This window comes from Somniosus microcephalus, chromosome 8, assembly GCF_052327205.1.
Source record: "Somniosus microcephalus isolate GS21.2 chromosome 8, FLI_Smic_1.0, whole genome shotgun sequence".
In the NCBI taxonomy this organism is placed as follows: Eukaryota; Metazoa; Chordata; class Chondrichthyes; order Squaliformes; family Somniosidae; genus Somniosus; species Somniosus microcephalus.
In genome coordinates this window covers 199,080,447-199,368,804 of record NC_140994.1, presented here as the reverse complement: position 1 = coordinate 199,368,804, position 288,358 = coordinate 199,080,447, and the positions used below count along the sequence as shown (strand labels likewise).

Below are 288,358 nucleotides of genomic sequence, written 5' to 3'. Positions count from 1 at the left end.
GTAACTGGTTAAAACAAAAGATGTGTGTGTATAGGTAATACACATAAAATTAAGCAGATTTTAACTGTAATTGTGAAGGGTGGATTTACAATTTTATGTAAGTTCAGCGGAAGAGCTGTGGAATCCCTGACAAACAGTGTAAATGGTGCTTACAGTGTGTTTCTGGCTTTCTGCAGCTCTTCCGTTGAAGTTAACAATGGACAAGTGAGAAAACCTCTGGAGAAATTTAACCTAAAGTCTCGGACTGAAAAATTAAATTAGTCATATTCAGGGACTGAAAGCAAATTGAACCAGTGGAATGAGCGATGAGAATGAAATTGTTATGGTTGATGACTTGATTTAATGTGTAACTGGACAATCACAGAGAAAAATCTGACCAGAAACAACACAAAAATGTATTTAAATGGTATGTGTCATTTTTTATAGTGCAGATCAATTCACTGTATTTACTGTTCAGTTGGAAGGCAACAACTGAGAATGGCCAGTGAAAAATGTATTTCCCTCACCATCCAGGGTAGCACTTACATCCCTTCAGGAATTTCTGAATTAACATTTACCAGTAGCTTTTCAGGTAGAACAGAATCTCCATCAAGCTGTTAGCTGATGTAATCAACATGTTTTTATTTTGGTTTGTTTTCCATACTATCAAGTCATTGGCTGGAGCAATGGCCACGGAACTCACGCCTCAGTTGACAGATGTGGTTCCCGAGCTCCGTGAATCCCGTGGTCATGCAGGGAAATTTAAAAAGTAGGGGGAAAAAGGCTGCTAAGTGCCTGTAAAGTAACTCAATGATTTCAATTGGGTCCCTTGCCGCTGCAGGTCGGGTCGGGTCCACGATGACAGACACACCTGTGGGAAAGGCGCATGGGAGCGAGATGACAGAGGGTTCCCGACCCGCTGTCAAAAAAAACAACTTTCCCAACCGACCTGCCCCAATTGCACTTGCTACCACTACGGAAAATTCAGCCCATAATTTTCAATGTAACCTATCAGTCCACAGTCATCCTGGACTACTGGCTTTATTTTCTCTCCTCAAATAACCTACTTCAGTGTGGGATGACTAGATACACAGAATACTCTTAAATTATGAGGACAGGTTGCATAAACATGGCTTGTACTCAAGGTTAAGGGGAATGTTCCCCATATTTTATTTGGGTGCGTGGCCCCTTTAAGTTTCGCGCAACTTTAACATTGCAAAAGCTGGTCCCGGGCCACACAGCTTATAGGGAACGTTGATTAAGGGGTGATCTAATTGAGGTGGTTAAAATGATAAAAGGAATCAACAGAGTAGATAGCGAAGGTATTTCCTCTGGAGGGGGAATCCAGAACAAGGGGGCACAATCTTAACATTAGAGCTAGGTCATTCAGGAGTGAAATTAGGAAGCACTTTTTCACACTAAGGGTCGTAGAAATCTGGAATTCACTCTGTGGCTGCTGGGACAATTGAAAATTTAAAGACCGAGATCAACAGGTTTTTAGTAGATAAGGGCATCAAAGAATATGGATCAAAGGTTGGTAAATGGGTTGAGGTGTATATCAACCATGATCTAATTGAATGGTGCAACAGGCTTGAGGGGCTGAATGGCCTACTTCTGATCCTATGATATTGTTGGTCTTTTTTTAATCTAGCAATTCCTATAATCCCTGCAAGCTGACCACTGCCGTGTCATTTTTCTTCTCACTATTCATGCGTCTTTCCACTGTTGTACTAGTTCTAGCAACTGCTACCCATGTACTAACATTTTAAAACAGTCTCATTTTGTCAGGCTATACTCTTGCACTCTGCTTCAGAGTGTGAATTATATCTCAGTGCTGTATAGGTCTAATGGCCCAGAAATTCGGCTCTCCCCGGGTGAGTACACACGGGGTACTCACCCGTAGGCCTAATGGAATTGCCGGTTTCCTGCATGCACTACGCATGCGCGGGAAACTGGCACTTCTGATCCTCTGAACGAAGAGGTTCAGAGGTCGAACGCGCGCGCAGGGGAGGCTGCGCGTGCGCTTTGAACTTAGTTTTTTTTTTACAGGTTTTCACGCGAGGTTAAGCCTGCAGGATTTACACATTTAAAAAGCAGGCGTAAGGCCTACTTTTTGCAAGGTAAGTGGTCAATTAATTAAAATTAGAACATTTTTTCCACAGGTTTATTATTTTAAAATACTTTAAAGCAAGGTAAGTTTATTTTTAGCCCCGTTATAATATAAAATTATTTTTTTCAAAAATTTAAATTATTGTTTAAAATAGTTATTTAATGTAATTTATAGTTTATTTAAAAAGTGTGATTTTTTAAAAATTTATTTGAAGGTTTACTGCTATTTTGGGCCCGTAGTATTTATAAGTTTTGACAGGTCTACCTGTCAATCTTATGAATGGGCTTTTCCCTCCTCCAATTGGCTGCCCATGGCTCACGTGATCCCAGGGGATGCATCGCACTAACTACGCCCCTGGGACACGCAAGCACAGCGGGCCGGCAGCTGGACCAGGCCCCGGAGCGGAATTCCACGGGGCCCTACAGCTCAACTGCCGGCGCGCAAGGTAAGTGCAGGTCGGGGGCTTGCACCCGCGGGAAGCCCCCGGCCCGAATTTCTGGGCCATTGTGTCCTTTAGCGTGTTCTGCTGCTCTGCGTATTTGCAGACATTTTGCCAAATCTTGCTTTGTTTTTCTAAAGTGACTGTCTCTCAGGTGGGAGTCTCTAATCCATATATGATTGATTTAGATTCATACAATTGCAGGTGGCTGTTCAAATTTTCAGTTATCCAGTTGCTCTCCTCCCTATTTGTTACAGGTAAAACATTTCTTGCGCTCAACTGTGTTATTTTTCTTAGGATTTGTCAAAAGTTTGAATGACCTTTGTGAGTAGGTGTTCATCCAGAATTATACCAAACTGAGTAGAACTGTATAACAATGGCAACAGCAAAATAAACTTGTTGACTTCAGTAGGTGGCTAGTAAGACCTGTTTTTATTAGGCCTTCTCAGCTGCAGCCTGTCAGTCTGGCAAGTTTACTTGGAAGTTGCTGCTGACTGCATGAAACCCATGCAGGGAATGGTGGCACCACTGTAGGACTAACTCAATGTAAAAGCTGTCTGCCCAATAGGTACAACAGCATTTTAACTAGCATTTTCTCATTTCGATCAGTCATTGCAAGTTCTATACTTAACTGTAGTTCTTTCCAGTGCTTCCAAACCTGTAGTAAATCCTTTGCCTTGACATCTAATTATTCTGGGGGTCTTAACTGCTCAATAGCTTCTGGTACTTTCACTCTTTGTAACAAAAGACCATGGCCTAGAAATTGAGTTTGCGCTGCGCCGGGTCTTAACGCCGGAAATTTAGCGCCGGTGCTAAGTCGCGCTGTGCGCGCCAAAAATTCAGTAGCGCCGCGCCCAAACGGCTGCCGGCGCTACTGAAGGCTGTTTGCGCCTGAAAACTGGCGCTACGCGCCGCATTGCGGCGCTATTCCGGCGCTGCGGCGCCCGATGCGGTGCGGCAGGCTCGGGAAGTGCAGGCCTCCTCCTTCAGTTAAGGAGGAGCTGCCTGCACCCGCCCGCTGGCCGGTTAAATCGCCACAAAAATGAGCCCAGCACCTCGGGGAAGTGCCGGGCTCGCAGCCGAGAAGCATCTGTTCCGCGGGGGGGGGGGGGGGGGGAGTCCGGGGAGGGAGGTGCGGGCAGGCGGCCGGCGGGAAAGCGGCCGGCCGCCGCTCCACCTTTATGCGCCGGCGCAAAGTCGTGTAAGACTCTGTTGCCAGAGTCTTAGTTGCGGCTGCCACGGGCGAGGCGGCCGCAACTGAATTTCGGCGCTGAGGCCCGTCACCACGGCAACCGGGACGCTGCGCACACCGATGACGTCATCGGTGCCGGCGCAGCGCTACCGGTGTAACGCCGATGTTGGGCCCTAGTCAATTTCAAAACCGGCTGTAAGTCCAGCGCAATGCCCTCTAGCGCCGCAAAATGGGCGCTAAGCCCACTCAATTTCTAGGCCCATGTTTTAACCGTATCCAACTTCTATAGCATTGGTGTTTAAGAGAAGGGATCTAAGTAATTTTTCAGTATTTTATGGAGCTGAGGGGCAACTGGGATCATAGGGGTTTAAATTACACTTTGTAGCACCTGTTTCTCAGGTGTGAAATGGGCGCAACGATGACTAATTTAGCAAGGTGATGGCCCACGCCCAAATTTCGCCTGCACCTGGGCCACTGCAAAATTCGTCCTGAGAATTTTTTAAACAGCCCTAGTGACCTCTTGTAAGGAGCGCAGCTTTGATTTATGTCCCTCTAGTGGACATAAATCTGATTACAACTGGGACACAGGTTTTTAAGGCAATATTACAATCAAAACAACCTAAATAATCTGTATTAACATTTATTTCAACTTACAGTAGTACTTCTGAGTTTTTGTAAGAAACGTCTCCCTGAAATTGTAATGGTGTTGCCCCTTTAAGGTAGTGCGGTATCCAGGAGGGTTAGGTTTAGCCAAATCCTTGCACTGGTCTACATTGAATTAGGACCTATTTGTTGTGTAAGCATTTCATGTTTTCTGTGCCAATTGTATCATTTTAAATTTATCAACTTTTGTATTGGGTTGAACATTAAAAACTCTAGAAATTGGAGTGCATCAAAAAACGGGTGACCAGGGATCAATCACTGCGCCTAAATGGTTAGGCCTGAGGCACATCTAATATTGGGCCTTGGGCCTCATTATCATTGAGCCACAAACAGCTCAATCCAGTGTTCAGAGCCGGCGCTCCAGTCTCTGCTTGCCGGGGCTGTCAGGAGTGGGGCCCGAACCCAACCTTCTGACTCAGAGGTGGGAACATGACCACTGAGCCATTCCAAGATGGCTGGAATCTTCCTGGGTCTGCCAGCAATCCAAGCATTAAATAAAATAAACAAAAAGACACAAATAAAATGTATAGTGATACAGATGCTAACTCAAAAGAGAACTCTGGCTGGGTACTCCGGTGAGGTAGGTGCACCTGCAGTTTGACCCCATTCGCAGGATGTGGGCGCCGCTGGCAAGGCCAGCATTTATTGGCCATCCCTAATTGCCCTTGAGAAGGTGGTGGTGAGCCACCTTCTTGAACCGCTGCGCTCCTTGTGGTGAAGGTACTCCCACAGTGACTTTGTCATAGCAGTTTGGTACAACTGAGTGGTTTGCTAGGCTATTTCAGAGGGCAGTTAAGAGTCAACCACACTGCTGTGGGTCTGGAGTCACATATAGGCCAGACCGGGTAAGGATGGCAGATTTCCTTCCCTAAAGGACATTAGTGAACCAGATGGGCTTTTATGACAATCCAGTAGCTCATCGTTGTGTACGTTAATCACCTAACTCACAGTTAAGTTATAGAGAGGCAGCAGTGTGTGGTGTCTGAAAAAAGTGTATTTTAATTCATTAAAAATAAATTAAAGACATTTAATATAAAAAATGTGATTCAAGAGCAGTACATTTAAGGGGGTGAAGATGCAATAAAGTATTTCAATTCTATTCAAAAAAATTAATGAAGTTCCTTTATTTATGTTGGGTAATGTAATTAATTTGGAAATATTAAAGCAAAGGAAATTGAACTTGCCCCATACAAAAGATGTTGGGAGTGATTTTCACCTGTCACCCGCCTGAATAATGAGTGGCCAGCAGGGGAGCAAGGGGCAGGGGGGGGCAGGACGTTCAAGGTGCAAATGATGCAATTTTCAGGCAGACAGGGTGTATAGCACACCCGCCCAAAACAAACGGGAGGCTATTTACATATTAAAATCAGGGCTCCGCACTGATTGCAGGACCCCGTTTGCAATTTTCAGGTACAAATGAGTGGAATGTGCGCTGCGCAAGCTCCGCCTATTTGTACCGGGTGGTCAGTGGCCTAACCAGTGGTCCTTTATGGGACTGCTTGAGGCTGATCCAAAAATGGGCCAGACATTCCTTAAATCATTAGTTAAAATGTTGGGGAAAAATACAGAATATGGATATCCCTGGAATGTTATAAGAAGGTGGGAATACCAGATCTTAACAAAATCCCTGTTACAATACAGATTTTTTTCCAACACTCTCAATTCATGCTCACAGCAAACAGACGGTTTCCATAAATAGACTCACATGTCACCTATGAATTGAAACTTGCAACCTTATGCACAATGTAGCATGTCACAGGACTAACAATGATGATTTTACCATGGCATTTTGCACCAGAGCTGCTTACCCCAGTCTCTAGTCCGCCTCTATAGGCAGTAGACATCACACCATATCTATCAGGTTAAACATGTAATCAAAGTTACTTACAAATGTGATAGTTATACAGTAGCAAAAAACACACTGCAAGTAACTGGTAGTAGAATACTTAACTTACACAATACATACACTATATCAAAAATAATAGTGTCCAAAATCTTTGCATTTCCTTCTACAATGTTTTAAATGAGTTTCTGAAAAACTGTTAAATAGCAAAGACCCCCGATGGAGCCCCTATATCCCACCTCCAGTAGAAACAGGCAGTCAAAGCAGGGAACTGAAGTACCCAATGAAAACCTTCCACTCATACAATTTCTCACTGTTGCCACTATTCTAGCTATTCTACAGTCATATTAAAACCGGAGAGTGCAGAAATATTTCTGGTTGAGGTATTAGGGAGTCCTGCTTGCGTAACAATTGCTGTCCTTTTCAAAAAGAATGGTCATTCTGTGAAGCACCACGAGATCTATCTGGTCTTGCCACCACCTGTTCACACATTTACCTACCTTATTTACAGTTCTGTAATAACAGACTTTGAGCTAATAGTACATCAGGCTAGTAAAGTACTTTAAATATCATATGGCTTAAGCTGGAGACAGATCTCTGAGGCTGTGGGAGGGGGACTCTGGGAGAAAAATCACCATTACAAATTAAGATGATCTGTTTGGTAACCTCAGCCCAAAAGTACAAGACATTATAGATAAATATTGAAATCAGGTTCTTTCCTATTATCACCTACATACAGAATGCGATTACAAAAGTAAAATACTGCAGATGCTGGAAATCTGAAATAAAAACAGAAAATGCTGGAAATACTCAGCAGGTCAGGGAGCATCTGTGGAGAGAGAAACAGAGTTAACGTTTCAGGTCGATGACCCTTCGTCAGAACTGGAAAAAGTTTGAGATGGAACTGGTTTTTAAGCAAGTGCAGGGGCAGGGAAAGGGGGAGGGGAGGAAAGAACAAAAGGGAAGGTCTGTGATAGGATGGAACGAAGCTCAGCGTAAGCTTGAGGAACAGCACCTCATCTTTCGATTAGGCACTTTACAGCCTTCTGGACTCAACATCGAGTTCAACAATTTCAGATCCTAACCTCTGGTTCCTATGTCTTTTTTTTCATTGTTTTTCCCTCTCTCACATGGCAGCTGTCGATCATTCTGCCAGTGCCATTTACACTTCATCTAGAGTCATCTTTTGTTTCTTATCTTGCCCCATTACCATCTCCTTTTGCCTTGCACCAGCATCCCTTTTGTCTCTTAATCTCTCCTGCCTTCCATCCTATCACAGACAAGTCAATAACCAGGGGGCATAGATTTAAAGTAATTGGTAGAAAGATTAGAGGGGAGTTGAGGAGAAATTATTTCACGGGTGAAACCCCGACCACATTTAAAAAGTACTTGGATATGCACTTGAAGTTTCATAACCTACAAGGCTATGCACCAAGAGCTGGAAAGTGGGATTAGACTGGATAGTTCTTTTTCGGCTAGCACAGACATGATAGACTGAATGGCCTCCTTCTGTGCATACATTTTTATGATTTCTATGATTCGATAAATACAAGATCGTCACTAATAAATCCAATAAGCAATTCAGGATAAATTTCTTTACTCAGAAAGTGGTTAGAATGTGGAACTTGCCAGCATATGGAACAGTTGAGGTGACTAGCATGGATGCATTTAAAGGGAAGCTAGATAAGTATGTGAGGAAGAATAGAAGGATATGTTGATAGGGTGAGATAAATTAAGGTAGGAAGAGGCTCGTGTGGCACTGGCACAGACCTGTTGGGTTGAATGGCCTGTTTCTGTGTTGTAAATTCTATGTAATTCTAGATTTTCATATAATTACAGTGGCACAGGATAAATGAAACAAAGTCTGTGTGTGGAGGGGGATAAAAAGGTGTTGGGGTGTTCCTCATCCCAGGTCAGCGAGGAGGCAATGCAGTTGAAGGTATTTAAACAGCTGCATTTTACTTAAAAACAAATCTTGATTTAATACAATTGCTCATTTAAAATGTAAATAAACACAAACCATTTATAACTAAAGGTTGTTAATCTACTTCATTATCAATCTGATTATAACACAACTTTCTTTCAATTGAGTTTCACAGTGTGGATTAAGTAATACTATTTTAGTTTAGCCTTACATCACTAAATTGAAATCTATCAATAGGTAGTGTACTGTTCATATTAAAGGTCAGTAAATGACATGGGCTATCCAGTCAGTCCAGAGGCTGATCTGCTGAAATCCTCATTATTTTTTTTAAACGTGCATAGAAAAGGCTGGAGATGTGGTTGAAGTATTTCTTTGGAACAGTAAAGATCCAGTGGGAACTTTCCGAGAATAAACAGCAACATAACAATGATTGAAGCAATTGAAGTGAGAAAAAGTGGGAGGTGCTGACACAAAGGAGCTGGTGAATAGATTGATTGGGTCACATTTGCTGTAAGAATTCAGTGGGCAGCCTAAAAAAAGGAAACTGGTTTCTCATTTCAAAATAAGAGTCTTTCTCATCACTGTACTATAGGGACTAGGTGTCATTACAAAATGTCAAACCTGCACATATTTTCTTTCCTATAATAGCTGCAGACATTTCCTAAATATTATGAAATAAAATCCAAGCAATGTGCAGTAACATAACATTACTGAATTTATAATACTCTGATAATAAAACTAAAATTGTAAATCTGTTAATTCTAAGTGTGGTTTGGAAATTCTAGCCTGTGTTTACACTGCAACATCGATTCACAGTTATACTGTGGACTGCTGGGATTGCAAGCCTGCATTTCCACTCCCACGAGATCTCTGCACACGGTTACATGTATGTACTGAGCTCCACTCCTGGACAGTAAATTTTAAATATTTTGAGATTGCAGGTGAGTGTCCACACTCTCAAAACAAAACCTTTTTTAAAAAACACTGCCCAGGACCACCAAGAACTTTGTAAACCTATTTTAACTCTATATTCCAGGTAGTGCCAAGCTCAAGCAAGACAAGATTAGATTGTGAATTGCTGCAAAAAAGAAACCAGTTTGCAATGATGTACAAGTGACAGTACAACTACATGCCTAGGGAAAATGGGATTATAACTGCATGCACAGTAAAATTCTTAAAGGTAAAACAATGGAATGTGTGCATTCAAGAAACGGTATCATACACTGTTCATGTAAGATTTGTAAATAGCTTTCAGTCAGATCAGAATGCTATAAACATCAATTTCTTTAGAGGAGGGTATCAGTGCCAATGGCTACCAGTTACGCAAATCATAAATCACGAACACTGGATGGATGAAATGTAACAGGACACAAGTGTACACCCTTGACCCGGTCACCTTAAAACAGAGCTAAGACAAGATTGTCACTGACACCACAACTAAATTGCACTGGTGCCATAATGTCAACATCGCTATTTAGCTTTACACAAATTGCCATATTTTAAACCTATGCCACCACGGCGCATGTGGTGATGGGAAAATTAATGGACCATGGCAAGCGTGGTCAACAAAGATGTATTTTTTTTAGGAATGTATGCACAAATATATATATTATATCCAGTCGCACATTGCACTGAGATACCAGGAGAAAACTACAACCTAGATTTCCACCAGCAGGTCATCACCATGTAGAGAGTTGCTAATCTCAGCTGGGTTGTCTGGAGCTGATGTGCTTTCCAACAAAGAGAGGAAAAGTCAGAAAGACAGTCCAACTAGGACATTCTTCAACACCTCCACACCAGCCAGTGACAAAGGGATATTGGCAGAAACCCGGCAATACAACAGACAAAGGGGAACCAGTAGAGCAGGATAAAATAAAGTACAAAATCAACATTATTATAATGGAGATGGCAGCATACTGAAAACCTATAGTGAGGAGATCCTGTATTCGTACAGTTAAAGAAAACAAATTGAGCACTTCACTGTACCACATAATGCTACAGGGGGTCATACAGTATATGCCCCAGTATATAGACTGATGAGAAGAGGGACTCTTACTTTGGTGAGGGAGTAAGTGATATAGTGCTGTAGTGACAGATCAGTCATTCACCAAACGTCACCCCCTCACTGCCTATACTATATACAAGCACTAACTTCTAAAGTTTAACTTCTCAGTTAATAGCAGTACTAAAAGGGCTCTCATAGTGCACGTACCACATAACTTAAATCCTACAGGAATCTTTGATTAAGGTAAGCTTAACCAACTGATTTTTATTTGGTGAGAGAATGAGTACAAAATAAAATGTTTATAAGGTGAAACTGGGTTTATATTTTAAAATACTTTATTTTTATCTTAAGGTATCTAAATATTAGTGCTTGACATAATGATTTAAAAACAAAATTCTTAGAAATGTCACCATTGTTGATCTCTGTGTTTAGATATATATACAGTAGTATAAAAGCTTCCTATTTGATGGCTTTCCAGTTGCATTTTTAAAATTATATCATTATTGAGTTCAAGAGAATTAAGTTATATAGCTGTTCATCTTAAAGCGTATTTTTATTTTCCATATGTAAAAGTTTTTAGTGTTTGGTTTGTGACAGGCTGCTAGTTAATCTTTTCTACTAAACCTTTAACATTCACATTGGAACTAAAAACATCAAAAATAATAAAGGCTTAAGTAAAAAGTTGGTGATTTTTTTTGAACAGACTTAGCAAGAAGCCTGTTTGTAGGTTGCTGTCTCAGTAAAAATACACTTGAATAAATTGTGGCAGCGTACTGAGTTGAGAAAACCAATTCAGATATTATTACTGACTTGCGTTGGATTGACCTATGTAGCTGACATCTGGGAGCAAGACCCAAAATGTTTTAATTAATTGAAAATACAGAATATATTTTAATAATTAATAACATACCAAACATATTCAATATTACCAGAAATAATGTACTCATTCACTGCTGTGCCTTTGTCCTGAAAGCTTCCTGGCCTCCTGCAGGTTTGGTATTGCTGACTGAATGATGGTAAAATACTTGTCACTCATCATTGGATCTTACAGAGAATACTTACACTAGTAATAGTACTAATAAAAACTACAGTTTCCTGTCCCAGGTGTTCAGAAATACAAAAGAATGGAAATGTCTTGTTCTGGAGATTTTTGGAACTAATAAGCGATGAGATCATTAGTCCTGTTCTGGCATGCTTCCAGTAAATTGTGGTACTTTGGAACAGATGATGCAATGGAAATGACAGGAACTTCCATTAAAATTCTTCCAAACTTCTTTTCCCAGAAAAGAATAGGTTCCGTCAGAACATGACCTCACGTGCTTCACTAATCCCAGATCAGAAAGTTTACATCATAAAACAAGTAAGAGCAGAAACAGAAGCCCCGATTTTAACCCCGCTCGCCCGGAGGAAATGGCGCAGGTGGGGGGTCAAAATGGCTGCCGGACAAAAACTGTTGTGTTCCCGCCCCCACCATATTAATACCCAAGGGGCCTCATAAATATTGAAACGTTTGGGTCCGACGAAGTCATTCGATCTCCGACATAATTTTATTTGGAGATGTGTGAATCGCGCACTGTGTCCAATCCATCAGCAAAAGCTATTACATTTAAACATTTTTTGAAATGTACCATGTGGCCAGGAGGAGCAGGAGTGCTCCTGCTGGCACAACAAGTAAACCTTGGCCCACTTCTACCCCAGGCTTCCCAGTCCTCTCCTCCGACCACAATCAGCCCAGATGCCCCCATCCCCTCCTGCGTGACTTATCTCGCCGGGACCACTTCCTTTGGTGCCCGGCCATGGCCTGCAGCCGTGCAATTTCCTACTCCTGCCCGCCAACCTTTGTGTCAATCCTGCCGGCTTCGTGCAGGAGTCAGCACGGGAAATATAAATGAGGCCCTGGAGTTAAAATCCCCTAGGCCTCACGGGGGCTGAATGGATCATCATCCGCTTCGATTTAACATCAGGATTAGAAAGTAGCCAACGAGAAATTATTTTTCATTGTTTCTTCAGACAAACAATTTAGTGGCTTAATTTTCCTCTGCGCTATTTTCAAATTCTGGTCTACACTATTTTAATGCAGTTGTTAACCTATTAAAATAGCACAGGCAAGAATTCATATTTGAACATATTAGGCAAACCCCTAAATATAACATACAGAGGAAATTAAATCCCTTAGTTTTTATTTTAATATAAATGCTGCCACCATCTTTCTGGCCATGATGGGCTGAGTGTACAGCATACCTGTACAGACCTGCGATGTCTTGCTCGCTGATTCACACAGACGTTACCCAGCCATCGAGAAACATCCAACAAACAGAAAGTAAAGTTCCGAATCGTGACATTCAAAGTTTGCTCGTTTGTCTGTTGCTCCAGTGCTGTGGAATCTGCCCCGCAATGTAAATTAGTCTCATTGTGGGCAAAACTCCTTTATGATACCTTACAATCAAGAAATGGCAAATCACTGCAACTTCTCCAGCCAAAGACAGTATATATTGTCAATGTGTTTGGTCAGAACACATTCAGTTACTTTAGGGTAAAAGTAGCTCTGAGCACCACTGTATACTAGGCACTACTTTCAAAGGCGAAAGTGAGGCCTGCTAATAACAGTAAATACATGTCTGAACTGTGTTACCATAACCCTTTAGTCTGTTGAAACAGGACAGACACGGTTCTGTGACGCCACTGCTAATCCCCAATAATCAGAAGAGACCCCATTAGCTCAGATTAAATGCTGGAAAAATGTGAGTTTTTCTTCTTGTACTGATTTCCCATATTCCAGTAGCTCTGATCTATTAGCATTGTACAGCAGGACCTCCCTTCCTAGTCTATAGGGGCCACACCAAATCACATTATAAAAAACAATATGATCTAGAAATTTCTCTCGGACGGTGGTGCAAAGCAGGCAGTATCGGATTGGCCGCCCGTTATACAAAGCGCCTGATAGTCAGTTCCACCGCAGTCAATAGAGCTGAACATCAGGCACTGTGTATAACGGGCGGCCAATCTGATGCACCACCACCCGAGACGAATTTCTAGGCCTATATCATTTCGTACAAGTTCTCTATTACTGAAGGGGCCCTGAAAGTATTTTTTACATCAAAGATCTGGTCATATCAAAATGCAGAATAACTGGAGTCTGTGGTAATATGAAAGTGTATTCTTCAAAGAAAAAAAGATTAGCCCACCTCCTCCGTACATATATTAAGCATAATTTGCAGCCATTAACATTCCACAAATTTTTGTGAATGGGGGTGGGTGGTGTAAAATTTTGGATCACAGGTCACACACAGATTATCCAGAGGGTCTTAGGAGTTGTAAGGCGTTTTATTAAGGAGTGGCAGTTTAAGTTAAGTACAACATGCAATCGAGATAGACATAGTCGACATACGACCGTGACAAGCAGCTGGTGCTGGTACCGGTCCCGATCAGACAGACGGCTGGCGTGCGCGAACCGTTCTTCCCTCCCCTTCACCGTCTGTGCTAAAAGCTCTTGATATCTCTTTTACTCTCTTTTTAGGGCTGGGCCTAGGGTAGATTATCAAAGATACAGTCAACAACCTTTCTAGCACACAAACAGCAGACAGCTAGTCTGGAAACAAGGTCACCGCCACGGTGCAGGATGTTATAACATCCGCAGGGAACCAAGAACATAAGCAAATTCTAAGCGTCCATCCAGTTATTCTAACACCAGTCTGAAGAGACTTTTTTGTCTCAAGTTATTTCTTCCAATTCACAATTTCTTACAGTGGTCTGAGGGTGTGATGCTGCTAAATTTGAGAGGATGCACCTTTTTTATATTACACTGACATAGGTCATAGTAATGTTGGTCATTGTGTAGGAGTGAGCGAGATTAGTTCACAGTGAAGGGGCTGGAGTAACAATCACAGAATCACAGAAACCCCACAGTGCAGATAGAGGCCATTTTGGCCCATCGAGCCTGCACCGACACATATCCCACCCGATCCCCGTAACCCCTACACCAACACATATCCCACCCTATCCCTGTAACCCCACGTATTTAATCCCCCTAACACTAAGGGTCAATTTATCATAGCCAATCAACCTAACCCGCACATCTTTGGACTGTGGGAGGAAACCGGAGCACCCGGAGAAAACCCACGCAAACACGGGGAGAATGTGCAAACTCCACACAGACAGTCACCCGAGGCCGGATTCGAACCCGGGTCTCTGGCGCTGTGAGGCAACAGTGCTAACCACTATGCCACCGTAATCATTTAAATGTTACTCCTATATGTTAAAACAGAACTATTTAGTCCCCTCTGCTCCCACTCCATAGACCATTGTTTGTGTGTCTTCTTAAATCTCTCATACAAAAGCAAAATACTGCAGATGTTGGAAATCTGAAATAAAAACATTCGCCTGGTTCCATTCTTATCTATCTAATCATAGCCAGAGAATCACCTGCAATGGCTTCTCTTCCTGCTCCCGCACCGTTACCTCTGGTGTCCCCCAAGGATCTTGCCTTGGCTTCCTCCTATTTTCCATCTACATGCTGCCCCTCTGCGACATCATCCGAAAACACAGCACCAGTTTCCACATGTACGCTGACGACACCCAGCTCCCTGCCTCCGATCTATCTTTTCTTTCCAGTTTTGAAGAAGGGTTCGACCCGAAACGTCAACTCAAATTTCTGTCCATGGATGTTGCCTTACCTGCTGAGTTTTTCCAGCATTTTCTGTTGTTATTTCTACCTTACCACCACCTCTCTCGACCCCTCCACTGTCTCTGATTTGTCAGACTGCTTGTCCGACATTCAGTACTTGAGCAGAAATTTCCTCCAACTAAATATTGGGAAGACCGAAGCCATTGTCTTCGGATCCCGCCACAAACTCCGTTCCCTAGCCACTGACTCCATCCCTCTCCCTGTTTGAGGCTGAACCACACTGTTCACAACCTTGGCGTCATATCTGACCACGAAATGAGCTTCTGACCATATATCCACGCCATTAAGACCACCTATTTCCACCTCCGGAACATCAGCTGACTCCACCACTGCCTCAGCTCATCTGTTGCTGAAACCCTTATCCATGCCTTTGTTACCTCTAGACTTGACTATTCCAATGCACTCCTGGCCAGCCTCCCACGTTCTACCCCCGTAAAAATGAGGTCATTCTAAACTCTGCTGTCCATGTCCTAATTCACACCAAATCCCGTTCACCCATCACCCCTGTGCCCACTGGATCCCAGTTAAGCAATGCTTCAATCTTAAAATCCTTATCCTTGTTTTCAAATCCTTCCATGTCCTCGCCCCTCCCTATCTCTGTAATCTCTTCCAGTCCCACAACCCTCCCAGATATCTGCGCTCCTCTAATTCTGGCCTCTTGAGCATCCCCAATTTTAATCGCTCGACCATTGGTGGCTGTACCTTCAGCTGCCCAGGCCGTAAGCTCTGGAATTCCCTCCCTAAACCTCTCCGTCTCCCTACCTCTCTTTCCTCCTTTAAGACGCTCCTTAAAATCTACCTCTTTGACCAAGCTTTTGGTCATCTGCCCTAATATCTCCTTATGTGGTGTGAAATTTTATTTTATCACGCTTCCGTAAAGCGTTTTGGGACATTTTACTACATTAAAGGTGCTATGTAAATACAAGTTGTTGTTGTTAATCAGAAGCAAAGATCTAATTGAAAAAAGACCTATGAAGAAGGTATCTCAGGAGAAAAGAAGTTCAAATCCAATGAGTAAAAAACCAAAATCACAGCAAAACCCCACCGAAATGCAGAAGTATTTCTCCCTAAATGGTATCTTCTACATGAAAGAATACCACTGCATTTAAAATTAGAACCACTTGTCCTTACCATACCAATGAGCATCTGAACTATACTCAAAATAGCAGGACCGCAGCAGCACAATTCTGACTATTGATCTGTCAATAAAAATTCTACGGTCAAAGGTGACGAATGAAGTAATTATTTTATTTTCATAAAAATATTCTATTATTAATTCTTTGTGGCAAATTATTTAAGCTCCAGTAACACATGAATCATGAGGCATCTGGGCAAACACAGTTACCTCTGAAATGAAGAAATATTTGGCAAAAACAGTGAAACCTTCTCTGATACGGTGAATACGTCAGGGGTATCCTGTGAAAAGCTGAGGCAGTTTAATGAACATGGTACAAAGCTCTTCTAAAGCCTTGATTTATGGATACATTCTTTTTGCAAAGGGCACTGGGCTGATGATGTAGTTGTAGTCAGGAAGAATCAGGAGCTGACTAATAATGTCGGCAATCCAACAAGAATTAAGAGTTTTGATTTTAACAGCAGCCTGTTCCACTACTTTTTAAATGCTATAACTCATTAATATCACACAATCAAAAAGGCATTGTGTAATGTTGACAGACACGATGTCTTCCTTCTGTGCTGTAAAGTTATAACATTGTAAGCTCTTAAAATCTAACTTAAAATGTGCTTCAATAGACTATGGTTCACTCATGGGGAGCGACGCAATGGTTTACAAACTGATTAAAAAAATATAGCCATATTTAAGAAATAACTGCGGCCTATTAGAAATAGAATGGCTTCGATAGTAACGGAGGGTTGGGAAAGGTGCAGGGGAGCCCGATAGCGGGCGATGAACGCAGCAAGGTTGGGGATGTGGAGATGCTGTCGATTTTAACGGCAGGGCCACATTTAAATAAAAGTATGCAGACTCCAGCCCGACACCCAGTCAGATTGACTACCTTGGCGGCGGGCGGGATCCCGGCATTTAGTGGGAGGTGAGAAGCCTCTGGCTGTGATCGGGGGGGAGGGGGAAGTAGCGTGTGGGAAAGATCGGCGGGGGTTGTGGGGGGTGAAGGATCGGGCCACGATCGGGAAGGTAGTAGCCTGGTGCAAGGAAGGCCCAAGGTTTCCTTGTGAGGCCTGGAGGAGCACTCCTGCCGTACAAGGAAAGCTGAAATGTAACTTTAAAAATTATCCCTGGGCCTCTTCTGGCCCAGGATCCAGCTCCTGGCAGGTTTGCCTGACGGAAGAACCGACACTGCCCCTCGCTCAGGCCTCGGGTTGAAATTGCAGATCGGGTTCTGATGACATCTGATTTAAAGCAGGACTCCGCTTCCTTCCTGCGGGGGTCTTGGTCACCTGCTCAAAAGAGCAGGTTAAAATGAAGGCACGGCGAGAAGGAAGCGGGATCGTTCGGGGTAAGTGACTCCCATTAATTTAACTAGCCCCCCTCCTCCACCCGGAGTCTGCCAGGCGGGGGGCAGTTAAAATCGGGGCCAACATATTTCAGTTATGTAAAAGCAGAATTTTATTTGAACTGAAATTAAAACATTAAATAATGTAGATATTTCTCAGAGGTGTAGTTCAGACATCTTTTGCACACAAGCAACCTCTTGGAGAAGGGTAGGGTGGCTGGACAGCAGAGGTGATTAGTCAGGCCTCCTCCTGCTGTGCCGCTGCCACTGGCACTCCCTCGGCATTTTCAACCATCTACATAGGGGCAGACCGCAGGTCACAGAAGACCTGCATCAAGAAGCTGTCCAGCTGATCACCCAGCATGGAGAATCCCATCAAAATGGACTCACTGAGATTGGAGCTCTAGATCTCCGTTAGTGTGTTCCAGAGAGAGCTGTACTTGGGACCTCTGGTAGGGGTGGAGGTGCCTTGCAGATCCCCCTGGAGATGACACACTCTCTTGGATAGACTGCGGTTCTGTAATGCGGCCAGAAATCATTGCTGATGCGGGCAGTGAACTCCACCTTACTGTGCTGTGTTCTTTACACACTCTCGTAGGACTAAATGAATCAGTGGTGCTCAGAAAGCACCATCATTATGTGCAGGCCTTGGATGGACCAAGTCCTGAAAACCAGTATCTGGCCTCCAGCCTACTTTAGACTGCCTCTTACACTTGTTCCTCCTGACTCGTGCTGTGTGCTTCATCCAGTGCTCCCTGTTGTAACTCTAAAAATATCTTCCTCTGGAGTGGATATTCCTGAGCTGATGCTTGCTGTGGGTGGGAGTGTGAAGTGGATGGTCCCTCTGCCCCTGGCACTGTGAGCTGCTGGTTCTTAAGTGGCCCTATGGAAACACAATGGAGAAACCAAATATTGTAACCTGCAAGCCTTTTCTTGGAACACAGTTTCAGCAACCCCCGATATGACGTAGTGGTGCCGGTAGGTTGTCCATTGAGTCAAGTGAAAAAAACATTCCTTGCAGAAAAAGAAAGAGGGAAGAGTGAGTATTAGTTTGAAGATTCAGATTGGCCACCTGCATGAAACTCTCCAATGGGTCCCAGGGAATGGTGGCCCACGTTTCTGCCTATCCCTTCTATTGTATGTTTCCTTGAACTGCAATCACAAGACACAAAGACAATGCTGACTGTTTCCTGAAGCCTGCCAGAGATAGGCAATCTGACACTGTGTGTGCTTCACTAACCAGCAGTGGAAGAACAGGCAACATGCAAGTGGGTATTCAAGGAGTCCTTAAAGGCCGTACCCACCAACAAGGAAAGGGTTTCTGGAAGGGTGAGGTGTGTCCGGCAGGAATATGGGCTACCTTGTGATAGAGAGAGCAAAAGCGTATGTAAAGATAAGAAAGCATCCCAATAAGTATGCAACTGTTTGAGGGGAGCCTGTGTGTGTGTTGCAGGCATGCAATTGTACTGTAGAGAGATAAGTACAAGATTCACTTACCATGGCAAACTTCTTGAAGGTGTTGAATTTCTTCCTCATCTACTGCAGAAACTTAATTTACTTGCTCAGCCACCTCTTCCTAGGCGCCCTCTGTACAACTTGCTGAGGAATATGCCCCTTAGAATTCTCTACCCCAGAGGGCTGTGGAGGCTCAGTCATTGGGTATATTCAAAACAGAAGTCGATAGATTTCTGACTAGTAAGGGCATCAAGGAATATGGCGGTAAGGCCGGTGAATGGAATTGAGGCAGAAGATCAGCCATGATCTCATTGAATGGCGGAGCAGGCTCGAAGGGCCGAATGGCCTACTCCTGCTTCTATTTCTTATGTTCTTATACCCAAAAATAGCACAGTCCTGGTCCGGACCATCATTAGCATCACCGCCAGGGCTTTCTCACTAAAGGAAGCTGTCCTCTTCCCCCTGGGAATTGTTAGACTTTTGTTTGATTTCGTGAAGACTTTCAGCAATACCACAGCAATGGAAGCTTTCCCCCAGAACTGATCGTGCAGACACAGCTTCACGGTGCTGCATCTGCACTTTTTAAGTTCCACAGGTATTTCTGTCCCCTCCACCACGTTCTCAATGTGGGACGCAAATCATGCTGGGCGTGCACATCATATGTTAATGAGGGGTCCTTGGAAAACCCAGGAGGTTCCCTCTAGGTCCTGACAGCATGGAACATGCTGTACAAAGTGCCCCTGCACTGGCAATGCCCCAGGAGTGGAATTCTGCCCCAAGTTGGCTGCGATACAATTATGAAAATTGGCTTACTTGTTGAAAACCTGATCAAGCATAACATTTCTTTCGCAAAGTAGTTCTGCATTTATCTGTATTAGAATTAATACTTTAAAATCTTTTTCTTTAAAAATTATTTTCCTTCTTCCGCCTAGTCAGCCAGTACAGCGGAATATCAAGCATCGTTCTCCATCCAATCTGCAAGACTTCCGCCCTCACCAAAAAGGCAACAGACAAAAGCAGAATACCCTCCTTTTGGAGGCATACCGACCAGTTTCTATCCAACCAATATCTCCTGATCAAACATCTCAGTCCAAGCGTGAGACAAGCCAACAAATAACTGCTATGAATGTGGCCAACCTTTCTTCACAACCAACGCGTCAATCAAGTTTCAACTATGAGCGGCCAAGCGATTTCATTCAATCACAGACTAAGTGCCAACCAAAGTTCAAGTCTCTGACATCTGGGGTCACTACAGCTCCATTTCCTCAGCATTCCCCTGCATTGCAAACAAAAGGCTTTAGTGTTCAGCAGTTGCCTATCTCCTTCCAGCAATCACAGAGGCAAAACGGCCAGCAAATGCCTGCATTATCATCAACATTAAGCTCTCCAATTTCTACTGCATCTTCATCATTTGGCTCTAATAGAGAGTCAACTCCAGCATCTCCACCACCACCCCTTACTCTTCAATCTTCCTTTTGTCCTCAATCTTCTCGTTACACTTCCTCAAAGCATATGTCCTTCCCTTCTTTTACTGAGTCACCTGCAGCCTTTCTCAGTTCTGTGCTCCCGTCCCAATTTGTTTCAGTTCCAAAGAATGAAACGCAGCTGCCTACCAAAGAAATTAAGTAAGTATGAAATTCCCCAAAAATGATCAGTCTGGTAAGATGTAAATTTTCAGTTCAAAATTTTCACTCTAATCTAATGTTTCACAATTTCAATACATTTTTCCATTGTACAGTCCACTTGAAAGTGTGTGATGATATTCAAATACTCAGTTATTGATAACAGAAATAAGAATTGATTTACCCCTTAGTCATTGCAACTGAAATTTTCATTAGTTATAGATATCCCAACAACTTTGGAAAGAAAATTGTCAAGTCACCAAAGCCAACCAGTGATGAACAGATACAAGGCTCAAAAAATGCTGTCATTCAAGACTTGGAAAGAAAACTGCGCTGTAAAAATGGGCTTCTGCACGAGGGACAGCAGGTACAGGAATATGCTGATAAATATTATTTTAAGATTATTATAGATGAGTGCACTTTTTGCTAATTTGCCACTAGCACTATTTCTAAAACACTTTCACTGGAAGTGTAGGGCACACATATGTATTGCCAACATAACAAGGCCATTCCTCTACTTCTGAGGCATTGAGATTAACATTTTGAGAGCAATTCTATATCATCAGCTTCGAACCTATGATTAACTAGGGCCAGGAATCCACTTCATTGTGCCACCTCCGAATTAGAGACCCATAATAACATCAGCTCTTATAGCTGTTATTTCTATAGCTCAAATTCCAATGAAGAATCAGGGCCACACACATAACTTCCTCATTCGTTACAAGAGACAACATTATTTCACCAGGACACATATATTCAAGATTGTTTATTTTTACTTATTCTGTGAACTGAAAGAAATGTTTCAACCTAATTTGGCAGATTTATTGTTTTAATTATCAAATGTGTTACTTCTCTGCCTTTAACTTTATTGCTTCAGATAATGTAAGGGACAAATCTCAACTTCTGAGTGTTGGAAATTCATCAGTGGCCAGAAAATTAAACGTAAACTTGGAGATTTGCTAATAATCTAAAAGCATATTTAAGTTTACACCAGAATACTGCATGGTGATGTAGATAAACTTAAGAAAGGTTTTCAAACTGAAAATCCAACCTGGAGAATTGGCTGGAAGAACTTACTGTGCCATTTGGTGTGAAAGAGCCACATTAGCATGACAAGTTAATTGAGGTAATCTATAATTACATTAATTCACCTCACTCAGACTGGAGGGCTCAATACCTCTCCCAGACAGTTCCTTTGATTATATTATCAACATTAAACAACAATTTTCCCTGCAAATGAGCCAAAACATGGAAACATAGAAACATAGAAGATAGGAGCAGGAGTAGGCCATTCGGCCCCTCGAGCCTGCTCCGCCATTCAACGAGATCATGGCTGATCATCCAAATTCAGTACCCTGTCCCTGCTTTCTCCACATATCCCTTGATCCCTTTAGCTTTAAGAAATATATCCAACTTCATCTTGAATATATTTAATGAATTGGCCTCTACTGCCTTCTGTGGTAGAGAATTCCACAGGTTCACCACTCTCTGGCTGAAGAAATTCCTCCTCATCTCAGTCCTAAATGGCTTACCCCTTATCCTTAGACTGTGAACCCTGGTTCTGGACTCCCTGACCATCGGGAACATCCTTCCTGCATCCAGTCTGTCTAGTCCTGTTAGAATTTTGTAAGTTTCAACGAGATCCCCTCTCATTCTTCTAAACTCCAGCGAGTATAAGGCCAATCGACCCAATCTCTCCTCATACGTCATTCCTGCCATCCCAGGTATCAGTCTGGTGAATCTTCGCTGCACTCCCTCCATGGCAAGAACATCGTTCCTCAGATAAGGCGACCAAAACTGCACACAATACTCAAGGTGTGGTCTCACCAAGGCCCTATACAACTGCAGCAGGACATCCTTGTTCCTGTACTCGAACCCTCTTGCTACGAAGGCCAACATACCATTTGCCTTCTTAACCGCCTGTTGCACCTGCATGCTTACCTTCAGCGACTGGTGCACAAGGACACCCAGGTCTCATTGCACTTCCCCTTCTCCCAATCTATTGCCATTCAGATAATAATCTGCCTTCCTGTTTTTGCCACCAAAGTGGATAACCTCGCATTTATCCATGTTATATTGCATCTGCCATGCTTCTGCCCAATCACCCAACCTGTCCAAATTGTACTGGAGTTTCTCGGCATCCTCCTCACAGCACACACGCCCACCCAGCTTTGTGTCATCTGCAAACTTGGAGATATTACATCTAGTTCCCTCGTCTAGATCATTAATATATATTGTGAATAGCTGGGGTCCTAGGACTGATCCCTGCAGTACCCCACTAGTCACTGCCTGCCACTCGGAAAAAGACCCGTTTATTCCAACTCTTTGCTTCCTGTCTGCCAACCAGTTCTCTATCCAAGTCAATACCTTGCCCCCAATCCCATGTGCCTTAACTTTACACGCTAATCTCTTATGCGGGACCTTATCAAAAGCCTTCTGAAAGTCCAAATACACCACATCCACTGGTTTTCCCTTACCTATTTTACCAGTTACATCCTCAAAAAATTCCAGTAGATTAGTCAAGCACGATTTACCTTTTGTAAATCCATGTTGACTTTGTCCGATCCTCTCATTATTTTCCAAGTGCTCTGCTATTACATCTTTTATAATTGACTCTAGCATTTTCCCCACTACCGATGTCAAGCTTACCAGTCTATAATTCCCCGTTTTCTCTCTACCACCTTTTTTGAATAGTGGGGTAACATTAGCTACCCTCCAATCCATGGGTACTGTTCCAGAGTCTATCGAATTTTGGAAGATGACCAGCAATGCATCTACTATTTCTAGGGCCACTTCCTTAAGTACCCTAGGATGTAGATTATCAGGCCCTGGGGATTTATCGGCCTTCAATCCCATTAATTTCCCCAACACCATCTCCCTACAAATACCGATTTCATTCAGTTCCTCCCTCTCATTAGACCCTATGTTCCCCGACATCTCTGGGAGGTTATTTGTGTCCTCCTTTGTGAAGACAGAACCAAAGTATGTATTTAGTTGGTCTGCCATTTCTTTGTTCCCCATTATAAATTCCCCTGATTCTGACTGCAAGGGACCTACGCTTGACTTCACCAATCTTTTTCTCTTCACATATCTATAAAAAAATTTACAGTCAGTTTTTATGTTCCCTGAAAGCTTACTCACATAATCTATTTTCCCCTTCTTAATTAATCCCTTTGTCCTCCTTTGTTGAATCCTAAACAGCTCCCAATCCTCAGGTTTACAGCTTTTCCTGGCCAATTTATATGTCCTCTCCTTGGATCTTATGCTATCACTAATTTCCCTTGTTAGCCACGGTTGAGTCACCTTTTTTGTTTTATTTTTATACCAAACTGGGATGAACAAATTCTGTAGTTTATCCATGCGATCTTTGAATGTTTGCCATTGCCTATCCACCGTCAACCCTTTGAGTGACATTCCCCAATCAATCCTACCCAACTCGTGCCTCAGACCATCGTAGTTTCCTTTATTTAAATTGAGGACCCTAGTCTCTGAGTCAACTACTTCACTCTCCATCTTAATGAAGAATTCTATCATATTATGATCGCTCCAACCCAAGGGGCCTCGCACAAGATTGCTAATTAATCCTTTCTCATTAGATAATACCCAGTCTAAGATGGCCTGATCTCTAGTTGGTTCCTCGACATATTGGTCCAGGAAACCATCCCGTATACACTCCAGGAATTCCTCCTCCACAGTATTGTTACTAATTTGGTTAGCCCAATCTATATGTAGATTAAAGTCACCCATGATAACTGCTGTGCCCTTATTGCACGCTTCTCTAATTTCCCTTTTAATGCCATCCCCAACCTCCGCATTACTGTTTGGAGGTCTGTATACAACTCCCACTAACGTTTTCTGCCCCTTAGTATTTCTCAATTCTACCCATACAGATTCCACATCATCAGAGCTAATATCCTTCCTTACAATTGTGTTAATCCCCTCTTTAACCAGCAATGCTACCCCACCTCCTTTTCCTTTTTGCCCATCTTTCCTGAATATTGAATACCCCTGGATGTACAGTGTATCTGTAGCAGCCATACAGAAGATTATGGACTGAGTGTAATGTACATGGAAAATGTCGTTTCCAAAGTCTGTACACCACTGCAGCTCCATGCCTTTCTCATTTGGTAGTTTTTTTGTATTTTTTCATGTCATATTGGCACATGCAGTTTATATGGAACACCAAGTTCAAGACTTCATGGCCTAGAAATTCAGTTGTGTTCGCCAGCCGTTAGCGCCATAAGAGGGGTAGATTTCGAGCGCTAGGCACTTAGCGCCCGGGCGCAGGCCGATCTGCGCCTACGCCCAACTTCAGTTGACATTTAGCGCCGGCGCAAAGTGTTTGCGCCCGCTCAGCTGCGCGCGCAGCTTGTGACGTCATTTCGTCGTGCAACGCTGTTTGTGCGCCCCAAACCGGAAATTCAGTGGCGCCCGCCCAATGTGGGCGTGGCGCTGTTAAGAACTGTGAAGTGGAACGCAGCAGAGGCCCTGCGGGCCTCGGGGAGCGCTAATTAAAGGGCACTTAGACTGAACTATAAAGGCCAGCCATTTTGCTGCAATGACTTTAGTGCTTTGGATTTCTGGACAGAGACCAAGGAACAGACCTTACTGATTTGGGACAACATAGGAGGTATTTTTGGCTTCTGGCCAGAGCTTGGAAATTTGACTCATTGTGATTTCACTGTTTGCAAGTTTATTATGGGGGCTGCATGGGGTTCCAACCCTCAGTTCCAGCATTATGTGCGAAGGGCTCGCAGGTGCCGTGTGAGAGGGCCAGCCATGCCTAGATGCAGAGGGGCCATCAGGCGTCGGCAACGTAGGCCTTACCCACTCAGGGAATACCGGCAGCAGGTGTCCTATCTCACCATGACTGCCGCGCATTGTGTTAAGAGGCTGCGCTTCAGAAGGGAGGTGGTTGCAGAGATCTGCCAGCTGCTTCACAGAGATCTGCGTCCACAGCTGATGTGCAGGACGTCTCTGTCGGTGGAAGTGAAGGTCACGGTGGCTCTGAACTTTTATGCAAGCGGATCCTTCCAAGCCGCTGCTGGGGACATAGCGAACATCTCCCAGTTCGCCGTGCATCGCTACATCCGGCAGGTCACCGATGCCCTTTTCGCAAGGAGACACCAATTCATCTCCTTCCCCATGACCCTAGAGAGGCAGGAGTAGCGTGCAGTCGGATTTGCCAGGATCGCCGACTTCCCCATGGTGCAGGGCGCCATTGACTGCACGCACGTGGCTATGCGGGCACCTATCAACAATGCCGAGGATTACCGCAACCGGAAGGGCTACCATTCCCTCAATGTACAGCTGGTGTGTGACCACAGGCAGCGCATCCTAGCTGTCAATGCCCGCTTTCCAGGAAGCAGCCACGATGCATTTATCCTGCGCCAGACTACTGTGGCTGACATGTTCGAGGCACAGCCTCCACCAAGGGGATGGCTTATTGGGGACAAGGGCTACCCTTTGTGTACATGGCTCATGACCCCGCTCCGCGCGCCCAGGACCCCTGCTGAGGAGGCATACAACGAAAGCCATCAAGCCACAAGGAACATCATAGAGCAAACGATTGGCGTCCTCAAGAAACGGTTCCGCTGCCTGGATCGTTCCGGCGGATCTCTACAGTATTCGCCGGATAGAGTCTCCCAGTTCGTCGTCGTTTGCTGCATGCTGCACAACCTGGCTATCCGCAGGACTCAGGCACTGCCACCTCACGTTGGACCACCACCTCAGGAGGATGAGCAGGAGGACCATGAGGAGGAGGAGGAGGAGTACCAGCCCAGGAGGGAGCCACAAGGTCCAAGGGCCGTCCGCCGGCAGCTTATTGAACGACACTTCTAGGCCCCCTGTCAGGGAATGGCTTGTGGCAATGAACGCACCTGAATGCAGCCGCTCCGCAAGCCCTCAGCCGGTTAACGCAACAACCACTTGAAACATGACACCTGGACAAGCTGAATAAATAAAAAGCTTTATTTAACAAACTCCGGGCCCTTCCCACATGAAACAGAAAAACAGACAAGACCCCCAAAAAACAGTCAAAAACATATCTCACTCCCACAACCTGGGGAGGAATAACAAAACTTGTCCATCCAATTGGCCTTCATCCTCGGCCTAACCAAGACAAACCCCCCCATACAGAACACAAACACCCCCATATAAAAAAACAGTTGGCAACACACTCTACTTGGTGTGCCGAGAGGGCGAGTCCTTGTGCAGGCTTCTCCGGCCTCTGCCCGACCTGTTGCTCCGCCTCAACCTGGGCCCTGTGGGTGTTGCAAGGCTGGGGGAAGGCTCCTGAGGGGCACAATGCGTGATGGCAGATGCCCTTGGGGGTCGGCCTAGACGAGGTCCGGCCCTGGAGGGGCCGGCTGCTGACTGCTGTGGCTGGGCAGCATCAGTCTCACCAGCAGCTCGTCGCAGCTTGGCTGGGGGAGTGGCAGTGGCGGCTGCAGCAATGGGGGCAAGCTGGCTGATGCCAGGCGCTCGCTGGTCGCCAGAGACACTGGCACTCGGCCGGGCTGGCACTGCAGCAAGCGCAGCAATCTGGTGAAGGCCAGACCGCTGTGCTGCAGCAGGGCGGCGGGTGCCCTGGCGATGCGTCTGTGACACAGCAATTCTGGCAGAAGTGAGTGCCCGAACTGCCCTGGTCTGTGCCCGCATCAGACCAGCCAGTGTCTGCACGGCACCACTCAGGAACTCTCGACTCGCGTCCTGTGCTGCCGCGAGTTGGTCGACACCCCTGGCCTGTGAGTCCCCGAAATCGGCCACACTATGAGCCAGGGACTCAATGGCCTGAGGCAACTGTCCCACAACCCCCATGAACTCGGTGTGGCGCCGCTCCGAGTCCGCGGACATTTCATCAAGGAGGCGCACCTCCTGGGCGAGGACTGGAGGCCGGACTCTCCCTCTGGGGAGAAGACCGCCGAGCTGCCCGACCCTTCCCGCGTGCCTGGACGCCACTGGGCCCAGCAACTGCCCTCCCCTGCAACACTTCCCCCCTCTGGGGAGAAGGCAGCCGTGCTGCCCGACCCTTCCCGCGTGCCTGGACGCCACTGGGCCCAGGAGCTACACCCCCCTGCAACACTTCCTCCAGGCAAGACGTGTCCCCTCCATTGCCATCCCCTGGCGCGGATGAGGGTTCCCCCGATGTGCCGCCTTCCTCTTGGTCCTCGTCGTCCTCCTCTTCCGAGGGACTGGCACTCTCAGCTTCAGGGACCTCCTCCTCACCAGCTGAAAGCAGGAAGGCACAAGAGTAGCTTTAGAGTGAGGACAGGGCGTCAGCGAGGGAGGCATGAGTGTTGGCATTATGCGCATTGGTGGGACAGTGGCAAAGGATGTAGATCTGAAGCGCAAGGGGAACGAGAGAGGTCCAAACGGTCATGTCCTTACCATTGGGGCCCAGCACAGGGTCGGCATCTCCAATAGCTACGGGGCCAACCACCCGGGCACGCATGAGTCGAGCCACGCGCTCCTCCAGGTCACTGAGCTCCTGGAACTGGACACGGCCTCCCCCGGTGACAGTCCGGCTCTTTAGATTCTGCGCCAGCTTGGCCTGCAAGAGAAAGGACGGCCTCTAAGTACAGTGTGGTGCCCTGTTGTTGTGTGCACTGCCTCCCATGGTCGAATAGCTTGGCCAGTGTGGTGCCCTGTTGTTGTGTGCACTGCCTCCCATGGTCGAATAGCTTGGCCAGTGTGGTGCCCTGTTGTTGTGTGCACTGCCTCCCATGGTCGAATAGCTTGGCCAGTGTGGTGCCCTGTTGTTGTGTGCACTGCCTCCCATGGTCGAATAGCTTGGCCAGTGTGTAAAGTGCAGAAAGTGCTATTGATGATCATGCCAGTGCCATAGCTGCGGGAGGAGGGCTGGCCATTAGGCCTTTGAGGTCCCTTTGCCCATAATGTGAGGTGCACATGCAAGGATGAGGAGGACACTGGAAAGGGTACTCTCCCTGACCAACCGAGTGAGGTCGTTGTACTTCTTGCGGCATTGGTCACCAGTCCTGGGGACATCGCTGTTGGCTGAGACCCTCTGGGCGATTTCCCTCCAGGCTCTCCTGTACTGCCTCCTGGGAGCCTTCTTGCCACTGTCCGGGCACAAGATCTCTCTTTTCTTTTCCAAACCCCTAAGCAGCACCCTCAAAGCATGCTCTGAGAAGCGCTGCGCTCGTTCACGGGCCTTCTGCATGGCTTCAGGCGCTATTTGGGTCCACCAGCAGTGTTCAGGCCTAGCTGCAGGGCTCCACTATCCAGGGCGTGGCAGCAGACCAAGTCGACCCTTCCCCCTTTAAGAGCTGGCCGGCGTCAGGGTGTCTGCTGTCAATCAAAACATGACCGCACCTGCGCTGCGCCCGGCCTCGGCGTTATCAGTCTGCACCGCCGGCTTAGTGCCTAAAGATAGGAGTGCAACGCCAGTTTCAGCGCTCGCCCAAACTCCTTGGCCAAAGCTACTGAATATCGGCGAAGTGGCCTCCACTTTCCGGCGGGCGCTAACTTTAGCGCCCCAAAAGTGGCTACACTGAATTTCTAGGCCCATATATTTCAAGTGAGCCAGTAGTTTGCCTCTAACCACTGGTTTACTGGTTTTCAGGACTTGGTAAAATGTATTGTGTGTACATTCACAATTAGAATCATTTCAAACAGAGCTGGAAATTCATCTTTCTCCAAGACTGCTGAAAATAGCATGAACGTGGACTGAATGACTAGCACAATTGTTACACATTTTCGTGAATGGCTCCCTTACAATGCTAAATATTTTCCCGTGAGGATAAATTTCCTCGCCATTTTCGGGGGAAAGCACTGGAACAATTTTTAGTGAGGAAACCTAGGTTTCAGCTGTTTGCGTACCTTTAAATTGCTTCCCAAGTTCCTCGATCTTTTCGGCCCTTCCCTCAATCTGCCCGCCGAGTATAATCAGCATCTTGGTAAGACATGCAGTAAAGAAATTTGAGAGAGAAATGAAAGAACAAAGCACTGTTGTTATCTTACCTGCTTGTCCCTCAGAGTGCTGCTGAAGAGTGGTTTTAAAAGGCTGCATAGAAATCTCCTGGTGATTCAGCTGCTTACATCTGTTTTACATGGGTTTTACACCAATTCTTGTACCAATGGATATTGGTTACCCCAGAAACATGCATATACATTCCTCTACTAGCGACCACTGCACACTGCGACTTTGTTAAAGAGGCAACAATGGTGTAAATCACATTGAGGAAATTCCAAGCCCCCATGTTTTACAGGCAAGTTAAAAATGTTTTCAGGAAATAAAACGCTTATTTTTAAAACTGGGCAACTAGATTCTGATGATCCTCAATTTAGGAAGTTAGATTTGATTTTAGAATTTAGGAAAAGCAAGAATTACTCAATGCTGAAATACCACAAAAACTTCTCTTCATTCTAGCGATTAACATACGAGGAAAAGATGGCTCGCAGATTACTGGGAGCAGAGGATGCGGCTTCTGTGCTTGAACTTCAAAGGATGGAAAATGAGCAAATTAATCAGGTAATTTAATTATGCCTTTTCCTTACAAATTGGTTTCGATTTTGGTGAGAATATAGAAAGATTTCTGCTTGATGGGATTATCAGAGGAATCTTTCCCAGCTTGATGACCTAAAAAGGCTGATTTGTAAAATTACTGCATGTAGTTTGTTTGTATTTTGTCAATACATGCATTTGCTTTTAATATTCTTAACATATTTTGGCTAATTTATTGACAGGCGTACAAGAAAATCAATTTTAAATATCCTACAATAAAATATGCTTTAAATTAAAAATATATTTTCGTGTAGGAGAGCGTGTGCATGTGCGTGTGTGTGGTGTGCAAGTGTGTGTGAATGTGTGCGAGTGTCTGTGTGTGATATGCGAGCGTGTGGGTGGTTTGCGGCATTTGGGTGGTATGCAAGTGTGTGTGTGTAGTGTGTGTGTAGTGTGTGCAAGTGTGTGTGTCTGAGTGTGCATGTGCAAGTGTGTTTGTGGGTGGTGTGCGAGCGTATGTGTGGTGTGCGAGCGTGTGTGCGTGGTGTGCGAGCGTGTGCGTGGTGTGCGAGCGTGCGGGTGGTGTGCGAGCGTGCGGGTGGTGTGCGACTGTGCGTCGTGTGCAAGCGTGTGTGCGTGGTGTGCGAGCGTGTGCATGGTGTGCGAGCGTGTGCAGGTGGTGTGCGAGTGTGCGAGCGTGCGGGTGGTGTGCGAGCGGTGTGCGAGCATGTGCGTGCGAGCGGTGAGCGAGCGTGTGCGTGGTGTGTGAGCGTGCGTGAGGTGTGCGAGCGTGCGGGTGGTGTGCAAGCGTGCGGGTGGTGTGGGAGCGTGCGTGAGGTGTGCGAGCGTGCGGGTGGTGTGCGACTGTGCGTCGTGTGCAAGCGTGTGTGCGTGGTGTGCGAGTGTGTGTGCATGGTGTGCGAGCGTGTGCGAGTGTGTGCGAGCGTGCGGGTGGTGTGCGAGCGTGTGCGTGCGAGCGTGCGGGTGGTGAGCGAGCGTGTGCGTGGTGTGTGAGCGTGCGTGAGGTGTGCGAGCGTGCGGGTGGTGTGCAAGCGTGCGGGTGGTGTGGGAGCGTGCGTGAGGTGTGCGAGCGGCGGGTGGTGTGCGAGTGTGCGGGTGGTGTGCGAGCGTGCGGTGTGCGAGCGTGTGTGAGGTGTGCGAGCATGCGGGTGCTGTGCGAGCGTGTGTGCGTGGTGTGCGAGCATGCGAGTAGGTGTGCGAGCATGCGTGCGGGTGCTGTGCGAGCATGTGGGTGGTGTGCGAGCGTGCGGGTGGTGTGCGAGCGTGCAGGTGGTGTGCGAACGTGTGTGCATGGTGTGCGAGCGTATGGGGGGTGCGAATGGGTGTGCGTGCTGTGCGAGCGTGCGGGTGGTGTGCGAGCGTGCAGGTGGTGTGCGAGCATGTGGGTGGTGTGCGAATGTGTGTGAGGTGTGCGAGCGCATGCTAGCATGTGGGTGGTGTATGAGTGTATGCGAGCATGTGGGTGGTGTATGAGCATGTGTGAGGTGTGCGAGTGTGTGCGCGGCGTGCGAGTGGTGTGTGAGCATGCGGGTAGTGTGCGAGCATGCGGGTGTTGTGCGAGCGTGCGGGTGGTGTGCGAGTGTGCGGGTGGTGTGTGAGCGTGCGGGTGGTGTGCGAGCGTGCGGGCGGTGTGCGAGCATGCGGGTGGTGTGCGAACGTGTGCGTGGTGTGCGAGCATGCGGGTGGTGTGCGAGCATGCGGCTGGTGTGCGAACATGCGTGCGGGTGGAGTGCGAGTGTGTGTGCATGGTGTGCGAGCATGCAGGTGGTGTGCGAACGTGCGGGTGGTGTGTGCGAACGTGTGTGCATGGTGTGCGAGCGTGCGGGTGGTGTGCAAACGGGCGGGTGGAGTGCGAGTGTGTGTGCGTGGTGTGCGAACGGGCGGGTGGAGGGCGAGTGTGTGAGCATGGTGTGCGAGCGTGCGGGTGGTGTGCGAGCGTGCGTAAGGTGTGCAAGTGTGTGCGCGTGCTGTGCGAGCGTGTGGGTGGTTTGCGAACGTGTGTGCATCGGGTGTGTGAGCGTGCGGGTGGTGTGCCAGCGTGCGGGTGGTGTGCAAGTGTGTGTGGGTGGTGTGCAAGCCGTGCGGGTGGTGTGCGAGCGTGCGTGTGGTGTGCGAGCATGCGTCAGGTGTGTGAGTGTGCGGGTGGTCTGCAAGCGTGTGTTCAAGGTGTGCGAGCGTGCGGGTGGTGTGCGAGCGTGTGGGTGGTGTGCGAGCGTGTGTGAGGTGCGAGCGTGCGGGTGGTGTGCGAGTGTGTGTGCCTGGTGTGCGAGCGTGGCGTGCGTGCGTGCGTCAAGTGTGCAAGCGTGCGGGTGATGCGAGCATGAGGTGTGCAAGCGTGCGGGTGGTGCGAGCGTGCAGGTGGTGTGCGAGATGTGCGAGCGTGTGTGAGGTGCGAGCATGCGGGTGGTGTGTGAGCGTGCGAGTGTGTGCAAGCGTGGCGTGCGAGGTGTGCGAGCGTGCGGGTGGTGTGCAAACGTGCGGGTGGTGTGCGAACGTGCGTCAGGTGTGCGAGCGTGCGAGTGGTGTGTGAGCGTGTGTGCATGGTGTGCGAGCGTGCGGGTGGTGTGCGAGCGTGCGGGTGGTGTGCGAGCACGTGTGCAAGCGTATGTGTGGTGTGTGAGTGTGGGTCAGGTGTGCGAGCCTGTGGGAGGTGTGCGAGTCGTGTGCGAGCGTGTGGTTTGCGGGTGGCGTGCGAGCGTGCGGGTGGTATGTCAGGTGTGCGAGCGTGCGTGTGGTGTGCGAGCGTGCGTGAGGTGTGTGAGCGTGCGGGTGGTGCGAGCGTGCGGGTGGTGCGAGCGTGCGGGTGGTGTGTGAGCGTGTGAGCTGTGTGAGCATGCGGGTGGTGTGCGATCGGCGGGTGGTGTGTGTGCGTGTGCAGGTGGTGTGCAAGCCGTGGAAGGTGTGCGAGCATGCGGGTGGTGTGTGAGCGTGTGTGAGGTGTGCGAGGTGAGCGTGCGGGTGGTGTGCGAGCGTGTGTGCGTGGTGTGCGAGCGTGCGGGTGGTGTGCAATCGTGCGTGAGGTGTGCGGGTGGTGCGAGCGTGTGAGGTGTGCGAGCGTGCGTCAGGTGTGCGAGCGTGCGTCGGGCGTGCGAGTGGTGTGTGTGCGTGGTGTGCGAGCGTGCGGGTGGTGTGCGAGCTTGCAGGTGGTGTGTGAGCACGTGTGCAAGCTGTGCAAGCGTGTGTGTGGTGTGCGAGTGTGGGTCAGGTGTGCAAGCGTGTGAGGTGTGCGGGTGGGTTGCGGGTGGCGTGCGAGCGTGCGGGTGGTATGTCAGGTGTGTGAGCGTGCGGTTGGTGTGCGAGCGTGTGAGGTGCGTCAGGTGTGCGAGCGTGCGAGTGGTGTGTGAGCGTGTGTGCGTGGTGTGCAAGCGTGCGGGTGGTGTGCGAGCACGTGTGCAAGCGTGTGTGTGGTGTGTGAGCGTGGGTCAGGTGTGCAAGCCTGTGGGAGGTGTGCGAGCGTGTGGTTTGCGGGTGGCGTGCGAGCATGCGGGTGGTATGTCAGGTGTGCGAGCGTGCGTGTGGTGTGCGAGCGTGCAGGTGGTGCGAGCGTGCGGGTGGTGCGAGCGTGTGAGGTGTGCGAGCGTACGTCAGGTGTTCGAACGTGCGTCAGGTGTGCGAGCCTGTGGGTGGTGTGCGAGCGTGCGTCAGGTGTGCGAGCGTGCGAGTGGTGTGTGAGCGTGTGTGCGTGGTGTGCGAGCTTGCGGGTGGTGTGTGAGCACATGTGCAAGGTGTGCGAGCGTGTGTGTGGTGTGCGAGCATGGGTCAGGTGTGCAAGCGCGTGAGGTGTGCGAGCGTGCGAGTAGTGTGCGAGCGTGTGCGGGTGGTTTGCGGGTGGCGTGCGAGCGTGCGGGTGGTATGTCAGGTGTGCGAGTGTGCGGTTGGTGTGCGAGCTTGCGTCAGGTGTGCGAGCGTGCGTGTGGTGTGTGAGCGTGTGTGCGTGGTGTGTGAGCGTGCGGATGGTGTGCGAGCGTGCGGGTGGTGTGCGAGCACGTGTGCAAGCGTGTGTGTGGTGTGTGAGCGTGGGTCAGGTGTGCGAGCCTGTGGGAGGTGTGCGAGCGTGCGAGTAGTGTGCGAGCGTGTGGTTTGCGGGTGGCGTGCGAGCGTGCGGGTGGTATGTCAGGTGTGCGAGCGTGCTGTTGGTGTGTGAGCGTGCGGGTGGTGTGCGAGCGTGTGTGGATGGTGCGAGCATGTGTGAGGTGTGCGAGCGTGCGTCAAGTGTGTGGGTGGTGCGAGCGTGTGTGAGGTGTGCGAGCGTGCGGGTGGTGTGCAAGCGTGCGGGTGCTGTGCGAGGTTTGCGAGCGTTTGTGAGGTGCGAGCATGTGGGTTGTGTGCGAGCGTGTGTGAGGTGTGCGAACATTGGGCATGGAGTGCGAGCGTGCGGGTGGTGTGCGAGCGCGTGCGGGTGGTGTGCGAGCGTGGAGTGCGAGCGTGCGGGTGGTGTGCGAGCATGCGTCAGGTGTGTGAGTGTGCGGGTGGTCTGCAAGCGTGTGTTCAAGGTGTGCGTGTGGCGAGCGTGCAGGTGGTGTGCGAGTGTGTGTGCCTGGTGTGCGAGCGTGGCATGCGTGCGTGCGTCAAGTGTGCGAGCGTGCGGGTGATGCGAGCATGAGGTGTGCAAGCGTGCGGGTGGTGCGAGCGTGTGAGGTGTGCGAGTGGTGTGCGAGCGTGCGGGTGGTGTGCGAGCGTGTGTGAGGTGCGAGCATGCAAGTGGTGTGTGAGCATGCGAGTGTGCGAGCGTGGCGTGCGAGGTGTGCGAGCGTGCGGGTGGTGTGAGCGTGTGAGCTGTGTGAGCATGCGGGTGGTGTGCGATCGGCGGGTGGTGTGTGTGCGTGTGCAGGTGGTGTGCAAGCCGTGGAAGGTGTGCGAGCATGCGGGTGGTGTGTGAGCGTGTGTGAGGTGTGCGAGGTGAGCGTGCGGGTGGTGTGCGAGCGTGTGTGCGAGCGTGCGGGTGGTGTGCAATCGTGCGTGAGGTGTGCGAGCGTGCGGGTGGTGCGAGCGTGTGAGGTGTGCGAGCGTGCGTCAGGTGTTCGAACGTGCGTCAGGTGTGCGAGCGTGCGTCGGGTGTGCGAGCATGCGAGTGGTGTGTGAGCGTGTGTGCGTGGTGTGCGAGCGTGCGGGTGGTGTGCGAGCTTGCAGGTGGTGTGTGAGCACGTGTGCAAGCTGTGCAAGCGTGTGTGTGGTGTGCGAGTGTGGGTCAGGTGTGCAAGCGTGTGAGGTGTGCGAGCGTGCGAGTAGTGTGCGAGCGTGTGCGGGTGGGTTGCGGGTGGCGTGCGGGTGGTATGTCAGGTGTGTGAGCGTGCGGTTGGTGTGCGAGCGTGCGAGTGGTGTGCGAGCGTGCGAGTGGTGTGCAAGCGTGCGGGTGGTGTGCGAGCACGTGTGCAAGCGTGTGTGTGGTGTGTGAGCGTGGGTCAGGTGTGCAAGCCTGTGGGAGGTGTGCGAGCGTGTGGTTTGCGGGTGGCGTGCGAGCATGCGGGTGGTATGTCAGGTGTGCGAGCGTGCGTGTGGTGTGCGAGCGTGCAGGTGGTGCGAGCGTGCGGGTGGTGCGAGCGTACGTCAGGTGTTCGAACGTGCGTCAGGTGTGCGAGCCTGTGGGTGGTGTGCGGGCGTGCGAGTGGTGTGTGAGCGTGTGTGCGTGGTGTGCGAGCGTGCGGGTGGTGTGCGAGCGTGTGTGTGGTGTGCGAGCATGGGTCAGGTGTGCAAGCGCGTGAGGTGTGCGAGTAGTGTGCGAGCGTGTGCGGGTGGTTTGCGGGTGGCGTGCGAGCGTGCGGGTGGTATGTCAGGTGTGCGAGTGCGGTTGGTGTGCGAACGTGCGTCAGGTGTGCGAGCGTGCGTGTGGTGTGTGAGCGTGTGCGTGGTGTGTGAGCGTGCGGATGGTGTGCGAGCGTGCGGGTGATGTGCGAGCACGTGTGCAAGCGTGTGTGTGGTGTGTGAGCGTGGGTCAGGTGTGCGAGCCTGTGGGAGGTGTGCGAGCGTGCGAGTAGTGTGCGAGCGTGTGGTTTGCGGGTGGCGTGCGAGCGTGCGGGTGGTATGTCAGGTGTGCGAGCGTGCTGTTGGTGTGCGAGCGTGAGGTGTGTGAGCGTGCGGGTGGTGTGCGAGCGTGTGTGGATGGTGCGAGCATGTGTGAGGTGTGCGAGCGTGCGTGTGGTGTGCAAGCGTGCGGGTGCTGTGCGAGGTTTGCGAGCGTTTGTGAGGTGCGAGCATGTGGGTTGTGTGCGAGCGTGTGTGAGGTGTGCGAACATTGGGCATGGAGTGCGAGCGTGCGGGTGGTGTGCGAGCGCGTGCGGGTGGTGTGCGAGTGCGTGGTGTGCGAGCGTGGAGTGCGAGCGTGCGGGTGGTGTGCGAGCATGCGTCAGGTGTGTGAGTGTGCGGGTGGTCTGCAAGCGTGTGTTCAAGGTGTGCGAGCGTGCGTGTGGCGAGCGTGCGGGTGGTGTGCGAGTGTGTGTGCCTGGTGTGCGAACGTGGCGTGCGTGCGTCAAGTGTGCGGGTGATGCGAGCATGAGGTTTGCAAGCGTGCGGGTGGTACGAGCGTGTGAGGTGTGCGAGTGGTGTGCGAGCGTGTGTGAGGTGCGAGCATGCAAGTGGTGTGTGAGCATGCGAGCGTGGCGTGCGAGGTGTGCGAGTGTGCGGGTGGTGTGCGAGCCGCGGGTGGTGTGCGAGCCACAGGTGGTGTGAGAGCGTGCCGGGGGGGGGGTGCGAGCGTGCTGGGGTGTGTGAGCGTGCGGGTGGTGTGCGAGCGTGCGGGTGGTGAGAGAGCGTGCGGGTGGTGTGCGAGCGTGCGGGTGGTGAGAGAGCGTGCGGGTGGTGTGCGAGCGTGCGGGTGGTGTGCGAGCCGTGGGTGGTGTGCGAGCGTACGGGTGGTGTGAGAGCGTGCGGGTGGTGTGCGAGCCGCGGGTGGTGTGAGAGCGTGCGGGTGGTGTGCGAGCGTGCAGGTGGTGTGCGAGCCGCGGGTGGTGTGAGAGCGTGCGGGTGGTGTGCGAGCGTGCGGGTGGTGTGCGAGCGTGCGGGTGGTGTGCGAGCGTGCGGGTGGTGTGAGAGCGTGCGGGTGGTGTGCGAGCGTGCGGATGGTGTGCGACCCGCGGGTGGTGTGCGAGCCGCGGGTGGCGTGCGAGCGTGCGGGTGGCGTGCGAGTGGTGTGCGAGCGTGCGGGTGGTGTGCGAGCGTGCCGGGCGGGGTGCGAGCGTGGCGTGGTATGTGAGTGTGCCGGGGGTATGCGAGCGTGCCAGGGTTTGCGAGCATGCCAGGGTTGTGCGAGCGTGTGGGTGGTGTGCGAGCGTGCGGGTGGTGTGCGGGTGGTGTGCGAGCCGCGGGTGGTGTGAGAGCGTGCGGGTGGTGTGCGAGCCACAGGGGGGGGTGCGAGCGTGCCGGGGGGTGTGCGAGCGGCCGGCGGTGTGCGAGTGTGCAGGTGGTGTGCGAGCGGCCGGTGGCGTGCGAGCCTGCGGGTGGTGTGTGAGTGTGGGGGTGGTGTGCGAGCGTGTGTGCGTGGTGTGCTAGCGTGTGGGAGTAGTGCGAGCGTGTGTGTGGTGTGCGAGCGTGTGTGCGTGGTGTGTGAGCGTGAGGTGTGCGAGCATGCAGGTGGTGTGCGATCGGCGGGTGGTGTGAGAGCGTGCGGGTGGTGTGCGAGCCGCGGGTGGTGTGCGAGCGTGCGGGTGGTGTGAGAGCGTGCGGGTGGTGTGAGAGTGTGCGGGTGGTGTGCAACCGTGTGATGTGTGCGAGCATGCAGGTGGTGTGCGATCAGCGGGTGATGTGAGAGCGTGCGGGTGGTGTGAGCGTGCGGGTGGTGTGCGGGTGGTGTGAGAGCGTGCGGGTGGTGTGCGAGCCTGCGGGTGGTGTGCGATCGGCGGGTGGTGTGAGAGCGTGCGGGTGGTGTGCGAGCGTGCGGGTGGTGTGCGAGCGTGCGAGTGGTGTGACAGCGTGCGGGTGGTGTGAGAGCGTGCGGGTGGTGTGAGAGCCGCGGGTGGTGTGCGAGCGTGCGGGCGGTGTGCGGGCGGTGTGCGAGCCGCGGGTGGTGTGCGAGCCACGGGTGGTGTGCGAGCGTGTGGGTGGTGTGCGAGCGTGCGGGTGGTGTGAGCGTGCGGGTGGTGTGCGAGCGTGCGGGTGGTGTGAGAGCGTGCGGGTGGTGTGCGAGCCGCGGGTGGTGTGAGAGCGTGCGGGTGGTGTGCGAGCCACGGGTGGTGTACGAGCGTGCGGGTGGTGTGCGAGCGTGCGGGTGGTGTGCGAGCCGCGGGTGGTGTGCGAGCGTGCGGGTGGTGTGCGAGCGTGCGGGTGGTGTGAGAGCGTGCGGGTGGTGTGAGAGCGTGCGGGTGGTGTGCGAGCCACGGGGTGTGTGCGAGCGTGCCGGGGGGTGTGCGAGCATGCGGGTGGTGTGAGAGCGTGTGGGTGGTGTGCGAGCGTGCCGGGGGGTGTGCGAGCGTGCCGGGGGGTGTGCGAGCGTGCGGGTGGTGTGCGAGCGTGCGGGTGGTGTGCGAGCGTGCGAGTGGTGTGAGAGCGTGCGGGTGGTGTGCGAGCGTGCCGGGGGGGTGCGAACGTGGCGTGGTATGTGAGTGTGCCGGGGGTATGCGAGCGTGCCGGGGGTTGCGAGCATGCCAGGGTTGTGCGAGCGTGCGGGTGGTGTGCGAGCTGCGGGTGGTGTGCGAGCGGCCGGTGGTGTGAGAACGTGTAGGTGGTGTGCGAGCGGCCGGTGGTGTGCGAGCCTGCGGGTGGTGTGTGAGTGTGGGGGTGGTGTGCGAGCGTGTGATGTGTGCGAGCATGCAGGTGGTGTGCGATCGGCGGGTGGTGTGCGAGCGTGCAGGTGATGAGTGTGCAGCTGGTGTGCGAATGTGTGCGGGTGGTGTGCGAGCGTGCGGGTCATGTGCGAGCGTGCGGGAATTGCGCGAATGTGCGGGTGCTGTGCGAGCCTGTGGGTGGTGTGCGAGCGTGTGTGGGTGGTGTGCAAGCGTGGGGGAGGTGTGCTAGTGTGCAGGTGGTGTGCGAGCCGCGTGCGAACGTGCGGGTCATGTGCGAGTGTGTGGGAATTGTGCGAGTGTGCGGGTGCTGTGCGAGCCTGCGGGTGGTGTGAGAGCGTGCCAGGGGGTGTGTGAGCGTGTGCGGGTGGTGTGAGAGCGTGCCAGGGGGTGTGCGAGCGTGCGGGTGGGGTCGGCAGTCCTGTCAATGAAAGTAGGGGATTATGACATGACCCAAAACTCAACTGAGATCCATGTTCACCTCCCTCCAGCTGCTATTACTTGATCTCTTGCTCACACTGTTTGTTGGAGCACAGTGCAGCAGCCCAACAGGACAAGCCCCAGGCCACCAAAGTACATCTCCCATCAGCCAATCACGCAGCAACATTGCCAGAGCAATGCAGAGAGCAGGCCATTCCAGCAGAAGGGGGAAAGCTGCTGTGAGGTTGCAACGGTCGTACGAGAGGAGTAATTGAGGAGAAACTAAAAGTTTCATTTTCTTTTCTTCGTAAACAGTATTTTGTCGCAGCTTTAATAGTTCTCACCTGAGTCAGCAAAAAGAGGTACTTTTCCTTTAGCACAAGTCAATCAAAATGATAAGTTTAGTTATTTTTAATGATCAAAACTAACTCAAGTTGTAGTTCATGAAAGACAGTAATGTGACAAACTTGCAATCTAAAACAGTTCTTCAAGGGTTAGTTGCACCATTTGATGTGCTAAACATATGGCGGCATAACTCTTGGGTTGACAGCAAGCTTCTTCAACTTCTCCAGCACTCTTCCCACCAGCTTTCTCAGCCCCAACCTACACAAACTTCAAATCATTCAGATCTCCACCAATCCACATCCTATCCTGTGCTAAACCCTGCTCACGCTTCTCTCCTATTCTCACCAACATCTGCTGGCTCCCTGTTTCCCACACATTGATTTCAAAATTTTCATCTTCATTTAAAAATCTCTCCTTGGCTTTGCACTACCATAGCTCTGTATCCCGCTGGAGCTCAATGTCTAGCACATCTTCTGCTTTTCTGACTGCACACACCATTAGGAGCAGAGACATCACCCACTATTCCCCTGCACTTATGTGATTCTCTCCTTAAACCCTTCTGCTTTTCTGTATCTTTCCTCACTTTCAAGAGGCTCCTCAAAATGTATCTTTTCAACCACACTTTCAGTCACCTCCTCTGTGATAAATTCATTAAGTGGAACAAGGACTCAAAGAGGCGATATCGTAGAATTAACACGAGTACTTTATTAACAACTGGGAAACATGTTTACAGACAGCCTGCATCAGCATCCTGGCATTCCACCTTGTGCTGACCTATACAGGAAGCAAACCTCTGACCTTAACAGGAAGTAAACCTCTGACCTTAGTAGCAGCATTGGCTACAGCACCACCTGGTGGATAACCTTAATCATAACATCCCAGATTACTATATCCCTCCCCCCTTAAGATGTCAGTATGAATTTCTTAACAAACAACCATTCCTGAGGGTCACATAAGGAGTCTCCATTCATCATGTTCCATACTTGATGAATCTAACAGTTCAGTATCAATCTCTCTGGTGGCTTGCGAGCCCTTTGTGAATGTCTAACAGTAAAGTCCCTGCTAGTTTGTGGTGAAGCCACCAGCTGCTCCTGAGCAGTGCTCAGAGTATCTGACTCTGCAACAATGGTTTCCTCTTGACGGATAGTGTAGTGTATGTGCCTTTAAGTCAGAACTACTTTTACAGCTCCTGTATACTGTAGTACCAGCAGTGACCACACCGGTATATAAGCTTTGCGCATGCCTCTGTACCCCCAGTCTAGAGATTACCCTCCTCCAGTAAAGACCTGTTATTTGTTAATGTATAGCATCCGTTTGATTATTTATCCATTGAACCACGGATCCAACAGTGGCGACGAGTGTCGATTTGAATCTACCTGCAAAAAAAAAAATAGTTGAGGCCAGGAACACGGGCGTCGACCACGAGCAACCACCCAGCAGTTAGGCAGAGATCCAACTTCGCAGGGGAGGCTGTGGAGAGCTGGGCTTGGTTCCCCAGCCACAACGAGTAGTAAGAGACCGACGACAGGTCCAGCGCAGACCCTTCCTGAGCAGCGGCGGCTGGAGCCGACCGACGGCAGAGAGAGAGCCGAGCAGCGTCGACGGGGTAAGACAGAGCGTGAAGAGCGCAGGGCGCAGCCGGGGGTTGAACACCGAGCGGCGCCAAAAAAACAAAAACAAAAACAAACCGGAGAGAGAGAGGGTAAGAAACAGCCGGGTTCTAGACTGAGCGGCGTCGAAAAATATGAAAAGAAGAACGCGCAGAGCACAGCCAGGGATCACGGGCTGAATTGGGTCCGCGGGGCGAAGAAAGGGGAGACGCCATTGAGCCGCGGACAAGAAGGAAGAGCGCGGGAGGCGCCATTGAGCCACGGAGAAGCAGGGAGAGCGTGGGAGACGCCATTTTGAGAAGCCGCAGCGGAGAAGAAGGGCGAGCATGGGAAGGAAGGAAAGCGCGGGAGATGCCATTTTGTGCCAGCGGAGAAGAAGGGGAAGCGCGGGAGGCGCCATTGGTGATAGTTAACGCACAACCAAGGATGCCGAAGAGTGGCAGCATCTCTACGTTCGACAATGAAGTCGAAGATTGGGCGACATATGTGGAACGTATTGAGGTGTACTGCAGGGCGAATGAAGTGCCAGATGCTAATAAAGCACTGGTTCTGTTAAATTCCATGGGTGCAAAAACTTATGGGCTACTGCGAAATCTAATAACCCCAGAGAAGCCGGTAAACAAGAATTTTGAAAGCATAGTAGAAATCCTACAGGACCACTTAAACCCCACACCGCTGCTGATAGCAGAACGATTTAAGTTCCATAAAAGGAACCAACACAAAGACGAAAGCAATGCTGAGTACCTAACGGAACTGCGCAAGCTATCGAAATACTGCCAGTTTGGAGCGGGACTAGCAGACACGTTAAGGGACAAGTTTGTGTGTGGGCTACAAAGTGAAGGAACCCAGAAACGGCTTCTATCAGAAAAGGACCTTACGCTGGACAAAGCTTTCAGTATGGCAGTATCACACGAAGCAGCCGCAAGGGGCGCTGCAGAGATACAACGGAGACCGCAAGAATATGGCACCAATGAAATGACCTATGGAACAGGGAAGTGCTATCGCTGCAGCAGAACAACACATGACCAGAAAGATTGTTGGTTCAAGGACCAAGTGTGCAGACAGTGTGGGAAAGCAGGACACATAGCAAGAGTCTGCAGGTCTGGGAAGAAAACCAACAGTAAAAAATCTCCACAGGAGAAGTACAAAAAGGTACACCAGGTGATGGACAGTGGTTCGGACGAACAGAAAAGTGACACTGACTCCGGAAGCAAGGAGCTGGGTTGTCTGAAACTACATAATGTAACTGAAATGGAGGATCACCAGACTATCTGGGTTACACTCCAGATAGACGGAGTCCAAGTGGAAATGGAATTGGACACAGGGTCAGCTCTAACAGTCATAAATCAAAGAGACTACAAGCGGCTATTTTCACACATACCCTTGAAAGCTACAGAGATTGTCTTGAAGACGTATATGGGGCAAAAAGTCTACCCCAAAGGAAAAATAAGGGTGAAAGTGACATATAAAGGCCAGGAAATTCCTAAAATGGATATATACGTATTGCCAAATAGAGGACCACCACTGCTAGGACGTGAATGGATCCGGAAGATACAATTAGATTGGCATTCCATACAGGCACTGAAGGTTGAGGCCAAAAAGGATGACGACGTCACACCTGGACGACTGTCAAAAATGCTAACTGACGCAAAAGAAGTGTTCCAGGAGGGACTAGGAACACTAAAAGGAATAACAGCAATGATTAAAATAGAGGAAAATGCAAGCCCAAAGTTTCTGAAGGCCAGACCAGTGCCTTATGCGATCAGACCAGCTGTTGAAGCGGAGCTGGAAGGGTTGGAAAGTTCAGGAGTACTGTCCAAAGTGGACTGGAGCGAGTGGGCTATACCCATCGTTCCTGTAATGAAGAGGTCGTTGAGTAATACGCCTGGGGAACCAAAGAAGGTCCGCATCTGTGGGGATTTTAAAGGTGACAGTGAACCCAGTCCTTCACACGGTACAATATCCGCTTCCACGAATTGAGGATATTTTCGCCTCGCTATCTGGAGGTAAACGCTTCACCAAAATTGATCTAGCCCAGGCGTACTTGCAAATGGAGGTAGAAGAAGCTTCGAAACATTACCTTACGATCAACACTCATAAAGGTCTCTATCAATACAACCAGCTGGTGTTTGGAGTAGCCTCGGCTCCGGCTATCTGGCAAAGGGCGATGGATCAGGTCCTGCAAGGGATTCCAGGGACCCAGTGTTATTTGGACGACATCTTGGTCACGGGCGAAAATGACGGTGATCACCTCGCCAACTTGGAGAAGGTGCTCACCAGATTAAAGGAGTATGGGCTACGAGCTAATCGCCACAAGTGCGAGTTTTTCCAGAAACAGATCTCGTATTGCGGCCACGTCATCGATGAAGAGGGGTTACATAAGTCCCCTGACAAGATTGAGGCAGTAGTCAAGGCTCCTGCACCGGAAAATGTGTCACAACTGAGGTCGTTCCTCGGGCTGGTAAACTATTACCACAAGTTCTTACCAAATTTGTCTACGGTATTACACCCACTGAACACCCTACTGCAAACAGGGGTACCATGGAAGTGGGATGACGAACGTAGACGAGCTTTCCAGAAGTGTAAAGAATTGATCACATCAAAAGAGGTGTTGGCCCATTTCAACCCAGCACTACCAATTCGTTTGGCATGTGATGCATCACCCTACGGCATTGGAGCGGTGCTGTCGCACAAATTCCCTGACGGGTTGGAGAGGCCAGTAGCCTTTGCGTCTCGGTCACTAACCTCAGCCACGCGCAACTACGCCCAGATTGACAGGGAGGCCCTCAGCCTAGTATGGGGAGTAAAAAAATTCAACCACTATCTGCATGGGCAGAAGTTCACCTTGCTGACTGACCACCAACCACTTGTCTCCATCTTTAATCCTAAGAAGGGCGTGCCAGTAATGACTGCACAGCGGTTACAAAGATGGTCCCTGTTTCTAGGGGCGAATCAATATGATATAGAATATAAAGGCACAAAACAGCATGGGAACGCTGATGGGCTATTGCGCCTGCCACTGCCTACTGTGGAGGAAGCACCAGCAGTGGACCCTATCGAGATATTCTATTCGTCGATAATTGAACGATTGCCAGTAACAAACGCGGATATAGAGAAGGAGACCCGCAATGATCCGACACTGTCACGGGTATATGAATTGACGGTGAGGGGATGGCCAACACATGGCGACTCACTGTTGCCAGCATTCTCATCCAGAAGAGAACAGCTGTCAGTATGCCAGGGGACAGTGATGTGTGGATCCAGAGTGGTGATTCCACCCAAGTTAAGGGAGAGAGTGCTAAATGAGCTACATGAAGGTCATCTGGGGGGAGTGAAAATGAAAAGCCTTGCTAGGGCTTATGTGTGGTGGCCGGGAATCGATCAACAAATTGAAGACCTAACTAAGAGCTGCTTAGGATGCCAGAAGGTCCAAAATGCACCACCACATGCCCCTCTACACCCATGGGAGTGGCCCTCCTCTCCATGGCAACGGGTGCATATTGATTTCGCTGGTCCATTCATGGACTCAATGTTCTTAATAACAGTGGATTCTCATTTAAAGTGGCCTGAGGTTATAAAGATGTCTTCAACCACTACAGAGAAAACGATTGCAGTCCTACGGACCATATTTGCCAGAAACGGGTTGCCGGAGCAGATTTGCTCTGATAATGGACCACAGTTTGTGTCCGACGAGTTCCAAAAATTCATAAAAAGGAATGGGGTAAGGCATTACACATCCGCCCCGTATCATCCAGCCACAAATGGGTTGGCTGAGAGGTTAGTACAAACCTTTAAGAAGGCGATAAAGGCCATGTGCGACGAGGAAATTCCACTACAGCATAAGATGGACAATTTCTTATTAGCCTACCGAAACACGACACATGCAGTTACCAACCAGACCCCGGCCACGATGTTCTTTAACCGAAGGTTGAGATCTCGTCTGGACTTGCTCAGACCAAATGTGCAAAGAAATGTTGAGGACAAACAATTCCAGCACATCAATGAGAAGCCGACAAGGAGCTTCAATGTAGGGCAACCAGTCTTGGCCCATGACTATCGAACAGAGAAGTGGCAACCCGGAACGATATGTACAAGGCAGGGGCCATTAATGTACACAGTGGATGTCGGGGAGAACATTCTGAGACGCCACGTCGATCAGATCTTAGCGTCACAGGAACGCGTCAACCCCATGTCTCGAGTACCTGGGGATGAACCCGACATACCGGTAGCATCTACTTCAGACCCAGTAGCAGTGGAACCCGATGAACTACCCGATGAAAAGGGGTCAGAATCGCCTCTGCACCAAGAACAAGAACCTCTGGAAAGGCGCTATCCTGAAAGGGTCAGGAAGCCGCCCCAAAGACTGAATCTATAACTGGACTTTTGTTATTGAATGTACATGTAAAAATGTTAATTGTTATTTGAATATTAGGGGGTACTATTAATCTAAAAGGGGAGGAATTCTAGTGTATGTGCCTTTAAGTCAGAACTACCTTTACAGCTCCTGTATACTGTAGTACCGGCAATGACCACACCGGTATATAAGCTTTGCGCATGCCTCTGTACCCCCAGTCTAGAGATTACCCTCCTCCAGTAAAGACCTGTTATTTGTTAATGTATAGCATCCGTGTGATTATTTATCCATTGAACCACGGATCCAACAGATAGGTTCCTGTGGAATTATCTCTGTCCCTGGTGGTGGCACCACAGATGCACTTGGATAACTGGGGGCAACCCTGTCTTCAGTCATTGCATCTGGAACCTTCATTTCAATTTCCCCTTGTCTGGGAAGTATCTGATCTACATGTCTGCGTACTACCCTACCATCTCCCAACATGACCTTGTATGATACTGGACCTGTCATTGAGTCTATGAAGCCAGGAATCCACTTTGGTCCATAACTGAAATTCCTGGTAAGGATCGCATCTCCTTCTCCAAAACTTCGGCTCTTTGTTCTTTTGTCATGGTTCTCTTTTTGTTGGTTTTGTCTGTTTTCCATTTTCCTTTTTAGGTCTGGGTGGACAAGGTCAAGAGTGGAGCGTAGTCTATGACCTAATAACATCTCAACAGGAGAGAGTCCTGTGGTGGACTGAGATGTTATTCTGTAGCTGAACAGAACCCGTGACACTTTGGCTGCTAAACTCCCTTCTGCACTTTTTTTCATCATCTCCTTAAATGTTTGTACGGCTCTCTCCGCAAGTCCATTCGAGGACGGATGATATGGAGCCGAGGTCACCTGCACTATGCCATTTTTTCCTCAAGAAATCTTTTGTCTCTGTACTCACAAAACAAGTGGCATTGTCACTCACCACGATCTCCGGTAGCCCTTGATTACTGAAGCTCCGACGCAGGCAGTCTATAGTAGTAGTGGCGGAAGCAGAATTTACAGGATAAACATCCATCCATTTGGAATGTGCATCAATGATTATGAGGAACATCTTCCCCATGAATGGACCCGCATAATCTAAGTGCAATCTTCTCCATGGTTTATCCGGCCACTATCAGGGGTGGAGAGGAGCCGCTGCTGGTGCCTTCCGGTGTTCCTGACAAGTGCTGCATGCCTTGACTAGATTTTCTATCTCCTCATCTAGCTTTGGCCACCACAAGTAACTCCTAGCCAAGGCTTTCATACGCGAGACCCCAGGATGACACTGATGTAGTTGCTCTAGGATAGACTGTCGTGCTGGCCGTGGAATAATCACTCGTGCTCCCCACAACACGCAACCATCCTGCACACTCAGCTCTGTTTTCCTGACACTGTAGGGTGTGAAGTCAGCCCCTTCCGGATGCTGTGGCCATCCCCTCACCACATATTCTCGAACTCTAGACAGTACTGGATCTTTACCTGTCCATGTTCGTACTTGCTCTGCAGTCACAAGTGCCATGTCAGTGTCCTCCAACATCAAAACTCTGTCTTCTGGAGCTGCACGGATAGGCGTGCCTGGCAGTGGAAGACGGCTCAAGGCATCTACGTTCCCATGGTACTTGCCCGCCTTGTAGACGATGACATACTCATATGCCCTCAACATCACTGCCCACCTCTGGATCCGGGGTGACACCATCTGTGGAACTGCTTTCATTTCATTGAAAAGAGAGAGAAGAGGTTTATGATCGGTGCATATGGTGAACTTTCTGCCATATATGTACTTGTGGAACCTCTGTAACCCAAACATTACTGCTAACCCCTCTTTGTCTAACTGGGAATAGCTTTTTTCCGCTGGTGTTAGAGTTCGGGACATAAACCCTATTGGTCTTTCAGTTCCATCTTCCATGCAGTGTGAAAGAACTGCCCCCACCCCGTAAGGTGAAGCATCATAAGAGAGAATGATGTCTTTCTCTGCATTGTAGTGAACCAGCACATCCGACGACAGCATCAGTTTCTTGGACTGTTCAAATGAAACCCCCTGCTCCTCTCCCCACTGCCACTGTGTCTCCTTGCACAGTAGTTTGTGAAGAGGTGCTAACACAGTTGACAAGTTTGGTAAAAACCTGTTATAATAGTTCAGCAGTCCCAGGTAAGCTTTTAACTCAGCCACATTTGTAGGAGCAGGGGCGTCCTGCAGTGCTTGTACCTTCTCCTTGAGTGGATGGAGCCCGGTGGCGTCCACTCTGTGTCCCAGGAACACTGCCTCATTCCCCAGGAAAGTGCACTTACTCCTCTTGAGCTGGAACCCTGCCCTCTCCGATCTCTATAGTACCTCTCTCAGAGTGCTCAGATGCTCCTGGTCGGTTCTTCCTGTCACCACAATGTCATCCAGATAGATGGAAACATGTGGAATCCCTTGCAGTACACCTTCGATTGTCCTCTGGAAGATAGCTGGACTAGATGAGACACCAAACGGTAAGCGGTTATATGTAAACAAGCCCTTGTGTGTATTTATGGTGACATACTTCTTTGATTCGTCATCCAGTGTAATCTGCAAGTAGGCATGACTCATATCCAACTTTGTGAATTTCTTTCCTCCAGCCAGGTTTGCAAAGAGATCCTCTGTTTTGGGAATCGGATACTGCTCTAGTTTGGACACCCGATTGACTGTCAATTTATAGTCTTCACAGAGTCTTACCGAATTGTCCGGTTTTAAAACAGGTACTATGGGAGCTGCCCATTCCGAACATTTCACTAGCTCCAGTATGCTCTCTCTCAATAGATGGTCAAGCTCAGCCTCCACCTTTGGCTTCATGGCATAAGGCACAGGTCGTTGTTTAAAAAACCTTGGCGGTGCCTCCTTGTCTACATAAATCTTAGCTGGGGGGGCCATTAAATGTGCCAAGTTCCTCCTTGAACACACTCTCATGTTCACTCAACACTTCTTGCAAAGTCAACTGTTTGCCCGCATCTATTTGATGTACTGCTCCCAGTCTAATTTAAGTTCTTTTATCCAGCCCCGACCTAACAGGTTTGGTCCGGTACCCGATACTATAACTACAGGTAGCTGTTCCACTGTGTCCCTGTGTTGCACAGTTACCTTAGCTGTACCTAATGTCGCTACTCGTTCACCTGTATATGTTTTAAGATGCAGGGAGCAAGGCTTTAACTCTGGACCTTTTGCCTTGTTCATTATGGTCACGCCACACCCTGTATCCACTTCAAAGTTCACCTTAGAGTCATTTACTGTCAGTTGCAATGTGATAGGAGCCACTTTTGGAATGTTCTCTAACATGCTATACATTATGAACATGTCCTCTTCTTCCTCAGCTTCCCCGCTGATGTGGTGTGCTCCATGTTTTTTCACTTCTCTCCCTTGGTTTTGCTGTCCTCCCCCTTTTGGTTTGGATTCCTCCACAGGTGATTTCGCCCTGCAAGCTCGTTTTATGTGTCCTTGTTTCCCACACTTGTAGCACTTTTCCTCCAGAAACCGGCATTCACTCGCCAGGTGATCGCCCTTGCATCTATAACATGCCTTCACATGCTCACGTTGTGGTTTCTGACGCATGTTCAACTTGTCCACAACAACCTGACCTGCAACTTGCATAGCATTAACCCTGTCTGAAGCCTGTATTTCTTTTACATCTCGGTTCGCTGTCTCTATGGCTTGCGCAAGTTCCAATGCTTTTTCATAAGTAAGCCCAGTCTCGGATAATAATCTACGCTGCATTCGGTTGTCCATAAATCTAGCAGCATTTCCTTCAGGTTGTTCCCATAATTGCAATCTTGTGCTAATTTACGCAACACCGCTACATAGTCCATTACGCTCTCTTCCTCTTTCCTGTTCCTTGAATTAAACTTGAACCGCTGTACAATCTCACTAGGCTTAGGGTTGAAATGTTCTTTTTGCAAAGCCACTAATTCAATAAATGATTTGTCTCCAGGCTTTTCAGGACTGAGCAGATTTTTCATCAAACTATAGGTTTGGCTTCCCACTGAACTAAGCAGAATGGCTTTCTTTTTTCCGGCATCATTTATTTCATTTGCTTCGAAAAAATAACCCAACACTTCACAGTATTCTTCCCAGGTTTGTGCTTGAATATCAAAAGCGGAAACCATTCCTACCATGGCAGCCATGCTCTCTTCCAGCTTGTAGCTAACTTTAGGTCGTGATTTTGTTGTTTAAATGTCCCCGGCAGACTTTTCTTCTTTATGCAGGGTCCTTAAGTTGCCTCGTCGCCAAATGTGATAAATCCATTAAGTGGAACAAGGACTCAAAGAGGCGATATCGTAGAATTAACACGAGTACTTTATTAACAACTGGGAAACATGTTTACAGACAGCCTGCATCAGCATCCTGGCATTCCACCTTGTGCTGACCTATACAGGAAGCAAACCTCTGACCTTAACAGGAAGCAAACCTCTGACCTTAGTAGCAGCATTGGCTACAGCACCACCTGGTGGATAACCTTAATCATAACATCCCAGATTACTATATCCTCCAAGTCCTCCTTACTCCTGCTGAATATCCAATTCCCTCCTCCCACTGGAGCACCTTGGGATGCTGCGATACATTAAAGGGGCTTTAGAAATGCAAGTTGTTGAATTTACCATCTCATTAATCCAAGGTAGCAACAATTCACACAACACTCATAGGGTTTATTGTTCCTCCAGCTATTTTGTGTAAAGTATAGCTATCCAGTCCCAATTACCTGCACAATTAAAAGGTTAAGCCCAATTTAAAGCAGGTTTTAATAATGCTTCAAGCAGGAGGAATTAACTAGCGTCTTGTAACCTGTGAGGAGGGAATCCAACTGTTTACTAGCCCTTAAATTGTGGCAAATTTTTCCTTACTAAAAAGTAGACTCAAATTTTCTGTTTTGGCCAATATTTTTATTTACCTTCACCATCGGTAGGAATCTTGTCAGGTGCAAATGCCTGATTTCCATTGTATTTACTTTAAACATGAGTCACATATTCAGTGAAAAACAGCCTCAGCGGAGATTCAGACATACATTTCCCTGTGCCAAGGCTTTGTGTCTAATTGGTGTAAAATAGGCTCCTTGGAGGCTAATCTTCATCTGTGTAAATGACAACCAGGGTAAACAAACCAGATCTGCACCTACTTGATCTTCAGGTTAACTAATGTTCATAACTAGTTCAAATAATTTCCATACGCATACAAATATATTTAGCAGTCAGTCTTAACAATGCAAATGTTAGGAAAGGAATGGATAGCAGAGTCCTTCTCTGATCAGTCAGACAACAAGGAGGGTACTGCAGAACTAAATCTGACCACGCTGAGAACCCTGTAAATGCAAGTTCTATCTATGTACAGAATTTGCCTAAATCCGAGGTTAAAACTGATGATGGGCAAGAAAAGGCCCAAGGCACCTCGACATCAGCCACATGGGCAAACCAAAGTAACAGAAATCAAGTACAGTGCACTGACAATATGTCTATGTGAACAGGACCAAAATCTGTATTGCACATACAGACTTTACCTATCGGGTGGCTGACCTTGCATTTTCAGGGCAAGGCCTCATTACCATGCTGCTGGCAAGCTGTGGGCGTCCTGCTACATCTTACCATCTCCGGACCACTGTAATATCGGACAGCCAAGAGGCCTACCCAGCCGACGGGAACATAAGTCTGGGGGCAATCTCAGAGGGGGGAAGAGCCCAGGTAGGCAGCGGCCCACATTATTTGCGCGGAGCCTGGAGGAGCTTTCTTTTTTGGTGCCCCTTCTGCTGTACCGGGTGGTAAAACTGCATGCTTCACCCAATTGTCTGTCAAAATTGCAATCGGGGTCTTACGTACATCATAGGACCCTGATTTGCATATTAAAAGGGCCTGCCACCTGAAACAAGCGGGCGCTCTGGCCGCCTAGCAGAAGGCCCCTTTGAGAATGACAGCGGTCGGAACGACGGCATGAACGGGGCGTTATCCATTATTGGGCTGTTACTGCATCATGTACTCTGGCCCAAGTTAAAATCTGCCCCATTGTGTTATCGACAGGTTTGTAACAAAACCAACTCCCTCCTAAGGTTATAAAAAAAAGCTGAAATTTTATTTTATGTTTCCTGATGATGCAACTAAATGGAGAACAGTGATCAGTGAAGGCAAAAACAGGGCAACTGGCACCACCAAGTGGATGAAATGAAGAATTTCGTCAATAAGGCACAATAAACTTCATTAATATAGGCCTCACATGGAAAGCCATAGGAACCTGCCAGTAAAATGTTGCTTGGGTGTTTGATTGCAGGAAGGGCACACTGGAGCTGCACTGCATTGTGCCAAAGTTGTAGGACATGTATTTGTGGCTGCGATTCCCTAGCGTAGATAGTAAATTTCGGGTATCAATCTCGCCATTGTCAGAAGGTGCCAAAACAAAGCAGCCAATGTCACATCAGGCTGCTCTTGTTCATCACCTAGCAGACAGCTTCACAGTAGTGTTGACCGAGGCCTGCGTGCCCCCTTTGCAATGGTATGATGCATGGCGCTTTGACACTTTCAGCATATAAAATTACCAAAATTCTATCCTTTGCATGCAAAAGTTCAGATGTAGAGTTAACCATCACTTGCTGAACAGGACGATTAGATTATTGCATTTGTCCATATAACAGCAAGAAAACTCCTACACATGATGCTAAAATCAGAATATTAAAAAGTGTACATTATTATATAAATTAAACACAATTAGGACAGAATTATGGGGTATAATACATTTGCTCATAAATCACCTAAAGTTAGAAAAGTATGCTTGACTGCAGGGACGCAACATAGAGAGGAGCAGGTCCCCTCCCTCACCTCTTTTTCCGGTACATTGATGACTGTATCGGTGCCGTTTCCTGCTCTCGCCCCGAACTAGAAAATGTCATTCACTTTGCTTCCAATTTCCACCCTTCCCTCACCTTCACATGGTCCATCTCCAACTCTTCCTTTCCCTTCCTTGACTTCTCTGTCTCAATTTCTGGGGATAGGCTATCGACAAACATCCACTATAAGCCCACTGACTCCCAAAGCTACCTGGACTACAACTTCCTCCAACCCCACTTCCTGTAAGGACTCTATTCCATTCTCCCAGTTTCTCTGTCTCCGCCGCATCTGTTCTGACGATGCCACCTTCCATACTAGTGCTTCCGATACGTCTTCCTTTTTCCTTAATCAAGAAATTTCCCTCTACCATGTCCGTTCCATTTCCCGCACTTCTGCTCTCACCCCTCCCTCCCAGAACCACGATAGGGTTCCCCTGGTCCTCACCTTTCACCCCACCAGCCTCCACATTCAACGGATCATCCTCCACCATTTCCACCACCTCCAGCGTGATCCCACCACCAAACACATCTTCCCCTCACCTCCCCTTTCAGCATTCCAAAGGGACCGCTCCCTCCGCTCTGGTCCACTCCTCTATCACCCCTAACACCCCTTCCCCTTCCTACGGTACCTTCCCGTGCAAGCGCAGGAGATGCAACACCTGCCCTTTTACCTCCCCCCTTCCCACTGTCCAGGGCCCCAAACACTCCTTCCAGGTGAAACAGCGATTTACTTGTACTTCTTGCAATTTAGTATACTGTATTCGCTGCTCACGATGAGTCTCCACTACATTGGGGAGACCAAACGCAGATTGGGTGACCGCTTTGCGGAACACCTCCGTTCAGTCGGTAAGGGTGACCCTGAGCTTCCGGTCGCCTGTCACTTTAATTCTCCGCTCCACTCCCACTCTGACCTCTCCGTCCTCGGCCTCTTACACTGTTCCAATGAAGCTCAACGTAAGCTCGAGGAACAGCACCTCATCTTTCGATTAGGCACTTTACAGCCTTCTGGACTCAACATCGAGTTCAACAATTTCAGACTATAACCTCGGCCCCTATATTTTCTTTTTTCCCTCACATGGCAGCTGTTGATGATTCTGCCATTGCCATTTACACCTCATCTAGAGTCATCTTTTGTTTCTTAGCTTGTCCCATTACTACCTCCTTTTGCCTTGCACCATCATCCCTTTTGTCTTTTGATCTCTCCTGCCTTCCATCCTATCACAGACCTTCCCTTTTGTTCTTTCCCCTCCTCCCCCCTTTCCCTGCCCCACACTTGCTTAAAATCTGTTACTTCTCCAAATTTTTCCAGTTCAATGAAGGGTCATCGACCTGAAATGTTAAATCTGTTTCTCTCTCCACGAAGCTGCCTGACTTGCTGAATGTTTCCAGCATTTTCTGTTGTTGTTTCAGATATCCAGCATCTGCAGGATTTAGCTATTGTATGGAGAGGAGCAAACTGTGAACTGCAAATTACTGGGATGTTCCGCACAAACTATAGGTTGTAATGAAATTTGACTTCACGTGAATAATATAATTCTTGAATATAAAACAAAGCTCACCATCTTGCCCTTGTACAAGACCTTGGTTAGGCCTCATTTAGAATACTACATCTGGTTTTGGTCCCCTCATATGGCAGGTGATATAGAGGCTTTGGAAAAGGTTCAGAGGAGGATCACAAGAATGATTCCCACCTTAAAAACCTTAGTTATTCAGAGAGGCTTAAAAAGTTAGTTTTATTCACTTTAGACATGCATAGAATTGATGGTGATTTGATTGAGGTTTCAGTTAATTCAATTTAATAGATTGGGGAAGACCAAGGGTCATGCATTTAAGTTAGGCAAGAGTAGGGCTAGATTAAATGTTAGGCAGTTCTTCTTTTCCTATAGGATAGCAGACCTTTGGAACAAGTTGCCAGCTTGTGCAGAGCTGACTCTCTGAAAACCTTCAAAAGACAGCTGGACCAGTTCCTGGCTAGGGCAAAGATCACATTTTATAAAAGGTAGATAAAATACGAGCCATATAAGCATGGTCATTGTGGTCTCTTGGACTTGTTTTGATTGCCTAAAGGGGTCAGAGAGGAATTTACCAGATTTTTTCCACTAATTAGCCATGGGTTTTTGCCTGTTTTTTTGCCTCATCCAAGCGATGACATGCCTGTGGTGGGTAGGGGGTGCCTAATCCTGGTGCTTCGCATCATGATTGTGGGGGGCAGGCTGGATGGATCAGATGGTCTTTTCCTGCCCGTCATTTTCATAGGTTTGATAGTGACATCGATCTGTATCTACATGGTATTTTTGAACATTTATTTTCCTGTATTAAACATCAATAATGTAAAATTTTCCATAAATTCTTATTCTCCATTCTATCCAGCGGCCACCAGCCGACAGGACCCATCAATGACACCAGCAAGGCATAAACATTCTTGTAATGTGACTGCTCCACTGCCCTGAGGAGACACTGGGGTAGATTTTCAGCATCGTCCAGGTGGCCAGTTTTATACCCTGGCGCCAAGTTGAAAATCTATCCCAGTGTTTTTTGGCAAAAAGAAAAATTCTTCTATTTTTCTCCCCTTTGCTGGGGCATGGATACACAAATCTGCTGCCCTCCAGTATCTCACCAATTCTTCACAATCTTTCCTCTCCTGACTTCCATACATCTGCAAATTTCCCGCAGATGTTACTGGATACAGACAAAAAGCAGGGATGTGGGACTGCTCTCTCAAAGAGCCGGCACAGGCATGACGGGCCGAATGGCCTCCTTCTGTGCTGTAAGTTTCTATGACATCAATTATGAATGAATAACCTGGCTGACTTTGCCATTCTCTAGCCCACTGTAGTGCTGCCAAAGCTGAGATCAGTTAACTAAGCTTAGCCCGGGTACTGATCCAAGGACATTCCTAACTCAGTACAGCAGCAGATATTTCATGTAACTACTGAGCCATTGGCGCTTGCTGCAAGATTTATCCTCACAGATACAGTATCAGTTGTTGTTCTTATAGCGCAGTGGTGAAAAGGACAAAGGATTTGTATGTTGCTGCACTCAGTATGCTTAATTCAGGGTACTGTGGTCAATCAAAAAATCCATTCCAAGTGTAGTATTCCAGTTTGCAAAAACAAGTGCTCGAAAGAACTATTCAAAGCTTAGGTAAAAAGATCAAAGAAAAGATGTGGTAAATTTGTTACGCAAAGTTTTTAATGGTTACGGAACCAAGGAGGGTAGATGGAATTATGATACAGATTAGCCATGATCTAATTGAGTGGCAAAACAGGGTCGAGGAGCTGAATGGCCTGCTCCTGTCCCCATGTTCCTAATTCTTAAAGAGCGGTCATAGCATTTGTTTTGCTAACTATGAGTTTAGCAGTGAAGAGATAATTACAGCCAGTGAAATGTAACTAGGATAGGACCTTGGGCTATCGCTGTGGAATGAATCTACAAGAGCCCCAATTCAGCAAAGGTCCTGGCAGACTGGAAAACTGCTAATGTAACACCCTTATTTAAAAAGGGCAGTAGACAGAAGGCTGGAAACTATAGACCGGTTAGCCTAACATCTGTGGTGGGTAAAACTTTGGAGTCCATTATTAAGGAGACAGTAACAGGACATTTGGATAATCATCATTTAATAGGACAAAGTCAGCATGGTTTTATGAAGGGGAAGTCATGTTTGACAAATTTGCTGGAGTTCTTTGAGGAAGTAACATATAGGGTGGATAAAGGGGAACCGGTGGACGTAGTGTATTTAGACTTCCAAAAGGCATTTGACAAGGTGCCACACAAAAGATTATTGCTTAAGATAAAAAATCACGGGATTGGGGGTAATATTCTGGCATGGATAGAGGATTGGCTATCTAACAGAAGGCAGAGAGTTGGGATAAATGGTTCATTCTCAGAATGGCAATCAGTAACTAGTGGTGTTCCGCAGGGGTCGGTGCTGCATCCCCAACTCTTTACAATCTATATTAATGATTTGGAGGAGGGGACCGAGTGTAACATATCAAAGTTTGCAGATGATACTAAGATGGGAGGGAAAGTAGTGAGTGAGGAGGACATAAAAAACCTGCAAGGGGACATAGACAGGCTAAGTAAGTGGGCAGATATTTGGCAGATGGACTCCAATACTGGAAAGTGTGAGGTTATGCACTTTGGCAGGAAAAATCGTAGAGCAAGCTATTATCTTAATGGCAAGAAACTGGAAAGTACTGAAGTACAAAGGGATCTGGGGGTCCTGGTGCACGAAACTCAAAAGGTTAGTATGCAGGTGCAGCAAGTGATTAAGAAGGCCAATGGAATGTTGGCTTTCATTGCTAGGGGGATAGAATATAAAAATAGGGATGTATTGCTTCAGTTGTACAAGGTATTGGTGAGACCGCACCTGGAATACTGCATACAGTTTTGGTGTCCATACTTAAGAAAAGACATACTTGCTCTCGAGTCAGTACAAAGAAGGTTCACTCGGTTAATCCCGGGGATGAGGGGATGGACATATGAGGAGAGGTTGAGTAGATTGGGACTCTACTCATTGGAGTTCAGAAGAATGAGAGGCGATCTTATTGAAACATATAAGATTGTGAAGGGGTTGGATCGGGTGGATGCGGGGAGGATGTTCCCGATGATGGGTGAAACTAGAACTAGGGGGCATAGTCTTAGAATAAGGGGCTGCTCTTTCAAAACTGAGATGAGGAGGAACTACTTCACTCAGAGGGTGGTAGGTCCATGGAATATGCTGCCCCAAAAAGCTGTAGAAGCTACATCATTACATAAATTTAAAACAGAAATAGACAGTTTCCTAGAAGTAAAGGGAATTAAGGGTTACGGGGAGCGGGCAGGAATTTGGACATGAGTCTAGGTTCGGATCGGACATGGCCCTGTGGGTAGCGGAGCGGGCCCAGGGGCCGTGTAGCCTGATCCTGCTCCTATTTCGTGTGTCTAATTCTATTAGATTCAGGAGATGGTTCTGTGATAGTAGATTGGCGGTTAGGATCAGATCAGCCATGATCTTATTAAATGGCGGAGCAGGCTCGAGGGGCCAATTGGCCTACTCCTGCTCCTATTTCTTATATTTTTATGTTTTCTCCAATACAGCAAAATGGATTGAGATGTATATAAATTACTTTTTTCTTAATATAAATCAATGTTACATAGTTAATACGCACATAGTTAAGTCTGCTGTAATAGCACAGAGTATGACTTCACAGACTATAATAGTCTCCATTCCAATGAGTAGCAAAATACTTGGCTATAAGTTATAATGTCAATGCTGCATTAGGGAAATCTAACTATAGCCACAACATTTGTCCGTGACTGCCGTTGCTATCAGTGATGTTCTGTGGGGTGCCAGTGATAATTACTGCTGTTGTAGAACAGTGAGAACACTATGTACACAATTTATTCCTGTTAAACAAAAACAGCATGAATATTAGGCTACTGTGGGAGGACTGATAAAGGATTCAGTTCTGCTCATGGTTAGCAGACAAAGTGAAGTTCCGTGTCAGGATTCCATTGTAGCAGAATGTAGAAATGATGACAAGGTTATTTCTATTTTTCTGCAAAATTTGTCCCATTTAATGTAATAGAGTCTGTTCAGGGTAATTATGTTTTCTTTGATGAATTAACTCTATTTTAAAATCCAGTTATCTTGAATCACCAAACATGCACCAAGGGCCAAATCTAAATACTTTTGCAGTGATACAATAAGTAAACACCTTCCCAGAACAGAAACATAGTATGCTCAATGTTTTTTTGCCATCAAGCAAAGGATCTCTATTCCAATTCCTCTTACATTGGTGCTACATATAACACTCGGCTGGCCATGGAGGGACGGGTACAATATGATCCATATGTTTGTGGTAATTCGAGCATCAGCAACACTATCTCACTCAAAATTCAGCAACAGATGAGTTTCAACAGAGGCTGCTGAATAGGCTAACTTAGTGATGGCACAGTGGCTATCTTTCATATTTAAAGCTCACAACAGGATAAGAGTCCAGCTGAAACTTGTGCATTTTGTAATGTCAAATTAAGTAACTGTTACAAACTTTAAGTCTGCCTTCGATTATAGGTGGGAATTTCCTGGAAACTTGCGCCATTGGAATGCCATGTCTATGCTGTTAGCTCCGTTTTCCAGCGCAAAGTCCAAGGAAATTATGGCGTGAGTGAATTTCGGCACTATTCACGCTACGCCACAATTTCCTGGAACTTTTGCCCCGCACCGCCGAAACCTTTGCCGCAACTGAGACAAGTTGATTATCACAGCACCGTCCCCATTCAAGACAATGGCGATCGCAGATTTCCTGGATTTAAGATATTCTTCTCGCGGCATCCACTTAGACGGAGAAATCATGGTGCAGGAGGGCCCTTTGTAATCTGATACGATGTGATTTATGGTTCACACATGATTCCCAGCCTGGGAGGACCCTTAAAGCTGTGGAGCGTCATTTCTGCAGTCTGGAATTGATCTCAGATTTTTGTCTCTGCTTCCCTGTTACTGAGATCTTCAGTTTTGCCAGTTCTTCCATCCAGAGTCCTGTGAATGTCTGAAGGCAATTCTTTCAGGAACCCCACCCCCCTCGTTGCGTTCAGAAGGTTAAAGGATTTCAATGGCCTTTCCACTGGACGTTCCCCTATTCTGCATTATTATGGATGAGGAGAAGGAGCAGAAACAGGAGGTAGGAACAGCGCGTGAAGGTGGATGGATCCTGGGGGGACAAGGCCACATCCCCTGAAGTCGTGGCTGCTGAGAGCATTCCGCATCACCAGCAATGCAGCGGAGGATTAGTGCAACCGCACTCACGTGGCAAACTGGCAGGTGGAGGAGAGGACCACCGGGGTGCTGAAAGCTTGCGTCAGGTGCCTGAAAAGGTCAGGGGAGGGTCCTGCAGTACACGCCCAATAAAGTGGCAAAAGATTGTAGTGGTGTGCTGTGCACTGCACAATTTCACCCTGCGGGAGGGGCTTAGCCTGGACTTGGCAGACAAGAAGCCAGTGGAGCCGGCGGGTCCTGACCACCTGTTCTATGCTATGCTGTGCTCTCCTGTTATGTACGAATTTTACCTTTAAACATGAGTGCAGTGGTGATTGAGATACAGTGATAATGGCTGCTCAAAATTCCCATTATTTTCCTCGTTGTGGTATGTATAATTTACACAACCCAGCCATTTTTATGTGTACTATCATATTTGCTACTTCTTTGCTAACATTTCTCAGTATTTTTTGAATTCATCTTTAACTGCTATTATTTTCTTTCTTTGTATGTCTGTTGCTGCTAATTTGCAGTCATACTCATTCTGTGCCTTTGTGCTCTTCTTTTAAGTTGTGCAGCTTCTTTTGGAACTCTCCCCAGGTTCCTCTTGTAATGATATCAGCAAATAGAGATGGTATTTGCCTGTTCGATTATGATGCCTTAATAGCATGATTGCATGTATTGATTGCTTGTGCCTGACCAGCAGAGGGCAGGTGACCGAGAGAAGCAAGGCAGTTAGTTTAGTTTCGGTTTCGTTCTAGATGCATCACAGCATCATGTCTCCTGTAAAAGCTGTATCAAAGAGTTGAACAGACTTTAGATTAAAACTCATTGGCCTAGAAATTCGGTTTTGGCACAGCGAGGGCTTTAGCGCCGGAAGTTAGTGCCGGCGCTAAGTCCCCCTGCGCGCGCCAAAAATTCAGTAGCGCCGCGCCCAAACGGCTGCCGGCGCTACTGAGGGGTCTCAGCGCCTCAAAACTGGCGCCACGCGCCGCATTGCGGCGCTATTCCGGCGCTGCGGCGCCCGCTGCGGTGCGGCAGGCTCGGGAAGTGCAGGCCTCCTCCTTCCGTTAAGGAGGAGCTGCCTGCACCCGGCCGCGGCCCGCGGTAATCTTTTTAAAAATGAGCCCGGCACCTCGGACAAGTGCTGGGCTTGCTTCTGTTCCGGGGGGGGGGGGGGGAAGTCCGGGGAGGGAGCTGCGGCCAGGCGGCCGGCGGGAAAGCGGCCGGCCGCCCCGCGGGGCCTTTAATGCGCCGGCGCAAAGTTCTGTAAGGCACCTCTGCCAGAACGTTGCTTGCGGCTGCCACGGGCGAGGCGGCCGCAACTCAATTTCCAAGTTCGGGCGGGTTACCATGGCAACCGGGACGCTGCGCACACCGATGACGTCATCGGTGCCGACGCAGCGCTACTGGCCTAACGCCGATTTAGGGCCCCTGTCAATTTCTAAACTGGCCATAACTTCGGCGCTAGGCCCTCTAGCGCCTCAAAAGCGGCGCTAAGGCCAGTGAATTTCTAGGCCATTCTCTTTCATAAATGTCTCATCATTGAACCCACAAAGAAATCAATACATGGTGTCAGAAGTGATTGAAAGAGATGAAGAGAAAATATCTGAAGTTAAATCAGCTCTCCACAAATTAGCAAGCCAAAAGAGAACATCGTTGCTTACCATTGGAGAATAGCTAACGAAGTGAAAAAATGGAAGGTTTACACCCACCGGCGACGCTTCAGTTGACAGGTAATGTGGCTGAAAATTGGAGACAGTTCAAACAACGTGTGGGGTTGTATTTATCAGCAATCGGAGCTGACGAGAAAAGTAATAAAAAGAAATCGTCACTGTTCTTACATGTCGTGGGTGATGAAGCGCTGGAGGTGTATAATAACTTCACATTCGCTGCTAATGGAGACAAAATGAAGCTAGATAAAATAATGGAACAGTTTGAGGCCTACTGCATACCTAAACGTAACGTGACGTTTGAGAGGCACAGATTTTTCACATGTGTACAGAAAATGGGTGAGACTATTGATCAGTATGTGACAGAACTGACATTCGTGGGAGATATCCTTAGCAGTGAGGGCATCAGACCAGATCCCAGAAAGGTGTCCGCCATTGAGAATATGCCAAAGCCACAATGCAAAAAGGATGTGCAGAGGTTTAATGGAATGATCAACTACATGGGGAAATTCATATCCAACCTCTCAGAAAAGATGGCGCCACTGAGAAGACTAACTGAAAAGAACATAGAATGGGAATGGAATCCCATGAGAAGTCATGGAGCGATCTAAAGAAACTGCTTACAGAGGAACCAGTTCTGAGGTTTTATGACCCAGCGAGACCCATCAAGATATCATCAGATGCATCACAGAGTGGGCTCGGTGCCGTTCTTCTGCAACAATATGACTACTGGCAACCTATTGCATATGCATCGCGCTCAATGACAGACGCGGAGACGCGATATGCTCAAATAGAAAAGGAGCTGCTCAGCATCACATACGCCTGTGAAAGATTTCACCAGTTTGTGGCAGGACAAGCAATCAGTGTAGAGACTGACCATAAGCCCTTGATTGCATTGTTCCAAAAGCCACTAAACAGCTGTCCGCTTAGAATACAAAGAATGATGATCAGGCTGCAACGCTATACACTGAATGTTGCGTACACACCGGGTAAGCTGATGTATACAGCAGACTCGTTGTCCAGAGCTGTAGACCCAAGTGAGCCCACAAACACCACAATGGATGACAAAGTGAACGCCTACGTGGACATGATCACAAGTGCACTGCCCATAGCAGATGCAAAAATGGAGCTCATAAAGACTGAGACAAACAAAGATGAAACAATGAGACGACTGAGAAAAAGCATCTTGGATGGATGACCCAACATGAAGCAAGACTGCTCACCTGATATAGCAGAGTACTGGAACTGCAGGGCGGAACTATCAGTGGTCGAAGACATCATCTACAAAGGAAGTAAAATAGTTATCCTAAAGAGTCTGAGAAGAGAGATGCTAAAAAAGATCCATGGAGGACATCTGGGAATCGAAAAGTGTAAGAAAAGAGCACGAGAGGTGATGTACTGGCCACGAATCAACCAAGATGTGACAAATGAGGTGTCAAACTGCACAATATGCCTGAAATATCGAGCAAGCAATCCGGTAGAACCACTAAAGCCACACCCAGCACCAGACAGACCTTACCAGAAGGTAGGCGCTGACCTATTCGTATGTCAAGGGAAGGACTATCTTGTAGTCACAGACTATTACTCCCTGTATCCAGAGGTTTGTAGACTGCACACCACCACTGCAGATGCTGTGATAACATGTATGAAAGCCATATTCTCCAGACATGGCGTGGCAAGCGAGGTCTTCACAGACAACGGACCTCAGTTTTACAATGCACGTTTCCGACACTTTGCCAAAGAGTGGGACTTTGTCCACACAACGTCAAGTCCTCACTTTCCACAGTCCAATGGACTAGTGGAAAAATCGGTCCAGACAGTGAAAAGACTGATGTACAAGGCAAAAGACGGTGGAACTGACTTCTACCAGAGCATGCTTGTATACCGCACAACGCCGCTCGAGTGTGGTATGTCACCAGCCCAACTCCTGATGGGACGTCGGCTAAGGTCAAACCTACCCATCCCGGAGAACCTCCTGAAAACAAAAGAGGGGGAGAAAGTGAGGAAGTTCAAAGAACAACAGAAAGAAAAGCAAAAGTACTACTATGACAGAGGAACACAAAACCTACCTGAACTCCACACTGGTGACCAAGTAAGGTTGAAAGACAAAACAAACACATGGACTCAGAAGGGAACTGTCCTGACTGAAGTTCAACCAAGATCATACACCATTCAGACAGATGAGGGTGCTGTTCTGAGAAGAAATCGTAGGCATCTTCTCATGGGACCAGCCACAGCAGGTCAAGAGACTGATACTGTTGAACAACCTGATCACACAGCTGAGAACACATCATCTGAGGCAACAACTCAGATTCAAGGACAATCAATCAGAAAATCCTCAAGACACGTGAAGCCTCCTGAGAGACTCATTGAGCAAATTTAAGGACTATTGTTACAGAAGGAAGTAATGTTATCTTATTCTTTCTTCAAGTTCTAGTGCATTGACATATTTCATGTGAACACACAAAGCAAGGTTAAAAAACCTTGATCATGATAATGATAATGTAAGTTCATTAAGTGTTACAGTTAAAATGCAGATTAATACAAAGAAAACATGTTGTTAGTTAAAAGTAAAATACTTTTGTTTTAAGAAAAGGAGATGTAATGATATCAGCAAATAGAGATGGTATTTGCCTGTTCGATTATGATGCCTTAATAGCATGATTGCATGTATTGATTGCTTGTGCCTGACCAGCAGAGGGCAGGTGACCGAGAGAAGCAAGGCAGTTAGTTTAGTTTCGGTTTCGTTCTAGATGCATCACAGCATCGTGTCTCCTGTAAAAGCTGTATCAAAGAGTTGAACAGACTTTAGATTAAAACTCATTCTCTTTCATAAATGTCTCATCATTGAACCCACAAAGAAATCAATACACCTCTGAGTCACTGAAATAGTGTTCACTCTGTTGGTGACATAGTGTGGGTAATTTTGAACTTCTCTGAATGGTAACCTGACGAGCATCCGCAGTATTTTGCTATTGTGTTGGAACAGATAGCCTGTCAGTTGCAGAATACACCCGTCAAGGAACATTACTGCAGGTGCCTCGTGACTGACTGCTAGCTTTTCATTGCTGCCAACTGAATTATATTCTCAGAATTCACACATTTCAAAGCTAAAAATCCCTGCAATTTGGTTGTCATTAATTACATTGCAAAACAAGCATTTCTCACGTTTTTTGTTAAAAGACAAATGCTAAGCTCTTAAGCAGAAAAGAGCTGATAAGTTCAGTAAAATAAGAAGGTTCTGTACCAATAATGGTTATAAGCTAAAACAAAAAAACTATCACTTTTTGAAAATAAAATTGCTCCAACCAGCTCAATTCCACACAGTGGGCTTTAAATGTAGTGCCAATGCTATACAGCACCCAAAATCAATCTCAGCTTCGTGCAACTTGTTACCCATCAAACTCTTTCATAGAAAAGGATTTCATTGTATTTTGATACTTAACAGAAGCATCTCATCAAATTTCTGGTACTATTCAAAGTTGGTAAGACCCTAATTCACAATATTTCATATGATGAATATCAATAAAAAGAAAAAAAGACTTACATTTCTATAACACCTTTCACGGCCTCAGTATGTCTCAAAGCGCTTTACAACCAATGAAGTTTTTTTGAAGTGTAGTCACTGTTGTAATGTAGGGAAATGGTTTAAAAATTACCTTTTATTTCTAAATTCTGCTTGGGGAATGAAGAAAAGGGGCAAATTAAATCTCATAAAAATTATTTAATTGTTTTTATTTCAGCAACAAAACTCTTCAGATAGCCAAAGATGGCAGGCGCACCATTCACCGGCAGGAAGGTAAAGACACAATCTTCTCTTATTGGGACTTTCCATTTCCATGGTAATTGATTAAACCCAAACTTGGTACACGAACATCAAATTTCTGCAGTCCATATTTATTTGTAAAGTCAAAGGGAAATTGAGCGGGAAGGGGTGAATTCTATAGAACAGTCAATAATCCTACGAGCTACAAACAGAATTACTTGTACACTTACTGGTTTCTCTCAGTTACCCTGGTTACCTTATTTTATGCTTTAGAACTGCTTAGTTAGAGACGGTCTGGAATTTTTTTTTGTGAAACTCGGGTAGCAGACAACCCGTGTGGCTAAAAGTTTAAGCGTAAGAATACAAGAACCTGAACATGATGTTTGGGAAAAACTGAACAGACCTGGATAACAAATATGGCCACAGAGGTACAATCTGCAGCGCAAAATGCTGAAAAGTATTTCTTTATAAAAGTGCATCAAATTGTTTGGAGATGCTCAATTCCAATTAAATGAATGGGATAATCCATATATGCAGCAAAGCAGCATCATCAGAGCTATTTTTAAGTATAGTAGCGGAATCTAAGAATCTAATCTTTCCATAGACAAAAGCTGGGCTCCAGAGAGTTTGAAAATGAGAACGAATCGATCCAAGAGAAGCTCTTCCCTCCTCGCTTTCTACAGAAACCAGATGAGAATATGCTAATTCAAGAGTATGGGCTCTGCAGAATCGATTGCAAGGTATAAAATCCCAATTTAAAAACCATATGTACACCCCGTGTAAAAGTAACTGCAGCATGATTTTTGAATCTGGCAAACCAATAGAGAAAACAGTTACTTCAACCTGTGTGTTTGTTGCACATTTTTTGTGCAGTCAGTATGTAAATCTAGAACTGATGATTGTAGAATTGCTTGTCAGTACTTTAAAAAAACTGATTAATATTGACCCAATCTTCCTATTTTAAAGCTAACTCCCTAAAGTTCTATACTTTTATTCCATCCCCAGGATAGGAAACAGTTTCCAGTTTTTTTTTAATTATATCTTTCTCTTGCAACATAATTTGGGGTTTAAACAAAAAACAACAAAAAAATTGCAGATGCTGGAAACCTGGAACAAAAATAGAATATGCTGGTAACACTCAACAGGTCCGGCAGAATCTGCAGAGAGGACAAGTTGATGTCTTAGGTGTGGATCCTTCATCAGAACTGAAGGATATTACAGATTAACATGCTACTTGTCGGTTCCCTCCACAGATGCTACTTGACCTGCTGAGTGTTTCCAGTATTATCCGTTTTAATATAATGTTTATCTGCAGTCTACTTTTTGTTATTAATACAAAATGAAAATTTCAGGTCAGTTCCTGTAAGATTATCCATCCTAGCTTCTACATGGTCAGAAACTGAAAAATCCACACTAATAATTCTAAGCGTTAGACATTCTACTACTGCTTGCAACAAAAACACTTTTGCACAAGTGCCCTGCTGATTACTGCATTATGGCACTAAAATCTTTGCAAAGCAGGTTTGCATATGTCTGAACCCTAATTAACATATTTATTGTTGTATTTACAGGTCAGTGGACTGCCACCTCCAGAACTTATGTGGTATTTAAATGGCCAGCCTGTTCAACAAGATATTGGTCATAAGATGCTTGTGTCAGGAAAAGGTGTACACTCACTCATCATTGATGCAGTTACAGCAAGTGATGGTGGGCAGTATGAATGTGTAGCCATCAATCGTGCGGGCCAGAGCAGGCTTACAGTATACCTTGAAGTAGAAGGTGAGAGTATTCTTTAATTACTTGAATTACACAAAATTCATTGCACACAATCAGGCTTGTATACAAGAAGAAAGGTGATCCTTGTATTAAAGGAAGCATTGTCTTGTTTGACAATTTCCAAGATGTAATTTCAGGGCTTTTTAAATGGACATTTTTTTAGGCATTCTCTCCAAAATTCTCACCAATTTATAGCCTTTGGATGGTGTTAAGAATCATTTAACATCCAGACCCTGAAAATACACTTTGGGATATTAACATTTAAATATTAATGCATCAGTCAGACATTCCTCACTCCATTATTTTAGCAAAATGGGTTATCACCTCCACTGAAATGGAGAAGAGAGGAATTTCAAACAAATGGATTAAGTATTTGTACGTTAGTATCCCATGGTGAAATTTCAAGGCTCTTGTATTCAAAGACCCTTATTCGCAGCAACATTGACTATGCGATGGTATTTATACAATCTGGTAGAAATTCATACCAGTTTCCTCTCACATCCGGAGTACTGTGTTCAGTTCAGGAAGGATATACTGGCCTTCGAGAGGATGTAGCACAGATTCACCAGAATAATACCTGGGCTAAAAGGGTTAAGTTATGAGAGGGTGGATACACTAAGCTTGCATTCCCTTGAGTATAGAAGATTAAAGGGTGATCTAATGAAGGTGTTTAAGATGATTAAAGGATTTGATAGGGTAGATAGAGAGGAACTATTTCCTCTGGTGGGACGTCCAGAACAAAGGGGGCAGAACCTTAGAATTAGAGCTCGGCCATTCAGGGGTGATGTTAGGAAGCATTTCTTCACACAAAGGGTAGTGGAACTCTGGATCCCTCTCCTCCAAAAAGCTATTGAAGCTAGGCCAATTGAAAATTTCAAACTGAGATTGATAGATTTTTGTTAGGCAAGGGTATTAAGGGTTACAGAACCACGGCAGGTAGATGGAGTTAAGATACAGATCAGCCATGATATAACTGAATGGCGGAACAGGCTCAAGTGGCTGACTGGCCTACTCCTGTTCCTATGTTCTCTGCTGTTCAATCCAGAATTAAAAATCATTGTGAAGCCTTGTACATTTTAGCTATGGCAAAATAGGGGAATCACATGCTAGCAATGGCTAGATTCTTTGCCGCATCTAACAGATAATTAATTGTATTTTCTTAAATATCTTTGAAGGTAATTTTAACCTACCCTGCCTACCAGGAAGCTGACAGGATCATGCCAGCCGCCCGAGTCATACCACACCCAATTTTTACTCTCTAGTGAAGTCAATGGAGAGTAAAATCAGGTGAAGTGTAAACAAGAGTACCTCTCGAACCCGCCAGTTTCCCACCCATTGGGTTAGGTTAAAATTACCCCCTGTAAATTGGTTCTGTTGGTGAATCAGATGATATGATTCATTTACCAAATGCAGCTTAGGTCTCAAGAAGAAAACTATTAGATCCCTGTTCGATATACCATTTATTCAATGAGGAGACTGTCCCGAGCAATGAAATTGGGAATTTGTAAACTGCTGCTAGAGGTAAAATTTCATAAAGACCAAACCAGTGGCTAAGTAATTCATGTTGAAATTTTTCTTCTTAAAGCACGAGGGGCTATAAGAGTACCAGAATTTATTTACAAACTCCAGAATTCCAGAGCTATCGAAGGAGGAAAAATCAAGTTGGAATGTCAGGTGACTGGAGAACCACAGCCAATAATCTTCTGGAAAAAAGATCATGAAATGATAAAGCACAACACGGACAGAATCCGGTAATGACAAACTCCTGGAACTCCGGTGGGAGAACAGCACAACCCACTCGCAAATGACAGAGACTCGGTTATGCCAGGTCTCCGTCATTTCCCTGCCATAATATGGGGCAGAACCTACGTGCAGCCCTCACAAAACAAATGTTGTCAAGGGGGTGCAATCGGAACAGGGACTCCTTACAGCAAGAGTGCCCACTTTCCTAGGTCAATCGGAACAGGGACTCCTTACAGCAAGAGTTCCCACTTTCCTGGGTTATTCGGAACCTGAGGCGTAGTGGGCCCCACGGGGATTGCAGCCTCGACCCTAACAAAAACAGCCACAATTTTTCAAGTCTTTCTTCGTATTTGTATTTCCTCATACCAGGCAGCATCCTGCACTGTACCCTCTCTATTAACACCACATCCTTCCCAAAGTGTGGAGCTCAACTACACACAGCACGCTAACTGTGGTCTTACCATGGTTTTATAAAGATTCACCATAACATCTTGACTTTTATATTCTATACATCCTACTATAAAACCCAATATTCCATTAGCTTTTATTATGGCCTTATCCTGTTGCAGTGCTGCTTTTAACGTCATGTGAACATGAACCTGAATCTCTGCTCTTCCACCTCACTCAGCTTTCCTCTATTCAAAGTATAATTATTAGTTCTTTTCTTTAACCTCACATTTACAGACATTGAATTCCATCTGTCACTTTTTTGCCTTTCCTATTCCTTTCCAACCAGCTTTTAATCCAATTTGCTACCCTGTCCCTAATTCTATACCCTTTAAATCATAATTTAATTAAAAGTTTACGCCGTTTATCTTCAGTTATTGCCGATCTACTAAAATTATGGCAGGAGTTCGGGAGAACCACTGTAGAAATTCTAAGCCAAGTTCTTTGGCAATAAATTTGCAACTGCATAGAGGCCACAAGGATGGTTGGTGTGCAAAACAAAAGTTTAATCTGATACAGTAAGAAGCACTTTTATAAGATTGAAGTTAAAGCATATCATTGGGCAGACAGATGACACTAAAGGGGTCGAGCCTCCCAATGTTTGGAGTTCCCATTCTAGCCACTCAAGTCAGGAACTGGTGCATCTGTGGAGGATGATACATCCAGTGAGGTGAGGCACACCGGCTTCCATATGGGTGTATTTGGCCCCCACTGGTGGCATCCAAGCCAGGGAAGCAGCCTGGACCACGAAGAAATGTGACTGGTCTTAATTAATTTTTTTAAGATTGGCACCCTTGCTCAAAACATGCCTGGGATTGGGAGGTGGGCTTCTGCATGGTGGGCAGGCTCCTGGGTTTCCAGCCACAATGGGCAGGCAGGCACCAGAGATGAGACATAGTGGTGCTTGCCACCGCCTACTAATGAGGTCACCTCCCACTGACTCCACAAACTCTAGGATTGTATCCCAAGGAACTTTGGCCCCTTGATGCCTAAAATGGAAACATGTTGCATTTCCCAGCACTAACATCCTTCACTTTAATAAGCATCAAAAATACAAAAGTGTAGTGTATGTGCCTTTAAGAGCCCACTGTGTACTGTAATGCCGGTAATGGCCACTCGGGCTATATAAGCCAGTATATTGTGTTGTATCAGTTAGTCGACCTCCAGACTTTGTTCAGTAAACACCTGTGAAACCAACTCCTGCCTTCAGTGTCTCTATTAACACACGGACACAACAGTGGCGACGAATTGGAAACGGACTTACCTGCAATTCGGCAGCACCTCAAGGACATCGATTCCTCAGACGTCCAAAGTCGAAGAAAAGCAAGAAAAAGAAAAAGCTGTGGTTTCACCAGCTAGCCGGGCTGGTGGCAGGTACTGCAATAATCCATCCTGGGCGTCGGGCTGGGGCTCCATCGGCTGGCTCTGCAGCGAGGCCAAGCAGCGAAGGCGGAGGCAAGCAGTAACAGACGGGGAGGGAGCACTCGGGAGACGGCCGGCGCTGCAAGCAGGTCGGCATTCAGACCTAGCAGAGAGAGTCCGGCGGGAATGAGTCTCCACCTGTAAATAAATAAATTTAAAAAAAATTAAAAACCGCGGAAAACAGCATTGTCATCGGCAGCAGTGGCGGGGAAGCACGGGAAGCGCCATATCTTTTCTGCAGTAAAGAAAGAAAAGCGCGGGAAGCACCATTTTTTTTCCAGGATGCCTAAGGCTGGCAATATTGATGCTTTTGATAACGATATAGAGGATTGGACCACATATGTGGAAAGAGTGGAGGTATATTGCACCGCAAATGGAATAGAAAATGATTTAAAAAAAAGCATCAGTACTTCTAAATCTAATGGGCGCAGAGACATACGGGCTGTTACGAAACTTAATCACTCCAGCCAAACCAAAGGACAAGAATTTTAAGGAAATTGTTGATACCCTACAGGAGCACTTAAACCCAACACCGCTGCTGATAGCGGAACGATTCAAATTCTTCAAGAGGAATCAACACAAAAATGAAAGTAACGCTGATTACCTCACCGAATTAAGAAAGCTATCAAAGCACTGCCATTTCGGGGCAGGACTAGCAGATTATCTTCGAGACAAATTCGTCTGCGGTCTCCTAAGTGAAGGAATGCAGAAAAGGCTGCTTTCTGAGAAAGATTTGACACTGGACAAGGCTTTCAGTATGGCTGTATCATACGAAGCAGCCGCAAGAGGAGCTGCAGAGATACAACAAAAGACACAGGACTTCAGCACCCATGAAATGACACAGGGTTTCGAGAGATGTTATCGCTGCGGCAGATCCACCCATGACCAGAGGGACTGCTGGTTCAAGGACAAAGCATGCAGGCAATGCGGACAGATTGGACACATTGCACGGGTATGCCGATCTGGACAAAAAAAATCCACGGATGGGGAAAAAAAAATCAATAAAGAAAAGTACAGAAAGATACAAATGATGACGGACAGTAGCTCCGAAGACCAGAAGAGCGATAGCGACTCCGAAAACAAGAGACTAAGCTGTCTCAAATTACATAATGTAATTGCCAAAGAAGATTACCAGACCATTTGGGTTACCCTCACGATAGCAGGGTCCCCAGTTAAAATGGAGCTAGATACAGGATCAGCTCTGACTGTCATAAATCGACGGGATTACGAGCGGCTATTTCCGCATATACCTTTAAAAGACACATCCATTATCTTGAAAACATATACGGGGCAGAAAGTATACCCCAAAGGAAAAATAAGGGTGCCTGTTGTATACAACGGCAAGGAAATACAGAAGTTGTATTTATACGTTCTACAAGATGGTGGTCCACCGCTGTTGGGACGTGAATGGATCAGGAAAATACGTTTAGACTGGCACTCCATTCAGGCACTGACGGTGACCAGTAAGGAAAAAAATGATGATGACGTCATACCTGAACGATTAAAAGACATCTTGGCCAACGCCAAGGAAGTGTTTCAAGAGAAACTAGGAACCTTGAAAGGCATCACCGCCTCAATAAAAGTGGAAGATGCGGCAATTACCAAGTTTTTTAAGGCAAGACCGGTGCCATACGCAATTCGTCCAGCAGTCGAGGCAGAGCTGGAGAATTTGGAAAAGGCAGGCGTATTATCCAAAATAGATTGGAGCGAGTGGGCAACACCCATCGTCCCGGTCATGAAGAAAACGTTGAATAATGATAAATCTGAAGAACAGAGAAAAATTCGCATCTGTGGAGACTTCAAGGTGACTGTAAACCCGGTCCTTCACACGGTACAGTATCCTCTTCCGAGGATAGAAGATATTTTCGCCTCACTATCCGGAGGGAAACGTTTCACCAAAATTGACTTGGCACAGGCATATCTACAGATGGAGGTTGAAGAGGCCTCTAAAAAGTATCTCACGATAAATACACACAAAGGCCTGTACCAGTACAATCGACTGGTTTTCGGAGTAGCATCCGCTCCAGCTATCTGGCAAAGAGCTATGGAGCAAGTCCTCCAAGGGATTCCGGGGACTCAATGCTACCTAGACGACATCCTTGTAACAGGAGAAAACGACAACGAGCACCTTGCCAATTTGGAGCAGGTGCTCACTAGGCTGAGAGAACGGGGCCTACGAGCAAATCGCCCCAAATGCGAATTTTTCCAGAATCAAATATCATATTGTGGCCACATAATTAATAAGGAAGGGTTCCATAAGTCACCTGAAAAAATTGAAGCGGTCATAAAAGCCCCAGCACCTGAAAATGTTTCACAATTAAGGTCGTTCCTGGGATTAATAAATTACTATCATAAATTTTTACCGAACTTATCAACTCTTCTGCACCCTCTTAATGAACTGCTACAAACAGGAGTAATTTGGAAATGGAGCGAAGACTGTAAACGTGCCTTCCATAAATACAAAGACTTAATCACGTCCAAAGAAGTTTTGGCTCATTACAACCCATCACTGCCAATCAGACTGGCGTGCGATGCATCCCCTTACGGCGTAGGAGTGGTATTATCGCATAGATTCCCTGATGGCTCGGAACGGCCGATAGCTTTTGCGTCACGCTCATTGAACTCAGCTGAGCGTAACTATGCCCAAATCGACAGGGAAGCACTCAGCCTGGTATGGGGAGTGAAGAAATTCAACCATTACCTACACGGACAAAAATTTACCTTGTTGACTAACCATCAACCCCTCATCTCCATATTCAACCCTAAAAAGGGTGTTCCCATTATGACAGCGCAAAGGCTACAGAGGTGGTCCCTTTTTCTAGGGGCACACCAATATAACATAGAATACAAAGGATCAAAACAGCATGGGAATGCTGACGGTTTATCGCGCTTACCGTTGCCAATGGTAGAAGAGGCACCTACCGTAGACCCAGTGGAGATTTTCCACTCTACCATAGTCGAATGTCTACCAGTAACAAATTCTGCCATTGAAAGGGAAACTAGAAATGACCCGACTCTCTCACGAGTCTACGATTTAACAGTGAAGGGATGGCCAGCACATGGCGAACCACTGTTGCCAGCATTCTCGCAAAGAAGAGAACAGCTGTCAGTGTGCCGAGGAACCTTGATGTTTGGATCCAGAGTGGTGATTCCACCCAAACTCCAGGATAAAGTTCTAAAGGAGCTTCACGAGGGGCATCTGGGTGGAGTGAAAATGAAGAACCTAGCCAGGGCGTTTGTATGGTGGCCAGGTATCGATGGAGACATCGAAGAAATGACCAAGAGCTGCCTAGGATGCCAGAAGGTCCAAAACGCTCCACCACAAGCCCCTCTACATCCATGGGAGTGGCCCTCATCTCCATGGCAAAGGGTACACATCGACTTTGCTGGTCCATTTATGGACTCAATGCCCTTAATCGCGGTTGATGCACACTCCAAGTGGCCGGAGGTAATAAAGATGTCCTCCACCACCACGGAAAAAACCATCACAGTATTAAGGACCATATTTGCCAGGAATGGGCTGCCTGAACAGATCTATTTTGATAATGGACCGCAATTTGTGTCCGAAGAATTCAGGAAGTTCTTAAAAAAACAATGGGGTTAAGCACTACACGTCCACCCCATACCATCCCGCCACCAATGGATTGGCTGAAAGGTTTGTCCAGACCTTCAAGAAGGCCATAAAGGCCATGGGTAATGAAGACATAAAACTTCAGCATAAGGTGGATAACTTCTTGTTTGCATACAGGAATGCAACACATATGGTTACAAGCCAAACTCCCGCCATGATGTTCTTCAATAGAAGCCTAAGATGCCGGCTGGATTTGATCAAGCCAAACATCAGAAGGGACGTGGAGAACCGGCAATTTCAAGGCATGAATGAAAGGCCAACTAGAACCTTCCAGATAGGTCAACAAGTTTTGGCCCGGGACTACCGTACCGAGAAATGGCAGCCTGGAACTATCTGCACACGACTAGGACCGCTGATGTATACCGTGGACATTGGAGAAAGCATAATAAGGCGCCATGCTGACCAAATCATAGAGTCATCCGAAAAGGGACAACCTACACCACAACTCTATACGCCTAATGATGAAGTAGAGATACCCATAGTATCTACCTCCGATCCGGTGATACTGGAACCCGATGAACCCGACACTGGCATTCAAGCCGAATCAGCCTTGCCAAAAGAACCTACTACACCACCAGAAACTACTACACCACCGAGGCGTTATCCAGACCGAGTCAGGAAGCCTCCAGAGAGACTGACTTATAATTGATTAACTGCAGCAATGTGTAGATTATTGTTCTTGTAACATGTAATTAATGATTACTTAAAATATTATGTACTGGTTGGCTAAAAGGGGAGGAATTGTAGTGTATGTGCCTTTAAGAGCCCCCTGTGTACTGTAATGCCGGTAATGGCCACTCGGGCTATATGAGCCTGTATATTGTGTTGTATCAGTTAGTCGACCTCCAGACTTTGTTCAGTAAACACCTGTGAAACCAACTCCTGCCTTCAGTGTCTCTATTAACACACGGACACAACAAAAAGCAAAAAAAAAAATCAGGTTTTTGAACTTTTCACTATTGGATTTTAATATCTGAGAATTCAATTAAACCTATTTCATATGCTTTTAGTGGCAATTTATATAAAGGTATATTTTTTGTATTGACAGCCTATACCATAGCAATGAAGGTAAAGTTGGCTTTGAAATTTTCCCAGTCGATAAACGTGATGCTGGATGGTATACTGTGTCGGCCCAGAATGAAGCTGGGTCAACGATCTGCACAGCAAGACTGGATATCGCTGGTGAGTTGCCTTCAAAAACACCAGGCAAAGTACGAGGAATTTAGGCAAATCTGCACAAACCTCCTGCTTTACTCAAATGTGGTTTTCTGCAAATTGCTTGCAAGTAATAATTTGCCAAATGCCAAACAATTGGCCTGGTGCATTCAGGGCAAACAAATTTGGTAAGGGTGGCCTCTAACAGGCTTTTGGCCCCTTATTGCCATACACATACAAACAACTCCATGAGCTCCTGGCATTTGTTGTTAGAGGTGAGGGTTGAGGGGGCAGGGGAGTGGCAGCAAAGAAGACGGTGGTTATATTTGCTCTCCAGGATGATCTTCGAGTAGTGGGTGGTTCTGGAAGAGGAGAGTAAGGCCAGTTATTGCTGGGGATGGTCCAGATCTGTTGCTGGATAGCTAAACCAGATAGCCCCTTGGACTTGATGGAGTGAAGATGGAGGCCATATAGGGGGATGGGAGAAATAGGGACAAGAGCACCAAAGGTGGAGGAGAGAAAGTGGATGAACAAATCAATTGCTGCAGAAGTACCAGAATAGAAAGCCAAAGTCTAGTTAGTTGGGATTTTGAAAGCGTAGTTGAAAATGACTTGGGGGAAGAGTTTTTCTTAAGGTGGACGCAGAATGAAGTAGGGTTGGAAGAGGGTATAGGGATATGGGTGGTGAAGGTTACAATGAAGTGGCTGGAGATGGCCTCGTCACTGAGAGGCCATGGGAGTAGAGAGCCCATGGGAAATGGCAACATAAACTGTATTTATTATTATATCAACTAATGATTTTTTTTTAATGAATTTAGATTAAATTCTAACAATTATGTTTTCTATTTGCTCCCAACAGCTTGGCCAGTGAAACAAATTCCAAACACCAAGCCACTGAAGGTGCGGCCAACATTTAGCCGATACTCAGTGCTGAATGGTCAAGGGCTGCTGCTGGACCCAGGCTCCCAATATACAGCAGCATACCCTGGCCTGGTAGAAAGTGATGAACTGTGATGTCATTGCACTTCAACTCAATAGACAATGTTAGCTTTTCAGCTTATGGAATGTAGTATGTTTTACCTGCACCTTATTGCATACAAAACAATTCGTTTTGTATATAAATTTACATTTAGTTGTAAAAATGCAAGAATGCTACTGTATACATACTAAAGAGTTGCACGTTAAGGCTTATTCATTCATGTACTTATGATGTTCATCATAGCACAGAACAATAAATTTGCTACACGGTACGTAATCAGTTGAGATGGATGAGAAAATAAATATATGAAAATAAGTAAGCAGAATAATACGTGTTAAACTGATTTGATGATGTTCTGCCTCGTCTAAGTGTGACTGCGCTACTGGAGTTGAGTAAAAAGTCAAACTCTTTATTGTTTGTAAGTTATTTTAAATAGCTGCATGCACGTAGAGCTCTAACTCCAAAGAACTTTGCATTAAAACTATTGTGGCAGTCTGGGGCTTGTACATGTGAGTTTGCAGTAAATAGTGCTTTACTATATGAAAAGCTAACTTAAGTGCAATAATTACACTTTTTTTATAGTCTTTGACATCTATGACTAGCATAAGAGCTCCACTTACCTGAGTAAAAGCATTTTTCTAGCAATTCAGGCACTCAAGACTGAAAGGAACAGACACTAATTCTCAGTACAGCCCTATGTTCATACAAATTGGTCTCTACACAAAAATGATATTCTGCATGTTATTAAAGGGGCACAGCAGCGTGGAAATAACTTCAGTACAAGAATGATATCTTATACTTTAATTTGCTGGTCTTCCATCCTAGCCTATGTGTTCATAGACAATGCCAATTTTGTTGATGAGCATCATCCTATCTGCCCTAAAAAATAGCATTTCTATCAGCTGTGATGGGGAAATGATCCATTCAACAGCCTTTTCAGTTCCGCCATTTAGATAATACAAAGCTTCAATTAGTGAAGTGGCTGCTGGTAAACATTTTTTTTTAAACTGGTTATAATACAAAATACTAAAGTAGTGTATAATTCTACAAAGATTTAGTCCAAGTGTTTTTCTTAGTGCTTTTCTTGAAGAAGCTATAAATCATTGACTGTTGCGAGCAGTACTAACAGTAATTGCTTTTAACTCATTCACCACTCTGGTTCCTGGCTTGCCACAATGCAAGACAGTGTCACAATCACAGCTTTGCAGAATAATGGCAGACAAAAGCAAGTTTCTTCATAATTTTATGTAAATTAAAAGAGAGATGGAATGTTTAATTTTTTTGCAATTTTTAAACTTTATTGATCAATAAAATGATCTGATATTCAAAATTACTTCTGATACTGCTTCGTATTAATTAAAGCAACCACATGTAAAAGCACACTAAACAAAATATATATATTGTAGTGCATTACAGAGTTCCTTTTTCAACATAACAGGAGGTGATTTTCATCAGTTTTTTGCCATGATATTTAAAGGGATTCTTAGCTCTCAGGTAAAATGCTGAAAAGTTTTAGGAGACTGTTGGCTTGTATTATAGTCACTTTTTGCTACTTAGGCCATTTACAACTGCCGGTTATGTCTATATCACATTCTCAACTGTTAAGGGGTATCTCGCAATTTACTTTTGCCATCATAGGGGTCCTTCTGGAAATTCCACTGTGGCTAGAGGAGGAGGATCTGCTGAAAGGGATACACTGAGCTGCAGCTGCAGGCAGAGTGAGCAGAAAGAGGAGCTGCAGGAATCCGTCCCCTCCCAGAGTTTAGAGGCCCAGGATAACATACCTGCACTTTTCAGAGAAGTGCCTAAGGAGGCTGCCCTTCTCCAGTGAGGCTGGGACAGGGTTGTGTTGCCTCCTGCAGCCGCCTGCCAGAGCTAGCACAGTATCACCTGTTGCAATGAAAGTCACTTCTTTGCCTCCAACTGCAATGGAGGATATCAGCAACGTCAGTCAGTCTGCAATCCATCCTTGCATTAAGCGGTGACTGAGGAAATAATTTGCTTCAGCAAACGATTACATCATTTTACCCATGGACAACCGGAAACACTAGGATAGAGCTGTGGAGTTTGTGCACATTGCAAGCTATCCCCAAGTCCAGATATCATTGACTGCACACACATGGCCCAGAAGATCCCGCTGTCTTCATAAATCGCAAGGGCTTTCACTCTATTAATGTCCAACTGGCATGTGTGATAACCAGCAGTGGGTCTCTTCCCACTATCCTGGCAGGTGACATGACACCTTCATACTGTGCCACTCCTTCACCCCTCCACCGCCCCCTCCCCCCCCCCCCCCAAACCTTTGACCCTGCACAGCAAATCAGAGGCTGGCTGCTTGGCAATAAGGCATATCCCCTTCAAACATGGCTCATTACTGCTCACGGTAACCCGTGTTCACCAGCCAACTGCTACGCCACTAGGTCCATGCCTCCACTACTACCCTCACCGATCACTGTTGAAGCAAAGATTCCGCTGCCTGGGCAGATCTAGAGGTGTGCTGCAATACAGCTCACAAAGGGTGTCCTGTATCATAATGGTGTGCTGTTACATGCATAACTTTACACTGCCACTTGGAGCCACCAAAGGAGGAGGACCTTCAGCATGACAAGGAACATAAGAAGTAGGAGCAGGAGTAGGCCATACGGCCCCTCGGGCCTGCTCCCCCATTCAATAGGAAGAGCACCCTGATGACATCGAGGATGGTGGGGAAGCAGGAGAGCTCCAAATCTTAACTGCAGCTAGAGCTCTTTGGCAGAAGCTCTGAATACTGCTTCAGCTGAATATTCCCTGCTCCCCTGCATTAACAGTCATGTCCAGCATCTCTCCCAGTGCTTCCATCCTCTAATGAACTTCATCTGCCTAAAGAACAACATTGATATTAATGTCATCTAACATTGCAGGGTCACCAGCTACTCCAGGAACATCTGTGCACATAAAGATTTCAGAAAACTTAATTTCTAAATTCTCCTAACCAGTCGTAATAATAATGATCACCCTGGCGAAAGCCCCTACTGCCTGTCTTACATGGTCTTTTAGCTATTCTAGTGCTCCTACAAGGTGCTAAACCAGTGACTGCAGCATGGGAGATAAAGACTCTTCCCCTTCCATTTCTTCTGTAACTTTTTTTTAATGCAGTTCCTCTATAATATCTTCCAGTTCTGATGAAGGATGCACACCTGAAAGGTTAACTTCTTTGTCCTCTGACCTGCTGTGTGTTTCCAGCATTTGTGTTTTAGAATTCCACCATCTGCAGTATTTTTGTTTTTTGTTCAAAATCAATTAGTGCAGGGTCAGCCTAATGGGCATGATACCACTGCATAAAATGGCTTAACTATCTGCCCCGCTAGCTCTGTGGGTAAATGCATTGCCTGATGTGTTACTGAGCTGTACAAACCACAAGGATCTCTGGTTCAATCCTTGGTCTGTTCTGAGTTAGCAGAAGTCAGTTCAAATAAGGTAAGAGTGGAGAACGACAACAGGCCACAGTTTCCTGGAAACTTGATATCAGCAAGAGTACAATTCCTCATCACCAGGACCACTAATGGATTGCAGGGATTTCCTCTCATTTCTAGCAGAGAAACGTTGGGTTACAGTGGATAAGTACTGGTATACTCTGTTGCTAAATCTGATAGTTAATGTGTTTTAAAATTATTTATTAATTACCCCCTTCCTAGTTCACATAGCCATCCACTCACTCACCCACCCCCCCCCAAATAATGCCAGCACTCTTTAGCCCCTTTCTCATCTCCTCTCTACCACGTGTTAATGGAGTCAGTCTCCCCATATCCACCACTCACCACTTTTCTCAACTACTACCTGTAATGATATCAGCAAATAGTGATGGTATTTGCCTGATTGATTATTTATGCCTTACCAGCATATTTGCCTGATTGATTATTTATGCCTGACCAGCAGAGGGCATGTGAGAGACAAGCAGTTTAGTTTCAGTTTCGTTTTAGATGGATCTCTAAGATGGTGTCTCATGTAATGCTGTTAACTGAGTTGAACATACTTTAGATAAAAAGACATCTCTTTCATGAATGTGTCGTCATTGAACCCACATACAAATCAATACACTACCCGATTATGCTGCTGCAGGGACAAAGCACTACAGTACACTGTTAGTAATAATGCCCGATCTGACAAAACCAGCTGCATCCAAACCACTGCAACTCCCCCTGCTGACCAATATACTCCCTCACAAATAAAATGTTACATCCCCTGCTTTGTACCCAACCTATCTTTATGGAATCTTGTGTAATCTTTAAAATCTAATTCTGATCCATCATTGTTTATTATCAGTTTTCAGAAATACCAATTATATCTAAATTCCTTATTGAAGCATATGTTTGTAATTCCAGCAGGGCACTGATGATGATTGACCTTCCAGCCTGTCTAGTGGAACTTTAAGGGGTGGTCTTGTTTCAAGGGCTGGAATTCTTCCTCCTGTGTTCCAGATAACCCTGTGAGACAGTCCTCAGGCTGGATAAGCAGCGGGAAGTTTACCAATACCTGGTATACTGGTAAATGGCACAGTTTTGGCTGGATAAACTGTAGCAGTACTCTGCATACTTGAGAATCGTTAAGCCTTGGTTTCATCAACCTGAGCCTTGGCTCGATGGACTTAGATAACGGGGCTGTGTCCCTATGGGGAGAAAAATGTCCACTGTATCAGGCAATCCAAAATTCTTTATTCATGTAGACTTCTTAGTGTAGTGTATGTACCTTTAAGAGAGAACTACTTTTACAGCTCCTGTATACTGTAGTACCGGCAGTGACCACACCTGTATATAAGCCTTGAGCATGCCTCTGTACCCCAGTCTTGAGACTACCCTACTCCAGTAAATACCTGTTGATTGTTAAGTTACAGCATCCGTGTGGTTATTGAAAAAACATCATACTCTCAGACTCACGGATCTAACAGTGGCGACGAGTGTCGATTCAAATCTACCTGCAACTCTGCATTTTCCTTCGAGGATTCGCTCCGGGAAGGGCAGTGGAAGAAAGTCGAGGCCAGAAACACGGGCGTCGACCACGAGCAACCGCCCAGTTCGTCCGGCAGAGAGTGAACATCGCAGGGGAGGCTGTGGAGAGCCAGGCTTGGTTCCCCAGCCACGACAATCAGCAATAGACTGACGACAGGTACATCGCAGACCCTTCCCGGACAGCGGCGGCTGGAGCCGACCGATGGCGGAGAGAAAGCCGAGCAGCGTCGACGGGGTAAGACAGAGGGTGAAGCGCACAGGGCGCAGCCGGGGGTTGAAAACCGAGCGGCGTCGAGGAAAAACAAAACGGAGAGAGAGAGGGTAAAGCAACAGCCGGGTTCAGGACCGAGTGGCGGAAACGGGAAAGGCGCACAAAAAAAAAGAACACGCAGAGCACAGCCAGGGCTCAAGGGCTGAACAGTGTCCGTGGGGAGAAGAAGGGAGAGCGCGGGAGACGCCATTGAGCCACGGAGAAGAAGGAAGAGCGCGGGAGACGCCATTTTTAGAAGCCGCAGCGGAGAAGAAGGGCGAGCGCGGGAAGGAAGGAAAGCGCGGGAGATGCCATTTTGTGCCAGCGGGGAAGAAGGGGAAGCACGGGAGACGCCATTTTAGACAGTTAAATCACACCCAGGGATGCAGAAGTGTGGCAGTATCTCTACGTTCGACAATGAAGTCGAAGGTTGGGTGACATATGTGGAACGTATTGAGGTGTACTGCAGGGCGAATGAAGTGCCAGATGCTACGAAAGCACTGGTTTTGTTAAATTCCATGGGTGCAAAAACTTATGGCTTACTGCGAAACCTAATAACCCCAGAGAAGCCTGTGAACAAGAATTTCGAAAGCATAGTAGAAATCCTACAGGACCACTTAAACCCCACACCGCTGCTGATAGCAGAACGATTTAAGTTCCATAAAAGGAACCAACACAAAGACGAAAGCAATGCTGAGTACCTAACGGAACTGCGCAAGCTATTGGAGCGGGACTAGCAGATACGTTAAGGGACAAGTTTGTGTGTGGGCTGCAAAGTGAAGGAACCCAGAAACGGCTTCTATCAGAAAAGGATCTTACGCTGGACAAGGCTTTCAGTATGGCAGTATCACACGAAGCAGCCGCAAGGGGCGCTGCAGAGATACAACGGAGACCGCAAGAATATGGCACCAATGAAATGTCCTTTGGAACAGGGAAGTGCTATCGCTGTGGCAGAACAACACACGACCAGAAGGATTGTTGGTTCAAGGACCAAGTGTGCAGACAGTGTGGAAAAGCAGGACACATAGCAAGAGTCTGCAGGTCTGGGAAGAAAACCAACAGTAAGAAATCTCCACAGGAGAAGTACAAAAAGGTACACAAGATGATGGACAGTAGTTCAGATGAACAGAAAAGTGACACTGACTCCGGAAGCAAGGAGCTGGGTTGTCTGAAATTACATAAGGTAACCAAAATGGAGGATCACCAGACTATCTGGGTTACACTCAAGATAGACGGAGTCCAAGTGAAAATGGAACTGGACACAGGATCAGCCCTAACAGTCATAAACCAAAGGGACTACAAGTGGCTATTTTCACATATACCCTTGAAAGCTACAGAGATTGTCTTGAAGATGTACACGGGGCAAAAAGTCTACCCAAAAGGAAAAATAAGGGTGAAAGTGATATATAAAGGCCAGGAAATACCTAAAATGGATATATATGTATTGCCAGATGGAGGACCACCACTGCTAGGATGTGAATGGATCCGAAAGATACAATTAGATTGGCATTCCATACAGGCACTGAAGGTTGAGGCCAAAAAGGATGACGACATCACACCTGGACGACTGTCAAAAATGCTAACTGACGCAAAAGAAGTGTTCCAGGAGGGACTCGGAAAACTAAAAGGCATAACAGCAATGATTAAAATAGAGGAAAATGCAAGCCCAAAGTTTCTTAAGGCCAGACCAGTGCCTTATGCGAGCAGACCAGCTGTCGAAACAGAGCTGGAGGGGTTGGAATGTTCAGGAGTACTGTCCAAAGTAGACTGGAGCGAGTGGGCTACACCCATCGTTCCTGTAATGAAGAGGTCATTGAGTAATACACCTGGGGAACCGAAGAAGGTCTGCATCTGTGGGGATTTTAAGGTGACAGTGAACCCAGTCCTTCACACGGTACAATATCCGCTTCCACGAATTGAGGATATTTTCGCCTCGCTATCTGGAGGTAAACGCTTCACCAAAATTGATCTAGCCCAGGCGTACTTGCAAATGGAGGTAGAAGAAGCCTCGAAACAATACCTTACGATCAACACTCATAAAGGTCTCTATCAATACAACCGGCTGGTGTTCGGGGTAGCATCGGCTCCGGCTATTTGGCAAAGGGCAATGGATCAAGTCCTGCAAGGGATTCCAGGGACCCAGTGTTATTTGGATGACATCCTGGTCACAGGCGAAAATGACAGTGATCACCTCGCCAACTTGGAGAAGGTGCTCACCAGATTAACGGAATATGGGCTACGAGCTAATCGCCACAAGTGTGAGTTTTTCCAGAAGCAGATCTCGTATTGTGGCCACGTCATCGATGAAGAGGGGTTACATAAGTCCCCTGACAAGATTGAAGCAGTAGTCAAGGCTCCAGCACCGGAAAATGTGTCACAACTGAGGTCGTTCCTCAGGCTGGTAAACTACTACCATAAGTTCTTACCAAATTTGTCCACGGTATTACACCCGCTGAACACCCTACTGCAAACAGGGGTGCCATGGAAGTGGAATGACGAACGTAGACGAGCTTTCCAGAAGTGTAAAGAATTGATCACATCAAAAGAGGTGTTGGCCCATTTCAACCCAGCACTACCAATTCGTTTGGCATGTGATGCATCACCCTATGGTATTGGAGCGGTGCTGTCGCACAAATTCCCAGACGGGTTGGAGAGGCCAGTAGCCTTTGCGTCTCGGTCAATAACCTCAGCCGAGCGCAACTACGCCCAGATTGACAGGGAGGCCCTCAGCCTAGTATGGGGAGTAAAAAAATTCAACCACTATCTGCATGGGCAGAAGTTCACCTTGCTGACTGACCACCAACCACTTGTCTCCATCTTTAATCCTAAGAAGAGCGTTCCAGTAATGACGGCACAACGGTTACAAAGATGGTCCCTGTTTCTAGGGGCGAATCAATATGAAATAGAATATAAAGGCACGAAACAGCATGGAAACTGTGGTGTATGTAACCTGTTCCACCTTAAGAGAACTACCTTAAGAGATGTACTACTTTCTCTTGGCTGCTGTATACTGTAATACCGGTGGTGACCACACCGGTATATAAACGTTGTGTAGTGATTTGCTGGGCAGTTCAGCCCTGACCTCCGAATAGTAAAGACCTGTTAAAGTTATTCTTGTTGTCTGTGTCCAGTGATTTATAATAAGCATAACTGGGACACACAGACTCAACAGTGGCGATGAGTCCGATCTTACCCTGCGGCAGTTTTACATCCAAGGCAGCTTCGTCCTCAGAACGGGCGTCGAGAAGAGGCATCCGCCCTCATCATCCTGCTGAGCACCACATCGCACGGGAGGCATCGAGAACCCGGGTTAAAAAGAAAAAAAAATTCTGACCACGAAGCCCTCCATCAGCAACAGGCAGTGATCATCCCTTCTACCACGGTGGTGGGTAAGCCAATCAGCGACACGAGCAGAAAGTCGGCCGCGTTGGCTGTGGAGTAGGGGAGGGAAAACGGAGGAAAAAGGGCGGAGAACTTGACCGCAGCCGGTGAAAAGGGCCGGGCTGCAATCGGGGCCGAGAGGCGCAGCGACTGGGGCAGCGTTAAGGCCACGAGAACCGCGGAGAACTCAACCGCAGCCGGTGTAAAGGACCGGCCTGCAAGCGGGGCTGAGAGGCGCAACAGCAGGGGAAGCGTGAATGCCCACGGGAACCGCGGGGGAGCAAAAAGCAGCGTCGGGGAATTGAGAACCGCTGGGGAGGCGAGAAAGGCAGCAGCACGGCAATCGCCATTGCAGCCAGCGGGGGAAGGCGGCAAACGCGGGAAGCCACCATTGTAGTCGGCGGGGGAAGAAGACGAGCGCGGGAAAAACCGACGAGCGCGGGAAAAACCGCCGAGCACGGGAAAAACCGCCAAGCGCGGGAAGCCGCCATTTTAGTAGGCAGGGGAAGAAGACAAGCGCGGGAAGCCGCCATTTTGGGAAAAAGAAAATTTAAAGAAACTTGCAAGGATGCCTAAACATGGTAACATCAATGCTTTTGATAGCGATGTCGAAGATTGGGCCACGTATGTAGAACGCATGGAAGTTTATTGTAAAGCAAATGAGGTACCAGATGATAAGAAAGCACTAACCTTATTAAACTCAATGGGTGCGAAGACGTATGGGCTATTGAAGCACCTTGTATCACCAGATAAACCGTCAGATCAGACTTTCGCGAATATTGTTACTGTCCTGAAAAATCATTTAAACCCCATGCCGCTGCTGATAGTGGAACGATTTAAATTTTACAGAAGAACGCAGCTGAAAGAAGAAAGCAACACTGAATTCTTAATTGCACTGCGTAAGCTATCAAATACTGTCAGTTTGGAACAGGACTAGCAGATGCGCTGAGAGATAAATTTGTGTGTGGATTGTTAAAAGAAGGAACACAAAAGCGACTGCTTGAGGAGAATCATCTTACGCTTGATAAAGCTGTCACTATTGCAGCATCGCACGAAGCCGCAGCGAGAGGCACTGCGGAAATGCAGCTAAGGTCATCGGAACTCAGCACCAATCAAATGGCCTTGGGTGCAGTATAGTGTTATCGTTGTGGAAAGACAACGCACGATCAGAACCAGTGCTGGTTCAAAAATCAGGAATGCAGAAAATGTGGCAGGCTTGGTCACATAGCTAAAGTATGCCGGTCAGGAAAGAAGACCAGCAACAAAAAGTCACTGCAGGAAAAGTGCAGAAAGGTACACAAGGTGACAGAGAACAGTTCGGATGAACAGAAGTCAGATTCAGACTCCAGCAGTAAGGAACTGGGTTGTCTAAGAGTACACAATGTGGGTAATGAAGCAGACCTCCAAACTATCTGGGTCACACTTCAGATAGCAGGAGTCCAAGTGAAGATGGAATTGGACACTGGATCGGCATTGACGGTCATGAATAAGCAAGATTACAAAAGGTTATTCCCACATATTCCCCTACGGGATACGGAGATTGTACTGAAAACATACACGGGGCAAAGAGTATACCCCATCGGAAAGATAAAGGTAAAGGTGGTCCACGAAGGGCAAAGAAAGCCGAGGAATGGACTTATATGTGCTACCTGAGGGAGGTCCACCACTACTGGGACGGGAGTGGATCAGGAGAATAAATATGGACTGGCATTCCTTAAAAGCAGTAACGGTAGATTCCGGTAAAAAAGATGTCAAACCTAAACGATTGTCCAGAATATTGGACGATGCTAAAGAGGTGTTCCAACAGGGACTGGGAACACTGAGAGGAATTACGGCAAACATCAAGGTTGAAGAACATGCAAACCCGAAATTTTTCAAAGCCAGACCGGTACCTTATGCGATACGACCTGCTGTGGAAGCTGAGCTGGAAGGGCTAGAACGTTCAGGAGTACTGTCTAAGGTGGACTGGAGTGAGTGGGCCACGCCCATTGTTCCCGTCATGAAGCGTTCATCGAGCAACAAGCCGGGGGAACCGGGGAAGGTTCGCATCTGTGGAGATTTCAAGATCACTGTTAATCCGGTGCTTCACACGGTGCAATATCCGCTTCCGCGGATTGAGGATATCTTCGCTTCGTTGTCTGGCGGGAAACACTTCACCAAGATAGACCTGGTGCAGGCGTACTTACAGATGGAAGTTGAGGAAGAGTCACGCCAGTATCTCACGATCAACACGCATAGAGGCTTGTATCGGTATAATAGACTGGTTTTTGGAGTGGCATCGGCTCCAGCAATTTGGCAGAGGGCCATGGAGCAGGTATTACGGGGAATTCCAGGCACACAATGTTACCTGGACGATATTCTGATTACAGGAGATGATGATGAGGAACACCTTGCAAATTTGGAACTGGTGCTCACCAGATTGAAAGAATATGGGCTTCGAGTTAATCGCCAGAAATGTGAGTTCTTTCAGAAGCGGATCTCGTACTGTGGTCATGTCATTGACCAGGAGGGGCTTCATAAGTCTCCTGACAAGATCGAAGCTGTTGTGAAGGCTCCCGCTCCGGATAATGTATCCTAGTTGAGGTCGTTCCTAGGGTTGATTAACTATTACCATAAGTTTCTGCCAAATTTATCCACGGTGCTGCACCCGCTGAACGCTCTTTTGCAGAAGGGAGTACCATGGAAGTGGAGCGAGGACTGTAAGAGGGCCTTTCGCAAAAGCAAGGCATTGATCACCTCAGAGGAAGTGTTGGCTCACTTCAACCCAACGCTGCCTATTCGTTTGGCTTGTGATGCTTCTCCATATGGTATTGGGGCAGTACTCTCACACAAGTTGCCAAATGGCCTGGAGAGGCCAGTTGCGTTCGCATCCAGATCATTGACCTCCGCTGAGCGCAACTATGCTCAGATAGATAGGGAGGCTCTCAGCCTTGTGTGGGGAGTAAAGAAGTTTAATCATTACCTGCAGGGCCAAAAGTTTACGCTTCTGACAGACCACCAGCCGTTGGTATCCATTTTTAACCCTAAGAAGGGTGTTTCGGTGATGACAGCACAGAGACTCCAGAGATGGTCCCTTTTCCTAGGGGCACATCAATATCAGATCGAATTCAAAGGTACAAAGCAGCATGGTAATGCTGATGGGCTGTCGCGCCTGCCACTACCTACAGAGGAGGAGGCGCCGACGGTTGACCCTGTTGAGTTATTTCACTCGACCATCATCGAATGTTTACCAGTCACCAATGCAAGTATTGAAAGAGAAACCAGGAATGACCCGACACTGTCCCGGGTCTACGAATTGACAGTGAAGGGATGGCCAGCACATGGTGATCCACTGTTACCGGCATTCTCAGCAAGACGAGAACAGCTGTCCGTCTGTCAAGGAACATTGATGTATGGAACAAGGGTGATTATTCCTCCTAAGTTAAGAGAGAGAGTTCTAAAGGAACTGCATGAAGGTCATCTGGGGGGAGTCAAGATGAAAAGCCTTGCTAGGGCTTATGTGTGGTGGCCGGGTATCGACCAACAGATAGAGGATCTGACGAAAAGCTGCTCAGGGTGCCAAAAAGTTCAAAATGCACCTCCGATTGCACCGCTGCATCCATGGGAATGGCCTTCAACCCCATGGCAACGTGTACATATTGACTTTGCTGGTCCATTCATGGACTCCATGTTTTTAATTGCGGTGGACGCACATTCTAAATGGCCAGAAGTGATTAAGATGACTACCACTACCTCGGAAAAGACGATCGCGGTGCTAAGAACGATATTTGCAAGAAATGGATTGCCAGAACAAATATGTTCAGACAACGGACCGCAGTTCGTGTCAGAAGAATTCCAGAAATTCATGAAGAAGAATGGGGTGAAACATTATACCTCTGCCCCATATCATCCGGCTACAAACGGGTTGGCCGAGAGATTTGTACAAACGTTCAAAAAAGCAATAAAGGCCATGAGTGAAGATCAGATTCCACTACAACACAAGGTGGACAATTTCCTACTGGCATATCGAAACGCCACTCATGCAGTGACAAACCAAAGTCCTGCCATGATGTTCTATAACAGGAGGTTGCGGTCCAGGTTGGACTTGTTAAAACCAAATGTGCGGAGGGAAGTCGAAAACAAACAGTTCCAGCATATAAATAACAAGACCACTCGGAGTTTCGAAATAGGACAACCAGTGTTAGCCCGGGACTATAAAAATGAGAAATGGCAATCTGGAACAATTCGGGCCAGACAAGGACCCCTGATGTACACGGTAGATATTGGTGAAAATGTAATACGACGTCATGCTGACCAACTGGTAGAATCGAGAACAAGGGTCGAACCCATGGTTACGGCAGAGACAACCGTGGAAGAAGTTAGTGAACCTAACGGTGGCATAGTGGTTAGCACTGTTGCCTCACAGCGCCAGGGACCCGGGTTCGAATCCGGCCTCGGGCGACTGTCTGGGTGGAGTTTGCACATTCTCCCCATGTTTGCGTGGGTTTCCGCCGGGTGCTCCGGTTTCCTCCCACAGTCCAAAGATGTGCGGGTTAGGTTGATTGGCTATGATAAATTGACCCTTAGTGTTAGGGGGATTAAATACGTGGGGTTACGGGGATCGGGTGGGATATGTGTCGGTGCAGGCTCGATGGGCCGAAATGGCCTCTATCTGCACTGTGGGGTTTCTGTGAATTCTGTGAACCTGAAGCATCTACCTCAGAAGTGAATGTACCTGATGATGATGTCCAATCCATAAGAGATCAACTAGATGAGTCACCCCAGCAACGAGAATCAGAGACCCCTGAAAGGCGTTATCCAACTCGGATCAGGAGGCCTCCTCAGAGACTGAATCTTTGAACTGTTTTGCATGAAGTTGTATATATATATATATGTTATTATGTTATGTTAAATGGGGATATACACTGTTAAGCTAAAAAGGGAGGATTGTGGTGCATGTAACCTGTTCCACCTTAAGAGAACTACCTTAAGAGATGTACTACTTTCTCTTGGCTGCTGTATACTGTAATACCGGTGGTGACCACACCCGTATATAAACGTTGTGTAGTGACTTGCTGGGCAGTTCAGCCCTGACCTCCGAATAGTAAAGACCTGTTAAAGTTATTCTTGTTGTCTGTGTCCAGTGATTTATAATAAGCATAACTGGGACACACAGACCCAACAGAAATGCTGATGGGCTATCGCGCCTGCCACTGCCTACTGTGGAGGAAGCACCAGCAGTGGACCCTATCGAGATATTTTATTCGTCAATAATTGAACGATTGCCAGTAACGAACGCGGATATAGAGAAGGAGACCCGCAATGATCCGACGCTGTCTCGGGTATATGATTTGACAGTGAGGGGATGGCCAATACATGGCGACTCACTGTTGCCAGCATTCTCATCCAGAAGAGAACAGCTGTCAGTATGCCAGGGGACAGTGATGTGTGGATCCAGAGTGGTGATTCCACCCAAGTTAAGGGAGAGAGTGCTAAATGAGCTACATGAAGGTCATCTGGGGGGAGTGAAAATGAAAAGCCTTGCTTGGGCTTATGTGTGGTGGCCGGGAATCGATCAACAAATCAAAGACCTAACCAAGAGCTGCTCAGGATGCCAGAAGGTCCAAAATGCACCACCACATGCCCCTCTACACCCATGGGAGTGGCCCGCCTCTCCATGGCAACGGGTGCATATTGATTTTGCTGGTCCATTCATGGACTCAATGTTCTTACTAGCAGTGGATGCTCATTCGAAGTGGCCTGAGGTGATAAAAATGTCCTCAACCACTACAGAGAAAACGATTGCAGTCCTACGGACCATATTTGCCAGGAACAGCTTGCCAGAGCAGATTTGCTCTGATAATGGACCACAGTTTGTGTCCGAAGAGTTTCGAAAATTTATGAGAAGGAATGGGGTAAGGCATTACACATCCGCCCCGTATCATCCAGCCACAAATGGATTGGCTGAAAGGTTCGTACAAACCTTTAAGAAGGCGATAAAGGCCATGTGCGACGATGAAATTCCACTACAGCATAAGGTAGACAATTTCTTATTAGCCTACCGAAACGCGACACATGCAATTACCAACCAGACCCCGGCCATGATGTTCTTTAACCGAAGGTTGCGATCTCGTCTGGACTTGCTTAGACCAAATGTGCGAAGAAATGTTGAGGATAAACAATTCCAGCACATCAATGAGAAGCCGACAAGGAGCTTCAATGTAGGACAACCAGTCTTGGCCCGTGACTACCGAACAGAGAAATGGCAACCCGGAATGATATGCACACGGCAGGGGCCATTAATGTACACAGTGGATGTCGGAGAGAACATTGTGAGACGCCACGTTGATCAGATCTTAGCGTCACAGGAACGAGTCAACCCCATGTCTTGCGTACCTGGGGATGAACCCGACATACCGGTAGCATCTACCTCCGAACCAGTAGCAGTGGAACCCGATGAACTAACCGATAAAAAGGGGCCAGAATCGCCTCCGCACCAAGAACAAGAACCTCAGGAAAGGCGCTATCCCAAAAGGATCAGGAAGCCGCCCCAAAGACTGAATCTATAAATGGACTATTGTTGTTTAATGTACATGTTAAAGTGTTAATTGTTATTTGAATATTATGGGTACTACTAATCTAAAAGGGGAGGAATTGTAGTGTATGTACCTTTAAGAGAGAACTACTTTTACAGCTCCTGTATACTGTAGTACTGGCAGTGACCACACCTGTATATAAGCCTTGAGCATGCCTCTGTACCCCAGTCTTGAGACTACCCTACTCCAGTAAATACCTGTTGATTGTTAAGTTACAGCATCCGTGTGGTTATTGAAAAACATCATACTCTCAGAATCACGGATCTAACACTTAGTAGCTTGGTTTGGAAACTCTTAAACATGCTGAGGAGTTTCCGTACGTGTAAGACACACAGTTGACCAAAAAAAATGGAGTGAACATTTTGCAAAGCAGATGAAAGATGGAAACAGAATGAGGATAGGGAAGGAAAAAAAGGAGGGTGGCAGTATTTAGCAATGAAACGATTATAGCACTGGAAAGGGTTGATATAGTTGAGGGGCCAAAGACCGAGGGTAACAATTAAGGAACAATAGAGGAGCTATTACGCTACTAGGTGTATATTATAGCCCACCAAATAGTGAGAAGGAGATAGAGGAGCAAATTTGCAGTCAAATTACAGAAAGATGCAAGAACTACAGAGTAATGATAATGGGGACTTCAATTATCCTAATATAGACAGGGATAGTAACAGTGTAAAGGGCAAAGAGGGAAGGATATCCATAAATGTGTACAAGAGAACTTTAGAGTCATAGGGGGAAAAATTCAGTATCGCCCCGTTTGGGGCGCCATTATTGGCCGTGCGCAAAGTTTAGCACCTGACACTAATTATCGCCTCCGACAGCAAACTTGGCTTTTATCGCCCCTGGAGGTGATTGGAGTGCTAAATCAGGTGCGTCACACCTGTCCTAAGGCACAAAAGCTGAGGAGTGAGGCGCTACCTCAGAGCGCTGGCGAAGCTCATGTGATGTCAGTCAGCAATGGAACACACACACACTGGCACCAGCCAATTCTTAAAGGTGAGCTCTGACGAAAGGTCATCGACCTGAAACGTTAACTCTGTTTCTCTCTTCACAGATGCTGCTTGACCTGCTGAGTTGCTCCAGTATTTTCTGTTTTTATCTTAAATGGGAGGGTTGATTTTGCTCTCCATCCACATCCTGCTCATTGCAGCCTTGAATCTCATCCTGGAGAGACCTGTACATCAAATCTGCTGGAAAGATCAATGGAGAGAAACCAGGGAAAGAGCTCAGAGTGCAAAGAAGGGCAAATCAAAATGAACCTGCAAAGTGCTGCTCAGAACCCAAAACTCCTTCACACAGCATTGAATCTCTCCAGAAGTCTCTCTCTCTCTCTCTCTCTCAGAATGCATGGTGCAAAAATGTCACCAACAAAAAAAGGCAGGAAGTGGTCGCCCTTAAATAGCGCTCCCCCAGTCCCTTCCTGACTGCAAAACGCTCCCCTCAACCTGTCGTTGCTAGCGGCAGGCAGTAAGGCGGGGGACGCCACTCAATATCTGGTCCGGAGCGTTGCACACTCGACTGACGTCACGATCTGCCGGCGCAGGAGATTGTGGCGGTAGTGTTTAGCGCCGCCACAAAATGTCATTAATTTCGCGGGCGCTAATTGCTTTGCGCCCCATTAGGGCCCTCTTAAGGCGCTAACGGGAGGCACAAACCAACTGAATTATTCCCCCATAGAGTCATAGATTTATATAGCACAGAAAGAAGCCCTTCGGCCCATCATGTCCACGCCAGCCATCAAGCCCTATCTATTCTAATTGCATTTTCAAGCACTTGGTCCGTAGCCTTGTATGCTATGACGTTTCAAGTGCTCATCTAAATGCTTCTTGAATGTTGTGAGGATTCCTGCCTCTACCACCCTTTCAGGCAGTGAGTTCCAGATTCCAACCACCCTCTGGGTGAAAAAGTTTTTCCTCAAATCGTCCTTCTCCATAGTGAACACAGATGCAAAATATTCATTTAAAACCTCACCCACACAGATTGCCACTTTGGTCCCTAATGGGCCCTACTCTTTCCCTGGTTATCCTCTTGCCCTTAATATACTTATAAAACTTTCTTGATTCGTGTTTCCAGCCCAACAAGGAAAGAAGCAGAGATAGTGGATGCATTGATTGTGATCTTCCAAATTTCCCTAGATTCTAGAATGGTCGCAGTGGATTGGAAGGTAGCAAATGTAACCTCGCTATTCAAGAAAGGAGGGAGAGAAAAGACAGGGAACTACAGGCCAGTTAGCCTGACATCAGTCATCTGGAAAATGCTGGAATCCATTATCAAGGAAGTGGTAACAGGACACTTAGAAAATCATAATATGATCAGGCAGAGTCAACATGGTTTTATGAAAGGGAAATCGTGTTTAACAAATTTATTAGAATTTTTTGAGGATGTAACTAGCAGGGTAGATAAAGGGGAACCAGTGGATGTAATATACTTGGATTTCCAAAAGGCGGTCGATAAGGTGCCACACAAAAGGTTGATACACAAGATAAGGGCTCATGGGATTGGGGGTAAAATATTAGCACAGATAGAGGATTGGTTAACGGACAGAAAACAGAGACTAGGGATAAACGGGTCATTTTCAGGTTGGCAGGCTGTAACTAGTGGGGTGCCGCAAGCATCAGTGCTTGGGCCTCAGCTATTTACAATCTGTATTAATGACTTAGCTGAAGGGGCCGAGTGCAATGTATCCGAATTTGCTGATGATACAAAGCTAGGTGGGAAAGTAAGCGGTAAGCAGGACACAAAAAGCCTGCAAAGGAATATAGACAGGTTAAGTGAGTGGGCAATAAGGCAGATGGAATATAATGTGGGGAAACGTGAGGTTATTCACTTTGGAAGGAAGAATAGAAAAACAAAATATTTTTTAAATGGTGAGGATCCATTAAATATTAGTGTTGAGAAAGATTTAGGTGTCCTCATACAGGAAACACAGAAAGTTAGTATGCAGGTACATGAAGCAATTAGGAAGGCAAATGGCATGTTGGCCTTTATTGCAAGGGGGTTGGAGTATAAGAGTAAGGAAGTCTTGCTACAATTGTACAAGGCTTTGGTGAGACCACACCTGGAATACTGTGCACAGTTTTGGTCCCCTTATCTGAGGAAAGACATACTTGACCAATATACTCCCTCACAAATGTGCAACAAAGGTTCACTAGATTGATCCCTGGGATGAGAGGGTTGTCCTATGAGGAGAGATTGAGCAGGTTGGGCCTATACTCTCAGAAGTTTAGAAGAATGAGAGGTGATCTAATTGAAACATATAAGACTAGCTGAAGTGCCCGGCGGTGCCGAGGCTTTTTCGAGGGCATGTTGTTGTTGGAAGAGAGAGAGAGAGCGACTGGGGGGAAGAGAGAGAGCGACTGGGGGGAAGAGAGAGAGCGACTGGGGGGAAGAGAGGGAGGGGAGGGGAGGGAAGGGGGGAGGGAGGGGAGGGGGAGGGGAAGGGAGGGCGGGGGAGGGGGGAGGGGGAGGGGGAGGGCGGGGAAGGGAGGGCGGGGAAGGGAGGGGGAAGGAAGGGAGGGAGGGGGGAAGGGAGGGCAGGGGGGAAGGGAGGGCAGGGGAGGGGAAGGGAGGGCGGGGGGGAGGGGAGGGAGGGGAAGGGAGGGCGGGAGGGAGGGGAAGGGAGGGCGGGGGGGAGGGGGAGGGAGGGCGGGAGGGGGGAGGGAGGGCGGGGGAGGGGGGGGATGGAGGGCGGAGGGGAGGGAGGGCGGCGGGCGCCCCCCCCGAGGGTCGCGGGGCCGCGACCCCCCCCCGAGGGTCGCCACCCCCCCCCCCCCAGAGGTGAAGACCGCCGATTGCGCGCGCAGCAGGAGCTGAGACGCGGCATCTCTCTCGGCCGGCGGGCCCGGTTGCCAGGGCAACCGTGACGCTGACCAAGCCAGAGAGAGAGACGCCGCGTCTCAGCTGCTCCTGCTGCGCGTGCGGCCCCCCCCCCGAGGGTCGCGGCCCCCCCCCCCTGATGGTCGCGGCCGCCCCCCCTCCCCCCGAGGTGAAGACCGCCGATTGCGCCCGTTGCCAGGGTAACGCTGGACGCTCAGCAAGCCCCGGCAGAGAGAGACGTCTCAGCTCCTGCTGCGCGCGCACCCTAGCGGCGCTGGGCTGAGGCTCGGCCCTCCAGCCTTCGATTGGGGCCGGGAGGTGCCTAGCTCGGGCATGGGTGCGGAGGAGACGCCGAGGCTTCTAGGCCTACCTGGAAAAACGGGGAAAGGTAGGAAAATTAATGAGATTAGATAAGTTAATTACTTTCTAAATCATTTTTTTAAAAAACAATATGTGTTTTAAAAGTAACGTTTTTTTTTAAGACGCAGAAAGCGGGAAATAGAAAGGAAAAGTTTGGAATCAAGATGGCGGCGACTCACCTCGGTTCAGAACGATAAAGCCCGGCCACACGTGCACCGATTGGCCCGGCGGCACACGCCAGCAACCCGGCGTACGATTGGTCGAGCTCGAGGTCACTCTGTCGCTAATGAGCGGATAATGAGATGCTAATGAGCGGAATGTTGAAGGTTTTTGGGATACCGCGGGCACAATTTTAGCCCGGCCGAAACGTAAATACGCTTAAAACCGTCTCGGAAGCGTAAGCTTTCTTTGGAGGTAACGCGCGCATAGGTACGCCCTGTAACTTTCGAGTGCATACCCGCAACGCACACGCGATGACAGACAGATAGACAGATAGACAGAATGACAGAAGTACCGATTTATATATATAGATACTGAGGGGGATTGACAGGGTAGATGCTGAGAGGTTGTTTCCCCTGGCTGGAGAGTCGAGAACTAGGGGGCATAGTCTCAGGATAAGGGGTCGGCCATTTAAGACTGAGATGAGGAGGAATTTCTTCACTCAGAGGATTGCAAATCTTTGGAATTCTCTACCCCAGAGGGCTGTGGATTGGAGTCGTTGAGTATATTCAAGGCTGAGATAGATAGATTTTAGACTCTAGGGGAATCAAGCGATATGGGGATCGGGTGGGAAAGTGGAGTTGAGGTCGAAGATCAGCCATAATCTTATTGAATGGTGGAGCAGGTTCGAAGGGCTGTATGGCCTACTCCTGCTCCTTTTTCTTATGTTCTTAAGCAGTGTTGGATCTAGTTCTGGGAAATGCAGCGGGGCAAGTGGCGCATGTTTCAGTGGGAGAGCATTTGGGGAACAATGATTATAATATCATCAGGTTTAGAATAGTTATGGAAAAGGACAAGGTACAATCAAGCATAAAAATACTAAACTGGAGGAGGACTAACTCCAGGTGGATTGGAATCAAAAATTGGTAAGCAAAACAATAATTGAACAATGGAGGCCTTCAAAGAGGAGATGGTTTGCATACAGAGTAGACACATCCTTTGAAGGGGAAAGGAAGGGCATCCAAAGCTAGAGCTCCCTGGATGACTAAAGATATAGAGGTTAAAATGAGACAGAAAAAGGAGGCTTATGAAAATTGTACGGTTCATAATGCAGTAGAGAACCAAGCTGAATACAGAAAGTACAAACGAAAGGGAAGAGAGTATAGTAGCAGTCAGAAATTGTGCTTTAGGCACTACAGGTAAAGGGAAAACTAAAAGATGTAAAGCGATTAAACCAGGAGAGAGAAATAAGAAACATGTGAGTAAAACATCAAAGCTGAAGGACAGGCTAGGGTGTGTGGCCCAAATAAGTGTTCTTTATATAAACGCATGGAGTATAAGGAATAAATTGAATGAACTGCAGGCATGAATTCAAATTGGAGGGTATGACATGGTAGCCATTACTGAGACATGGCTGCAAGACAGTCAGAACTGGAAACTAAATATACCAGGTGATAAGGTCTACAGGACAGATAAGGAAAATGGCAGAGGGGGAGGAGTAGCCTTAGTGATTAAGGATGAAATCACTTCAATGATAAGAAAGGATTTAAAGAGAGGTAAGCAGCCTGTGGAAATAGGAAAGGATCTAAGACTGACGAAGGGTCATCGACCTGAAACGTTGGGAGTAATTCTCCCAGCCCTGGGGAGGCGGGTGTGGAAGCGGGACAGCCGGGAAAATGGCAGAAACTGGGAGCGGGTACCGAACCCGCTCCCAACCCGCCTCCGTGCCATCTTCCCGGGAGGCAGGTCCCCAACTCACGCAGGGACCCATCTCCTCGAGGCGGGAAGGGGATTAGAGCCAATTAACTGCCTGTTAACAGGCAGTTTTGAGGCTTATCCCCATTTTACCCCTGCAAGTGCAGGCTTCCCGACGGCTGCGAACCTCGCCAGGGTCAGCGAGGTGAGCAGTGGGTCTGCAGGGGTGAGAGGGATCAAAAAGTCTGTTGTGGAGGTGAGTGATGGGTGCAAGTGTGGAGAGGTAAGTAAGAGATGAGCGTAAAGTGTTAGAAAAAGTTTACTTACCTTTGCTTCTTCCTGCAGGTTTCAACCCTTGGGGATCCAAAGGTGCCTCATCTCAATGGCAGAGATGACAGAATGGCTGCTGCATTCTCAAATACAGCAGCCATCTGATTTCTGCTGAGGAAAGAGATTTTGGTGAGCCTTCAGTGCAAGGGCTCAGCTTAGAACAGAGATTGTCAGCGTTTGACAACTTCTCAAAGCTGTCAAACGCTGACAATTCATCTGTCAAAAATTTTCGACAGATGAAACGTCATACATTGACATCCTCTGTCACCAGCTTTCCCTTAATTGGCTGTCAATCAAGGGAAAATAGCGTGGGTTGGCTGGACGTCGTTGGGGGCGGGACTGAAACCCGACAACCAGCAGTCCCACCCCCATTGACAAAATCCAGCCCATTAACTCTGTTTCTCTCTCCACAGATGCTGCTTGACCTGCTGAGTATTTCCAGCATTTTCTGTTTCTATTTCAGATTTCCAGCATCTGCAGTATTTTGCTTTTGTAAGGATCTAAGACTGTAGTGGCAGTTGTGTATAGCCCCCCTGGTAGCAGCTGTGAAGTGCTAGATTGTATGAATGCAGAGATTAGACAAGCATGTAGCAAAGACAGAGTGGTTTTAATGGGGAATTTTAACTTTCTTATAGATTGGGAAAAGCAGGCTAGCACCTGTCAGAAAGGTAGTGAACTTTTTTGAGTGTGTCCGGGATAGTTCTCTACAACAATATGTCCTAGAGGCAACAAGGGGGCAAGCCATATTAGATTTAGTAATGAGTAATGAGCCAGATTTAGTTAACAGCCTAACTGTGCGTGAACATTTATCCAATACATGATCGAGTTCAACGCAGCGTTTGAAAGGGAGAAAAGCGATACAGCTACTAAGATTCTAGACTTAGGTAAGGTCGACTTCAATGGGATGAGGCAGAGATTGTCCACAGCAAACTGAGCAAATCTGTTAATTGGTAAACTGACAGAAGATCAGTGGGAGATGTTTAAAAAATAATTTAATATGATACAGAACCAGTTTAAACCCCTGAGGGGCAAGAGTTCTACTTGCCAAAAAAACCAGCCATGGACACCTAAAGAAGTAAGGGACAGTGTAAGAAGAGGATAGCATGCCGGAAACTAATATTGAATCTAGGACAGGGACTCAATAAAGTTAACGTAAGTAAAATAACAGTAATGAAGAAAATAATGGCACTAAAGAGTGACAAATCCCCAGGGCCAGATGGTTTCCATCCCAGGATTTTAAAGGGGTGCAGAGGAGATTCACCAGGATGTTACCTGGGATGGAGCGCCTCAGCTATGAAGAAAGACTAAACAGGCTGGGGTTGTTTTCCTTGGAGCAAAGAAGGCTGAGGGGGGACCTGATTGAGGTGTACAAAATGATGAGGGGCATAGATAGGGTAGATAAAGAGGAACTTTTCCCCTTAGTAGGGGGGTCAATAACAAGGGGGCATAGATTCAAGGTAAGGGGCAGGAGGTTTAGAGGGGATTTGAGGAGGAACTTTTTCACCCAGAGGGTGGTTGGAGTCTGGAACTCGCTGCCTGAAAGGGTGGTAGAGGAAGGAACCCTCACAACATTCAAGAAGCATTTGGATGAGCACTTGAAATGCCACTGCATACAAGGCTATGGACCAAATGCTGGAAAATGGGATTAGATTGGACAGGGCTTGATGGACGGGGCAGACACGATGGGCCGAAGGGCCTCTTTCTGTGCTGTATAACTCTATGACTCTATGACTCTATGAGCACATTGCATATGCCCTAACTATAATCTTTCAAAGTTCTCTAGATTCAGGAACTGTCCCTTTAGATCGGAAAATTACGCACGTCGCTCCGCTTTTTAAGAATGGCGAGAGGGGGAAACCAGGGAATTATAGACCAGTTAGCCTAACATCTGTTGTCGGGAAATTGCTAGAGTCTATAATTAAGGACAGGGTGACTGAACACCTAGAAATTTTTCAGTTGATCAGGGAGAGCCAGCATGGATTTGTGACAGGTAAGTCATGCCTGACAAACCTGATTGAATTTTTTGAAGAGGTGACTAAAGTAGTGGACAGGGGAATGTCTATGGATGTTATTTGTATGGACTTCCAGAAGGCATCTGATAAAGTCCCACATAAGAAACTGTTATCTAAGGTTGAAGCCCATGGAAAAGGCCCATGGAATTGAAAGCAAAATACTGACCTGGTTAGGAAATTGGCTGAGCGGCAGAAGACAGGCAGGAGGGATAATGGGCAGGTACTCTAATTGGCAGGATGTGATTAGTGGTGACCCGCAGGGATCTGTGTTGGGGCCACAACTATTCACAATATTTATTAATGACTTAGATGATGGCATAGAAAGTTATATATCCAAATTTGCCGATGATACAAAAATAGACGGCATTGTAAGTAGTGTAGAGGAAAGCATAAAATCCACTTTGGGCCTAAAAAGGATAGAACAGGGTACTTTCTAAATGGCGAAAAGCTAAAAATAGTGGATGTCAAAAGTGACTTGGAGGTTCAGGTACATAGATCATTAAAATGTCATAGACAGGTACAGAAAATAATCAAAAAGGCTAATGGAATTCTGGTCTTTATATCTAGAGGACTAGAATACAAGGGGGTAGAAATTATGCTGCAGCTATACAAAGCCCTGGTTAGACCACACCTGGAGAACTGTGAGCAGCTCTGGGCACCACACCTTAGGAAGGATATATTGACCTTGGAGGGAGTGCAGTGTAGGTTTACCAGAATGATACCCGAACTTCATGGATTAAGTTACGAGGAGAGATTACACAAATTGGGGTTGTATTCCCTAGAATTTAGAAGGATAAGGGGTGATCTGATCAAAGTTTTCAAGATATTAAGGGGAACAGATAGGGTAGACAGAGAGAAACTATTTCTGCTGGTTGGGGATTCTAGGACTAGGAGGCATAGTCTAAAAATTAGAGCCAGACCTCTCAGGAGTGAAATTAGGAAACATAAGAACATAAGAAATAGGAGCAGGAGTAGGCCATACGGCCCCTCGGGCCCTCTCCCCGTAACCCCTAATTCCCTTATCTGCTAGGAAAATGTCTATCTCCATTTTAAATTTATTTAATGTTGCAGCTTCCACAGCTCTCTGGGGTAGCAAATTCCATAGATTTACTACCCTCTGAGTGAAGGAGTTTCTCCTCATCTCAGTTTTGAAAGGGCAGCCCCTTATTCTAAGATTATGCCCCCTAGTTCTAGTCTCACCCATCAGTGGAAACATCCTCACCGCATCCACCCGATCAAGCCCCCTCACAATCTTATATGTTTCGATAAGATCGCCTCTCATTCTTCTGAACTCCAATGAGTAGAGTCCCAACCTACTCAACCTTTCCTCATACGTCAACCCCCTCATCTCTGGAATCAACCGAGTGAACCTTCTCTGAACTGCCTCGAGAGCAAGTATATCTTTTCTTAAATATGGAAACCAAAACTGCATGCAGTATTCCAGGTGTGGCCTCACCAATACCCCGTATAACTGCAGCAAGACTTCCCTGTTTTTATACTCCATCCCCCTTGCAATAAAAGCCAAGATTCCATTGGCCTTCCTGATCACCTGCTGCACCTGCATACTAACTTTTTGTGTTTCATGCACCAGGACCCCCAGATCCCTTTGTACTGTAGCACTTTGCAGTTTCTCTCCATTTAGATAATAACTTGCTCTTTGATTTTTTCTGCCAAAGTGCATAACCTCACACTTTCCAACATTATATTGCATCTGCCAAATCTCTGCCCACTCACTTAGCCTGTCTATGTCCTTTTGCAGGTTTTTTATCTCCTCCTCACTCATTGCTTTCCCTCCCATCTTTGTATCATCGGCAAACTTGGATATGTTGCACTCGGTCCCTTCCTCCAAATCGTTAATATAGATTGTAAAGAGTTGGGGTCCCAGCACTGACCCCTGTGGAACACCACTAGTTACTGATTGCCAGCCCGAGAATGAACCATTTATCCCAACTCTTTGTTTTCTGTTAGATAGCCAATCTTCCACCCATGCCAGTATATTACCCCCAATCCTGTGATTTCTTATCTTGATCAGTAATCTTTTGTGTGGAACCTTGTCAAATGCCTTTGGAAGTCCAAATACACTACATCCACTGGTTCCCCTTTATCCACCCTGTATGTTACATCCTCAAAGAATTCGAGCAAATTTGTCAAACATGACTTCCCCTTCATAAAACCATACTGACTCTGTCCTATTAAATTATGTTTATCCAAATGCTCTGTTACTGTTTCCTTAATAATGGACTCCAACATTTTGCCAACCACAGATGTTAGGCTAACTGGTCTATAGTTTCCAGCTTTTTGTCTACTTCCCTTCTTAAATAAGGGTGTTACATTAGCAGTTTTCCAATCTGCCGGGACCTTTCCTGAGTCCAGGGAGTTCTGGAAAATAATCACCAATGCATCCACAATCCCTACCGCCACTTCTCTCAAGACCCTAGGATGTAGGCCATCAGGTCCGGGGGATTTATCCGCCTTAAGTCCCATTATTTTACTGAGTACCATCTCCTTAGTGATTTTAATCGTGTTTAGCTCCTCCCCACCCCCCCATTGCCCCCTGTTTGTCCAGTGTTGGGATATTTTTAGTGTCCTCTACTGTAAAGACTGATACAAAATATTTGTTCAGCGTCTTTGCCATCTCCATGTTCCCCACCACTAGTTTCCCAGTCCCATCCTCTAAGGGACCAACGTTCACTTTAGCCACCCTTTTTCTTTTTATATAGCTGTAGAAACTCTTGCTATCTGTTTTTATATTCTTCGCTAGTTTACTTTCATAATCTATCTTCCCTTTCTTAATTAATCTTTTAGTTATTGTTTGCTGGCTTTTAAATGCTTCCCAATCTTCTATCCTCCCACTAGATTTGGCTACTTTATATGCCCTTGTTTTCAGTCGAATACTATCCTTTATTACTTTACTAAGCCACGGATGGCTGTTTTTCTTTTACTCCCCTTTTTCCTCAGTGGAATATATTTATCTTGAAAGATGTGAAATATCTCCTTGAATGTAGACCACTGCTCTTGTACCGTCTTACACTTTAATCTGTTTTCCCAGTCCACTTTAGTCAATTCTACTCTCATACCTTCATAGTCTCCTTTATTTAAGCTTAGTACGCTGGTTTGAGATCCAACTCTCTCACCCTCAAACTGAATTTGGAATTCAACCATATTATGGTCACTCATTCCAAGGGGATCCTTTACCAGGACATTTTTTTATTAATCCTGTCTCATTACACAGGACCAGATCTAAGATTGCCTGCCCCCTGGTTGGTTCAGTTACATACTGCTCAAGGAACCCGTCCCTAATACACTCTATGAACTCTTCCTCAATGCTGCCATGCCCAATTTGATTAGTCCAGTCAATATGAAAGTTAAAATCCCCCATGATTATAGCTGTTCCCTTATTACAAGCCCCAACTATTTCCTGATTTATAGTCCGACCAACAGAGTTGCAACTGTTAGGAGGCCTATAGACTACGCCCACTAATGACTTTTTCCCCTTATTATTCCTTATCTCCACCCAAAACTGTTTCACTATCCTGATCCTTTGACCCAATATCATTTCTGACTATTGCAGTGATTCCATCCTTGATTAACATAGCAACCCACCTCCCTTTCCTTCCTGTCTGTCCTTCCTAATTGTCAAATACCCTTGTATGTTTAGTTCCCAGTCATGATTATCTTGCAGCCATGTTTCCGTAATGGCCACCAGATCATACCCATGTGTAGTTATTTGTACCGTCAACTCGTCTATTTTGTTACGAATGCTGCGTGCATTCAGATAAAGAACTTTCAAATATGTTTTCTGACAATTTATTCCTGCTTTTACTACTTTACCTTTTTCATTATACATTCTGTCCCTTCCTGACACGCTCTGGTTTTTAATTCCCCCACTGCTGCCTTGCTCTATTGCCTTCTCCGCTGTCATTTTTATTTTTCGCTCTCTTAAAACCTCCCCCCCACTAATTAGTTTAAAGCCCTCTCTACAGCCCTAGTTATTCGATTCACCAGGATTCTAGTCCCAGCACTGGCCAAGTGAAGTCCGTCCCAACGGAACAGCTCTCTCCTGTCCCAGTACTAATGCCAGTGTCCCAGGAAGCAAAACCCATTTCTCCCACACCAGTCTTTGAGCCACGCATTTAACTCTCTAATTTTATTTACCCTAGCCAAATTTGCACGTGGCTCAGGTAGTAATCCAGAGATTATTACCCTTGTGGTTCTGCTTTTTAATTTGGCCCCTAGCTGCTCAAACTCCCTCAGCAGAACCTCCTTCCTTATCCTATCTATGTCGTTGGTGCCAACATGGACCACGACAACTGGATCCTCCCCCTCCCACTCAAAGTTTCTCTCCAGCCCAGATGAGATGTCCTTAACCCTGGCACCGGGCAGGCAACACAGCCTTCGGGACTCTCGCTCGCGGCTGCAAAGAACTCTATCTATCCCCCTAACGATACTATCCCCTACCACTACAACATTTCTTTTAACTCCCCCCACTTGAATGGCCCCCCGCTCCACGGTACTGTGGCCAGGTTGCTCATCCTCCCCGCAGTCCCTGTTCCCATCCTCACAGGGAGTAAGAGCCTCAAACCTGTTGGATAAGAGCAAGGGCTGCGGCTCCTCCAACACTACCTCCTGGATCCCCGTACCTGCCTCACTTCTAGTCACACCATCCTGACCCTGGCCACGGACTACATCTGAATTAATTAATCTAATTGGTGTGACTACCTCCTGATACACAGAGTCCAGGTAACTCTCCCCCTTCCTGATGTGTCTCAGTATTTGAAGCTCGGACTCCAGCTCTTCAACGCGGAGCCGGAATTCCTCGAGCAGCCAATACTTACTGCAAATGTGATCACCGTGAGCATCAATGGTGTCCACCAGCTCCCACATATTGCAGCAGCAACACATCACCTGATCTCCCATTCTATGTAACTAATTACATTTATTAATATTATTTTTAAATACCCTCTGCTCCATGTGATGAAATATATTCCAATTCTAGATGATGAATATTGCACCTTAGAAATTATAAATCACAGAGTTTAAGCTTAAAAAAGAGAGAAATACTTACCAACCAATCACTTACCCGCTTTCTGGTGACGTCACACTTGGATTACTTTTTACCTCTCTCCTTCCCTCCGAGTTCCGAGTTCGGAGAGTAGTACGCCTTACCTGGTCTCTGGGGCTTTTTATAGCCCCGCTGCTGCCGCTCGAGTTTCCCGCCGACGCTGTGAGGCCTTACCTGGTCTCTGGGGCTTTTTATAGCCCCGCTGCTGCCGCTCGAGTTTCCCGCCGACGCTGTGAGGCCTTACCTGATCTCTGTGGCCTTTTATAGACCCGCTGCTGCCGCTCGAGTTTCCCGCCGACGCTGTGAGGCCTTACCTGGTCTCTGGAGCCTTTTATAGCCCCGCTCTGCCGCTCGAGATTCCCGCCGACGCTGTGAGGCCTTGCCTGGTCTCTGGGGCCTTTTATAGCCCCGCTGCCGCTCGAGTTTCCCGCCGACGCTGTGAGGCCTTACCTGGTCTCTGGAGCCTTTTATAGCCCCGCTCTGCCGCTCAAGATTCCCGCCGACGCTGTGAGGCCTTACCTGGTCTCTGGGGACTTTTATAGTCCTGCTGCTGCCGCTCGAGATTCCCGCCGACGCTGTGAGGCCTTACCTGGTCTCTGGGGCCTTTTATAGCCCCACTGCTGCCGCTCGAGATTCCCGCCGACGCTGTGAGGCCTTACCTGATCTCTGGGGCCTTTTATAGCCCCGCTCTGCCGCTCGAGATTCCCGCCAACGCTGTGAGGCCTTACCTGGTCTCTGGGGCCTTTTATAGCCCCGCTCTGCCGCTCGAGTTTCCCGCCGATGCTGTGAGGCCTTACCTGATCTCTGGGGCCTTTTATAGCCCCGCTCTGCCGCTCAAGATTCCCGCCGACGCTGTGAGGCCTTACCTGGTCTCTGGGGCCTTTTATAGCCCCGCTGCTGCCGCTCAAGATTCCCGCCGATGCTGTCAGGCCTTACCTGGTCTCTGGGGCCTTTTATAGCCCCACTGCTGCCGCTCGAGATTCCCGCCGACGCTGTGAGGCCTTACCTGATCTCTGGGGCCTTTTATAGCCCCGCTCTGCCGCTCGAGATTCCCGCCGATGCTGTGAGGCCTTACCTGGTCTCTGGGGCCTTTTATAGCCCCGCTCTGCCGCTCAAGATTCCCGCCGACGCTGTGAGGCCTTACCTGGTCTCTGGAGCCTTTTATAGCCCCACTCTGCCGCTCGAGATTCCCGCCGACGCTGTGAGGCCTTACCTGGTCTCTGGAGCCTTTTATAGCCCCGCTCTGCCGCTCGAGATTCCCGCCGACGCTGTGAGGCCTTACCTGATCTCTGGGGCCTTTTATAGCCCCGCTCTGCCGCTCAAGATTCCCGCTGACGCTGTGAGGCCTTACCTGGTCTCTGGGGCCTTTTATAGCCCCGCTCTGCCGTTCAAGTTTCCCGCCGACGCTGTGAGGCCTTACCTGATCTCTGGGGCCTTTTATAGCCCCGCTCTGCCGCTCAAGATTCCCGCCGACGCTGTGAGGCCTTACCTGGTCTCTGGGGCCTTTTATAGCCCCGCTGCTGCCGCTCAAGATTCCCGCCGACGCTGTCAGCCTTACCTGGTGTCTGGGGCCTTTTATAGCCCCACTGCTGCCGCTTGAGATTCCCGCCGACGCTGTGAGGCCTTACCTGATCTCTGGGGCCTTTTATAGCCCCGCTCTGCCGCTCGAGATTCCCGCCGATGCTGTGAGGCCTTACCTGGTCTCTGGGGCCTTTTATAGCCCCGCTCTGCCGCTCAAGATTCCCGCTGACGCTGTGAGGCCTTACCTGGTCTCTGGGGCCTTTTATAGCCCCGCTGCTGCCGCTCGAGATTCCCGCCGACGCTGTGAGGCCTTACCTGGTCTCGGGGGCCTTTTATAGCCCCGCTCTGCCGCTCGAGATTCCCGCCGACGCTGTGAGGCCTTACCTGGTCTCTGGGGCCTTTTATAGCCCCGCTCTGCCGCTCGAGATTCCCGCCAACGCTGTGAGGCCTTACCTGGTCTCTGGGGCCTTTTATAGCCCCGCTCTGCCGCTCGAGATTCCCGCCAACGCTGTGAGGCCTTACCTGGTCTCTGGGGCCTTTTATAGCCCCGCTCTGCCGCTCGAGATTCCCGCCGACTCCTACACAAATAGCAATTGATGCTAGATCAATTGTTAATTTTAAATCGGAGATTGATAGCTTTTTGTTAACCAAAGGTATTAAGGGACATGGGCCAAAGGCGGGTATATGGAGTTAAATCGCAGATCGGCCACAATCTCATTGAATGGTGGAACAGGCTCGAGGGGCTGAATGGCCGACTCCTCTTCCTATATTCCTACAGAGGAGATCTAAAAAAGGAAATAAGAGGGGTAAAGAAAGAGTATCAGAATAGATTAGTGGCTAACATAAAAGGGAACCCAAAAGTATTTTCTAAACACATAAATAGTTAAAGGGAAGTCAAAGGAAGGGTGGGGCCAATTCGGGACCAAAAAGGAGATCTTCTTGTGGAGGCAGAGGGCATGGCTGAGGTACTAAATGAGCACTTTGCATCTGTCTTCACTACAGAAGAGGATGCTGCCAATGCAGCAGTAAAGGAGAAGGCAGTAGCGATATTGGATAGGATAAAAATAGATAAAGAGGAGGTACTCAAAAGGTTGGCAGTCCTCAAAGTAGAAAGGTCACCCGGTCAGGATGGGATGCATCCTAGGTTACTGAGGGAAGTAAGGATGGAAATTCCAGAGGCTCTGGCTACAATCTTCCAATCCTCCTTGAATATGCAGGTGGTTCCAGGGATCAGGAGGATTGCAAATGTTACACCACTGTTTAAAAAAGGAGAGAATGATGAGCCCAGCAACTACGGACCAGCCAGCCTAATGTCAGTGGTGGGGGAACTTTTAGAGACAATAATCCAGGACAAAATTAATTGGCACTTGAAAGAGTATGGGCTAATAAATGAAAGTCAGCATAAATTTGTTAAAGGCAAATCGTGTTTGACTAACTTGATAGAGTTCTTCGATGAAGCAACATTGAGGTTAGATGAGGGTAGTGCGGTTTATGTTATGCATATGAACTTTCAAAAGGCATTTGACAAAGTACCGCATAATAGACTTGTTAGCAAAATTAAAGCCCATGGGATTAAAGGGACAGTGGCAGCATGGATACAAAATTGGCTAAGGGACAGAAAGCAGAGAGTAGTGGTGAATGGTTGTTTTTCAGACTGGAGGGAAGTATAGAGTGGTGTTCCCCAAGGGTCGGTATTAGGAACACTGCTCTTTTTGAAATATATTAAATGATGATCTGGATTTGGATATACAGGGCATCATTTCTAAATTCTCAGATGATACGAAAATCGGAAATGTAGTAAACAATGAGGAGGACAGTATCAGAATTCAGGTGGATATATACAGACTGGTGAAATGGGCAGGCACGTGGCAGATGAAATTTAATGCAGAGAAGTGTAAAGTGATACATTTTGGTAGCAAGAATGAGGAGAGGCAATATGAACTAAATGGTACAATTTTAAAAGGGATGCAGGAACAGAGAGACCTGGGGGTGTACATACACAAATCTTTGAAGATGGCAGGACAAGTTGGGAAGGCTGTTAAAAGAGCATATGTGACCCAGAGAGTGGGAATTCTGTGCAGAAGGGGAAGGAGGTGCTGCTTTTTGCCTCCAATACTTGTAGTGGTTTGCGTAAGCTTGAGGAAGTAAGGCCTAGAAATTCAGTTGTTTGCGCCAGCCGCTAGCGCCTTAGGAGGAGATGTGGGGCGCTAGGCGGCTAGCAGCCGGGCGCAGCGCGATCTGCGCCTCTCCCCAACTTCAGTAAAGATTTAGCGGCGGCGCAAAGCCTTTGCGCGCGCTCAGCTGCGCGCGCAGATCCTGACGTCATTTCATCGTGCAACGCCCTTTGTGCGCCCCAACCGGAAATTCAGTGGCGCCGCCCTTCTTTGCGCCTGGCGCCCCCAGCGACTGGTAGAGGGGAACGGTTCCCAGTCGCTGTGGGGCGCGGGGGGCGCTATTTAAAGGGGACTCCTCCTGCAGTATAAGTGGCAGCCATTTTGTGCCAATCCCTCTGTGTGAGAGATGGATATTTGGAGAGAGACAAAGGCAGAGAGCTTTCTGCTTTGACTCAGCGCTTGCACAGGTACTTGTGGCTTCAGGCCAGAGCTTTGCACTTGGATTTCACTTTCAGTGCCATAGCCTTGAGTCGCCACATATAATGGGGGCTGCAATGGGTGGAAACGTTGGCTTTCTGCATTGCATTCAAAGGGATCAGAGACGCCGTGACAGAGTGCCAGTCATGGCCAGACGGAGATTGGCCAACAGGCGTCGGCACAGGAGGCCTTACCCACCCAGGGTATACCGCCAGCAGTTCTCATATCTGAACATGTCTGAGGAGCAGTGTGTTCGGAGGATGCGATTCAGAAGGGAGGTGGTCACTAAGATCTGCCACCTGCTTCGCAGAGATCTGCAGCCACAGCTGAGGAGCAGGACGTCTCTGTCAGTGGCAGTGAAGGTGACGGTGGCTCTCAACTTCGATGTCACTGGCTCCTTCCAATCCGCTACTGGGGACATTGCCAACATCTCCCAGTTCGCGGTACATTGCTGCATCCGCCAGGTGAACAACGCCCTTTTCAGAAGGAGATGTCAGTACATCTCCTTCCCCATGACCCTGGACAAGCAGCAAGAGCGTGCAATCGGCTTTGGAAGAATAGCGGGCTTCCCCATGGTTGAGGGCGTAGAACTGATGAACCAGCAATGGTCAGGCCTTGCTTCAGGGCTGCAGTGTGCAGGGCATGGCAGCCAAACAAGTTGACCCTTCCCCTTTAAGAGCTGACCGGCGCCAGCGTGTCTGCCTTCATTGAGCAACTCGCCGCACCTGCGCTGCGCCCGTTCTCGGTGTTAGCGCCCCGGATCGCCGGCTTAGCGCCTAATGATAGTCGTGCATCGCCTGCTTTAGCGCAGCAGCAACCTCTTGGGGCGATGCCACTGAATATCGGCGAAGGTGGCGCGAAGTTGCGCCGGGTGCAAACTTTAGCGGCCGCCCGGCTGTAGCGCCCCAAACGTGGCTATACTGAATTTCTAGGCCTAAGTATTTAAAATTTTGTCCACTGTTTTAGTGCAAGTTAGTGTGTAAAATAAAACTTACAACAGACTAAAAAGTAGATATAAATAATATAGACTAAGATATGGCTGAGCAGGTTGTGTGTCTAGACTGCAGTATATGGAAGTTTGTGGGCAGCGACACTATCCTGAGCGAGCACATCTGCAATAGATGACTCCGTCTCGAATCTCTCCAGCTCAGAGTCATTGAGCTGGAGTGCGAGTTGGAGACACTCTGACACATAAGAGAGGGGGAGGAGTATCTGGACAGTTTGCTCCAGAACTCGGTCACACCTCACAGAGAGGTGCAGGATCCGAATAGGGTTGGTGTGACCGAAAGTGTGCAGAGTAAGGGGAACCCAGGTGAAATGGAGAGTAAGAAGCCGCAGAAACTGACCCTATCCAACAGGCACAAGGTACTTGCAATCTGTGAGGATAAGGATAAAGACCTTCCGACAGCCAGAATCCTGACCATGGCACCTTGGAGCAGGAGGCTGTCCAAAGGGGGTGGAGGAGGAAGAGGAGGGGAAGCGTAGTGTGATAGTTGTAGGGGATTCAATAATTAGGGGAATAGAAAGTATCCTTTGTAAGCAGGATTGAGAGTCCCACATTGTACATGGCCTACCTGGTGCCAGGATGAGGGACGGCGGCGGACCTCTGTGGAGCGAGGTGGCGGCGGTGATATAAAGAGGTGAGGAGCAGGTAGGCCCCACAGCGGTGGCGGTGGACCTGTGTGGAGTGAGGCGGAGGCGGTGATATAAAGAGGCGAGGCGCAGGTAGGCCCCACAGCGGCGGCGGCGGCGGACCTGTGTGGAGCGAGGCGGCGGCGGTGATATAAAGAACATAAGAACATAAGAAGTAGGAGCAGGAGTAGGCCATACAGCCCCTCGGGCCTGCTCCGCCATTCAATAGGATCATGGCTGATCCGAATCTAGACTCACGTCCACTTCCCTGCCCTCTCCCCGTAACCCCTAATTCCCTTATCTGCTAGGAAACTGTCTATCTCCGTTTTAAATGTATTTAATGTTGCAGCTTCCACAGCTCTCTGGGGTAGTAAATTCCATAGATTCACTACCCTCTGAGTGAAGAAGTTTCTCCTCATCTCAGTTTTGAAAGGGCAGCCCCTTATTCTAAGATTATGCCCCCGAGTTCTAGTCTCACCCATCAATGGAAACATCCTCACCGCATCCACCCGATCAAGCGCCCTCACAATCTTATATGTTTCGATAAGATCACCTCTCATTCTTCTGAACTCCAATGAGTAGAGGCCCAACCTACTCAACCTTTCCTCATACGTCAACCCCCTCATCTCCGGAATCAACCGAGTGAACCTTCTCTGAACTGCCTCGAGAACAAGTATATCTTTTCTTAAATATGGAAACCAAAACTGCACGCAGTAGTAAAAAGTAATCAAAGTGTGACGTCACCAGAAAGCAGGTAAGTGATTGGTTGGTGAGTATTTCTTTCTCCTTTTTTCCAAACTTAAATTTTGTGGTTTATAGTTTATAGGGTGTCTGTGGTGTAGCAGGGACTGCTGGTAAACCAGGGCACTTAAGTATATCATTTAATTGTAGTGTAATTGGTGGGATTGATTTGATTTAATTTAATTTGAATTAATTAAAGGGTAAGTCATGGCAGGACAGCTCGGCCCCGTGGTATGCTCCTCCTGCGCTATGTGGGAAATCAGGGACACCTCCTGTGTCCCTGATAGGGTTGCAAAATTCTGGGAATTTTTAAAAGAGGAAACTTTCCTTGGGAATTTAGGGAATTTATGGGAATTTTGAGTTTTTTTGCACACTGATGGTTTTTGTCTCTGACCCTTATATTATCTTTGTCGTCAAAATAGACATACTGTTCCATACAAATAAAAACAGGCTTTCAAAACTTTATTTAGGTTATAATTTTGAACTTTATTGAACCCCCACAAAAAAGACCCATCTAAAATAAAATAAAAGGGGGTCAGCTTATTTAGCCTGTAATTTGTCCTTATTTTGTCCCTTTGAGTCTTCTACTCATGAGTCTTCTGAGTCTTCTACTCCTCATTGCTCCTCCTGATTCTCTGACTCTGGCTCTGACGTGTCCATTTCCTCCTCTGTGTCAGTGTCTAGCTGTGTGGTGGACACTTCTGTATCTGGCTCAATAAGTTGTAGTTTCACCCGGATAGCCACCAGTTTCTCCACTTTCTTGTTAGTCAGCCTGTTGCGCACCTTTGTATGCGTATTCCCAAAAAGTGACCAGTTTCGTTCAGAGGCCGCTGATGAAGGTGGGATTTGGAGTATCACCGATGCAATAGGTGACAGGGCCTCAGATGCACAAAGCCCCTTCCACCAGGTATGTGCACTGATATGCTTGCATGATTCCCATATCCCATCCCTATTCCAAAGACCTTGCTTGGTAGAGAACTTTGCCAGACTTCCCAGAACTTTTCCCACATCCAGATTGAGATGGTGTGAGAGGGTAGAAATCACACTGTAAGCGCTGTTGATCTGTTCTCCAGAAAGTATTGGTCTCCCAACATGCTTTGGGTCCAGCATGTATGCTGCAGCATGAATCGGCTTGACACAAAATTCTTGACGCGTCTGGATGAATTGAGCAGCAGGGATGTGGGTAGGGCAATGCTGATTTGTTCTTTTAAATCAGTAAAAAGCCTGAGAACATCTGACAAGACAGCGTCATCTCCTTCAATCTGAGCAATTGCAGATGCTACTGGTGAGAGTAGTTTAAGGCTGCTAACCACTCTCTCCCAAAACACATCATCCAGCAGTATTTTCTTGATGGTGGTTTCCATATCCCCAGACTGGGATATTGCCATTTCTTGCAGCGACTCCTTACCCTCCAGAAGGCTGTTGTACATTATGACAACACCACCCCATCTAGTGTTGTTGGGCAGCTTCAGTGTGGTGTTCTTGTTCTTTGTCATTTGCTTGGAGTTGTAGGTTGCTGCAACTACCTGTTTTCCCCTGACATACTTAACAACTTGCTTGGCTCTCTTGTACAGTGCTTCCATGGTTCTCAAACCCATGATGTCCTTGAGGAGCAGGTTAAGCCCATGAGCTGCACACCCAATAGACGTAATATGAGGGTAGGCCTCCTCCACTTGAGCCCAAGCAGCCTTCATATTCGCAGCATTGTCAGTAACTACTGCAAAGACCTTTTGTGATCCAAGATCGTTGATGACCGCTTTCAGCTCATCAGCAATGTATGTGCCTGTGTGTCTGTTGTCCTTCGTGTCTGTGCTCACTATCGTTTCTTTGAGCTTTCCTTGGACTCTGTTATACTCAGCCTCCAGCAAATAAGTAGACAAAGCATGTCTGGTGGGAGGACAGTATGCAGGGCGAATAACATTGAAAAATCTCTTCCAGTACACATTGGCTATGAGCATGAGGGGTGAGCCTGTTGCATATACAGCTCGAGCAAGGCACTCATCTGTATTCTTCTGGCTATGGTTATCCATTGTATCAAAGAACCTTCCAAGTGGGCCAGGAGTTGCTGATGATAAGGAGCCTGATGCTGAATGAGAACCATCATCTTCTTGAATGGAAGCAGAGGAACTCTGGGCTGACTGCTGTGAGCTTTGAGTGAAGTTGTTGCATTTGGATAAATGCTGCTGCATCTTTGTGGCATTCTTTACATATGGCTTTCTACAGTGTTTGCACATGTACACAGTCTTTCCATCTTTAATGCCTGGGGTAAAATGCTTCCACACATCCGACGGTAAACGTGGCATTGTTCTATGCAGAGAAATAAAGGGCATTCATCTCTGTGTCGAACTGCAGTCGATCAGCACGATTGCAACAGGGTGAGTACATTTTTGCTGATGCTCCATGTGATGGAAGCATGACCTGTACACACACAACGCTACATCACCAATAGTGTATTATTTTGTATATTTTAAATTGAAGGACAACAGAGTTCAACAAGTAACTGGTTTATTTGGTATAAAGTCTGATTTACTTACTGCATCATCACAACATCAGCAGAAAACAAAATGACTTCCCTCAGGACCCCTAACCTGGATCTTAAAAAAACTATAGCAGTCTTACAGATGCCTGCAGGCCAATCACAATTCGATATGCAAATATTACAAATAGAGGGAGCTAATCGCTCATCCACTCATCCAACCAATCAGGACACATTTGTTCACAGTCACACACAAAACTTGTAATTATTAAAACAAGCCAAGTAAGATAAACATATATTGATTAAGAAATTCCTTAATAATTAAGATTCCATCTCTGTTAGTAATTTTAAGAGAGGACCTGTGGAAGAAAAAAAAGAAAGAAATACAAAAAAAACAATATTATGCTAGCATGTGCTTTTTTGGGCAAAATTCCCAAAATTCCCAAGCTAAACTTCCCGTGGAAAATTTCCGGAAATTTACCGGAAACTTTCCACCCCTTTGCAACCCTAGTCCCTGATGACCATGTGTGTGGGAAGTGTGTCCACCTGCAGCTACTGACAGACCGCATTGCGGCACTGGAGCTGCGAGTGGATACATACTGGAACATTCGCGATGCTGAGGATGTCGTGGATAACACGTTTAGGGAGATGGTCACACCGCAGGTAAAGGCTGCACAGGCAGGAAGAGAATGGGTGACCACCAGGCAGAGTAGTAGGCGCAGGCAGGTAGTGCAGGGGTCTCCTGTGACCATCCCCCTCTCAAACAGATATACCACTTTGGATATTGTTGGCGAGGATGGCTTATCAGAGGAAGGCAGCAGCAGCCAACTTCCTGCCACCGTGGGTGGTTCTGCTGCACAGGACGGGAGGAAAAAGAGTGGGAGAGCTATAGTAACAGGGGATTCTATTGTAAGGGGAATAGATAGGTGTTGCTGTGGCCGCAAACATGACTCCAGGATGGTATGTTGCCTCCCTGGTGCAAGGGTCAAGGATGTCTCAGAACAGCTGCAGAACATCATGGAAGGGGAGGGTGAACAGCCAGTTGTCGTGGTGCATATAGGTACCAAAGATATAGGTAAAAAATGGGATGAGGTCCTAAAAGCTGAATATAGGGAGTTAGGAGGTAAATTAAAAAATAGGACCTCAAAGGTAGTAATCTCAGGATTGCTACCAGTGCGACGTGCTAGTCAGAGTAAAAATAGAACGATATTTCAGATGAATACGTGGCTGGAGGAAAGGTGCAATGGGGAGGAATTCAAATTCCTGGGACATTGGAACCAGTTCTGAGGGAGGTGGGACCAGTACAAACCAGACAGTTTGCACCTGGGCAGAACCAGGACCAATGTCCTAGGGGGAGTGTTTGCTAGTGCTGGTGGGGAGGGTTCAAACTACAATGGCAGGGGGTTGGGAACCTGTGCAGGGAGACAGAGGAAAGTGAAGCAAGGATAGAAGCAAAAGACAGGAAGGAGAAAAGCAAAAGTGGAAGTCAGAGAAATCAAGGGCGTAAATCAAACATGGCCACAGTAAATAATAATTCTAAAAGGTCTAAGAGTGTTAAAAAAAAAGCCTGAAGGCTTTGTGTCTTAATGCGAGGAGCATTCATAATAAGGTGGATGAATTAGCTGCGCAAATAGATGTAAACAGATATGAAATAATTGGGATTACGGAGACATGGCTCCAGGGTGACCAAGGCTGGGAATTCAACATCCAGGGGTATTTAATATTCAGGAAGGACAGGCAAAAAGGAAAAGGTGGTGGGGTAGCATTGCTGGTTAAAGAGGATATTAACACAATAGTAAGGAAGGATATTAGCTCTGATGATGTGGAATCCGTATGGGTAGAGCTGAGAAATACCAAGGGGCAGAAAACAATAGTGGGAGTTGTATACAGAACCCCAAACAGTAATGCTGAGGTTGGGGATGGCACTAAACGGGAAATTAGAGATGCGTGCAATAAGGGCACAACAGTTATCATGGGTGACTTTAATCTATATATAGATTGGGCTAACCAAATTAGTAACAATACTGTGGAGGAGGAATTCCTAGAGTGTATACGGGATGGTTTCCTGGACCAATATGTCGAGGAACCAACTAGAGATCAGGCCATCTTAGACTGGGTATTATGTAATGAGAAAGGATTCATTAGCAATCATGTTGTGCAAGGCCCCTTGGGGAGGAGCGATCATAATAGGATAGAATTCTTCATTAAGATGGAGAGTGAAGTAGTTGATTCAGAGACTTGGGTACTGAATTTAAATAAAGGAAACTACGATGGTATGAGGCGCGAGTTGGCTAGGGTGGATTGGGGAATATTACTTAAAGGGTTGACGGTGAATAGGCAATGGCAAACATTTAAAGATTGCATGGATGAACTACAAAATTTGGTCATCCCTGTTTGGCATAAAAATAAAACAAAAAAGGTGACTCAACATTGGCTAACAAGGGAAATTAGGGATAGCATAAGATCCAAGGAGAGGACATATAAATTGGCCAGCAAAAGAAGCAAACCTGAGGCTTGGGAGCAGTTTAGGATTCAGCAAAGGAGGACAAAGGGATTAATTAAGAGGGGGAAAATAGAGTATGAGAGTAAGCTTGCAAGGAACATAAAAACTGACTGTAAAAGCTTCCAGATATGTGAAGAGAAAAAGATTGGTAAAGTTAAGCATAGGTCCCTTGCAGTCAGAATCAGGGGAATTTATAATGGGGAACAAAGACATGGCAGACCAATTAAATACATACTTTGGTTCTGTCTTCACAAAGGAGGACACAAATAAACTCCCAGAGATGCCGGGGAACATAGGTTCTAATAAGAGGGAGGAACTGAATGAAATCAGTATTTGTAGGGAAATGATGTTGGGGAAATTGATAGGATTGAAGGCCGCTAAATCCCCAGGGCCTGATAATCTACATCCTAGGGTACTTAAGGAAGTGGCCCTAGAAATAGTAGATGCATTGCTGGTCATCTTCCAAAATTCTATAGACTCTGGAACAGTACCCATGGATTGGAGGGTAGCTAATGTTACCCCACTATTCAAAAAAGGTGGTAGAGAGAAAACGGGGAATTACAGACCGGTAAGCCTGACATCGGTAGTGGGGAAAATGCTAGAGTCCATTATAAAAGATGTAATAGCAGAGCACTTGGAAAACAGTGACAGGATCGGACAAAGTCAACATGGATTTACAAAAGGTAAATCGTGCTTGACTAATCTACTGGATTTTTTTGAGGATGTAACTGGTAGAATAGATAAGGGAGAACCAGTGGATGTGGTATATTTGGACTTTCAGAAGGCTTTCGATAAGGCCCCGCATAAGAGACTAGCGTGCAAAGTTAAAGCACATGGGATTGGGGGTAAGGTACTGACTTGGATAGAAAACTGGTTGGCAGACAGGAAGCAAAGAGTTGGAATAAACGGGTCTTTTTCTGAGTGGAAGGCAGTGACTAGTGGGGTACCTCAGGGATCGGTGCTAGGACCCCAGTTATTCACAATATATATTAATGATCTAGACGAGGGAACTAGATGTAATATCTCCAAGTTTGCAGACGACACAAAGCTGGGTGGGCGTGTGCTGTGAGGAGAATGCAGAGAAACTCCAGTACGATTTGGACAGGTTGGGCAATTGGGCAGATGCAGTATAATGTGGATAAATGCGAGGTTTTCCACTTTGGTGGCAAAAACAGAAAGGCAGATTATTATCTGAATGGCAATAGATTGGGAAAAGGGGAAGTGCAACGAGACCTGGGTGTCCTTATGCAGCAGTCACTGAAGGTAAGCATGCAGGTGCAGCAGGCGGTTAAGAAGGCAAATGGTATGCTGGCCTTCATAGCGTGAGGATTCGAGTACAGGAGCAAGGATGTCTTGCTGCAGTTGTACAGGGCCTTGGTGAGACCACACCAAGCAGTTTTGTGCAGTTTTGGTCGCCTTATCTGAGGAAGGATGTTCTTGCCATGGAGGGAGTGCAGCGAAGATTCACCAGACTGATACCTGGGATGGCAGAAATGATGTATGAAGATAGATTGGGTCGATTAGGCTTATATTCGCCAGTGTTTAGAAGAATGAGAGGGGATCATAGACTAGCTGCAGGAAGGATGTTCCCGATGGCGGGGGAGTCCAGAACCAGGGGTCACAGTCTAAGGATAAGGGGTAAGCCATTTAGGACTGAGATGAGGAGGAATTTCTTCACCCAGCGAGTGGTGAACCTGTAGAATTCTCTACCACAGAAGACAGTTGAGGCCAATTCATTAAATATATTCAAGAAGGAGTTAGGTATATTTCTTAAGGCTAAGGGGATCAAGGGATATGGGGAGAAAGCAGGGACAGGGTACTGAATTTGGATGATCAGCCATGATCGCATTGAATGGCGGAGCAGGCTCGAGGGACTGAATGCCCTACTCCTGCTCCTATCTTCTATGTTTCTATATTTCTATGTTTCTATGTCATCAACCTGAAACGTTAACTCTGTTTCTCTCTCCACAGATGCTGCCTGACCTGCTGAGTATTTCCAGCATTTTCTGTTTTTATTTCAGATTTCCAGCATCCGCAGTATTTTGCTTTTGCTTTAAAGGTAGTAGTTGTGAACAATGCAGATGCTATAACTATAAATCTTCCAAAGTTCTCTTGATTCTGGAACCCGTTCCTTTAGATTGGAAAATTGCACATGTCACTCTGCTATTTTATAAAGGTGACAGAGGGAAACCAGGGAATTATAGACCAATTAGCCTAACATCTGTTATCGGGAAATTGCAGAGTCTATAATTAAGGATAATGTGACTGAACACCTTGAAAATTTTCAGCTCATCTGGGAGAGTCAGCATGGATTTGTGACAGGTAGGTCATGTCTGACAAACCTGATTGAATTTTTTGAAGAGGTGGCTAAAGTAGTGGACAGGAGAATGTCTATGAATATGGATTTCCAGAAGGCATTTGATAAAGTCCCTCATAAGAGACTGTTATCTAAGGTAGAAGCCCACGGAATTAAAGGCAAATTATTGACCTGGTTAGGAAATTGGCTGAGCGACAGGAGACAGAGAGTAGGGATAATGGGCAGGTACTCAAATTGGCAGGATGTGACTAGTGGTGTCCTGCGGGGATCTGTGTTGGGGCCACAACTATTCACCGTATTTATTAACGACTTAGATGATGGGATAGAAAGCCACATAGCCAAGTTTTCTGATGACACAATGATAGGCAGCATTGTAAGCAGTGTAGATGGAAGCATAAAATTACAAAGGGATATTAATAGATTAAGTGAATGGGCAAAACTGTGGCAAATGGATTTAAATGTAAATAAATGTGAGGTCATCCACTTTGGACCTACAAAAAGGATAGAACAGGGAACTTTCTAAATGGTGAAAAGCTGGAAACCGTGGAGGTCCAAAGAGACTTAGGGGTCCAGGTACATAGGTCATTAAAATGTCATGAACAGGTACAGAAAATAATCAAAAAAGCTAATGGAATGCTGGCCTTTATATCTAGAGGACTAGAATACAAGGAGGTAGAGGTTATGCTACAGCTACACAAAGCCCTGGTTAGAACACACCTGGAGTACTGTGAGCAATTCTGGGCACCACACCTTAGGAAAGATATATTGGCCTTGGAGGGTGTGCAGCGTAGATTTACCAGAATGATACTTGGACTACAAGGGTTAAGTTAATTATGAGGAGAGATTACACAAACTGGGGTTGTATTCCCTGGAATTTAGAAGGTTAAGGGGTAATTTGATTGAATTTTTCAAGATTATAAGGGGAATTGATAGGGTAGGTAGAGAGAAGCTATTTCCACTGGTTGGTATGACTAGGACTAGGGGCATCGTCTAAAAATTAGAGCCAGGGCTTTCAGGAGTGAAGTTAGGAAATATTTTTATACGCAAAGGGGTTGGAACTCTCTTCTGCAAATGGCAGCTGATGCGAGATCAACTGTTAATTTTAAATCTGAGATTGATAGATTTTTGTTAATCAAAGGTATTAAGGGATTTGGGCCAAAGCCGGGTATATGGAGTTAGGTCACAGATCAGCCATGATCTCATTGAATGGCGGAACAGGCTCGAGGGGCTAAAGAACATAAGAAATAAGAGCAGGAGTAGGCCATACAGCCCCTTGACCCTGCTCCGCCATTCAATAAGATCATGACTGATCATTGACCTTAACTCCACTTTCCCGCCTGGTCTCCATAGCCCTTGAATCCCCTAGTGTCCAAGGAGGAGAAATTCGGTGGCTTTGCGCCTAAGAGGGCGCTAACGGGGCGCAAAGCAACTAGCGCCCGAGCACGGCGCCGCCAATGCCTCCCGCAAAATTCAATGGGAGGTTAGCGGAGGCGATAACCGTTAGCGCCCCGCAGCGCTCCGCCGCCACGTCATCGCGTGCGCAGCGCCCCGCTCGCAATCTTCGGTAGCGCCCCTGACTTACCGCTGGACGCTATGTCTGACGGGGTCAGGGGGGCCTACCTGCGGCTGGGGCAGCGCTAATTAAAGGCGAGGTGCTGGGCGGCCATTTTTGTTGCTGGCCGCCTACCAGCACCTGTCTCCGTTGCCGTCCCCAGCTGCCTGACCCCCTCCCCCCTGCGGCGTGCTGGCTGCGCTCCATGAGCCCGGCACTTCTCTTGAGTGCCAGGCTCTTTTGCTGGCACTCTGATCCCGGTGGCCCAGCTGGGCCCTGGGTCGCGCTGCACAAGGCCCCTCCCCTTTAAGGGGAGGAAGGCCTGCAATACCGCGGCGTGACATGCCGCAGCGCCGCGATATTCCCTCGCAGTGCCGCAAGAGGGAGGCGGGGTGCTTCCAGTCACACTTCACTTCCCCCTTGGGGTGCTACTGGTGAATTTCGGCTACAGAGGTGCTAATTTTTTCAGGTGTAGTGCCCCGACGAAGTTAGCGCCCCAAAGGGGGCGCAACTCAATTTTTCTCCCAAAAAGTCTATCTATCTCAGCCTTGAATATACTCAAAGACTCAGCATTCACAGCCCTCTGGGGCAGAGAATTCCAAAGATACACAACCCTCTGAGTGAAGAAATGCCTCCTCATCTCAGTCTTAAATGGCCAACCCCCTTATCCTGAGACTATGCCCCTAGTTCTAGAGTCTCCAGCCAGGGGAAACAAACTCTCAGCATCTACCCTGTCAATCCCCTTCAGAACCTTGTATGTTTCAATGAGATCACCTCTCATTCTTCTAAACTCCAAAGAGTATAGGCCCATTCTACACAATCTCATCATAGGACAGCCCTCTCATCCCAGCAATCAATCTTGTGAACCTTTGTTGCACCGCCTCCAAGGCAAGTATATCCTTCCTTAGGTAAGGAGACCAAAACTGTGCACAGTACTCCAGGTGTGGTCTCACCAAGGCCTTATACAATTGTAGCAAGACTTCCTTACTCTTATACTCCAACCCCCTTGCAATAAAGGCCAACATGCCATTTGCCTTCCTAATTGCTTACTGTACCTGCATGCTAGCTTTCTGTGTTTCTTGCACGAAGTTAAAGAAATTTCCTCTTCTCTTCCCCCTTGGTTCTTCCAGTGAGAATCCTTGGTTTCCATCCCTGGTTCCCCATTTGGCCACTAATAAATGGCCTACTCCTGTTCCTAAGTTCCTTGGCTTTATGAATAGTGGAAGAGAGTACAAAAGCAAGGAAGTTATGCTAAACCTTTATGAAACACTGGTTAGGCCTCAGCTGGAGTATTGTGTTCAATTCTGGGCACCACACTTTAGCAAGGATGTCAATATCTTGGAGAGGGTGCAGAAGAGATTTACTAGAATGGTACTAGGGATAAGGGACATCAGTTATGTGGATACACTGGAGAAGCTGGTGTTGTTCTCCTTAGAGGAGAGAAGATTAAGAGGAGATTTGATAGAGATGTTCAAAATCATGAAGTTTTGATAGAGTAAATAAGGAGAAACTGTTTCCAGTGGCAGAAGAGTTGGTAACCAGAGGACACAGATTTAAAGGTGATTGGCAAAAGAACTAGTGGTGACATGAGGAAACAGTTTTTTGCACAGCGAGTTGTTGTGATCTGCAATGCCTGAAAGGGTGGTGAAAGCAGATTCAATAGAAACATTCAAAAGAGAATTGGATAAATACTTGAAGGGGAAAACATTTACAAGGCTCAGGCAGAAGAGCAGGGCAGTGGAATTAATTGGATAGCTCTGCCAAAGAGCCGGCACAGGCCTCCTTCTGTGTTGTATCATTCTATGACTCTAGAAGAGACACAGGTGCAACGTTTGCTCATTCTTGAACAACCGATAGTGCAGCATAGCACCTCCCAGCTATCTCTCAACACTTCTCTCGGTCAGGCCCTGACTCTAGCTTTATACTGAAGCTTTAATGCTTACTGTCGAGTGAAAATCACTTTGCAGTGATGCTAAAGTTAAAGTAGAAACACACCCTTCAGTTGTATTTACATGGCAAATTTAGAATTGGTACAAAGCAGTTTCAGCTTCACACTGTGACGTTATTAAGTATAAATTGGGTGTCAAGGTGCAAATTGACTGTGAAGTTGGGCAGAGCGAGACTCACTTCTCTGCTTCACTCTAGGATTGTCCAGGAATTAAAGATTAATCTCCTCGGCACTGCTGCAAAAAACGCAGAGGCATGAAAAAAATTGTGGGGTTTTTTTGCTTTTTCTTTGAACACTTTCATTTATTAGTTACTAGCTGGGGGTGCCCGGCGGTGCCGAGGCTTTTTTGAGGGCATGTTGTTGTTGGAAGAGAGAGAGAGCGAGTTAGGGGGAAGAGAGAGAGCGAGTTGGGGGGAAGAGAGAGAGCGACTGGGGGGAAGAGAGAGAGCGACGGGGGGAAGAGAGAGAGCGGCTGGGGGGAAGAGAGAGAGCGACTGGGGGGAAGAGAGAGAGCGACTGGGGGGAAGAGAGAGAGCGACTGGGGGGAAGAGAGAGAGCGACTGGGGGGAAGAGAGAGAGCGACTGGGGGAAAGAGAGAGAGCGACTGGGGGAAAGAGAGAGAGCGACTGGGGGGAAGAGAGAGAGCGACTGGGGGGAAGAGAGAGAGCGACTGGGGGGAAGAGAGAGAGCGACTGGGGGGAAGAGAGAGAGCGACTGGGGGGAAGAGAGAGAGCGACTGGGGGGAAGAGAGAGAGCGACTGGGGGGAAGAGAGAGAGCGACTGGGGGGAAGAGAGAGAGCGACTGGGGGGAAGAGAGAGAGCGAGAGACGGGGGGAGTGAGCGCGACTGGGGGGGGAAGAGAGAGAGCGACGGGGGGAAGAGAGCGAGAGACTGGGGGGGAAGAGAGAGAGCGAGAGACGGGGAAGAGAGAGAGCGAGAGACTGGGGGGAAGAGAGAGAGCGCGAGACGGGGGGAAGAGAGAGAGAGAGAGACTGGGGGGGAAGAGAGAGAGCGACTGGGGGGAAGGGGAAGGAAGGGTAAGGGGAGGAAGGGAAGGGGGAGGAAGGGAAGGGGAGGGGGGAGGAAGGGGGGGAGGAGGAGGGAGGGAAGGGGGGAGCAGGAGGGGGAGGGAGGGAAGGGGGGAGCAGGAGGGGGAGAGGGGAGGGGGGAGGGAAGGAGGGGTAGGGAAGGGAGGGGGGGAGAAGGTGGGGGAGGGAGGAGAGGGGGAGAGGGGAGGCAGAGGGAAGGAGAGAGAGAGAGAGAGAGGGAAAGAGAGAGAGAGAGAGGGAAGGAGAGAGAGAGAGAGAGATTGGGAGTGTGAGAGAGATTGGGAGTGTGAGAGAGAGAGAGATTGGGAGTGTGAGAGAGAGAGAGAGATTGGGAGAGTGAGAGAGAGAGAGAGAGACTGGGAGTGTGAGAGAGAGAGAGATTGGGAGTGTGAGAGAGAGAGAGAGATTGGGAGTGTGAGAGAGAGAGAAAGATTGGGAGTGTGAGAGAGAGAGAGAGACTGGGAGTGTGAGAGAGAGAGAGATTGGGAGTGTGAGAGAGATTGGTAGTGTGAGAGAGAGAGAGAGAAAGATTGGGAGTGTGAGAGAGAGAGAGATTGGGAGTGTGAGAGGGAGAGAGATTGGGATTGTGAGAGAGAGAGAGAGAGATTGGGAGTGTGAGAGAGAGAGAGAGAGAGGGAGTGTGAGAGAGAAAGATTGGGAGTGTGAGAGAGAGAGAGAGGGAGTGTGAGAGAGAGTGATTGGGAGTGTGAGAGAGAGAGATTGGGAGTGTGAGAGAGAGAGATTGGGAGTGTGAGAGAGAGAGATTGGGAGTGTGAGAGAGAGAGATTGGGAGTGTGAGAGAGAGAGATTGGGAGTGTGAGAGAGAGAGATTGGGAGTGTGAGAGAGAGAGATTGGGAGTGTGAGAGAGAGAGATTGGGAGTGTGAGAGAGAGAGATTGGGAGTGTGAGAGAGAGAGATTGGGAGTGTGAGAGAGAGAGATTGGGAGTGTGAGAGAGAGAGATTGGGAGTGTGAGAGAGAGAGAGAGATTGGGAGTGTGAGAGATTGGGAGTGTGAGAGAGAGAGATTGGGAATGTGAGAGAGAGAGATTGGGAGTGAGCGAGAGAGAGATTGGGAGTGAGTGAGAGAGAGATTGGGAGTGTGAGAGAGAGAGATTGGGGGTGAGAGAGAGAGATTGGAGTGAGAGAGAGAGAGAGATTGGGAGTGTGAGAGAGAGAGAGTGGGAGTGTGAGAGAGAGAGAGAGATTGGGAGTGTGAGAGAGAGAGATATTGGGAGTGTGAGAGAGAGAGAGATTGGGAGTGTGAGAGAGAGAGAGATTGGGAGTGTGAGAGAGAGAGAGAGATTGGGAGTGTGAGAGAGAGAGATATTGGGAGTGTGAGAGAGAGAGAGAGATTGCGAGTGTGAGAGAGAGAGAGAGATTGGGAGTGTGAGAGAGAGAGAGATTGGGAGTGTGAGAGAGAGAGAGAGATTGGGAGTGTGAGAGAGAGAGATATTGGGAGTGTGAGAGAGAGAGAGAGAGATTGGGAGTGTGAGAGAGAGAGAGATTGGGAGTGTGAGAGAGAGAGAGATTGGGAGTGTGAGAAGAGAGAGATTGGGAGTGTGAGAGAGAGAGAGACTGGGAGAGTGAGAGAGAGATTGGGAGTGTGAGAGAGAGAGAGAGAGATTGGGAGTGTGAGAGAGAGAGAGATTGGGAGTGTGAGAGAGAAGAGAGAGATTGGGAGTGTGTGAGAGAGAGAGATTGGGAGTGTGAGAGAGAGAGAAGAGAGAGATAGGGAGTGTGAGACAGAGAGATTGGGAGTGTGAGAGAGAGATTGGGAGTGTGAGAGAGAGAAGAGAGAGATAGGGAGTGTGAGAGAGAGAGATTGGGAGTGTGAGAGAGAGATTGGGAGTGAGAGAGAGAGAGACTGGGAGTGTGGGAGTGAGAGAGAGAGACACTGGCAGTGAGAGAGAGAGAGAGAGAGAGTGGGAGAGTGTGTGAGAGAGAGAGAGAGAGAGTGGGAGTGTGTGAGGGAGAGAGAGTGGGAGTGTGTGAGAGAGAGAGAGAGAGAGAGAGAGTGGGAGTGTGTGAGAGAGAGAGAGACTGGGAGTGTGTGAGAGAGAGAGAGACTGGGAGTGTGTGAGAGAGCGAGAGACTGGGAGTGTGTGAGAGAGAGAGAGACTGGGAGTGTGAGAGAGAGAGACTGGGAGTGTGAGAGAGAGAGAGACTGGGAGTGTGAGAGAGAGAGGGATTGGAAGTGCGAGAGAGAGAGATTGGGAGTGCGAGAGAGAGAGATTTGGAGTGCGAGAGAGACTGGGAGTGTGCGAGAGAGAGAGATTGGGAGTGTGCGAGAGAGAGAGACTGGGAGTGTGTGCGAGAGAGAGATTGGGAGTGTGGGAGAGAGAGATTGGGAGTGTGTGAGAGAGAGAGACTGGGAGTGTGAGAGAGAGAGAGATTGGGAGTGTGAGAGAGAGAGAGAGATTGGGAGTGTGAGAGAGAGAGAGTTTGGGAGTGTGAGAGAGAGAGAGATTGGGAGTGTGAGAGAGAGATTGGGAGTGTGAGAGAGAGAGTTTGGGAGTGTGTGAGAGAGAGAGATTGGGAGTGTGAGAGAGAGAGATTGGGAGTGAGAGAGAGAGAGAGATTGGGAGTGTGAGAGAGAGAGAGATTGGGAGTGTGAGAGAGAGATTGGGAGTGTGAGAGAGAGAGACTGGGAGTGTGAGAGAGAGAGAGATTGGGAGTGTGAGAGAGAGAGATTGGGAGTGTGTGAGAGAGAGAGACTGGGAGTGTGAGAGAGAGAGAGAGATTGGGAGTGTGTGAGAGAGAGAGATTGGGAGTGAGAGAGAGAGAGAGATTGGGAGTGTAAGAGAGAGAGAGATTGGGAGTGTGAGAGAGAGAGAGATTGGGAGTGAGAGAGAGAGAGACATTGGGAGTGTGTGAGAGAGAGATTGGGAGTGTGAGAGAGAGATTGGGAGTGTGAGAGAGAGAGAGAGATTGGGAGTGTGAGAGAGAGAGATTGGGAGTGTGTGAGAGAGAGAGATTGGGAGTGTGAGAGAGAGAGATTGGGAGTGAGAGAGAGAGAGAGATTGGGAGTGTGAGAGAGAGAGAGATTGGGAGTGTGAGAGAGAGAGAGATTGGGAGTGTGAGAGAGAGATTGGGAGTGTGAGAGAGAGAGATTGGGAGTGTGAGAGAGAGAGAGATTGGGAGTGTGAGAGAGAGAGAAAGACTGGGAGTGTGTGAGAGAGAGAGATTGGGAGTGTGAGAGAGAGAGATTGGGAGTGTGTGAGAGAGAGAGATTGGGAGTGTGAGAGAGAGAGATTGGGAGTGTGTGAGAGAGAGAGATTGGGAGTGTGAGAGAGAGAGATTGGGAGTGTGAGAGAGAGAGATTGGGAGTGTGAGAGAGAGAGATTGGGAGTGTGAGAGAGAGAGATTGGGAGTGTGTGAGAGAGAGAGATTGGGAGTGTGAGAGAGAGAGAGATTGGGAGTGTGTGAGAGAAGAGATTGGGAGTGTGTGAGAGAGAGAGATTGGGAGTGTGAGAGAGAGAGAGAGATTGGGAGTGTGAGAGAGAGAGATTGGGAGTGTGAGAGAGAGAGATTGGGAGTGTGAGAGAGAGATTGGGAGTGTGAGAGAGAGAGATTGGGAGTGTGAGAGAGAGATTGGGAGTGTGAGAGAGAGAGATTGGGAGTGTGAGAGAGAGAGATTGGGAGTGTGAGAGAGAGAGATTGGGAGTGTGAGAGAGAGATTGGGAGTGAGAGAGAGAGAGACTGGGAGTGTGGGAGTGAGAGAGAGAGAGACTGGGAGTGAGAGAGAAGAGAGAGAGTGTGAGAGTGTGTGAGAGAGAGAGAGAGAGTGGGAGTGTGTGAGAGAGAGTGGGAGTGTGTGAGAGAGAGAGAGAGAGAGTGGGAGTGTGTGTGAGAGAGAGAGAGAGAGAGAGAGAGAGACTGGGAGTGTGTGAGAGAGAGAAAGGCTGGGAGTGTGTGAGAGAGAGAGAGACTGGGAGTGTGTGAGAGAGAGAGAGGCTGGGAGTGTGAGAGAGAGAGAGAGACTGGGAGTGTGAGAGAGAGAGAGATTGGGAGTGCGAGAGAGAGAGATTTGGAGTGCGAGAGAGAGAGACTGGGAGTGTGCGAGAGAGGGAGATTGGGAGTGTGCGAGAGAGAGAGACTGGGAGTGTGTGAGAGAGATTGGGAGTGTGGGAGAGAGAGATTGGGAGTGTGTGAGAGAGAGAGACTGGGAGTGTGAGAGAGAGAGAGATTGGGAATGTGAGAGAGAGAGAGATTGGGAGTGTGAGAGAGAGAGAGTTTGGGAGTGTGAGAGAGAGAGAGAGAGATTGGGAGTGTGAGAGAGAGAGATATTGGGAGTGTGAGAGAGAGAGAGAGATTGGGAGTGTGAGAGAGAGAGAGATTGGGAGTGTGAGAGAGAGAGATTGGGAGTGTGAGAGAGAGAGATTGGGAGTGTGAGAGAGAGAGAGAGATTGGGAGTGTGAGAGAGAGAGATTGGGAGTGTGTGAGAGAGAGAGATTGGGAGTGTGAGAGAGAGAGATTGGGAGTGAGAGAGAGAGAGAGATTGGGAGTGTGAGAGAGAGAGAGATTGGGAGTGTGAGAGAGAGATTGGGAGTGTGAGAGAGAGATTGGGAGTGTGAGAGAGAGAGAGATTGGGAGTGTGAGAGAGAGAGAGAGACTGGGAGTGTGTGAAAGAGAGAGAGATTGGGAGTGTGAGAGAGAGATTGGGAGTGTGTGAGAGAGAGAGAGATTGGGAGTGTGAGAGAGAGAGAGAGATTGGAAGTGTGAGAGAGAGAGATTGGGAGTGTGAGAGAGAGAGATATTGGGAGTGTGAGAGAGAGAGAGATTGGGAGTGTGAGAGAGAGAGAGACTGGGAGTGTGTGAGAGAGAGAGAGATTGGGAGTGTGTGAGAGAGAGGGATTGGGAGTGTGAGAGAGAGAGATTGGGAGTGTGTGAGAGAGAGAGATTGTGAGTGTGAGAGAGAGAGATTGGGAGTGTGAGAGAGAGAGAGATTGGGAGTGTGAGAGAGAGAGAGAGATTGGGAGTGTGTGAGAGAGAGAGATTGGGAGTGTGAGAGAGAGAGATTGGGAGTGTGAGAGAGAGAGATTGGGAGTGTGAGAGAGAGAGATTGGGAATGTGAGAGAGAGAGATTGGGAGTGTGTGAGAGAGAGAGATTGGGAGTGTGAGAGAGAGAGAGAGAGAGAGAGATTGGGAGTGTGTGAGAGAGAGAGATTGGGAGTGTGAGAGAGAGAGATTGGGAGTGTGAGAGAGAGAGATTGGGAGTGTGAGAGAGAGAGATTGGGAGTGTGAGAGAGAGAGATTGGGAGTGTGAGAGAGAGAGATTGGGTGTGTGAGAGAGAGATTGGGAGTGTGAGAGAGAGAGATTGGGAGTGTGAGAGAGAGAGATTGGGAGTGTGAGAGAGAGATTGGGAGTGTGAGAGAGAGAGATTGGGAGTGTGAGAGAGAGAGATTGGGAGTGTGAGAGAGAGAGAGATTGGGAGTGTGAGAGAGAGAGAGATTGGGAGTGTGAGAGAGAGAGAGATTGGGAGTGTGAGAGAGAGAGAGATTGGGAGTGTGAGAGAGAGAGAGATTGGGAGTGTGAGAGATTGGGAGTGTGAGAGAGAGAGATTGGGAGTGTGAGAGAGAGAGATTGGGAGTGAGAGAGAGAGACTGGGCCGCCACGGCCGCTCACCCGATGGCTTTGGGTCGGGCTCTCGGGCGGGGCTGTTGACGCTGCGGGGAGGTTTTTTGCGCGGCAGCTCCCGCACGGCCCGCCGCGGCCGGTGACCTGGTGGCTTTGGGTCGGGCTCTGGGGCGGGGCTGTTGACGCCGCGGGGAAGTTTTGTGCGCGGCGGCTCCCGGCACGGCCCGCAACTCAAGGCCCAGGCTTCCCGGGCTGCTAGGCCGCGCCCTGCGCTGGCACAGCCGCTCGAAATGGCCGTCAAAGTAGGCAAGCCTCCGGGCGAAGGGCAGGGGAACACTTCATTTCCTACTGTTGCTAAATACAATTTAAAACTCAAATAAATTGTTATTTTCCTTAGTTCCCTAACACACAGAAAGTGTGGGGAAAAAATCGTGAAGAATCAAGATGGCGGCCACTCACCTCGGTTCAGAATGATAAGGCCCGCCCACACACGCACCGATCAGTCGACCCTCAGGTCACTGAACTGTAGGATTGGTCAATCGTCAAGTCACTCAACACTCAACTGTAGGATGGCCCGCCCGCACGCACAATGAACCCGCCCCCGTGACGCAGCGATTGGTCAACCGTCGGTCAACTGTCAGGTCGCTCGACCGCACAATTGGTCAACCTTCACGTCACTCAATGCTAATGAGCAAATGAGCGGAACTTTTCCCATTTAATGAGCGGAATTTTGAACGTTTTTTTGATACCGTGGGCACCATTTTTGTCTGACGGAAAAGTAAATATGCCTATGACCGGTCCGTAATCGTAAGCTTTCTTTTGATGTGACGCGCGTGTAGGTACGCTCTATAACTTTCGAACGTATAGAGAACAGACAGACAGAAAGACAGAAAGACAGACAGAAGAGGTCTTTTATATATATATAGATAAAAATATTGGAGGTAGAAAACAAGGCTCTTTGTCCAATGGTTAAGAATCATCCAATCGGGTTACAGAGCGGGGAATTTGAACCCCCCACGACAGGCGGGAGAGGGTCGAGATGTTAAAACATCAAAATTCTGGAACCCGACCCCAACCTGCATCAGACACGCCGACTTCCGGTTTTAATGGGGTAAGTTGGGGGGTGGGGGGGGGCGACTAAACTGCTCTCGAGAGGCAGGTCAGTCAATTTAAAGATGCTAATGAGGCTTCCATTTGTGGCCAAATGGGGAACCAGGGATGGAAACCAAGGATTCTCACTGGAAGAACCAAGGGGGACGAGAGGAGGAAGTTTCTTTAACTGAGGACAATTAGACCGTGGGATCCTGCACCACATGTGGCTATTGAGGAAGAGACTAAAACTTAATTTAGAAGGGAAGGGGATAAATATTTGAAAAGGAGGAATGTAAAAGGATCAGGGGTAATGGGGTTATAGGAGAGTGCTAGCACCGAGAACTGAATGGCCTCCTCCCGTGCTGTAATTTCTATAATTCTATGAAAACTCTCCTTTATTGTGACTGAGCCCACAGAGTAGTTTAGAAATGTTGGTGTTAAGCTAAGTTTAGGACGAAATACCCTGTGAGAAGAGTCCTAAACACTGAGCCCGCTGCCCTTTGTGCGGTCTCTCGATTTTGTTCAGGTCGGTCTGTACCGGCCGGTTTTGACATGTGATGTCCAAGTACAGATCTGCTCTCTGAGTGAGGTTCCCAGTTCAGAGTTGTCACCTTTTTGCAGAGCCTGAGTCCAAGGAGATCGAGAGAGAGAGAGAGAAAGAGAAAGAAAAAGAGAGATTGGGCCTGCTAAAAGTGGCATCGACTGGGGAGCCTGTGCAGTGCAAGGGGATTCCAGCTGTGGTTTACAGGGTGAATATCAGCAGATTATAGGATTACTATTAGTTACAGGTAGGATATCAGGGCATTACACCTATTACTACCAGTTGCATATAGTCTATCAGTGAGTTATTGTATTACTGTTGGTTATGATGGGAATCTGAGTGTTACCAATAGTACTATTAGTTATCAGTGCAATTTCAGTGAGTTACCATTAGTTACAATTTCAGACCATAGCCTCTGCTCCTATCTTTTTTTTCTCTCTCACATGGCAGCTGCCTTTCATTCTGCCAGTGCCATTTACACCTCATCTAAAGTCATCTTTTGTTTCTTAACTTGTCCCATTACCATCTCCTTTTGCCTTGCACCATCATCCCTTTTGTCTCTTAATCTCTCCTGCCTTCCATCCTATCACAGACCTTCCCTTTTGTTCTTTCCTCCCCTCCCCTCTTTCCCTGCCCCTGCACTTGCTTAAAAACCTGTTCCACCTCCAACTTTTTCCAGTTCTGACCAAGGGTCATCGACCTGAAATGTTAACTCTGTTTCTCTCTCCACAGATGCTGCCTGACCTGCTGAGAATTTCCAGCATTTTCTCTTTTTATTTTACCATTAGTTACTGGTGGAATCACAAGGGTGGCTAAAGTGAACGTTGGTCCCTTAGAGGATGGGACCGGGAAACTAGTGGTGGGGAACATGGAGATGGCAAAGACGCTGAACAAGTATTTTGTATCAGTCTTTACAGTAGAGGACACTAAAAATATCCCAACACTGGACAAACAGGGGGCAATGGGGGGGGGGGAGGAGCTAAAGACGATTAAAATCACTAAGGACATGGTACTCAGTAAAATAATGGGAATTAAGGCGGATAAATCCCCCGGACCTGATGGCCTACATCCTAGGGTCTTGAGAGAAGTGGAGGTAGGGATTGTGGATGCATTGGTGATTATTTTCCAGAACTCCCTGGACTCAGGAAAGGTCCCGGCAGATTGGAAAACTGCTAATGTAACACCCTTATTTAAGAAGGGAAGTAGACAAAAAGCTGGAAACTATAGACCAGTTAGCCAAACATCTGTGGTTGGCAAAATGTTGGAGTCCATTATTAAGGAAACAGTAACAGAGCATTTGGATAAACATAATTTAATAGGACAGAGTCAGCATGGTTTTATGAAGGGGAAGTCATGTTTGACAAATTTGCTCGAATTCTTTGAGGATGTAACATACAGGATGGATAAAGGGGAACCAGTGGATGTAGTGTATTTGGACTTCCAAAGGCATTTGACAAGGTTCCACACAAAAGATTACTGATCAAGATAAGAAATCACGGGATTGGGGGTAATATACTGGCATGGGTGGAAGATTGGCTATCTAACAGAAAACAAAGAGTTGGGATAAATGGTTCATTCTCGGGCTGGCAATCAGTAACTAGTGGTGTTCCACAGGGGTCAGTGCTGGGACCCCAACTCTTTACAATCTATATTAACGATTTGGAGGAAGGGACCGAGTGCAACATATCCAAGTTTGCCGACGATACAAAGATGGGAGGGAAAGCAATGAGTGAGTGTGGTGAACCACTTTTATCGTTCACTATCGTTACACTATAGTTATCACTGTTGTATTGTTCTCACTGTTCTCACTGTTGTATCACTATACGAGGTCGCCTCTTGTCACACTGTTATACCTGGGCTGACCACCTCCGACTCCGCCCATGGCTCCACCTACCTGCCCAGGTATAAAGGTAGTCGACTGGCTGGTATTCCTCCTTGTTGGACCCGATCACCCACGAGGGTGGGCTCTGTTATTTAGTCAATAAAAACCTTTAGTTACGTTCCTAACTCGTCGCTTTTTATTGGACGAATTGATAGGTATATCAATTTTATTGACTAAATTTTAAAGATGTCTACTACTGGCCAGCCAGAAGCCCTCCCAGAAGCACAGCCACAGCAGCTTTCAGACACCGGGCTACACCAGCCACACCAGCCGGCTTGGCTGCAAGCCCTCAAACCACCGTACCTGGATCTAAACCCACAGGCAGCAAACTCAGCCCTCGACTTCAAACACTGGCTGGGCTGCTTCGAATCCTACCTGGAAGAATCCGGCGTCCCTCAGAGATCCAAACTAAGAGTTCTGAACGCCCAAGCGAGCCCGAGAGTATACGCACTCATCCAGGACACGACTACATATGAGGCCGCTATCAACCTACTGAAACAGCAGTACCGGAGCCCGGTAAATTACATGTACACCAGGCACCTCCTAAGATCTCGCCCGCAACAGCCAGGAGAGTCTGTAGCTGAATTTTTACGGGCGCTAAGAGCACTCGGCAGGAACTGTGACTTTAAAGCGGTGACGGCTGTTGAAAATACGGAAGATAATATCCGCGATGCCTTTGTGAAAGGCCTACGGTCCGACTACTCACGGCAAAGACTGCTTGAAGCTAAAGACCTCGACCTGGACAAAGCTGAAGCCCTCGCTCTCTCCCTAGAGGTGGCCCATCAGGACCAGGAGGCGTTTTCCAGGTACTGCTCGCGACCCTGGGACTCGGGCCCGACCCCTACCGCAATACCCTTCGCAGCGCCGCCCCCGGGACCTACCTCAGCGTCGGCGTCCCGGACCCGACCGGGACCGCCACCCCCGGTACCAGCTCCGACATCGGGCACCCGCGATCGGGCCGCCGGCTGCTTCTTTTGCGGCCAGGAGAAGCACCCGAGGTCGCGCTGCCCAGCCAGGAACTCTACCTGCCCAACCTGCAGGAAGAAAGGCCACTTCTCTAAGGCCTGCAGGAGCGGATCTTCAGAGGCCAGCAGTGCCTCATGCGAACTGTGGGGGCGGCCATCTTCTGTCAAGGCAACTGAGGCCAGCATCCCCACACGTGAGTCATGGGGCGGCCATCTTTGATCAAGGCAACCGACCCCAATAGTGCCTCATGTGAGTTATGGGAGCAGCCATCTTCTCCACCATTTTGTCCTACCTCGTGGGAGACGCCATTTTACCCACCACGCCCGACTGCCACCGGGCCTCCGGACCCGACGACCGCCTCGCCCGCAGACGACAACGACTCGCTTACCTACACACTAGCCTCCGTCACTCTGGATCAAGCCCGCCCACACCACCTGTCCAAGTCGATGATGGACATCAAAGTAAACGGCCACGCCACGACCTGCCTGTTCGACAGCGGAAGCACGGAGAGCTTCATCCACCCAGACACGGTGAGCCACTACTCCCTCCCTGTCCTGCCAACGCGCAACCGAATCTCGATGGCATCGAGGTCCCACGCCACGGACATTAGCGGCTACTGTGTTGTGACCTTGTCGGTTAAGGGTACAGAGTATAAAAATTTTAAACTCCTCGTCCTCCCCCAGCTCTGCGCTGCCGTCCTACTAGGGCTGGACTTCCAATCCCACCTCCAAAGTGTAACCCTAGCATACGGTGGACCCCTCCCCCCACTCACAGTCGACAACCAGCGAATGTTAAACCGCCCACCGCGTAACACCTGCAGCCTATCCACCTTCAAGGTGCCACCACCTTCCCTGTTCGCTAACCTCACCCCCGACTGCAAACCCGTCGCTACCAAGAGCAGGCGGTACAGCGCTGGGGACAGAGCCTTCATTAGCTCTGAGGTGCGGCGCCTCCTGAAAGAGGGCATTATCGAGGGGAGCAACAGCCCCTGGCGTGCCCAGGTCGTGGTCGTTAAGACCGGCGATAAAAATCGCCTGGTCATCGACTGCAGCCAGACCATAAACAGATACACCCAGCTGGACGCATACCCCCTTCCCCGCATATCTGACATGGTCAATCAGATTGCACAATACCGCGTATTCTCGACCATCGACCTTAAGTCGGCCTACCACCAACTCCCTATCCACCCCGAGGACCGCCAGTACACCGCCTTCGAGGTGAATGGGCGCCTATACCACTTCCTTAGGGTCCCCTTCGGTGTCACCAACGGGGTCTCGGTCTTCCAAAGGGAGATGGACCGGATGGTTGACCAGAACGGACTGCAGGCCACATTCCCCTATCTAGATAACGTCACCATCTGCGGCCGCGACCGGCAGGACCATGACGTGAATCTGGAGAAATTCCTCCGTACGGCCCAACGGCTGAATCTCACCTACAATAAGGAGAAATGTGTGTTTAACACCTCGCGCCTTGCCATCCTTGGCTGTGTAGTAGAGAACGGACTCATCGGCCCCGACCCCGAAAGAATGCGTCCCCTCATGGAGCTACCCCTCCCCCACTGCCCTAAGGCACTTAAGAGAACCCTGGGGCTCTTCGCCTACTATGCCCAATGGGTGCCCAATTATGCGGACAAAGCCAGACCCCTCATGAAGTCCACATCCTTCCCCCTCACGGAGGAAGCGTGCGCGGCCTTCTCCCTCATCAAGGGAGACATAGCCAAGGCCACAATGCACGCAGTGGATGAGTCCATCCCCTTCCAAGTGGAGAGCGATGCATCCGACTTCGCCCTAGCCGCTACCCTTAACCAGGAGGGGAGGCCGGTGGCCTTCTTCTCAAGGACCCTACAGGGCCCCGAGATCCGACACTCGTCGGTCGAGAAGGAAGCCCAGGCAATTGTGGAGGCGGTACGGCGCTGGAGGCATTACCTGGCAGGCAAACGATTTACCCTCCTCACCGACCAACGTTCGGTTGCTTTCATGTTTAATAACAAGCTGAGGGGCAAAATCAAGAATGACAAGATCTTGAGGTGGAGAATCGAGCTATCCACCTACGATTATGATATCTTGTACCGGCCAGGTAAGCTGAACGAACCCCCTGATGCTCTTTCACGAATTACATGCGCCAGCGCGCATATTGATAGACTTCAGACCCTCCACAACGACCTCTGCCACCCCGGGGTCACCAGACTTTACCATTTCATTAAGGCCCGCAACCTGACCTACTCCATCGAGGAGGTCAGGACCATGACCAGGAACTGCCAGACCTGCGCCGAGTGCAAACCGCACTTCTATAGGCCGGACAGAGCAAGCCTGATCAAGGCCACCCGCCCCTTCGAGCGCCTGAGCATCGACTTTAAGGGGCCTCTACCGTCATCTGACCGCAATGTGTACTTCCTCAACATCGTTGATGAGTACTCCCGTTTCCCTTTTGCCTTCCCCTGCCCAGACATGACCAGTACCACGGTCATCAAGTGCCTGAACGACCTCTTCGCCTTGTTCGGGTTCCCGAACTATATACATAGTGACCGGGGCTCCTCCTTCATGAGCGAGGAACTCCGTCAGTTCCTACTAGCGAGAGGTATTGCAGCAAGTAGGACCACCAGCTACAACCCCCGAGGGAACGTCCAGGTGGAAAGAGAGAACGCGACAGTATGGAAGGCCGTCCTCTTAGCCTTAAAGTCTAAGGGCCTCCCAACCTCCCGCTGGCAGGAAGTCCTCCCGACAGCGCTGCACTCCATCCGGTCACTACTTTGCACTGCCGTTAACGCCACCCCCCATGAACGAATGTTCGTTTTCCCCAGGAAGTCGACTACGGGAACCACTCTACCAACCTGGCTGACTTCTCCGGGGCCCGTCTTGCTGCGAAAGCACGTGAGGGCCCATAAAACGGACCCCCTGGTCGAGAGGGTGAACCTCCTGCACGCCAACCCCCAGTACGCCTACGTGGCTTACCCAGACGGGCGGGAGGACACTGTCTCCTTATGAGACCTCGCACCCTCGGGCACTCCGGAGACACCACCTTTACCCCCCCCCACCACCCCCCCAATTCCAGCCCAGGTAGACGGCATGCCGGAACCCCACGAGCCTTCGCCGACCACGCAGACACCAGCATTAACACCGGATAATGCAGCACCGCCGCTGCGACGATCGGAGAGGCTTACGAGGCCTCCGGACAGACTGACATACCAGAACTGGTAGTACACTTCACCCCGCCGGACTCAAATCTAAACAAGGGGTGAATGTGGTAAACCACTTTTATCGTTACACTATAGTTATCACTGTTGTATTGTTCTCACTGTTCTCACTGTTGTATCACTATACGAGGTCGCCTCTTGTCACACTGTTATACCTGGGCTGACCACCTCCGACTCCGCCCATGGCTCCACCTACCTGCCCAGGTATAAAGGTAGTCGACTGGCTGGTATTCCTCCTTGTTGGACCCGATCACCCACGAGGGTGGGCTCTGTTATTTAGTCAATAAAAACCTTTAGTTACGTTCCTAACTCGTCGCTTTTTATTGGACGAATTGATAGGTATATCAGTGAGGAGGACATAAAAAACCTGCAAAAGGACATAGACAGGCTAAGTGAGTGGGCAGAGATTTGGTAGATGCAATATAATGTTGGAAAGTGTGAGGTTATGCACTTTGGCAGAAAAAATCAAAGAGTAAGTTATTATCTAAATGGAAAGAAACTGCAAAGTGCTACAGTACAAAGGGATCTGGGGGTCCTGGTGCATGAAACACAAAAAGTTAGTATGCAGGTGCAGCAGGTGATCAGGAAGGCCAATGGAATCTTGGCTTTTATTGCAAGGGGGATGGAGTATAAAAACAGGGAAGTCTTGCTGCAGTTATACAGGGTATTGGTGAGGCCACACCTGGAATACTGCGTGCAGTTTTGGTTTCCATATTTAAGAAAAGATATACTTGCTCTCAAGGCGGTTCACTCGGTTGATTCCGAAGATGAGGGGGTTGACGTATGAGGAAAGGTTGAGTAGGTTGGGACTCTACTCATTGGAGTTCAGAAGAATGAGAGGCGATCTTATCGAAACATATAAGATTGTGAGGGGGCTTGATCAGGTGGAAGCGGGGAGGATGTTTCCACTGATGGGTGAGACTAGAACTAGGGGGCATAATCTAAGAATAAGGGGCTGCGCTTTCAAAACTGAGATGAGGAGAAACTTCTTCACTCAGAGGGTAGTAAATCTATGGAATTTGCTACCCCAGAGAGCTGTGGAAGCTGCAACATTAAATAAATTTAAAATGAAGATAGACAGTTTCCTAGCAGATAAGAGAATTAAGGGTTATGGGGAGAGGGCAGGGAAGTGGACGTTGTGATAAACCACTGTTGTTGTTACACACTGTTGTACCTATGCATGCCTCAACATGTCTCGGCTGGCTTCACCCACACAGGCCCAGGTATAAAGGTGATTGACCTGCAGCCCCCTGCCTTCTTGGAACCCAGTCAACCACGAGAGGCATGCTCTGTTCTTTGCTAATAAAAGCCTTTAGTTACTCTCTTAACTCTCAGTCTTTTATGAGTAATTGATAGCGCATCAATTTTATTAGCAAAAACAAAATGTCGACATTTGCTGAACAGCAGGCTGCTGCACCAAACGCTGAACAGCAGGCTGCTGCACCAAACGCTGAGCAACAGGAGCTGCTGCGAGCCCTCAGACCAACATGCCTGGACCTAGACCCGCAAGAAGCGGGTTCGGCTACCAAATTCGCGCATTGGCTGCGTTGCTTCGAGGCCTACCTGCAAGCCTCAACTGTGACCCTGGACGAAAACAAGTTGGAAATCCTGGCCTCAAAGGTGAGCCACCAAGTTTATACAATAATCCAGGACGCGACGACCTACGCGGCGGCTATCGGTCTGCTAAAAGGGCAATACGCACGCCCGGTAAATACGGTCTATGCCCGGCACCTCTTAAGATCCCGCAGACAGCAGCCCGGGGAATCGGTGGAGGCCTTCCTACGGGCACTACGGATACTCGGCCGAGACTGCGATTGCAAAGAAGCATCAGCCGCAGCACACACGGAGGGACTGATCCGAGATGCTTTCGTTGCGGGTCTAAGGTCCGACTACTCCCGGCAGAGACTGTTGGAAAAGGGAGAAATGGACCTGAGAAAGGCAGTGTCCCTCGCGCTCTCGCTCGACGCGGCCCACAGGAATATGGACGCCTTCTCCCCTAACCGCTCCGCAACGTGGACGCCACAACCTTGGGTCATGGGACCGCCACCTTCAACTGCTGCTGCGATGTCCAAGGCACAGAAATGTTATTTTTGTGGCCAGGCAAAACACCCCAGAGCACGCTGCCCGGCGAGAAACGCTACCTGCTCCGGCTGCGGGAAGAAAGGACACTATGTCAGCGCCTGCAAAGGTAAAACCGCTAACGCCAGCAGCGCCGCGTGCGAACCGTGGGGGCAGCCATCTTGTCCGCCATCTTGGGCTCCCCCAGCCGCGTGGGGATCGGGACCATGGGCGCCGCCATTTTGTCCGCCATCTCGGACGTCTCCAACTTCAACCACGGGGGACCCGGACTCAACCACCGCCTCATCTGACGACCACATTGGCTCGCTCGACCATACGCTGGCCTCCGTGACGCTGGACCAATCTCTCCCTCATCAACTGTCCAGGTCCACGATGGACATTAAGGTAAACGGCCGCGCCACTACCTGCCTTTTTGACAGCGGGAGCACGGAAAGCTTTATCCACCCCGACACGGTGTGCAGTTACTCTCTCCCGGTCCTGCCGACGCGACATCGGATCTCTTTGGCTTCCAAAGCCCAGTCAGCGGACGTCGGTGGCTACTGTGTAGTGACCCTTTCAGTAAGGGGCACAGAATACAAAAATTTTAAACTCCTGGTCCTGCCCCATCTTTGCGCTGCCGTTCTACTGGGGTTGGATTTTCAGTGCAACCTTAAGAGTGTCACATTAGCATACGACGGACCCCTCCCCCCACTCAGTCTGCAGCCAGCAGCTTTTAAATCGCCCGCCGCGCACCATTTGCAGCCTCTCCACCCTTAAAGTCCCCCCCCCCTCCTTGTTCGCTAACCTCACCCGCGACTGTAAGCCCATCGCTACCAAAAGCAGGCGTTACAGTGCCGGGGATAGGAGCTTCATTAAATCCGAGGTAGCAAGACTCCTGAAGGAAGGGATTATTGAAAGTAGCACCAGCCCATGGCGAGCACAAGTGGTGGTAGTGAAGACTGGCGAAAAACAGCGCCTAGTTATTGACTACAGCCAGACGATCAATCGCTACACCCAGCTAGATGCATACCCACTCCCCCGCATATCTGACATCGTGAATCAGATCGCACAATACCGGGTGTTCTCGACGATTGATCTGAAGTCGGCATACCACCAGCTCCCCATCAGGGCTGAGGACCGCCAGTACACAGCTTTTGAAGCTGACGGTCGTCTCTACCACTTCCTCAGAGTTCCCTTCGGCGTCACCAACGGGGTTTCAGTCTTCCAACGGGAGATGGACCGGATGGTCGACCAGAACGCGCTCCAGGCCACTTTCCCCTATCTAGACAACGTCACCATCTGCGGCCGCGACCAGCAGGACCATGATGTTAATCTAGAAAAATTCCTCCGTACGGCCCAGCGGCTGAACCTAACATACAACAAGGACAAATGTATGTTTCGTACCAAGCACCTTGCCATTCTTGGCTGTGTAGTGGAGAACGGAGTCATCGGCCCCGACCCCGACAGGATGCGCCCCCTTATGGAGCTCCCCCTCCCCCACTGCCAAAAAGCACTGAAGAGATGCCTAGGGTTTTTCTCGTACTATGCTCAGTGGGTGCCCAACTATGCAGACAAAGCCAGACCCCTCATCAAGTCCACCTCCTTCCCCCTGACAGCAGAGGCCTGTGCAGCCTTCACTCTCATAAAAGGAGATATTGCGAAGGCCACAATGCACGCAGTGGATGAGTCCATCCCTTTCCAAGTGGAGAGCGACGCATCCGACTTTGCCCTAGCTGCAACCCTTAACCAGGTGGGGAGACCCGTGGCCTTGTTCTCAAGGACCCTCCAGGGCCCCGAGATTCGACACTCCTCTGTCGAAAAGGAGGCCCAGGCCATTGTGGAAGCTGTGCGACATTGGAGGCATTACCTGGCCGGAAAACGATTTACCCTGCTCACTGACCAGCGTTCAGTAGCTTTTATGTTTAATAATAAGCAGAGGGGCAAAATCAAGAACGACAAGACCTTGAGGTGGAGAATCAAACTCTCCACCTACAATTGCGATATCTTGTACCGGCCCGGGAAACTCAATGAGCCCCCAGATGCCCTATCACGTGGTACATGCGCCAACGCGCAGGTCGATAGACTGAAGACCCTCCACAATGACCTCTGCCACCCGGGGGTCACCAGGTTTTTTCACTTCATCAAATCCCGTAACCTGCCCTACTCCATCGAGGAGGTCAGGACCATGGCCAGGAACTGCCAAATCTGTGCCGAGTGCAAACCGCATTTTTATAGGCCAGACAGAGCAAGCCTGATCAAAGCCACGCGCCCCTTTGAACGGCTGAGCGTCGATTTTAAAGGGCCCCTCCCCTCCTCCGACCGCAATGTGTACTTCCTCAACATAATTGATGAGTACTCCCGTTTCCCGTTTGCCATCCCTTGCTCAGACATGACCAGTACCACGGTCATTAAATGTCTGAATGACCTCTTCGCCTTGTTCGGTTTCCCTAGCTATATTCATAGCGACAGGGGCTCATCCTTTATGAGCGACGAACTCCGGCAGTACCTGCTCTCGAGAGGTATCACTACAAGCAGGACCACCAGCTACAACCCCCGGGGGAATGGCCAGGTGGAAAGGGAGAATGCGACGATCTGGAAGGCAGTCCTTTTAAACTTGAAATCTAAGGGCCTTCCGACCTCTCGCTGGCAGGAAGTCCTCCCTGCGGCGCTCCACTCCATTCGGTCACTGCTCTGTACAGCCACCAATGCTACCCCTCACGAGAGAATGTTCTCCTTCCCCAGGAAGTCCACATCGGGGATCTCGTTACCGACATGGCTGACTTCTCCAGGACCCGTCCTACTGCGGAAGCACGTGAGGTCCCATAAGACGGACCCCCTGGTCGAGAGGGTGAGCCCCCTCCATGCCAACCCTCAGTATGCTTACGTGGTGTACCCGGACGGGCGGGAGGACACAGCCTCCATACAAGACCTCGCACCTTCGGGTGTTCCAGAAACACCCCCCTCGCCATCCACCACTACCCACGCCTACCCCCAGTACGCTTACGTAGCGTACCCAGACGGGCGGGAGGACACAGCCCCCACACGAGATCTTGCACCTTTGGGTGCCCCTGAAACACTACCATTGCCATCCACCACTACCCACAACCCAACCCCGCTAGACGGCATGCCGCAGCCCCAGGACCCGTCATTGACCACCCAACCACTCAATGAGACGCCAGACTCAACGTTGGATGCTGCACCATCACCGCCGCCACCACGACGATCAGGACGGCATACAAGGCCACCTGATAGACTTACGTACACGAACCTTTAGTACACTTCACCCCGCCGGACTCAATTTTAAAGGGGTGAATGTGGTAAACCACTGTTGTTGTTGTTGTTACACACTGTTGTACCTATGCATGCCTCAACATGTCTCGGCTGGCTTCACCCACACAGGCCCAGGTATAAAGGTGATTGACCTGCAGCCCCCTGCCTTCTTGGAACCCAGTCAACCACGAGAGGCATGCTCTGTTCTTTGCTAATAAAAGCCTTTAGTTACTCTCTTAACTCTCAGTCTTTTATGAGTAATTGATAGCGCATCAGACGTGAGTCTAGATTCGGATCAGCCATGATCCTATTGAATGGCGGAGCAGGCCCGAGGGGCCGTATGGCCTACTCCTGCTCCTACTTCTTATGTTCTTATGAATCAAAATTCCTCCAACCTCTGATTTCCCCTCTGTAAATCGCTTCCCCTTCTTCACCTACTTCCGGGTGACCTCCTGGTTCTTGGAACGTCTCGCACAACAGCTGCTGGCACGAAACCATGAGTAAAGATTCTCAACTACAAGGACACAACCAGTATAAAGGGAAATGCAATAACATTTGTAGAAGTCATGTGATCAGATGTATGGTCAGACCATCACATGATCAAACCTCCAAGAGTCAAGCTGCATTGATCCGAGAACGGCTTCATATTCATGTTAAAAGTTCCGGTTTCAATACATGGTTAGCGTATTTATACAATACAGGGCACCCTTTCCAAGGTCTCAATCTAGGTCACAGTATTATCCATATATTCTCATACTGCATTTCTGATATAATTCCAGTCTTCTACTTGATTTATTATGATTGAAGGTAATACTTTTAGATTAGAATTATTTAACTCAAATGCAATTGTTACTATAATGAAAACATAAACATTAATTGTCGATAGTAATATGTTTCTTCGGTCTGATGAATGATCCTAATACACAGTAACTAATATCCCCATCTCGCCTGCAAATATTAATACCGTAAGTTAGATTTTTAAGCGTGTAATTTTTGCAGGATACAGGCATTCGGCGATTTTCAGCACCATGCTGTGACTTTTGCCGGGATAGTTACAGCTGGAAGAATTCTGGATAGAACCCAGAGTCCGAACCCTGGTTTAAACCAGCAACAGCTGGATAAACGTTAACCGCATCTGCAGCTACATGTACCGAGCGCTAGAGCTGACCCCGGAATGATCAATAACTCCGTGGATCAAGAATAGTGAAGACGACCTGAACCTCCCAGCTGGAACTTATGGCGAAACATACACTCAGAATACTGGCCAGTAAACGCCCAAAAAAGAACAAGGACAAAAAACGTAAGGTTTCTCTATAGGAGTAGCTCTTAGTCTTTCAATTGACCTTTTATAACTTGCGCTTAGAGTGGGAATTTAAACCACCAAAGTAGTTTCATTTTATTCTTTCACACCCCCCCGCCAAAAAAAAATCTCTCCGGATTGGCATCCATTTTCTTAATGCCTGTTTGTAAAGACCTTGAGATTTTTTTCAATGTTAAAAGGTATTCTATAAATGCAAGTTGTTGTTATCTGTAGGGGCACTGTCTCCAAGAAAAATGACTTACTTTTCTGATGGTTTAAAAATGGCCCAGATTTTGTGGTCAGTGGCGAACGAACGGCGCCAGCCATTCATTACACTTACACTGGCCCACAGGCTTTCTATGGACTTTTGCACTGGAACTTGTGGTGATTAAAAATCCATTTTGGCATGATGCCCTCTAAAGGGATCTGGGACCTGTGTGAACAGGGTCAGCAAATGTGCATCTCCTTAACCAATCACTGCATAATCCTTGCTGACCTGCGCAGAGTCTGAACCAGGAAGTGTAAATTAGAATAGTTAATTCAATGCCAAATTATGTACAGAAAGCAAAATAAAGAGGGAAAGCAAGATGGGATTAAGAGAGAGAGAGATAAGAGACAATTAAAAAAAAATCTCTAACAATAATTACAATCTGAAGGAATGAGACTCCACACTTGTAAAAGTTAATTTTCAGTGCCAGAGAGGTTGTTTGGCAGAAAATAAGACTTATTACAGCATTAAAAATGTACTTACACTGGAATGGACAAGTCCGAACTTGTTCTGGTGTGTTTAGTGGGTATCTGTCACGCAAGTACAGCAACTTCACGCCCTTCCATATGTTTCAATGCCGAGTCTCTTGCCGAGATACTGTGATAGCAAAGCTTCTGGAGGAGCAGGGCAACTCCTGATTTCTACATTTAACTGTGCATATGCAGTCGCCGAAAGTTGCTGTGCGATTTACACTTTAATAATGGTGAGCCAAATAGGCGACCGGAAGCTCGGGGTCACCCTTACGGACTGAACGGAGGTGTTCGCAAAGCAGTCACCCAATCTGCGTTTGGTCTCCTCAATGTAGAGGAGACCGCATCGTGAGCACTGAATACAGTATACTAAATTGCAAGAAGTACAAGTAAATCGCTGTTTCACCTGGAAGGAGTGTTTGGGGCCCTGGACAGTGGGAAGGGTGGAGGTAAAAGGGCAGGTGTCGCATCTCCTGTGCTTGCACGGGAAGGTGCCAGGCGAAGGGGTGTTGGAGGTGATAGAGGAGTGGACCAGGGTATCGCGGAGGAAGCGGTCCCTTCAGAATGCTGAAAGGGGAGGTGAGGGGAAGATGTGTTTGGTGGTGGGATCATGCTGGAGGTGGCGGAAATGGTGGAGGATGATCCGTTGAATGTGGAAGGCTGGTGGGGTGAAAGGTGAGGACAAGGGGAACCCTACCGTGCATCCGAGAGGGAGAGGAAGGGGTGAGAGCAGAAATGTGGGAAATAGAATGGACCCATGGCTGTGTCAACCATGGTAGAGGGGAATCCTCGGTTGAGGAAAAAGGTGGGATGGCTTATCAGAGGAAGGCAGCAGCAGCCAACTTCCTGGCATCAGGGGTGGCTCTGCTGCACAGGACGGGAGGATAAAGAGGGGTAGAGCTATTGTAATAGGGGATTCTATTGTAAGGGGAATAAATAGGCATTTCTGCGGCCACAAATGAGACTCCAGGATGGTGTGTTGCCTCCCTGGTGCAAGGGTCAAGGATGTCTCAGAGCGGCTGCAGAACATCTTGGAAGGGGAGGGTGAACAGCCAGTTGTTGTGGTGCATATAGGTACCAACGACATAGGTAAAAAAACGGGATGAGGTCCTAAAAGCTGAATACAGGGAGTTAGGAGGTAAATTAAAAAATATGATCTCAAAGGTAGTAATCTCAGGATTTCTACCAGTGCCACGTGCTAGTCAGAGTAGAAATAGAAGGATATTTCAGATGAATACGTGGCTAGAGGAATGGTGCCAGGGGGAGGGATTCAAATTAACATTGGAACCGGTTCTGGGGGAGGTGGGACCAGTTCAAACTGGACGGTTTGCACCTGGGCAGGCCAGGACCGATGTCCTAGAGGTAGTGTTTGCTAGTGCTCTGGGGGAGGGTTTAAACTAAAATGGCAGGGGGTTGGGAACCTGAGCAGGGGGACAGAGGAAAGGGTAACAAGGAGAAAAACAAAAGTGGCTGTCAGAGAAATCAACGGTTTAAATCAAACATGGCCACAGTAAATAATAATTCTAAAAGTTCTAAGAGCGTTAAGAAAACAAGCCTGAAAGCCTTGTGTCTTAATGCGAGGAGCATTCGTAATAAGGTGGATGAATTAGCTGCGCAAATAGAGGTAAACAAATATGATTTGATTGGGATTACGGAAACATGGCTCCAGGGTGGCCAAGACTGGGAACTCAACATCCAGGGGTATTCAATATTCAGGAAAGATAGGCAAAAAGGAAAGGGAGGTGGGGTAGCATTGCTGGTTAAAGAAGGGATTAACACAATTGTAAGGAAGGATACCACCTCTGATGATGTGGAATCTGTATGGGTAGAACTGAGAAATACCAAGGGTCAGAAAACGTTAGTGGGAGTGGTATATAGACCTCCAAACAGTAATGTGGAGGTTGGGGATGGCATTAAAAGGGAAATTAGAGAAGTGTGCAATAAGGGCACAGCAGTCATCATGGGTGACTTTAATCTACATATAGATTGGGCTAGCCAAATTGGCAACAATACTGTGGAGGAGGAATTCCTGGAGTGTTTACGGGATGGTTTCCTGGACCAATATGTCGAGGAACCAACCAGAGATCAGGCCATCTTAGACTGGGTATTATGTAATGAGAAAGGATTAATTAGCAATCTTGTTGTACGAGGCCCCTTGAGTCAGAGCGATCATAATATGATCAAATTCTTCATTAAGATGGAGAATGAAGTAGTTGACTCAGAGACTAGGGTCCTGAATTTAAATAAAGGAAACTATGATGGTCTGAAGCGCGAGTTGGGTAGGATTGATTGGGGAATGTCACTCAAAGGGTTAATGGTGGATAGGCAATGGCAAACATTCAAAGACCGCATGGATGAACTACAGAATTTGTTCATCCCAGTTTGGCATTAAAATAAAACAAAAAAGGTGACTCAACCGTGGCTAACGAGGGAAATTAGGGATAGCATAAGATCCAAGGAGAGGACATATAAATTGGCCAGAAAAAGCAGTAATCCAGAGGATTGGGAGCAGTTTAGGATTCAACAAAGGAGGACAAAGGGATTAATTAAGAAAGGGAAAATAGAATATGAGAGTAAGCTTGCAGGGAACATAAAAACTGACTGTAAAAGCTTTTATAGATATGTGAAGAGAAAAAGATTGGTGAAGTCAAGCGTAGGTCCCTTGCAGTCAGAATCAGGGGAATTTATAATGGGGAACAAAGAAATGGCAGACCAATTAAATACATATTTTGGTTCTGTCTTCACAAAGGAGAACACAAATAACCTCCCAGAGATGTCAGGGAACATAGTGTCTGATGAAAGGGAGGAACTGAAAGAAATCAGTATTTGTAGGGAAATGGTGTTAGGGAAATTGATGGGATTGAAGGCCGATAAATCCCCAGGGCCTGATAATCTACATCCTAGGGTACTTAAGGAGGTGGCCCTAGAAATAGTAGATGCATTGCTGATCATCTTCCAACATTCGATGGAATCTGGAACAGTACCCATGGATTGGAAGGTAGCTAATGTTACCCCACTGTTCAAAAAGGGTGGTAGAGAGAAAATGGGGAATTACAGACTGGTAAGCCTGACATCGGTAGTGAGGAAAATGCTGGAGTCCATTATAAAAGATGTAATAGCAGAGCACTTGGAAAGCAGTGACAGGATCGGACAAAGTCAACATGGATTTACAAAAGGTAAATCGTGCTTGACTAATCTACTGGAATTTTTTGAGGATGTAACTAGTAAAATAGATAAGGGAGAACCAGTGGATGTGGTGTATTTGGACTTTCAGAAGGCTTTCGATAAGGTCCCACATAAGAGATTAGTGTGTAAAGTTAAGGCACATGGGATTGGGGGCAAGGTATTACTTGGATAGAGAACTGGTTGGCAGACAGAAAGCAAAGAGTTGGAATAAACGGGTCTTTTTCCGAGTGGCAGGCAGTGACTAGTGGGGTACCGCAGGGATCGGTCCTAGGACCCCAGCTATTCACAATATATATTAATGATCTAGACAAGGGAACTAGATGTAATATCTCCAAATTTGCAGACGACACAAAGCTGGGTGGGCGTGTGTGCTGTGAGGAGGATGACGAGAAACTACAGGATGATTTGGACAGGTTGGGTGATTGGGCAGAAGCATGGCAGATGCAATATAATGTGGATAAATGTGAGGTTATCCACTTTGGTGGCAAAAACAGGAAGGCAGATTATTATCTGAATGGCAATAGATTGGGAGAAGGGGAAGTGCAACGAGACCTGGGTGTTCTTGTGCACCAGCCGCTGAAGGTAAGCATTGCAGGTGCAGCAGGCGGTTAAGAAGGCAAATGGTATGTTAGCCTTCATAGCGAGAGGGCTTGAGTACAGGAACAAGGATGGCTTGCTGCAGTTGTACAGGGCCTTGGTGAGACCACATCTTGAGTATTGTGTGCAGTTTTGGTCGCCTTATCTGAGGAAGGATATTCTTGCCATGGAAGGAGTTCAGCGAAGATTCACCAGGCTGATACCTGGGATGGCAGGAATGACGTATGAGGAGAGATTGGGACGATTGGGCTTGTACTCGCTGGAGTTTAGAAGAATGAGAGGGGATCTCATTGAAACTTATAAAATTCTGGCAGGACTGGACAGACTAGATGCAGGGAGGATGTTCCCGATGGTCGGGGAGTCCAGAACCAGGGCAGCACGGTGGCATAGTGGTTAGCACTGTTGCCTCACAGCGCCAGAGACCCGGGTTCGAATCCGGCCTCGGGCGACTGTCTGTGTGGAGTTTGCACATTCTCCCTGTGTTTGCGTGGGTTTTCTCTGGGTGCTCCGGTTTCCTCCCACAGTCCAAAGATGTGCGCGGTTAGGTTGATTGGCTATGATAAATTGACCCTTAGCGTTAGGGGGATTAAATATGTGGGGTTACAGGGATAGGGTGGGATATGTGTTGGTGTAGGGGTTACGGGGTTTGGGTGGGATATGTGTCGGTGCAGGCTCGATGGGCCGAAATGGCCTCTATCTGCACTGTGGGGTTTCTGTGATTCTGTGATTCTGTGAACCAGGGGTCACAGTCTAAGGATAAGGGGTAGGCCTTTTAGGACAGGAATGAGGAGGAATTTCTTCACCCAGAGAGTGGTGAACCTGTGGAATTCTCTACCACAGAAGGCAGTAGAGGCCAATACATCAACTATATTCAAGAAGGAGTTGGATATATTTCTTAAGGCTAAAGGGATCAAGGGGTATGGGGAGAAAGCAGGAACCGGGTACTGTACTTGGATGATAAGCCATGATCGCATTGAATGGCGGAGCAGGCTCGAGGGGCCGAATGGCCTACTCCTGCTCCTATTTTCTATGTTTCTATGTAAGGAAGACATGTCGGAAGTACTAATATATGGAGGGTGGCATCATCAGAGCAGTTGTGGTGGAGACAGAGAAACTGGGAGTTCTTACAGGAAGCGGGGTGGGAGGAAGTGTAATCCAGGTAGCTGTGGGAGTCAGTGGGCTTGTAGTGAATGTTTGTCAATAGCCTATCCCCAGAGATGGAGTCAGAGAAGTCGATGAAGGGAAGGGAAGAGTCGGAGATGGACCATGTGGTGAGGGAAGGGTGGAAATTGGAAGCAAAGTGAATGAAATTTTCTAGTTCAGGGCGAGAGCAGGCAACAGCACTGATACATTCATCAATATACCGGAAAAAGAGCTAAGGGAGGGGACCTGAGTAGGATTGGAACAAAGACTGTTCCACATATCCCATGAAAAGGCAGGCATAGCTGGGACCCATGTGGTTCCCATAGCAACACCTTTAATTTGGAGGAAGTGAGTGGAGTCAAAGAAGAAGTTGTTCAATGTGAGAACAAGTTCAGCCAGGCGGAGGAGGGTGGTGGTGGATGGGGACTGGTTGGGCCTCTGTTCAAGGAAGAAGCGGAGTGCCCTCAGGCCATCCTGGTGGGGGATGGAGGTGTAGAGGGATTGGACGTCCATAGTGAAAAGGAGGCGGTTGGGGCCAGGAATCTGGAAACTGTTGAAGTGGCGGAGGGCGTTGGAAGAGTCGTGGATGCAGGTGGGAAAAGACTGGACAAGGGGAGAAAAAATAGAGTTGAGATAGGAAGAGATAAGTTCCGTGGGGCAAGAACAGGCTGAAATGATGGGTCTACCACGGCAGTCCTGTTTGTGGATCTTGGGAAGGAGGTGGAAGCGGGTTGTGCGGGGTTGGGGAATTATGAGGTTGGCGGCCGTGGAGGGACGATCTCCAGAGGAGATGAGGTCAGTGACGGCCTTGGAAACGGTGGCTTGATGTTCAGTAGTGGGATCTTGGTCCAGGTGGAGGTAGGAGGAGGTGTCGGAGAGTTGGCGTTCAGCCTCCGCACAGTAGAGGTCGGTTCGCCAAACAACAACAGTACCATCCTTGTCAGCAGGTTTAATGACAATGTTGGGGTTGGATCTGAGAGAATGGAGTGCTGCAAGTTCAGAGGGAGGTAGGCTGGAGTGAGTGAGGGGAGCAGAGAAATTGAGACGGTCGATGTCACGCCGGCAGTTTGCAATGAAAAGATCTAGAGAGGTTAAGAGGACAGAATGAGGGGTCCAGGTAGAACGAGAATTCTGAAAATGGGAGAAAGGGTCAGTTGTGCGTGGGGGAAGACTCCTGGCCAAATAAGTGGGCATGGAGACGAAGGCGGCGGAAAAAGAGCTCAGCATCATGCCGAGCTCGAAATTCATTGACGTGGGGGCGTAAGGGGATGAAGCTCGGGCCTGTGATGAAGCTCGGGCCTGTGCTTGTGTTCATACTCCACATGAGTCTCCTCCCATTCCATCTGATCAGTAAGTTCGCAGATGACACGAAAATTGGTGGAGTGGTAAATAGCGAGGAGGGAAGCCTCAAGCTACAGGATGATATAGATGGGTTGGTCAGATGGGCAGAAAAGTGGCAAACGGAATTTAACCCTGAAAATTGTGAAGTGATGCATTTTGGAAGGACTAAAAAGGCAAGGGAATACACAATGAATGGTAGGACCCTAGGAAGGACAGAGGATCAGAGGGACCTCGGTGTGCATGTACATAGATCCCTGAAGGCAGCAGGACAGGTAGATAAGGTGGTTAAAAAGGCATATGGGATACTTGCCTTCATTAGACGAGGCATAGAATATAAGAGCAGGGTGGCTATGATGGAGCTGTACAAAACGCTAGTTAGGCCACAGCTGGAATACTGTGTGCAGTTCTGGTCGCCACACTATAGGAAGGATGTGATTGCATTGGAGAGGGTGCAGAGGAGATTCACCAGGATGTTACCTGGGCTGGAGTGCTTCAGCTATGAAGAGAGACTGGACAGGCTGGGGTTGTTTTCCTTAGAGCAGAGAAGGCTGAGGGGGGACCTAATTGAGGTGTATAAAATTATGAGGGGCGTAGACAGAAAGGAACTTTTCCCCTTAGTAGAGGGGTCAATAACCAGGGGGCATAGTTTCAAGGTAAGGGGCAGGAGGTTTAGAGGGGATTTGAGGAAAAACTTTTTCACCCAGAGGGTGGTTGGAATCTGGAACTCACTGCCTGAAAGGGTGGTAGAGGCAGGAACCCTCACAACATTCAAGAAGCATTTAGATGAGCACTTGAAAAGCCCTAGCATACAAGGCTACGGACCAAGGGGTGAAAAATGGAATTAGAATAGATAGGGCTTGATGGCCGGCACAGACACAATGGGCCGAAGTGTCTCTTTCTGTGCTGTATAACTCTGGCCTAGAAATTCGGTTGGTTGCGCCAGCAATTAGCGCCTAAAGAGCCCAAGAATTGGGGCGTTACCCAATGTTCGGGCGGGCGCAGTGAAGATAGCTACACCTCCCATATTGCGTATCCATTTAGCGTCAGCGCTAACTCTTAGCGCGCGCCCGCGTGCGCAGGCAGCTAATGACGTCATTTCAGTGTGCAACGCCTTTTTGGCGCCCCTGACCGGATATTCGGTGGCGCCCGGAACCTTTCCACCTGGCGCTATTAGTGACAGTTGGATGGAACGTTCCCAGGCCCTTCTCGGAGCTGGGGGGCGCTATTTAAAGGGGACAGCTCTAGTATAAAAGCTGCAGGCACTTGGCCTGTTCATTCTGTTCGTTGCTGGAGAGAGTTGGTGAACTACTGTTGCACACTATTTTTCGGATTTAGCCTTCAAAGACTTGGGACCTGCAGGCCTGTCCGGAGCAGTTGGAGCGCTAGGCATTACTGCGTGTTGCCCGTCTGGCATAGCAATGGGAGCTGCTTTGGAGGGGAACGTCCTCATGGCCGGACACTTGGAAGGGGCACAGAGACGGCGGGAGAGAGGGCCGGGATTGGCCAGAAGGAGGAGGGGCAATGGAGGTGGCACGGTGGCATAGTGGTTAGCACTGTTGCCTCACAGCGCCAGGGACCCGGGTTCGAATCCGGCCTCGGGTGACTGTCTGTGTGGAGTTTGCACATTCTCCCCGTGTTTGCGTGGGTTTCCTCCGGGTGCTCCGGTTTCCTCCCACAGTCCAAAGATGTGCGGGTTAGGTTGATTGGCTATGATAAATTGACCCTTAGTGTTAGGGGGATTAAATACGTGGGGTTACGGGGATAGGGTGGGATATGTGTTGGTGTAGGGGTTACGGGGATCGGGTGGGATATGTGTCGGTGCAGGCTCGATGGGCCGAAATGGCCTCTATCTGCACTGTGGGGTTTCTGTGATTTCTGTGAGGTCGGCCAATCCGACGATACGCTGCAAGGGTTTTCAGGCAGCAGGTGTCATACCTTACCATGTCCGAGGAGCAGTGTCTGCGAAGGCTCAGATTCGGTAAGGAGATTGTGACTGAGCTGTGCCACCTGCTTGCTGAGGATCTGCAGCCGCGTCTACGGTGCAGGACCTCTCTGTCGGTTGCCGCCAAAGTGACTGTTGCCCTGAACTTTTACGCAAGCGGATCCTTTCAGTTAGCCACTGGGGACATTGCGAATATAACACAATTTGCAGTGCATTGTTGCATCCGGCAAGTGACAGCTGCCCTCTATAGAAGGAGGCGTCAATTAATCACCTTCCCTGTGACCCTGGAGAAGCGGGCGGAGCGCGCGCAGGGCTTCGCTGCTATTGCGGACTTCCCCATGGTGCAGGGGGCCATAGATTGCACACACGTGGCTTTGCGGGCGCCATTGCAGAATCCAGAGGAGTTCCGCAACTGAAAGGGGTTCCACTCCCTCAATGTACAGCTGGTCTGTGACCACCGCCAGATGATAATGGCAGTCAACGCACAATTCCCTGGGAGCAGCCACGATGCGTTCATCCTGCGGCAGACCTCAGTTTCTGACCTTTTTGAGGGCCTGGCTCACCCACGAGGCTGGCTTCTGGGCGACAAGGGCTATCCTCTCTGCCCATGGCTCATGACCCCACTCCATTTGCCCGCCACCCCGGCAGAAGAGCTTTACAACAGCAGCCATCAGGCAACCAGGAACATTGTCGAGCACACTATTGGTGTGCTCAAACAGCGATTCCGCTGTCTGGACCATTCGGGGGGGAGCCCTGCAGTACTCGCCGGAGCAAGTGGGTCGCATCGTCGTCGTCTGCTGCATGCTCCACAACTTGGCCATTTGACGAACCCAGCCAATGCCAGCCGACCCTCAAGGTCCAGCAGAGCAGGCGGACGAGGAGGAGGAGGAGGAGGAGCATGCGGATGAGGAGGAGGAGGAGCATGCGGGTGAGGAGGAGGAGGAGGAGCATGCGGACGAGGAGGAGGAGGAAGATGGGAGGGCTCCTGAAAGTGGAATGGCCGTCCGTCAGAGGCTCATAAGGACTCGGTTCTAGGCCCCTCTGACGGAATGATGGCTGTCATTCGTCCTGCGCACTTCGGATCGTTCAAAGCCTAGAAAGTCCACCATGAGTGTAAATAGTTACGAGTACCATTGTAAATTTTAAAAAATCTTTATTTTCAAAAAAGTGCTTCCTTCCAGCATAACAATGTCATGTCAACAGAAACCATAACTAACAAAATAACAGTCAACTCTCTGGCAAAGCCGCAAAACTAAACAAACCATCACAAACAATCACAACAGGTGAGGGCGTCCTTGAATTTGGAGGAAGAAACGTCTCAGCAACTCCCTCTACTGCTGGCCCCTTGATGGAGACTGATGCACTATCAATTGCTACAAAAGACTGGAGATTGAGAAAGTAATAAACAGGCTTTTATTACCAAAGAACAGAGCATGCCTCTTGTGGTTGCCTGGTATCCAAAAGGGCCGGAGGCTTCTGAGCAGCGACCTTTATACCCAGCCATGAGGGTGGAGCCAGGGGCGGAGTCAGCTGAGGCATGCACAGACAAGTACAACAATATGCAAGAGTGAACAACAGTACTAACAGTGAACAACAGTACTAACAACAGTGGTGAACAACAATACTAACAACAGTGGTTTACCACAGAGACCGACTTCTCTTTCGCGGTCGGCCCCTTCCCTCCCTGCTGCTCCTACGTAATTGAACCCCAGTGGCGGGGTCAAGGCTGGGGGATGCCTGGTGACTGTCTGGAATCGTAGAAGCCCCTGATGGACGGCCTAGACGACCTCTAGGCTTGGAGGGTGCGGAGGCTGGCTGCTTGATCTGGCCATGGCTGGAAGCAGTGTGCATTGCAGGTGGTGGCAGCTGCACTGCAGACGTTCCAGCGGTGGCATGAGCAATGGTCACCTGCCGAGAGAGGACACCTGCACCATGGTCGGACGACACACTGGCTCTCGGAGGGGACCGGCTCGGCTCCACCGCCACAAGCGACTACTCCACTGATTCCTGGCCTCGTGTGGTACTGGAAGGGCCCGGGGTGATCCTAGCTGATGCAGATAGGGTGGCAGCAGTGAGAGTTCGCATTGCCTCAATCTGGGTCTGGACGAGGCCGGCAAGTGACTGCGTGGCAGCAGTGAGGACCTGTGAGCCAGGTGCCAGTGCTTCGGAGAAGCCCTGGACAGTTCTCTCCATTGCTTCGGACAAGGCTGGAGCAGTCCATTCCACTGCCTCGGATAAGCCCTGGACAGGCCTTTCCAGGGATTGTCCGAAGCTCTGAACAGTCCTTTCCATAGCGGCCTCGAAGCCCTGGACAGTCCTCTCCATTGCTGCCCCAAAGCCCTGGACAGTCCTCTCCATTGCAGCGCCAAAGTCCAGCACACTCTTTGCCAGTGTTTCTATCGACTGAGGCATCCTCCCCACTGCAGCCATAAGCTCAGTGTGCCTGAGCCGGGCCTGGGTGCTCATTTCAGCCAGGCTACGCACCTCCTCTGCACTCTGTGCAGCAGTCATCGCTCCGTGCCTCGCCCTCAGGGGAGCCGGTGCCTGAACTTGCCTACCCCCCTTAGGTTGATGCAGGCTGCTTGTTCCGGCAACTGGCTCCTCATCAGAGCCCCCCCCACCTCCCCTCCAGGGAGCTACTATCCCCAGTCTGCAGATGTGTTGGCTCCCCTGCGGCTGGAACGGATGGTGCGGCTTCCTCCTGATCCTCGCCTCCGGAGCCACTGGCACTGGCAGCTTCAGGGCCCGGATCCCGAGCTGGTGATGCAGCATCTGAAAGCAGGGAGGTGGAAGAGTGGCTTTAGCAAAAGGACAGGTTGGCAGCAAGGCATGCCAGATTGCGGCAAGGCTCTGACATGGCTCCACAGTGAGAAAGCATGCTGGCGGGGGACCAAGTGGAAGGAGACAGCTGAAAAAGGTGAGATCCTTACCATCGCTGTCGACAATGGGGTCGGCAGCTGCAGTGGTAACAGGACCACTCAGACGTCCTCCAAGAATCTGATGCACTCTCTCCTCGAGATCCGTCAGAGTGACCACTTGTGGAGGTCCTCCACCGGTTCGAAGCTGGTCCTTGCAAATCGTCGCCAGCTTGGACTGCAGGGGAAAGAAGGGGAAGTTCTGTTACATGATGCCCTGAGTGATCATCTCATGCCCCCCATGGTGCAAGAGCCCTTACATGACGCCTTGAGTCAAATGTGCATGTGTGTGCCCAGAAAGGGCCATGGGTGCTTGCTGACAGATGGCCATTGGGGCATCGCGCACCCTGTAGCCATGAAGTCAGGTGCAGATGGAGGGAATCAGAAGTTTGCATAAACACCACTCACCCTAACGACCCGAGTGAGGTCGTTGAATTTCTTCCTGCACTGAACAGGGCTCCTGGTCGCTATGCTGCTGGAGTTGACCCTCTGACAAACATCCCTCCAAGCTCGGCGGTAGTCCTTTTAATTCAGCCTCCTGCCATTGTCAGGATAGAGAACATCTCAACGGCGCTCCACTGCGGCCACCAACTGCTCCAGAGCCTCAGTGCTGAAGCGCTCTGCTCTCTGTCTCACCTTCTCCATCTTGACCAAGTTTTTTGCGCCAGAGAAGGGCGTGCGCCGATTCTGAGGCCTACAGGGCGATGAGTGTGGAAGCTGAGGCTGACTGACCCACCCCTTTAAGAGCCGGCCGGCGCCTGGAAGTCTCGTGGTTATTGGTAATTGAGATCACCTTCGCTGCGCCCGTCCGCGCCGATATTGGGTAGCGCCGGAAGTTTTGCGCCTTAGGAGGCCCGTGCAACGTCTGAATTCGCGCCTCAATCACCTTTGGGGGCGATGCAACCCAATATCGCGCCAGGCGGCGATAAGTTTCGTCTGGCTATAAACTTTGCGCAGCGCCAGTTCTAACGCCTCAAGCGGGGTTATACCCAATTTCTAGGCCTCTGACTCTATCTACCTCATCTCGGCCTTTCAGCATATCTTTCTTTTCCCTTTTCTTTCATGTACTCATCTAGCTCCTTTTGAAAGTATCTAAGCTATTTGCCTGAACCACTTCCTGTGGTTGTGAGTTCCACAATCTAACCACTCTCTGAGTAAAGAAATTTCTCCTTATTTCCCTATTGTATTTGTGGCCCCCAGTTTTGGATTTTGCCACAAGTGGATACATTCTTTCCACATCTACCCTGTCCAACCCGTTCATAATTTTAAAGACCTCTATCAGGCCACCTCTACGTTTTTTCTTTTCTAAAGAAAAAAGCCCCAACCTGTTCAATCTTAATAGCTGTAATCTCTCAGTTCTGGTACTGTTAGATCCGTGGTTCAGTGGATAAATAATTACACGGATGCTGTACATTAACAAATAACAGGTCTTTACTGGAGGAGGGTAATCTCTAGACTGGGGTACAGAGGCATGCGCACAGCTTATATGCCGGTATGGTCACTGTCGGTACTACAGTATACAGGAGCTGTAAAAAGTAGTTCTGACTTAAAGCACACACACTACAATTCCTCCCTTTTTAGATTAATAATACCCCCTTAATATTCAAATGACAATTACATTTTTACATGTACATTCAATAACAAAAGTCCATTTATAGATTCAGTCTTTGGGGCGGCTTCCTGACCCTTTCGGGATAGCGCCTTTCCGGAGGTTCTTGTTCTTGGTGCAGAGGCGATTCTGACCCCTTTTCATCGGGTAGTTCATCGGGTTCCACTGCTACTGGGTCTGAAGTAGATGCTACCGGTATGTCGGGTTCATCCCCAGGTACTCGAGACATGGGGTTGACGCCTTCCTGTGACGCTAAGATCTGATCGACGTGGCGTCTCACAATGTTCTCCCCGACATCCACTGTGTACATTAATGGCCCCTGCCTTGTACATATCGTTCCGGGTTGCCACTTCTCTGTTCGATAGTCGCGGGCCAAGACTGGTTGCCCTACATTGAAGCTCCTTGTCGGCTTCTCGTTGATGTGCTGGAATTGTTTGTCCTCAACATTTCTTCGCACATTTGGTCTGAGCAAGTCCAGACGAGATCTCAACCTTCGGTTAAAGAACATCATGGCCGGGGTCTGGTTGGTAACTGCATGTGTCGTGTTTCGGTAGGCTAATAAGAAATTGTCCATCTTATGCTGTAGTGGAATTTCCTCGTCGCACATGGCCTTTATCGCCTTCTTAAAGGTTTGTACTAACCTCTCAGCCAATCCATTGGTGGCTGGATGATACGGGGCGGATGTGTAATGCCTTACCCCATTCCTTTTCATGAATTTTTGGAACTCGTCGGACACAAACTGTGGTCCATTATCAGAGCAGATCTGCTCTGGCAAACCGTTTCTGGCAAATATGGTCCGTAGGACTGCAATAGTTTTCTCTGTAGTGGTTGAAGACATCTTTATCACCTCAGGTCACTTTGAAGGAGCATCCACTGCTATTAAGAACATTGAGTCCATGCATGGACCAGCGAAATCAATGTGCACCCGTTGCCATGGAGAGGAGGGCCACTCCCATGGGTGTAGAGGGGCATGTGGTGGTGCATTTTGGACCTTCTGGCATCCTAAGCAGCTCTTAGTTAGGTCTTCGATTTGTTGATCGATTCCCGGCCACCACACACAAACCCTAGCAAGGCTTTTCATTTTCACTCCCCCCAGATGACCTTCATGTAGCTCCTTTAGCACTCTCTCCCTTAACTTGGATGGAATCACCACTCTGGATCCACACATCACTGTCCCCTGGCATACTGACAGCTGTTCTCTTCTGGATGAGAATGCTGGCAACAGTGAGTCGCCATGTGTTGGCCATCCCCTCACCGTCAATTCATATACCCGTGACAGCGTCGGATCATTGCGGGTCTCCTCTATATCCGCGTTTGTTACTGGCAATCGTTCAGTTATCGATGAATAAAATATCTCGATAGGGTCCACTGCTGGTGCTTCCTCCACCGCAGGCAGTGGCAGGCACGATAGCCCATCAGCATTCCCATGCTGTTTCGTGCCTTTATATTCTATTTCATATTGATTCGCCCCTAGAAACAGGGACCATCTTTGTAACCGCTGTGAAGTCATTACTGGCACGCCCTTCTTAGGATTAAAGATGGAGACAAGTGGTTGGTGGTCAGTCAGCAAGGTGAACTTCTGCCCATGCAGATAATGGTTGAATTTTTTTACTCCCCATACTAGGCTGAGGGCCTCCCTGTCAATCTGGGCGTAGTTGCGCTCGGCTGAGGTTAGTGACCGAGACGCAAAGGCTACTGGCCTCTCCAACCCGTCTGGGAATTTGTGCGACAGCACTGCTCCAATGCCGTAGGGTGATGCATCGCATGCCAAACGAATTGGTAGTGCTGGGTTGAAATGGGCCAACACCTCTTTTGATGTGATCAATTCTTTACACTTCTGGAAAGCTCGTCTACATTCGTCATCCCACTTCCATGGTACCCCTGTTTGCAGTAGGGTGTTCAGCGGGTGTAATACCGTAGACAAATTTGGTAAGAACTTGTGGTAATAGTTTACCAGCCCGAGGAACGACCTCAGTTGTGACACATTTTCCGGTGCTGGAGCCTTGACTACTGCCTCAATCTTGTCAGGGGACTTATGTAAACCCTCTTCATCGATGACGTGGCCGCAATACGAGATCTGTTTCTGGAAAAACTCGCACTTGTGGCAATTAGCTCATAGCCCATACTCCTTTAATCTGGCGAGCACCTTCTCCAAGTTAGCAAGGTGATCACCGTCATTTTCGCCCGTGACCAAGATGTCGTCCAAATAACACTGGGTCCCTGGAATCCCTTGCAGGACCTGATCCATCGTCCTTTGCCAGATAGCCGGAGCCGAGGCTACTCCAAACACCAGCCAGTTGTATTGATAGAGACCTTTATGAGTGTTGATCGTAAGGTAATGTTTCGAAGCTTCTTCTACCTCCATTTGCAAGTACGCCTGGGCTAGATCAATTTTGGTGAAGCGTTTACCACCAGATAGCGAGGCGAAAATATCCTCAATTCGTGGAAGTGGATATTGCACCATGTGAAGGACTGGGTTCACTGTCTCCTTAAAATCCCCACAGATGCGGACCTTCTTTGGTTCCCCAGGCGTATTACTCAACAACCTCTTCATTACAGGAACGATGGGTGTAGCCCACTTGCTCCAGTCCACTTTGGACAGTACTCCTGAACGTTCCAACCCTTCCAGCTCTGCTTCAACCGCTGGTCTGATCGCATAAGGCACTGGTCTGGCCTTCAGAAACTTTGGGCTTGCATTTTCCTCTATTTTAATTGTTGCTGTTATTCCTTTTAGTGTTCCTAGTCCCTCCTGGAACACTTCTTTTGCATCGGTTAGCATTTTTGACAGTCATCCAGGTGTGACGTCGTCATCCTTTTTGGCCTCAACCTTCAGTGCCTGTATGGAATGCCAATCTAATTGTATCTTCCGGATCCATTCACGTCCTAGCAGTGGTGGTCCTCCATTTGGCAATACATATATATCCATTTTAGGTATTTCCTGGCCTTTATATGTCACTTTCACCCTTATTTTTCCTTTGGGGTAGAATTTTTGCCCCGTATACGTCTTCAAGACAATCTCTGTAGCTTTCAAGGGTATGTGTGAAAATAGCCGCTTGTAGTCCCTTTGATTTATGACTGTTAGAGCTGACCCTGTGTCCAATTCCATTTCCACTTGGACTCCGTCTATCTTGAGTGTAACCCAGATAGTCTGGTGATCCTCCATTTCGGTTACATTATTTAGTTTCAGACAACCCAGCTCCTTGCTTCCGGAGTCTGTGTCACTTTTCTGTTCGTCTGAACCACTGTCCATCACCTGGTGTACCTTTTTGTACTTCTCCTGTGGAGATTTCTTACTGTTGGTTTTCTTCCCAGACCTGCAGACTCTTGCTTTCTTCCCAGACCTGCAGACTCTTGCTATGTGTCCTGCTTTCCCACATTGTCTGCACACTTGGTCCTTGAACCAACAATCTTTCTGGTCATGTGTTGTTCTGCCGCAGCGATAGCACTTCCCTGTTCCATAGGTCATTTCGTTGGTGCCATATTCTTGCGGTCTCCGTTGTATCTCTGCAGCGCCCCTTGCGGCTGCTTCGTGTGATACTGCCATACTGAAAGCTTTGTCCAGCATAAGGTCCTTTTCTGATAGAAGCCGTTTCTGGGTTCTTTCACTTTGTAGCTCACACACAAACTTGTCCCTTAACGTGTCTGCGAGTCCCACTCCAAACTGGCAGTATTTCGATAGCTTGCGCAGTTCCGTTAGGTACCCAGCATTGCTTTCGTCTTTGTGTTGGTTCCTTTTATGGAACTTAAATCGTTCTGCTATCAGCAGCGGTGTGGGATTTAAGTGGTCCTGTTGGATTTCTACTATGCTTTCAAAATTCTTGTTTACTGGCTTCTCTGGGGTTATTAGATTTTGCAGTAACCCATAAGTTTTTGCACCCATGGAATTTAACAGAACCAGTGCTTTATTAGCATCTGGCACTTCATTCGCCCTGCAGTACACCTCAATACGTTCCACATATGTCGCCCAATCTTCGACTTCATTGTCGAACGTAGAGATACTGCCACTCTTCGGCATCCTTGGTTGTGCGTTAACTATCACCAATGGCGCCTCCCGCACTTCCCCTTCTTCTCCGTTGGCACAAAATGGCGTCTCCCGCGCTTTCCTTCCTTTCCGCGCTCGCCCGTCTTCTCCGCTGCGGCTTCGCAAAATGGCATCTCCCGCGCTCTTCCTTCTCCGCAGCTCAATGGCGTCTCCCGCGCTCTCCCTGCTTCTCCGCGGCTCAATGGCGTCTCCCCTTGCTTCGCCTCGCGGACCCTGATCAGCCCGTGATCCCTGGCTGTGCTCTGCGCATTCTTCTCTTGATATTTGTCGACGCCGCTCAGTCTAGAACCCGGCTGTTTCTTACCCTCTCTCTCTCCGGTTTGCAGTATTTTTCCTCGACGCCACTCGGTGATCAACCCCCGGCTGCGCCCTGCTCTCTTCACCCTCTTTCTTACCCCGTCAACGCTGCTCGGCTCTCTCTCTCTGCCGTCGGTCGGCTCCAGCCGCCGCTGCTTGGGAAGGGTCTGCTCTGGACCTGTCGTCGGCCTCTTACTGCTTGTTGTGGCTGGGGAACCAAGCCCGGCTCTCCACAGCCTCCCCAGTGAAGTTGGATCTCTGCCTGACTGCTGGGCGGTTGCTCGCGGTCGACGCCTGTGTTCCTGGACTCGACTTTTTTTGTTTTTTTTGTTTTATGTTGCAGGTAGATTCGCATCGACACTCGTCGCCACTGTTAGATCCGTGGTTCAGTGGATAAATAATTACACGGATGCTGTACATAAACAAATAACAGGTCTGTACTGGAGATGGGTAATCTCTAGACTGGGGAATCTCTAGACTGGGGTACAGAGGCATGCGCACAGCTTATATACCGGTGTGGTCACTGCCGGTACTACAGTATACAGGAGCTGTAAAAAGTAGTTCTGACTTAAAGCACATACACTACAGGTACCATCCTTGTAAATCTTTTTTGCACTTTCTCGAATGCTCCTATGTCCTTTTTATAGTATAGAGACCAGAACTGTGCCCATATAAAACAAAGTGCAGCCTGACCAGAGTCCTATACAAGTTTAACATAACGTCACTACTTTTCTGTTCTATAACCCTTTGATATAAATCCCAGTGCATTGTTAGCAATTTTAATTGCTTTGCTGACCTGCGATGCTGCTTTTAATGGCTTGTTCACCTGTATCACTGGATCCCTTTGCTCTTCTACCCCATTCAGTTTTTTTTTATTTTTTAAGTGTAGGTAATGTTTCTATATATTTTTCATATAGGACCCTTAGAACGAGCAGACCAAAGAGATTTTTGTCAAATCAGTCGGACTGGCTTCAAACCTAGGTCCCAAAGGTGAAAGGCCATTTATAGCCACTGCACCATCCATTAAATGTCCCTTGAACGTATGACACAAAGTGCTGGGCCAGAGGCTGGGGGTTCATTGCAGTTCAGTTGTTCAATATTCCAATTCAATAAAGTGTTTTAACAAAACAGAATAGTTTTTCTCTCGTCTCCCATCAGATGTAGTTGGAGCTAAGATGGTTCGTAACAAGGATGCAAGTGTGAAATCTACACTGCAAGAGTTTATAGTGTATTTAATTTTCCTGTTGGATCTATCCATATGTAAGTATCAAAACAATGATATATTCTCTAATACAATAAATTCTCATGGTTTTTCTGAATAGGGCTAGATTGTATGAGATTTCAAAAAGTTTGATGGTTCATATGATTAGGTAAGGTATATAGAGATCAATAATGTGATGCTTGATGCTGATAATCTCGCTGTGCTTTGGCCATTAGTGTCCTGCATCATTGGGCATCGAGCCTACTCAACAACTGGCACACATGGTGTGCCATAATATGACCAAGAAGTGCCTGACGCACTGGCAACCTGCGCACTCATTGTGCACTAGGCTCATTAAGACCCCGACAACATGTAAATTGGGGCTATGCCCCATAAAGTGGTCTAAACACCTGAACTGCAGTCCAAATGCTCAGTGCCCATATAAAACAGGCACTGCAGTGGAGGCCCCTTTCCTGTAGTTAGGACTTTATTCTTTGTTTTGAGAGTGGTTTCCAGTAGTTGCTGTGCTCAGTTACTTCCATTTCACTGCTTTGTTGCTGCTCAGCCAGAACTGAACTTATTGAGAGTGTCTCGCAGCTGAATCCCAACTGCTATCTGAGCCTGTTTCCCTGGCAACTGTTACTGTGTGCAAGCTCTAGAGGAGTTCTGAGTATCCAAGAGAAGGATGAGAAATGCAAGACCTTAAGTGATCAATTAGAACCTGTCCCGACACAACCACCCATGTTGAGAGGGGCAATCATACCTAGACCTCTCCAAAGAAACCTGAATGGGAGACTGATTCTCCAACGAGATAGTCCCAGAACTGAGCACAATCCTGCAGCCAGACCTGGAAACTATTTCCACCACGGGTCTGCCAGTGGCTGTCAAGGAAACTGCTGTGTTGAATTGTATGCTGCCAGGTTCTTCCAAGCAACAACAGGAAATAGCCATCAAATTTCACAAGCTGCAGTGCAAAGTTTTAACATGCCTGTGCCAGTCAATTGATCTGTTTTCCGACAGCAGACAGGCAGCAATATGAGAGATCGTTGCACTTTTACTAGGCTGTAGCTTCTGCTGTCTTCTAAGCATTTGTGCCCCTTTAAATCCATTCCTACCTCTTTTGCTGCTGCAGTGGAATTTTCCTCTGGGCCAATGGTAGGCTCCCTCTCGACTGCGCAAATCCCATTGGGTGCCCAACATGCATTGGAACTGACTCTTGACAAAGGAAAATCGGTTGGGGTTGGGTCAGATTTGGATGGCGTGGGAAAAAGTCTCACCCTATTGGAACTCTGCCCCAGTGAGTTGGGGTACTCCATCCCTGAAGGCTATAGGGACCAGTTGAGCAAGTTTTTATTAGTGTTACTTGAAGTAGATGTGAATCATTTTTAAGTTTTATGATATTTGTAAGGTTTTTTAAGTATCCTTAAGAATTTTAAAACTTTATTTAACTAAGTATTTAAATGACTCTGGACACAGGAAAATAGGTCTGAAATGCACAAAATATCATTATCAAAGGTAAGAATTGGCCAGATCACTTCCAATAATCGTGGATTCAATCCTTATGCTGTTAATAAATAAAACAGCAAAAAAGATGCTATTTTAAATTTGATGAAGTAAAATCTACAAATAAAATGCACATAATGAGGAAATACATTCTCTTAATTACTATTGTAACATTTGATGTAGAGATTATCTGAAGTTTGAATTTAAAATAGTGCAGAGTGCCTTAGGACAAAGATAATATAATGTGAGTCACATACCTAAAACTCTACATGACAGGATATATAGCATTACTATTACATTAGAGTGCTGGATTCACTGTCTGATATGCATGGTGTTCTTGATGATGTCTGATACACCTTGACAGTTTTCTTTCTTTTGCAGTGACCTTTGGAATGGTAAATTCCAACATGTATTTCTTCACCAAGGTTATGTCTAACCTCTTCCTAGAAACCACCTCCTTTATCAATGACGTAAACTTCAACTCCATAAGCAGCATGGTGGATTTCTGGGAGGTATCAAGATGTCTCTTAAACAAAATACATGCTTTGATTATAGTCTTCTAATAGTGCATCAATAACTGGAACTAACAGCAACTTTTGGTTGTTTTAAATGAGAAAAATAGACTTGCTTAAAGGGGAAGATAAGCCTTAGAGGAGCACTTGTTGATCAAAGTACTCACCGATTATATAGAAAAAAATCCCGTTTTCTTTTATATTTTTGTAAAACTTTAAATTTTATTAGCTGCATGGAAATGCTTGAATCGGGTCTCCACCCTGCGCCCCCCCCCCCCCCCCCAACCTCCCCCAAGGCTGTTCCAGTGTCGGCATCAAGAGGGGTTTGTTCCTGAGCCTAAGCTGCTCCGTGTGAAAGAGCAGGGGTCCTCACTTCAGATTGGCCTGAGAGATTCTCGAGCGCTGCAGGGCGCTGGGAAATCACATCATGGCATTTAGGATGCAGAGTATCCTGTCTATAGTGTAATTTCCTTGAGTTAGTGGCTCCAGCAGCATTCAATCTGATTTCAAGTCCTGCCCTGCTGTCTCCTATGGAACTACACTGGGATAGATGGAGGCACCACTTGGCTGTAACAGCACCAGAGTACTATATCAAGGTTGGAGATCCAACTTGAGGGTGTTCATGTGCGTGATGAGATGTTTTTACAAAAACTTCAAAGAAAACTTTGGTATGCTGTACATTTTTTTCTGTAAAATGGGGAATAGCTTGAACACAAAGTACTCCCCCTAAACTTGCCCCCTAAATAATCATCCAGGTCAGAATTTCTTTTTGCAAAAAACAATAGAAAGCACGCAACTAAAAATGTTTCATTTTTAAGTTAGAAAGTTTTGCAAAACTCATTCAATAATTTTTAATGAAATATACCCAAGTACACCCACCATATTATAATTTTTAATTATGCTGGCACCAAATGTCACATAAAATGTATTGGTGTCCAAATGTAGCAATTGTGCAGCTGTAATACAAGGTGTAAAATTATAAATGGACTTAGTAGCCCCATTTTTTGTTTTGTTTTGTCTTTTCCTAATTTTACCTCCCCTGCAAATAGACTCAAGGAAAACATCAGTGATATGAGCAGTTTTTTTTGTCTTCTGCATTAATTATATAGTTATAAATAACAATTGAGGCAATCCCTGTGCATTTTATAGTTTGTTTTTAAATAAAGGGGGGGAAAGAAGCTCGCATTTACATAACATCTTATAGCTCTCAGTGCTTCGTTTCTGAATTACTTTGGAGTGCAGTGGCTGTTGTAGGGGAAGATATAGCTAAGTGTCTAAATTGGTTCAGAAACCCATGTACACTAATGGTCAGAAAGAACACTAATTTCACACCCTGTTAGAGGAGATTTTCAAAATAGCAGAAAGCGGTGAGGGGGAACCGTGATATAGGCAGTATTATAGATCCCTCATCCTCACGGTATATTATAAGTAAGGGTGTGCCTAATGAGCTTTTCTCGTTCCTACTTTTTTGTGTAAATACAAGTACAAAAGTATATATTAAAAACTGATAAATATACATTGTGAAAAGAATATATCTAACCATAATATTGTCATTTTAATTATCCACTAAGGAACTCATTTCTGTTTGTTGAGGTCTAGGATAAAATAAGTATAGGGATATCACAAGGCTTCTGGTGTGATATATTTATGCAAGTAAGTTCAACCACGTAATATTCAAGCAATGATGTCCAGTTAGACCCATAATTTTTATAAATATTCGTTGTTAAAACAGGCGCTATGTAGTGTCTTAACATTTTCACTGTACAAATATGACAAGAAATGGCAGCATACTTGCTGTATAAAAAATTTGAGTTTTTTTCATATTACTATGAGTATGTGCTTCTGCAGAGGTGTAACAATACTTAACGGAATTCAGGGAAGGAATTGACTGTTGCTGGGGTGTGAGACATGTTTCACACCAATAGTTCTACTAGGGCTGTTTCACTGTATGAAATTTGATTTATTATTAATGATAATTAACCAAACCAATATTATTGTGGACACAACTGGATGTGAGTTCTAATACTCAAACTTCAGAGAAACTGTGAAAATGCCCAGACCCGTAACAAAGCAACAGAGAACAGAAAGATTCACAATAAAAGACAAAGGGGGTGATTTGTTTTTTGGCTACCACCCCGTTTATAATGAAACATGGGTGGAGGCAAAATGAAAGTCACATGTGGAACAGACCAGCTGACTTACCGCTGGTTGTACACACGTTCCGATTTTCAGGCGGACTTTGGATTGCCTGAGATCCCACCGGAAACAGACAGGGGCCAAATGAATATATGTAAATCAGGGTCAAATTATATTATCAAAGGGGCATTTTCTTCCATGCATGCATTGCTGCCATCAGGATCTTTATCCCTCCCCAAACCACGGGCTGTACAAATGAAGAGACGGCCATTTATAGTACATTTAAAGGGATCCTCAGCTGCTCTCGGGTAAAATGCTGGCAAATGTTTGCTTGTGTTACATTGTGATTTTTGGCTGCTTAGACAGTTTCAAAATGTAGAACATTAGGGGGCTTCTCGCAATGTACTTTTTCTTCATGGGGGGTCCTTCTGGCAATTCCACTCTGGCAAGAGGAGGAGGAGAGCTGTAGCTGTAGCTGTAGCAGAAGGATGAAGGAGCAAAGAGCTGTAGCTGCAGGGAGAAAAATTAGAAGGGCACATCTTTGCAGGAATCCTTACCCTCCTAACAGTGTATATAGGCCCATAACAACGTACCTGCAATTCTCTGAGGAGCAGTGTATAAGGAGGCTGAGCTTCTCTAGGGAGTAGGGAGTCTGTCAGAGTTTTTGTTGCCTCCTGCTGCCAGAGCTAAACCAGCATTGTCTGTTGCAGTCAAGATCACTGCAGCCCTCAAATTCTTTGCCTCTGGCTTCTTCCAGGCTGTTACAGGGGATATCAGCAATACCAGTCAGTCTGCAGATTATGCTTGCATTAAGCAGATGATTGATGCCATGTTTGCTAGAGCAAACACTTTCATCACTTTCCCCATGGACATGAGGAATCAGCAGCTAGAGCTTGGGTTTTGTACAGATTGCAAGCTTTTCCCAAGTCCAAGGCAGGATGTAATCCCTTTGGGCTCCTTCATACAACCCCACGGACTTCATGAATTGCAAGGACTTCCATTCCAATAATGTGCAACTGGTGTGTTATCATAAGCAGCATATCATGCCGGTCTGTGCCCACTTTCCTGGCATTTGGCGTGACCTTTTTATATTGTGGCAATCCTCCATTCCCCCACTCTTTGCCTCTGAGAGGCAGGCTGCTGTGGGACAAGGTCTATCCACTGCAAATTCTCATGACTCATGACTCCTCTCAGGAAACCACACTCACTGGCTGAACTACACTATAAGCAGATCCATGGCTCATTTAAAGCCCTTATTGAGCAGACTATTGGAATCATCAAGCAACAATTCTGCTGCCTGGACAGATCTGATGGCTTCTTGCAATATATGCCACAGGCTGTCCCGTATGATAATAGTTTGCTATATGCTGCATAACTTTGCATTGCAACAGGGACAATACATAGAGCCACCATTGGGTGTGGACATTCAGCATGATGGAGAGAACACTGATGACATAGAGGATGGCAGAGAAGTGAAAGGGCTCTAACAGTTGTCTGCAGCCAGAGCTCTCTGGCAGCAGCTCATTAAGGTTCTTCAGATGAACAATGCCTGCTCCCTTGCATTAACAGTCACGTTCAAAATCTCTTCCAGTCCTTCCACCCTCAAATAAACTGCAGCTGCCCAAGGACCAATACCAATATTCGAGTCAACTAACATTGCAAGGTCACCAGTTGCTACAGGAACACTCTCTGCACACAAGTATTTCAATAAGAATAATTTTCCTGCCTTATACAATTGCCTAAAGCTAGTTATCACCCTGGTTTGAGCCCATATTGAGCTCATCTTAAATCTTATCATACCGATTCTAATGCTGCTAGGAGGTGGTCCCCCATTGACTGCAACATGGGAGCAGGGAGACTGCTGTGGCTCAGTCAAGGGCTTTAGAGATGCTCATGGTCAGTGACCTCTAGAAGCTTGGACCTGAGAGCACCCAGCTGCAGACTGCAGCAACTCCGCAGATGCTGGGGCACTCTGGCCCAGTTTGCTTTCTGCCACTGGGGTGGGCAAATGGTCTAGGGGGTCATGAGGGTCCAGACATACTGTCACTAAGAGATGGCAACATATTCCTTTCTCATTGCATAGCTGACCCTGCTACCAGGCTACAGTTTAGCATTCTCACTAATCTGCAAGAGAGCAGACTGTAGGAGATCTGTCATCCAACAGCAGCTGCTGTCCATTCGGTCTCCAAGTCTGTCCATGGTGCAGATGATGGTTGAGAACAAATACTGTATGGCCCCAGTATGAACATCTTTAAGAGATGCTATCACTAGTGCCACAGACTCCTACAGGGCCCAGCTGCAGTGTCCATTGAGGTGACAACATGCTCCCTGGTTGACTGCAGAGTGTCAACGCCATGCACCAAAATGTGAAGCTTGCAATGCATTGTGGGCTGTGAGGATCTTTGAAATTTAAAGGGCCATGCACATTGAAGCAAGGGAAAATAAAATGCACTGATTCAATACATTTTTCAGCCCTTTCTGTCTTTTAACAAATAATCAATATTTAAAAGAAGTTCCAGATGTCAATATTCAGCACTTAAAGCTGAATTATCTTCCTAAACTCAACAAATGGGATAACTACCTCAGCACTACCACAAATGGCTCAGCAAGCCAGGGAAGGGGCACCCAGGGTCTTGCATGCAGCACTCCAGCTTTGTGCAGGGGTCAGCACTGCAAGACTGGCCTTCTACCCACAGGGGCCCTCTACCCACAGGGGCCAGGAGACCCTCCAGAAAGAACAATGCGGGTGTACCTTACCAAGGCCGTTACTGCCAGCAGTGTCACCCCCACCACCTGGCTCCAGTGCCCAAAGAAACTTCATGACCTCAGACCACTGGTCAATGTCAGTGAATGCATCTTCAAAAGACGTCGCCTACCAACTGATCCACTAGTGTCACACACTGCTCAATGCAGGACCCCCAATCACTCGCCTACCAACAATCTGCACCAATGATGAGGCACATCTCCCATTCCTAGCCTCACCTCAACCCCTTGGAGGAGACGGTGCTGGCCATTCTTGCTAGGGGCAAAGCTGAGCCCTTGGCCAGCAACAGAGCTGAAAGGATACAAGATGCTGGTATCCTCACAAGTTATCCTATTTCTGGCATGCACCTCTAGGCTTCCCGCCCTCTCGTCAGCACAACTCCATCCTTGTGCCTTCCGCATTTCACACACCCAAGAAATGCATCCTGCCCAGCCAGTGGGACCGCAGGCGGATGATTCCATCCCAGATATGCCGACCACAAAGGGGCTGTCTGGGATACATCCTTCCGTCTGATTGCTCCTCTTTGGATTCCTCCTCTTCTGCGCCTTCCTCTTCCCTCTGCAAGCGGATGCTGCAAATGTGAAATGACAGCATAAAATGCTGCAAATACTCAATTGGTCAGGGAGTATGTCGACCTGAGATGTAAACTCCACGGATGTTGCGTGACCTGCTGAGTATTCGCAGCATGTTCTGTCTTCTCAAAGGTGTTCACTTACCATCTGAGCCCTTGCAAGCGTCCAGCAGCACTCCCAAAACACTTAAAAAAAAACTTTTCACATCTATTGCAGCAAGCCACCACTTCAATAAATTAAAGAAAACCCAGTCCAAACCCTTCCATTTAAACTCAACTGATTGATGTGTGTGTCCCTTTACCAGCTGCAGATATCGCCCCTGTCAGCCTGCTTTGGTTAACCTGGCGTGCTGAGGACCCAACGCTGACTTGAGCACTAGGGTCAAAGTTCGTGTAGATGACATTAAGTCAGTGTTGCACGCTGACTGATGTCACCATGCCACCATTTTTTTTCATGGCGCTGCCGGGGGGCATCCAATATGGAGGCCACCGCCAGGACCACCTCCAGGTGGCGCAAGAGCAGCGGCCTCCACTTTTTCACACATCGCTGGCACTACCAGGTAGCGGGAAGGACATCAGTTTCTCTTCCTAGGCCTTTAAGATCTGCAAATCTGCTCTCTTTAGCAGAGTTAGGACGCAAGCTGCCATGAGCACTTTCTAGTGTCATGCTTTGCGCGTACACCTGCTCCTGCTCCCTTGTTATAAGTGAGTCACCCAGTGCATTCCCCTATAACTCACTATCTACCACAGAAGGTGCCGATTTCTGTGAGACAGAGTGACTGCATCTTTGGAAGGGATCTCCCCAACAGTCTGTGTAATTGCAAGGCCAGAGACATCTGATGGGCCGAGAAAACGGGGAGCAGGATAAGCGTTAGCACATACTGGCAAGGGGAAACAGTAGCAGATGAGTGTCAGCATAATGCACCACCAGGTTGCCATGCTGAGTGTGTGAGTGACATAGTTAAGTGGAAAGAGAAAAGGAAGTGAAGATACCCAAACATCCGATGATGTCTGTCCTATACCCTGGCCGTCTTCAATGCTGTGTGCCAATGATGTTCATGGCTGCGTCCTGTTCTGGTATTTTTGCTTCTGTTGCGTGTCACCATCTGCAAGAAGAACTGTCGGGTCCATTACACCTGAAATAAATGTAGAGCCAGCTTAATGGGAAATAAATAGAGAGACTCCTCGCCCCTATAGACTAGGAGTACAGGGACATTTAAAACTTGTAAAAGGAAAATATAAACTCTCCTTGTTACTGTACATAAAATCATGGGGGGTGGATTTTACAGCAGCAGTTAGCACTGTTTCACCTATATAATTCCCCCTGAGATATTATACAGATTAATGTAATGCACAGAGTATAAAGTACAGCAAATCACCAGTGTATCTTTTAATTTGTGGAAAAGCGCCTCATTCCCGTAAAATCTGACTGGATAAGGAGCAGCAGAAATGAAACAAACTTCCCTAATTATGACGTGTCCAGTCACTGACCTCCAAAAGAGTAATTCTAATGATCAGGGAATGAGACGGGACTGAGGGACATTTAAAGGCTCCACACAACCAGCACTTTATGTAATAAATACATTTACTAACAGTCATTGATTATACCAAATAGTGGGAAGGAGATGGAAAAGCAAATCTGCAAGAAAATTTCAGAAAGACGTAAAAACAATATAGTAGTGATAATTGGAGACTTCAATTATTCTAATGTAGACTGGGAAAATAACAGTGTAAAGGCAAAGTGGGGTAGGAATTCCTGAAATATGTACAAGAGAACTTTCTTAATCAGTGTGTTGCCAGCCCAACCAGGAAGGAAGTAGTGCTGGATCTAGTTCTAACAAATGAAAATGTCTACGGGGAAAGGACGAGGGATTGGGACTAGCTGAAGTGCTTGTGCAGAGAGCCAGCACAGGCTTGATGGGCCAAATGGCCTCCTTCTGTGCTGCAACCATTCTATGATTCTAAGTGGGGCAAGTGAAGCATGTTTCAGTGGGGGAGCATTTGGGAAACAGTGATCACAATATAATTACATTTAGAGTAATTATGGAAAAGGACAAGGAAAAATCAACGTGAAAATACTCAATTGGAAGAGTGCTAATTTCAGTGTGCAGGAAAGGGATCTGGCCCAGAAGATTGGAAACAAGTTTTTCAGATAAAACAGTAAATGAGCAATTGGGGGCCTTGAAAAAGAGGATAGTTATAGTATATGCTTATTCTTGTATAGAAGCTTGGTTAAACCACACTTGGAGTACTACACACAATTCTGGTCTCTGTATGATAAAAAAAAGATATAGAGGCACTGGGGAAGGTGCAAAAAAGATTTACATGGGTGATAAAAGTACTGAGAGGTTATACCTATCAGGAAAGACTGAACAGGCTGGGACTCTTTTCTCTAAAAAAGAGAATGCTAGGGAGTGACCTAATAGAAGCCTTTAAGATTATAAAGGGATTTGATAGGGTAGACATGGAGAAACAGTTTCCACTTGTGGGGGTGTACAAAACTAGAGGCTATGAATATAAAATAGTCACCAATAAATCCAATAGGGAATTCGGGAGAAATTTATTTACCCAGAGAGTGGTTAGAACGTGGAATTTGCTACCACAAGGGGTAGTTGAGGCCAATAGCATAGATGCATTTAAGGGGAAGCTAAATAAGTATATGAAGGAGAAAGGAATAGAAATTTCTACCGATAGGATGACATGAAGAGAGACGGGAGGAGGCTCGTGTGGAGCATAAACACCGGCATGGACCTGTTGGGCTGAATGGGCCTGTTTCTGTGCTGCACATTCTATGTAATTCTATGTAAGAGTTGAAGTGGGTTAGTGTGTTGAATGGTTTTCAAGGTGTCTGAGGCAGCTTAGCATAATATGAATAATAAGAGGAAGAAGCAGCAAGTCTTCGGGGGGGGGGGCGGTAGTTGTGAGTGTAGTAGTAGGTTTTTAAGACGTGGGTGCAAGGAGAAGGAGCTGCATTTAAGTGTTTGGTTATAATTGGAGGAGATGCATGGGAAGCAGAGGAGGGAAGGATTGATGATGGTGGAGCTGAAGTAGGATGGTGCAGGGCTGTATGGAGAGTAAGAGTAATTAGAAGAGGAGCCTTACCTTTGCAGTCCTGGTGAGATCATTAAGTTTTTTCCTGCTCTGCTGTCAGGTATTACACAAAATTAGGGCTTTATTACACAAAATTAGGGCTCATGAGATTGGGGGTAATATATTAGCATGGATTGAGGATTGTTTAACAGACAGATAACAGAGAGTAGGAATAAACTAGTCACTTTTGGGATGGCAGGCTATAACTAGTGGGGTACCGCAAGGATCAGTGCTTGGGTCTCAGCTATTCACAATCTATATCAATGACTTAGATGAGGGGACTGAGTGTAATGTATCCAGGTTTGCTGTTAATACAAAGCTAGGTGGGAAAGTAAGTTGTGAGGAGGACACAAAGAGGCTGCAAAGAGATATAGACAGGTTAAGTGAGTGGGCAAGAGCATGGCAGATGGAATAATTTGGAGAAATGTGAAGTTATCCACTTTGGTAGCAAAAATAGAAAGAGAGAATATTTTTTAAATGGTGAGAGATTGGGAAATACTGGTATTCAGAGCGGCCTTGGAAGTCATTGTACACAAACCACTGAAAGTTAACATGCAGGTACAGCAAGCAATTAGGAAAGCACATGGTATGTTAGCCTTTATTACAAAAAGATTGGAGTATAAGAGTAAAGAAGTCTTACTACAATTATATAGGGCTTTGGTGAGACCACACCTGGAGTATTGTGTACAGTTTTGGTCTCCTTACTTAAGGAAGGATATATTTGCCTTAGAGGGAGTGCAACAAAGGTTCATTAGACTGATTCCTGGGATGGGGGGGATTGTCCTATGAGGACAGATTGAGTAGACTAGGTCTATATTCCCTAAAATTTAGAAAAATGAGAGGTGATCTCATTGAAACATATAAAATTCTTACAGGGCTTGACAGGGTAGATACTGGGAGGATGTTTCCCCTGGCTGGGGAGTCTAGAACTAGGGGTCACAGTCTCAGAGTAAGGGGTTGGCCATTTAGGACTGAGATGAGGAAAAATTTCTTCACTCAAAGTGTTGTGAATCTTTGGAATTCTCTACGCCAGAGAGCTGTGGATGCTCAGTCATTGAGTATATTCAAGACAGAGATCGGTAGATTTTGGGATATTAAGGGAATCAAGGGATATGGGGATACTGCAGGAAACTGGAGTTGAGGTAGAAGATCAGCTATGATCTTTTTGAATGGTGGAGCAGGCTCGAAGGGCCGAATGGTTTACTCCTGCTCCTATTTCTTATGCTCTTATGTCCTGGGAACAGTGCTTGTGGCATTTACCTGCTCAGCCATCTCTCTCCATTGCTGCTGAGAAATTTGTCTGGGCACATCTCTATCGATGGGGAAGACTACTTCCTACTGCTGACTTTCTCTATGAACACCTCCACCACTGTATCAGAGAATCTGTTCCTGGGTGAAGTCATGCTGCCTGTGCTCCAGAAAATCGCTTTCCACGCTCATCATCGGAAAGTGGTCCTCTCTTATGGGCTGCTGGCTGCCTTTAAGTAGTGGCGGCTGTTGAATCCGTGATTCTTAAAGTATGACGTTTTCCAATAACTACATGGAGGCTGTAACTTAACAATCAACAGGTGTTTACTGGAGTAGGGTAGTCTTAAGACTGACAGTACAGAGGCATGCTCAAGGCTTATATACAGGTGTGGTCACTGCCGGTACTACAGTATACAGGAGCTGTAAAAGTAGTTCTCTCTTAAAGGTACATACACTACAATTCCTCCCCTTTTAGATTAGCAGTACCCATAATATTCAAATAACAATTAACACTTTAACATGCACATTAAACAGAAATAGTCCATTTATAGATTCAGTCTTTGGGGCAGCTTCCTGATCCTTTCTGGATAGCGCCTTTCCTGAGGTTCTTGTTCTTGGTGCGGAGGCGATTCTGGCCCCCTTTCGTCGGTTAGTTCATCAGTTTCCACTGCTACTGTTTCTGAGGTAGATGCTACCGGTATGTCGGGTTCATCCCCAGGTACGCGAGACATGGGGTTGACTCGTTCCTGTGACGCTAAGATCTGGTCGACGTGGCGTCTCACAATGTTCTCCCCGACATCCACTGTGTACATTAATGGCCCCTACCGTGTGCATATCGTTCCGGGTTGCCATTTCTCTGTTCGGTAGTCATGGGCCAAGACTGGTTGTCCTACATTGAAGCTCCTTGTCGGCTTCTCATTGATGTGCTGGAATTGTTTATCCTCAACATTTCTTCGCACATTTGGTCTGAGCAAATCCAGACGAGATCTCAACCTTCGGTTAAAGAACATCATGGCCGGGGTCTGGTTGGTAACTGCATGTGTCGCATTTCTGTATGCTAACAGGAAATTGTCCACCTTATGCTGTAGTGGAATTTCATCATCGCACATGGCCCTTACTGCTTTTTTAAAGGTTTGTACGAACCTCTCAGCCAATCCATTTGTGGCTGGATGATACGGGGCGGATGTGTAATGCCTTACCCTATTCCCTCTCATAAATTTCCGAAACTCTTCGGACACAAACTGTGGTCCATTATCAGAGCAAATCTGCTCTGGCAAGCCGTTCCTGGCAAATATGGTCTGTAGGACTGCAATCGTTTTCTCTGTAGTGGTTGAGGACATTTTTATCACCTCAGGCCATTTCGAGTGCGCATCCACTGCTATTAAGAACATTGAGTCCATGAATGGACAAGCAAAATCAATATGCACCCGTTGCCATGGAGAGGAGGGCCACTCCCATGGGTGTAGAGGGGCATGTGGTGGTGCATTTTAGACCTTCTGGCATCCTGAGCAGCTCTTGGTTAGGTCTTCGATTTGTTGATCAATCCCCGGCCACCACACATAAGTCCTAGCAAGGCTTTTCATTTTCACCCCTCCCAGATGACCTTCGTGAAGCTCATTTAGCACTCTCTCCCTTAACGTGGGTGGAATTACCACTCGGGATCCACACATCACTGTCCCCTGGCATACTGACAGCTGTTCTCTTCTGGATGAGAATGCTGGCAACAGTGAGTCGCCATGTGTTGGCCATCCCCTCACCATCAAATCATATACCCGAGACAGTGTCGGATCATTGCGGGTCTCCTTCTCTATATCCGCGTTAGTTACTGGCAATCGTTCAATTATTAACGAATAAAATATCTCGATAGGGTCCACTGCTGGTGCTTCCTCCACAGTAGGCAGTGGCAAGCGTGATAGCCCATCAGCGTTCCCATGCTGTTTCGTGCCTTTATATTCTATTTCATATTGGTTCGTCCCTAGAAAAAGGGACCATCTTTGTAACCGTTGTGCAGTCATCACCGGAACGCCCTTCTTTGGATTAAAGATGGAGACAAGTGGTTGGTGGTCAGTCAGCAAGGTGAACTTCTGCCCATGCAGATAGTGGTTGAATTTTTTTACTCCCCATACTAGGCTGAGGGCCTCCCTGTCGATCTGGGCATAGTTGCGCTCGGCTGAGGTTAGTGACCGAGACGCAAAGGCCACTGGCCTCTCCAACCCATCTGGGAATTTGTGTGACAGCACCGCTCCAATACCATAGGGTGATGCATCACATGCCAACCGAATTGGTACTGCTGGGTTGAAATGGGCCAACACCTCTTTTGATGTGATCAATTCTTTGCACTTCTGGAAAACTCGTTTACATTCGTCATTCCACTTCCATGGTACCCCCGTTTGCAGTAGGGTGTTCAGTGGGTGTAATACTGTAGATAAATTTGGTAAGAACTTATGGTAGTAGTTCACCAGCCCGAGGAACGACCTCAGTTGTGACACATTTTCCGGTGCTGGAGCCTTGACTACTGCCTCAATCTTTTCAGGGGACTTATGTAACCCCTCTTCATCAATAACGTGGCCACAATACGAGATCTGCTTCTGGAAAAACTCGCACTTGTGGCGATTAGCTCGTAGCCCATATTCCGTTAATCTAGTGAGCACCTTCTCCATGTTGGCGAGGTGATCACTGTCATTTTCGCCCGTGACCAGGATGTCGTCCAAATAACACTGGGTCCCTGGAATCCCTTGCAGGACTTGATCCATTGCCCTTTGCCAAATAGCCGGAGCCGATGCTACCCCGAACACCAGCCGGTTGTATTGGTAGAGACTTTTATGAGTGTTGATCATGAGGTATTGTTTCGAGGCTTCTTCTACCTACGTTTGCAACTACGCCTGGGCCAGATCAATTTTGGTGAAGCGTTTACCTCCAGATAGCGAGGCAAAAATATCCTCAATCCGTGGAAGCGGATATTGTACCGTGTGAAGGACTGGGTTCACTGTCACCTTAAAACCCCCACAGATGCGGACCTTCTTTGGTTCCCCAGGCGTATTACTCAACGACCTCTTCATTACAGGAACGATGGGTGTAGCCCACTCGCTCCAGTCTACTTTGGACAGTACTCCTGAACGTTCCAACCCTTCCAGCTCTGCTTCGACGGCTGGTCGGATCGCATAAGGCACCGATCTGGCCTTAAGAAACTTTGGGCTTGCATTTTCCTCTATTTTAATCATTGCTGTTATGTCTTTTAGTGTTCCGAGTCCCTCCTGGAACACTTCTTGTACGTCAGTTAGCATTTTTGACAGTCGTCCAGGTGTGACGTCATCATCCTTTTTGGCCTCAACCTTCAGTGCCTGTATGGAATGCCATTCTAATTGTATCTTCCGGATCCATTCACGTCCTAGTAGTGGTGGTCCTCCATCTGGCAATACATATAGGTCCATTTTATGTATTTCCTGGCCTTTGTATATCACGTTCACCCTTATTTTTCCTTTGGGGTAGACTTTTTGCCCCGTGTACGTCTTCAAGACAATCTCTGTAGCTTTCAATGGTATATGTGAAAATAGCCGCTTGTAGTCCCTTTGGTTTATGACTGTTAGGGCTGATCCAGTGACCAATTCCATTTTCACTTGGACTCCGTCTATCTTGAGTGTGACCCAGATAGTCTGGTGATCCTCCATTTTGGTTACCTTATGTAGTTTCAGACAACCCAGCTCCTTGCTTCCGGAGTCTGTATCACTTTTCTGTTCGTCTGAACTACTGTCCATCACCTTCTGTACCTTTTTGTACTTCTCCTGTGGAGATTTCTTACTGTTGGTTTTCTTCCCTGACCTGCAGACTCTTGCTATGTGTCCTGCTTTTCCACACTGTCTGCACACTTGGTCCTTGAACCAACAATCCTTCTGCTCATGTGTTGTTCTGCCGCAGCGATAACACTTCCCTGCTCCATATGACATTTCATTGGTGCCATATTCTTGTGGTCTCCGTTGTATCTCTGCAGCGCCCCGTGCGGCTGCTTCGTGTGATACTGCCATACTGAAGCCTTGTCCAGCGTAAGATCCTTTTCTGATAGAAGCCGTTTCTGGGTTCCTTCACTTTGAAGCCCACACACAAACTTGTCCCTTAACGTATCTGCTAGTCCCACTCCAAACTGGCAGTGTTTCGATAGCTTGCGCAGTTCCGTTAAGTACTCGGCATTACTTTCGTCTTTATGCTGGTTCCTTTTGTGGAACTTAAATCTTTCTGCTATCAGCAGTGGTGTGGGGTTTAAGTGGTCCTGTAGGATCTCTACTATGCTTTCGAAATTCTTATCCACGGGCTTCTCTGGGGTTATTAGGTTTTGCAGTAAGCCATAAGTTTTTGCACCCATGGAATTTAACAAAACCAGTGCTTTCCTAGCATCTGGCACTTCATTCGCCCTGCAGTACACCTCAATGCGTTCCACATATGTCGCCCAATCTTCGACTTCATTCTCGAACGCAGTGATACTGCCACTCTTTGACATCCCTGGGTGTGATTTAACTGTCTAAAATGGCGTCTCCCGCGCTCTCCCTTCTTCTCCGCTGGCACAAAATGGCGTCTCCCGCGCTTTCCTTTCTTCCCGCACTCGCCCTTCTTCTCCGCTGCGGCTTCTAAAAATGGCATCTCCCGCGTTCTCCCTTCTTCTCCGCGGCTCAATGGCATCTCCCGCGCTCTCCCTTCTTCTCCCCGCGGATGCTGCTCAGCCCTTGAGCCCTGGCTGCGCTCTGCGCGTTCTCCTGTGTGCCTTTCCCGTTGCCGTCGCTCGGTCCTGAACCCGGCTGCTGCTTTACCCTCTCTTTGTTTTTCCTCAACGCCGCTCGGTTTTCAACCCCCGGCCGCGCCCTGTGTGCTTCACCCTCTCTCTTACCCCGTCGACGCTGCTCGGCTTTTTCTATGCCGTCGGTCGGCTCCAGCCGCCACTGTCCGGGAAGGGTCTGCGCTGTACCTGTTGCCAGTCTGTTGCTGGATCGTCGTGGCTGGGGAACCAAGCCCGGCTCTCAACAGCCTCCCCTGCGATGTTCACTCTCTGCCGGATGACTGGGCGGTTGCTCGTGGTCGACGCCCGTGCTTCTGGCCTCGACTTTCTTCCACCGCCCTCCCGGAGCGAATCCTTGAAGGGAAATGCAGAGTTGCAGGTAGATTCGGATCGACCTCGTCGCCACTGTTGAATCCATAATTCTTAAAGTATGATGTTTTCCAATAACTACACAGAGGCTGTAACTTAACAATCAACAGGTGTTTACTGGAGTAGGGTAGTCTCAAGACTGACAGTACAGAGGCATGCTCAAGGCTTATATACCGGTGTGGTCACTGCCGGTACTACAGTATACAGGAGCTGTAAAAGTAGTTCTCTCTCAAAGGTACATACACTACAGCGGCCCTTCCCGAATTCTCACCCTGCCAATAGGCGAACTGCCTATAGGGAGCACCATTAGTGCTGGCAGCTCACCAATTGCATTTAAATTAAGCCTGACGACAACTGCCGCCCCATGCACCGTCCACTCGATCTACACCAGACAGGAAAATTGACCCTAAACGTTTACGACAATAGTACAAACTTAGTTTTGCTACATCATCGTGTTATTATTGATTGTTACTTCAGGAACAATTGAAGTATTGAGAACCAGTGGTGACCAAAATGTCTCATTGTGTAGTTCACTAATAATGAGTCTGCATTATTTAAGTTTTTTTTTTTAACTGGAACCTACTGTGCATAAAAATCTGTGTAGCAAAGTAAGAAAAATAAAATTGTATTTAAAGTGAAAATTATTTTTATGCATTTCAGATTAATTTTAAATTCCATAACATTACTATTTACAGTTTGCAGAGGGGCCATTGCTGGATAGTCTTTACTGGAAAGAATGGTACAATGGCCAGCCTTTGTATCAAGGCAGGAACTACATATACTATGAGAATATCCTTTTAGGACGCCCTCAAATTCGACAGTTGAGGGTGCGCAACAATACTTGCACTGTTCATGAATATTTTCGTGAGTTAATTAAAGACTGTCATGATGCTTATTCTTTTGGAACTGAGGATGATTCCCCATTCGGCCCTAAAACTGGAGAAGAGTAAGTTTTATATATATATTTCTTTAATCTTTCAGACAAATTTATTTTTGGAAGTGGAAAGCAAGAACCTGAATTTATATAGTGGCGTTAATACAACAACAACAACTTGCATTTATATAGTGCCTTTAAAGTAATAAAACGTCCCAAGGTGCTTAATGTAGAATAATGTTGCAATGTGCTTCACACAGGCGTGATCAATTAAACAAATCATGAGCCAACGAAGGGACATAGGAATACCAGTGGGTCGCGCAGCCCTTCCACCTGTTCCATCATTCAATCAGATCATTGCTGATCTGTACCTCAACTCCAGCAACCTGCCTTTGATCCATATCACTTGATGCTCTTGCCAAACAAAACTCTATCAATCTCAGTCTTAAAAGTTTTAATTGACCCAGAATCCATAGCCTTTTGGTGGAGAGAGTTCCAGATTTCCACTACCCTTTGTGTGAAAAAGTGCTTCCTGATTACATTTTTAAATGGCCGAGCTCTAACTTTAAGATTGTCCCCTTTCTGGATTCTCCCACCAGAGGAAATCATTTCTCTGTATCTAGCCTATCGAATCCCTTTAACATTTTAAACACCTATCACCCATCAACCTTCTAAACTCAAGGAAATACAAGCAAATTTTATGTAACCTGCCCTCACAATTTATCCTTTTAAGCCTCAGTATTATTCTGGTGAATCTGCACTGTTCCCCTTCCAAGGCCAATATATATTTCTGAGGTGTGGTGCCCAACACTGAATGGATCACACCAGGTGGGGTCTGACCAAGGCTTTGTACAACTGAAGCATCACTTCCTCACTTTTGAATTCAAACCCCTTTTGAGATAAAGGCCAACTTTCCATTTGCCTTTTTAATTACTTTTTGTACCTGCACATTAGCTTTTCGTGATTTGTGTACACGGACATCTAATTCCCTTTGCTTCTCGGCAGCTCCTAGTCTCTCACCATTAAGAATATATTACAATTTGCCTTTCTTTAATCCAAAGTATATGACCTCGCACTTGCCCACATTGAACTCCATCCGCCATAGTTTTGCCCATTCAGTCTGTCTATGACCCTTTAGAACCTTCTTCACCCATCTACACAACTTACTGTGCCTCTTAACTTAGTGCCATCTGCAAACTTGGATGTACAACTCTCTGTTCCTTCATTTAAGTCATTAATATATATGGTGAAAAGCTGAGGCCCCAGTACAGATCCCTGGAGATGTTACATTCCACCAATCGGAGTTCATACCCGTTTATTGATTAGTTTCATGTAATCATTTTCATACACCAGAACAGGCAGACATTACCTTGGTTTAACATCTGATCTGAAAGCTGGCACCTTCGACAATGCATCACGGTACTTAAGTCAGTCCATAATATGCGCTCAAGTCCTGCGTGCAACTTGAATCCACATACTTCTGACTCAGGAGAGAGACCAACTGAATTAAAGTTACCCTGGTGGTGTACCTGATGTAGCTCTTATTGTAGGTTTGGAGGCAGCCTCCTCCAGCTCCCGGAGCTACCTGCCCAGGAAATTAACAACACTATATCCCTTTAAAAATTTCAGGTAGCTGTAGAGCCTAAGTTCTGCCTGATGTGTGTGTCAAGCATTAAGCACATATTTCAACTTAATTAAATCTTACAAATGACTTCTGAGCTGGAGGCCAACTGAACAGACGAGTCCTCTGAGACCCTGTCCTGGGGGATTGTCAGCTTCAGACTATCACTCTCTTTGTTAAGGCGAAGGCTATAATTTGGCCCCTCATAAATGCTTTGAAGACATGTCACTTCTCTTAGTATGGAGCGACAGTTTAAATATTATCAGATACTAGAGGCAGTTCACATGAGACAATGAGGGTCACAGAGTGGTATCTCAGATATTTCAAAGGTCAATGATAGAACAATATCGATTGTTTCCCATCTGACTGGCATGTTCACAGAAAATCTTCCTAAAATAGATAGAAAATTTATAGCAATTAAGCAAATACGAACTGATGGCATCAGTAAATCTGATATTATGTTACAACCCATGTTCTTTCACAGGTTCTGACATCCTAATCACTCAAGTATTATAGTCTTGTAATATGCTGCAAGTTATCCTCGAGGTAGTCAGTGCAATTACGTATATAGATATTTCTGATTTGTTAATTTATGTCTTTTTCTCCCCTTTTTAAAATACCAACAGATGGGAATACCGTATTCCTAATTTTGAGCTGTGGCACTGGGGTAGAATTGGTACATACAGTAATGGTGGTTACATTCTCGAGTTAGACAGAAATAAAGATGTCAGTGCTGAGAAGATTAAACGCCTTAAATCAAAACTTTGGCTTAACAGCGGGAGTAGAGCTGTCTTCATAGATTTTACAGTCTACAATGCAAATGTTAACTTGTTTTGTGCCATCAGGTTTGTGAAAACATTTTGAATATTTTTAGTAATATAGTTCAAATCAAATTTCCACAGTTCAATGTTGTTAGATCCGTGTATCTTGATGTTGTGTCCTTCAATAATTAGACAAGAGACTGCAGGGAACAATCAACAGGTGTTTACTGGATGAGGGTTACTCAAAAACTAACTGTACAGATCCCTACTCAGGGTTTATATACAGGTGTGGTCACTGCCGGTACTACAGTATACAGGAGCTGTAAAAAGTAGTTCTCCCCTTAAAGGTACATACATTACAATTCCTCCCCTTTTAGATTAACAGTACCATAACATTCATTTAACAATTAAATATCAACTAATTACAATTAACACTTTTAACATGCAACATTAACTGTAAATAGTCTATTTATAAATTCAGTCTTTGGGGAGGCTTCCTGATCCTTTCTGGATAGCGCCTTTCCTGAGTGTCTTGCTATTGGTGCGGAGGCGATTCTGGTCCCCTGTTGTCAGTTGGTTCATCCGCTTCCGATGCTACTGTTTCTGGGGTAGATGCTACCTGTACGTCGGGTTCATCACCAGGTACATATGGGCGAGACATGGGGTTGACTCGTTCCTGTGACTCTAGGATCTGGTCAACATGGCATCTCACAATGTTCTCCCCAACATCCACTGTGTACATTAGTGGCCCCTGCCGTGTGCATATCGTTCCTGGTTGCCATTTCTCTGTTCAGTAGTCGCGGGCCAAGACTGGTTGCCCTACATTGAAGCTCCTTGTCGGCTTCTCATTGATGTGCTGGAATTGCTTATTCTCAACATCTCTTCGTACATTTGGTCTGAGCAAATCCAGACGAGATCTCAACCTTCGGTTAAAGAACATCATGGCTGGGGTCTGGTTGGTGACTGCATGTGTTGCATTTCTGTAGGCTAACAGGAAATTGTCCACCTTATGCTGCAGTGGAATGTCGTCATCGCACATGGCCCTTACTGCTTTTTTAAAGGTTTGTACGAACCTCTCAGCCAATCCATTTGTGGCTGGATGATACGGGGCGGATGTGTAATGCCTTACCCCATTCCATTTCATAAATCTTCGAAACTCTTCGGACACAAACTGTGGTCCGTTATCAGAGCAAATCTGCTCTGGCAAGCCGTTCCTGGCAAATATGGTCCATAGGACTGCAATAGTTTTCTCCGTGGTGGTGGAGGACATTTTGATCACCTCAGGCCATTTCGAGTGCGCATCCACGGCTATTAAAAACATTGAGTCCATGAATGGACGAGCAAAATCAATATGCACCCGTTGCCATGGAGATGAGGGCCACTCCCATGGGTGTAGAGGGGCATGTGGTGGTGCATTTTGGACCTTCTGGCATTCTGAGCAGCTCTTTGTCAGGTCCTCGATTTGCTGATCGATTCCCGGCCACCACACATAAGCCCTAGCAAGGCTTTTCATTTTCACCCCTCCCAGATGACCTTCGTGAAGCTCATTGAGCACTCTCTCCCTTAACTTGGGTGGAATTACCACTCGGGATCCACACATCAAGGTCCCCTGGCATACTGACAGCTGTTCTCTTCTGGATGAGAATGCTGGCAACAGTGAGTCACCATGTGTTGGCCATCCCTTCACCGTCAAGTCATATACCCGAGACAGTGTCGGGTCATTTCGGGTCTCCTTCTCTATACCAGCGTTAGTTACTGGCAAGAATGAAATATTTCAACAGGGTCCACTGCTGGTGCTTCCTCCGCAGTAGGCAGTGGCAGGCGTAATAGCCCATCAGCGTTTCCATGCTGTTTCGTGCCCTTATACTCGATTTCATATTGGTGCGCCCCTAGAAAAAGGGACCATCTTTGTAGCCGCTGCGCAGTCATCACCGGAACGCCCTTCTTTAGATTAAAGATGGAGACAAGTGGTTGGTGGTCAGTCAGCAAGGTGAACTTCTGCCCATGCAGATAGTGGTTGAACTTTTTCACTCCCCACACTAGGCTGAGGGCCTCCCTGTCAATCTGGGCGTAGTTACGCTCGGCTGAGGTTAGTGACCAAGACGCAAAGGCTACTGGCCTCTCCGAGCCGTCCGGGAATTTGTGCGACAGCACCGCTGCAATGCCATAGGGTGATGCATCACACGCCAACCGAATTGGTAGTGCTGGGTTGAAATGAGCCAACACCTCTTTTGATGTGATCAATTCTTTGCACTTCTGGAAAGCTCGTTTACATTCGTCATTCCACTTCCATGGTACCCCCGTTTGCAGTAGGGTGTTCAGTGGGTGTAGTACGGTAGACAAATTCGGCAAGAACTTATGGTAGTAGTTCACCAGCCCGAGGAACGACCTCAGTTGTGACACATTTTCCAGTGCTGGAGCCTTGACTACTGCCTCAATCTTTTCAGGGGACTTATGTAACCCCTCTTCATCAATAACGTGGCCACAATACGAGATCTGCTTCTGGAAAAACTCGCACTTCTGGCGATTAGCTCGGAGCCCATATTCCTTCAATCTAGTGAGCACCTGCTCCAGGTTGGCGAGGTGATCACTGTCATTTTCGCCCGTGACCAGGATGTTGTCCAAATAACACTGGGTCCCTGGAATCCCTTGCAGGACTTGATCCATTGCCCTTTGCCAAATAGCCAGAGCTGATGCTACCCCGAACACCAGCCGGTTGTATTGGTAGAGACCTTTATGAGTGTTGATCGTGAGGTACTGTTTCGAGGCTTCTTCTACCTCCATTTGCAGGTACGCCTGGGCCAGATCAATCTTAGTGAAGCGTTTCCCTCCAGATAGCGAGGCAAAACTATCTTCAATCCGCGGAAGCGGATATTGTACAGTGTGAAGGACTGGGTTCACTGTCACCTTAAAGTCCCCACAGATGCGAACCATCTTTGGTTCCCCAGGCGTATTACTCAACGACCTCTTCATTACAGGAATGATGGGTGTAGCCCACTCGCTCCAGTCCACTTTGGATAGTACTCCTGAACGTTCCAAACCTTCCAGCTCTGCTTCGATGGCTGGGCGGATCGCATAAGGTACCGGTCTGGCCTTAAAAAACTTTGGGCTTGCATTTTCCTCTATTTTGATCGTCGCTGTTATGCATTTTAGTGTTCCGAGTCCCTCCTGGAACACTTCTTGTGCGCCAGTTAGCATTTTTGACAGTCGTCCAGGTGTGACGTCGTCATCCTTTTTGGCCTCAACCTTCAGTGCTTGTATGGAATGCCAATCTAGCTGTATCTTCCGGATCCATTCACGTCCTATTAGTGGCGGTCCTCCATCTGGCAATACATATAGGTCCATTTTTGGTGTTTCCTCGCCGTTATATATAACGTTCACCCTTATTTTTCCTTTGGGGTAGACGTTTTGCCCCGTGTACGTCTTCAAGACAATCTCTGTATCTCTCAAGGGTATATTTGAGAATAGCTGCTTGTAGTCCCTTCAGTTTATGACTGTTAGGGCTGATCCTGTGTCCAATTCCATTTTCACTTGGACTCCGGCTATCTTGAGCGTGACCCAGATAGTTTGGTGATCCTCCATTTTGATCACATTATGTAGTTTCAGACAACCCAGCTCCTTGCTTCCGGAGTCTGTATCACTTTTCTGTTCGTCTGAACTACTCTCCGTCACCTTATGTACCTTCTTGTACTTCTCCTGTGGAGATTTCTTGCTGCTGGTTTTCTTTCCCGACCTGCAGACTCTTGCTGTGTGTCCTACTTTTCCACACTGTCTGCACACTTTGTCCTTGAACCAGCAATCCTTATGGTCGTGTGTTGTTCTGCCGCAGTGAAAGCACTTCACTGTTCCGTATGACATTTCATTTGTGCCATATTCTTGCGGTCTCCGTTGTATCTCTGCCGTGCCCCGTGCTGCTGCTTCGTGTGATACTGCCATGCTGAAAGCCTTGTCCAGCGTAAGATCCTTTTCTGATAGAAGCCGTTTCTGGGTTCCTTCACTTTGAAGCCCACACGCAAACTTGTCCCTTAAAGTATCTGCTAGTCCCGTTCCAAACTGGCAGTGTTTCGATAGCTTGCGCAGTTCCGTTAAATACTCAGCATTACTTTCATCTTTATGCTGGTTCCTTTTGTGAAACTTAAATCTTTCCGCTATCTTTCCGCTATCAGCAGCGGTGTGGGGTTTAAGTGGTCCTGTATGTTTTCAAAATCCTTTTCCACTGGCTTCTCTGGGGTTACTAGGTTTCGCAGTAAGCCATACGTTTTTGCACCCATTGAATTCAACAATACCAGCGCTTTCCTGTCATCTGGCACTTCATTCGCCTTGCAGTACACTTCTATGCGTTCGACATATGTTGTCCAATCTTCGACTTCATTGTCGAACACTGTGGCACTGCCACTCTTCGGCATCCCTGGGTGTGGGTAGACTGGCTCAAAATGGCGTCTCCCGCGCTCTCCCTTCTTCCCCGCTGCAGCTCAAAATGGTGTCTCCCGCGCTTTCCTTTCTTCCCCGCTGACGCTGCTCGGCCCTTGAACACCGGCTGCGCTCTGCGCGTTTTCCTGCGCGCCTCTCTCCCCCGTTGACACCGCTCGGTCCTGAACACCGGCTGCGCCCTGTGCGCTCTACCCTCTCTCTCTCCCCGTTGACGCTGCTCGGCCTTTTTCTGTGCCGTCGGTCGGCTCTAGCTGCCGCTGTCCGGGAAGGGTCTGCGCAGTACCTGTTGCCAGCCCGTTTCGCTGGACCACTGTGACTGGAGAACCAAGCCCTGCTCTCGACAGCCTCCCCTGTGATGCTGAAATCTCCGCTGGAAGACTGGGGGGGTTTCCCGTGGTCGACGCCCGTGCTTCTGGACTCGGCCTTCTTCCTCTGTTCTCCAGGAGCAAATCCCTGGGAGGTGATGCAGAGTTGCAGGTAGGTTTGAATCTTCTCATCGCCAATGTTAGATCCGTGTATCTTGATGTTGTGTCCTTCAATAATTAGACAAGAGACTGCAGGGAACAATCAACAGGTGTTTACTGGATGAGGGCTACTCAAAAACTAACTGTACAGATCCCTACTCAGGGTTTATATACAGGTGTGGTCACTGCCGGTACTACAGTATACAGGAGCTGTAAAAAGTAGTTCTCCCCTTAAAGGTACATACATTACAAATGTACATTTATGTTACATTGAAATCCGACATCAACTTGCATTTACATAGCGCCTTTAATGTAGTAAAACGTCCCAAGGCCCTGCACAAGGGTGTTATAAGACAAAAAATTTGACACCGAGCCACATAAGGATAAATTAGGGCAGGTGACCAAAAGCTTGGTCAAAGACGTAGGTTTTAAGGAGCGTCTTAAAGGAGGAAAGAGCAATAGCGAGGCGGAGAGGTTTAGGCAGGGAATTCCAGAGCTTAGGGCCTAGGCAACAGAAGGCACGGCCACAAATGGTTGAGCGATTATAATCAGGGATGCTCAAGAGGGCAGAATTAGAGGAAAGCAGATATCTCGGTGGGGGGGGGGGGGGGTGGAGGTTGTGGGACTGAAGGAGATTACAGAGATAGGGAGGGGCGAGGCCATGGAGGGATTTGAAAACAAGGATGAGAATTTTGAAATCGAGGCGCTGCTTAACCGGGGGCCAATGTAGGTCAGCGAGCACAGGGGTGATGGGCGAACGGGACTTGGTGCGAGTTAGAACATGAGCAGCCAAGTTTTGGATGACCTCAAGTTTACGTAGGGTAGAATGTGGGAGGCCAGCCATGTGTGCATTGGAGTAGTCAAGTCTAGAGGTAACAAAGGCATGGATGAGGATTTCAGCAGCAGTTGAGCTGAGGCAAGGGTGGAGATGGGCGATGTTACGGAGGTGGAAATAGGCAGTCTTTGTTATCCTGTGGATATGTGGTCGGAAGCTCATTTCAGGGTCAAATATGACACCAATGTTGCGAACCGTGTGGTTCAGCCTCAGACAGATGTTAGGGAGAGGGATGGAGTCAGTGGCTAGGGAACGGAGTTTGTGGCGGGGACCGAAAACAATGGCTTCGATCTTCCCAATATTTAATTGGAAAGAATTTCTGCTCGTCCAGATCTGTATGTTAGACAAGCTGTCTGACAATTTAGAGACCGTGGAGGGGTCGAGAGAAGAGGTAGTGAGGTAGAGCTGGGTGTCATCAGCGTACATGTGGAAACTGACGCTATGTTTTTGGATGATGTCGCCAAGGGGCAACATGTAGATGAGAAATAGGAGGGGGCCAAGGATAGATCCTTGGGGGACACCAGAGGTAACGATGTGGGAGCGGGAAGAGAAGCCGTTGCAGGTGATTCTCTGGCTACGATTAGAGAGATAAGAATGGAACCAGGCGAGTGCAGTCCCACCCAGCTGGACGACGGTGGAGAGGCGTTGGAGAAGGATGGAGTGGTCAACCATGTCAAAGGCTGCAGACAAGTCAAGAAGGACGAGGAGGGATAGTTTACCTTTGTCACAGTCACAAAGGATGTCATTTGTGACTTTGATGAGAGCCATTTCGGTACTGTGGCAAGGGTGCAAACTTGATTGGAGGGATTCAAACATGGAATTGCGGGAAAGGTGGGCACGGATTTGGGAGGCAACAACACGTTCAAGGACTTTGGAGAGGAAAGATGGAGTGGTAGTTTGGAAGGACGGAGGGATGAAGGGTTGGTTTTTTGAGGAGAGGTGATGGCGGCAGATTTGAGGGAGAGGGGGACAGTACCTGAGGAGAGAGAACCATTAACAATGTTAGCTAACATGGGAGCCAGAAAAGGAAGTTGGGTGGTCAGCAGTTTGGTGGGAATAGGGTCAAGGGAGCAGAAGGTGGGTCTCATGGACAAGATGAGCGCGGAGAGGTCATGAGGGGAGATCAGAGAGAAACTGGAGAAAGATGTGAGTTCAGGGCTAAGGCAGGGGGAAACCTTAGAGGAAGTTTGGCCCAGTGGGCTAGGGGAAGGAAGGAAAGTGGCAGAGGCAGCTGAACGGATGGTCTCAATCTTAGAGACAAAGAAGTCCATGAGCTCCAACAGTATATATGTGGTGTGGAGATGCCGGAGTTGGACTGGGGTGGACAAATGTAAGAAGTCACACAACACCAGGTTATAGTCCAACAGCTTTATTTGAAATCACAAGCTTTCGGAGCGCTGCTCCTTCGTCAGGTGAAGTGGAGAAACGCATAAAGACACAGCTTATATAGAGTCATAGAGTTTTACAGCACAGAAAGAGGCCCTTCGGCCCATCGTGTCTGTGCCGCCCATCCATCCCTGTCCAGTCAAATCCCATTTTCCAGCATTTGGTCCATAGCCTTGTATGCAATGGCATTTCAAGTGCTCATCCAAATGCTTCTTGAATGTTGTGAGGGTTCCTGCCTCTACCACCCTTTCAGGCATTGAGTTCCACATTCCAACCACCCTCTGGGTGAAGAAGTTCCTCCTCAAATCCCCTCTAAATCTCCTGCCCCTTACCCTGAATCTATGCCCCCTTGTTATTGACCCCCCTACTAAGGGGAAAAGTTCCTCTTTATCTACCCTATCTATGCCCCTCATCATTTTGTACACCTCAATCAGGTCCCCCCTCAGCCTTCTTTGCTCCAAGGAAAACAACCCCAACCTGTCCAGCCTCTCTTCATAGCTGAGGCGCTCCATCCCAGGTAACATCCTGGTGAATCTTCTCTGCACCCTCTCCAAAGCAGTCACATCCTTCCTATAGTGAGGCGACCAGAACTGCACACAGTACTCCAGCTGTGGCCTCACCAGCGTTTTGTACAGCTCCATCATAACCTCCCTGCTCTTATATTCTATGCCTCGGCTAATGAAGGCAAGTATCCCATATGCCTTTTTAACCACCTTATCTACCTGTTCCGCTGCCTTCAGGGATCTATGTACATGTACACCAAGGTCCCTCTGACCCTCTGTACTTCCTAGGGTCCTACCACTCATTGTGTATTCCCTTGCCTTATTTGTCCGTCCAAAATGCATCACCTCGCACTTTTCAGGGTTTAATTCCATTTGCCACTTTTCTGCCCATCTGACCAACCCGTTTATATCGTCCTGTAGCCTGAGGCTTTCCTCCTCGCAATTTACCACCCCACCAATTTTCAAGTCATCTGCGAACTTACTGATCATACCTTTTACATTCTCCTCCAAATCATTTATGTAGATCACAAACAGCAAGGGACCCAGCACCGATCCCTGAGGTACCCCACTGGACACAGGCTTCCAGTCACAAAAGCAACCTTCGACCATCACCCTCTGCCTCCTGCCACTCAGCCAGTTTAGGATCCAACGCGCCAAGGCACCCTGGATCCCATGGGCTCTTACCTTCTTGACCAGCCTCCTATGCGGGACTTTGTCAAAAGCTTTACTGAAGTCCATGTAAACCACATCCACAGCATTTCCCTCATCCACCCCCCTAGTCACCCCCTCGAAAAATTCAATCAGATTTGTCAGACATGATTTACCCTTGACAAAGCCATGCTGACTATCCCCGATTAATCCTTGCCTCTCCAAGTGGAGACTAATTTTGTCCCTCAGAATTTTTTCCAATAATTTCCCTACCACAGATGTTAGGCTCACTGGCCTGTAATTCCCTGGTTTATCCCTGCTACCCTTCTTGAATAATGGTACTACGTTAGCTGTTCTCCAGTCCTCTGGTACATCCCCTGTGGCCGGAGAGGTTCTGAAAATTTGTGTCAGAGCCCCTGCAATCTCCTCCTTTGCCTCCCACAGCAGCCTGGGATACATCTCGTCCGGGCCTGGGGATTTATCCACTTTTTGGCCTGCTAAAACCGCTAGCACCTCCTCCCTCTCGATGCTAATATGTTCAAGTATGTCACAGTCCCCTTGCCCGATTTCTATGTCTGCATCGTCTTTCTCCATAGTGAACACAGATGCAAAAAATTAATTTAAAACCCCGCCTACCTCATCTGGCTCTACACACAGATTGCCACTTTGGTCCCTAATGGGCCCTACCCTTTCCCTGGTTATCCTCTTGCCCTTAATATACATATAAAACATCTTAGGATTTTCCTTTATTTTGCTCGCCAGTGTTATTTCATGGCCCCTCCTCGCCCTCCTAATTTCTTTTTTAAGTACGCCCCTGCACTTTTTATACTCCTCTAGGGCTTCCTCCGTCTTTAGTCTTTTGTAACTGCCAAAAGCCCCCCTTTTATTCCTAATGCATTTTTGTATATCCCTTGTCATCCAAGGTTCCCTTTGCTTGTTGGTCCCACCCTTGACCTTTACAGGAACATGTTGGCGTTGTACTCTCTCTATTTCCCTTCTGAAAGTCTCCCACTGTTTTGATGTGGATTTTCCTATAAGTAGCTGCTCCCAGTCCACTTTGGCCAGATCCTGCCTTATCATATTAAAATCGGCCTTCCCCCAATTTAGAACCCTTATTTCCGAGCCGTCTTTGTCCTTTTCCATGACCACCTTAAATCTCACCGAATTATGGCCACTGTCGCCAAAATGCTCTCCTACTGACACTTCCACCACTTGCCCGGCTACATTCCCTAGAATTAGGTCCAGTACCGCCCCCTCTCTTGTAGGACTTTCTACATGTTGGCTCAAAAAGCTCTCCTGGATGCACTTTAAGAATTCCGCACCCTCTAAGCCTTTCACACTCTGACTATCCCAATTTATATTGGGGAAGTTGAAATCCCCCACTATTATTACCCTATTATTTTCGCACTTTTCTGAGATTTGCCTACGTATCTGTTCCTCTATCTCCCCCTGACTGTTTGGGGGCCTATAGTACACTCCCAGCAAAGTGCTTGCCCCCTTTTTGTTTTTAAGTTCTACCCATATGGCCTCATTAGAGGAACCCGCTAATATATCATCCCTCCTTACAGCAGTAATTGACTCCTTAATTAATATTGCAACACCCCCTCCCCTTTTACACCCCCCTCTGTCTCGCCTGAAGATTCTATACCCCGGAATATTGAGCTGCCAGTCCTGACCCTCCCTCAACCATGTCTCCGTGATAGCAACAATATCGTACTCCCATGTGTTCAACAACAACTTCAGTTCATCCACCTTATTTGCAAGACTCCTTGCATTAAAATAAATGCCTTCCAGCCCTGCCATATTCTCTTTTGCCTTCACATATTTGCTCTGCCTTCCCAGCTGACTTGTTTTTCCCTCTGTATTTGGCTGTAAATCACCCCCTACTATAGCTCCACTCTGTACCCCATCCCCCTGCCATCCCATATAGTCAGAGAATAATGTCAGATGTTTACAGGTAATCTTTCCAACTGCCATTTATCGCACCTCGGCAGAGAGATAATCACAGCAATCAAAGGTGTGAATGGTGTCCAAACAGGAAAACATTACATCAAAGAACATGCAGATGCTGGGGTCTGTATGAAAAACAAAAAAAGACAAAAAACATTTTTTTTGCTGGCAATCACAGCAGGTCCGGCCGCATCTGTGTAGAGAGAACAAAGAACAAGCCAATGTCGACTCGAGTCTGGATGACCCTGCGTCAGGTGGGGTTACATGTAGCGTGACATGAACCCAAGATCTCGGTTCAGGCCGTCCTCATGGGTGCGGAACTTGGCTATCAGTTTCTGCTCGACGATTTTGCGTTGTCGCGAGTCTCGAAGGCCGCCTTGGAGAATGCTTACCCGAAGATCGGAGGCTGAATGTCCTTGACAGCTGAAGTATTCCCCGACTGGGAGGGAACACTCCTGCCTGGTGATTGTTGCGCGGTGTCCGTTCATCCATTGTCGCAGTGTCTGCATGGTCTCGCCGATGTACCATGCTCCGGGGCATCCTTTCCTGCAACGTATGAGGTAGACAACGTTGGCCGAGTCACATAAGTATGTACCATGTACCTGGTGGGTGGTGTCCTCACGTGTGATGATGGTATCTGTGTTGATGATCTGGCATGTCTTGCAGAGGTTGCTGTGGCAGGGTTGTGTGGTGTCGTGGTCGCTGTTCTCCTGAAAGCTGGGTAATTTGCTGCAAACGATGGTCTGTTTGAGGTTAGGCGGCTGTTTGAAAGCGAGTAGTGGAGGCGTGGGGATGGCCTTAGCGAGGTGTTCGTCGTCATCGATGACATGTTGAAGGCTGCGAAGAACATGGCATAGTTTCTCCGCTCCGGGGAAGTACTGGGCGATGAAGGGTACTCTGTTGGTTGTGTCCCGTGTTTGTCTTCTGAGGAGGTCTATGCGATTTTTTGCTGTGGCCCGTCGGAACTGTCGATCGACGAGTCGAGCGTCATATCCCGTTCTTACAAGGGCGTCTTTCAGTGTCTGTAGGTGTCCATCGCGTTCCTCCTCGTCTGAGCAGATCCTGTGTATTCGCAGGGCTTGTCCATAGGGGATGGCTTCTTTAACGTGGTTAGGGTGGAAGCTGGAGAAGTGGAGCATCGTGAGGTTGTCCGTGGGCTTGCGGTAGAGTGAAGTGCTGAGGTGTCCGTCTTTGATGGAGATTCGTGTGTCCAAGAATGAAACCGATTCTGAGGAGTAGTCCATGGTGAGTTTGATGGTGGGATGGAACTTGTTGATGTTATCGTGTAGTCTTTTCAGTGATGCTTCGCCGTGGGTACATAGGAAGAAAATGTCATCGATGTATCTGGTGTATAGCGTTGGTTGGAGATCCTGTGCAGCGAAGAAGTCTTGCTCGAACTTGTGCATGAAGATGTTTGCGTATTGGGGTGTGAATTTGGTCCCCATGGCTGTTCCGTGTGTTTGGGTAAAGAACTGGCTGTCGAAGGTGAAGACATTGTGGTCAAGGATGAAGCGGATGAGTTGTAGGATGGCGTCTGGAGATTGGCTGTTGTTGGTGTTGAGTACTGAGGCTGTCGCAGCGATGCCGTCATCGTGGGGGATACTGCTGTAGAGTGCCGAGACGTCCATCGTGGCGAGGAGTGTTCCTGGTTCAACTGGTCCGTGGGTGCTGAGTTTCTGTAAGAAGTCTGTAGTGTCGCGACAGAAGCTGGGGGTTCCCTGGACGATGGGTTTCAGGATGCCCTCGACATATCCAGAGAGGTTCTCACACAGGGTTCCGTTGCCTGATACAATAGGACGTCTGGGTGTGTTGGCTTTGTGTATCTTTGGGAGGCAGTAGAAGTCTCCCACGCGGGGAGTACGTGGGATGAGAGCATGTAAGATGCTTTGAAGGTCTGGATCGAAGGTCTTGATCAGTCTGTTGAGTTGGCGGGTGTGTTCTTTGGTCGGATCTGCGGGTAACTGTCTGTAGTGTTCCTGGTTGTCCAGTTGTCGGTATACTTCTTTGCAATAGTCCGTTCTGTTCTGTATGACGATGGCGCCTCCTTTGTCTGCTGGTTTGATGACGATGTTGCGGTTGGTCTTGAGAGCGTGGATGGCGTTGCGTTGTGCTCGGGTGACATTCTGGACTGTCTTGTGAGTGCGGCTGATGAATCTGGCGTTGATGCATCTCCTGACAGCTTGAGCATACATGTCAAGCTTAGGGCAGCGACCCTCCGGAGGGGTCCAATTTGAATCTTTCTTCTTCGGTTGCTGCACTGCGGATCCCTCTGTCTGCTGTTCCGGATCATTGATTGTCTCATTGGGTTCGCTGCTGACATCTTGGGATTTGTGGAAGAATTCCCGGAGCATCATTCTCCTGATGAATTCCTCTGTGTCTGCCGCGAGACCGATGGGGTCCATTTTGGTGGTGGGGCAGAAATTGAGCCCTCGGCTGAGAACTTCAATTTTATCTGGTTGAAGGGTGTGGTCGGACAGGTTGACGATGGATTTCCCTGTGGTACCGGGGGAGGCTTGGTTGCTGCTGCTGGTGATGCCGAGTTTCTCAAGCTTCCTGTTCTTGGTGTGCATGTAGGTAGCATAGTTCCGTTGCCTTGTTTCTTTGGCGGTGTCTCGTAGCTGGTCTGCTGTGTCCTGAGCACAGGCTGAGAACATGGACTCCATCTCGGTTTCGAGGTTGCGGCGTCTGCTGTAGAGCTGGTGTACGAGATGGTTGAGGAGTGTGCGAGAGGTACGACGGCAGAGTCTCTCAACGTAGTCTGTGTTGTAGGTTGACTTGAGTGGGTTCGTGATCTGTAGTCCTTTCGGGATCTTGTCTGCTTTCTTGCATCTCTGTAGAAACTTGATGTCTGTGTCGAAATGCGCGATCTTCTTGGAGATCCTCTCCACTTTGAGCCGGCAGTTTGTGGTGTCGATAGTAGCCATGGTGTGGAGATGCCGGAGTTGGACTGGGGTGGACAAATGTAAGAAGTCACACAACACCAGGTTATAGTCCAACAGCTTTATTTGAAATCACAAGCTTTCGGAGCGCTGCTCCTTCGTCAGGTGAAGTGGAGAAATGCATAAAGACACAGCTTATATAGTCAGAGAATCATGTCAGATGTTTACAGGTAATCTTTCCAACTGCCATTTATCACACCTCGGCAGAGAGATAATCACAGCAATCAAAGGTGTGAATGGTGTCCAAACAGGTCAGTCAGGAAAACATTACATCAAAGAACAATGAGGTGGGGTCACAAGGGGTCAAATATTGCAGATGCTGGGGTCTGAAAGACAAAAAACATGTTTTTTGCTGGCAATCACAGCAGGTCCGGCCGCATCTGTGTAGAGAGAACAAGCCAATGTCGACTCGAGTCTGGATGACCCTGCGTCAGGTGGGGTTACATGTAGCGTGACATGAACCCAAGATCTCGGTTGAGGCCGACCTCATGGGTGCGGAACTTGGCTATCAGTTTCTGCTCGATGATTTTGCGTTGTGTGTCTCGAAGGCCGCCTTGGAGAATGCTTACCCGAAGATCGGAGGCTGAATGTCCTTGACTGCTGAAGTGTTCCCCGACTGGGAGGGAACACTCCTGCCTGGTGATTGTTGCGCGGTGTCCGTTCATCCGTTGTCACAGTGTCTGTATGGTCTCGCCGATGTACGCGTATATATGTGCACCATTAAACTCATATCATGTGCAATTCATCTGTAGCCACTTCTTCTTTTCCCATTGATGATTTTGGGGATATAGCACCATAATAAAGACAATTGTTTGCAAATCACATTTAATTAACTCTGCTTTCCCAGAACTCAAACTCAGCACATGAAAACCTGGGTAAATGTGGTATGTAACGAGAGTAAACCTCAATATTTAGTGGCAGGAGTGCATAAGGCTCAGTTAAAATGATATGGGTTGTATTTGTACTGTAAAAATGTTGTAAATTTAATTTTCAAGTAAGTAAAATTTGTTTTCAGTTCTTCCAGATTGATTGAATCTTATAACTTGTTTGCTTACCAGGCTACTGGTGGAATTTCCTGCAACTGGTGGAGCCATTCCTTCCTCTGAGTTTTTCACAGTCAAACTCCTACGATATGCTTCTAACTTCGACTACTTTCTGGCTGCCTGTGAAGTTATCTTTTGTTTCTTTATCTGCAACTATTTGATCCAAGGAGCCATAGCGCTGTACACTTTTAGGTTGACATACTTCAAGATTTTTTGGAATTGTTTGGATTTTTTAATTGTTCTGGTCAGTATTATGTTTTAATATGAAAAGAAAGAAGTTTGTGCTTACTCTCATAATGTGCTTTATTCTATTAGTTAGTTCCTTTTAAGTAAGAATAACAATTGAAACAGAAATGTCTTTTGTTCCCACTATCTATCCTTTATTGCTGTAATAATATTAGAGTTCACAAAGTATAATCAGTTGGGATTTTAACTGCATGAAACTAGGCAGAAAGAAAAAATGAATCAGAGCCTATCCATGTACACCTCTAACTTGCACAGCCTGTTTCTACCTCCTCCTCATCATACACAAACAGGACCTATTTCAGCTTGCTCCTGCCCCACCAAACTAACTTCCTCTTGCCTTGGCTCTATTATTTCCCCCTTGACCAGTATCTACCCATCCTATATCCATGACTCTATTGATGCCCACTGCCACTTTGATTATTTCAGAATCGTTGCCTTCCCATCATGGGTGTGGTCACTCTTTACCACCAACCCTCACCAGGGTGGTTTCTGGGACCTCCACTTCTTCCCAGTTGGACGCTGACATAAACAACCCCCCATACACCACCTAGCTGAACTCGTTCTCACTTTGAACTACTTCCTTTTTAACTTCACACACTTCCTCTAGATAAAGACGTCACTTTGGGAGCATGCATGGGTTCCAGCTATGCTTGTCTTTTTGAAGGATATGGCACATTCTTTGTTCCAATCCTACTAAGGTCCTTCCTTAGACAGCTTGCTCTGTTAGATTGATGACTGTATTGGTGCTGCTTTCTGATCTTTAGAATTTGATTAACTTTGCTTCCAAGCTCCACCCATCCCTCACCTTTATGTGGTTCATTTCTGACTCTTCCTTTTAGTGTCAGCTTGGCTCATTCACCTGTATGTCAGAAGATTGTAGGTTTAAGCTCCACTATGGACTTATGTAAGACGGTTCGAATCCGACACCAAATCTGTTTATTGTGTTCGACCAAGTCCAGACACAAGCAATGTCTTTGAGCAGTAGGCATACAGAGAAATAAATGATATTACAACGTTTCCCCGGGTAGACAGGTAACCTTCATCGATCCTTTCGATCCTGAACAAGTTGTTAAGGAAAGCTCAAGAACTTTTTAGGCCATCGCTCATGAACACTATCATTGCTGATTCATCATGGCATGACAAGTATTATTGTGAACAAGACCCCCAGAAATGGGATATTTCCTTCAAAACACCAGTTGCCAACTTGTTTACCATTTAGAATTTAATTAATCATCCTGCGCTCCATTATCCCACTTCCTATCTCAAGACTACCTTGGCTATCTCGTTTCATAATGTGACCACAAAAATAAGTCAATGGGCATAAATCACACATCCTGCACACACTTTCAGCAAAAACTAAACAGCACAGTCAGCTAAATTGTACCCTGACACATTAAACCTTAAAGCATCCTGAGAATGAACAACTTTTAACCATTTCATTATTTCTAGCTAAAGTAAAAATCTACAAGCTATCTATAAGTAAAATGAAACCAAAAACTTTAATCATATGATATTAAACCAAATCCTAATTCTATGTATACATGTATATAAGGATAGGGTATCTTGTACTTAAACACATAGGGCCGGATATTCCGATCCCTAGGGGTGGGTACGCGCTGTGTACCCACCCATAGGGACATCAGAAATGCAGGTTTAAGGCATGCACTGTGCATGCGCTGGAAACCGGCATTTCCGATCTGTCAAAAAAGCTCGGCAGATCCTCCGCCTACCCTGGAGAAGGGCCTCTGAGAGCAGATAGTTCTGCCTTTTTGGAGACCCTCCGCCCGCAGAAACCCCTTACAATTCTTGTGCCTGGTAAAAGCGTAAGGCTTGCTTTTACCAGGGTAAGAGTTGAAAAAAGTTTTAAAAATAAATAATTTTCCACTGATTTATCATTTAAAAATACTTAAAAAGGTAAGTTTATTTTTAGCCCTGTAAAAAACATAAATTATTTTTTTCAAAAATTTAGGGCTAAAAATTCGGAATCGCCGCGCCAGGTCTTTAGTGCCCGAAATTTAGCGCTGGGCCGGATTCCCCTAGCGCCCGCCTGAAATTCAGTAGCGCCGCCCCAAGACGGAGGCGGGCGCTATTGGAGGGTTTGGCCGCCTCGTTTGGGGCGAAGAATGTCAGTTTCCGGCGCCCAGCTGCCACTGCGGCAACCGATGCGGTGCGGCAGGCTGGGGTACTGCAGGCCTCCTCCTTCTCTTAAGGAGGAGCTGCCTGCAGCCGTGAGATCGCCGCTGGATTCCCCCGTCAAATGAGCCCGGCACCACGGAGAAGTGCCGGGCTCGCGGGAGTCACACACCAATGCCGCGGGGGGGTGGTGCAGGAGTCCGGGGAGGGAGGTGCGGCCAGGCGGCCGCCGGGAAAGCGGCCGGCCGCCCCTCCACCTTTATGCGCCGGCCTCTCGGAGCTGTAAGGCACCGCTTTGCAAACGCTGTTTGCGGCCGCGACGGGCGAGGCGGCCGCAACTGAATTTGGTCATCGGGACGGATTACCATTGGAACCGAGGCGCTGCGCACACCGATGACGTCATCGGTGCCGGTGCAGTGCTACCGGCTAACGCCGATGTTAGGGACCAAATCAATTTCGGGCGCTAAAAAACTTCCGGCGCAAACCACTTTATAGCCAATAAGTGGGCGCAAACGCGACTGAATTTCTAGGCCTTAAAGTTTTGTTTAAAATAGTTAATTTATTGGACTTTCAAGTCATTTTAAAAATGTGATGTTTTTCTTTTAATTTATTTAAAGTTTTACTGTGTTTTTGGGGGTGATCTCCATTCATATATTTGACAGGTCTTCCTGTCAAATGTATGAAGGGAGATTCCCTTCTTTGATTGGCTCCCCATGGCCCACGTGATCCCAGGGACGCTGCAAACTACCTGCGCCTCTGGGATATGTGGGCCCTCACACCGGCAGTTTGGAGAGGCCCAGCAGCGGAATTGTGCACCTCCTGGGAGCCCTCAGGTAAGGGCATAGATTTTTCCAGATCGCAGTCCTCCACCCGCGGGAGGCCTGCGATCGGAATATCTGGGCCAGTATCTAGGCTGACATTTTAGTGCAAAACTGAGAGGTGCCATCATGAGAGATGAGATGTTAAATTGAGGCCTATCTACCAGCACAGGTAAATGTAAAAGATCCCGTAGCACTTTAAAAAAGTAGTAGGGAGTTCTCCCAGTGTCCTGGCCAACACACCTCCCTCAACCCACATCACTAAAATATAGATAATCTGGTGATTCATTCATTTTGTGTTTGTGGGACCTTGCTGCCACATTTGCCTACATAACAACAGTAACTACATTTAAAAGTAAAATCCATTGGCTGTAAAAACACTTTGACATGTCCCAACGACATGATAAGAGGCAATGGCCCAGATTTTGCGATAGGAATAACGGTGAGGCTGCCAGCGTTCACCATTATAACCGAGTAAATCACAGCAACTTCTAGCGTCCACACATGCGCAGTTAAATGCGGAAATCCGGAGGTTGCTGTCGGAGATACCCCACTCCTCCACACGGTCCACCGTAACAGTCCTTGTCGATAACGCAGCACTGAAATCAATGCAATGGCGTGAACCTGGCCCACTAGCTCCCCACTAAAGATGCCAGAAAAGATTAGGGCTGGTGCATTCAGGAGTTAAGTGATTTTTTAACAGGGTGATAAGTGATAATAACTGCGAAACAACACCGGACACTTGATCAGACACCAGATTAGAGCAAGTCTCCACTCTAAAGCCCACTGTGGGGAGCTGCCAGAGAGGTGAACGGCGAGTGTCATTCCTTCGCCGCTGACCGCAAAATCCGGTCCATTATAAATGTAAGTTCTTTCTTTTCTTTCCTGACCTTCTGACTCTAATTCAGACATTGAGCTGCTCACCGACATCTACTCCAAGCCCACTGGTTCCCATAACTATCTGGAATATATTTCTTCCCACCCTTCCGGTAAAGACTCCATCTCTTTTTTTAAGTTTATCTATTTCCATCACATCACCTCTGATGACTCCAGCTTCTGCACCAGAGCTTCTGAAATGTATCATCTAACAATTTATTGCTTTTGTTTCAAGCAAATTGCACTTCATTGCACAACAGTTTGTGTGGAAAAAGTGCTTCCTGACTTCACTCCTAAATGACCAAGCTTTAATTTTAAGATTATGCCCTCTTGTTCTGTATTTCCCCACCAGAGGAAATAGTTGCTTTGTATCTACACCATTGAATTCCTTTATCATTTATCACCCATCAACCCCTTATCCAACTGACTACTTATTTTCTGTTTACTGGTCCAGAATATTTTGAAAGACTACCTAAAGAATTACTATAGTGTGAAAGAAAAATAATGGTATTGTATTATTAATGTTCTTATTGCTGCAGATGGGTGGTAATCCACTCCTACCTAAGCGATGCTCTGAGCAGGTAACAGAAATCTAGCAGCAAGTCACTTCTTAAAGTCTCCTAAAAAGATTTTAAAGATACTGGAAAGTTATGCCTGTTAGCCAAATAGCAGTTTTATATTTCCAAAAGCATTGAATGTGAAACCAATTTCAATTTTGATTTTTCTCTCCCTCAGTTGTCTTTACTAGCCATCTTTTACAACATCTATCGTACAATAAAAGTAAGTTTATTACTTGGGAATCTTCTGGATAATTCAGACACATACCCAAACCTCTACTTCTTGGCTTACTGGCAGAACCGGTATAACATCATCATTGCATTTACAGTTTTCATTGCATGGATAAAGGTATTTTTTTAGTACATTACTAATTGATTTTCGATGACACTGTTTATGGATAGTCTAGAATTTAGATGTACAGCTATCGTGTTTACTTGCTATCCTGACCTGTTCTCCTTTAAGACCACTGCCCGAGTACTCTCTCTGGGAATTCAGGTCATTGTAGGTGCTTAGAAATCCCGTTGTTCAATTAGAGGCCAAGTAGCTTGCTTATAAATTTCAGGCCCAGGAACTGGCTTTATTTATAAATGTTGTACATTTGTATTATTAGAAAGAAGAAAGAAAGAACTTGTATTCACATGACCTCAGGATGTCCCAAAGCACTTTACAGCCAATTAAGTACTTTTGAAGTGTAGTCACTATATTGTAATATAAAGGGAAACATGGCAGCTACATTGCACACAGCAAGGTCCCACAAACAACAATGAGATAATGACCAAGTAATTTGTTTTACTAGTGTTGTTTGAGGGATTACGATTGGCCAGGACACCAGGAGAACTGCCCTGCTGTTCTTCAAATAGTGCCATGGGATCCTTTACATCCACCTGAGACGGTAGACAGGACCTCAGTTTAACGTCTCATCCGAAAGACAGTATTTCTGACAGTGCAGCACTCCCTCAGTACTGCACTGATGTGTCAGCTGAGATTATGTGCTCAACTCTCTGGAGTGGAACTGAAACACTTGACTTTCTGATTCAGAGGCAAGAATGCTACCACTATGCCAAGGCTGATAAGGCCATCAGGTGGCAGGGCGGAAAATTGCCCCGTAGGATTTCACACTGATGAACTTGGAATTCACTAGAGCAAATTCCTACTTTTTATAGGAATCGCTTTATTATAAATTACATATTAATAAAAAATAGTTTTATTTCTATAAACTCAACACCACAAAGCAAATCTTAACTATTAATAAACGATTTACATCCATAAGCTGTTAAAGATAATTGAATTATGTTTATTAAAAAACCCATTAGTATTATATAATGGTAATAAAGAGTACTTTAAGGATATATTTTTGCAAATCCATTTCTCAGATGATAAACAATAACATCAACTTGAACATGGCAAATTTATATTATGAATCTTTTTTGTTTATTTTGTTTTAGATTTTCAAATATATTAGTTTCAATATGACGATGACTCAGCTGTCTACAACCCTCTCTCGTTGTGCCAAAGGCATTGTTGGATTTGCCATAATGTTTTTTATAGTATTTTTTGGATATGCTCAGTTAGGCTACCTTATCTTTGGCACCCAGGTGGAAACTTTTCACACTTTTGGCAGCTGCATGTACGTATTAAAATTCTGATTCAATATCTGAATACTGAGTAGAATAGTTACGGAACCTAGCTTCTGTTCCTGCATTCCTATGATTAAATATTCAGAAAAATGCATACAGCTTAAATAGCTTATTTATTGATTAGTAGAAATGTAAAGCCGTTATGATGTTGCGTCTAACCGTTGATTTCATTATAAATAGAAACAGAAAAGCAGATAATGCAGAAATACACAGCAGGTTCTCTTCGCTTCCTTTTTCAGTTCTGATGAAGGGTCCTCACTCATTCGGCAACTTCTCTTTTCGCATGCTGATGGGCCTGCTGTGTATTCTCAGTATTTTCTATTTTTATTTCAGATTCACAATGTTTCTTTTTATCTCATGGATTTTATTAAGTTATCAGTTCATAATCTAGCTGAGATGAAGGGGCCATTCCATCAGAACAAAAGGGGCCGGCCTTTTAAGACCGAGATGAGGAGGAATTTCTTCACTCAGATGGTTGTGAATCTTTGGAATTCTCTGCCCCAAAGTGCTGTGGATGCTCAAGCGTTGAGTATATTCAAGGCTGAGATAGATGGATTTTTGGACTCCAGAGGAATCTTAGGGGTATGGGGATCGGGCAAGAAAGTGGAGTTGAGGTCAAAGATCAGCCATGATCTTATTGAATGGCGGAGCAGGCTCGAGGGGCCGTATGGCCTACTCCTGCTCCTAATTCTTATGTTCTAAAAAGCTAACTGAGGTAATCCAAATTCTCCTGCCACAATAATTCTTGTTTTCCAAAAGAAGATCTGGATGGGAAAATTAACCTCACTCCATTGCTGTCAACAGGGGCTGATAATCTGACAGCAGGTGCCAAAAGAATGTGATCCCCATAATGTGATAAAGTAGTGCCTGATAGGTCAGGACCCTGTATAAAACAGGCGCTGCAAAGGAAGCTCGTCGTGTTCTTGAAAGCGCATTGCTGTAACTCTTAGTTTCTATGTTGTTATGGTCTTGTTGGACAAAGAAAGCTATTGAAACTTGTTGGAACCTTTACTCATGCTGCTCTAGTTGTACTCATTATTACTGAGTGTGTCGTCCCCACCCTCCCGAGCAACCACAAAAAGACCTTGGCACTTCCTGCTGCAGGACCCCAGAGCCTGGTCACTGATTGAGGTTGTTTTATCCCCAAACATGTTTGGCAAGAAAAAAAGGTACATGTTTATGGGCAGCCAACAATTCTTTAAGAGCTACTGATACAGGAAATTCCACCCCCTGACTTTGGCATGCGTAGTATGTAAGATTCGCAAAATTTCTACATTTCCCCAAAGGTTATTAGTAATAAAAGGGACCCTGCATGGACATTTTAATGAAAAGGGTACCCAAAGTTGGCGTCCGCACCTCGTGGCCAAAAGCCTGCAAGATTTAAAAAGCTTGGACTCTGTGGCACAAGCAGCTTTTGGGAAATCGAAACCCAAGCTGCAGTTTCTGTGAAGAGAGCCTTTTGTATTTTGAAAGCAGACAGGTCTTTGAATTATGCATTAAGTCAAATCGGAGACCGATCAAAAACCAGTGAGGCCTATACTTAAGGCCATCAAGTTGTTTGCATAAATAATCAGAAACAGCTTAGGGAAGCCATCAAAGCTGGGCAGGCAGATTAAGATGTATTAATAACAAAACAACTCAGGAATCAGGCCCGTAGGTGCAATTACCGGCCATCTAAAAACAGTTAGTTTAGATTGCTACAATTATTTAAACTAGCCCGCCAAGATTGGGACAATGAACTAACCTGACTTGGCGCACAGGTAAGGGCCATCCGAAGGAGTATAATTGTAGGCCCACTGGCAACCGACTCTCTCTCTGCCCCTTGCTCTTGGCTCCTGCTCCGGCCCCGGCCCCTCGCCCTCGTGGCTGCTGCTCTTCCCCCGTCCCATGCTTACCGCCTGGCCACTGCCCGTGCCCTTCCCATCTCATCAGGAACGCCCGGCATTGCACCAGGCAGACACGGACCAACCAGGCCAGGCGAGACGGGACGAGATGAGACGAGGTGGTGAGGAAGATGAATTGGGAAGACGATTGAAGAAACGCTTCAAATAATCGGGCCTTCAATCCAACTCACCTTCGACTATCTTCATGCAAACTCCAACTGCCGGCCGAGGAAGAGGAACCATCATCCCTGTGAGGTAAAGTACCCAAGCAGAGACTTTAACTTTGGGGTACTTGTACCTGGACAACGCCCTTGCAGCACCCCGAGACCACGTGACGACGGCAGGCCCCGGAGAGCACAAAGAGCGAACCCCAAGCCCCACCGCTGTTTGAATTCAGCAGATCTGTGATTGGTGAGCGTGAATTCTGGCCCCTCATAACTTAATCTAGTTAGGTATAGGGGGTGGGATAAGGATAAGGGGATTGTTAAGATAGTCGTTTTCCCTCGATGTGCCGTGTGTTCCCCATTCCCTGTATAAGTATAGTTATTTTGTATTTACCTGTAATTTTATACTAGTAACTTTTTCATAAGAGTGTTAATTTCTATTTCAATAAAATCTTGGTTTTCTCACATCCAAACCACCTGTCTACTCAAGTCTTTTCTGTATCACCTATGTCCGGTGTCTAGAACCCAGGGGCGTGGGAGCGATTCGAACCGCTCATAAACAGTCAGAGGCATAACTGACTGGGCGTACGCGCCACCCCACACCACCCCCTACAAGTACTCTGGGAGCACTGTCCAAAGTATGCTAGTGAGCTGACCTCGCCTCTTCGGGTGAAGGTGTCCACTGTGCTGGGACTGCATTATCGATCCCACAATATGTATGTCGGCTGCTCAGCTCAATGCAGGAGCACCCCCTTATGAAAACTCAGCAGAATCATACGGTAAAACAATTGAAATCACAAACAGTTAAGTCAAATATCAGGAATGTTTTGTTGCATCATTTGCATCACAATACTTACAACTCTAGGAAATGTTTTCTTCTGCGCAGCTGTGGAGTTCACTGAATCGTCCACACACAAACAGACCAATCAAAATTCAGCAAACCTTGGAGACTCATTGAAAAGGGAATAGTGACAGGAACAAAATACTAGAGAGTTTCTGCATTAATAAATATCTGGTTTGGAGCCTGAATGTTTGCACTCATTTTAAACATTTTAACATTCCATCAACTTGTATTATGTTCACCAGATGAAGTTTTTAACAATTGATTCTATAAACCTTTCTTTTCAGTTTTACGCAGTTTAGGATTATTCTCGGAGATTTTAATTTTGATGAAATTGAAGAGGCAAACCAAATCCTTGGACCCATTTACTTCATCACATTTGTATTCTGTTTATTCTTTGTACTGCTGGTGAGTGACATAGTGTTAATGATAAATGTTAGTAACATGTATCTTTGAAACAGTTTTAATGTGAGATTATGGTTTACATACTGATTTTACATTGAATACGGTTAATTGCTGCAGTGGGCACTCGTTCATGAGCAATAAAATAATACTGAATTTTCAGCATTGTCTATTTATGCCAGCTTCAAAATATGTGTAACTGAAATATAATTGTGCGTTCTATAAATGTTCAATATCTGTGTTGATTAATTAATTACTGAGAGTGATTTACATGCTGTAATCTAATCAAAGGGGTTCAGGTTATCAGACTCCCAAGACTGGAGTCATGGGGAATCTTCAACATATGCCTGAAATGGGCACAAAGTGGGCAGGGCGTTAATTATGCCCACCTGAAGACAATGACCCGAGGCACACAACATTTTGAGGTACGTGCCTCGTTTCCATAGAAAGGACAAGCTGTCAGCATGAGTCAGGCTTGTAATTGACAATACCGGAAGTAGTTCTTTTTCAAAGTTCTGCATCAATGTCTCTGCCTGCACATCATCTCTGTCCATATCACCTCTTCCTCATTCTTTATAATGGTTACAACACAGATTCCCAAGGATTCTGCCTGGTATGAGGAAATACAAGTACGCTGAAAGACTTGAAAATGTGTTTATTTTTTGATGGATCAATGCGATTACGGGGTGATAGGATAGAAGTTTTTTTAATTAAAAAAAGGATGGGACAGGGTAGATAGAAGCAGACTGTTTCCAGTAGTTGAGTGGTCAAGAACATAGATACAAGATTAAATGCAAGAGATTTAGAACAAAGAGTAGGAGAAACTTCTTTATGCAGAGCGATGTGAGGCAGTGGAATTCACTTCCAGGGACACTGGTTGAGGCAGAAACTCTGTTAACATTGAAGATTAGGTTGTATAGGTGGATGAAGGAAAAGGGGTTGAAGGAATATGGAAACTAGGTGTGTAAATATGATTAGAACTATTTGCTCATGTGGAGGGTAAACACCAACACGGACTGGTTGTGCCATCCCCAGGGGTGGGTATTAGGACCACTGCTCTTTTTGATATATATTAATGACCTGAAATTGGGTATACAGGGCACAATTTCAAAGTTTGTAGATAATACAAAACTTGGAAATGTAGTCAACAACGAGACGGATAGTAACAGACTTCAGGAGGACATAGACAGACTGGTGAAATGGGCAGAGACAGACTGGTGAAATGGGCAGAGACAGACTGGTGAAATGGGCAGAGACAGACTGGTGAAATGGGCAGAGACAGACTGGTGAAATGGGCAGAGACAGACTGGTGAAATGGGCAGAGACAGACTGGTGAAATGGGCAGAGACAGACTGGTGAAATGGGCAGAGACAGACTGGTGAAATGGGCAGATACAGACTGGTGAAATGGGCAGATACAGACTGGTGAAATGGGCAGATACAGACTGGTGAAATGGGCAGAGACAGACTGGTGAAATGGGCAGAGACAGACTGGTGAAATGGGCAGATACAGACTGGTGAAATGGGCATAGACAGACTGGGGAAATGGGCAGATACCATTTAACCAAGAGTAGTGTGAAGTGAGATCATTTGGTAGGAAGAATGAGGAGAGGCCATATGAACTAAATGGTAGGGCGGGGTTGCAGGAACTGAGACCTATCTACACAAATCTTTGAAGGTGGCAGGCTAAACCTTTATACCATACTTGAAGGGAAGAAATTACAGGGCTGTGGGGAAAGAGCAGGGGAGTGGGATTAATTGGATAGCTCTGCCAAAGAGCCGGCACAGGCACAATGGGCTGAATGGTCTACTTCTGTGCTGCATCATTCGATGATTCCATGGCTCATTTCTGTGTTGTAACTTCTATGTATTTCTATGTATCCTCTTCCTTTGAGCCTGCTCTTCACTTTTTTTACACAGCGAGTTGTGATCTGTGATGCACTGCCTGAAAGGGTGGTGGAAGCAGATTCAATAGTAACTTTCAAAAGGGAATTTGATAAATACTTGAAATGGAAAAATTTGCAGGGCTATGGGAAAGAGCAGGGGTATGGAATTATTTGGCTAGCTCTTTCAAAGAGCCAGTACAGCCATGATGGGCTGAATGGCCTCCTTCTGTGCTGTACGATTTTATGAACAGAATTGTTGCTTCAACATCCTTATAGTGTGCTCAAGAGAAAGTTGGATGATCACAGAATCACAGAAACCCCACAGTGCAGATAGAGGCCATTTCGGCCCATCGAGCCTGCACCGACACATATCCCACCCGATCCCTGTAACCCCTACACCAACACATATCCCACCCTATCCCCGTAACCCCACGTATTTAATCCCCCTAACACTAAGGGTCAATTTATCATAGCCAATCAACCTAACCCGCACATCTTTGGACTGTGGGAGGAAACCGGAGCACCCGGAGAAAACCCACGCAAACACGGGGAGAATGTGCAAACTCCACACAGACAGTTGCCCGGGGCTGGATTCGAACCCGGGTCCCTGGCGCTGTGAGGCAACAGTGCTAACCACTATGCCACCGTGCTTCACTGTATCTGTGCTCTACTTCTGTGTGGAGATTTCTAATTGGATTCATGATCTATGGCTGCAAAGGGCTCCCCAACAGCCATCTTTTCATTCTCTGAGGGCCATCAATAATGCTGCAAAATGAAAGCACCAGGGTTGCTCCCCAGATAATGGGCATTAACATAAAGGTGTTTCCCCGGAAAACATGGTGTCAGTCACTTGCTTTATACAGGAATAAATAACAGACTGGCTATCTGGCAAATATCACCCGCAGTGACCTGGAAGGATCCTGTTGCATAAAAGCTTAATGTTGTAGTGACCATCACCGAGTAAGGAAGAGCCATGACAATTGTTGCAGTTATATGTAGTACAGACGGCTGCAAGTGGCACAGCTTGGTTACTGCTTCTGCGGTGAAGCACAGGAGCCAAAGACAGGTCTTCTGTGACATATCCAGGTAGGAGTTGCATGGTCTGTAAACATGGGTCTTTGGATATTGATGGCAGTGAACATACCCTCTGAGGTGACTTTGGGCTTAAAGATGCTGCCCCGCATTAATTGACCCTGCTCGTCTAATTCATGCAGCACTATGGGAACAATTAAAGGGATTTCAAAACACTCACTTATAACAGCAAAAGAGACAATCCAAAGCACATCTCTGTCATGCACCCATTTTATACAGGCAAGCTGCACGCTCAGGGCTGGCCACGCCCAACATCATGAAGTTCAGCGCAAGACTTCATATACCTGAATCTATAAATGAGGTTTACACATGCCTGTAGTGCATCCCCTGTTTTCCTCACAATTGCCCTTTCAAACATTAGGTGCACTGCAAATTGGGTGTACCCAATCTTCCAATTTGTGCTTTATAAGAATTTTTTATGGAGTGAACACAATTATATTTATACACTCATTTGTCTAATTAGCGCACAGTGCATTACACAATTGATATGTTTCTTTACAGAATGTGTTTTTGGCTATCATTAATGACACTTATTCTGAAGTCAAGGATGACAAAACATTACAAGAAGTAGATTTTGATGTTTATGATGTGGTCAGAAAGGTAGGAAATTAATCATGCCCTCAATTACGCTGAATAAAGGAAGATATTTCTAATTTTGTTATTTATATTGTACTTTCTAGTATGAGTTTGTTTTGAGGGTTGTCATTGTTGAGAATAAAAAGTACACTTTTTACATCTAGTTTCTGTAATGTAGTTTCCTACATTCAAAAAGTACTTAATTGTGTAAAGTGCTTTGGACATCCTGGGGTTGTGAAAGACAAGCAATTTTGTAACAGAAAACCGATAGAAACAGATTCTGTCCTATTTTCCTGCCACAAAAATTTACTTACCCCAATTTTGCACTGGAATTATGACAAAAATGGCAAGGAAATTCACCGCCATGGTGATGTACTGATTTCCTTGGTACATTCATTATTCTAAGTGATTTCAAAGGAAACCTTTTGCAACCCTCTGTGCGATATAGCAATTATAAACAGTTTTAAACCATGATATAATAAATAGAAAGGTTTTTTTCCCTAGATACTAATTGGTATATCTTTTGTTTATATGAGTGAACTTGTTAAAGAAAATCGGTTATATTTGTAGTGGAATAATATGATAAAGCAAGAAATATTTTGCGTACGTGTCTACTGGGATCACAATGTAAATATAAACTTGATTATTCTAAATGTGATGGGTGCTTTCTAATATAAAAAGTAGATTTACAGTTTGGAAATTCACTTTAATAGATCAAGTTGAGGTTAATTTATTATTTATGAAATGTGTATTACAGGGTTACAACAACATTCTTATGAAATTCAATCTAAAATCACCAGCTGATGTCTATCAATCAGCTCAATACAGGGATGGCAAAGGAAACCAGACAGCTCTACAGGATGATTTTGAGAAGTATGATTCAAATTATGCATTTTGTCATTGGTACATTTCTATTCACCTACAATATCACTTCGGATAGACTTAAGCAGACCGAAACAGAAACATCAAAGGCACATATGGCTAAGAATTTCCCCAGAGTTGCCACCGCTCCACCACTGTAACTTCGCTGGGTTTTTGCCACACTTCTAGTGAAGTTATGACAGCGTAGCGAGAGCCGCTCCGAGGAAATATCTAGACCATAACTTAAATTGACTTTAGAAATGAAACATGAATTTTAAAACGAGGCTTGGACGATAAAATCATCCGCCCTCGTGCTGGTGACGTAATGGGGCTTGCCCCCTGCCTGCCCAATTCCCAACTTGAGTTGAATTCAGGGCTTTAGAGTCAGCTGTAACAGTACATATTTAATGTAAGATGTAATCAAAAAGTCACAGCATAGGAATTTGGTTACGACTGAATTGTGTTCAATAATGCATTTCATGAATATGCATCAATTGAATTGTCAGCTTGTCTCAGTGGTACACTTGCTTCTGAGTCACAAGGTTGTGGTTTCAAGTCCTATTCCATGCCTTAAACACATTGCTGGTGAATTTCTATGGGGACATCAGGGGCCAGTCTTCCTGTGCACCAGCAATTGCTGAATGTATTGGAATGTCTGACAAGGAGTTTCCAACACATACCAGAGAGTGTGAAGGAATCTACTACTAATTTGTGTCAGGTTCTGCCGCATGGCATCGACACTCTGCAGAAACCATGGAGCATATGGTCACCCCAATGGATGCTGCAGCTGGAAACTCCTTGCAGGAGTCACTGGCACCAATAGTGGCCATAATGATTCTGGGTTCGCCATCTCCTCCATCTTGGACAGGTTGGGAGACCAAACGGATAGGGGCTTCAGTCACATCACGGGTGTCCTATAGTCTGCTCTCCCGCAGATCAGTGAGAGTACTGAACCATAGCCCAATAGCAAGGCAGTTGTGCAATGGGAATGGAATGTGTTGCCCTCTCTTGGAATGACAGCACGTCTGGACCCTCTCCACCCCCTCAATCAAGGCCCACCCTGGTGCCAGAAAGCCAGCTGGGCCAGACTGCCCCATGTTGCTGCAGTCTGCAATCAAACCTTCTCAGGCCTGAGCTCATAGTGGTCACCTACCATGAACATCTCAAGAGCCATTGACCGAAACATGTAGCCATCCATCTCCTCTGCTGTCACCAATGGAGAAGTGCCTCATACAGGCACTAGATTAGGTAAGAGAGCACTTAAGACAGGCACTAAAGACTCACAACAGGGTGATAATTAGTGTTAGGCACTTGCATACAGCATGAAAATTATAATTATTTTTGAAATCTGTGTGTTCTTTTAGTATCCGGTGTCTTTGCAATATTAGTTGATATGAATATTAATATTAGTTTCTGAGTGGTTGCACTTCATTTGAGAGTGGAACAGATGCTGGACATGAATGTTAATGCAAGGAAACAGGGTTTGCTTAGCAATAAGCATTCCAATGAGTTGCTGCCAAAGAACTCTAGCTCAATGGGAACGGTAGCGTAGTGGTAATACCACTGGGCTAGTAATCCAGCAGGCCTGGACTAATGATCCAGAGACGGGAGTTCAAATCCCACCACGACAGCTGGGGAATTTAAATTCAATTAAATAAATCTGGAATAAAAAGCTAGTATAAGTAATGGTAACCATGAAACTATCGTAAAAACCCATCTGGTTCACTAATGTCCTTTAGGGAAGGAAATCTGCTGTCCTTACCTGTATGTGACTCCAGACCCACAGCAATGTGGTTAATTCTTAACTGACTCTTAACGGCCCTAGCAAGCCATGAAAAACAATAATAAAACCAAAACCGGACGGACCACCTGGCCTCGACCTCGGCACCCCCAGCCCAGGCAATCCTGCAAAGTCCTCCTCATGAACATCTGGGGCCTTGTGCCAAAATTGGGAGAGCTGTCCCACAGACTAGTCAAGCAACAGCCTGATATACTCACAGAATCATACCTTTCAGCCAATGTCCCAAACTCCTCCATCACCATCCCTGGGTATGTCCTGTCCCACCAGCAGGACAGACCCACCAGGGGTGGCGGCACAGTGGTATAGAGTTGGGATGGAGTGGCCCTGGGAGTCCTCAACATTGACTCTGGACCTCATGGTTTCAGATCAAGCATGGGCAAGGAAACCTCCTGCTGATGAATCAGTACTCCTCCATGTTGAACACCACTTGGAAGAAGCACCAAGGGCACAGAATGTACTCTGGGTGAGGGACTTCAATGTCCATCACCAAGAGTGGCTCGGTAACACCACTACTGGCCAAGTCCTGAAGGACATAACTGCCAGTCTGGGCCTGCGACAGGTGGTGAGAGAAAAACCTACTTGACCTCGTCCTCACCAATCTACCTGTCGCAGAAGCATTTGTCCGTGACACTATTGGTAGCAATGACCACCGCACAGTCATTGTGGAGACGAAGTCCCGTCTTCACACAGAGGACACCCTCCACCGTGCTTAATGGGATAGATTCTGAACAGATCTAGCAGCTCAAAACTGGGCGTCCATGAGGCGCTGTGGGCCATCAGCAGCAGCAGAATTGTATTCCACCACAATCTGTAACCTCATGGTCTAGCATATCCCTCACTCTAGTTCAACAAGGAGTGTAGAGGAGCAGCACCAGGTGTACCTAAAAATGAGGTGCCGACCTGGAGAAGCTGCAACACAGGACTACATGCATGCCAAAAAGCGGAAGCGGCATGCTATAGACAGGGCTAAGCGATCCCACAATCAATGGATCAGATCAAAGCTCTGCAGTCCTGCCACATCCAGTCATGAATGGTGGTGGACCATTAAACAACTAACGGAAGGAGGAGGCTCCATGAATATCCCATCCTCAATGATGGTGGAGTCCATAGAAAAATAGGAGCAGGAGTAGGCCATTCGGCCCTTCGAGCCTGCTCCGCCATTCAATATGATCATGGCTGATCCTCTATCTCAATACCATATTCCCACTCTCTCCCCATACCCCTTGATGCCTTTTGTGTCTAGAAATCTATCTATCTCCTTCTTAAATATATTCAGTGACTTGGCCTCCACAGCCTTCTGTGGTAGAGAATTCCACAGGTTCACCACCCTCTGAGTAAAGAAATCTCTCCTCATCTCAGTCCTAAATGTCCTACCCCGTATCCTGAGACAGTGACCCATCGTTCTAGACACCCCAGCCAGGGGAAAACATCCAGTCTGTCTAGCCCTGTCAGAATTTTATATGTTTCAATGAGATCCCCTCTCATTCTTCTAAACTCTAGTGAATACAGGCCTCCTCATAAAACAGTCCTGCCATCTCAGAAATCAGTCTGGTGAACCTTCGCTGCACTCCCTCTATGGTAAGTATAACCTTTCTTAGGTAAGGAGACCAAAACTACACATAGTACTCCAGGTGTGGTCTCACCAAGGCCCTGTATAACTGTAGTAAGACGTCCTTGCTCCTGTACTCAAATCCTCTTGCAATGAAGGCCAACATACCATTTGCCTTCCTGACTGCTTGCTGCACCTGCATGCTTGCTTTCAGTGACTGGTGTACAAGGACACCCAGGTCCCTTTGTACATCAACATTTCCCAATCTATCACCATTTAAATAATACTCTGCCGTTCTGTTTTTCCTACCGAAGTGAATAACTTCACATTTATCCACGTTATATTGCATCTGCCATGTATTTTGCCACTCACTCAACTTGTCTAAATCACCTTGAAGCCTCTTTGCATCCTCCTCACAACTCACAACCCCACCTAGTTTCGTGGCGTCAGCAAACTTGGAAATATTACATTTGGTTCCCTCATCCAAATCATTGATATATATTGTGATTAGCTGAGGTCCAAGCACTGATCCCTGCGGTAACCCACTAGTCACCACCTGCCACCCAGAAAAAGACCAATTTATTCCTACTCTCTGTTTCCAGATTTTCAATCCATGCCAGTATATTACCCCCAATCCCATGTGCTTTAGTTTTGCACACTAATTTTTTATGTGGAACTTTATGAAAGGCCTTCTGAAAATCCAAATACACCACATCCACTGGTCCAGCACGTGAGTGCAAAAGACAAGGTCGAAGCGTTTGCAACCACCTTCAGCCAGAAGTGCTGAGTAGATGATCCATATCGGCCTCCTCCTGAGGTCCCCATCACCACAGAAGCCAGTCTTCAGCCAATTCGATTCAGTCCACGTGATATCAAGAAACAGCTGAGCACACTGGATACAGCAAAGGCTGTGGGCCCTGACAACATCCCGGCTATCGTGCTGAAGACTTGTGCTCCATAACTAGCCGCGCCTCTAGCCAAGCTGTTCCAGTACAGCTACAACAATGGCATATTTCCGACAATGTGGAAAACTGCCCAAGTATGTCCTGTCTACAAAAAGCAGGACAAATCTAATCCGGCCAATTACCGCCCCATCAGTCTACTCTCAATCATCAGCAAAGTGATGGAAGGTGTCATCGACAGTGCTATCAAACAGCACTTACTCACCAAAAACTTGCTCACTGATGCCCAGTTTGGGTTCTGCCAAGACTACTCGGCTTCCGACCTCATTACAGCCTTGGTCCAAACATGGACAAAAGTGCTGAATTCCAGAGGTGAGGTGAGAGTGACTGCCCTTGACATCAAGGCAGCATTTGACCGAGTGTGGCATGAAGGAGCCCTAATAAAAATGAAGTCAATGGGAATCAGGGGAAAGCTCTCCACTGGCTGGAGTCACAAAGGAAGATGGTTGTGGTGGTTGAAGGACAATCATCACAGCCCCAGGACATCGCTGCAGGAGTTCCTCAGGGCAGTGTCCTAGGCCCAACCATCTTCAGCTGCTTCATCAATGACTTTCCCTCCAACATAAGGTCAGAAATGGGGAAGTTCGCTGATGACTGCACAGTGTTCAGTGCCATCCACAACTCCTCAGATAATGAAGCAGTCCACGCCCGCATGCAACAAGACCTGGACGACGTTCAGGCTTGGGCTGATAAGTGGCAGGTAACATTTGCGCCACAAGTGCCAGGCAATGACTATCTCCAACAAGCGAGAGTGTAACCACCTCCCCTTGACATTCAACGGCATTACCATCACCAAATCCCCCACTATCAACATCCTGGGGGTCACCATTGACCAGAAAATTAACTGGACCAGCCACAAGAGCAGGTCAGAGGCTAGGTATTCTGCGGCAAGTGTTTCACCTCCTGACTCCCTAAAGCCTTTCCAACATCTACAAGGCACAATAAGGAGTGTAATGGAATACTTTCCACTTGCCTGGATGAGTGCAGCTCCAACATTCAAGAAGCTCAACACCATCCAGAACAAAGCAGCCCGCTTGATTGGCACCCCATCTACCACCTTAAACATTCACTCCCTCCACCACTGGTGTACCGTGGCTGCAGTGTGTACCATCTACAAGATGCACTGTAGCAACTTGCCAAGGCTTCTTCGGCAGCACCTCCCAAACCCGCGACCTCTTCCACCTAGAAGGACAAGGGCAGCAGGCGCATGGGAACACCACCACCTCCAAGTTCTCCTCCAAGTCACACACCTTCCTGACTTAGAAGTATATTGCCGATCCTTCATCGTCGCTGGGTCAAAATCCTGGACCTCCCTCCCTAACAGTACTGTGGGAGTACCATCACCACACGGACTGCAGCGGTTCAAGGTGGCGGCTGACCAGCACCTTCTCAAGGGCATTTAGGGATGGGCAATAAATGTTGGCCTTGCCAGTGACGCCCACATCCCATAAACAAATTAAAAAAAACATGCAACTGTGGGAGCCCTTCCACTTCCCTGCCATCCTCTTATGTCATCAGTGTCCTCTCCCTCATCCTGCTGAAGATCCTCATCCACTTGTAGCCCTGTGCATTCTCCCCATTGCAGAGCAAAGATCTGCAGTATACAGCAAACTACTTTCATACGGGACACTCTGAGTGCCTAATTGGAAGATTTTTTAGGTAGGGAAACATAGTTATATGTGTCTAAAACTGCATAATTATTATGGACTACTGGCAGAATAAAGTTGGTGTAATAGGACATTGCAGCCATAGGTCAAATGCTTCTATTATAAGAATTGCAAAGTAAATACACGATAGTGGTACAGAATACAGATTGACTGTTTTGGCACTCAATGGACAATTATGTTCAATGGCAGAACTAATGGGAAGCTTGAAGAGAAGGGAGAGACAATTTACAACTAAAATGGCCTCGGAGGGAAGGGAATGAGTTATAATTTCTTTGGATATCAAACTGTTGTTTGCTTCATGAAATGGTTCTCACCAGAATAACTGTAATGTTGGGGCCTTTAAAAATCGAATAATAGCGAGAAACAATTTATGGCCCACTGACTAATTATACTGCAAGAAAGCCCCAGGTTAGATCCCAGCCCTGCTGATGTAGAGATTAACTTATCTCTCTGGTTTTTCAAATAATCAGGATCGTGTGCAAACCAATATAAGAACATAAGAAATAGGAGCAGGAGTAGGCCAATCGGCCCCTCGAGCCTGCTCCGCCATTCAATAAGATCATGACTGATCTGATCCTAACCACCAATCCACTGTCACAGAATATGATGGGTATATTGTGTTTAATCGAAGCTTAGGACGGAATATAACACACTAGTTACACAGCAAAAACATACGACCGTGACAAGTAGCTGGTACCGGACCCGATCGGACAGATGGCTGGCGTGAACGAACAACTCTTCTTATTCGTTCTCCATCTTGTCTCGCGTGTCTGTCTCTCTTTCTGAACTACCCAAGACTGTTAGACTAGGGTCAGCACAAGTCCACCCTTGGGAGAGTGCTAGACCACCGATTTCACTCTTGGGAGCCCTCTCCTCCATGGTCTGAGCTAAGGGCTCTCTAGGTCTTTCTTTTATTTTCTTTTTAGGGGTGAGCCTGGAGTAGAATATGGACAGGACCATTTAACCTATAGAGGTTCCCCTTAAAACAAGATGCCCAATGGCATGTCGAGTTCTTTGTCTAAACTATGAAAAGAGGGTCAACCCTCCTGTTATCTCCCACCTGTCAGGGGTCTTCTCACAGCCATTACACATGCTTTCTGTACTTGACCAATCATGGCCTTACAGCATCTTGAGGACTGTCTTCCCTTATCTCATCCAGCTCTTTCCTTCCAAAGCTATAGTCTCTTATCTCATCCTGTCTTGTCCTCCCTGGTGCAGCCAGTGCATGTGCCAGGCACAACCATGGGCCATTAAATCAGAGGCCCAAGCTAGAGCTGTCTGCTCAACCAGCCGCTATCTAAACTATCTCCCCTTAATCTAACAGACCGTTCCATCCTGAGATGATACTTTGACTCCCATAAATTCCTTCTATTCTATGTCCTTTATACCAGTTAACTTTTAATTATCTTCGCAAGCAGTTCTGTTAAACAAACTCCAATTCCTACCTTAGCATTATACAGGAAACTTTCGATTAACCGGCCACTAAATAACCGGAAATGTCGGTTAACCGGCAAAATTCAGGAGTCAGTTCAGATAACTTTTTACTTTTAGTTACTTTTTTTTACTCATTTCTGGCTGTGCAAGCGTCTAACTGAAGCTGTTGCTAAGCTACAGAGACACTTGCAAGCTGTGCTGATTGTTTTGAAGCTAAGGGTTTGTTGCTTTAGACGGAGCGCTGAGCTCCGTATCTTTTAACTATGGCGCTCGATTCTCCGGCATTGTTGATAGACCGGCACCAGCTTGGTCCCGTCCGTGCCGGATACCAGAAAGTTTCCTGTAATATGGTTATTAGTAATGATGGAAGAAACATAGGACGGGCCTTCATTGGCCAAATTAAAGACACAACAACAGAGTCAAAATCCTAACTTACAAACAGCAGACAGCGAGCCTGGGAGGCAAGGCCATGCTGTGGGCAACTGTGTGGGATGTTGTACATCATCTAATCTAACTAACTAAAAACACTTATCTCAAATTCTAATACAAGCTTCTAGGAAACCAAAACTTACACAGTCCCAGTAACACATAACTTATAAATTAACCCCTTGTCTCAAGCACTAATATAAACATTTAAACACAGTATTATTCGCGTCACAGTTTCATTCGCATAACCATTTACATTTTTAGGCACCCCTAATTTCTAACACTGAGTTGCCTCACTATAGCCAAGGCTGCCAGGGAAATGCTAAAATTGGTGTCAGTGCTATCCAGTGAAGTCTGCTGAAAGTACAGGAAGGAATGGGTTTGGCTACAACAGCCTCCATCACTCATTAGCCTGTTGACAGTCACTATCCAGACATACCTAAGAATACTTGGCATGATTATGGAAGGCTGGTATTACCCAAGACCAGGCTCTAGAATGGGCTAAAAGGGGAAAATCAGAGAAGGCATTATCTTTGAACCCCAATTGTGCACCTCCTGGTAGTCAGCTTAGAGTGGTACTGGTGGAGGTCTGGAAGAAGTTCAGTGCCTACTAAATTGTGAGTGATTTATCGTCCATGCAGAAAAGAAAACTTACCAAAAATGAACACTGTTATGGCTATTTTACAAGGTAAACTAGCATTTTGTTTTCAACAGTTTAATGGTCTCAAATAGTAGAAAAGTTTTCATTCATTGCATGATAAAATATTAGTCATAATCATAAGTTATTTACTTACTAAACATTAAAACATAAAAATTAGTGAAGAAAACACTGATATAGAAGCTGAATTATTCTTCACTAATGATTATAGGGATGAAGATGATGAGCAGGATCTTACAGAATCTAAAAAGGTGAGATATAACATTAATAAACAGGAGGCTACATGAATTATCTAAACAATAAATTGAGGGTTAGCAACAGCTAAAAGATAATAGTTAATCAGCAATGGGCACATGTATCCACCACCTTAAACATTCACTCCCTCTACCACCGGCGTACCGTGACTGCAGTGTGTACCATCTACAAGATGCACTGCAGCAACTCGCCAAGGCTTCTTCGGCAGCACCTCCCAAACCGGCGACCTCGTCCACCTAGAAGGACAAGGGCAGCAGGCGCATGGGAACACCACCACCTCCAAGTTCCCCACCAAGTCACACAGCATCCTGACTTGGAAATATAACGGCGTTCTTTCATCGTTGCTGGGTCAAAATCCTGGTACTCCCTACCTAACAGCACTGTGGGAGTACCTTCACCACACGAACTACAGTGGTTTAATAAGGCGGTTCAACACCACCTTCTCAAGGGCAATTAGGGATGGGCAATAAATGCCAACGACGCCCACATCCCATGAATGAATTTTTAAAAATGTTTGGGATATACATTGAGTAATGAAAGAATGAAACTGTTCATAAGTTTTTAGCCTTTTACCTATCCTTACCTTGTCAAGGTAATGCAAGATTAATGCTGTGTCAATTAACTCCTTTAAAAAAGGAGCTAAAAAAATATTTGATTAGGAACAGAATTGACGATTATAAAGGATATCAATTATCAAATGCTTTTCTGGAACAATGGAAATGTCATGTTATGGAGGACTCAGACATTTTTGTAGATATTAAGTAATTTGGGGAGAATTCATACACAGCAGATTGTGCCTGGACTATGAAAAGAACTGAATTGATAGGAGAAATGGAACTCAGACAGACCATTCGCCTATGTTCTTGCAAAAACAAAATCAGTATACCTACACAGCAGACAAGGAATTTATAAATGAGAAAAGCTATTTGGGACCTATATCTAGTCATACATACTCTGTTTTCACATTCAATTTAACAATTTTCATTGTGGCTGCCAAGATCTTAATCAAGATCTGGTTACAAATTTGATTTAGAGCTAAATTTGGTTGCCTCAGTTTCTTCCTAATTAAGAAACCGATCCACACCTTTGAATAAGTCTGTGTATCCCGCACTCACTATCGTGTGTGATAATTTATCTATCTATAGATTGAAGACCCATGTAAGAAAACATTTCTTCTTACCCTCATTTAGCAGTGTTGCCAAATTCTGAATCATACTTCTTGTATGCTCCAGATTCATCTATTTTTAATCTGTTATTCAAAATAATCCTGTTACTCCCTTAATTATTTCTAAAAGGTTATTACATTACACAAAATATTAATGAATTTGGAAACTGTGTTTATACTCTCTTCATCAAGATCACCACTAAGCATCTCTGACTTAACACCTTCCTCCCTGCTTTCAAAAACCTCCATAGAATGCTCTTCAGCCATTTTTGTGTCATCTCTTCACCTTCTTTCCCCATGCTTGATTTTGCCGGCACTCAGAGGTCAGGTTTGGAGGCAGGTCCGCTGTCAAAATAGCAAAGATTGACAGCGGGTAGGAAACCCGCTGTCAACCCGCCTGCATGCGAGCGTCCCATGTGTCGAGTTGTCAGCGGAGAACTGACCCGACACCAAGCGGCAGGGGAGATAATTGAGCTCATTAAATGGCTAGTTAACAGCCAATTTAATGGTATTTTGAGGCTTCCTTCCAATTTTAAGTGCTCCCCCATGGGTTACCCACTGCTCGGGGAAACGCCAGCTCACCCTGGCATGAGTTGAGTCTGCTCTGATGTATCTGATAAGCTGACAGCTGCAGAAGTGGTGTGAAGGATGCCATGTTGCAGATGGTCAGTATCAGAGCACAGAAACTGTTGGTTACTGCATTTGTAAGACATATAGGCCTAGAAATTCAGTGGTGCCCAGTTTGGGGCGCCGGAAGTACCGCCCCGGAAGTAGTCGTGGCCGCCCGCCGCAAATTCAGTTTGAGCGCCCCAGAGGGAAGCGCGGCGCTACTCGTGGCGCCCCGCATCCCTCTTGGAGCGCTGCAGCTGAAGATTGCAGCGCAACGTGCCGCGCTGCGACATGGCGCGCTGCGGTACTGCAGGCCTTCCCTTCTTAAAGGGGAGGGGCCTGCTGCAGCGCGGGCGACGATCGCGAGTGCCGGCAAAAGAGCCCGGCACCGAGGAGAAGTGCCGGGCTCTTGGGACACAGCCGGCACTCCGTGGGGGTGGGGGGGGGGTGGCTCAAGAGGCCGGGGACGGCGGCGCGGAGAGGTGCTGGCAGGCGGTTAGCAAAAAAAATGGCCGCCCCGCACCTCAGCGCCTCTACCGCCGCAGGTAGGCCCCCCTGAACCGGTCGCAAATAGCGACTGGCGTTAAAGCAGAGGTTGCTACTAAATTTCGCGATCGGGGCGGTAGCGGGGCGCTGCACACACCGATGACATCATCGGTAGCAGCACAGCGCTAACGGCTAGCGCCGCCATTAGCGCACCACTAAATTTAGCGTGGGCAGTGGTGTCCAACCCACTAAGTGCCCTCCTAAGGTGCTAACGGGTGGCGCAGCCCACTGAATTTCTAGGCCATAGAGATTTCTTTAGCTTGCAAGTGTTTAGAGCCAACTGTATGTCCAGTGCCACCTCCAGGGCTTAACAAGGCCAATCAAGGGGAAATCCCAGAGCAGCTGCAGCCGGGAGCGGGACCGGAATTTGGCAAACAGCTATCCCACCACCATCCTGATACCGCTGAGAAAATCCAGCCCTAGTGTCCACTTGCTATCCACTGTCCTAAAAAACACTCTGTTATGCGTCTTTATGTACCTGCTAAAAGAATCTACCCAAGTCATACAACTGCACTTTCAAACTACCAACTACCTAACCTTTTCCCATTCATTTATCACGATACCTCTGCAACTGTTAATTTGTTCAACTATTCCTCACCTCCACCTTTGTCCATGTCCCAGCAAAACTTTCACTGTCTTCCATCCCGGTCATTGGTATGACTGCCATGTTCACTGCCTCAAGGCCAAGGGGTGCAGACTTGTCTGACATTCAGTCTTGGATGGACCACAATTTCCACTAGATAAACATTGTAAAGAATTAATCCATTGTCATCAAAATCCAGGTCTTCAGCATCGACTCCATCCCCCTTCTCAAATCAAAGGAGACAGTATGCAATCTCGGTGTCTTTTTTTTAATTCATTGGATGTGGGCATCGCTGGCAAGGCCAGCATTTATTGCCCATCCCTAACTGCCCTTGAGAAGGTGGTGAGCTACCTTCTTGAACCGCTGCAGTCCTTGTGGTGAAGATCTTATAGTTTCTTGTAGCGGTTTGATACAACTGAGTGGCTTGCTAGCTAGGCCATTTCAGAGGGCAGTTACGAGTCAACCATATTGCTGTGGGTCTGGAGTCACATATAGGCCAGACCTGGTAAGGACGGCAGGCTTTCTTCCTTAAAGGACATCAGTGAACCAAATGGGTTTTTACGACAATATTGTAGTTTCATGGTCACCATTACTGACACTAGCTTTTTATTCCAGATTTATTTAATTAACTGAATTTAAATTCCCCAGCTGCCGTGATGGGATTTGAACTCACGTCTCCGGATCATTAGTCCAGGCCTCTGCATTACTAGTCCAGTAACATAATCACTATGCTACCGTACCCGATATCCTATTCAACACCAAGGTGAACTTCTGACCCCACATACGTTCTATCACAAAGGCCACCTACTTCCACCATTTTAAAAATTCATTCTCGGGATATAGGCATCGCTAACAAGGTTAGCATTTATTGCCCATCCCTAGTTGCCCTTGAGAAGGTGGTGACAGCCCTTCTACTTAAACCGCGCAGTCCATGTTGTTGTATCCATGTGTTAATGGAGATACGGAATGCAGGAGTTGGTTTAACAGGTGTTTACTGAACAAAGTCTGGAGGTGAACCAAAAGACACAAGACGCCACACGGGCCCACACACCCGAGTGGTCACCACCGGCACCACAGTACACAGGGGCTCTTAAAGGTACATACACTACAATTCCTCCCCTTTTAGATAATTAGTACATAACATTTTAAGTAATCATTAATTAACATGTTTACAAGAACAATAATCTACACATTTGCTGCAGTTAATCAATTATAAGTCAGTCTCTCTGGAGGCTTCCTGACTCGGTCCGGATAACGCCTCGGTGGTGTAGTAGTTTTCGGTGGTGTAGTAGGTTCTTTTGGCAAGGTCGATTCGGCTTGAATGCCAGTGTCGGGTTCATCTGGTTCCAGTATCACCGGATCGGAGGTAGATACTATGGGTATCTCTGCTTCATCATTAGGCGTATAGAGTTGTGGTGTAGGTTGTCCCTTTTCGGATGACTCTATGATCTGGTCAGCATGGCGCCTTATTATGCTTTCACCAATGTCCACGGTATACATCAGCGGTCCTAGTCGTGTGCAAATAGTTCCAGGCTGCCATTTCTCGATACGGTAGTCCCGGGCCAAAACTTGTTGACCTATCTGGAAGGTTCTAGTTGGCCTTTCATTCATGCCTTGAAATTGCGGGTTCTCCACGTCCCTTCTGATGTTTGGCTTGATCAAATCCAGCTGGCATCTTAGTCTTCTATTGAAAAACATCATGGCGGGAGTTTGGTTTGTAACCACATGTGTTGCATTCCTGTATGCAAACAAGAAGTTATCTACCTTATGTTGTAGATTTATGTCTTCATTACCCATGGCCTTTATGGCCTTCTTGAAGGTCTGGACAAACCTTTCAGCTAATCCATGGTGGCGGGATGGTATGGGGCGGACGTGTAGTGCTTAACCCCATTGTTTTTTTAAGAACTTCCTGAATTCTTTGGACACAAATTGCGGTCCATTATCAGAACAGATCTGTTCAGGCAGCCCATTCCTGGCAAATATGGTCCTTAATACTGTGATGGTTTTTTCCGTGGTGGTGGAGGACATCTTTATTACCTCCGGCCACTTGGAGTGTGCATCAACCACGATTAAGAACATTGAGTCCATAAATGGACCAGCAAAGTCGATACGTACCCTTTGCCATGGAGATGAGGGCCACTCCCATGGATGTAGAGGGGCTTGTGGTGGGGCGTTTTGGACCTTCTGGCATCCTAGACAGCTCTTGGTCATTTCTTCGATGTCTCCATCGATACCTGGCCACCACACAAACGCTCTGGCTAGGTTCTTCATTTTCACTCCACCCAGATGCCCCTCGTGAAGCTCCTTTAGCACTTTATCCTGGAGTTTGGGTGGAATCACCACTCTGGATCCACACATCAAGGTTCCTCGGCACACTGACAGCTGTTTTCTTTGCGAGAATGCTGGCAACAGTGGTTCGCCATGTGCTGGCCATCCCTTCACCGTTAAATCGTAGACTCGTGAGAGAGTCGGGTCATTTCTCGTTTCCTTTTCAATGGTAGAATTTGTTACTGGTAGACATTCTACTATGGTTGAGTGGAACATCTCCACTGGGTCCACTGTAGGTGCCTCTTCTACCGTTGGCCACGGTAGGCGCGATAAACCGTCAGCATTCCCATGCTGTTTTGATCCTTTGTATTCTATGTCATATTGGTGTGCCCCTAGGAAAAGGGACCACCTCTGTAGCCTTTGCGCTGTCATAATGGGTGTTAAGTCTGTGTGTTATAGTGAGAATTACTACACAGACCACAAGAGTAATTTTTAACAGGTCTTTACTAGTCGAAGGTCAGGGCGGAACTGCCCAATAAATCATTGCACAGCACTTATATACCGGTGTGGTCACCACCGGTATTACAGTATACAGCAGCCAAGATAAAGTAGTGCAACTCTTAAAATAGTTCTCTTAAAGGTGGAACGGTTACATACACCACAATCCTCCCTTTTTAGCTTAACAGTATATATTCCCCATTAAACATAACATACTAACATATATACACAACTTCATGTAAAAACAGTTCACAGGTTCAGTCTCTGAGGAGGCCTCCTGACTCGGTCCAGATAATGCCTCGGTGGTGTAGTAGTTTTCGGTGGTGTAGTAGGTTCTCGTTGCTGGGGTGACTCATCTAATAGTCCTTCACTGGACTTAACAGCTTGAACTTTCGTAACTTCAGAACCAGCATTGCTGACTTCTAAAGGCTCGAGTACCTTGGGAAGTTTTTCTACTTCCAGACTGATTTGGCTCAGTTCGGAGGGACCACGTGCGTGACCTGGTAGGGGTGATAATGGTTCAGAAGAGTCATCATCTTCTGCTTCTTCTCTATTGTCTTCTATTTCCTCCATCACTTCAGCTTTTGCCTCTGCCACCAATTCCCTGAGTGGCTTATTACTGCTGACACTGCTCACAAAAGGGTGCTCTTTCTTCTTAGCTTTCAACTGATCGATGAATTTGACATATTCCCTTTCTTGCTCAGCTTTGATTCATTTGGCCTCATCGCGCAGACAGTTTGTGTGTTCCTGATCCATTTTCTCAATCAGCTGCTTCTGCTGTCTTCCCAGATTCGCCAACTCTGTGTCAAAGAACTTTTTTTTTGCATTCATCTCTTGCTCAAAACGGCGAATCATTTGTTCTAATTGCTGTTGTAGTTTGAAATGGAGTTGAGTTCGAGCCCGGTGTTCCTCAGAAATGTGCATGTCTGTAGACTGGACAGACTCAGAATTCTCTGTCAAACTATGTTGTTGTTGTTCAGTGGAATTCTGTTCTGATACTTTGTTCTCTTCTGAAGCATTTATGCACTCCTTCGTTTTTCCATCATTAGTCTGCAAGTCCATTTTAGACTTATCTTTTGCACATGGGCTGGTCTTACCATCATCAGTTCCAGAGTCTGAGCTGATTGTCTTCACCGAGTTCTCACTCTCTGCTTTGTCACTGTCACTGCTGCATATGCCCTCATCCAATATTCTGGACAATCGTTCAGGTTTGACATCTTTTTTTCCGGAATCTACCGTTATTGCTTTTAGGGAGTGCCAGTCCATATTTATTTTCCTGATCCACTCCCGTCCCAGAAGTGGTGGACCTCCCTCAGGTAGTACATATATGTCCATTCCTTGGTGTTCTTTGCCCTTGTGTATCACCTTGACTTTTACCTTTCCGATGGGGTATACTTTTTGCCCCGTGTATGTCTGCAATACTATCTCCGTATCCCGTAGGGGAATATGTGTGAATAACCTTTTGTAATCTTGCTTATTCATGACCGTCAACGCCGATCCGATGTCCAATTCCATCTTCACTTGGACTCCTGCTATCTGCAGTGTGACCCAGATAGTTTGTCGGTCAGCTTCCTTACTCACACTGTGAATTCTCAGACTACCCAGTTCCTTGCTGTTGGAGTCTGAATCCGAATTCTGTTCATCCGAACTCTTCTCAGCCACCTTATGTACCTTTCTGCACTTTTCCTGCGGTGACTTTTTGTTGCTGGTCTTCTTTCCTGACCGGCATACTTTAGCTATGTGACCAAGCTTGCCACATTTTCTACATTCCTGGTTTTTAAACCAGCATTGGTTCTGATCGTGTGTTGTCTTTCCACAACGATAACATTTCGTTGTACCCAAAGCCATTTGATCTACGCGGAGTACCGCTGCCTTCAGCTGCATTTCCGCGGTGCCTCTCGCTGCGGCTTCGTGCGATGCTGCAATAGTGACAGCCTTATCAAGTGTAAGATCATTCTCTTCAAGTAGCCGCTTTTGTGTTCCTTCTTTCGACAATCCACACACGAATTTGTCTCTCAGTGCCTCTGTCAGTCTTTCCCCAAACTGACAGTATTTCGCTAGCTTACGCAGTTCAATTAAATACTCCGCGTTGCTTTCCTCTTCCCGTTGCATTCTCGCATAAAATTTAAATCGTTCCGCTAACATCAGCGGTGTGGGGTTCAAATGATTCTTCAGGACAGCAACAATATTAGCGAAAGTCTGATCCGCCGGTTTAGCTGGTGATAGAAGATGCTTCAATAGCCCGTATGTCTTCGCACCCATTGAGTTTAGTAAGGTTAGTGCTTTATCTTTATTTGATATTTTATTTGCCTTACGATAAATCTCTATGCGTTCTACATACGTGGCCCAATCTTCAACATCGGGATCGAAATCGTTGATGTTACCACGCTTAGACATCCTCGCAATCTTCTTGAGAAACAAAAAGAAATTTTTCTTTTATTTTTTTTTTCTCAAAATGGCGGTTTCCCGCGCTTGTCTTCTTCCCCCGCCTACGAAAATGGCGGCTTCCCGCGTTTGCCTTTCTCCCCCGCTGGCTGTAATGGCGATTGCCGTATTGCTGCATTCGCCCTCCCCAGCGGTTTTCAAATCGTGCCTCCCAGCCCCTCTTGCAGTCCGGTCCTTTCCCCCGGCTGCGGCTGAGTTCTCCGTGGTTTTTTTTTTTATTTTCTCCCGCGCCTTACGCTGACCCGGTCGCTGCGCCTCGCGGCCTCGGTAGCTGCCCGGCCTTTTTCACCAGTCGCAGTCGAGCTCTCTCTCGACGCTGTTGCGTCTCCCAGCCCGCTTGCAGCCCGGTCTTTTACACCGGCTGCATTTGCATTCACCGCGGCTCCCGTGCCTTACGCTGCCCCAGTCTCAGCACCTCTGGCCCCGACTTCTGTCTGGCTCTTTTCCCCGGCCGTGGTCGAGTTCTCCGCCCTTATATCCTCCGTTTTTTCCCTCCCCTACTTCACAGCCAACGTGGCCGACTTGCTGCTCGTCGCTGATTGGCTTACCCACCACCGTGATAGAAGGGATGATCACTGCCTGTTGCTGATGGAAGGCTTCGTGTCAGAATTCTTCCTTCGCTCTGCAGACCCGAGTCTTTTCTCAGCAGAATGATGAGGGCGGATGCCTCTTCTCGATGCCCGTTAAACTGCCTTGGATGTATCTCTGCCGCAGGGTAAGATCGTACTCGTCGCCACTGTTAAGTCTGTGTGTTATAGTGAGAATTACTACACAGACCACAAGAGTAATTTTTAACAGGTCTTTACTAGTCGAAGATCAGGGCGGAACTGCCCAATAAATCATTACACAGCACTTATATACCGGTGTGGTCACCACCGGTATTACAGTATACAGCAGCCAAGATAAAGTAGTGCAACTCTTAAAATAGTTCTCTTAAAGGTGGAACGGTTACATACACCACAATGGGAATGCCCTTTTTAGGGTTGAATATGGAGACGAGGGGTTGATGGTCAGTCAACAAGGTAAATTTTTGTCCGTGTAGGTAATGGTTGAATTTCTTCACTCCCCACTCCAAATTGGCAAGGTGCTCATTGTCGTTTTCTCCTGTTACAAGGATGTCGTCTAGGTAGCATTGAGTCCCCGGAATCCCTTGCAGGACTTGCTCCGTAGCTCTTTGCCAGATAGCTGGAGCTGATGCTACTCCGAAAACCAGTCGATTGTACTGGTACAGGCCTTTGTGTGTGTTTATCGTGAGATACTTTTTAGAGGCCTCCTCAACCTCCATCTGTAGATATGCCTGTGCCAAGTCAATTTTGGTGAAACGTTTCCCTCTGGATAGTGAGGCAAAAATATCTTCTATCCTTGGAAGAGGATACTGTACTGTGTGAAGGACCGGGTTTACAGTCACCTTGAAGTCCCCACAGATGCAAATTTTTCTCTGTTCTTCAGATTTATCATTATTCAACGTTTTCTTCATGACCGGGACGATTGGTGTTGCCCACTCGCTCCAATCTACCTTGGATAACACGCCTGCTTTTTCCAAATTCTCCAGCTCTGCCTCGACTGCTGGACGAATTGCGTATGGCACCGGCCTTGCCTTAAAAAACTTGGGAATTGCCGCATCTTCCACTTTTATTGAGGCGGTGACGCCTTTCAAGGTTCCTAGTTCCTGTTGAAACACTTCTTTGGCATTAGCCAAGATGCCTTTTAATCGTTCAGGTATGAAATCTCATCATTTTTTTCCTTACTGGTCACCGTCAGTGCCTGAATGGAGTGCCAATCTAAACGTATCTTCCTGATCCATTCACGTCCCAACAACGGTGAACCACCATTTTGCAGAACGTATAAATACAACTTCTGTATTTCCTTGCCGTTGTATACAACAGGCACCTTTATTTTCCCTTTGGGGTATACTTTCTGCCCCGTATATGTCTTCAAGATAATGGATGTGTCTTTCAAAGGTATATGCGGAAATAGCCGCTCGTAATCCCGTCGACTTATGACGGCCAGAGCTGATCCTGTATCTAGCTCCATTTTAACTGGGGACCCCGCTATCGTGAGGGTAACCCAGATGGTCTGGTAATCTTCTTTGGCAATTACATTATGTAATTTGAGACAGCTTAGTCTCTTGTTTCCGGAGTTGCTATCACTCTTCTGGTCTTCGGAGCTACTGTCCGTCATCATTTGTACCTTTCTGTACTTTTCCTTATTGATTTTTTTTCTGTCAGTGGATTTTTTGTTTCCAGATCGGCATACACGTGCAATGTGTCCCATCTTTCCGCATTGCCTGCATGCTTTGTCCTTGAACCAGCAGTCCCTCTGGTCATGGGTGGATCTGCCGCAGCGATAACATCAATCGTTTTTCTGCATCTACCTTATTCAATTCCTTTATCATTTTATAAACCTCGATTAGATCACCCCTCAACCTTCTAAACTCAAGTTTATGCAAACTATCCTCATAATTTAACCCCTTAAGCCCTGGTATCATTATGGTGAATCTGCGCTGTACCTCCTCCAAGGCCAACGGCTTTCCTGAGGTTCAGTGTCCAAAACTGGACATAGTATTCCTGATGGGGTCTGTACGACTGAAGCATCACTTCCTCACTTTTGAATTTCAACCCCCTTGAGATATAGGCCAACATTCTATTTACCTTTTTAATTACTTTTTGTACCTGCGCCTTTAGTGATTTGTGTACAAGGACACATAATTCCCTTTGCCCCTCAACAGCTCCTAGTCTCTCACCATTAAGAATATATTCCAATTTGCCTTTCTTTGATCCAAAGTATCTGACCTCGCACTTGCCCACATTGAACACCATCCGCCATAGTTTTGCCCACTCAGTCTGTCTATGACCTTTTAGAACCTTCTTCACCCATCTACACAACTTACCGTGCCTCTTAACTTAGTGCCATCTGCAAACTTGGATGTACAACTCTCTGTTCCTTCATTTAAGTCATTAATATATACGGTGAGAAGCTGAGGCCCCAGTACAGATCCCTGGAGATGTTACATCCCACCAGTCAGAGTTCATACCCTTTTATTGATTAGTTTCATGGAATTTTTTTCATACACCAGAACAGGCAGACAGGACCTTGGTTTAACATCTGATCTGAAAGCTGGCACCTTCGACAATGCAACACGGCACTTACGTGCCAGTCCATAATATGCGCTCAAGTCCTGCGTGCAGCTTGAATCCACATGAAAAGCAGAGGCCCCAGCACCGATCCTTGGGGAACACCACTTTTCACGCCGATGTAGCAAAAAACCACAATGTAATTGAAGGAGAATGTCTCCCAAAACTTTCCAGCCTTTTAGCTGAAAGCAGGTGCGGTTCCCTTTAAATACCACCGGAAATAGCTGCTACCCAGCTTGTAGTGCCCATGGTTTGTGGGCAGATATAGGGACTGATGGTGGCAATGGGGGTCTTAGCTTCATCATTTGCATATATTAATGAGGCCCCAGCCTGTTTCCGGTGGGAACTCTGGCTGCCTGAATTGAGTTCTGCCTGAAAATCAGAACAGGCAGACAATCTGTGGGAAGCTGACAAGTCAGTCCTCCATGAGGTTGAGGGGTGATCTAATGGACTATTGCCCAGTTTTGGGCAAATTGCCCGTCATATCCCTTATATGAGTAATTATCTGAAAAATGTTTAAAGGGGAAATAATGAAGAAAATGTAAAAATAAAATAATCACACGGTTCAGAGAAATTGTTGACATGAAGTTTCTTTCCAAACATATACACCTATTTATCCGTTTTAAGCTCTCTGGCTAATTCTGTTTGAATTTACCTTTTATACCAGATGTATGATCTAGGAACTGTGCATTTTTAGTTCATAAGATGTTATTTACAAAAAAATTGCTGATACACAAGGTATAAATAGAGTATATCACTGCCAGCAGCTACATCAGGCAACTAACTTTACTAATGAGGCAGACCACACATGTTTGGAAATTGTTCAGTCAGCCTCATCAAATCTCACTGGCTAGATAGACATAGCCCCAATTCATTATCTTGCCACTTTGTGTAGCTAACATACAATTGAAGTTTCTACTTCAAATGGGCTTATTCTGTAATCCTGAATAATCAGTTGTTCTTGTTTTTGAACAGAGAATACTACATCGACAAAGGATTTCAAATAAATATTATTACATTGATCCTGTGGAAGAACCTGATGTCCATCGCAATCCTGTGAAGAATTCAGATAGACATATTACTGCTAAAGATCATCAGCTGTGAGTCCTTTAATCATTTTCTGCACAAGTACTGGATTAAGGATAGACTCATGTAAAGTATCAGGGTCACAAAGTTGCTAAACTTCATTTGGCGGTTCTACTCCAACATTTCTAAATTATGCAAATTTAAATAACTCACAAAAAAGTCTTTAAACTTATGCATAAAATTGCCCATGTGCTGTTGAAAATCTATCCAATAAGTTTGGCCCTCCCTCAGAGGCGTGGGCCTTGGCTCCTTTTCTGAAGCTTGCTTTGTTCTGCTGGAATTTCCCTCCCAATCTTGTTCAAGTGCAGGACCAAAACTGAAAAGATTCCAATGTTGCTTTTACAGGTGACTCCAATCCACCTTTTACCATAATTCTTGTATTATAAAACTGTTTCAGATTGAAAAATTTGAGTTTTCCAAAATTACAGATTTTAACTTGATATGCATATTACAGCACGCAATGAAGTGTTTGGCAACACTTTGTGGGAATGCAAAAATGTGAGCGGCATAAAGAAAGAGGCAGTAAAAGTGTAACACAGAAAGCCAGAGAAAGAATGAGAAATTAGGAAAAATGTGAGTCACAATTGCAAGAAGAGGGAGAATCGTTCTCTGTGAGCTGTGTCGAGGGAGGTCCATCATATTAGATTATATAATTCTTCATCATTATAAAACAGCATACTCATCGACTTGCCATGAGCAACTCCACAAAAGGTCTGCTATATTATAAAACATTATATTCCAACTCACATGGGCAACATCATGAGATCCAATAATTTTATATATGCTTTCTTAGTCTGATCATGCGCACAGGTCAACTGGAGGAGAGAATGAATGACATGACAGCTAAAATAGATTGGATTATAGAACAGCTTGATCAGAAACAAAGATCTGTGCAGAATGGAAAACAGACAACATCGGATATCACAGAGGTGAGTAGACATTGCCCAGTTTGGTGGTATTTTAAAGTACAGGGTACTCTGTTTCTCTCAATGATTTCACAGCAGCTCTTGTAAACAGACCTTGTCTCCTACAATCTGGAGCTGTGTTTTTAAAATCAATAACCTGCCTTGCACAGATTTGGGTGATCCTAAGGTTTAACAATTACCCATTTGTAGTAATAATACTGGAATAACCATAGTCCCTATTACAATACCACTCTTTGAAATTGGCAGAATATTAAACTCAAACCAGTATTTACAGGTTTAAACTATACTTCTTAACAAATACATGAAAAAATTAAACCAACAAATTCGGCAGTATTAAAATAGTACCATAATCACATATAGATGCAATGAGCAATATGTTAAATCTCAAGAGTTTAATAACCTTGCTTGTATAACAATTAAAAGAGTACGCAGGAGACAGAGTTCAGTTCACCGCCATCACTTTCCAGAGAATCTTCTCAACTCCATGCACTCTATTTCCCATAGTGCATTGCACATCAGAACTACGGTAAGCTATGTGGGACAATTCAAATACAACATTCAAAATACACAACATCTCCTCCCCTCTTACATTAGATGTCCCAATAGAACCACAAAATTTTTAAAACACAATAACCTGGGAGTGAGGGTAGACTTCCTCCAACCATGGCTATATCCATGGGGATTATTCTGCCCCAGATAAAGGGTAAGCCTCTGAATTATAAGTTCAAACATATAGGGGCCCGCCGCTCTCTGGTAGGATACCGGCGGTCAACCTGGCTCTCCAGTTCATTGTCTCTCACAGGTGACGTCAACACAGGTGTAGGCGGCTGAGGTGCCTGTATACAGGTCTCCCTTGCTGATGAGATAGGGGCTGAAGCGGCTGCTTCCTCAGAAGGTGAGCCTCTCGGTGTAGAAGGTGGATGACCCACAGCGTCACCCAATGGCAGATAAACTGCTGTTGGTGGTTCAGTGGGTGTTGCTGCACTTCGTAGAAGCTGATCAGTGTGTCTCTTCCAGACAATGTCCTCGGGTGTCTGTACAGTGTAGGATACTGGACCAGTCTGTGCAATGACAGTAGCAGGAACCCACTTAGGTCCACCACTGTAGTTCCGTGCCAACACATGTTCACCTGGACTGAAGCCTCTGTCTTTGGAGCGTTGTTCACGTCGCTTGATCTGCTTGTCCTGCTGATACTGTACCACGTCTTTCACCTTTGGCGGTTTCAGCAGGTCGAAGTTGGTTCGCAGCTCTCTTTTGAGCAGTAGAGTGGCAGGTGATGCTTCTGTGGTCGCATGTGGTGTGTTTCTGTAACTCAACAGGAAACTATTCAGGTGCTGATGAAGCGTTCCCTGGCCTTGCGATGCCTTTAGAGAGTGTTTCATGGTCTGAACAAACCTCTCAGCTAGACTATTGGTCGCAGGGTGGTATGGTGCAGCCCTAATATGTTGTACGCCATTCACCTGCAGGAATGTAGCCATTTCTTGTGACACCCACTGTGGACCGTTGTCTGAGACAAGTTGCATCGGAGATCCAAATCGGCTGAACACCTCACCTAACTTCTCGATGGTCTTCTCAGCGGTGGTGGACCTCATTATAACAACCTCTGGCCACTTACTGTGCGCGTCAACAGCCACCAGGAACATTCTCTCCTCGAATGGACCTGCAAAGTCTACATGAATGCGGTGCCATGCTTCCTCCGGAAAGTCCCAGGGGTGAAGAGGTGCAAGCTGTGGCACATTACGAACTCTCTGACATGAGGAACAGGTTTTAGCTTTGTCCTCAATCTGTCCATCCATACCCGGCCACCAGAAGTAGCTCCTTGCTATTTCTTTCATACGAACCATTCCGCAGTGTAGTTGCTGTAACACTGGTTTCCGTAGCGATGGTGGAATAACCACTCTCCTCCCCCACAGCAAACATCCAGACTGCACCGACAGTTCATTTCTCCTTAAGAGATATGGTTTCAGGTTTGGGTCATCGCTGTCAAGCTTGCCCCCGACGATAATGTCCAGCACTGCAGACAACACTGGGTCATTTCTGGTGTTTCCTCACCTCACAGACCTCACAGAAACCCCACAGTGCAGATAGAGGCCATTTCGGCCCATCGAGCCTGCACCGACACATATCCCACCCGATCCCCGTAACCCCACACATATCCCACCCTATCCCTGTAACCACACGTATTTAACCCCCTAACACTAAGGGTCAATTTATCATAGCCAATCAACCTAACCCACACATCTTTGGACTGTGGGAGGAAACCGGAGCACCCGGAGAAAACCCACGCAAACACGGGGAGAATGTGCAAACTCCACACAGACAGTCGCCCGAGGCCGGATTCGAACCCGGGTCTCTGGCGCTGTGAGGCAACAGTGCTAACCACTATGCCACCGTGTCGAAGTAACAGGCGCGTTCTCCACCTGCCTAAAATAGCAGATGTCCATGCTATGCGTCATAGGCTTGGTGACAGACAGCGGCAACCTGGAAAGACTGTCGGCGTTGCCGTGCAGGTCAGACTTACGATATCTAATGTCAAATGTGTGTGCAGACAACAGCAGCGCCCGCCTTTGCATTCTGCTCGCAGCAAGTGACGGAATCCCTGTAAGTGGCCCGAAGATGGTCGTGAGAGGGCGGTGATCTGTTACTAGGGTGAACTGTCTCCCGTACAAATATTGGTGAAACTTGCGAATGCCAAAAACGATGCTCAGTGCTTCTCGTTCTATTTGGGTGTAGTTAGTTTCAGCTCTGTTCAAAGTCCTAGATGCGAATGCTATCGGCTTCTCTTCTCCGTTTGGCATGATATGAGAAACGACCGCTCCCACACCATATGACGATGCAAGCTAACTGTATTGGTAATGAAGGGTTAAAATGCGTCAAAGCCTCTGACTTCAGGAGCGTGTCCTTTGCTGTCACGAATGCCTCCTGGCACTTGTTAGTCCATTCCCACTTCTTGTCTTTACATAGCAACCAATGCAGCGGCCTCAGCATCAAGGCTAGGTTCGGTATGAACCGTCCATAGTAGTTCAGTAACCCTAGAAAAGAACACAGCTGGCTGATACTTTCAGGTGCTGGTGCATCCACGATTGCCTTGGTCTTGGACGGTGCCTTGTGAAGGCCTGTGGCATCGATCACATGACCGAGGTACTCAACTGATGCCTGAAAAAAATCGCATTTATCCCTGCGAACTCTGAGTCCGTAATCCCTCAGTCTCTGTAGCGTTGCGTCCAAGTTACGCAGATGGTCTTGGTCATCACACCCAGTAACTAAGATATCATCTAAGTAGCACTGGACTCCAGGCAATCCACTAAGGATCTGGTCCATAGCACGTTGGAAAAGTGCTGGAGCTGATGTAATTCTGAAAGGAAGTCGACAATACCTAAATAGGCCCTTGTGTATCACAATAGTCAGCATTTCTTGTGACTGTTCATCCACATGCATTTGCAGGTAGGCTTGACAGAGGTCGATTGTGCTAAACTTCTGGCCCCCAGCAAGTCCCGCAAACAAATCATCAATATGGGGAAGCGGATATTGCTCCACTGACAATACAGGGTTAACAGTTACTTTAAAATCTCCACATATCCTAACTCCACCTCCTTTCTTGAGCACTGGTACGATGGGTGTAGCCCATTCACTCACGCTGACTGGTTCTAGTACTCCGCTTTCAACTAGGGCTTCTAAGTCAGCCTCGACTTTTGGTCTGATGGTATAAGGTACGGGTCGTGCCTTCATGAACTTGGGTTTGCTATCCTGCTTAATACGAAGCTTCACAGTAATATCTTTCATGCTACCCAGTTCTCCATTAAAGACTTCTGCATGTTTCTTTAAGATGGCGGGTAAGCCTGGATCATTGTGTGACATCATGTAGACTGATGACCAGTCTAATTTTATTCTCTCCATCCACGAACGTCCCAGCAGGGAGGGGTAGACTCCTTTAACTACGTAGAGTGGTAACTTCCTAGTTTGTCCATTCAACTGAACTCTGACCTGTGATACCTCTCATGATTACTCTTTCACCAGTATATGTCTTTAACGCTATGTTAGCTGGCTGAAGTGGAAGGTGCTTTAATGTCTTTTTGTAGACTGTCTCTGACATAAGAGATACTGCTGCCCCGGTATCGATCTGCATTCGCACAGGTTGCCCCTCTAGCAAGGGTGAGACCCAGTAGCCATGCAAATCCCCAGCTACAGTCAGCACGTTCAGTGATAGTTCCTCCTCGGAAGTGTCACTTGCCTCTGTTTTGTCCTGTTCTACAGAGCGGACATGCTGCTTTGTCTTTTGTCTGAATGTTTTTTTTTCCTTCCGTCTTTGATGTTTTCCCCGTGTCCTTTTTATTTCTGCATGTGCGCTGAATAAGTCCCTTTTTACCACAGCTGTAGCAATCCATGTCCACACACCAGCATGCAGACGCAAGATGCCCCGTTTTACCACAACGGAAGCATGGCCCTTGGCTCTCTGTTCTTACTTTGTGCACTTTTTCTGTTGCACCCAACTGTTGAGCTTCCTTAGTTGCCAATTCCATGGAAATACTGATTTCAATGGCCTTTTGTAGAGTCAGATTACTCTCCGTTAATAGTCTCTTCTGTATGGCTTCAGTTCTCATACCACACACTAGCCTGTCTCTTATAGTATCATTTAGCACGTCATTAAACTCACAGTGCTCTGATAGTCTTATTAGTGCAGCTACAAACATGGTCACTGTTTCTCCTTCTTCCTGGTTACGCCTGTGGAACCTAAACCTCTCAGCTATGACTAGGGGTTTGGGTGAAAAATGCCCTTTTAGTATCTCCACAATTTCGCTATATTGTTTAGTCTCTGGTTTATCTGGATGCACTAAAGTACGCAAAAGATTGAAAGTCTTTGGTCCCATCACACTTAACAATGTAGGTACTACTTTGTTCCCTCCAATGTCATTTGCTTGTGTGAAGTATTCAAATCGTTCTGTGTATGAGCTCCATTGTTCGACATTCTCATCAAACGGTCCAATGTTACTGATAATTCCAGCCATTTTCCTTCTCTCAGGCTCCTAATTATCATTCACTAAGGATCCTTCCAATGTTGAACTCAACTAAAATCACTATCAGTATTTTAGTGCTTCAATTCACAGATCGTTTCACAGTTGAATAAATGTCCTTCCCGATTTACACACTGCTTTTCTTCCCCTTCCTCAAGTCGTTAGTACCTTATACGACGTCTCGTCTTCCCGCCATTGCAAGCTCCTTTATCCTCGAGCCAGCCTCACTTTAATTAACTGTCCACGGCACAAATAACAGTTTTAAACACGTAAAACCCGACTATCTTCCACACAGCAGAGCCACGTAAGTTCAGACGTCCTCGTCGCCACTTTTGTTAAATCTCAAGAATTTAATAACCTTGCTTGTATAACAATTAAGAGAGTACGCAGGAGACAGAGTTCAGTTCACCGCCATCACTTTCCAGAGAATCTTTTCAACTCCATGCACTCTATTTCCCATAGTGCATTGCACATCACAACTATGGTAAGCTATGTGGGACAATTCAAATACAACATTCAAAATACACAACACAATAGGGTTAATTTGTCTTTTCAACGAGTTCATCTCAAAACATGAAACTAGCCTGTTCATTTCATTAAAGTACTTGATAAACACTGTAAATATAGCCTCAGATTTTTCCCTTTCCGCCATGTTTCTCCATTACAGTATTTCTGTTGTTGAGCACCTTACCCAACAGATCACCAGTTTCAGGAACCACCTGCACTTTTCAGTGTGTTGGTTTTAACTATTAAAGTCAGATTGATAGATTGATATAATGGACTCATCAGACATGATCTGAATAATGGGAACAGATCGGTGTCTCCAAGAAACAAAACCCTTTACTATTAAAATGTTTATTTTCTGTTTTTAAAGTTTTGCTTAAAATCTGCATGTTCATACATACATACTTACATTACAACAGTAACTACACTTCAAAAAGCATAAGAAATAGGAGCTGGAGTAGGCCATTCGACCCTTTGAGCCTGCTCCGTCATTCAACCAGATCATGGCTAATCTTTTACCTCAACTCCACCTTCCCGCACAATCCCCATATCCCTTAATTCCCCAAAATTTATCGACCTCTGTCTTGAATAGGCTCAATGACTGAGCCTCCACAGCTCTCTGGGGTAGAGAATTCCAAAGATTCACAACCCTTTGAGTGAAGAAGTTTCTCCTCATCTCAGTCCTAAATGGCCGACCCCTTAGTCTGAGACTGTGACCCCGTGTTCTAGATTCCCCAGCCAGGGGAAACATTTTCTCAGCATTAACCCTGTCAAACTCCTTAAGATTTTTATATGTTTCAATTAGATCACTACTCATTCTTCTAAACTCTAAGGAATATAGGCCTAGTCTACTCAATCTCTCCTCATATGGCAATTCCCTCATCCCAGGAACCAGTCTAGTGAACCTTTGCTGCACTCCCTCTAAAGCAAGTATGTCTTTCCTTAGGTAAGAAGACCAGAACTGTACACAGTACTCCAGGTGTGGCCTCACCAATGCCCTGTATAATTGTAGTAAGACTTCTTTACTCTTATACTCTAATCCCTTTGTAACAAAAGCTAACATACCATTTGCTTTCCTAATTGCTTGCTATACCTGCATGTTAACTTTCTGAGATTCATGTACAAGGACACCCAGGTCCCTCTGAATGCAAACATTTCCCAGTCTCTCATCATTCAAATAATATTCTGCTTTTTTGTTTTTCCTACCAAAGTGGATAACTGCACACTTCCCCACATTGTATTCCATTTACTATGTTCTTGCCCACTCAGTCATCCTGTCGATATCTCTCTGCAGCCTCTTTGCGTCTTCCTCACAGATTACTTTCCCACCTAACTTGGTATCATCAGCAAACTTGGATACGTTACACTCTGTCCCTTCATCTAAGTCATTAATATAGATTGTAAACAGCAGGGGATTTCTCCCAGTACCCAGAGAACTTGCCCTGTAGCTGAGGATCTATGAAATACAGCAAGGAATTAGCCCTTAAACAGCTGCAACCTTTCATAAATGAAAGTTTGGTGGTGGCAGAAAAGTGAACTAACTGTTCACAATGGCAGAGCGAAGACATTCGAGCAACACTGCTAACTTTTGATGTTCAAAATTTGAAGGCCCTGCTGCGGGAGGTGCACCAACAAAGGGCAGCCTTATTGGAGGATGAAAGTCACACTGCAATAAAAACATAGGTGTCTGCTACATAAAGGGAGATCACTGTCTTGTACCTGGCTACAAATGAAGAACAAGTCAGGAGCAAAGCAGTGTGCTCCTAATGTTTGCACATATTTCTTGTAGGGCCTGTCAGCCTATTTGGAAACTGCTACATCCGCTGGGATGTACAATTTAAAGCAGTGTGCACAATTATTGCACTTTTGCACAAACTCTTTCATTATGCCTAAACTGATTGCCTACACTTATCTTGAAGGTAGAAATGGCAGCTGATGCTGAACAGTCTTTCCTATTGAGGTTAGCAGCCATGGATGCAGGGGATAACTCTGTACTATGTCTGAATAAACATTCAAGCTGATACGGCAATACAATGGCTGCTTTTATTTCAGACTCTCTGGAACATTCCCTCTCAGAAATAATAACAAACAATATAAGAGGTGACCCTGGAGTATAATTGCTACAGGATGCTTGCTCCCATCATGGGCCCTCTAGTGTTCACTTTACAATATGCAAGTACAATACATTTCACTGTCTTCAGTCATCAACCAGTGTTTCTTCTTCAAATAACAACAGAAAATGCTGGAAGCACTCAGCAGGCCAGGCAGCATCAGATTTCCAGCATCTGCAGTATTTTGCTATTGTATTTCTTCTTCAAATAATGTGAGCACCATGGAATGTTACACATGGCTGCTTCCTGGCCACTGTATGCAGAATGATCTGTTTTGATTATATGCCAGCTGAACAGTAATTGAGTGAAAACCCATTGCTAAGGTATATATGACATGCTTTAATGCCTACCTAGGAACAATTTGCAACTCTCTGCACTCAAGGGAATCCTGTCACCCAGTGAAAGTTGTGTGCCCTTTCCACAATAGAAGTATAAAGATGCTTCCCCTTACAAATGTACCCCCTCCCCCAGTACATGTAGAATGTATGATGTAGCAGATGTTTCATGGAGTGGCTTGGAAGGAGCTGGCCCTGATGCTCGATTTTATGTGTATTACATTATGCAGTGGAATCTTGTGAAGCACAGACAGCAAAGGCAGGTTTCCTTTGACATGTCTAGGCACAGCTCCTGGAGTAGTGATGGGCATGGCCAAAATGCCTCCGTGTCATTGTACCTGCATTTACCAGCCTCTGATCAACTCTGTAGGGGGTGGTGGTGGTGGGGTGGCGCGTACACCCAGTCAGTTATGCCTCTGACTGTGAGCGGTTCGAATCGCTCCCACGCCCCTGGGTTCTAGACACCGGACTTAAGTACAGGCGGCGATACAGAAAAGACTCGAGTAGACCAAGATTTTATTGAAGTAGAAATAACACAGTCTTACGAGAAGCTACTAGTATAAAGAAAATTACAGGCAAATACAAATAACTATACTTATACAGGGAATGGGAAACACACGGCACATCGAGGGAAAACAACTATCTTAACAATCCCCTTATCCTTATCCCACCCCCTATACCTAACTAGATTAAGCTATGAGGGGCCAGAATTTATGCTCACCAATCAAAGATCTGCTGAATTCAAAACAGCGGTGGGGCTTGGGGTTCGCTCTTTGTGCTCTCTGGAGCCTGCCGTCATCACGTGGTCTCCGGGTGCTGCAAGGGCGTTGTCCAGGTACGAGTACCCAAAAGTTAAAGTCTCTGCTTGGGTACTTTACCTCGCAGGGATGATGGTTCCTCTTCCTCGGCAGACAGTCGGAGTTTGCATGAAGATAGTCGCAGGTCAGCTGGACTGAAGGCCCGATTATTCGAAGCTTTTCTTCAATCATCTTTCCATTCGTCTTCTTCACCACCTCGCCTCGTCGCGTCCCGCCTCGCCTGGCCTGATTTGTCCGTGTCCGCCTGGTGCAATGCCGGGCGTCCCTGATGGAATGAGGAAGGCACGGGCAGTGGCGGGTGGTAAGCGCGGGACGGGGGAAGAGCAGTAGCCATGAGGGCGAGGGGCCGGAGCAAGAGCCGGGAGCAAGGGCAGAGAGCAGAGAGAGAAGGTTGCCAATGGGCCTACAATTATACTCCTTCGGACGGCCCTTATCTGTGCGCCAAATCAGGTTCGTTCTTTGTCCCAATCTTAACGGGGTATTTTAAATAATGGTAGCAATCTACACTAAGGGGTCGATTTTCCCGAAGCTGTCGGGAAGAAGGCGGGACTACAACTTTTGGGTTTTAGTCCCGCCTACATCGACGTCCGGCCAATCCGTGAGATTTTCCCTTGATTGACCTTGTTGAGCCCGCCCAGCGGGCTCAGCAGGTCAAATAAGGGCCACCCGGCAACAGGTGACGTCACAGACTGAAATTTCATCTGTCAAGAGTTCTTGACAGATGAAATATCAGTGTTTCACAGCTGTTTCAAGCTGTGAAACACTGACAGTCTGAGTTCTGACATGAGTCCTTCTCCACAGACTCAGTTAGAACTCTCAGCAGCACTCAAAGCTGAAGGCTGTCACTTTTCACAGATCACAGCCGTTCAGCTTTAAGTGCCAGCTGAGTGATGGACTCCCGGCGCCTAGAGGAAGAAAGGCTGTTAAGGTAAGTACAGGTAAGTAAAAGTTCTTTACATACTTTAGACACACCAAACACACTTACCTTTGCACTCATGCACCCATCACTCACCTGAGCGCCGACATCGCAACCCCTCCAACTCCTTCAGCCCGACGGCCCACCTGCTCTAACCTGGCGTGGTTTGGAGCCGTCGGGAAACCCACACGAAACCCCTCAAAATAGGGATTAGGCTAAAAACTGCCTGTTAACTACCTGTTAACAGGCAGTTAATTGACACTAATCCCTTCCCGCCTGGGGTTGGCGGGTCCCAGTGCGGGGCGGGTACCCGCTGCCTCTGAAAGTTGTGTGGAGCGGGGTTTTGGGCGGGATGGTGTCGGGACCCCCAAAATCAGGATTTTCTCCCCCCTCCCCCCCACACGCCTGAAACCCCACCTGACGGCTCCACGAAAATCGACCCCTAACTGTTTTTAGATGGCCGGTAATCGCATCTACTGGCCTGATAATTGACTTGTTTTGTTATTAATACATCTTAATGGGCCTGTCCAGCCTCGATGGCTTCCTTAAGCTGTTCCCAATTATTTATGCAAACAGCTTGATGGCCTTAACTATAGGCCTAACTAGGTTTTGATTTGTCTCCAATTTGGTCTAATACATAATTCAAAGTCCTGTCTGGTTTTCAAAATGCAAAGTCTCTCTTCACAGAAACTGCAGCTTTGGCTTCGATTTCTCCACAAGCTGCCTGTGCCGCAGAGTCCAAGTTTCTAAAATCTCAGGCTTTCTGCCACGAGGCGTGGACGCCATCTTGGGTACCCTTTTTAATTAAAATGTCCACGCAGGGTCCCTTTTGTTAATAATAACCTTTGGGGAAATGTAGAAATTTTGCAAATCTTACAACTCCTCTTCCCTCATCTCAATTATGCAGTTGATTCATATGCCCCACTCTTTGTAAGGTGCAATGTTGAAGTCAGCAGTAACCAAGATTAATAAAGTATTGGCTGAGAAAAAACAAAAATGGAGGACTACCCAGAAAAACCAACTAATAATGCATGGAGCAAAATGCAGCCAAGGGTAACGGCTAATGCAAAAAAAATCTTCTGCTTTTATAGGAACAGGAGTAGGCCATTTAGTCCCTCAAGCCTTTTCTGCCATTCAATGAGATCATGGCTGATCTGTGACCAAACTCCATATACCCACCTTTGCCTCATACCCCTTAATATCTTTGGTTAACAAATATCTATCAATCTCAGATTTAAAATTAATTGCCCTAGCATTGCCGTTTGCGGAATAGCGTTCCAAACTTCCACCACCCTTTTCATGTAGAAGTGTTTCCTAACTTCACTCCTGAAAGGCCTGGCTATAATTTTTAGACCATGCCCCCTAGTCCTAGTGCCAGCTGTGGCTCAGTTGGTAGCACACTCGCCTCTGAGTCAGAAGGTTGTGGGTTCAAGTCCACCCCAGGGACTTGAGCACATAAAGCTAGGTTGATACTCCAGTGTAGTGCTGAGGAAGTGCTGCACTGTCAGAGGTGCTGTCTTTTGGATGAGATGTTAAACCGAGGCCCCGTCTGCTCTCTCAGGTGGATGTGAAAGATCCCATGGGACTATTTTGAAGAGGAGCAGGGGAGTTATCCCCAGTGTCCTGGCCAATATCTATCCCTCAACCAACATAACAAAAACATTATCTGGTCATTATCACATTGCTGTTTGCGGGACCTTGCTGTGCGCAAATTGGCTGCCATGTTTCCCACATTACAACAGTGACTATACTTAATTGACTGTAAAGCAGTTTAAGATGTCCAGTGGTCGTGAAAGGCGTTATATAAATGCAAGTCTTTCTTTCTTTCCTAGACTTCCTAACCAGTGGAAATAGTTTCTCTCAGTTCCCCTTGAAAACTTCGATCAAATCACCCTTTAATCTTCTAAATTCCAGGGAATACAACCCTAGTTTGTGTAATTTCGCCTCGTAATTTAACCCTTGGTGTCCAGGTATAATTCTGGTAATTCTACGCTGCACTCCCTCCAAGGTCAATATATCTTTCCTATATAAGGTGTGGTGCTCAGAATTGAACACAGTACCCAAGGTGTGGTTTAACCAGGGCTTTGTATAGCTGCAGCCCTCTAGATATAAAGACCAGCATTTCATGAGCCTTTTTGATTATTCTCTGTACCTGTCCTTGAAATTTTAATGATCTATGTACATGGACCCCTAAGTCTCATTAGACCTCCACGGTTTCTAGCTTTTCACCATTTAGAAAGTATTCTGATCTATCCTTTTTAGGTTCAAAGCAGATGTCTTAGCAATTGCATAACATTGAAATCCATTTGCCACAGTTTTGCCCATTCAATTCAATTCAATTCAATTCAAATCGCTTTATTGGCATGATAAGGTATATCTTATGTTGCCAAAGCATCGAAAAACATTTATGGTTGAACACATAAACGCAGATCTATTCATTCATTGTATAAACAGATATATCCCTGAGTGTATAAATATACATTCATATAATTTGTATATACTCTTTTCTTAGGTTTACTGGTTGTCCCTCTGTTTATGGCAAGCTGTAACATAGTGTGCCGCTAAGGTTACACAGTTTCTCTGTTCCCCTAGTAGGTATGGGAGTTTTTGGTTGTCATTCAAATTTCTGAATTCAGGGCATATTTGTGAGAATTTTTGGTAGAAATTCTCCCTGATGCCCTGATATTTTCCACAAGCTGTGAGGAAGTGCATCTCTGTTTCCACCACTCCCTGACTGCAGTGAGAGCATATCCTGTCCTCTCTTGGCAGCCGGGTCTGTCTGTGTCTGCCTTTTTTGATCGGCAGGCTATGTTCACTAAGTCTGTACCTTGTCAAGGTTTTTCTCAGTTTGCTATCCTTTACCATGGTCAGGTATTCAGCCATGTTGTATTGTCTGTTTAGGGCCAAGTAGCAATTGAGTTTGTTTTGGGTTTTTGTTGTTTCTGCCCAATATGACAGGTATTTTTCCTTTTGCTTAGTGACAATTGTGTTGGGTCGAATTCTCTGTGCTACGATGTCACTGTCCTGGGGCTGGTTATTGTTAGTATTGTTAGTGGTTGCTTCACTGAGTCCCAGGACTAGTTGACTGAGGGTATTCTTCTTTATGGTCCTCTCTTGGCATTTCAAGGCTTCGTAATGATAGCAGTGGGGGTTGCTCATTTTTAGGTGTTTCCAAAATTTGGTGGCTCTTTTTTGGATAGTAATTATTAGTGGATATTGGCCTAGTTCTGCCCTGCATGCATTGTTTACGGTTTTCCTTTGAGTCCGGAGGATACTTTTACAGAATTCTGCATGTAGGATCTCAATTGGGTGTTTGTCCCATTTTGCAAATTCTTGTTGTGTTAGCGGTCCCCACACCTCACTTCCATAGAGTGCAATTGGTTCAATTACTGATTTTAAAATTTTGAGCCAAATGCTAATTGGGATTTCTATTTGGATTGATCTTTTAATGGCATAGAAAGCCCTTCTAGCTTTCTCTTTCAGTTCATTCACAGCCAGATGAAAATTTCCCGTAGAGCTGATTTTTATGCCCAAGTATGTGTAGTTAGTGGTTTGTTCGATTTTAGTTGTTCCTAGTGTGAAATTTATTCTGGGTCCCTGATGTCTGGATCTTTGCTGGAACACAAGGACTTTGGTTTTTTGGGGGTTTATTGTCAGGGCCCAGGTCTGACAGAATGACTCCAGCAGCTCCAGGTTCTGTAGACCCTCCTTAGTTGGTGACAGCAGAACCAGGTCATCTGCATAGAGGAGGAATTTAACCTTGGATTCATATAGGGTGAGGCTGGGTGCTGTAGATTGTTCAAGATTCACTTAATCTATCAATATCCCTTTTGTAATGTTATGCTTCCATCTACACTGCTTACAATGATGACTATCAAAATGTCATCTGAAAACTTGGATATGTGGCTCTCTATCCCATCATCTAAGTTGTTAATAAATATGGTAAATAGTTGAGACCCCAACACAGATCCCTGTGGGACACCACTAGTCATATCCTGCCAATTAGAGTACCTACCTATTATCCCTACTCTTTATCGCCTGCTGTTCCATCAGTTTCCTAACCAGGTCAATAATTTGCTTTCAATTCCATGAGCTTCAACTTTAGCTAACAGTCTCTTATGAGGGACTTTATCAAATGCCTTCTGGAAGTCTATATAAATAACATCCATAGACATTCCTCTGTCCACTACTTTAGTCACCTCTTCAAAAAATTCAATCAGGTTAGTCAGGCATGACCTACACTTTACAAATCCATGCTGACTCTTTCTGATCAACTGAAAATTTTCAAGATGTTCAGTCCCTCTATCCTTAGTTATAGACTCTAGTAATTTCCCGACAACAGATGTTAGGCTAATTGGTCTACAATTCCATCGTTTCCCTCTCTCACCCTTCTTAAATAGTGGAGTGACGTGTGCAATTTTTCAATCTAAAGGAACTGAATCGCGAGAACTTTGCAAGATTGTAATTAGGGCATCTGCAATGTTCTTACCTACTTCCTTTAAAATCCAGGGATGGAATCCATCTGGTCCTGGGGGTTTGTCACTCTTTAGTGCCATTATTTTATTCATTACTGTTATTTTGCTTACGTTAATTTTGGCGAGCCCCCGTCCTTGATTCAATATTAGTTTCCTTGGGATGTCTGGCATGCTATCTGTTGTGTATGTACCTTTAAGGGAAGAACTGGTTTTAGACTGCAGTACCGGCAGTGACCACCCCTGTATAAAAGGCCCTAGCAGGCTTCTGTATTTCAGTCTTGTAGTGTATGTACCCGTCTACCTTTAAGAGAACTACTTTAGGTGTGGCACTACTTGTTTGGCTTCTGTATACTGTAATACCGACGGTGACCACACCGGTATATAAGTGTTGTGGCATGATTCCTTGGGCAGATTCGCCCTGACCTTCGAATAGTAAAGACCTGTTTGTTTGTTACTCCTGAAGTCTGTGTCGTTATTAACAGTACAACCCACAGACTTTACAGTGGCGACGAGTCCGATCGTACCCTGCGGCAAGACTACCAAAGCAACTAAAGAGCGTCGAAGAGAGGCAACCGCCCTCGTCGTTATGCTGGAAGAAAACACGAGGCTGCAGCAATAGAAAGGAAGAAGACTTTAGCAACAAAAGCTTCCATCAGCAACAGGCACTGACTACCCTTCTACCACGGTGCGGAGTGAGCCGATCAGCAGGAAACAAGGCGGCCGCGGAGACTGTGAGTAGGGGAAAGTGTAACGAAATCCGGAGGATAAGGGCTGTGCACTCGACCACGGTCGAGGGGGAGCAGAGCTGGTCAGGAAGGCGGGTCCAACGGCGTCATGAGATAGCCGGACCACGATCGGCGGGAAAAGCCGGGCAGCGACCGAAGCCACGAAGCGCTGAGACCGGGAGCAGGCGCAGGAAGAGAGAAACTCAGCCGCAGCCGGGGAGGGAAGCACCGGACTGCATGAGGGCTGGGAGGCGAACGGGAGCCGGGCGTGTGGGAGAGGCAGAGCCGACCAAAGGAGGCTGCGCGAGAGCCAGTCCAGCGGCTGAACTGTTCTCCACCAACGGGGTACCCAGCGCCGGTAGAGCCGAACGTGGGGGAGAGAGAGACAGAGCCGAGCAAGGGGAGAGAGACTGCGTGAGAGCCAGTCCAGCGGCTGAACTGTTCTCCGTGAACGGGGTACCCAGCGCCGGTAGAGCCGTGCGAGCGGGAGAGAAAGACAGAGCCGAGTAAGGGGAGCTGTGCGGAAGCCAGCCCAGCGGCTGAACCTGTCCGCTGTGGGGAAAGCGTACCCCTCCCACCAGGGAAGAAACGCGGGAAGCCGCCATTAGGCGGAGAAGACGACAGACGCGGGAAACCGCCATTGAAGGGGCGGGGAGAGAAGGAAAGAGTGGGAAACCGCCATTATCGCGGGAAAAACCGCCATCTTAGAAATAAATAAATAATAAATAAGAATTTAAAGAAATACTTGTGCTGCTCCCAAGGAAAGGAAGATGCCTAAGCGAGGGAATATTAACGATTTTAATTCTGAGATAGAAGACTGGGCCACGTACGTGGAACGCATCGAGATCTATTGTGAAGCCAACAAAATAGAGGAAGACGACAAAGCGATAACATTGCTAAACTCGATGGGCGCAAAGACATACGGGCTCTTGAAGCATCTACTAGCACCAGCTAAACCGGCGGATCAGACTTTCGAAGAGATTGGAGCTGTTCTGAAGGACCACTTGAACCCCACACCATTGATGTTGGCTGAACGATTCAAATTCTATGCAAGAACGCAACGGAAAGACGAAAGCAACGCGGAATATTTGGTCGAACTGCGTAGGCTAGCGAAATGCTGCCAGTTCGGAGGGAATCTGACAGAGGCACTGCGAGACAAGTTCGTATGCGGATTGTCCAAGGAAGGGACGCAAAAGCGACTACTCGAAGAGAACGACCTCATACTTGACAGGGCTGTCCTTATAGCCGCATCGCACGAAGCCGCAGCGAAAGGAACGGCAGAAATGCAGCTAAAGGCGGCGGCACTCGGGGTGGACCAAATTACCTCAAGTACAACAAAATGCTATCGTTGTGGGAAGACAACACACGACCAGAATCAATGCTGGTTTAAGAACCAAGAATGTAGGAAATGTGGCAAACTGGGTCACATCGCTAAGGTATGCCGGTCAGGGAAGAAGACCAACAACCAAAGGAAGCCACCACAAGAAAAGTACAACAAGGTACACAAGGTGGCTGAGAAGAGTTCAGACGAACAGAATTCAGACTCAGACCCAAACAGCCAGGAGCTGGGTAGTCTGAGAATTCACAATGTGAGTAAGGAAGCTGACCTACAAACTGTCTGGGTCATACTAAAAATAGCTGGAGTCCAAGTAAGAATGGAGTTGGACACTGGATCAGCTCTATCAGTCATAAATCGAAGGGACTACCACTGGCTATTCTCTCACATACCCTTAAGAAATACCAAGTTCGTATTGCAGACATACATGGGGCATAAGGTATACCCCATGGGGAAGATAAGAGTCAAGGTGAGAGATAGGGGTAAAGAACACCCAAGAATGAACTTGTACGTATTATCTGAGGGAGGACCACCACTTCTAGGACGAGAGTAGATCAAGAAAATAGACATGGAATGGCACTATCTAAAAGCCATAATGAGTGAGGACTCGGTGCAAGCTATCAGCTCAGATTCTGAAACGGATGACGATAAGACCAACTCAAATATGGAAGACAAGGCTAAAATGAACTTGCCGACTATGGTGGAGAAAACGAAGACATGCATAAAGGCTTATGCTACCGAGAAGAATAAAGCTTCAGAGCAGAACTCCAGTTTGACAGAGAATTCTGAGCCTGTTCAAGTTAAGGACTTATCCACGACGGAAGAACACCGAACTCGGACTCAAACTTATTTCAAAGTACGACAACAATTAGAACAGTTGAGTTACCGTCTCGTACAAGAGATGAAAACAATGGAAAAGTTCTGGGACACCGAATGGGAGAACCTGGAAAGACAGCAGAGGCAGCTAGCTCAAGCAAAGAGCGACCATAGAGCCATTGTGACCAATTACCGATCACATCTCCCTTATGATGTTCAGGAGTTAGAATATTTGCATGATCTAGAGATACAGCATAAAGGCAAACCACGCTACACTGAGGATTTTGTTCTGCAATTGGAGACGGAGCTAGTGCAGGCAAGGTTAAGAGAAGCTGAATCGCAGTGTGCACTTAAAGATATGCAGAAAAAAATCTTGGACATGGAAAAGAGAAACGCTTCTTTACCTGATGTGAATAATGTGGCCATGTTGCAAGAGGAGCTTATAGGGGCGAAACTGAAAGAAGCTAAGCAAAGGATGTTGGAACTTGAAACACAGAACCAAATCAGCAGTAACCAGCTATGTCGAGCAGAGAAGGAGTGCTATGGTCTACATGAGAAGGTGCAATATCTCTCAGCCCAGAATAAGGGACTACTCACTCAGTTAAATGAAAGTAAACGGAAAATGGCTGAGATAGACTGCAAGAATAAAGAAGATTTGATGGCAGTGAGACTTCGAGAGGCAGCTAGCATAGCAGCCTTGGCTGAACTCCAACAGGAAATTGCGAAAGAAGCAAATGAAGAGGAATCTTCAGGAAGCCAGGATGTTATTCCAGTTCTTCTCTACGACTCCTTACAAGCAGAGTGTGAGAAGTTGAAAGAACAGTATGAACAGGCCCAGGCTACAATTCTGGAGGGGGTTAACTCGGCAACCTCTGAAAAGCTAGTTTCAGTAGAAGCATATGAACAACTAAAGGTTGAACATGAGCAAGAAGTCCAAAGGCTGCAGGAAATTCTTGATGAGCTCAAGGCCAAGACAGACTCATCGGTAGAAGTTCCATCCATAGATGAGAAATTAGAGGTGAAAGACATGGCAGAACATGAAAGACAAGATGTCCAAGAACTCATAAAAATATTGAAGGAAACCCAAGACAAATATGAGGCGGCAATGTCCGAGGTTCAACAACTTGAAGAACAGATTCAACTGGGAATCCTTTCAGTGGAAGAAAAGGAAACTGTAAGAAACACAGAGACTGTAAGGATGGTCCCTGAACATGAGCTAGAGAGCATCAGGGCGCAACTTTTCCGAGCGCTGAAAGCCAAAGTACAAGAGGAACAGAAGGTGGAAGCATTGGAGGAAAAGGTGGATGAAATGGAGAAGACTCTGATCCACAGTGTTCCCGTGGAAGAGTTAACGGTCAGCCAACTCCTTCATATGCTGAGGGAAAAGACTCTGCAATGGGAACAATCTGAACACGAGCTTCAATCTTCAACGGGAAGGAGTTCGGAGCTCTCAAAAGTTTGGGAAATAGCTGAGGTTGCAAAACAGACTTTACTGGGATGCCAAAAGTACGCTGAATCACGTCTATGTGAACAACAGAATGTTGAAACAGCTGCTCCAGTAGAAGGATTGAATAGCCCGATCAATCAATCCCCGAGGGAAGGGGAAGTGTTGAAATCACAAATGAGGCCATTAGTGAAGGATTTGCAGGAAACCCAGGAAGAGCGGGATGAAGATGAATGCATGAAGAAGTCTTTTCAAGAAAGATGTCTAGGGAAGGAACCACAGTCAGCTAACGTCCAGATGGGTAAGGAGGAAGTAGAAGGCCCTCTCGCTGGCCTAACTCAGGACGAACCCGAATATTACCATGACCTGTTGAGTGACACTGAATATTACGAGGATGTGGTCTGCCCAGTGTGATGAAAACTCCCAAAGTGCCGAAATCAGGATGAAGCACTTAAAGTCGAAGGAACATAGAGAGTTGGTGGCGCTACAGCTGGCAGCTGATAAGGGAGCCCCGAGAGTCTCCAAAAAGCAGAAAAGAAAAAGAAGCAGAAGATGATAACTATCGCAAATATTATCACTTCTACCAGATCATGCGTGGACCCTACGAAAGGAGTTAAATCAGTTGGGAAGTAGGAAAATATCAAGGCAACCCAGTTGTTGTAAAAGTCAGCACTGCTGGTTCAGCAGGACGAAAGTTCAAGCTGTTACGTCAAGAAAAGGATATGGAGGAGTTACGCTAGCAATGTGAACCATCTACACCAAAGAGATGTTGTTCGGACCGAGTCAAGATCAGAGACTGAATCTGTGAACTGTTCCCGCAGAGACTGAACCTGTGAACTGTTTCCCACCGAGACTATGTCTGTAAATTGTTTTATATGAAGTTGAAGATGTGTTATGTTTAATGGGGACTCTGTATGTAATAAGCTAAAAAGGGAGGATTGTAGTGTATGTACCCGTCTACCTTTAAGAGAACTATTGTATGTAACCGTTCACCTTTAAGAGAACTACTTTAGGTGTGGCACTACTTGTTTGGCTTCTGTATACTGTAATACCGACGGTGACCACACCGGTATATAAGTGTTGTGGCATGATTCCTTGGGCAGATTCGCCCTGACCTTCGAATAGTAAAGACCTGTTTGTTACTCCTGAAGTCTGTGTCGTTATTAACAGTACAACCCACAGACTTTACAAGTCTGACGTTACCCTCCGTTCAGAAACAAAAGAGTTACCCTCCGTTCAGTAAAGTACCTGTTAAACTGTTCTCCCGAAGTCCGTGTATTATTGAGGCGCGGACTTTACAGTGGTGACGAGTAAGTTCGAACTCACCTGCAGTGTTGCATCATTTCACGGGGATCTCACCCTGAGAGGAGGTTTCTTGGAGGTCGAAGTCTGAGCAACAGGCGTCGACCGCGGGCAACCGCCCAAGGATTCATCGGTGTTCGGAGAATTGCGGGAGAGGCTGTGGAGAGCTGAGCTTGGCTCCCAGTTAAGGTGTTCCAGCAAATCGTGCTGGTAGCAGGTAGTGCGCTGACCCTTCCGGACTGCGGCGGGCTCGAGCTCGATCGAGCGGCTCTACAAAACGGGCCGCGCAGTGTTGCCGGGAAAAGAAAAAAGAGAGAGAGGGTGGAGCGCACAGGGCGCGGTCAGTGCTCAAGAACCGGGCAGCGGAGAGAAAATAAACGGGGGAAGGAAAGTGAGACGCGCTGAAGCCGCGGGTCGCCGCCATTACCCTGTAGAATGCTAGGAGCAGTGTGGCAGCAAGGGGAAGAAGGAAAAGCGCGGGAGGCGCCATTTTATCCCATTGGGGAAGAAGGAAAAGCGCGGGAGGCGCCATTTTATTGCATTGGGGAAGAAGAAAAAGCGCGGGAGGTGCCATTTTAAATCACCCAAGATGCCGAAAAGTGGCAGTATCACTGCTTTCGACAACGAGGTAGAAGACTGGACCACGTATGTGGAAAGAATTGAAGTGTACTGCAAGGCAAATGAGGTGGCCGATGGAAAGATGGCGTCGGTATTATTGAATTTGATGGGCGCGAGTACATACGGCCTATTGCGGAATTTAATTACCCCAGCTAAACCAATGGAGAAAAGTTTTGAGGAGATTGTTAATACCTTACAGGAACACCTAAACCCTACACCGCTGCTGATAGTTCCATAAAAGAAACCAGCACAAAGATGAGCGCAATGCTGACTATCTTACGGAACTACGCAAGTTATCGAAGCACTGCCAGTTCGGAGCAGGACTGGCAGACACCTTACGGGATAAGTTTGTCTGTGGGCTCCAGAGTGAAGGAACCCAGAAACGACTACTTTCGAAAAAGGACCTGACGCTAGAACAGGCTTTCAGCATGGCAGTATCCTACGAAGCAGCAGCACGGGGAGCTGCGGAAATACAACAGAAACCACAAGAATACAGCGCTAATGAAATGGCGTATGGAGCAGAAAAGTGCTATCGCTGCGGCAGAACAACCCATGAGCAGAAGGACTGCTGGTTTAAGGACAAAGTATGCAGGCAATGCGGGGAAATGGGACATATACCAAGAGTCTGCAGGTCGGGAAAGAAAACCAACACTACAAGAACTACTAAGGAAAAGTACAAGAAAGTAAACAAAATGACAGACGGTAGTTCAGAAGATCAGGAGAGTGATAACGACTCCGGGAACAGGAGACTAAGTTGTCTAAAGTTACACAACGTGATCGCAAAGGAGGATCACCGAACTATGTGGGTCACCCTCATGATAGCAGGGTCCCAAGTAAAGATGGAATTAGATACAGGATCAGCTCTAACTGTCATGAATCGACGAGACTATGAGCGGCTATTCTCACACATACCCTTAAAGGACACGTCCGTTGTATTGAAGACATACACGGGGCAAAAGGTCTACCCCAGAGGAAAAATAAGGGTGCCAGTTAAATATAACGGCAAGGAAACACAGAAACTATATATATCTATATATATATATATATACTACAAGATGGAGGACCACCATTATTGGGACGTGAAGGGATCTGAAAAATACAATTGGATTGGCATGCCATTCAGGCGCTAACTGTGACTGACAAAAAGGATGATGACGTCGCACCTGGACGTCTGTCACAAATTCTAACTGACGCGGAAGAGGTGTTCCAACAAGGACTTGGGACTCTAAAAGGAGTAAAGGCAACGATAAAGATTGAAGATAATGCCAACTCAAAATTTTTTAAGACCAGACCAGTGCCATACGCGATCCGCCCAGCTGTTGAAGCTGAACTGGAGAGTCTGGAGCGTTCGGGTGTGCTGTCCAAGGTGGACTGGAGCGAGTGGGCCACACCCATCATTCCTGTAATGAAGAAAGCATTGAGCAGCACGCCTGGGGAGCCAAAGAAGGTTTGCATCTGTGTGGGGTTTCAAGGTGACTGTGAACCCAGTCCTGCACACAGTACAATATCCACTGCCACGGATAGAAGATATTTTCTCCTCACTATCTGGAGGGAAACGTTTTACAAAGATTGATCTGGCCCAAGCGTATCTACAAATGGAGGTGGAAGAAGCATCTAGTAAATACCTCACAATAAACACTCACAAAGGCCTTTACCAGTACAATCGACTGGTGTTCGTGGTAGCATCAGCCCCAGCTATTTGGCAGAGGGCAATGGAACAAGTTCTGCAAGGGATCCCAGGGACCCAGTGTTATTTGGATGACATCCTGGTGATGGGCGAAAATGACAGTGAACACCTTGCCAACCTGGAGCAGGTGCTCACTAGATTGCAGGAATATGGGCTACGAGCCAACCGCCCCAAATGCGAGTTCTTCAGGAGGCAAATCTCGTATTGTGGCCACGTGATTGATGAGGAAGGGTTGCATAAGTCGCCAGACAAGATTGAAGCTGTAGTCAAGGCTCCAGCACTGGAAAATGTGTCACAACTGAGGTCGTTTCTTGGACTGGTGAACTACTACCATAAGTTCTTGCCGAATTTATCCACAATTCTGCACCCACTGAATGCCCTGCTGCAAACTGGAGTAACATGGAAATGGAGTGATGAGTGTAAGCGTGCCTTTCAGGAATGTAAATGCCTAATCACTTCAAAAGAAGTATTGGCCCACTACAACCCAACACTACCGATTCGGTTGGCATGTGATGCGTCACCCAGTTCAGAGAGGCCAATAGCCTTTGCATCGCGCTCGTTAACCTCAGCCGAGCGTAATTACGCTCAGATTGACAGGGAGGCCCTCAGCCTGGTGTGGGGGGTGAAGAAGTTCAATCACTATCTGCACAGGCAGAAATTCACCCTACTGACTGATTATCAGCCACTGGTCTCCATTTTTAACCCAAAGAAGGGCGTTCCGGTGATGACGGCGCAACGGCTGCAACGATGGTCACTTTTTCTAGGGGCACATCAGTACGACATAGAATACAAGGGTACGAAGCAGCATGGAAACGCTGATGGGCTGTCGTGCCTACCGTTGCCTACGGTAGAGGAAGCACCTGCAGTGGACCCTGTTGAGATATTCCATGCGACCATAGTCGAATGTCTGCCTGTTACAAACTCAAGTATAGAGAAGGAAACCCGAAATGACCCGACACTCTCTCGGGTCTATGATTTGATGGTGAAGGGATGGCCAGCATATGGCGACTCACTGCTGCCAGCATTCTCGCCAAGGAAAGAACAGCTGTCAGTGTGCCGGGGGACCTTGATGTGTGCATCCCGAGTGGTAATTCCACCCAAGTTGAGAGACAGAGTGCTAAATGAGCTTCATGAAGGTCATCTGGGAGGGGTAAAAATGAAAAGCCTAGCCAGGGCTTATGTGTGGTGGCCAGGAATCGATAAACAAATCGAGGACCTGACCAAGAGCTGCTCAGGATGCCAGAAAGTCCAAAATGCACCACCACAGGCCCCTCTACACCCATGGGAGTGGCCCTCATCTCCATGGCAATGGGTACACATTGATTTTGCTGGTCCATTTATGGACTCAATGTTTCTAATCGCTGTGGACGCCCATTCGAAATGGCCAGAGGTCATTAAAATGTCCTCCACCACCATGGAGAAAACTATTGCAGTCCTATGGACCATCTTCGCCAGGAATGGGTTGCCAGAACAGATTTGCTCCGACAATGGGCCACAGTTTGTGTCTGAGGATTTCCGGAGGTTCCTGAGGAATAATGGGGTGAAACATTACACATCTGCCCCATATCATCCAGCCACAAATGGATTGGCTGAAAGGTTTGTACAGACCTTTAAAAAGGCAATAAAGGCGATGTATAACGACGACATACCACTACAACACAAGGTAGATAATTTCTTGTTTGCTTACCGGAATGCGACACATGCAGTCACCAACCAAGCTCCAGCCATAATGTTCTACAACCGAAGGCTAAGATGTCGCCTGGATTTGCTCAAACCAAACATAAGACGAGATGTTGAGGATAAGCAATTCCAGCACATCAACGAGAGGCCAACCAGAAGCTTCAAGATAGGGCAACCAGCCTTGGCCCGTGACTACCGAACAGAGAAATGGCAGCCAGGAACGATATGCACACAGCAGGGACCACTAATGTACACAGTGGACGTTGGAGAGAGCATCATGAGACGCTATGCTGACCAGATTCTGGAGTCTCAGGAACAAGCCAAACCTATACCATGAGCAGGTGCACCTGGTAATCAACCCGAAGTACAGATTGCGTCTACCTCAGCAGCAGTGGTATTGGAAGCTGACGAACCAACCAATGACAATGAACCAGAATCGACTCCACCGCAAGAACAGGATACTCGAGAAAGGCGCTATCCAGTCAGGATTAGGAAGCCTTCTCAAAGACTGAACGTATAAATGATTATTTCGGTTGATGTATATAGTACCCAGAAAATTGTAATTGTAATTAGTTATTATTTAATTGTTAAATGAATGTTATGTACTGTTAATCTAAAAGGGGAGGAATTGTTGTGTATGTACCTTTAAGGGAAGAACTGCTTTTAGACTGCAGTACCGGCAGTGACCACCCCTGTATAAAAGGCCCCAGCAGGCTTCTGTATTTCAGTCTGACGTTACCCTCCGTTCAGTAAAGTACCTGTTAAACTGTTCTCCCGAAGGCCGTGTATTATTGAGGCGCGGACTTTACACTATCCTCTTCCTCTACTGTAAATACTGATGCAAAGTAATTATTCAACATGTCCACCATTTCCTTATTTTCATCTACAATATCACCGTTATCAGTTTTCAAAGGGCTCACATTTCTCCTGACCACCCTCTTTTTCCTAATATAATTGTAAAGAATTGTGTTATTTTTGATATGCTTTGCAAGTTTCTTGTCATACCCCCTTTTTGTAGCGCTATCTGTGTTGTCACCTTTTGTTGTTCTTTGTATCTCTCCCAGTCGCCAGCATTTATGCTATTTTTTGCATTTCTGTATGATTTTTGTTTTAGTTTTATGTTGTCCCTTACCTTCTTAGTCATCCATGGCATTTTTTTTGGCAAGTATAGCTCTTGCCCCTTAGGGGTATAAACTGATTCTGTATCACATTAGATTATTTTTTGAACACCTCCCACTGTTCTTCTGTCGATTTACCCATTAGCAGATTTACCCAGTTTACTGTGGACAGTCTCTGTCTCATCCCGTTGAAGTCAGCCATACCTAAATCTAGAATCTTAGTAGCTGTTTCGCGTTTCTGCCTTTCAAACATTATGTTGAACTCGATCATATTATGATCGTTATTGGATAAATGTTCACGCACCATTATGCTGTTAACTAAATCTGCCTCATTACTCATTATTAAATCTAATATGGCCTGCTCCCTTGTTGGTTCTAGGATATATTGTTGCAGAAACCTATGCTGAACACACTCAAGAAATTCACCACCTTTCTGACATCAGCTACTCTGCTTATTCTAATTAGTATGAAGTATGAAAGTTAAAATCCCCCATTAAAACCGCTCTTCCTTTACTACATGCTGGTCTAATGTCTGCATTTATACATTCTGCCACTTCACAACTGCTACTGGGTGCTCACACACAATTCACACTACAGTCTTGCATACTCTTCTATTTCTTAATTCTATCCATAAAGTCTCCACTATCTGCTTACCTCTCATTATATCCTCTCATCATTGATGTAATTTCATCCTTAATCACAAAGGATACTCCTCCACCTCTACCAGTTTCCTCCTTCTTCCTGTAGATCGTATAACCTATATTTAGTTCCCCGTCCTGACTGTCTTGCAGCCATGTCTCAGTAATAGCTACCATGTTATACCCTCCAAGTTGAATTTGCTCCTGCAATTCATTATATTTGTTCCTTGTACTCCGTGCGTTTATATAACATTTGAGCCGCACACCCTATCCTGTTTTTCTCATACATTTCTTACTTTTCTCTCCTGATTTAATTTTTTAAAATTCATTTATGGGATCTGGGCATCGCTGGCAAGGCCAGCATTTATTGCCCATCCCTAGTGGCCCTTGAGAAGGTGGTGGTGAGCAGCCTTTTTGAACCGCTGCAGTCCGTGTGGTGATGGTACTCCCAACAGTGCTGTTAAGTAGGGAGTTCCAGGATTTTGATCCAGCGAGGATGAAGGATGGACGATATATTTCTAAGTCAGGATGGTGTGTGACTTGGAGGTGGTGGTGTTCCAATGCACCTGCTGCCCTTGTCCTTCTAGGTGGAAAAGGTCGCGGGTTTGGGAGGTGCTGCTGAAGAAGCCTTGGCGAGTTGCTGCAGTGCATCTTGTAGATGGTACACACTGCAGCCACAGTACGCCAGCGGTGGAGGGAATGAATGTTTAAGGTGGTGGATGGGGTGCCAATCAAGCGGGCTGCTTTTTACTGGATGGTGTCGAGTTTCTTGGAGTATTGTTGGAGCTGCACTCATCCAGGCAAGTGGAGAGTATTCCATCACACTCCTTACTTGTGCCTTGTAGATGGTGGAAAAGCTTTGGGGAGTCAGGAGGCGAGACATTCGCCACAGAATACCTAGCCTCTGACCTGCTCTTGTTGTCACAGTATTTATGTGGCTGGTCCAGTTAAGTTTCTGGTTAATGGTGACCTCCAGGATGTTGATAGTGAGGGATTTAGTGATGGTAATGCCATTGAATATCAAGGGGAGGTGGTTAGACTCTCGCTTGTTAGAGATAGTCATTGCCTGGCACTTCTGTGGCGCTAATGTTACTTGCCACTTATCAGCCCAAGCCTGAACGTCGTCCAGGTCTTGTTGCATGCAGGCATGGACTGCTTCATTATCTGTGGAGTTGCGAATGGCACTGAACACTGTGCAGTCATCAGCGAACATCCCCATTTCTGACCTTATGTTGGAGGGAAGGTCATTGATGAAGCAGCTGAAGATGATTGGTCCTAGGACACTGCCCTGAGGAACTCCTGCAGCGATGTCCTGGAGCTGTGATGATTGACCTTCAACACCACAACCATTTTCCTTTGCGCTAGGTATGACTCCAGCCAGTGGAGCATTTTCCCCCTGATTCCCATTGACTTCAGTTTCATTCGGGCTCCTTGATGCCAGACTCGGTCAAATGCTGCCTTGATTTCAAGGGCAGTCACTCTCCCACCTCTGGAATTCAGCTCCTTTGTCCATGTTTGGACCAAGGCTGTAATGAGGTCGGGAGCAGAGTGGTGCTGGCAAAACCCAAACTGGGCATCAGTGAACAAGTTATTAGTGAGTAAGTGCCGCTTGATAGCACTGTTGATGACACCTTCCATCACTTTGCTGATGATTGAGAGTAGACTGATGGGGCGGTAATTGGCCAGATTGGATTTGTCTTGCTTTTTGTGCACAGGGCATACCTGGGCAGTTTTCCACATTGTCGGATAGATGCTAGTGTTATAGATGTACTGGAACAGCATGGCTAGAGGCGCAGCTAGTTCTGGAACACAAGTCTTCAGCACAATAGCCGGATGTTGTCGGGGCCCATAGCCTTTGCTGTATCCAGTGCGCTCAGCTGTTCCTTGATATCTTGTGGAGTGAATCGAATTGGCTGAAGACTGGCTTCTGTGATGGTGGGGACCTCGGGAATAGGCCGATATGGATCATCCACTTGGCACTTCTGGCTGAAGTTGGTTGTAAACGCTTCAGCCTTGTCTTTTGCACTCATATGCTGGGCTCCACCATCATTGAGCATGGGGATATTCTTGGAGCCTCTTCCTCCCATTAGCTGTTTAATGGTCCACCACCATTCACGACTGGATGTAGCAAAGCTTTGATCTGATCCGTTGATTGTGGGATCGCTTAGCCCTGCCTATAGCATGTAGCCCTGTGTTGCAGCTTCCCCAGGTTGGCACCTCATTTTTAGGTACACCTGGTGCTGCTCCTGGCATGCTCTTCTACACTCATTGTTGAACCAGGGTTGGTCCCCTGGCTTGGTGGTAATGGTAGAATGAGGGATATGCCAGGCCATTAGGTTACAGGTTGTGGTGGAATATAATTCTGCTGCTGCTGATGGCCCACAACGCCTCATGGATGCCCAGTTTTGAGCTGCTAGATTTGTTGTGAATCTATCCCATTTAGCACGCTGGTAGTGCCACACAACACAATGGAGGGTGTTGTCAGTGTGAAGATGAGACTTCGTCTCTACAAGGACTGTGCGATGGTCACTGCTACCAATACTGTCATGGACAGATGCATCTGCGACAGGTAGATTGGTGAGGACGAGGTCAAGCTGGTTTTTCCCTCGTGTTGGTGCTCTCACCACCTGCCGCAGGCCCAGACTGGCAGTTATGTCCTTCAGGATTCAGCCAGCTTGGTCAGTAGTGGTGCTACCGAGCCACTCTTGGTGATGGACATTGAAGTCCCCCACTCAGAGTACATTCTGTGCCCTTGCTACTCTCAGTGCTTCTTCCACCTGGTGTTCAACATGGAGGAGTACTGATTCATCAGCTGAAGGAGGGCGGTAGGTGGTAAATCAGCAGGAGGTTTCCTTGCCTATGCTTGACCTGAAGCCATGAGACTTCATGGGGTCCAGAGTCACTGTTGAGGATTCCCAGGGCCACTCCTTCCCACCTGTATACCACCCCTGGGATGGAGGAGTTTGGGACATTGGCTGAAAGGTATGATTCTGTGAGTATGACTATGTCAGGCTATTGCTTGACTAGTCTGTGGAACAGCTCTCCTAATTTTGGCACAAGTCCCCAGATGTTGGTGAGGAGGACTTTGCAGGGTTGATTGGGCTGGGTGTGCCAGGGCCGTGTCCATAGCCAGTGCCGGGTGGTCCATCCAGTTTCATTCTTATTATTTTGTTTTGTAGCAGTTAGTTACAACTGAGTGACTTGCTGGGCCATTTCAGAGCAGTTAAAAGTCAACCACATTGCTGTGGGTCTGGAGTCACATATAGGTAAGAACAGCAGATTTCCTTCCCTAAAGGACATTAGTGAACCAGATGGGTTTTACGACAATCCAATAGTTTCATGGTTACCATTACTGATACTAGCTTTTTATTCCAGATTTATTGAATTAACAGTTTAAATTCCTCAGCTGCCGTGGTGAGATTTGAACTCACGTCTCTGGATCATTAGTCAAGGCCTCTGAATTACTCGTCCAGTAACATTACCACTATGCTACCGTTCCCTATACTTTACTAAATTACCTTATTTGCTCAGAAGTTTGTTTCAGCAATCGAGAACCTGGGACTTCAGATACACCCACTTTTTATGGGTGAGGCTCACGCTGTGGGCAGATCCTTACCAAAGATATAAACTTTGGTATAGGATCACAAAAAAGATTTTAACATTTAAATGAGATCACAATTGCCACAAGGTAGGTGGCGTGATCGGGTTTCAGAGCCGTTTCATGTTTGGGAAGGGGGAAATTTAGGGCAGCGGATGCCTAAGCTTTCCTTGTGGGGCCCAGAGGAGCATGCCTGCTCCTTCTGGTCCCACAAAGATGAGTTTAAAAACTTAACTTTGTCAGACTTTTTTGGGACTGATCCATTTCTGACCTGGGTTGGCCTGGCGGGAAAGCTGCCAGGCCTGATAAAAATAAACTCTGGACCTGATGACATCATCTTTATCTGATACGCATATGTACAGAAGGACCCCACCAGCTTTTGTTGCGTGTCCCAGCCGCCTCCTCAGGAACAGTTTAAAATCGCGGATGGCAGGATGCTGGCGGTTTCTGGGCAGGTAAGCAACTCTAGGCTTTTAACTGCCTACCTGCCCAGTGGAAAATCACCCCCAGTCTATCATCCAATTTACCAGATATCTGCTAGTCAATTGTATAAACTTTACCCTGAATAAAGAACTGTTAAAGACTGAGATTGATAGATTTTTGGGCAGTAAGGGGAAAAGGGCGGGAAAGTGGAGTTGAGGTCAAAGTTCAGCCATGATCTTATTGAATGGCGGAGCAGGCTCGATGGGCTATATTGGCCTACTCCTGCTCCTATTTCTTATGTTCTTCTGTAAATAAATAACGAGGTACAGTATTTCAATAAAGCACAAAACTGCAACAATTTATCTATCTCTGAACCTTGCGATAAATTACTTCTCTGAAATGAATTTTTACATTTTTACTCCAAGTAGAAACTTGCAAAATGTATTAAGAACTGAGCAATAATAAAACACGAGAATATTATGACTTTAGTTGAACTGATATACCATGTGACTCAAATGGACACCACGCAAGGTATTATTTTACTGTTTGAAATGAGGGCAAGGAGTAAATATACAGCTTGATGCAATGGCAAGAATTGAAAATAGTCTGATCAGGTCCTGTACATGGATCTAAGGAATGGCCCGGATTTTGCGGCCAGCAGCAAACCAACGGCACTTGCCCACAGACTTTCTATTGGCTTTTGCACTGGAACTTGAGGCGATTAGAAATCCACTTTGGCGCAGTGCCATCTACAGGGAATTTGGGACCTGTGTGAACAGGTAACGCAACTGTGTATCTCCTTAACCAATCTGGTTGCAGAATCCTTACCGAGGCACGGAGAATCTGAACCAGGAAGTGCAAGTTAGAAGAGTTAATTCAATGCCAAATCAGGTACAGAAAGCAAAATAAAGAAAGAGAGAGGGAAAGAAAGATGGAATTAAGAGAGATATAAGGGACAAAGAAAGTTTAAAAAATATATTATTTACATTTAAAATCTCCAACAATAATTAAAATCTGAAGGAATGAGACTCCACACTTGTAAAAGTTCATTTTCAGTGCCAGGGGAGGTTATTTGGCAGTAATTAAAACTTACCACACCATTAAAAATTTACTTACACTGGAATGGACAAGCCCCAACTTTTTCTGGCATGTTTAGTGGTTATATATACAATAAAGTATCGCAACTTCACGACCCTTTCACGTATTTGAATGCAGTCTCTCACCAAGGTACTGTTATAGCAAAGCTTCTGGAGGAGCAGGGTAACTTGGACAACAATTTCCTGATTTTTGCATTTAACTGCGAATGTGCAGTCGCTGAAGTTGCTGTCCGATTTACGTGAGCGCCAATAGACTGACCATTATTTTTATTGCAAAATCCAGGCCAATGTGATGGCAAGCTAGATGGACTGCCTGGCCTTTTCTTACCCTTACCCTTTGTTGCATACCAGAAAATCTTTTATAATTCATTCTTTGAGATTGTTAGAAAATACACGTTACAGTGACAGGTGTAGTATAGAAATAGCATTTTATACAACTTTCTTGTTAGTAGGTAAACCATATGTGTCCATCTAATGTGTTGTAGTGAGGAATTATTTAGTGTGTATATACATAAAGGTTACACAATGCGAACAGCAGAATGCCCAGTTTCTCAGTGAGAAAGATCTGATAGCTAACATTACAACAGTCCTCTGCTTGTTTTTATAAAATCTAGAAAAAATTTAAGTGTCTAGATACAAAAAGAGTCTTTTCACACTTCTCGTGTCACTTGAGCTTCCTCTCGGGTCTCCCTAGTTGTCATTGCACTGGCCTTAAGAACTGACCAAGTCTGTTCTGAGATTTACTCCTTTCACTAATGAGTCAGGGACCTATTAAGAATCCCTTGAATGGAATTAAGAGTCAATACCTTGAGGATTTACTATTCCTTTCATAAGTAGTCAGGGACTTGAGGAATATTTAGTGGATCAATAATGCAAATGTATTATACACATGTTTTTATCATTTTTTAATTTAATGTCAAGAGACAGGTTTTGTTGTTTAAAAACTGTATAATCAAAGCCATTAAAAGTTAAAATATTTTGCCCGATTCTCTAGTCTGAATTAATAGAAGAGATTTCATAATTCAAAGCTCGATTCCAGAAGAGGAATAAAAGGACACAGTTTTGATGAAAGAAATTACAACAGCAATAGTCCTACTTTTAGAAACATGGATTAGCCAGCTGGGCACAGAAACATCAGCAAGAACCTTTTCATAATCTTACTTTATGTAGAATTTAAAAGTATTAGCAAGAATGTAACAATAAAAACATTGCAGTTGATACCAGTTTTATTTACAAAATAGAAACCAATGTCTGCAGTAATTTACAGATGATGAACAGTTTATGAGGAGGTACAGGGTAAGAGAAGCCGGGTGGGGAGGAAGAAAATGACCGCATACACAAGAAAAAGAATGATCTGTAACTGCAATGCATTAGCATATACTTGTTTAAAAAAAAAGATGCGAGTAGCAGCACACTCACTTTTAGCTTAAGCAAAATAGTAGTAACAAATACTTTCCAGATTAAGGCCTAGAAATTTGGCCACACAGTGCCCATTTTTCAGGGGCTCGATGGCCTCCAGTATGGCAGGCAGGAAGCACAGGCTCATTGCGAGCTGGAAATGTGCCATTCGCCCTATTGGTAAAGACCAAAAAAAAAAAAAAAAAAAAAATCGGCGTACTGTGCCCACGCCTGCATTAGTCCCTTTTCATTTTCAAATAAGGGGCCAGCCACACTCAGGAAAAACAGGTTTACATCCAGCCTATTTGGCAGACCGGCAACCTAGAAGGTAAATTATTCAAAAATACCTGAATGTAGAGCCAGGATGGGTGGGAGCGCTCCTCCTGACCACACATTAAAAGTGTGGGCCGCAGCTAGCCACCACTCACCCTCATCCGCACCCCCCTCCCCGATTACCACCACTTCCTTCCCTGATTGCCATTGTAACCTCTGCCCACCCCCGGATCACCGCTAGTACATCCATCCCGGCCACCCCTATCTCCCAACCTAGTCGCCCCTTCCTCATTTAACTGAGGGTCTCTGCGACACGAGTAGTGGCATGATCTTCAATTGCGCTTCACCTGCGAGCTGCATTTTGCTCGAGGCCCTATATTGAGGGTGCCTTGGGCTTTATCATTCAGGTTCAGGGATCGTTCCCTGCGCCCCACCCACCCAAAAATGGCCGTGCTCAAATTTCTATGCAATGGATGTTTAGCCACAGATGCTGCCTGAACTGCTGAGTGTTTCCAGCATTTTCTGATTTCCAGCATCTGCAGTATTTTACTTTTTGTTCTACAGTAATTTACTAGGTTTTAACAGACAGGATGTCCCCAAAATAGACATCAAAAAAGTACATTTCAACCATACCTCAGGCATGTTTTGCCAAGTTACAATTTACTTTTGTGTTTTTGTGCATTTATTCACAAGATTGATACAGATGAGATGACCATTTGGCCTATCCTAACTCAATTATTCAAAAAAAAAACATTCATATTCAGTTATCCAGTGGTTTCTTAAATGTTTATGCTTCCACTACTCCATCCAAAAGTCCATTACACGTGTAAACTTTCTGATAACAGTTCTAGATTTGACTTTCACAAGTTTAAACTTGTGTCCTATTGTTCTACACTTAGTTTAATTTCAAGTCATGTTCCACATTTACCTTTTTTAAATCGCATTAACTAGTTTATTAAGATCTCTATGAGGTTCCATCTCAGATACTTCTTTTCCAGATGACTAGCCCAGGTTCCTCTAGTCTTTGATCATAATTCAGTCTTCTGAAGCTAGGATCACTTCTGGTTTTTCTCTTCACCATGCCCAAGGCTTGTTTGGTGACTAGAACTGCTCACAATACTTAAGTGTCATCCAGAGCACTGTATAGTTTAAGCAGCATTTCCTCCAAATTTTAATCCAAAAGACATTCAGTACTCAAAAGGGCTAATCTGCACCATTTCATTTCAATGATGTTCAGCATTCTATTTGGTTTTATTGCTGCTCCACTGTGAATGGACATGTTAAGTGCTGAGTCTACTAATACCCCTAAATCTCTTTCAATTTCACTTGTAGCTATTGACACCATCATTTACTTTCAAAGCTAGAACACAAGGTGCAATATATTAGGAAAAGCAACATTGTACAATTTTGGCAATCAAGACAAATTCAATGCTTAGTCCGATGTTATTTTATGCTTCCTCTGCATGTAGCAAGACCTGAACAGCATCCAGGTTTATGCTGGTCAGTGGCAAGTAACATTTGCGCCGCATGCGTCAGCCAACAAGAGAACCTAACCACCTCTCCCTGACATTCAATAGCATTACAATTAGCTGAGTCACCCAACCATCAACATCCTTTGGGGGGGCGGGGGTCACCATTGACCAGAAATTCAGCCACATAAATGCCGTGGCTACTAGATCAGGTCAGATGCTGGGTACTGTGGTAAGTGGCTCACCTTCTGACTCCCCAAAGCCTTTCCGCCACCTACAAGACACAAGTCAGGAGTGTGATGGAACACTTTCCATTTGCCTGGATGGATGCAACTGCAACACTCAAGAAGCTCAACATCATTCAGGGAGATCAGTCCGTTTGTTTGGCGCTTCATGCACTAGCCTAAACAGCCAACGCTCCATCACCAGTGCACCAAGTGTACTATCTACAGGATACACTGCAGTGCCTCCAAAACCCTGATCTCCACTAACTAGTATAAGGGCAGCAAGTGCATGGAAACACTATCTCCTCCAAGTCACACACCATCCTGACTTAGCTATAACATTGCTTTTCCTTCATCGTCACTGGGTCAAAATCCTGGAACTCCTTACCTAACGGCACTGTGGGTGCACCTTTGCCACATGGGCTGCAGCGGTTCAAGGAGGCCACAACCACCTTCTCATGGGCAAGTAGGGATGGACAATAAATGCCAGCCTTGCCTACATCCCGATAATTAATATGAAATAAAAAATGAATAATGTATTACTTTAAGTATAAACCTAATAAGTCCTGACCAACGGTTCCACCACAGACCCAATTCATGTATGAACCGGGGTCAACAAGGCTGTGTCATCGCACCAACGCTCTTCTTGATCTTCCTTGCTGCAATGCTCCATCTCACCCTCAGTAAGCTCCCCACCGGAGTGGAGCTAATTTACAGAACAAACGGGAAACTGTTCAGCCTCCGTCGCCTCCAGTCCAGATCCAAGGTTGCCCCTTTCTCTGTCGTCGAATTACAGTATGCAGACGACGCTTGCGTCTGCGCTCACTCGGAGGTCGAACTCCAAACTATCGTCAACCCCTTCACCGAAGCGTACGAGAGCATGGGCCTTACACTAAACACTAAGTTTAAGAGCGTTAAAAAAACAAGCCTGAAGGCTTTGTGTCTTAATGTGAGGAGCATTTGTAATAAGGTGGATGAATTGGCTGCGCAAATAGAGGTAAACGAATACGATTTGGTTGGGATTACAGAAACGTGGCTCAAAGATGGCCAAGACTGGGAACTCAACATCCAGGGGTATTCGATACTCAGGAAAGATAGGCAAAAAGGAAAAGGGAGGTGGGGTAGCATTACTGGTTTAAGAAGGGATTAATACAATTGTAATGAAGGATATTAGCTCTGATGATGTGGAATCTGTATGGGTAGAATTGAGAAATACTAAGGGGAAGAAAACATTAGTGGGAGTGGTATATAGACCTCCAAACAGTAAGGTGGAGGTTGGGGATGGCATTAAAAGGGAAATTAAAGCAGCGTGCAATAAGGGCACAGCAGTCATCATGGGTGACTTTAATCTACATATAGATTGGGCCAACCAAATTAGTAACAATACTGTGGAGGAGGAATTCCTGGAGTGCTTACGGGATGGTTTCCTGGACCAATGTCGAGGAACCAACCAGAGATCAGGCCATCTTAGACTGGGTATTATGCAACGAGAAAGGATTAATTAGCAATCTTGTTGTACAAGGCCCCTTGGGTCAGAGCGATCATAATATGATCGAATTCTTCATTAAGATGGAGAATGAAGTAGTTGACTCAGAGACAAGGGTCCTCAATTTAAATAAAGGAAACTACGATGGTCTGAGGAGCGAGTTGGGTAGGATTGAGTGGGGAATGGCGCTCAAAGGGTTGACGGTGGATAGGCAATGGCAAACATTCAAAGACCAAATGGATGAGCTACAGAATTTGTTCATCCCAGTTTGGCGTAAAAATAAAACAAAAAAGGTGACTCAACCGTGGCTAACAAGGGAAATTAGGGATAGCATAAGATCCAAGGAGAGGACATATAAATTGGCTAGAAAAAGCAATAATCCTGAGGATTGGGAGCAGTTCAGGAGTCAACAAAGGAGGACAAAGGGATTAATTAAGAAAGGGAAAATAGAATATGAGAGTAAGCTAGCAGGGAACATAAAAACTGACTGTAAAAGCTTTTATAGATATGTGAAGAGAAAAAGATTAGTGAAGTCAAGCGTAGGTCCCTTACAGTCAGAATCAGGGGAATTTATAATGGGAAACAAGGAAATGGCAGACCAACTAAATGCATACTTTAGTTCTGTCTTCACAAAGGAGGACACAAATAACCTCCCAGAGATGCCGGGGAACATAGGGTCGGATGAAAGCGAGGAACTGAAAGAAATCAGTATTTGTAGGAAAATGGTGTTAGGAAAATTGATGGGACTGAAGGCCGATAAATCCCCAGGGCCTGATGGTCTACATCCCAGGGTACTTAAGGAAGTGGCCCTAGAGATAGTAGATGCATTACTGATCATCTTCCAGAACTCGATAGACTCTGGAACGGTACCCATGGATTGGAGGGTAGCTAATGTTACCCCACTATTCAAAAAAGGTGGTAGAGAAAAAGCAGGGAATTATAGACCGGTAAGCCCGACATCGGTAGTGGGGAAAATGCTAGAGTCTATTATAAAAGATGTAATAGCAGAGCACTTGGAAAGCAGTGACAGGATCGGACAAAGTCAACATGGATTTACAAAAGGTAAATCATGCTTGACTAATTTACTGGAATTTTTTGAGGATGTAACTGGTAAAATAGATAAGGGAGAACCAGTGGATGTGGTGTATTTGGACTTTCAGAAGGCTTTCGATAAGGTCCCACACAAGAGATTAGCGTGCAAAATTAAGGCACATGGGATTGGGGGCAAGGTATTGACTTGGATAGAGAACTGGTTGGCGGACAGAAAGCAAAGAGTTGGAATAAACGGGACGTTTTCCGAGTGGCAGGCAGTGACTAGTGGGGTACCGCAAGGATCGGTCCTAGGACCCCAGCTGTTCACAATATATATTAATGATCTGGACGAGGGAATTGGATGTAATATCTCCAAATTTGCAGACGACACAAAGCTGGGCGGGAGGGTAAGCTGCGAGGAGGATGTCGGGAAACTCCAGTACGATTTGGACAGGTTGGGTGATTGGGCAGAAACATGGCAAATGCACTATAATGTGGATAAATGTGAGGTTATCCACTTTGGTGGCAAAAACAGGAAGGCAGATTATTATTTGAATGGCAATAGATTGGGAGAAGGGGAAGTGCAGAGACCTGGGGGTCCTTGTGCACCAGTTGCTGAAGGTAAGCATGCAGGTGCAGCAGGCGGTTAAGAAGGCAAATGGTATGTTGGCCTTCGTAGCAAGAGGGTTCGAGTACAGGAACAAGGATGTCTTGCTACATTGTACAGGGCCTTGGTGAGACCGCACCTTGAGTATTGTGTGCAGTTTTGGTCACCTTACCTGAGGAAGGACGTTCTTGCCATGGAGGGAGTGCAGCGAAGATTCACCAGGCTGATACCTGGGATGGCAGGAATGACGTATGAGGAGAGATTGTGTCGATTGGGCTTATACTCACTGGAGTTTAGAAGATTGAGAGGGGATCTCATCGAAACCTATAAAATTGTCAGGTCTGGACAGACTAGATGCAGGAAGGATGCTTCTGATGGCCGGGGAGTCCAGAACCAGGGGTCATAGTCTAAGGATAAGGGGTAAGCCATTTAGGACTGAAATGAGGAGGAATTTCTTCACCCAGAGAGTGGTGAACCTGTGGAATTCTCTGCCACAGAGGGCGGTGGAGGCCAGTTCATTAAATATATTCAAGAGTTGGATATATTTCTTGAGGCTAAAGGGATCAAGGGATATGGGGAAAAGGCAGGGACAGGGTACTGAATTTGGATGATCAGCCATGATCACATTGAATGGCGGAGCAGGCTCGAGGGGCCGAATGGCCTACTCCTGCTCCTATCTTCTATGTTTCTATCTGTAAGACAAAGGTCCTCTACCAACCTGCTCTCGCCACACAGTACTGGCCCCCGATTATCAAAATCCACAAGGCCTTGGACAACGTGGACCACTTTCCATACCTCGGGAGCCTACTGTCAACAAGGGCAGACGTCGACGACGAAGTCCAACACCGCCTTCAGTGTGCCAGTGCAACCTTCGGACGCCTGAGGAAGTGTGTGTTTGAAGACCAGGACCTCAAACCCGGCACTAAGCTCATGGTCTACAGAGCAGCAGTAATACCTGCCCTGCCGTATGCCTCAGAGACATGGACCATGTACAGCAGGCACCTCAAAGCACTGGAGAGGTATCACCAACGTTGCCTCTGCAAGATCCTGCAAATCCATTGGCAGGATAGGCGCACCAACGTCAGTGTTCTTGCTCAGGCCAACATCCCCAGCATCGAAGCTCTGACCACACTCGATCAGCTCCGATGGACGGGTCACATTGTCCGCATGCCTGATACGAGACTCCCAAAACAAGCGCTCTACTCGGAGCTCCGGCACGGCAAGAGAGCCCCAGGTGGGCAGACGAAATGCTTCAAGGACACCCTCAAAGCCGCTTTGAAAAAGTGTAACATCCCCATCGACACCTGGGAATCCCTGGCCCAAGACCGCACAAAGTGGAGGAGAAGCATCCAGGAAGGCGCCGAACACCTCGGGTCTCTTCGCCGGGAGCAAGCGGAAGTCAAGCGCAAACAGCGGAAGGAGCGCACGTCAACCCAAGCACCCCACCCACCCGCCCCTTCAACCACCGTCTGCCCCACCTGTGACAGAGACTGTAGGTCCTGCATTGGACTCATCAGTCACCTGAGAACTCATTTTTAATGTGGAAGCAAGTCATCCTTGGTTCCGAGGGACTGCCTAAAAGAGAGAAACATTGCTATAGTTACTCCAGTGTCTTCACGGAGCTGGTCCCAATTCCTGAACTGGGAATCACATTAGTTTTGAATGGTTGAAAACCGTCAACAAAGGCCAGTTTTTCAGTTAATAAAACGGAAGCGTTTGTCATTAAGGTGACCAAGTCAATCTGATGAGTTTGTCGGTGACATGAAGCACTCTGCTGAGTCAATTAAATAACTCATCAATGGTCCAGTGAAACATTCACTACCAAAATAAGTTCTTTTTGGCACCCTAGGGATTAAAGTGATTAAACTGACGAATTAGACTTATTGAAAAAGCCAGCACATAGCAATACACACAACTCTGGAAAAGTTTGAGGTAATAGAAAACATTTAGAACTATACTTCCATCAATAATGGAGAAACTCTTTTGTAAAACCCCATCCCATGAACTATTCGAGAAAGAAAAATCACAGCAGGCAACATCTACGCCAGTTATCCCAATCCCATAACTATATATTCACAATACAGTAGTTTACCAAGAACTTGCTAAATTCATACATGGCAGATTGTAATTTATCTGGTCTTTCATAGTCCTTTGTACATTGGTTTAGTGCTACCAGGATATCAGTACACATTCCCCAAACATTACATCAGACATGCCTCTGCTGCATAACCGGTTGATCTCCCATTCACTTACTTCCTTCAGTGATCACTCAGCTGGACATTCTAGTTTAAGAACATAAGAATTAGGAGCAGGACCTACGGCCCCTCGAGTCTGCTTTGCCATTCAATATCATGGCTGAACTTCTAAATCCCTCCACTTTCCCGCCCTATTCCCATTTTCCCCATAGTGCACTGCAGAACAGAAAACTGCACACTGGGAAAATGTTATTCTGTCCATTGAGTAGCTGAGTGTAGCTAAGAATGCAGGTCTGAAGATCGATTCCAGTTCAGCAAATAAACTCAGTACCAGGATCTAAAACCAACAAATTCCAAAACAGAGTAAGGCACTTCACCTGTGAGGAACCAAGTTTCAGCCAGGAATAAGTTAAAGCAAGCAGCTTATTTTTTAAACTTATGATAGTTACTGACAATGTTATGTGTATGTTGCTTGGAAATTGAACTGTACAAATGCAGAAAACATTTCCAGTAAAAAAAAGTTCATGTTGCCTGGTTGCCATTAAATATTATAATATCCAATCTGTGATATATATCACACTAGCCCAAATACACCAATTTGAGTGTTACACTATTAGAACAAAGTTTGCTAATATGTGCTGTGGTTGAATGTTGTATGTACTGCTATGGAGAGAGTCCATTATCTAATAATTCATTCAAGTAAATGCCAGACGAATATGGGAAACACTTTATTAAAGTAAATGACACAGCAAATATATTAGGAAAACTAATTGATATATTAAACTTCCAAAATAAATAATCTACATGTAACATGCACTGTGGTAAATCCTACAGTTCACCAGAATGTGAAACCACTTTCTTTAACGTTCCAGGTTGGCAAAAATGATGGCACATTAAGGAGTTCTTGCCATGCATCGTTACATTACATGAAATTTGTTTATACCAAGCAAAAAACTGCTTCAAACACCTAACACGTATCAGAATGTATTCCACAGTTCAGATTTATAATTTTATTGCTCTTATGATTTTTTCTAAATTTTGAAGCAATTTCAATATGTGGATCAAGCAAGTTATTATCACTATGCAAGAGTGAATAAGATTGGTTAAAAATTTCAACACTTCAAAATATACAGATAAATACAGGTTTAAAAAAAAATCAGATTAAAACAGAAGTGTAGAAATGATACATTACTATAAAATGTACCACCATACAGCTATATATGCACACAAGAAAACACCTGAAAGTGCTGAGACCATGCATTTATTAAAGTCTTCATATTGTAATGCAGTAATATTGTAATTTTGAACAATGAAGTGTCAACATACTACGGTGCCTAACAATTTTGCTGCATTGTTTTGTTACACAAAAACAAACCCAATCATGTACAAAAATGTACACATTCTATCTCTTTCAATGCATATTTCTAATTAAGATGCACCAATGTACTCAATCCTAACAAATCTCTGCTTTCAATACAGGGTCCTTGTGCTGTTTACATTCAGAGGTTTTGCAAGTACTACTTATTAAAACCATGCAAAAAATTAAAGGTAGCTGCTTAAATTACACATATACAGTAGGTGCATGCAATGATCTCACAGTTACAAATAGTATTATAAAGCAACACCCATCTTATTTCTTTGAATGACAAGGATATTCAAAAACAGTTTTCATATTGTTTCCAAAAGCGTTTCTTTAAAAAAAACACAATCACTGCACAATAAATCTAACACCTCATACTGCAAATGAGCAGTCTTCAGCAGTAAAAAGTGGCACAAGATAAGAAGTTATACTGAAAGCAGGTATTTTGCATTAAAACACATTCATAAATCAAACTCTGCCAAATATTTCACTTAGCAGAAAAAATCTCAAAATGTTAATACACTTAGTAAATTTAGTAAACATTTACTGTATATTAGTGCTTTCTGTACCACTGTGGACAGCAAACTACAGTAACAAACAACTTCAATCTATTATATACAGTGTAACAGGTGTAATACCTCCACTTTCTGGCTCAGACTCTGTCCACTTCACAAAATGGGTGACTGATGGTTTAAGAGGAATTCTACTGAAAATCACTGCTCCACCTTTCCGCTCTGAACAGAGTAGCAATTATATGACAAACGCTTTGGAAAACTGAAGTTCGAACTGAAAATTTTGGTACTGGATGCTGAAATGAACAAATCAGTGTTTCCAGCTATGTGATGCACAGATGAAAATAAAATAAAGACATTATCATCCCACTTTTTGTAATCAGTCTTGAAATCTAGAAGATGGATTATGGACAAGTAAATAAATCTTTGCATTCTATACTATATTTCATCAACAGATAACTCAAAAAACATTAAGTACCCATAGTAAATATATTACTACTGTCCATTTCAGAACAAGATGCATCAACCTGACAAACCATTAGTCAGTACAGATTTAGTCTGTCGTCCTTGTTACTCTGGAGCCATCTACCATTCATTGCAATCTTGGGGTACAACCTTACCCTTTGCTCATTACTATGCAAGAAGCACCAGAGTAAAGTGCACAAATTGACTTTAGGCAAGGGTATGTTACAAAAGAGGTAAGCACCAGTTCCATAAGATAGTGTTCAACACATTGCTCACGATAACGATAGTACTGATCAACATCAAACCAACTTAAATTGATTTTGCAGAATCTTGCTTGCTAATAAGAACTTCCAAAAGCCTGACCCTTGCTTTTATGCGCTTATATTCTCTGTAGTCTTCAATCATTGATGCACGATCTTCTTTCTGTACATTCCTAGAACATTCAACCAAATGACATTCAATTGTAATTTGGGAAAAACTATTTATGCCAATTTTAATTTCCAGTTCTAATCAATTATTTACTTACAATAATTTGTGTACAGAAAGTGAACTAGCCTACAATTATCTTAGTGTAAGAAGTTATAAAATCTGCGTAATGAAAAACAAGTTTGTTATGTATAAAAACTAAAAGGTATATCTATATGACTAGTCTAAATTTATACTGCACAGTCAAGAGAGTTAAGGCAGGTTGCAAATTAATGTGATAGCAAAATACTGCAGATGTTGGAAATCCGAAATAACAACAGAAAATGCTGGAAAAACTCAGGTGGTCAGGCAACATCCGTGGAGAGAAATTTGAGTTGACGTTTCGGGTTGGACCCTTCTTCAAAACTGGAAAGAAAAGAAACTAGATCGGAGGCAGGGCTGCGATCGGACAAAAGAATAAAAGAAACAAAAGAAGTAAAAGAGATTAGAAGCTAGACGAGATAGTAATAGGCTGGGATTAGGTGTAAAGTGTACTGGCAGGGCAAAAGATAGCTGCCAGGTGTGAGAGAGAAACAAAAGGAAAGGGGGGGGGGGGGGGAAGGAGTGGAACAATTACAAGAGAAAATGAAATGGGGGCCGAGCTTATGATCTGAAATTGTTGAACTCGATATTGAGTCCGGAAGGCTGCAGACTGCCTAATCGGAAGATGAGGTGCTGTTCCTCGAGTTTACGTTGAGCTTCCGTGGAACAATACAAGAGGCCAAGGACGGTGAGGTCCGAGTGGGAATGGAGCGGTGAATTAAAATGACAGGCGACCGGAAGCTCGGGGTTACCCTTACGGACTGAACGGAGGTGTTCCGCAAAGCGGTCACTCAATCTGCGTTTGGTCTCCCCAATGTAGAGGAGACCGCATCGTGAGCAGCGAATACAGTATACTAGATTGCGAGAAGTACAAGTAAATCGCTGTTTCACCTGGAAGGGGTGTTTGGGGCCCTGGACAGTGGGAAGGGGGGAGGTATAGGGGCAGGTGTTACATCTCCTCCGCTTGCACGGGAAGGTGCCAGGTGAAGAGGAAGGGCTGTTTGGGGTGATAGAGGAGTGGACTAGGGTGTCTCGGAGGGGGCGGTCCCTGCGGAATGCTGAAAGGGGAGGGGAGAGGAAGATACGTTTGGTGGTGGGATCACTTTGGAGGTAGCGGAAATGCCGGAGGATGATCCATTGAATGTGGAGGCTGGTGGGGTGAAAGGTGAGGACAAGGGGAACCCTATCGTGGTTCCGGGAGGGAGGGGCAGGGGTGAGGGCAGAAGTGCGGGAGATAGAACTGACACGGTCGAGGGCAGTGTCAACCACAGTAGAGGGGAATCCTCGGTTGCGGAAAAAGGAAGACATGTCTGAAGCACTGGTGTGGAAGGTGGCGTCGTCGGAGCAGATACGGCGGAGGCGGAGAAACTGGGAGAATGGAATAGAGTCCTTACAGGAAGCGGGGTGGGAGGAAGTGTAGTCCAGGTAGCTGCGGGAGTCAGTGGGCTTGTAGTAAATATTGGTCGATAACCTATCCCCAGAGATGGAGACGGAGAAGTCGAGGAAGGGAAGGGAAGAGTCCGAGATGGACCATGTGAAGGTGAGGGAAGGGTGGAAATTGGAGGCAAAGTGAATGAAATTGTCAAGTTCGGGGCGAGAGCAGGAAACGGCACCGATACAGTCATCAATGTATCGGAAAAAGAGGTGAGGGAGGGGACCCGAGTAGGACTGGAACAAAGATTGTTCCACATAGCCCACGAAAAGGCAGGCATAGCTAGGACCCATGCGGGTACCCATGGCAACACCTTTGATTTGGAGGAAATGAGTGGAGTTAAAGGAGAAGTTGTTCAATGTGAGAACAAGTTCAGCCAGGCGGAGGAGGGTCGTGGTGGATGGGGACTGGTCGGGCCTCTGTTCAAGGAAGAAGCGGAGCGCCCTCAGGCCATCCGGGTGGGGGATGGAGGTGTAGAGGGATTGTACGTCCATGGTGAAAAGGAAGCGGTTGGGGCCAGGAAACTGGAAACTGTTAAAAGTGGCGGAGGGCGTCCGGAGAGTCGTGGATGTAGGTGGGAAGTGACTGGACAAGGGGAGAAAAGATAGAGTCAAGATAGGAAGAGATAAGTTCTGTAGGGCAAGAACAGGCTGAAACGATGGGTCTACCAGGGCAGTCCTGTTTGTGGATCTTGGGAAGGAGGTAGAAGCGGGCTGTGCGGGGTTGGGGAACTATGAGGTTGGTGGCAGCAGGGGGAAGATCTCCAGAGGAGATGAGGTCAGTGACAGTCTTGGAAACGGTGGTTTGATGTTCGGTAGTGGGGTCATGGTCCAGGTGGAGGTAGTGTCGGAGAGTTGGCGTTCAGCTTCCGCTAGGTAGAGGTCAGTACGCCAAACAACAGCACCACCCTTGTCAGCGGGTTTAATGACAATGTCAGGGTTGGATCTAAGAGAATGGAGTGCTGCAAGTTCAGAGGGAGGTAGGTTGGAGTGAGTGAGGGGAGCAGAGAAATGGAGACGGCCGATGTCACGGCGGCAGTTAGCGATGAAAAGATCTAGAGAGGGTAAGAGGCCAGGGGGAGGGGTCCAGGTAGAACGGGAATTCTGCAAGCGGGAGAAAGGGTCAGTTGTGCGGGGGGAAGACTCCTGGCCAGTGAAGTGGGCACGGAGACGAAGGCGGCGGAAAAAGAGCTCAACATCGTGCCGAGCTCGAAATTCATTGAGGTGGGGGCGTAAGGGGATGAAGCTCAGGCCTTTGCTGAGGACTGATCGTTCAGGGTCAGAGAGTGGAAGGTCAGAGGGGATAGTGAAAACGCGGCAGGGGGTGGGATTGGGAGAAGGGGGGTCAGAGGAAAGTGAAGGGGAAGAAGGTTCCGGAGGGGCGTTGGTGTCTGCAGTCTGCAGCCTTCCGGACTCAATATCGAGTTCAACAATTTCAGATCATAAGCTCGGCCCCCATTTCATTTTCTCTTGTAATTGTTCCACTCCTTTCCCCCCCCCCCCCTTTCCTTTTGTTTCTCTCTCACACCTGGCAGCTATCTTTTGCCCTGCCAGTACACTTTACACCTAATCCCAGCCTATTACTATCTCGTCTAGCTTCTAATCTCTTTTACTTCTTTTGTTTCTTTTATCCGATCGCAGCCCTGCCTCCGATCTAGTTTCTTTTCTTTCCAGTTTTGAAGAAGGGTCCAACCCGAAACGTCAACTCAAATTTCTCTCCACGGATGTTGCCTGACCTGCTGAGTTTTTCCAGCATTTTCTGTTGTTATTTTGCAAATTAATATGCTAGGTGGTCATTTAATATGGTGATCAGTATATGTCGGAGACCAATTGGACACTGATGTTGGTGCTAAAACAGCACACAGACCATCCATCTTATCCAAAATCATGATGGTACTACAATCCTCTCTGGAATGCTCATCATGTTGCTGACAACAACAGGTTCCTGTAGTAATCATTTTCTGTAGGAGCTTTCTAAAACGGTTTTGGTCCCTACTTCATGGAATTATTCGGAAAAAATGTTCAGATTAAAAACCTAGGGTTTTTGATTGGCTACTGACACTGCAGAGATACTCAGAATAACAATCATAAGTCCCATTTTTTGAGATGGCAAAAGGAGACTTTTAATTCCAAGTACAACCTGTATTGAAGGGGCTGGAGCATGATTCTCCAAAGTGCTGACTTCATACATAAAAAAATATGCAATTAAGTTCTGAAAAGTACCATTTTCAAGTGGTCCATTTTGAATGTACTAGCATCATCTAACTAGTCTTACAAAGAAGCAGGGAGAGGGGCGGCCGTGCCGAGCAAACGCGGGGGAGGCCAACGCAGAGTGCGAGATCGGGGGAGGCCGGCGCGGGGCGCGAGAGCGGGGGAGGCCGGCGCGGGGCGCGAGAGCGGGGGAGGCCGGCGCGGGGCGCGAGAGCGGGGGAGGCCGGCGCGGGGCGCGAGAGCGGGGGAGGCCGGCGCGGGGCGCGAGAGCGGGGGAGGCCGGCGCGGGGCGCGAGAGCGGGGGAGGCCGGCGCGAGAGCGGGGGAGGCCGGCGCGGGGCGCGAGAGGCCGGCGCGGGGCGCGAGAGCGGGGGAGGCCGGCGCGGGGCGCGAGAGCGGGGGAGGCCGGTGCGGGGCGCGAGAGCGGGGGCGGGGCGCGAGAGCGGGGGAGGCCGGCCGGCGCGGGGCGCGAGAGCGGGGGAGGCCGGCCGGCGCGGGGTGCGAGAGCGGGTGAGGCCGGCACGGGGTGCGAGAGCGGGGGAGGCCAGCGATTGGTGCAAGAGCGGGACAGACATAGGTATATACTGTGATAACTAAATAATTCCGTGCGACATGATAGTTCTCTGTTGCTTGAGCAGGGGAAGGAATGGGAGACTATGTTGTCTGTAGAGGGCTGATCAGAACTTTCCTTTCAGGAATTCAAATGAATGGCACAGAGTATAAGATGGGGTGCGTTGTATGTGGAAGCAGTTACTGACGAGCAAAATGACCTTTTCTCAATCGATGTTCTGATGATTAAATCATTAAAGACTAAGGTGAACAAACCTTCCGTTTTTTTGATAGAACTCCTCTTCAAACTCACGCAGTGTCTTGCGTAATTTCTTCCTGTCATCTCTTGCTTTCCAGAGTTGTTCAAGTAGTTCTGGCCTAAAAATCAGGAAAATTATAAACTTAAAAAGCTGTAATTTATTTTAGGAGGCCAGCAGAAAAGGCAAGTTCAAATATAACTTTACCAACTGCTGAATGTGTCAGATATCCTCCTTAATAACTGATTTACCAATTATAAAAAAATACATACCTGTTTCATATACAAATAAAATTATTTTTGTGACAGAGATATGAATTAACCTACAGACACTGGGGTAGAGTTACCGCTTTGGGTGCAATCGGCGATCCGAAATGTGTTTTTCCTTGAGTTTCTGCTCAAACTCATTTGCATATCACCAAATGCAAAATCTGTCATGAACCAGTGCAATCAGACAGCATTTTAAAACTTAATTTAAAAAAAATTATATTTTGCTTTAACAAAATATTCCTCGATATATTTAAAAGTGGTAACTTGAGTAATACAGCTGAAAATGGGTTGATCACAAAAACGCATTTTAATCAGTGTCGAGTCCACCTGTGAATAACCCACTTTTAAATGCCTGAAAATTATTTTTTTTAAATACATAACTATTTGCTAGTTAGATTGGTGTACAGTAGTCAGCTACTTAGCAAATAAAATAAAAAAATTCAAAAGCTTTTAAAGCGTGCTTATTAGTGTCCTTGCGCCCAAAAGAACCAGTTTATTTTTAAGAGCCTTCTCGACGGCCTGTAAACGAACGCAATTAGCGGAAATTCCCAATGATGATGAATTAATCCTGGGGGCGTGCCCAGTTTTATGGGCTGTGCTGGTTTCTAGCACAACTTAAAAAAAAAAATTAGCCCAATAGATCGTGGAAACTCAATTTGCAGAAACTCTACCCCACGATAGTCTGTTTTAATGGTGATGCTTGAGTGATAAAACAGTGGTCCGGACACAAAACTTCCCCATCCTAAAAAGCTTTCAATAGCACCTAAGATGAAGGAACATAAGAAATAGAAGCAGGAGCAGGCCATTTTGCCCTACGAGCCTACTCCGCTATTCAATAAGATCATGGCTGATGTTCTACCTCATCTCCACTTTCCTGAACTATCCCCATATCCCTCGATTCCCTTAATATTCAAAAACCTCGATCTCTGTCTTGAATATACTCAACGACTGAGCCTCCACAGCCATCTGGGGTAGAGAATTCCAAAGATTCACCACCCTCTGAGTGAAGAAATTTCTCCTCATCTTAGTCCTAAATGGCCGACCCCTTATTCAGAGACTGTGACCCCTGGCTCTAGACTCCCCAGACAGGGGAAATATCCTCCCTGCATCTACCCTGTCAAGCCCTGTAAGAATTTTGTATGTTTCAATGAGATCACCTCTCATTCTTCGAAACTCTAGAGAATATAGGCCTAGTCTACTCAATCTCTCCTCATAGGACAATCCCCCCATCCCAGGAACCAGTTTGGTGAACCTTCGTTGCACTCCCTCTATGGCAAGTATATCCTTCCTTAGGTAAGGAGACCAAAACTGTACCCAATACTCCAGGTGTGATCTCACCAGGGCCCTATATAATTGCAGCAAGACGTCGTTACTCTTATACTCAAATCCTCTTGTAATAAAGGCCAACATACCATTTGCTTTCCCAATTGCTTGTTGTACCTGCATGTTAACTTTCAGTGATTAGTGTACAAGGACACCCACGTCCCTCTGAACACCAACATTTCCCAATCTCACCATTTAAAAAATATTCTGCTTTTCTATTTTTCCTACCAAAGTGGACAACTTCACATTTCTCCACATTATATTCCATTTGCCATGTTCGTGCCCACTCACTTAGCCTGTCTATATCCCCTTGAAGCCTCCAGGCATCCTCCTCACAACTTACATTCCCACCCAGCTTTGTATCATCAGCAAACTTGGATATATTACATTTGGTCCCCTCATCCAAATCATTGATATAGATTGTGAATAGCTGAGGCCCAAACAGTGATCCTTGCGGTACCCCACTAGTTACAGCCTGCCAACCCGAAAATGACCCGTTTATTACTACACTCTGTTTTCTGTCCATTAACCAATCCTCAATCCATGCTAGTATATTACCCCCAATCCCACGAGCCCTAATTTTGTTTAATAACCGCTTGTGGGGCACCTTATCGAATGCCTTCTGAAAATCCAAATACACTACATCCACTGGTTCCTCCTTATCCATTCTGCTAGTTACAACCTCAAAAAATTCTAGCAGATTTGTCAAACACGATTTCCCTTTCATAAATCCGTGTTGACTCTGCCTAATCCTATTATTTTCTAAGTGCCCTGTTACCACATCCTTAATAATAGATTCTAGCATTTTCCCTACTACTGATGTCTGGCTAACTGGTCTGTAGTTCCCTGTTTTCTCTCTCCCTCCTTTCTTAAATAGTGGGGTTACATTTGCTACCTTCCAATCCACGGAAACCGTTCTAGAATCTATGGGATTTTGGAAAATGACAACCAATGCATCCACTATCTCTATAGCCAACTCTTTCAAAACCCAAGGATGTAGGCCATCAGGTCCAGGGGATTTATCGGCTTTCAGTCCCATTAATTTCTCCAGTACTACTTTTTTACTAACACTAATTTCTTTCAGTTCCTCATTCTCGCTGGAGCCTTGGTTCTCCACTATTTCCGGGAAGTTTTTTGCGTCTTCTTCTGTGAAGACAGACAAAGTATTTGTTTAATTTCTCTGCCATTTTCTTATTCCCCATTATAATTTCTCCGGTCTCAGCCTGTAAGGGACCCACATTTACTCACTAATCTTTTCCTTTTTGCATACCTATAGAAGCTTTTACAATCTGTTTTTATGTCTCTCGCTAGTTTACTCTCATTCTGTTTTCCCTTTCTTTATCAATTTCTTCATCCTCCTTTGCTGAATTCTAAAATCCTTCCAATTCTCAGGCTTACTACTCTTTTTGGCAACATTATAAGTCTTTGATCTAATACTATCTTTAACTTCTCTTGTTAGCCACAGTTGGCCCACTTTTCCTGTGGGGTTTTTGTGCCTTACAGGAATGTATATTTGTTGTAAATGATGTATTAATTCTTTAAATGCTAGCCATTGGTCGTCCACGGTCATACCTTCCCAATCTACCTTAGCCAACTCACCCCTCATACCTATGTAGTTTGCTTTGTTTAGATTTAAGACCCTAGTTTCGGATTTAACCAAGTCACTTTCAAACTCAATATAAAACTCAATATAAAATTCTAATCATATTATGGTCACTCTTCCCTAAAGACCCCTTTACTACAATGTTATTAATTAACCCTTTCTCGTTGCACAATACTAGATCTAAATTAGCCTGTTCCTTAACTGGTTCCTCAACATACTGATCTAGAAAACTATCTTGCATACATGCCATGAATTCATCGTCCACACTATTACTGCAAATTTGGTTTGCCCATTCTATATGTAGATTAAAGTCCCCCATGATTACAGTATTACCCTTGTTACATGCACCTCTAATTTCCTGATTTATACTCTACCCTGCATTACAACTACTGTTTGGGGGCCCATAAACAACTCCCACCAATGTTTTCTGCCCCATGCTGTTTCTTAGCTCCACCCAAACTGATTCTACTTCTTGATTTTCAGAGCTAAGATCCTTTCTCTCTACTGTCTTTACCCATCCTTTATCAGGGCTACCCCTCCTCCTTTTCCATTTTGCCTATCCCTTCTAAAAGTGAAGTATCCTGGAATATTTAGTTATGAACCTTGGCCACTTTGCAACCACGTCTCCGTTATGGCTATTTGTTCAAACCTGTTAATTTCTATCTGCGCTATTAATTCATCTATTTTGTTGCGAATGCTTCGTGCATTCAGATATAGTTTCTTTAGCTTTGACTTATTTCTCTTTTTCCCTGATGTCACCTTAGTCACTGATGCCTTATTACATTTGTCACTCTCTCTGTCCCTTCCTGACCCACTCGCTTATTTTTACCCAAAACTCTACTCTGCGCTGCTCTAGAGTCTTAACATTTCTCTCGCTGCTTTCCTGAATCTTTCCGCCGCCCCCTTCATTTGTTTAAAGCCCTATCTACTGCCCTAGTTATTCGGTTCGCCAGGACACTGGTCCCAGCCCAGTTTAAGTGGAGCCCGTCCCAACGGAACAGCTCCCTCTTTCCCCAGTACTGGTGCCAGTGCCCCATGATCTGAAACCCCTTCCTCCCACACCACTCTTTGAGCCATACATTTAAACCTCTAATCTGTTTGTCCCTATGCCAATTTGCACGTGGCTCAGGTAACAATCCAGAGATTATGACCTTTGAGGTTCTGCTTTTTAATTTGGATCCTAGCTCCTCAAACTCCCTCAGCAGAACCTCATTCCTAGATCTACTTATGTCGTTGGTTTTTACGCGGACCACGACAACTGGATCCTCCCCCTCCCACTCCAAGTTCTTCTCCAGCCATGAGATGTCGTCTTTAACCATGACACCAGGCAGGCAACACAACCTTCGGAACTCTTGGTTGCAGCTGCAGAGAACAGTATCTATCCCTCTGACTATATTGTCCCCTACTACAACTACATTCCTTTTCACCCCCCCCCCCACCCCACTTGAATGGCCTCCTGCACCACGGTGCCATGGTCAGCCTGCTCATCCATTCTGCAGGCTTTTCCCTCATCCACACAGGCAGCAAGAACCTCACACCTGTTGGACAAGGACAAGGACAAAAGCTGAGGCTCCTCTAGCACTGCACCTAGGGTCCCCTTACCTGCCTGAGTTGCTGTCACACCCTCCTGCCCCTGACCACTAACCAGACCTGTACCACTACCTAACCTAAGGGGTGTGACTGCCTCCTAGATCAAAGTGTCCAGGTAACTCTCCCCATCCCTGATGCCCTGCAATGTCTGCACCTCAGACTCCAGCTCAAAAACTCTGAGCTGAAGTTCCTTAAGATGCAGGCACTTACTGCAAACGTGGTTGTTCGGGATCACACTGCTCTCCACAAACTCCCACATGCTGTAGTTGTGGCACACCATCTGCACTGCCATCCCTATATGACCTTGTTTTATTTAATTAAATTTGTAATTAGGTAACTTAGTTTATAGTGTAGTTTCTTGACTACTTCCTTGATCTAGATTAAGTTAAGGGTACTGAAATTAAATATCTACCTGTAACACAAAGTAGTGTAGGCAAAAGCAACAACTCCTTCCCCCTCTTCTCCAAATTCCCACTCTTTCCAAATTCTATGTTAAAATCAAAATCTTCAACTAAATTTTACTTTTTACAGCTTACTGTAAGGAAGCATGTTTATGGCTGAAGATAAGAAAATGCTAGAGATATTAAATAAGTACTTTGCTTCAGAGCAAGCTTCACTTGGATACGGAGATTGTAGAACCACCAGAGGTGGGTGTAGAACTGTTACTGGAGAAAAAGAAATAGTACCAAGAAGTTGCTAAAACTTAATGTAGACAAATCACCTGAACCTAATAGTGTACATCAGAAGTTACTGAGAAATGCTAAGGAAGAAGTAGTAGACAGAGACTATAATTTTGTACAATTCTGTGAAATGCAAATTATGCTAAAAGACTGGCAAATATGACTACACTCCAAGAAAAGTAGACAGGGATAATAAGACATGAACTTAAACGCCAGTTAGCTTTGCTTCAATTGAGAGTAAATGATTAGAACCTATATATGAGGTGAAATTACTAGCACTTGAAGAAATGAGTTAATCAGGACCTTGAAGCACAAATTTCTAAAAGGCAGGTTATTCTTGACTAATGTTATAGAATTCTTTTGAACAACAAAATAGATAAAGGCAATGCACTGGATGACGCTTTTATAGATTATTCCAAAAGAGAACAAAATTGTGGCATAAAAAGGCCAGGTGGACAATTGCTTTAAAGCTCTTTTACCTCAAAAGCCAAGTCATACAAACATAGCGCACTCAGGTAAAAGAGAGAGTGACGGTGACCCAAGTTATTCAAAGTCCAGGGCAGCAGTTGAGCCAACAAAAAAAAACCACATCATGACACCAGCACAAAATTCTAGTGGTTGATGTTACTGCTGGGAATTACACTGCTGTCAGAATAGTGCTATTACTAGGACTGGCAAGACTAGTGGCAGCAAGAAAAACTATGGGTCCTCCATGCCATCTGTCTCAATTGCCGATGCTAGAGATTTACACATCAGGGGTCGATGGGACACGAGTAATATAAAAGCAGCTAAATTTTTACGGGGCTGTTTCCCTAAATGACGCTCCCCTTGACAATGAAGAGCACTAAAATTAGACGTAAACAAAAATGTTTTCATAGATTAAAAGAATATAATTCACAGGAAAACAAAGACAAGTACTGTGCACAATCAAGATAAACAAAAGTTGCCATTAGAGCAGCTAAAAGGTCATTGGAGAAGAGAATCGTGGATAATTGCAGTAGAAATGACAATAGCTTTTTTTAAGATACATTAGGAGTCAGAGGACTGTTAAAGACTGTATAGGAAAGATTCTTTGGGACAGACACGAGTGGACTCCCAGGGTATGGCAGAGGTACTAAATGATTACTTCGCATCAGTCTTTCCTCATGATGATGATGCTCCACAGTCAGCAAAAAGTTGTACTGTTAACAGTAAGATTGTAAAAATTAAAATAGTTGAAGATACCACCTTAGACAGAATAAAGAACCTCAAATCTGATCAAGCTGCTGGCCCAGATGACATCCACCCAATAGTCCTTAAAAATAGATGGGATGTGTGCTTTGTGATCCCCTTGCCCGTATCTTTAACAGTTTGAGGTCCGTTGCCTCAGATTGGAAACATGCTAATGTAGTTCAAATTTTATAAAAGGGCGAAAAGGCAGAACCATGGAACTATAGACCCATTAGTTTGACTTCAGAAACAGGATCACAAGAGATGCTGTCTATGATCACCTAGATAGAGAAGGAGTCATCAGGGACACTCATAAGAACACAGGAAATAGGAAGAGTAGGCCATTCGGCCCTTTGAGCCTGCTCCATCATTTAATAAGCTCATGGCTGATCTTCTACCTCAACTCCATCTTCCTGCACTATCCCCATATCTCTCGACTCCCTTAGTATCCAAAAACCTATCGATCTCTGTCTTGAATAATCGCAACAACCGAGCATCCACAGCTCTCTGGGGTAGAGAATTCCAAAGATTCACAACCCTCAGTGAAGAAATTTCTACTCAGCTCAGTCCAAAATGGCCGACCCCTTATTCTGAGACTGCGACCCCTGGTTCTAGACTCCCCAGCCAGGGGAAACATCCTCCCTGCATCTACCCTGTCAAGCCCCTTAAGAATTTTATATGTTTCAATGCGATCACCGCTCATTCTTCTAAACTCTAGGGAATATAGGCCTAGTCTACACAATCTCTCCTCATAGGACAATCCCCTCATCCCAGGAATCAGTCTAGTGAACCTTCGTAAGGAGACCAAAACTGTGCATAGTACTTCAGGTGTGGTCTCACCAAGGCCCTATATAATTGCAGCAAGACTTCTTTATCCTTATACTCGAATTGCTTTGTAATAAAGGCTAACATACCATTTGCTTTCCTAATTGCTTGCTGTACCTGCATCTTAACTCTGTGATTCGTGCACAAGGACACCCAGGTCCCCCTGAATACCAACATTTCCCAGTCTCTCACCATTTAAAAAAATATTCTGCTTTTCTATTTTTTTCAAACAAAGTGGATAACTTCACTCAACACAGTTTCTGGGAAAGATGGTTGTGTTTACTAATCTGATTGAATTTTTTGAAGAAGCCGAGAGCTTCGTGGAGGAGTGCGCAGGCAGAGAGGGCATGGGTGACCACCAGACAGAAGAGGAGGACCAGGCAGATAGTGCAGGTGTCCCCCGAGTGCATCTCACTCTCCAACCAGTATTCGGTTCCGAGTACTGGTGAGGGCTATGGTTCCTCTGGGGAGTACAGCCAGAACCAAGTCTGCGACACCACGGGTGGCTCAGCTGTACAAGGGGGGGAACGAAGAAGATTGGGAGAGCAATAGTGGTAGGGGATTCGATAGGGGAGCAGACAGGCGTTTCTGCGGCCGCAGATGTGACTCCAGGATGGTATGTTGCCTCCCTGGTGCCAGGGTTAAAGGTGTCTCTGAGCAGCTGCAGAACATTCTGAAGGAGGAAGGTGAACAGCCAGAGATCGTGGTTCATATTGGTACCAACGACACAGGTAGAAAGAGGGATGAGGTCCTGCAGGCAGATTTTAAGGGAGCTAGGAAAGAGACAGGACCTCAAAAAGGTAGTAATCTCCGGATTGCTCCCAGGGCCACGTGCGAGTGAGTATAGAAATAGGAGGATAGAGCAAATGAATGAGTGGCTGGAGAGATAATGCAGGTGGGAGGGCTTCAGATTCCTGGGGCATTGGGACTGGTTCTGGAGGTGGTGGAACCTGTACAGGCCAGACGGGTTGCACCTCAACAGGGCCGGAACCAAATATCCTCGCAGGGTGGTTTGCTAGTGCTGTTGGGGAGGGTTTAAACTAATTTGGCAGGGGGATGGACACCAGTATGTAACATTAGAAAGGGGAAATAAAGTACTCAAAGGAATGGGAGAGGCAGAGAGAACTACAGTAAGAAATAGTAAGGTATTAGGTGGGGTCAAACTAAGAGAGAATACAGGATGGTCTAAGATGGGTTTATAGTGTATGTATGTGAACACATGACGCAAGGTAAATGAGCTGCAGGCACAAATAGCCATATGGGAATACGATGATGTGGCAATAACTGAGACCTGGCTCAAAAAAGGGCAGGATTGGGTATTAAATATTCCTGGTTATAAGGTGTTCAGGAAAGATAGGAAAGGAAAGATAGGAGGTGGTGTGGCAGTATTGAATAAGGAGAATGTTAGTGCTGGAGAGGGAGGATGTCCTGCAGGGGTCAAGGACAGAATCTATATGGCTAGAGTTAAGAAATAATAGAGGTGCCATTACACTACTAGGTGTATTCTATAGACCACCATTTTTAAAAAATTGTTTATGGGATGTGGGCGTCGCAGGCAAGGCCAGCATTTATTGCCCATCCTAACTGCACTTGAAAAGGTGGTGGTGAGCCGCCTTCTTGAACCGCTGCTGTCCGTGTGGTGAAGGTACTCCCACAGTGCTGTTAGGTAGGGAGTTCCAGGATTTTGACCCAGCGACGATGAAGGATCGGCGATATACTTCCAAGTCACGATGGTGTGTGACTTGGAGGGGAACTTGGAGGTGGTGGTGTTCCCATGCGTCTGCTGCCCTTGTCCTTCTAGGTGGAAGAGGTCGCGGGTTTGGGAGGTGCTACCGAAGAAGCCTTGGCGAGTTGCTGCAGTGCATCTTGTCGATGGTACACACTGCAGCCACAGTACGCTGGTGGTGGAGGGAGTGAATGTTTAAGGTGATGGATGGGGTGCCAATCAAGTGGGCTGCTTTGTCCTGGATGATGTAGAGCTTCTTGAGTTTTGTTGGAGCTGCACTCATCCAGGCAAGTGGAGAGTATTCCATCACACTCCTTACTTGTGCCTTGTAGATGGTAGAAATAGTGGGAAAGATGTGGAGGAGCAAATTTGCTGAGGTGCAAGAACTATACAATAGTAATAATGGGAGACTTCAACTATCCTAATATAGACTGGGATCGTAATAGTGTAAAGGGCAGAGAAGGGGAAGAATTTCTGAAGTATGTTCAGGAGAACTTTCTTGATCAGTATGTTTCCGCCCGATGAGGGAGGAGGCATTGCTGGATCTGGTTCTGGGGAATGAGGTAGGTCAAGTGGAGCAAGTGTCAGTAGGTGAACATTTAGGGAACAGTGATCATAGTATCATAAGGTTTAGATTAGCTATGGAAAAGGACAGGGAGCAATCTAGAGTAAAAATGTTTAACTGGGGGAAAACCAATTTCAGTGGGATGAGAACGGATCTGGCTCGGGTAAACTGGAATCAAAGATTGGCAGGCAAAACAGTAATGGAACAATGGAATAAAAACA

General features: G+C 46.6%; 4 protein-coding genes across 16 annotated transcripts in view; 3 read left to right on the top strand and 1 right to left on the bottom strand.

Annotated features, from left to right (window-relative positions):
• Positions 1-76,808, top strand: part of LOC147114040 (myotilin-like) — a 153,814-nt gene extending 77,006 nt beyond the window's left edge. For 5 of the 8 annotated variants that reach the window (XM_085995575.1, XM_085995572.1, XM_085995574.1 and 2 more), the window contains 9 exons: positions 19,698-20,390; positions 20,604-20,754; positions 29,779-29,880; positions 64,300-64,355; positions 64,927-65,062; positions 65,894-66,101; positions 67,684-67,849; positions 74,390-74,523; positions 75,356-76,808. In XM_085995575.1, the coding sequence (XP_085851701.1) occupies positions 19,698-20,390; positions 20,604-20,754; positions 29,779-29,880; positions 64,300-64,355; positions 64,927-65,062; positions 65,894-66,101; positions 67,684-67,849; positions 74,390-74,523; positions 75,356-75,510 (1,801 nt within the window). In that variant the 3' untranslated portion in view covers positions 75,511-76,808. Of the gene's footprint in view, positions 1-19,697; positions 20,391-20,603; positions 20,755-29,778; positions 29,881-64,299; positions 64,356-64,926; positions 65,063-65,893; positions 66,102-67,683; positions 67,850-74,389; positions 74,524-75,355 lie in introns of those variants that run through there. The other 3 variants (XM_085995577.1, XM_085995580.1, XM_085995579.1) reach the window with 3 other exon arrangements.
• A 65,206-nt stretch (positions 76,809-142,014) lies between these two features.
• On the top strand, positions 142,015-165,225 carry LOC147114039 (polycystin-2-like protein 1). The gene is made up of 3 exons (XM_085995570.1): positions 142,015-142,311; positions 161,280-161,381; positions 163,207-165,225. The coding sequence occupies exons 1-3, from the start codon at positions 142,248-142,250 to the stop codon at positions 163,386-163,388; spliced, it is 348 nt and encodes a 115-aa protein (XP_085851696.1). The 5' UTR covers positions 142,015-142,247; the 3' UTR covers positions 163,389-165,225.
• A 263-nt stretch (positions 165,226-165,488) lies between these two features.
• Positions 165,489-264,654, top strand: LOC147114038 (polycystin-2-like). The gene is made up of 13 exons (XM_085996183.1): positions 165,489-165,627; positions 166,184-166,370; positions 181,402-181,620; positions 195,751-195,979; positions 200,544-200,714; positions 201,812-201,993; positions 205,179-205,299; positions 208,772-208,870; positions 209,604-209,719; positions 218,416-218,455; positions 230,683-230,807; positions 231,587-231,722; positions 263,367-264,654. The coding sequence occupies exons 1-13, from the start codon at positions 165,489-165,491 to the stop codon at positions 263,391-263,393; spliced, it is 1,791 nt and encodes a 596-aa protein (XP_085852309.1). The 3' UTR covers positions 263,394-264,654.
• Positions 264,655-271,771: 7,117 nt separating this feature from the next.
• Positions 271,772-288,358, bottom strand: part of fam13b (family with sequence similarity 13 member B) — a 220,561-nt gene continuing 203,974 nt past the window's right edge. For all 6 annotated transcript variants that reach the window (XM_085995563.1, XM_085995566.1, XM_085995564.1 and 3 more), the window contains 2 exons: positions 278,367-278,468; positions 271,772-273,826 (listed from right to left, as the gene is read on the bottom strand). In XM_085995563.1, the coding sequence (XP_085851689.1) occupies positions 273,703-273,826; positions 278,367-278,468 (226 nt within the window). In that variant the 3' untranslated portion in view covers positions 271,772-273,702. The remainder of the gene's footprint in view (positions 273,827-278,366; positions 278,469-288,358) is intronic.

Bases quoted from the DNA above. Each gene is read 5' to 3' on its own strand.
- LOC147114039 (XM_085995570.1), top strand. From the start codon at position 142,248: ATGGCGAAACATACACTCAGAATACTGGCCAGTAAACGCCCAAAAAAG. The intron at 142,312-161,279 runs GTAAGGTTTCTC...GTCTCCCATCAG, and splicing joins AAAGAACAAGGACAAAAAAC to ATGTAGTTGGAGCTAAGATG. The intron at 161,382-163,206 runs GTAAGTATCAAA...TTTCTTTTGCAG, and splicing joins CCTGTTGGATCTATCCATAT to TGACCTTTGGAATGGTAAAT.
- LOC147114038 (XM_085996183.1), top strand. From the start codon at position 165,489: ATGGGTGGAGGCAAAATGAAAGTCACATGTGGAACAGACCAGCTGACT. The intron at 205,300-208,771 runs GTGAGTGACATA...GTTTCTTTACAG, and splicing joins GTTTATTCTTTGTACTGCTG to AATGTGTTTTTGGCTATCAT. The intron at 218,456-230,682 runs GTGAGATATAAC...GTTTTTGAACAG, and splicing joins ATCTTACAGAATCTAAAAAG to AGAATACTACATCGACAAAG.